A 267,063-nucleotide genomic window follows, 5' to 3' on the forward strand; every position below is an offset into this window, starting at 1 on the left:
CTTCAAAGTCACGCCCCTATATGTTTAGTTTGGTTTATGTATATAGTTGTAACAATAATGATAAAATTTATTATATGCAGGTGAGGCAGAGACAGAGTCATATCTATCCTCAACGACGACTATACAACCGTCGACGTCTCGTCAACTTCGTAAGTTTTCAGTTTTCACTGCTTTATTTCTAAAATATATATACGACTCACTGGCCATAGTTTACGACTACCAGCCATTTGCATAATTTTTCTAAATATCAAAGCAAGTTATTTTATTTGGTTAAAGTATTCTAGACTATAACGGCGAAAAGAAAACGTATAAAGAGACACTTTTTCTAAAGAATAGGTTAAGGCTGCAATTGGAATGTATTTTTTTGAAATAAAAAACTTCCTGAATGCTTAATTTTTGAAATAAAAAAATTGTTCATCATTTACAAAAAAACAATGAAAAAAATATTCCATTCAATTCCACAACATTCAATATTATTCTAGATAAAATTTTAATTATCATTTGAAAAATCACTTCAAATCAAAAATGTTCATGAACAAATGGAATATTCCATTCCACAAAATTTCATAAATAATGATTCCTATCATTCCATATATTCATTTTATTTGTCACTAGTTTCACCTTAAATTTTATTGTGTGTCCACATTGTTCTCCGTAATTGATAAAATCTTCTAAACTGGCAAAAAAATTACTTCTTATAGTTTTGTTTACATAATCAGATACACCACAAACAAGATCTATTAAAGTCTCCCTAGTTGAAATAAAAGTATATTCTTATGATCATGCACAAAACAAAAGAAAAAACACAAAACTGATCACCCCCAAAAAAAAGCATAAATAATTTGGAACCAGTTTTTGGCAATATACATGTTAGATGATTTTTTATAAAGACGTACAGGAATATGGATGTAAAAAAACCCATAAATGATCACCCATATCAGCCAAGTATCCGGTCTGGATTACCATTTACATTATTCCAGCAAAAACACTTGATTTAACCTGACTAGTTCAAGAAAGAAAGTCAAACCAATAGGGGAGCTTCTCGATCGGTTGATAAGGTTTATAACTATATCCTGACACCAGAGGATTCGTTCAACTTACTTTGTACCGATCAAGCAATGCAACCAGTCGACAATATATACATTCACAGCTTACCAACGCTCATAAATCATGAAATTATTTTATTTTATGTAAAATAAACCATAAAATTTCTGGAGAGGTGAAGAATCTTGTAGACATATGTCAACTAAGTTAAGACTAATTATATATTTAAGATATTAAGGAAAAGTATATCGACTTAGTTAACTCTATAACTAGTACATGTTTTGTTTGTTTGTAATTAAGCAACTGAGAGTACCTACGTAATAGTATAGCGATGGTAGGTTGGTCACCTACTATATATAAAAGCAAAAGATATTAATGATCTTCTTTGTCAAAAAAAAAAAGATATTAATGATCTTATCCATCCAAAAACTGAATTTTAAGTGGTTGAAGAACTGGTTCACATAATCACATGCATGCCCGACTATATATGTTTATACTACTAAAAATCTCCGTCAACATACAAATGAATGAGAATTGAAAACTACCTAAGGTAATACAGCTTGCGTTTTCTTTAATTATGTTTAGTGTGTTTAAATTATGTGAAGACTAAAACTTTAAAAACTAATAGTGAGAAAGGCATAACCGTCGTCTGAGTCACTCATACGTCAAGCTTGAAATTATGATCACAAGACTGAAACAATGCAAGTCAAATCCTAAGGTTTCTATATTACATCATAGATTGTTGTCCGCTATAGTCTGCTTAAGAATGAAACCCCAACGTCTAATTAAACCGAAAATATACATTTATTACATATCTTAATTCCTTTTCACAGTCTTCTTGCCCACTTAATTAGACATATTTAATGATTTGATATTAGATTCCAGAAACTGAATTGTTTTGTGGAAAAAATAATTAGACTCTTGTTGAAAGGTTTACGTAGTATCATTCAACTCTGGATTCTCGAAACGTCGCCGTTCAAAACTAGTCTGCGTTACGCGTAACGTCGACGAAACGAGGTTACAAAAATTCGCAGAAACCGTAGACATGTCTAAATCTATGGGTAGATTACCAATCTTATCATCGGGTCTAAGTTGACTTTGCAAGCACGGGAATTAATAAAAAGCCTTACTAATTTTATTAGTAACGACCTCAATCATCATGTCTTTTTCATCTGACCATGATAAAACAAAGTGATTTGACCTCTGGACGTTAATTAGTCTTCTCATTGATTATCCAGAGAGGTTTATTATTTAGAATAAATATAAAATAAAATTATACGAAGAGGTAATCACCAAATTGAGTACTATCACAAAATACTATTTTGACCAAATTACATCATGGTATACTTACAAATACTAAAAACAACTATCTTTTTGAGTCTTTGACGACATTTCTCACCTCAACAAGGACACTTTTTTTTCTATTACATCCATAGGGGCACATTAATTTTACGTACGTAGTCTCAAGTCTCACATTCGTAATGACAAGTTTTGTCTAAATATAAAGGATATATGGTGGACAAAACGATCCAATCATGTTTTTTGGTGTAACTGCAAGTACACCAGTCATGTTCAACTCATATTTTCATATGCATATCTATGCTGCAAGTGCACATATGATCTACGTATTAGTTATATACAAATATGTATATGAACGCATTAGTTTTTTCATATTCTCACGCAAAAGAAAAGGAATACAAGCAGCTGTAGCGATAATAGACTGAAGATCGTTAAAACCTCGTTATCAAAATTTTACCAAAAAACCTCGTTATCAAAAAGAATAGGGATATATATTAAATTGAAATTTATAATTTTAACTATTAAAATGGAAGATTCGATTTTCCACAATAAGTTTAGTATAAGGTATTGATTTCTTATAATTGAAGTTTCCGTTTGAGGCCCGCAAAGACTTTGTTTGGCTGTCTTTGGTTTGTTCTCGATCGTTATCATTTCATATGTGTCGTCGTTATTCTTCTTAATTACAATTTGTTTTAATTAAAAAATAGACTTTTCGTTAAATATAGGTCAGTGGTGGCTGAATTTAATGAATCTGCTGAATGAATTGATGATTAGTTATAAATGTTGGATATTTATGATCAGTGTTTTAAAACGTATGAAAGCTTTTGATGTAAGAAAATATGAAAATGTTGCTACGTAAGTTAAAAAAATTTGTTGCTACGTAATTTGATCTAGCAACAAAACGAATATTTTTAATTATTAGTTTTGTCTGGTAGCAAATTAGTTTTAAACTAAGTTTTAGTTTTTGTTGCTTTTGTTGTTACTTGTCAGTGGTAATAAGGTCCAATCCATGTTCGGAACTATAGCGCATAGTCGGACAGTAATTTCGGTTCTAGCGAATTACCAAAAAATTGGGAAGTATTCGAGGACTACACGGACCTAGTTTTAAATACAATTTAATATATTTATAATATAATTAGCTAATTTTAAACATGATGACGCATGTTCTTAGACACGAACATTTAGATTATGGTGTGTTTGGTACGAAAAATCTCTAAGTGAAATAATTATGTGGTTGTTTTGGGTTCGATAGCTAATTGTAATGATTAAGTAATGAATAATTACACAAAATCTGTTAATAATGAGTAAAAAATAATCAACCGAGTTTTAACTTTACCCGGACAGAAAAAAAATTAGGTGGTCTAGACGGGAATTAAGCGGAAATTAGGCAGTCAACGCGGAAATTAAGCGGTCTTTCGCGGATCAACACCTAACCACACCGATTTGGGCATATTCGCCGCGGTCAACCTCCGAACAACACCTAAACGGCCGCGTTTTTGAACAGGAGATCTAACAATACCTAGACGGCCGTGTTTTTCAACAGGAGATCCGATTAATACTCACATCTACAAATTATATGGTTTAGTTCGTTATTGGCAGTGGTACTCTGAACATAAACACAAGCATGGGTTTCTATGAGTTTATGGTCTAATCTCTAATGTTTTACGGTTGTAATATATTTTAAAGTAGACTAGATTTTGACCCGCGCTTTCAAAGCGCGGGATTATTTTCGAAACATTCCAAATTTATTTGATATAAATTTGTATTTTAATTGTATCTACACTTAGATATTACGAATGAAACATTATATTCAATGTTTTGAAACCCGATCTGATCCGCAGTTAAATTGCCAAATTCGGTAGTTCATAAGTAATCCATTTTAGTTTAAAAAAAACTGTTATTTAAAAATTCTATAAAACCCGTAACAACCGCTAAAACCCGAGATCTGGTTATCGGTTGAACTGATAGATGACCCAATATGTAATCCGGTTTGATTTATTATTATATTTTGAGTATTGTAATATATATTCATGAACGTTCAGAAGAATAGTGAATATATTATGAAATTGATATTCCAATTTTAATACAATTTTAGTCCAACTAAAATTCCATCTTGTTAATGGATTAATATTTGAGTGGATGCATATTAAAAATAAAATAGATTTGAGCATCAATAATGTGTATACGTCTATTATAAATTAATGATTTACGTTTTCAAAAAAAAGTATAATTGTTTATTTAGTTATTAGATACTTTTTGATGTTTTGTCTATGGCTTATTTTAAATTTAAAATTTAATTTCATTATTCGCATTAGAAATGTAAATATTTATTATTTTAATTTTGATATATATTTTTAATATATTTAGTTCTTAATTTTTTTATAATTTATATATATAATTTTATTTTTAAACAATTAAAATATTGACTCTTACTCTCTGGCTTCGATTTATGTTAATGTAATGTTTTATGATATATTTGTGTTAATATATTTGTTCAATTAGTATATATTTGATATATATATTTTATGTCTGTTTGAGTAATCCGTAAAAAATATATTCATAAAACTATCAATAGTAACATGTTTCATCATATAATTATTGTTAATATTTATTTTATAATATGTATTTATATATATTTTAGTACTCTACTATAAGAATTATATTTTTATGTATTTGGTGAGGGTTTTGAACAATTTTTTTTTTTTGCATTTGGATTAATATATAGTTGTATATATACGAATGAATATATATATATATATATATATATAATTATTTATTACATTAATAACTAAAACATAATTGATTAGTTATTTGAATTTTGAATTAATATAAATTAAATTCATTAGTTTAAAAAATAATAGATTAGTTAGTTAGTTCCTTAATTTTAGGTATAATGTATATTTAACAATTAAATTAGATATGAGTAGAATAATAGAAAATGTAATTAAATATAATTGTCCAACCTAGACTATTTGTAAGTAGATAAAAATTGCTTTTGTTTTAATAGTATTGATTCTAGATAAATTATTCTCGTGTCTTTAATTGACCTATGTATTTTTTGCTGAAAATTCAATAAGAAATTAGTCGCTATATTGCAAAACAGTATAGTGATTCTCAAGTCCAATTTCAAACATAACAAAGGAATTAGGCTTTAGCTCGACGTGAAGATACTAATTTTCTTAAAAAAATATATAGAAACCTTGAAAGAAGAACATGGATCGACTGTTTACAGTTTGATAGCTTGTCGTAAATTTCAAATAATCATTGTACTTTTCAGCTGATCCCACTTTATATCTTATTTACGAAAATGAACACTGTTTATATTTTCAGAAAACATCCAATAATCAAATAATATCAAGATAATTTGTTTATTCGATTACTTTTGAAAGGATATAACTTTTTTTTCTTTCTGAAAACATAATTATTATTAAGAATAAATTTTTACTTGTGTTAATAAATCGTTGACCTAAAAAAAAATTGGTCCCGTAGTAAAAAAATTAAAAACATGATAAGCAAATTCAACCGGTATTCTTTCAAAATCTCAACTTGGTAACATATGGTAGCAGCAGGACATAATTTAAGACATGCACGTTTAAGACCGCTTCTCAGTTACTAGCGGTTGTATAACATTTATGATACTTTATAACCTGAGATATTCATTTATCCTAACAACATTAGGCCAACATTTATACATGATAATAAATTTCTTTTTGGTTGGGAGAATAATATATCTCTTTTGCTTATGAGTTCTGAACAAATTACATGCAAGCTTACAGAAAATTTAATTTATAACAAGTACAAACATAAAAATTGCACAACAAAGCTTTAGGACAAGACCAGAATATCCTTTCATTCAACGACCTTCACACCTGAGACATAAACTCTGCTCTGAATCACACTTCCACCGATCCAAAACCCAGGCATCACCATAAGACCAACACTTGGGCTCTCTCCCTTTTCATCCACAACTATGTTCTTCAAAACACTTTCCATGTATGAATCAGAGAACTCACTACCCTTTTTCACCTGGAAGATCTTCGCAGCTGGATCAAACGAGCAAGCAAGCCTGTGCAATAACCATATAGACTTTGCTAGCTTCAAAAAGGCCTGATAAAACGCGGTCCTCGGGTGGCCACCTCCTGTCACGTACTCACGCTGGTCTAGGTTTCCAAAGAAAGAAGCTTCCATCTTTGGGTGGATCAAGATGAGATACTTGCTCTTACAGAACTTACCAAAGTTGGAATGAGGGTTTGTAGCCAGAGCATCTAGTGGATCCATGTCCTTTAAAGCAAGAAACTGAGTGAAGAAGGTCTCAGTGTCATCATCTGAGTCTAGTGAGAAAGTGTCCTGCTGAAACCCACTGAACATCCTCTGGCATATGTATGACTCAAACGCATACTTCTTGTGAGGCCTCTTGGCGTAAGCAACACCAGGCTCAATGGACTCAGCTGCAGAATCAAGATCCCATCCCGCAGCTTTCATCATGTTGATCAACGGCTTTGAGAAATCGTGAACAGCTTTAGAAGCAGCTTCATAGGTTGATTCAAAAAGCTCAACGGTCAAGTCAGGAAACTGCAAATCACCGGAAGATTCGTTAGTGGACGACATTCCCCTTAACTTAAGATTCTTCTCGAGCTTAAGACGTTTCTGATTAGCTTCCTCGATCTTCTGCAACATCTGAGTGATCTCGGAGTCTTTGTTCTGAATCTCAGACTGAAACTTCTTCACCATGACCTCGTAAGTCTTCAACAGACTCTGCTGCTCTTGGATCTCTGCGGCTAAACGAGAGTCTTTGGGAGAGACGCACACAGGCTTGGGGTTGTTCTCTCTGTAAACATGTTTCAGCTCGGAGAGATTCTTGAGTTCGGAGATCACAGCCTTGTCGGCTTCCTGAATCTTGTCCGGGTCGTAAGGAGTGTGAGCAGATTGAAGCTGGATGTAAGCAGATTTCAAAGAAGAGATGTTTCCGAAGAGGTTGGAGATAAGTGCTTCCATAGCTTCAGGGTTTTGGTTGATACATTGTTCCATTGGTTGAGGATGGACCTTCTGGTTGTTGTTGAGTTGAGTTTCTTTCAACCCACTTGGTAGCATACTTGAAAACTGAATATCTCTGTTTCAGACAAGACCCTTCTACAAAGAATGGTCCTTTTTTTAATCTCAGACAAAACCCAACTAATATTCTAGATCTTGAAATAAATCATCATCAAACCCGTAAAGATCTTTCTAGTGTCTACAGTGTTAGTTCCCCTATAAAGTTCACAGCTTTTTCGAATGAGGATCGAGTATAGTGTTGATCTGAATCTAGAGTTTCAGATGGAAGACAAAAGAGATCACCTGGAATGATTTAGCTTTGTGTCTGTGTATACACTATTCAGACAGAAAGAAGCTTCGCGTCGAATAATGTTATTGATCAGCTTTCACGCCACGCAAGTAGAAGAAAAGGAAACATCAAGCAGCTCTAAGCCGGATCCTTTTTTAGCCCGGAGGTGAAGGAGATACAGAGAGAAAGGAATATGCTTTTGTAGGAAGTGAACGAAAAAGAAATGGTGAAGGAGCAAGCTCAATACTTGCTCGGATTCTAAACCAAATTGAGAGTTCCGGATTGCCGTGGTTTATCCTAAACCGAACCTCAGATCGGTTCGATTGTTTGGGTTTGTGACATATAAACTGGAAAAAAAAAGACATCCCCCGGTTTGATTATGTTCCAAACTCTAAACCGGTACCCAAAACATAAATGAAAGCATACCCAATCGGATATTTCACCATATCTAAATCCGACCTAGAACCCGATTTTTTGGATCGGATCTTCGGATCCAGACATGGATGTTACCATCGTCTTCGATAAAGGTAATCTGGCCGGTTACTCTTCGATTTATGTTTTCTCTTCAATATTCGATTATTTATGAGTTAGTGGTTCATGGGTTTTTGTGTTAGAAAGGCCCAGTAACTTCTTGGAGGCCCAGTTAAAAACCACCAAATCTTAACCCTTTCAAGTTTCAAGTCTTCACCTAACCAAAACCAAAACCTTCCTCCCCACTTGCTGTCTGTAACAGCTGACTTGGACAAATACATAACACGTGCGATGTTCTGATTGGCTAATAGAAAATGCTCATACACCATCGCTTGAGGTGGGTTGGTGAAGGATTTTGATGGCTACCTTCTTCGTCACCAAACCCCCTCTAAAGTTTATAAAATTTGAGGAAGGCAGAGAGTGGGTTTAGGTGAGCGAGTTCAAAGATCGAAACTTTTTCTCCAATGGCGCAAGCTAGCAGAATCTGCCAGAACCCATGTGTTATCTCCAATCTCTCCAAATCAAACCAACGCAAATCGCCCTTCTCTGTCTCTCTGAAGACGCACCAGCAGCAGCGTGGAGCTTATCAGATATCTTCGTGGGGATTGAAGAAGAGTAACAACGGCTCCGTGATTCGTCCGGTTAAGGTTATGGCCTCTGTTTCCACGGCGGAGAAAGCTTCGGAGATTGTGCTTCAACCCATTAGAGAAATCTCGGGTCTGATCAAGCTACCCGGATCCAAATCTCTATCCAACCGGATTCTTCTTCTTGCCGCTCTATCTGAGGTCGGTTTGCTTCTTTCTTTGTTTTCTTAGTGTTGCGTTTTTAACGGCGTGAGATTGAAGAAAGGTTCTGACTTTGTTGTGGTTTTGTAGGGAACTACTGTAGTTGACAACTTGTTGAACAGTGATGACATTAACTACATGCTTGATGCGTTGAACAAGTTGGGGCTTAATGTGGAACGTGACAGTGAGAACAACCGTGCGGTTGTTGAAGGATGTGGCGGGATATTCCCAGCTTCTTTAGATTCTAAGGGTGATATCGAGTTGTACCTTGGGAATGCAGGAACAGCCATGCGTCCACTTACGGCTGCAGTTACTGCTGCTGGTGGCAACGCAAGGTAAGGTTAAGGACTTATTCTGTTAGTTAGTTTTGATTATTTTAAGAATCGGTCTTGTACTGATGCTTTTTAGTTGGGTTTGTTTACCAGTTATGTGCTTGATGGGGTGCCTAGAATGAGGGAAAGACCTATAGGAGATTTGGTTGTTGGTCTTAAGCAGCTTGGTGCTGATGTTGAATGTACTCTTGGTACTAACTGTCCTCCTGTTCGTGTCAATGCTAATGGTGGCCTGCCCGGTGGAAAGGTGAGTTTGTAATCTCAGCATTTGCTATGTGAAAAGTTGCAGCAATCTTTGTTCATCACACTGCGTTAGCTTGACATGATTTTAGCTTTTGTATGGTTTCTTGATTGACACATTAGACATGTTTTTGCATTTTTCAGGTGAAGCTTTCTGGATCAATCAGTAGTCAATACTTGACTGCTCTGCTCATGGCAGCTCCTTTAGCTCTTGGAGACGTTGAGATTGAGATCATTGATAAACTGATTTCTGTGCCGTATGTTGAAATGACATTGAAGTTGATGGAACGTTTTGGTGTTAGTGCCGAGCATAGTGACAGTTGGGATCGTTTCTTTGTCAAGGGCGGTCAGAAATACAAGTAAGAGTTGTTTTTAAAATCACTGAACTGATTGACAGAAGAGTGACTAACCAAATGGTAAAATTTGATTCAGGTCGCCTGGTAATGCTTACGTAGAAGGTGATGCTTCTAGTGCTAGTTATTTTTTGGCTGGTGCTGCCATTACTGGTGAAACTGTTACTGTTGAAGGTTGTGGAACAACCAGCCTGCAGGTAACACTAAGTTTATAATAAAATTTGCTTATTTCAATTTTTTTTTGTCTTTCTAAGGCTTGGCTAGTTGTGTCACTTGTGTGTAACATATGAAGAATCTAAGTTTAGTTTTTTTTGGTGATGAATCTCAAAGGGAGATGTTAAGTTCGCTGAGGTTCTTGAGAAAATGGGATGTAAAGTGTCATGGACAGAGAACAGTGTGACTGTGACTGGACCATCTAGAGATGCTTTTGGAATGAGACACTTGCGTGCTGTTGATGTCAACATGAACAAAATGCCTGATGTAGCCATGACTCTTGCCGTTGTTGCTCTCTTTGCAGATGGTCCAACCACCATTAGAGATGGTACTAAGTACACCCTCTAATTGTTTCTTTTTTTAAGATTCATAGTCACTTAGTTCTCCTCTCATCCAATCTTTTTATCATATATAGTGGCTAGCTGGAGAGTAAAGGAGACAGAAAGGATGATTGCCATTTGCACAGAGCTTAGGAAGGTAAAACATTTTTCTTTCTGTCTCGCTCTCACTCTCTTGGTTTTATGTGCTCAGTCTAAGTTAAGTTCTGCATAACTTTTGCGTACAGCTTGGAGCTACAGTGGAAGAGGGTTCAGATTATTGTGTGATAACTCCACCAGCAAAGCTGAAACCAGCGGAGATTGACACATATGATGATCATAGAATGGCAATGGCATTCTCCCTTGCAGCTTGTGCTGATGTTCCAGTGACCATCAAAGATCCTGGTTGTACCAGGAAAACTTTCCCTGACTACTTCCAAGTCCTTGAAAGTATCACAAAGCACTAAAAAGACCTTAAAGCCCATTTGTCTTTTCTTTTTGATCCAATTGAGATCAGTTTCCTCTCTGTTGTCACTGTAAGATTACGAAAAACAAAGAGTATTAAGATTGCTTGCTTGTACCTTAAACTGTTTGATGCAATCTTTGAATCGGTTTTGGTCATACTAGACTGGTGATTAGGGCTGCTCTATATCAATGAACTGGGTTTTTAAAGGTGGGTAAAGTAGACCACAACCTCAAAACAATGTGAAAATTAATCCGGCCAAGCCCATACTCTCCCAGCCCTTTCTGAGCCCAACTATGAACTGATTTGACTATGTAGTTTAGCCCCCAAGCTTGTAAGAATAGATCCAATTCCCAACCTGGATAGGTTTTAACTCAGGAACAAAAAGGCTTTACTGTCTTACTCTTGTTTCTTGTATTTGTGTATTTGTCTTGGAGTTTTAACTGCATATGAGTATAGAGACAAAAGAGTAGATCTAAGAGTAGATACATCTGAAGGAGGGACAAAGGCATGGGGACATGTTCTGCCAATTCATAAAGGGAAAGGAGTGGACATGTTCTTGTCTTATGTAATCAAGTTCTTCACATGGGGTCTTTGAGTGTCATTATAGCATTCATTCACTTGCACCTTTTTCTTTTCTTTTGCCCTATTGCATTTTTTATTAAAAAAATAAAAATAAACATCGTATGATTGATTACATTACCTTTTTTGGGTTTCCACATTTAAAAAGTTGGTTTTGGTAAAAGACTAAACCATAATGATCTACATCAACCCTGATTTGCTGCTATACATAGGAAGTTTATGTTAGGCTCATTTATTGGTAATATATAGTAATTATTTAGAGCAAAGCTAACAAAATCGACGCCCCCAAAATCTCTCTCTCACGAAAATAGATGTGATGTGAGGCTTCCCTAAAATCTTGGAATATTATTTCACACCAATCAACTCCATTCAATAGCATGACAACAAATCTTTTCAAGAGTCAAAAACTTTTGCAGTTAAATTTGATTGTCAATCAATTATTTTTCAAAAGAAGTCTCTCTCTCTCTCTTTTTCTCTCTCTTTCTTCTTCTCCTCCTTGATTTGGATCTCTAAATCTTCAATCCCCCATGTTCAGATTTACAATTCACACTCTTTAATCCTGCACACCCTGTAACCAATCTTATTATTAAATAAAAGATTATATTCGTATTTAAGCTTCTTTAATTAAACCCTTCCAAGAAACCTGAAGACTCCAAGGAGCTTGTCATAAAAACTAAATAGACAAGAAGAAGAAGAAGAAAGGTGTTCAAAGATGTCTCGTCTTGACGACATACCATCAAGCCCAGGCAAGTTCAAGATTGACAAATCTTCATACTTCAACCGTCTCAGGTTTCAATCATCTCCCATCAAGTTCGCATTCATCTCCTTCTTCCTCCTCTGTCTCATCTCCCTACTCTTCCTCCGATCTCCACCGTCCGTTAACTCCTCCCAATCCGACCCATCTCGCCGCTCCCTCCGAACCTTCACCTACGGAGGACCCGCTTGGGAGAAACGCATCCGAGCCTCTGCTCGAACCCGAACCTCAAGCAACGGAATGACCGTTTTAGTCACCGGAGCAGCGGGTTTCGTCGGTACACACGTCTCCTCGGCCTTAAAACGCCGCGGAGACGGCGTTATCGGCCTTGACAACTTCAACGACTACTACGACCCTTCTCTGAAACGTGCGAGGCAAGCTTTACTAGAGAGAAGCGGCGTCTTCATCGTGGAAGGAGACATAAACGACGTCGAATTGCTCCGTAAGCTCTTCAAGATCGTCTCCTTCACTCACGTCATGCATCTAGCCGCTCAAGCAGGAGTTAGGTACGCAATGGAGAACCCTAGCTCCTACGTTCACAGCAACATCGCTGGACTAGTCAACCTCCTTGAGGTCTGCAAAGCGGCTAACCCGCAACCAGCTATTGTCTGGGCCTCCTCTAGCTCCGTCTATGGACTCAACACGAAAGTACCCTTCTCCGAGAAAGACAGAACAGACCAACCGGCTAGCTTATACGCCGCCACGAAGAAAGCTGGTGAAGAGATAGCTCATACTTACAACCACATCTACGGGCTGTCTCTTACAGGACTAAGGTTCTTCACCGTGTACGGACCATGGGGAAGACCAGACATGGCGTACTTCTTCTTCACTAAAGATATCTTGAAAGGTAAGTCCATATCCATCTTCGAGTCGGCGAACCACGGCACGGTGGCTAGAGACTTCACTTACATAGACGACATCGTGAAAGGATGCTTAGGAGCGCTTGATACGGCGGAGAAGAGTACAGGAACCGGAGGGAAGAAGAGAGGTCCGGCGCAGCTGAGAGTGTTTAACCTCGGGAACACGTCGCCGGTGCCGGTTTCCGATCTGGTGAGTATACTGGAGAGGCAGCTGAAAGTGAAGGCCAAGAAGAATGTGATCAAGATGCCACGAAACGGCGACGTTCCGTTCACTCATGCTAATATCAGCTTAGCTCAGCGTGAGCTTGGGTATAAGCCGACCACGGATTTGCAGACGGGATTGAAGAAGTTCGTGAGGTGGTACCTGAGTTATTACTCCGGTGGTAAGAAAGCCGCCGCGAGATGATTTTTCGTGTTTTGTTTTGAGTAATTATATTTAATTTATTTATGTTACTTGCCTGGTACGTAACTGTTGTATTAAAATTTGATTCATCTTCAAATAAAACAATGTTACTACTTCAGCACGTAACTGTGACTGATCTCCTACATATATTAAACAAAGAAGAACAAGTAGTCATGGTCAACAAGTTTAGAAATCGTATTTAGTTCTTCCACTACCTAGAACAAGACACAACATATCTGGAATGTTCCAAGTAGATTTGTGGAAGTTCCATGCCTCTAGCATTAAGCGTTTCCTTGATCCTTTGAAGTGAACAATCTGCGTTTATTTTTGTTCAGAGTAATGAGAATATGATGAATAGATTTGTGATGTTTTTTTTGGGGGTTTGTGAAAGTACCTTGACATCTAACGGCATGCCATGGAACTGACCAGCACCTTCAGGAGGTGTCCAGTTGTATAGAGCACATGGTAGAAACAGAACTGAAGCTCCAGCTATTTCTTGTGTGAACGCTTGTGGCTTTGTGAATCTCTTTGCTTCAAATGAAGGATGAGATTTGACAACCCATACCAAAGCCAATTGATCACCAAGCATACGCGATGCCTTCATGTATTTGGTTTTGTAAGCTTTTAAGACTTGTTCAAGAAAAACTTTAGCCCTGCATTTTTTTGGAACCCCATGTAAGACAAAGCATCAATGCTTAGCGTATACATATGAATTTCCTGACTAGCATTCCAGGTTCAGACATTGATTCCAAAGAGACAAGTGTTGCTTTAATGAGGATAGATAAGGGATAGATGCACAAACCTTAGGATTCCTTCACGGGTTCCTCTCACTGCTATAAAGCCTGAGTTCAGCGGTTGATCTTTATTGTTCCTGAATGTGAGAGCTATATGGAAGTTTGGATGCTTGACAAATATAGTCTCAATGTTATCAACCACAGCTATATCGGAATCAGTGAAGATATAGTGGTTCGTTCCACCATCATTCTTCTGGAGCTTCATCTCAAGAAAGGTCTGCACAGCCACATTGTAACCAAAGAAAAATCACGACCCGTTAAGCATCTTTACTCTCTACAACAACTCAGATACAAATAAAAAAAAAAGGAAATGGATGCCAAAGAAATAGATAGATAAGCAAAAGCAATAACTGTGTGTATTCTACCTAAGGTATGAGTGTGATATTGCTCTTACAATGTAAGACATGATTCTTTGAAGCATCAGGTTACCCCGTGAATAATCACCAGGAATAGGCTCTACCATCACATTGCTTGCTTGAATAGACAGTTGAGACGCTGGATCAGTCAATATGACAACTTTACTCTTAGGCATACTCACCTACATAAACAAAAACATAACTTTCAGCAGATATCAGATGGTAGCTAAGAAACAACACCAAAAGTTGACAAAAAGTTACCTGAATGAAGTAGGCGAATGCATCAAGAACAGCCATTGACCTCGCTGGCTTGCTATAGGTAACATTCCCAACAACAGAAACCACATTGGAGGATTTCAAATCACCGAGTGATGTAGTATTATTATAAACAGTAAACACTGTGACAAAAGAAACTCCATTTCCAGCAGCACCAGACACATGAGAAGCTGTAGTGTGTGTCTTGTTCAGAGCCTTCGTGCCTAAACAAAACATAGACAATGACAACACAAGCTAAGCTAAGGATTCAAATGGTTATGAAGACAAAGTCCTGACACGAGGGTTTGTGTTCTTGCCCTAAGTTCAGGACACAACAACATTGCTCAGATCTGTGTCTCCACAAATACAAATCAAAGATTGCGATTCATATCCGAGAGCTATAAGTGCTTATGTGACCAATCTAACCTCGGCAATGCAATCTATCGGGAAAGCCTACTCCAGCAGCAGGTCCGAGCACAAGGTGATCTAGTTTCTTGCTACGAGTGCTTGGCGCTTCGTTCTTAGCTCTAGTAGAAGTAGAATAATCAACAAGTGAAGAGAGATGAGGAAGAACAACGAGTACGGGGACAAGTAATAGAAACCGACGCCATCCGGTACAAGATCTCAAGCTCCGGTAATCTCTTCGGGAAACCATTGATCGTATTAAACAAAAACTCCGATGAACGAAATCAGTTTCTGATCGACGGAGATGATTGATAGGATCAAGCTAAGTTCGGTGCTTGGGCTCAAGTTGGGCTTTTTATGAACAAGATTAGATATCAGATCTAAATTACGTGACGTTTACTTGCACTGTTAACGAACTGTGTGCCGGCAAAATACAACACTGTGTTTCAAAAAGAGAGCTCGCTTCGTAATATCAGGTCTAAACTACGTGACGTTTACTTGCGGTGTTAACAAACGGTGTACCGCCGAAAGAACCAATCAGATACTGTAACATAGGGAAAAGTGCCAATTTTGACCCAAACTATTTTAGTCGTGCCAAATACGATCCGAACAATTGATCAGTGCCAAATACGACCTCAACTCAATTATAATTCGAAAAAACTACCCGAACTTCTTAAAACATGCTTAAATCTACATTGACTCTAACAAAAGTTAGTCAATCGTTAACAAGATAAAACGACGTCGTTTTGATATACGAGGAAAAGTGCCAATTTCGACCCCAACACTCTCCGTCGTGCCAAATAGGACCCGAACAAATGGGCAGTGCCAAAACCGGCCTCAACTTAAGTATAATTTAAGAAAAACTACCTGAACTTCTTAAAAGGTGCATAAATCTACATTGACTCTAACAGAAGTTATTCAACCGTTAACAAGATAAGAAGACGTCGTTTATATATACATATATATATATATATATATATTTTTAAATATGTTCATTCCGGAATTCAAATCATGTTGTGATACCCTTTTAAATGGGCACACTAACAACTAGATAAAAGTAATTTTTTAAAATACTATTACAAATTTGAAATTATATAAACTACTATTATTTTTTATCTTATCCAATTTAAAATTTTGGTGACAATTTTTTCTGATTTATATAAATACATTAACATGTTTTTTCTTATTTATCATATCTTTAATAAAATTATATCTTACTAAAATATAAATAATAAAATATTTATTATTATACGGTCTTAAATATGCTTAAAACTTTGAATTTATTTATACAATTTTCTTATATAAATTATTTTTAATTTTTAAAATTAAGTGGAAATTTTTTTAGTTTCCAAAGTTGATATTATATATTTTGATATTTTGTTCAAAAATGTTAAGAGGCCTTTTACATTTCTTTCACTAAGATATGTTGTACAAAATATTAGACAAATTAAACAATAACTAAAATATATAAAGCAATCACCAAAGTTTTAAATTGGATAAGATGAAGAAGAATAGTATTTTATATAATGGAGAATTTCAATTTGTAATAATATTTCAAAAAATTATTTTAATCTAGTTGTTAGTGTGTCCTTTTAAAAAGATATCCCAGCACGGATTTGAGTCCCGAAATGAACATATTTAACAAAAAAATACATATATCAAAACAACGTCGTCTTATCTTTGTTAAAGGTTGATTAACTTCTGTTAGAGTTAATGTAGATTAGATATGTTTTAGAAATTTTTCTTAAATTATAATTGAGTTGAGGTCGTTTTTGGCACTGACCATTTGTTCGGGTCTTATTTGGCACGACTTAGAGTGTTGGGGTCGAAATTGGCACTTTTCCTCGTATATCAAAACGACGTCGTTTTATCTTGTTAACGGTTGACTAACTTATGTTAGAGTCAATGTAGATTTAGGCACGTTTTAAGAAGTTCGAGTAGTTTTTTTGAATTATAATTGAGTTGAAGTCGTATTTGGCACTGATCAATTGTTCGGGTCGTATTTGGCACGACTGAAATAGTTGGGGTCGAAATTGGCACTTTTCCCCTGTAACATATTCAGACTTCACAATTGGACCCAAAAAAAAGCGCATCAATTACATTGTCACTAAAAGAGTTTACAAAGATGTTGTAGTATCCTACTCCTACCAGAACTTCAAACGAAAACCGGAGAAATGAATGGTTCCGATAATAACAGATAAACCAAAGGCATAAGCTGTTAATATCACAAGGGAAGAAAGTGGAGAAGCAAATATGGTATCTACGGCCATATTCACCATTCCTGTAAACACGTTTGCCTGTAAACCAAAACAAGTTCACAAAGAGTCAAGATTCTGTAAAGACTTTGGACAAATCAAGAAGGGACTTACAAGAAGAAAAGTAGCTAGAAGATTCTGGTCAATTGCTTCTTCAAGTGGTGAGAGTTTGTTCATAGGTATATAACTCGAAAGCATAAATATACCCAGCGCCTGAAACAAAACAAAGTCTCATACACCTAATCTCAAAGACAAAAGTTTGTAATTAGTACTGGACCTGAAGATCTTGAGCGAGCACCCAAGTAACATAAGGCATGTTGCACTGCACAAGATAAAAAATAAAAATGATTAACAACCAATATTGAAATGCTTTTGAGCTTTTTAAGTGAGTATCATTACCGTTCTACGGGATATCCTCTCCACATAGTTGTCAACAAGTAAAGTCACAATCCTGAGACATAACATACAAGGATGCTCATGAGTGAGTGATACTTGTCATAATGAGATAGTAGCCGTTTGTTTTTTTACCATAATATAAGAGAAACGAGAAAGACTCTAGCGATTGAGATCGTGGTGCTTCGAGTATTGGAATGCTTTGCGTAGAAGAGACGATAGCCTAAGTCAACGCCGAGAAGGTACATGCCCCAATAACCTTGAATCAGAAAAGAGTTAGATGCCACAATATCAAAAGGAATTAGTAAGCAACCTCTCACCAAATCAAAAAACCTTACCAAGGGTGCTAAATACTCCTTCCTTGTTCTTGCTGATAATGTTGTTTCCTCTTTCGTGGGAAAGTAGATATGTGTTCAGTCCACTAACCAACCAAGTTTGGTACCCTGAGAACAGAGATAGTTAGATTTCATTGTTTTTTTTAGTTAAAGAGAGAAAATGAAGTAAAAGTGGAATGTACCTGCAAGAACAGTGAAACCTAGGATTCCACAGTACTTAGCTGGTATGTTAACAAACGATGTGAGAATTGATATGGCTGCAAGTGTGAAAAAGAAGTTCCAGTGCTGTCCATATTCCGTAACGTGGACCTTCATACATTACACAGTCGAGAACAATAATGGTTAGACTTGTAAAGGGAGAATTATTAAAGCATAGTAAAGAGGAAGAGTGGAGATATCATCGTTTACCTGATAATCCACACCTGAAGTGGTAACTAAACGAATAAACCCGAGTAAGAGCAGAGGAGCAGTTGCCTTAAGTCCACTAATCCAGTTTCTGAAACAATGCAAGTAACAAAGAGCTGGACCCAAGTTTACATAATGGTGAAATACTAACAAAGTGGATAGTTACTGACTGCTAAGGAGAATCACTCACCCTGATGAGACGTCTCTAGCTTGCCGAGACACTATAGCATTAGCCAACACAAAAGAGCCAACCCCAAGATCCATCTGCTTTCATTTCAAGATGTAATACACAGTTACTAATCACAAGTTTAGAGCCTAAAGGAAGACAAATATGTGATTCTGACATTCCAAGAACATACCAAGCTAGTACCGTAAGTCTCTGTCTTAGCGTACCTCCTCGGAAAGATAGTGAAGTCAACAGCCAAGATGCACAAGCATGTAATCAGCATCTGCAACAACGAGAAAATCCTTCAGAGTAAATGAAAGATAAAAAGCAAAATGGATTTTAAATTTAAACAAAAAGGTAGTGTAGTATACCAGAGCAACTCTATAGGAAGAGACATTAGCTCTAAACGAGAGAGATTGTCCTCTCTGCAACCCTGAAGAAGATCTGTAATCATAGTTTTTAGTTTTTTTTTTTTAATAAAAAAAGTACCACAGGTTGTTATTGAATCTAAGTGAAAATATAAGAAAGTTTCTACCTTTTTGCAGTCACAGTAAGAACAAGCAACAACAGAGACAACAAAACTACCCCATGATAGACCCATTCAGATAGAACCTACAACAATAGTTATTATCAATCAGTTTTGCTGATCACAAGACAACATTACCTAGTTAAAAGAAAAGGAATGATTTTAGGGGCATACGGTGAAGAACAAGAGCATGGGGAAGACAATGAAGATGAAGTCCAAGGATATGGCATAACTGTAAGCCTTCCATTGTCTGGAAACAGCAATCTCATCGTCGTTTTTCTTGGACGAAACGGATTTGTCATTGTTATTATCTATAACAAACAAACATGAAACAGCTTAGACTAATCAAACAAAAGGAGGTGACTTTAATGGTGATTGCTCTCGCAAAGCAGGGAGCTTTTTAGCATTTGCTTTTGATCAGAGAAACGAACCGGTTCTAGAGCGAAAGCCAATGGAGTAGCGAATAAGAACCAAAAGCTGAAAACAAATAAACGTAATCATTTAGAAATTGAAGCAAATCAAAGAAATGTACATAAAGAAAGAAACTTACAGGGACAATGGTTAATAGTGCTGCGATTTCCAGAATAGATGATCCATCTAGATTGCTTACGAATCTACAATAAGTAAGAACTGCAAATCACACAGTATGAAAAGATAAAGATCATTGAGAAGACGAGAGAAAAAGAAAGAGGGAAGCTTTACTCTTCTTTGAGATGCTTGTTTGGATTCAGAGACGAATCCATCAAAACTCGATACAAAGAGAAAAAAAAGAAAAGAAAAGAAAAGATGTAGTTCATTGACTTTGAATCCATCAAAACCGGATTATTCAAATAATTTCATATTTTTTTGGATAAAATATTTAAATATTTTGTTTTTCTTGTATTTTTTTATTTATAAACCATTTTCAAAAAAAAAAAATTGGTAATTTCAAAACTAAAGATTTTAATATATAAACTGTATTTTAATATGTAAACTGTATTTCTTGACTTTCCAAGTAGTAAGCAATTGATGAAAATACTTTTTGATGTTTTGAATTAAAAACTAAATATAATTAAGATTTTAATATTTAAACTGTATTTTAATATATAAATTGTTATTCTTTGTTTATAGCATGATCTCAGAAATTATAAAATAAATAGTGTATCAAGAAATTTAATGTAAAAGAAATAAAAGGTACGATTATAAAATAAATGCATGAACATATAAGAGTGATAATGATCCACTGAAATATGTGCCAGAGTGGTACGCACGAGCTCATATTGTACTGAGCTTTCCACAACCATTTTTGGTTTTAGAGTGGATCTAATATTTTTTTGTTGTTGTTGTTGTCACACACACACACACATGAATGTGCGCAGAACATCATTCGTTAGGTTTTTCTTATGGGGAAAAGGTTTCTTAAATTGAGTGATTCCGTTCATGCGATGATATATGTATACGATCGTCCAAATCAACAAATCAATATATGTATATGATCGTCCAAATCTCCTCCCTAGCTATATATATTAACCACTACCTACCCTTCTCAATCAATAATTTACTAAACTCTCAATCAACATCGCGATACAGTAGCAGCATTTCACTATTTTGCGAGATTAAAAGAAATGGAAATGTCGTGTGGCCACTTGAGTATCATATTTGGAATTATAGGTAATGTCAGTAGGAAAGAAGATAACCAGCATAGCTAGATTGTTTCGTTGCACATAGCTTACAAAACCAGTTTATGTTAGTTAAAACACAACTGTTGATCAAAAAAAAAAAAAAACACAACTATCTTTCTCAGGTTAGTATAAGACACAACTTCATCTGCAAATCTAAAGGACAAAAAAACAACAAATTGTGTATTCACATAATACATGACCGATTCAATGAAAATACAAATCGTTAGATAGATATATCCTAAACGACTCTTACTACAAAATATTAAAAAAAACTTAGAGAAAATATTTCCTTTATACCATCTTATATTGTACACAAAGAAAAACAAAATTTACATCACAACAAATGATATATGTTTACATTGATTATCTGTTTTATATTATTATTTTTGGATTTTTGGTTCATTGATTATATGTTTTATATTATTATTTAGGGAAAGAAATAAATATTTTGGAAAAACATGTAAAACATTAGCAAAAAATTAACAAAAAAAATGAAATGATGACGAGAAAAACAAAAAAAAGGCAGAAGAAAATGCATAATAGGTATTGAAAAAGTTAATGTGATAACTACATATATAATTCTATAAACATTTGTTATTACTAAATATTCATCATTTATTTTTACATGTATTTATTTTTACATAACTACATATATAATTCTATAAACATTTGTAATATGGTTTTTGGATTAATCTCGATTGATTTCCAAGAGACTTAGTAGAATCGGCATCTCCGATGGTCCACTAAAAAATTTTCTTTGAATCAAATTCGAGTTTTCTCAGAACTTATCAATCAGAGATGAAGAAATTCCAGCTATAAAAGACGGTTTGGGTGGAGGACTGGAGCTAGAAGTGATCGGGAATTCGCGCATAAGACAAAGATGCGAGCAATTGCGAAGCCCAAGGCGTCAACAATCTCACAGTCACCGGAGTAGACTCCCTCGGGCATGTGGGACACGTGTTGATCAACATGTTTTAACATATTCCAAAATGTGACACATGGCGAAGAAGGTAATTATATTGCCGACTTGCAGAAAGGCCTTGTGCTTTATCTTCTTAATTGTATATTTGTTTGGGCTTTGTTGATATAATCATGATCATGTATGCTCTTTGGGATTTTATTTCAATGAAATAAAAAGTTGACAAAAGAAAATATAATTGGTGGTAAACCGGCTTGGATTTTGATCATTGAAATTATTAAAACCATCGTTGTAATTTAACCAACATAAAACGCTAATGCAAACAGAGTAATTAAGTCCACTGATATGCAAATAGAAACAATAGTCTTTGTTGAAGACTTTCAAGTCACTCGCCACAAGAGTGCACAGAATGCGGGCAGTTGTAAACTCGCAATGAGACGGTTGAATTCTAATAAAATCTAACATGGATTAATCCATGTTGAAAAGTTTCTACTGGTTGAATACAAGTGAGTGAGTGAGTGCGTCCAGCAGAGAGACATATGTTGAAATGTGAAGGGAGAAGTTGGTGAGAGAGTTAGTTCACACGCTAAATACAAAGTGAGTGGACCCCCAAAACACAATTTGATTGGTAGATAGTCTTATTGAGAACTTGGCCAAAGTTTGTTTCTATAAGAGCCAAGAAACCAATGAATTATATATATATATATATATATATATATATATATAACTTTGTCAAAGTTTGTTTCTATAGGAGCCAAGAGACCAATATATTGTATATATATATATATATAGAACTTGGTCAAAGTTTGTATATATATTACAGTATAAAATCTCAAGTATAAACAGGTTTAAGAATCATTGATTTATTCAAAAAAATGAATCTCCCGTTTAGTATATCATTTCTTATATTTGCTTTATGTTTTGCATCTAGTGAAATTACTAAGTGCCATAAAAACACTTTGGTTTTCCAAAATAGCTTAACTCCCACTCAAAATCCTCTCAAAGTCCATTGCAAATCCAAAGACGATGATCTAGGCGATCACTTTGTGAAATTTAAAGATCCTCCATATAATTTTAGTTTTCATGATAATGTTCTTTTAACTACAGAATTCGATTGTTGCTTGTCCTGGATGAGAGCAAATATGGCATATCATCAAAAGTTTGCAGCATATATAGGTGCTGACTTTTTCAGATGTGGTGCGCTATACGCATGGAACGCACGAGAAGATGCTATCTACTTATCAAAAAATCGTAAGCCTGAAAAATTCATGTATAATTGGATTGTAGAATAATGTTGATGACGCTATAAGTTCTTATTTCATCTTATGAATAAAAGAATAAGCTATGTTGTCTATTTTTCTTTGGTGTTAGGGATATGCATATTTTTACACATTATAGTAGAATAAAACGTCACTTTGCTACAATATTAGAGTGTAGCTCATATTTTGTTCTAAGCTGTTTGGTTATAATATTTATTTGTTGTCAGTTGTGTAATTCGTGGGTCTTTTGTTTTAGCTTCCCACGTTCATAGATAACAAAGTTGAACCATTAAGCCCAGAACATAACCTAGACACTTTGTCGGCCAACCTTTGACGTCTTATCTTTTTACACAAAAAAAACAGTCTTCAATGTCGCTTCCCTTCCTCAAAGTTTCTACTGAGAAATGGTGGCCGTTATGGCTTTCAATCAATACCATGAACTTCGATGCTTCTTTACTCCCCTCTCAAAGACGAATGTAGATTATACTCTCTCTGTTTTATTATAATTGTCGTTTTAGGTTTATGCACACGGATTAAGTAAACAATTAATTTTGTACATTTTCTATGTAGAAACACTATTACTTATACACCTAACCATAGTTCAACAAATAGAAAAATAAATTTTACATAAAATTAATAAATTTTGCATTGAAAATCGAAAACAACACTTATTTTGTAACGAAAAAAATTATCTAAAGCGACACTTAATATGAAACGGAGGGAGTATTTTATATACGTGTACGGTCTGAGACCCCTCGCATGAATTCGCTTCATTATTCGTTCACATTGAAAACCTTAATCAGTTTCAGCAATCTCCGACGATATAGAACTACGAGCTCCACTTCTCTGAGCTCAAGGCTGGCCACTGCGGGCAGAGTGTTGTGAGAAGGCTAACCCAGTGGTTGGGGAAGACCAACCTCCAGATCTAGATGGTTATGTTCGGTCTAATTCAGTTGTTGACCATGAGCTTCATAACAAAACACCGTCTGTGCAAACTCCTCCAAAGAATGTGTCAGCAGAGAAAACAAAGCATGTTGCTTCAGGTATGACTCTGATATTATCAGGTTTTGCTTCAGTTTTATAACTCAGTGATCTAGCCAAAGACTTCATTATCTATCTTTTTTATTGTTTATGTTAATTTTTTTCTTTATGTTGACTTTCTTATCATATATGTCATATTTTTTGGTCAAATCGTATCTGTCACTAGAGTAGACCGGCTGTACCAATTTATGTACAAGAAGAGAATGTACAAAAGGTTTTTACGAACCGGAGCGACAATTAGAAGAGTGTCGGATTGATGATGAATAATTGGAGAGATAACATTACCAATTTAAGCTTTTTCACCTTTTTGCAATTTTAGATAGACTGAAAATTATTTTAGTCATGTAAGCTCGAATTGTGGTTATTTCCTAATACTCTCGCCACCTTGATGAGAATCCCAACGTAATGAGAGAATTTATACGTATTTCAATCTAGGGGACAAAACTTGGCAATACACTTGAGATTCGCATCAACGGTAAGGTTCGCCATCCGTTCAGCATCATCGAATCTCGATCCATTAGCATAGGCATCGAGCAATATCCTATAAGTGGGGATGATGAACTGCTTGGAACACATGTCTTCAAAGAAAGCACCTGCTTCAGACAACATCATCCCCTGTTCGCAGAATCGACTAATGATGTTCCTGTAACAAAGCTGTGAGCCATTGATGTTCGTTCTGACTTGCTGAAAAGTATTGACTGCCTCTCTGCATTAAACTGATTGTCCAGCATCCAATCAAACAATGCCCAAGCTTCTTCTTTTTTGTCGTAGTCAAGAAGAATCCGCAGAAGAATGTTCCCAGTAACTGGGTTCATTACGAATCTCTTGCCTAACAAAGACGTGTGTACCACTTGATAGCTTCTTCATTGTTACCTTGTTTGAACCAATACTCAATAGCAGTCACCATCGCGATTCCATTGTAATCCTCGTCGATGATAAAATGAACCAAGTCGGCAATTTCATCGTCCGCAGACGAGACAACCCTTTGTTTAAGTTGTCTGAAAACGTCCATGGCGGTTTCGAGTTTGTCCTGATCCAAAAGCCCGCGGATCAGATGATTGAACACAACCGGACCCAACCGAGATTCGAATCTGTTCATTGGATTTGTATTATTATTATTGTTTCTTTTATTTTTTTTCCTCAGATAATTACAATGCCTCAAGCTATTTATCAACCAAGAAAAAGAAAAAATATTATTATAAGCCTTCGATCTCGAGTTCGGTTTTTAGAATCTACAGAACTAACTAACTAGTTTTGTCTTGTTGTCTCCGCCGCCACCATGTTTTTCAATCGCCTCTTTGCTGTTCCAATCCACCACCATCGCCGTTTTGTTAACACAGCATCCCTCTCCTACGTTAAACGCCTTTCTTCGATTCACAATAGAGTCATGATGCTTATCAAATTATCCAACCTCGACGCGGCCGCAGAGCAAGCACGTTTGGCCGTCTTTTCCAGAGGTGATCCTCACTTGACTGCAGAGACCGGCGTGGCTATCATCGACGCTATGCGCAGTGACCGACGCTACAGTGACGCGTACGATTTGTTCCATTACTACGCTGCTAACTCTAAATGGGATCTGATAACCAACCGCTGCTCCGGTCCAATCATCATTGCCTTGTGTGATGAAGGGAAACTCGACGAGGCTCTTGAATTGTACAAACATTTTTTGCTGCGTGCTCGGCCGAGTTATCGAGCCCAACTAGCCCTGGCTCAAGGGTTGGTCGACGCGGGTAGGATTGATGAAGCTGTAGACAAGTTCTACTGCGTGGATAGGTCCGTGTATGGCATTTTCATACGTGGGTTCTTGGATTTGGGGAATCTTGAAAGGGCTAACCAGCTTTTTCAAGAGCTAAAGTTGAGTGATGACTCGGACTCTGTGGTGCAGGCGAGTGCGATGTTTATGGAGCATTGGTTTAAACAAGAGATGGATGAGAAAGCTATGGAGTGTTACTTGTCGTCCAAGGAAGAGTTCAGCAAGATCTATGCGACTGCGGCAAATGCCCTTTTGAAAGTGTTGCTAAGGTACGGTAAGAAAACAGAAGCTTGCTTATTGTTCGGTCAGATGATGGAGAAAGACTGGAGCCTGAGAATGTCTGATTCTGAGTCGTGTAATATTATGGTGAATGAGTGTTTCAAGCTCGGGAAGATTAGCGAGGCAGTTGAGATATTTCACAAGTCTGTTGGCACAGTTAGTTATCCACAGTTGTGTTACAGAAACCTGATCACCAAGTTTTGCGAACAAGATCTCTTGTCCGAAGCGGAGCAATTTTTCGCTGAAATGTGCTCTAAGAAGTTTTTTCTCCCTGATGTTCCAACGTATCGAACGATGATGGATGCATATGTGAAGAAGGGTAGAGTCAGCGATGCTGTCAAAACTGTGAACCAAACTTTGGATGCCTCTCTAACCTATATTGCTAAGATGGTCTTAGTAATGTAACTTCCGTTTATGTGCATCACTATGCAATTCAGATTCTTAGTTGCATACCAACTGTTGTTTATCCACAAATCTGGTGGAACTTAATTAGTAGTGCTTAATCTTTACTGTTTATCTTTTAAAAATCTAGTTAACAAGATCGTTAATACTCCTTTATTTCGTTTCTTAAAGCTAGCAATAAAACATGTCTTGGTTTTTTTAGTTAAAAGTTAAGAGACAGTTTCTTATATTCCGCTAAGAACCCACACTAAGAATTCTACATTAATCATGTTCTTAAGTCGTTAATAGAGTACCCACGTCACGTGAGATGTTCGTGCCAGGCTGCCAGCTATGTAAATTTCTAGGCGATTTAGATTAATATTTTGGTTTTTAATAAGACAGATTAACCACTAAAAAAAACAGAACACACATACATTGATTATTACACGATAAATGAAAAAAAAATAAAAATTAGATGTATATCCAGTAATACTAAACCCTTGATTGTAAATTATAAGACCACTTAGATAATTAGATCCATTTAGATATTTATTATTAAATCACTAAAGAAGTAGAATCTTGGTGATGGTAAGGTTGTTAAGGAACATGGGAACTTGTTTTGGTCTGAAGCAGAGAGAAGAGCGCTTTGTTTTCTTGGTGAAGAAGAAGAGCTTTCTTCTTAAGTTTCTCGTTCTCATGTATGATGTGTTGATTCTCCATGTAAAGTTTTATATTGTTTATCTCCATCTCCTTTTCTTCCCAACACATCCTTCTCCTCCTGAAAATGTTAAGAAACAGAGATTAAAATATTATAGTGACTCAGAACGTAATTAAAAGCGTCGATTATAGATAGTTTCAGAAAGGTGTGTGAGGTTAAAACCTTGAGAGGCGAGGGATACGAACGTGGGTATGTGTTTTGAGGTACAAAACTAATCTCGTGGGTGTGTGTGAGAATGGTTCTGAAGAACTTAGACACATCTTTAGAGACTATAGAGAGAGATAAAAGAAGTGAGACGTGTTTGATTAGTGGGTAAGAGATAAATAGAGGTGTTATATAGATGAAAATTTGTGTAAGTTTGTGTCTTGCATTTTCTTGAGAGAGCGAGAGAGGAAAGAGAGAGGCTCCTTTAGAAGGTAATGATGGCAAAGAAGAATCATGATTACAAAGGGACAGGGAAAGAGGTTATGAGGGAGAAGAAGAAGTTGAATGAAAAAGAACAAGTACAACATAAACAGTCTTATCTTTACTGTATTTTTATGGTTTTTTTTTTTTTTTTGGCGACTGATTGAGTTAGTTAAAAGTACTATTTAGAATAATTTAGGAAGTTTCCCTAAAAAGCTCAGACTCACCGTTAAAGAGGTGGTACATGATGAAACAAACTATTATTCAATATTATTATAATTTAACATTTTGTTTGTTTGTCAACTAAATCACATGGTTTTCGATGTTCAAAGTGACAGTTAGTCAAATCTTCGTAACAGCTATTCATACATCAAAAACTATTCTTTTCAAATATATTTACAAATTACAATACGTTCCGACCTAATAAAGCAGTAGTACAAGCTTTTTAGATGTATAAACGGAATCAATGGATCTTTAACCAAATGATTGCAATTAACTACTCTTTTACTTTTACGTTGCAACTCAGATTCGGAAACTAGGTTCGTCTCTTGCTCAACAAAATGAGTTCATACATTAGGTTGAACCTTATACACATTTTATTTTTACTTCAGTACCGTAATACTGTTACATTACAATGGTTAAACTTTCCTTGAAAGAAAAGAATTTATAAAGTGAATTTTACATTACATTGGCTGTTTTATATACTATATGCATTTAACCTCTGCTTGTTTTTGTGAGACTAATAATCGTATTGCGTTTTATGAAACGATTTGGCAGATTATTTTGACTGGTAAAAGGTCAAATCATGATTACTTGTGAACCAAAGCAAGTCAAAAGGTAAGAGTACGTGAAAACCTCGATCTTCATCACAAGTACAAGTGTTTCCTCTTATTAACTTTTAAAACATCAAACCCTTTTTTTTCTCTGTGTTTTCTATTTAATATGACTTTTATGAAACCTAATTGATATCTTGCATATTTACATTGTTTTATCCACTCATCCATGAGCATTTTCATCATATAGATTACGATTTAGACATGTTTAGGTTGCATTTTGCATACATGAGTCTCTATTAGGTACTGGAGTACGACATGAGATTATTTGGAGTTCAAAAGAGGTGAAAAGGTGACCATTGGACAAACCGAGCATGGGAGCGACCTCCCGGAGCGACATCACGAAGTCGCTGTGTCCCACTTCTCAGAGCGACCATCCTAAAGCGACACCATGAAGTCGCTCGCGTTCTCATTACTCCGAACAGTCTTAGATGACCCTGGAGCGACCTCTCAGAGCGACCTACCAAGGTCGCTCCCGATCCAGAGCGACCCGTTGGAGCGACACACCAAAGTCGCTCGCGACCTCTCGCCCGGAGACACCAAAAATTGGCCCTGGAGCGACTTCCCGGAGCGACACCTGCAAGTCGCTCCGCGTTATTTTGCTGCCGAAAACCATGATTTCTTAAGGACCTTTTTGCAATTTATTTTGGACGTTTTGCACTTGGAAAAACCTATGTTTTAAACATCTTTTGTAGCCACCAGAGGCGGATTATCTTTTATTTTTTTGATCTATTGAGAAATACATAAAAACTCTCTTGAGAAGTTCATCTCTTGGATTTTGATTGTTATGTTCTTGTGTTATTGTTGATTTCTTATCTATTTCTTTACATGATTAATCTGAAATCCAATATGGGTTTAAGAGGAATCATGGAGATTAGTGAGTAATCACCTTTTGAATTCATGGGTTAGGGAGATTAAGGGTGATTAGGTTAGAGCTAGGATGTTTTAGTGTAGATCATTCATATTTCCTTGCTAGTAGAGTAATCATAATGCATCTTCTGAGTTGACCACTCAGTTGTTGATCCTTAGGCATTTTTCACCCGAAAGGTGTTCGATGAAATGCCCGAGACAACTCTCCTAGGCTTTTAGTATACTTTGCCAAAGACATTTGTTGTTAAAGGTGCTAAGATAGCTAATAGACTTGTTAGTAATGATTGCTTTCATATTATTCAACCAAAGACATTTGATGTTTGAGATATGTTAGCAAATGAGCATTCATCTAGACATAGAGCTTGCTTAGAATTGTGTCTAGGCTTAAGGTTGATAGTTTGATTGATCATTTGCCATCCTTAGTTCGATACTTGATCACCCAAGGTCTAATCCCTATGCCCATGAATTCTCTTTTCCCTTAGTCAAGAAAGTATCATTCTGTTATTGCTTCCTAGTTTAGTAGTAGTTTAAAACCCATATAAATCATTGGTTGCACTTAGATTAAGTGAGTACTTGCATTCTCAGTGCTTTGATATCCCTCAGAACTGGTTCGACAATCTTTTATACTACAACATTTGTCTTAGGAGCCTTGAAAACTCCTAACATCAAATTGGCGCCGTTGCCAAATTCTGAGTAGATTTCAACATTGAGATTTAGTCACTTGCTTGAGACTAAGTCATTTTTATTTTCTTTTATTACTGATTCTTCTTCACCTCCCTTTAATCTACAGGTGTATGCACTTGAGGAGCAGGGGTCCATCAAACCTAGTTCCAAGAGCTGCAGATATCAGAGCTTTAGAGAGAGAGTGTGCTAGAAAGAGAAGAGAAGAAGAGCAACAGGCTCAATTGCAGAGATTGCACACTGATATGGGAGACATACATCAGCATGATGCAGGCGTCAATGGCGCTAATAACAATGCTCCAGCAAACCAACAGCGAGCAGCTCGACCCATTGGCACTTACGACCGCCCCAACATTCATGGTCATAGATTGGGAATCCGAGCACCAGCTGTAGCAGCCAACAACTTTGAGATCAAATCAGGACTCCTCAATGTGATTGAGAACAACAAGTATCATGGCTTGGCTCTAGAGGATCCATTTGATCACTTGGACAGGTTCGACAGCTACTGTGGGTTGTCAAAAACCAATGGTGTGTCCGAAGATGCCTTAAAGCTCAAGCTATTCCCTTTCTCTTTGGGGGATAAGGCACGTCAGTGGGAAAAGTCTCCACTCAGCGACTCCATCACCACTTGGGATGACTGCAAAAAGCATTCTTGGAGAAGTTCTTCTCTACTTCAAGAACTGCTAAGCTGAGAAACGAGATTTCCAGTTTTCAACAGAAGAACTTGGAAGGCTTCAGTGAAGCCTGGGAGAGATTCAAGGGCTACCAAGCTCAATGCCCACACCATGGCTTCTCTAAGGAGAGCTTGCTGAGTACATTCTACCGTGGTGCTCTTCCTAAGTACAGAGCCAGACTGGATACAGCTAGCAATGGGTTCTTCTTGGGGAGAACTGAGGAGGATGCAGAAGAGCTTGTTGACAACATGGTAAAGAGTGATGCAGTCTACAGTGGAGACCACGACAGAGGCAGTAGAACAGATGATAAGCAGACGAGGAAAGAGATCAAAGCTTTGGAAGACAAGATCGACGTACTCATAGCTGAAAAAGCAACCCAAGAGCAGCTGAAGTTTGTTGGTAACTCCAAGCAGGAAGATCCACTTGTTGTCAATGAGGTTGAGGGTTTGGAAGGTCAAGAGGAGTTGTGTTTCATCAACAACAATGGTAGCTGGTACAAAAAGGAGCCCAATTTTCAGTACAACAACTACCAACAGAAATCCTATCCCAACAACCAACAGAGTGGTTATCCGCCTAAAAACAACCAGCAAGGCAGCTATCAGCCTCAGCAGAACCCCTCGTCTGGTTCCTCTGCTCCTCAAGAGAGCATCACTGATACCTTACTGAAACAAATCTTGGAGTCTCAGACTAGAAGTGAGAAGCAAGTTGGTTATGAGTTGAAGAACCTTCATTCCAAGATTGATGGGAGCTACAATGAGCTCAACAACAAATTCTCACACCTTGCTTCTACAGTCAGGAATTTAGAGAATCAATTTGCTTCCATGAACACTCACCAGAATCGCCAGCAAGGATCTCTACCTGGAAAGTCTGACCAAAATCCCAAGGAGGCCAAAGCTATCACCCTTAGGAGTGGTAAGCAGTTACCTCCTAGAACCCTCACCAAGGATGCTGAGAAACTAGGTGAGGGGGTTGCCATCAACATAGATGATGAAGTGGTGATTGTTGATGAGAAGATCAATGACGAGATCTTGGAGAAGATAGTGGAAGCCAAAGGTAAAGGAAAGGTTGGAGAGGAGAAGAAGACAGTAAAAGATGGTGAAGTTGTTACTCCAGCAAGTGAAAGTTCTTTTGTTCCTCCTCCCTATGAATCCAAACTTCCATTCCCTGGTAGATTCAAGAAGCAGCTGCTAGAGAAGTACAAGGCTCTGTTTGAGAAGCAAATGAGTGAAGCTCAGGTTGTAATGCCCATCATCGATGCTTTCATGTTGATTCCCCAATACAGCAAGTTCCTGAAAGATGTTGTAGCTGCAAAGAAAAAGGAGATGGAAGGCATGATGATTCTTACCCATGAGTGCAGTGCCATCATCCAGAGGCTTGATGTTCCAGAGAAGTTAGAGGATCCAGGAAGCTTCACACTACCTTGTGCTCTTGGACCTATGGTATTTGAGAAATGTCTCTGCGATTTGGGAGCTAGTGTCAGCTTGATGCCTTTGTCTGTTGCAAAGAAGCTTGGATTCACTCAGTACAAAAAGTGTAGACTCTCTCTGGTGTTAGCTGATCGTTCAGTGAAGTATCCTGTAGGCATCTTAGAGGACCTCCCTGTGAAGATTGGAAGGTATGAGATACCTACAGATTTTGTGGTGCTTGAGATGGGTGAGGAGGCTCAAGACCCATTGATTCTAGGAAGGTCATTCTTAGCTACAGCAGGAGCTATTGTTAATGTGAAGGAGGGCACGATTGATCTCCATTTGGGTAAAGAGAACATCCTCCACTTTGACATCAAGAGAAAAATGAGGAAACCAACTGTGTTCGGGCAAGCCTTCTACATTGAAGAGATGGACACTCCTGCTGATGAGCACCTTGAAGAGTTACCACCTGAAGACGACGAGGAGGGAGCATCTCCCTCTACTCATTCCCCATAAAAGGTAATCCACCACACTCCCCTGTATATACCATTTTATTTTTGCATATTAGTCTTCTTTTCGGTATCTCTCTCTCTACTTGACAACACAGAGACTGTGTAACTCAAGTTTGAGGGAGGTACCAAGTATTTGATCATGTTTGCTTTGATGTTGTTTCATTGAGTCATGCATTGCATACCTATTTGCATAGAAAAAAAAAATCAATCATTTAGTTTGCATCATTTGCATTTTTAGGAGAGTCTAGAGCATATAGGTTGCATTCACTTGCATTGGGAGCAATGATTTTGAATGCCTTGTAAAGAACACTACGTTGCACCTGAGTAGCTTTTGCACCTCTCAAAAAGACTTGTATGTTTCGAGCCTTGAAAACTCTTCCTGAAACTTGTTGATTGCTGAAACTCAGTCTTTGAAGCCAACTACGACCTTATTTGAACTGAACGAACTTAATGCTTCTTGCTCATGGTCCCTTGTGTACTGAGTCATGGCTATACACACTTGAGTTGTCACATCTTTTATGCCAATCTTTTTTTGACAAACTCTAGTGGTAGACCACTCCCAAAACCTTTTCCTCCTTTTAAGCTTTCATTGTTTGATGAGTGAGGCCTTTTTCGGAAAGTCTTACATGTGCATAATGTTGAGAGTATCGGGAACGACAATGCTTGATCTTCATTCTTGCTAGATTGGGCACTCTATTGTCTAGCTATAGGTGGGGGGTGAGTGTTGTGATTATGATTTGGGAGAAATGAAAAAGGAAAAGAATAGACTCTTTGTGCTTAAGTGAATTGTTTTATTGGGATAAGTAGAGAAGCCTCTAGCTCAAGTTTTGAAAGTCTTGGCCCCCAGCCTAAAAAAATAAAAAAAATAAAAAAAAGAAAAAAGAAAAAAACGAAAAAAAAAAGAGAAAAGAAAAAAAAAAAAAAGAAAAGAAAAAGGGGCTAGCAAAGTTGTTAGGAGCTAAGAAATATTTTGAGGTTCTGAAAAAAATCCCTTGTAGATTTCAAGGAGAAGGAGTTAAAGTTCTTAGGATCTTTTGGTGAGAGATGTGAGTTGGGTTTGACATTTGGGAATGATTGTGTAATTGTATGTTTGGGAAAAGGGTAGAACAATGGGATTGAGCATTGTAAGCATGAGTTGATCCCTTTCTTAGATATATTATGTGCAATGTCAAGTCTACTTGTTTCGAGAGTAAACCACCTTAAAGATCATATGTTTTGAACCTCTTGAATCACTTGAATAAAAGCCTTCCCTTACCCAACCAAATGACTTGGACCAACTGACCATTTGCAAGAATTCACCTGATGTTTTGTGCTTAATGAATGTGAGAGTTGGTTGATTTGAATGTGTGGATGCTTGATGATGAGTGTAAGAACAAAAAGAGTTAAGATAGGTCTAGAGAAGCTAGAGTGTAATAAGAGAGTGTGCTAGTTGTGTTTCTTTTGGCTATGTGCTCCCTCCTTCAACCTCTCTCCCTATGAGTTCTAGAAAGTTCACTTGTGGACAAGTAAAAGAACAAGTTTGGGGGAGTTGATATCTTGCATATTTACATTGTTTTATCCATTCATCCATGAGCATTTTCATCATATAGATTAGGATTTAGACATGTTTAGGTTGCATTTTGCATACATGAGTCTCTATTAGGTACTGGAGTACGACATGAGGTTATTTGGAGTTCAAAAGAGGTGAAAAGGTGACCATTGGATGAACCGAGCATGGGAGCGACCTCCCGGAGCGACATCACGAAGTCGCTGTGTCCCACTTCTCAGAGCGACCATCCTAAAGCGACACCATGAAGTCGCTCGGGTTCTCATTACTCCGAACAGTCTTAGATGACCCTGGAGCGACCTCTCAGAGCGACCTACCAAGGTCGCTCCCGATCCAGAGCGACCCGTTGGAGCGACACACCAAAGTCGCTCGCGACCTCTCGCCCGGAGACACCAAAAATCGGCCCTGGAGCGACTTCCCGGAGCGACACCTGCAAGTCGCTCCGCGTTATTTTGCTGCCGAAAACCATGATTTCTTAAGGACCTTTTTGCAATTTATTTTGGACGTTTTGCACTTGGAAAAACCTATGTTTTAAACATCTTTTGTAGCCACCAGAGGCGGATTATCTTTTATTTTTTTGATCTATTGAGAAATACATAAAAACTCTCTTGAGAAGTTCATCTCTTGGATTTTGATTGTTATGTTCTTGTGTTATTGTTGATTTCTTATCTATTTCTTTACATGATTAATCAGAAATCCAATATGGGTTTAAGAGGAATCATGGAGATTAGTGAGTAATCACCTTTTGAATTCATGGGTTAGAGAGATTAAGGGTGATTAGGTTAGAGCTAGGATGTTTTAGTGTAGATCATTCATATTTCCTTGCTAGTAGAGTAATCATAATGCATCTTCTGAGTTGACCACTCAGTTGTTGATCCTTAGGCATTTCTCACCCGAAAGGTGTTCGATGAAATGCTCGAGACAACTCTCCTAGGCTTTTAGTATACTTTGCCAAAGACATTTGTTGTTAAAGGTGCTAAGATAGCTAATAGACTTGTTAGTAATGATTGCTTTCATATTATTCAACCAAAGACATTTGATGTTTGAGATGTGTTAGCAAATGAGCATTCATCTAGACATAGAACTTGCTTAGAATTGTGTCTAGGCTTAAGGTTGATAGTTTGATTGATCATTTGCCATCCTTAGTTCGATACTTGATCACCCAAGGTCTAATCCATATGCCCATGAATTCTCTTTTCCCTTAGTCAAGAAAGTATCATTCTGTTATTGCTTTCTAGTTTAGTAGTAGTTTAAAACCCATCTAAATCATTGGTTGCACTTAGATTAAGTGAGTACTTGCATTCTCAGTGCTTTGATATCCCTCAAAACTGGTTCGACAATCTTTTATACTACAACATTTGTCTTAGGAGCCTTGAAAACTCCTAACATCACTAATCCCGATTCTGCCTTTTGTCACGAAAGGAAAAGATTACGTACCCGAGCCTCCAAGATAGAAGAGTGTAAATCGAGAATTTTCAACTCATTGAAAGTCATATCTCATGATGGTTAATCAATTCCGTTACATACACACAACAAGACTTACGTTCTAAAGTTTACTTACACCATTTGTTCTCGTCGTTCCCCGTCCAATAGTTTATACAGGTTGCATGTAGAATATTAAGATTCTTGACTAATAAGTACTTTGTATTAATTACTTTTAAAACGATAAACCATAAAGTTTTCTTACGACATGTGTTGTAAAGCAATATGTGTACTTATCTGTTCTTATTTACATACTGATACCGTTCGTTGTCTTACATTTGGAATATTAATCAACACTCTAGTGTGTTTCATTGTCCAGCCCGTTAATCAAATGAGTAATTCAATTTGTAATCAAAATCCTAATCAACTGACTTTGTGTGTTAAGGGGGGTCATGGCTCATGATGGGTCACGTGAGGTAGCGAACTTGGGTTTAAGGGATGGCTCTTAAACTTGGAAGGAAGAGGAAAAAGTGTGAAATCGATGCGACCAAACCTGGTGCAGTGACTTTAAATTTAGCACATATACAATAATAATATACACTTACATTTATGTGTTGTAGTGGAAAAAGTCATGGAGTACTCGAGTAGGAGTAGAAGCAAAAGCCAAAGCACATTTACTTTGGAAAAAAATGAAACCACCGATTTGGCTTCTTCCTCCCATAATCATCATATCCATTTGCCATAATAACCCCATTCACTAGTCCCCACTGTGAACGACAAAGATAGATTCATCAACCATCATCACCATTCATCATTATCTTGCATACTGAATTTTGTGGGCTATTTTCTCTTCAATGTTCAAACCCAATTTCCACTTACTCATAATTCCCCTTCTTCCCATGGCCCAATCGATACTCATTATTGACAAACTATAATATATTATTTTTTGCTGCATCAAGTACAGAACAAACAAATTTCATGTGAAAACATCTTACTACATAAAGATTAATTTCATTACTATTCAATGAAACATCAAGATACTCATGGACTAAAAATATACCCATTACATTTATTGATGATATTCATGAAAAGAAGGAAAGAAGAAATTTATAATAAACTAGGAGTTGGTCCGCCCTACGGGCGGATGAGTTTACATTAAAAATATTTTCTATTAAAATATATTTTAATTTTATAAAATATTTGAAATTTTACTTTATTCTGGAAATAATAAATATAATATGTTTTTCCAAAAATAAATATGTTTTTATTCTAAAATTATTGTAAATTTTATTAAATTTTGTTGATTGGAGTTGAAAAAACCGTTAACAATTTTATTTTGTTAGAGAACTCAAAATTATAAAATTAAAAGTTTAATGAAAATGCAATGATTTATATTGTGCTCGATACCAGCTAGAAAACAAAGCCGTAAGATTCAAATACCCAATCAGATGGAGAATCAGACTTTACCAATGCCATACTTAAAATTAAACAAAATTATCACGGAAATGATTGTTGCATGCTTATATATTCGATACTGAAGATCGATTTAATAATAATAGTACATTAAGTACAAAGTTACATAAGAAAATTAAAGATACATTACATGTTCAGATGCTTTACAATTGTGGAAAGATGTAGACTTGTTAGCTCTTTACATGTTCAAAGCATATCACTTATCCACCACTTCCATTTGTACCTTCTCGTTTTGAACAGCATGTGTGCAAGCTTACACCCATAACTTTCTTCAGTCCATTAACTTAGCTCTAATGGCGTTGTGACTTCTGATGCTCTGAACCCAAGTATAAGGCTCCCGTAAGAAGGCACATAATCATTCCTCGACACTCTAGAACCGAACTCCAAACCAGGAAACACAGTCTTGTGACTCTTTTGTATTCCGAGGAACTCCGCCCTAGGTCTTCTGGTGGAGTGCTCATGCCTGGCACAGTCTCTCTATGGTTACAACTTCTCAACCTAAGCTGTTTCACCATTGCCATCCTCAGGTTCTGCTATCTTGCCGGGATAGTTGTTATTACATATTATAGCTGACTCCTTAACATCGTTGCATTGAATTTCTCTGCAATATTTTTCTGGTGGATCTTCTGAGCTGAGCACCTAGGCAGCTCTTCAACAGGATCCTCATTGTCAGAGTGAGACCAAACACAAGCTCTAATGTGGAAATTCTATCAGATATGAAACTTGTTTTGTCTAAATGACCACGACTGATGTCTTTGATATTGAACGACCATCTCATTTGTCTCTATGTTTGCCGAGATATAGAGTTTGAGGCTTTAATAAAGTAAAAACAAAAGAACCCATTTAACAGAGATGCCATAGAAGTCTAAAATAGAATCATGATAATTGGGAAAGCTTTATGAAAAAGTGAAATATTTTTTCATAAAGTAATATTGTGGGAGGAGCAAGAAATACCTTTGACACCTCATCATGTTAACCCATTTCCATGATATCTTCAAGCAGGAATTGAGCAAGATCCACCTCTTTCTGGTTTTCCCCAACTTTGAGGTCTCTTTTTCCATCTGCAGAACATTAAACCTTAGTTAGCATTAACCCAAACCACAGCTAGAAAATTCAACTTAAAAAGAAATATATGAAAGCTATTTCTGCTTATTCACAAAAGAACAAACTTTTTGTATCTGAAGATCTTTTGTCCTCACTTTCATTACACAATCTCAGTTTGAGACAGGGTCAAACTTAATATGCTATGTCAGCCCAGCTGTGAATATACACCAATAGTCAAGCTATTAACACAGAGAAAAAAAATCAGTAAAATATATAATGGTCCCTTATTACCTTTCTCGTTGAGCATTGCAGTCTCTATAACTGCTTGCTGGTGTTGAATCCTTCGAGACCACCTTGGAGAGCTTATCCTCGTAATATCAGAGATCCATCGTTGGTTTGCATCAAGACCATCGTTCGCTTGCATCAAGACTCTATCTGAAGAAATCTTCTACTGAAACCTGGTAATCAGGATGTCATAGCACACCTCCTGAGACGTTATGCGGGATGAGTTGGAAGAGAGGAAGAGAGTCGACAAAGGGATTGAAACGGCACTTAGGGTTAGGGAGGATGAGTGATTTTTAGATTTCAGAGAAACGGATCGAGACGGCGATATAACCTGATCCGTATCAAGAGCGGCTCAGGATTGGGCTGCGAGATGGTTTACATGGGCTGCAAAGGTAACTTAATTTTTTTATTTCAAGCCCAGTCTGCGATGACCTGGCAGATTGATTGGTGGAGAATATTTCTGTCCATGTGGCATCTCTTAGAAGCTCCAAAAATAGCCCCTTTTATATAGTAGGATTGATGAGGCGAAGGACTAGGGCCACTATAAAATATGTACTCATTTCTTGTATTGATATTTCAATTGAAACCCAAAAATGCAAAGACAAACTATGTAGCAAGAGGCATCAATGGAATTGGAGGAGATAGTCAACACCGAAATGAAACCCCATCCATCTACGCTTCTCTACAAAAGTGTTCAAAACTTGTTATCATTATACTCTATTATTATATCTCTACTATACAATTACAAAATTGCATCAGACCTAATTAACTAAAAGACATTTACCACTAAAAACAAAGATATAAGAGTTCATAAATGCCAAGAAATTTACCAGAGTTAGGAGAGGGTAAGAATCCTGGAATTGTTACTGCTTTCATAGTGATGAGATTGTTGTCAAAGGAGATTCTACTCCTCTCACCATCAGAAAACCTCTCATATTAATTTCAGATTATCCATTGATGATTCCTATGACTTACTCTTTCCGCTGTCTATTTTTAAGCCCTATCTCTAGCCAGTTAGCCCTCTCTTTACCCTTCATTATATCGTTTCTATCATTGCATCACATTATGGATATGTTTTTTTCCTGAAATAGACATCACAAAAATTTCAAATATAGGATTTTTTTAATAAACTCATTAAGCTTCGCATTTCCACGTAAAATTACAACTTCCCATGTTACAACCGTACCATTTGTCCTGCCTTATCTATATATCTTACTTCTAACGTGTTTTTGTAATGAAAAAAATGACTTGGAATATGTTATCGATCCAGAGAAAGATCTTGCTAAGTAGCTTTAACCGTTGTGACCACCTGTTTCTGATTCACATCAGCTTCATGGTTTCCTTCACTATCGGGATCCAAAGAATGTGATCTGTTGTCACCATTCATATCAGAACCCTCTCTGTCGGAGTCTGAGAGAGGACTGATTGTCACCATCTGTATCAATCAGAACAACTCTACCACACCATGATCTATTTTCCTTTGTCAATGATCCCCATTGCCTCGTTAACAGCTCCATGCTAGCATCATCTTTCCTTGTAGTGACGAAGACCTCATGAACTGCCGGTTTAGTTTGGCTTTCGCGTAATTGAGCGGCAGAGTCATATACTATAACCACTTCCTTGATTCTTTAAATCTGACTAACTTCATTCTCTCTACTTCTTTTGGTTTTGGTTTCTCCATGTACAGAGGGAGCTGTGCTACATCTCATAGGTTCTTAATACAAAGTCTGATGAAGAGTGGTTTCATATTCTGACGATGTAAGTCTGAATAACTAGGAATGATAGAAATTCAAGAATATAGTGAACTTTTAGTCAAAACGCATATGTTAAACTGTTTTTTACAAAAATTGATTTTTAAACCGGGTGACAGGAGATGACACTATTACTATTCTCATGGTTGTAAAGAGAACCGTACCCTTATTAATGCATAGGTTAGAAGTAAACCATTGTCCTACAAACACAAGACAAAAGAAAGGAAAACACTACAAGAAGAAGCCGACTGTCTCATGTATTGATTTTTTTTTTGGAAAACTGAAAAAATATAACAAAACCAAAACTAAAAGCAAAAGCTGAAAATCAAAAACAAAAACCTGAAAATCAAAAACCAAAACTTAAAAAATTCTAAATGAGGGTTCGAATTCGTTTCAGAAGGCCGACACTTTATTATGGGCTTAACTATGGGCCCAACTAGATCATCTTCTTCGTCGCGCGGTGAAATCTGTTTACCTCTCCAAGTGGACTTCACAACGGAAAAGTTTGAAATAAGAAGCCAAAAGAGAAAAGTCTGGCACGTAAGAAAAGAATGGAGGAGATTTTAGCGACCATAGCCATCGCACTAGCAGCCACGATCTTCATCGTTCTGTCATTCTCAATCTACCTAACGATCAGAATCTTCACCGGAAAGTTTATACGCAACAAGGCGTACTCTCCAGTGCACGCCACGGTCTTTGACCTCTTATTCCACAGCGACGAGTTATACGATTACCAGACGGAGCTCGCTAGGAAGAAGCCAACCTTCAGGTTCTTGAGTCCCGGACAGAGCGAGATATTCACTGCAGATGCTCGCAACGTGGAGCATATTCTCAAGACAAGATTCGAAAACTACACCAAAGGACACAGCAGTCGTGAGAATCTTGCGGATCTTTTGGGACGTGGTATCTTCGCTGTTGATGGAGATAAATGGAGACAGCAGAGAAAGCTCGCGAGCTTTGAGTTCTCTACTAGAGTTTTGAGAGACTTTAGCTGCTCTGTTTTTAGGACAAATGCATGTAAACTTGTTGGTTTTGTCTCTGAGTTTGCTCTCTCTGGAAAATCATTTGATGCTCAAGTAAGTCTAAATATGGAAACTTGCAACGTTTTATTTAAGGAAACTCATAAGGGTACTTTTGGTTTGACGTTAGGATATGTTGATGAGATATACACTGGAGTCTATCTTCAAAGTAGGGTTTGGTGTGGAGTTAAAATGTTTGGATGAGTTTAGCAAAGAAGGGGAAGAGTTCAGAGCATGTGCAACAAGGAATCCTTAGCTCGAATCTATAAAAAAGAAATATTAAAATATTGGTGTGGAGCACAAATTTTGAAAGGATCAATCCGAAAAATCCTAACATAAGGATTGATCCTAGTTGCTTTTCGTTACTGTGTCGTGGGCCCCATGATACGTGGCGGCCCACAATTAGTCCGTTTTTAATTTTTTTTTTAATTAAACGAAAAAGAAAAAAAACCTAATAAAATAATTAAAATTTAACATTGGAAATCGAGCTCTCCAGATCCACCATTGCAGGTGCCCTCATGGAAGGTTTTGATGAAGGTAACGTTGCAACTAGTTTAAGATTTATTGATCCTCTCTGGAAGCTGAAACGGTTTCTCAACATCGGCTCACAAGCTAGACTCAAGAAGAGTATTGATACTACAGACAAGTTTGTCTATAGACTCATTACCACTAAGAGAAAAGAACTTGCCAAGGAACAGAACACTGTGAGTTCTCTTTTAGAGGTTTACACACTCTTTTTGATTTGATTCTTACCACTTTTGGCTTTTCCTTAGGCTGTTAGAGACGACATATTATCAAGATTTCTTGTGGAGAGTGAGAAAGATCCGGAGAACATGAATGATAAGTACTTGAGGGATATAATCTTGAACTTTATGATTGCTGGAAAGGATACAACGGCTGCGTCTCTCTCTTGGTTCTTGTACATGCTCTGCAAGAACCCACTTGTTCAGGAGAAAATCTTACAAGAGATCAGAGGTGTGACATCAAGTCATGAGAGGACAACCGATGTAAATAGTTTTGTTGAAAATATAAACGAAGAGGCTCTTGATCGGATGCAATATCTCCATGCAGCCTTGTCTGAGACCTTGAGGCTTTACCCTCCTGTGCCTGTGGTAAAATGACCACTCCTTTAAAGACTTTTATGTGATTGAACAACAGATGCAATATCTATTTTTGGTCCCTTCTCTAGGACATGAGGTGTGCAGAGAATGATGACATACTCGCAGATGGACATAGAGTGAAGAGAGGGGATAATGTCTACTACATGGCCTATGCAATGGGAAGGATGACTTATGTATGGGGACAAGATGCTGAGGAGTTCAAGCCAGAGAGATGGCTTAAGGATGGCGTGTTCCAACCAGAATCACCATTCAAATTCATAAGCTTTCATGTTTGTACATCTCTCTCTCGGACAAGTTATATGAGGTTAAGAAACTAAAGACATTATCTTCTAACATGTTTTCTTTCTTTGACTGTGTATGTAAAGGCTGGTCCAAGAATCTGTCTTGGCAAGGATTTCGCGTACCGGCAAATGAAGATAGTATCGATGGTACTTCTTCACTTCTTTCGCTTCAAAATGGCAGATGAGAAGAGTAACGTGCGTTACAAGAGAATGCTTACGCTTCATATTGAAGGAGGACTCCATCTCCATGCAATCCCAAGGACAAGCAGTTGATTTCCTTGATGAAACAACTCTTTTGAGATATTTTCACCGAAACCTCATGATGTATACTTTGATTTTGCATGTATCCAAAGAAGAAGGAATTTCGTTGATGAAAATTACGAGAGTTGTTTTCCTACGAAGAAAGAACCTATTTTTTTATGGAAAAAAAATTCTATGAACAATAGATGATAGTATGCTAGTTTAGATTTGTGTCAATAATTTGATAGGTTAGCTAGGTATAGGAGCATAAGTTGTTTATTTATATAGATTCTGGGGGCATTTAAATAGTATTAAAGCTATGAATTTACAATGTAAAATAGAAAATTTCTAAATTGTGAGAAGAATTTTGTAGAAATAGAAAGTTTTCAAATTATAAAAAGTATAATCTCGTAGTTTTTATGAAATAATGAGATATTTTATTTTAAATATTTTAAGCAAATTAATTTAATTAATTATTTATATAAAAGGAAAATTCGTTTTATTAAATCACATGTTTAATATATATATAAATATTGTATTTTTTTATATTTGAGATATTTCCTTTTATAAAAAAATTCGTTTTGATAACTATGTGTCTACAAAAAAATTACTAATAAAATAGAAAATATTAATATATATTTCCTTTTATATAAAATTCCTTTTTAATAACAATGTAGTTACAAAAAGAATTTGTTAATAAAAAGTTAAATATTAATAATAGAAATTATATTAGTAAACTCAATTCATTAAGGGTATCAATGTAATCTTGAGAGTTAACGTGAACGCAACACGTAGAAAAGTGATTTCTTAAATAATATTATAGAGATATCTAAAGAATCACAAATCAAATAAATTATTCAAATTTAAGTAATATTAAAATGTATATGAGAACTTTAGTCAAAAGAAATTTATAAATAGATTTTTCTGGGGGTTTTAGTGTAGATTGACATGTTAATGACGGATTCTGAGTTTTACCATGCATGTTTTATCAGTATTTTAGTTACAACTTTTCCAATAAATCTAAACCATAGTATAAATGTGTCACCGGTTCGACCCCCAATTATTAGATCATCTTCTTCACAGCGGTGAAATCGGTCTACCTCTTAAAGTCGACTTCACAACGGAAAAGTTTGAAACAAGAAGCCAAGATAGAAAAGTCTGGCAAGTAGGAAAATAATGCTCTTGATGTCGACATTTTTTTTTTTTTTGCTAAAATTTGGAAATAATTAACTCGACGTTGACTTGACTTCCCAACGTACAAAAAGACTGAAATAAGAAGCCAAGAACGAAAAGTCCGAGTGAAGAAGCAGAAAGCAAAAAAAGCTATGGAGGAGATATTGGCAACCATATCCATTGCACTAGCAGTCACGATCTTCATCGTTCTGTCATTCTCAATCTATCTAACGATCAGAATCTTCACCGGAAAATCCAGAAACGACAAGGAGTACTCTCCGGTACACGCGACGATCTTTGACCTTTTCTTCCACAACGACAAGTTATACGAATACCAGACAGAGATCGCAAGGAAGAAGCCCACTTATAGGTTCTTGAGTCCAGGACAGAGCGAGATATTCACTGCTGATCCTCGCAACGTGGAGCATATTCTCAAGACGAGGTTTGATAACTACAGCAAAGGAGACAACGGTCGTGAGAATCTTGGTGATCTTTTGGGACATGGTATCTTCACTGTTGATGGTGAGAAGTGGAGACAGCAGAGGAAGCTTGCGAGCTTTGAGTTCTCTACTAGAGTTTTAAGAGATTTTAGCTGCTCCGTTTTTAGGACAAATGCTTGTAAGCTTGTTGGTGTTGTCTCGGAGTTTGCTCTATCTGGAAAATCTTTTGATGCTCAGGTAAGTCTAAATATGGAAACTTGCAATGTTTTATTTAAGGAAACTTAAAAGGGTACTTTTTTATATATATTAGGAAATGTTTATGAGATATGCACTGGAGTCTATTTTCAAAGTTGGGTTTGGCGTGGAGTTAAAATGTTTGGATGAGTATAGCAAAGAAGGAGAGGAGTTCATGGAAGCTTTTGATGAAGGTAACGTTGCAACTAGTTTTAGATACATAGATCCTCTCTGGAAGCTGAAACGGTTTCTCAACATCGGATCACAATCAAGACTCAAAAAGTGTATTGATACTATAGACAAGTTTGTCTACAAACTCATTACCACTAAAAGAGAAGAGCTTGCCGAGGAACAAAACACTGTGAGTTCTCTCTTAAAGTTTTACACTCTCTTTTTATTGGATGGATTCTTACCACTTCTGGCTCGTCCTTAGGCTGTCAGAGAGGATATACTATCGAGATTTCTAGTGGTGAATGAGAAAGATCCGGAGAAGATGAATGATAAGTACCTGAGGGATATAATCTTGAACTTTATGGTTGTTGGGAAGGACACAGCCGCTGCATCTCTCTCCTGGTTCATGTACATGCTCTTCAAAAACCCACTTGTTCAGGAGAGAATCGTACAAGAAATCAGAGAGGTGACATCAAGTGACGAGAGGACAACCGATGTAAATGGTTTTGCTAAAAGTATAAGTGAAGAGGCTCTTAATAAGATGCATTATCTCCATGCAGCCTTGTCTGAGACCTTGAGGCTTTACCCTATTGTGCCTTTGGTAAAAATTAAATGACCATTCCTATTATAGATTCTTCCGTGAATGAACATTTTATAAGAGCTTAAGGAACCAAACCAATGAGGGTTTAACATTTTCTTAACATTTTTTGGTGCCTTTCAAAGAACATGAGGTGTGCAGAAAATGATGACATACTTGCAGATGGACATAGAGTGAAGAGAGGGGATAATGTCTACTACATGGCCTATGCAATGGGAAGGATGACTTATATTTGGGGACAAGATGCTGAGGAATTCAAGCCAGAGAGATGGCTCAAGGATGGCGTGTTCCAACCAGAATCACCTTTCAAGTTCATAAGCTTTCATGTTTGTACACAATCTCTCGCCAACAAGCTATCTATGTAGTTAAAGAGTAAATACATTAATATCTTCTAACATGTTTTCTTTATTTGTTGCTGTACGTAGGGAGGTCCAAGAATCTGTCTTGGCAAGGATTTCGCATACCGGCAAATGAAGATAGTATCGATGGTACTTCTTCACTTCTTTCGCTTGAAAATGGCTGATGAGAAGAGTAATGTGCGTTACAAGAGAATGCTTACGCTTCATATTGAAGGAGGACTCCATCTCCATGCAATCCCAAGGACAAGCATTTGATTTCCTTGATGAAACAACTCTTTTGAGATTAAAAGAGGAGGATGAAGTTGGTTTCTATCTTATTTTTCTATGGTTTGCAGTTTCTTTATGAAGTAAACTTTATGTACTTTCAGATTCTCTATGGTTTGTTGTATTTCACTTTCTGAGTTTCAGATTTTATGTAATTTCAGATTTTAAATGTGTTAGATACACAAATCAGGTTCATTACATGTTATTAAACAGGTGAAATAATCAAAACTGTATTTTAACACCCCTAGTTACAAGAGAATGCTTACGTTTCATAGTAAGAAGGACTCCATCTCCATGCAATCCCAAGGACAAGCACTTGATTTTCACTTTTATAGTCTCTGTTTCATGTAATCCAACATTTGGTTACCCATTCAGACAAAACATCATTTAAATTGGTCAAATCTCGTTTAAACTGAGTAAAATCATTACACCACATATTAGACATAAAATGTTGTCTGAATGAAGTTTTGAAATGGGAACAACCAAAAATGTGTTTTTTTCCCTTGTCCTCACTTGACGAGAAACAGAAACCTCCTCCTAGTAGATTGCTACATCCAGATAATCTCCAATCTGCAAAAGGATGATTAATTACAGTTATAGCTATTCTACTTGGCAAACTATTTTGACTATAAAGATTACCATTATCTTCTGTGTGTGTGTTTAACTCTTTACCTCAAAATGAAGGTCAGCGAGTGTTTTACTGTCGTCTGGTTGTTTTCGGTTAGGATAAGACATCGTCTGACCAACCTTTACCTTTTTATCAATCAACAATCACAAGATCAGTATCTTCCCCGTGAGTTCTAGCAAACATCACAAAGAACAAGTAAAATGATAAACAAGTGAATCTGAAATCACCCCTGCCAAACAAACTAATGCATTCTTATATATAATGTTCTGTTCTCTCAACTCTCAAATCATAAGCATCGGAAGATGACTAGTCGATGCTACTATATGATCTGAGCATGCTTCATAAGTATAACAAAATACATGTTCGATATAGAGACTCTAAATCAACTGTACTTAAAGAAAGTGGCAAAAAACACAGAGAAATTCTAGAACGCATCAACAATCATGTGGTGGTTTAAGAGAAAAAAGGTAACTTTACCTGTCTGAGAATAAAGCGTCCATTCTTGTCTGGATAAACGAACGCAAAAGATAATATTGCGTCTCTTCTCCTAGCCGCTACAGAAACTTCTTTGACCTGAAACAACAACATGGTTCCACTTTGTGTGCTAAGGAACGAGGAGAAAACACAGGCACATCCATTGTGTAAGTAAAATACATACCAAATCTGTTAACTCACGAAGATTGGCATCTTTCCAAGTGTAGATTTGAACTTCATCCTTTGGTTCTTTGCCTCTCACAGTATAATCTTCCTTAGTATGATGATGACCACCACTCTGCACAAGTAGACTCGACACAATGCATAGAACTAACTGCCTTTCATGAGCATAAGTTGCTAACCATTATCACAGACTACAAAGGAACAGTTTGTTAAATTATTCACATATGAGTTATACTATATTTGTCTTTTATGTTCATGTATAAAGAAATGTAAAAAAAAAAAATTTCTTCAATTTCTGTAAGGAATAAACTAACAAAATTTTCAACTTTAATTTATTTAATTATTTAAATGAAGTTTTCACCTTTTTTCATTTTCCATTCATCAAATCAAATGATCACATTTATTTACATTTTCATAAAGGGTGTAATTCATATATATATATATATATATATATATATACTTTATACTTATTTATTTATTTATATTCTTAATTATGCTATAGCATTGCCGATCAAATTTTGTTTTTGAAACATGTCTAATAGTTAGTTAACAATACGAAGAAAACATATATACCACAATACATATTCAAGGTATAGATGAATAGTGACTTCACGGGCTCTCCTAGGATCCCAATTATATGCTGTTTTTACCAATTTTTGATGCTTCGTTCTTTTATTTTTTGTTCACACTTTTGCTTCATTCTTATTATAGTAAGATATGTGAAAATTATATGTTCTGATTTGTCGAGAGCGTCGTATTCAAAACGACAAGGCGCAATGACCCTACACTCACATGAAACTGCAGTGCTAGTTCGTAGTTCCACGAGAACGTGAGGAGGATATTATATTATTTTCTTACAAATAAACTGGTGCGGACAATGTGAAAGTAAAGATATTACTATAAACTGAAAAGTATGAAATTATGAAGACTACCCGTCTTCTTTGCTTCACTTTCCGAATTTGGCATGCCCCAAGGCCCTAACCACCACCACCTTCTTTCCCTCACATAATTTGTTTCTATGATGTTTCATTTACATGGCTTGCTTTTCTAAAACGAAGTACTATATAGTCGAGTACTATAAGTTTGTCTACCATGTTATATGAAACTCGTCCCAACATATATGGTTTTATGTGCATCGACTTGCGACTTTTTCCTTTTTCTTTATTTTCTTGGATTGGATACAACGAGGATGGTTTGGTCAGTGTTCGGTCTAGTTCTTTATTTTTCTTTTCTTTTGCATGTCTGGTAGTGAAAACGTTGGAAACATAGACGCGAGCTTTCATTTTCTTTAACAATTTTTGATTTCTTAAAAAGATATGTTAGTGCCGTTATGGGTCCTTTATTTTGATGAGGTGGATAAGCCACAAGTGTAATTGAACCCTGGATTAGTGGGAAGTAGTTGAGCAACACAAGAAATAGCTATGTCAATGACTCAATGCATGATTAATTATTGATTATTTTATGATTGAATAGATAATATTACATTGTTAAACTCATGATAGGTTAAAGTGTCTCACATTAATATCTCTAATTGTGTAACAACTTCCACAAAAATGTTCTAAAAACATCCAAAAAATGTTCTTATTATGTAAACGTCTCTTATATGTATTACACACATAATATGTACGCTTTAATCGTTGTATTTTATGACATCATATAGATGTACATTGTCAATAAAAGTTACCTTTGTTTGTTGTACCATACATTACCAATGTGTGACGATTATCTGTTTACTTGCGAACTTATATGTTTTTCTTCTAACAGATAGAAGATAATTTAAACATTCGTTAATTAAAATTAGTAATAGAATTCAGTCAAAGGATAAACATTGGTAATAAAAGCGAAGAACGTAAGCGGAAGAAAACATAAGTGAACGGATCCCTTGATTTAAATATTTTAATTGTGAACCTCGGACGAAGTATAAGGATATTTATTTCCGTTATATTTTTTCCTATAAAAGACTGACACGCTGACTGGCATATCAAAATGATAACATGTGACGAACCCTTATTCTTTTCATTGAGCTTTGATTTTACTTTAGCTTATATCCACTTCTTTAGCTCTTTAGCCAAAAAATAATGCGATATTATTTACTTGAGGCAGCGGGTATAATTGTTGAGCTGATGTATCTTAAATTTGTATTCCAAATGATAATCTCTTTCTAAGGGATAAGAAGAATATGAATTGTTGAGCTGTTGTGGTAGAAAATAAGAGATGTCACAATTACTTATTACTAACTTATAAATTAAAGTGAGGGTTCTTCAACAAAAGAAAATTTAATACAAAAACATCATTCAGCCACAAAATAAAGAATGAATTAATATATATATATATATATATATATATATATATATATATATATATATATATATTTCAAATAATTTATGGTGGAAAGAGCGTCAGTCTCGTTTATTGGATTCTTTTAAGTTTTACCTAACATATTTACTATATTTAACCAAGTATGTGAGGACCTCGAACAACAATGATGAATTTTCTGCTTTCCTTTTGACCAATTATTTTTAAATATTTGTAAAAATGAATCAGCATTAGTTTCATACGTAATCAACTTCGTTCAACTTAGGTTAAGTAGACATTTTAACTAAATATACTGAGACACGGCTGTTAATATTTAATTAGTTTGTTTTAACGACGATTATGACATATTAAAATGTAAGAGATCCATGCTTCACCTGAATTAACAACTACTAAATTTTGACCCGCGCTTGAAAAACGCAGATTTGTTTTCGAAATTAAATAAATTTATTTTAAATATTTTTTATATAATACAGTGTAGCTTTGGACACATATATCCGAAACCGCGAATCGAATTATACCAAGCTAAAAAAAATGAAACAAAAATTAAACGGATTTTCATAAACAACCGAGCATATCATATATATCTGAAACCAAAAATTATTTAAAATAAATTTATTTAATGGTGCGAAGAAAGCATTCTAATTTTACTAATTAACTTAACTCCTTTTAATGGGTAAATATGTGGTTTATAGACGAATTAAAATATGATATTCGACCCGGAACTGTGGTCATAGCGGTAACCCCAATGACCATATATAATTAAGATTGATATATGTTTTTCATATAGTATTCTATCATAGATTCTACCAACTGATGTGCTTCTACAAAATTCGGATTTAGTGAAAACCTATTAATTCAAAATCCGGTAAAATCCAAAAACTCGCCATTAACCTTTGAACCAACACCGTTGACCCCAAAAAAAACTTAGAAAAATATGAAGTATTGTACATGCATCAGTATATAAACCGTTTATTGGTTTAAAATATGAAGTATTATACACGCATCAGTAAAGATTTTTTTTTTATCAAAACATCAATAAAGATTAATAATATAGTTACTGAATATAAAATGTGTACCGAAAAATTTCTTCTTAGGACATCAATTAATAATAATAATGTCATTTACACTGGTTAATGGTTAACCGTGGATGGGATTGTGTTTGGTATTATCCATACATAAACCCAGTTAATAATTACGCCAATCAATATATAAACCAAAAGCCACTTATTTGGTAAATCAATCAAAATACATGGTTATTAAAATAATATAGATATTTATTGCATTATTGTTAGAGAAATATATGGTAACATATTGTTAGTTTTTTTTTTAACGCTGATTTATTATGATCTTACAATTATGATATATAAAAGATTACATAGACGATTCGACAACCGACAATACTACCTGCTTTATGAAGACCTACGCCTAACTGCATCACCTGAGCCGTCCTATGAAGATCCACGCCTGACCAGATTTACTTGCACAATGTTGAAGATCCCTTGCAAGCCTTTCCTCTGTAATCTGCATAATTGTTTAATAAATCGCTCTCTCCGGGACTTGAAATCTGGATTTCCTGTAATCAGCAATAAATTGCATAGTCTGAGATTCGAACTCTCGACCTGGGTGTAGAAGCTTTTAAACCTTAACCAATAGGCTATGGTGCTTCCACAACATATTGTTAGTTTAAATTTAAGATAAGATTAAAGTATTACTAGTTTAAAAAAATGGTCCAAACAATTTTTATAGGTAGATTGTTTAGGACTTCTTCCCTTTACTAGTTTAAGGAAAAATTTCAAACAACTTTTATAGGTAGATTTTTAGGATTTTTTTGCTTTTAATAGTATTGACTTTTTTTTGTCAACTAGACACAACTACTAATATAATAATTAGTAATCATTTAATAAAAAAAACAATTAGTAATCATTTAGGCAAAAAAAACATTTAGTGACCATTCATGTGAACCATAACATTTGAAAAAAAAAATGAAGTCTTTTGGATTTGTGTATCTTTGAAAAGCAAGGAAAAAGAAGAAATTGCGTGATTAAAAGGGGAAATTAGTGGAATATTTACTGGTCCTACTGTTACAAGCAGAGTTTCATTCTTAGGTATTTTTGCTGATACTACGAGAACAGAGTTATCATTTTGTTCCATCAGAAATTGACTCATCGTTATTTATTTAAAATTTCTGTTTTCTTACAATTAAAATAAAATAAATCTCATTATTTGGTATCACATACTACAGTTGGAAACACGGATATTAGATTATTCACCATATTAATCTAACAACAAATATATAAATTAACAAGAGTTTACATTTGATGTCAAAAAACAAGGGCTTACATAAATATAAAACGTATATTTTCGTGAGGAGAGAGGAGCTCAGTATCAAGGAAAAAAAAGGAGAGAGAAATATGGGAAGAGGGAGAGTGGAGATGAAGCTAATAGAGAACAAAATCAATAGACAAGTGACCTTCTCAAAAAGAAGAAACGGTTTGATGAAGAAAGCTTATGAGCTTTCTGTTCTATGCGATGCTGAAGTTGCTCTCATCGTCTTCTCTAGCCGCGGAAAGCTCTACGAGTTCGGCAGTGTCGGGTATCTTTGTGCTCCCTTCGTAGCTCTTTATATTCAATAAAGTTAGTTTTTTTTTTATAAAATTGATTACGAAATGGGCTCTCTTATTACTAGCTATACTGTACGATTCAAGAATATGATCAAGCTTTTGTTTTGTGGGTATTAATTCTTAAAGATTGTGTCTTTTATCCTACGGTAACTAGGGTTCATCGTTATACTATCTCTGTCTCTGTCTCTCTCTTGGATCCTTTATTATTAAGCCAATGGGTCCGTTCGTACGTTCTACTTTATTGTTTGATATTTTATTTGGATCTGGATTCTTTAAACTTGAAGATGCCAAAATTCAGACGGGGCTTAAAATACGAAGTTAGGGTTTTCTTTTGTAAGAAAAATCTCAATACATAATTAAGCTAATTATCTCTCGTGTGTAATAATCTTTTTTTCTGCTGAATTTGCAGAGTTGAAAGAACAATTGAACGGTATCATCGTTGCTACTACCGTTCTCTGAGCAATAGTAGGCCTGAGGAGTCTACACAGGCATGTGTATATACCTACTTTCGATTTATACAATAAATGAACCTTTTTATATTTATAACAACTCTTACTTCAAATTTTCTTGCTACTATATGCATTTCATTATATAGTCCTACATGGTGCAGAATTGGTGTCAGGAGGTGACAAAGCTCAAATCCCATTACGAATCTCTTGTTCGCACTAATAGGTTTTTTATTTATTTTCTAAGCCCTTGAAATTATACAGGGATCATCATCATCTTCTGTAGTACACATTATATATATAGCTGAATAGTTGATGTGTGTTGTTATTCATGCTAATTTTCAAGGCATTTGCTTGGAGAAGATCTTGGAAAAATGAGCTTGAAGGAACTGCTAGGGTTGGAGAGGCAGCTGGAAGCCGCTCTTACTACGACTAGAAAACGCAAGGTTGTATACATCTACTAACTGGATCGGTCTTGTTTCATATTCAGTCATACGTCCATATATAATAAATTCCATATATATATATATATATGCAGACACAAGTTATGATAGAAGAAATGGAAGATCTTCGGAAAAAGGCAAGTTATATAATTGTTATATACCAAACTGATACATGTATATACATATATTAACCAATCTATTATTGAAATGGTAGGAAAGGCAACTCGGAGACATAAACAAACAACTCAAGATTAAGGTTTTCACTCTGATCTCAAATTATGATTTTTAGAAATAAAACTAAATCGTTTATATTTTTAATAATATTGTTTGTCAATAGTTTGATCAGGCCGAAGGCCTTGCTTTCAAATCGTTTCAATATTTATGGCCAAACACGGCAGCATCAGTGGCCGGTGATCCCAGCAATTCTGAATTTCCGGTTCAGTCTAGTTCAGTGGATTGCAACACCGAACCCTTTTTACAAATAGGGTACGTAATAAAGTACCCTTTTCTTCGTTTTGTGAAAAGGGATAGAAGTTATATATTGATTATAAGACTAGTTTGGTACTTGGATATGTAAATAGGTTCCAACAACATTACTACGTGCAAGGTGAAGGTTCTTCTGTATCAAAGAGTAACATAGCATGTAAGACCAATTTCGTCCAAGATTGGGTTCTTTGACAGGTTGTTGACTACATCACAAGGCCACTAGTGACACGGCAATTTCAGTTCTAAAGCTCGATTTTTCAGTTAGACTTGTACTTAGCTCAAACTCGTGTGAATGTATTCGCATGTTTGGGTTCTTTAAATATTTTCTTTTCGTTAGTGTGTTTCTCCCTGATCTAAAACATTTGTTTGGGTTTACTAACACTCATTTTCATACGAACTGAACCTGACATTCCATAACAATAAGGTAAGCTGTAACCAAATATGAACGAATCATAATATGTCAGTGCGTCAAGTAGTATTCTTGGAGAGGGACCTACTTTCTTGTTATATGATTTGAGTTTGGCAAACATCTCTGATCTATCTTTTCCAAGTCCTATCACTGGGCTATTATTGCAATGTAAGCCCTTTCTATAAGTAGGCCCTTATGGGCCCAGAACTCTATCGATAAGAACGTGCTGAATGCAATATCTCGTTATCTATGTATACATTACATTCTACAAAAGGTATTAGTGAAAAATTAACATTTTCAAATATTATTATAAGAGATCTCTTATTATAATTGTGTCGAACGGGCATATTCCTTTAGTTACAAACAAAGATATATACATATATAACCAGTCTAAAACACCGATATATAATAAAGTAAATAATAAGGAAAAATATGCATAATATAATTATTGTTTAGATAGTATTTGTAGCTTTACTTGTATTTTTTTTTGTCACAATAGCTTTACTTGTATACATGCTAAAGAACCGTCTAAAAAAGTTCGCAATGAATTTTGATGTTGCGAAGCGGACTGAACAAAGTTAATTTGGTTCCCATCATTTATGAAAGATTATAAATTAAAACCCGAAATTTATTACAGAAATTATAACAAATTCTCGGAGAAAGTTTAGTTAAATATGCATGACACGAGAGACGAGACTACTAATTCTGCGTATACCTGTTACCTAATTTGAAAAAGTTAAGCTTGAATCTACTTGCTCATCATTTTTCTGTTGGCAGCAATTGCTTCAAGAAAAATAAAAGCTTCAGATCTTTGGGGGTGGTTATATTCTCGTCTTGGGAGGGCTATAATAAGAGTTCTTTAATCCAGTAAAAACATACTGCTTAATATACTTTTATATTGTGCTTGTTAACTTTAACCAGTAAGCTATATATAGGTATTCGTGATTTGGAGGAAAACAACCTGAATTGATTTACAAAGAAACATAACTTTAAAGTGAACAATAAATATAATTAGACCATGTTTATCGGTCCGCAATTGGTTCGTTTTTAATTTTTTTTTTTAATCAGACAAAAAATAAATAAATAAATAAATTTAAGAAACCCAAAACCCAAATTTTAGAATCATGCTCTTAGATTCTAGAAAAGGCAAGTGTATGAGAAATTGAGAACATAGATACATACCACAGGCAATTCAGTTTTGAAGAAGAGAGTGAGAGAGAGAGAAAGAAGACAACAAGAGAAGCAGCTTAAGAGTTTTGTTACTTGTCCTTATACACTCACTGCTAACCCGTTTTTGCATATAGTTTTTTTTTTTGCTTTGTTTTGTTTTTGTTGTTCTTAGAATAGTAGTTGCTTCACTTTCTTGAAGAACAAGGTAACCCAATGAACAATTGTGTCTCTACTTCAGAACTTGGGCTACTGTCCTCGTCACCTCGTCCACTTTCTTGGTTCTTATTCGACCAAACTTCGATTTCATGAGATCCCCACTGCATACAAAATTAATAGATGCAAAGAAGATAGAACAAACACATAAACGATCTTGGGATTATAATGCTAATGTAGTGACTGAAAACTAACCAAGAAGAATTAATATCAGGAGTCTCCTAACCGAGTAACCCAAAAAAAAGAACCAGATTTTTACTATCATAAACGAACAACATAAAACGATATGTAAGTGCAACCCTAACTTGAGAACCATATGAGATATTCGTGTGTAGAATATATTGTACCTTTTCAGCGAGCTTCTCGTTTTCTGCAGCTAGAGCTTTCTCCTGCAAAGTTTTTTATTCCAATTGTAAAAAGAAAGTACAAGAAGATTATTAAGTTGGAAAACTACACCACTACGCTCTTTACCTTCTGCTTGAGCTGCACAATTTGTTCCTTAAACACTTGAGTCTGAAAGAGATGTGTAATTAAGTTAAGAGTTATGATTGCTTATATAAGAACGATAATGTGGGGATGATATATAAATACCTTTCTTGCTCGAACACATTTGACACTTTTCTCGAGTTGTTGCTCAATTTGCTGCAGCTCCTCAATCGAGCATGATCCAATGCCTTCTCCCAAGAGTTTACTAATTAAAGTAAGAAGAAACACTTACTGAATACGATTAACCTCTTACTACATGATATATACAACAGTAATAAAAGTGCACTGTAGTGGATCACAAACCGTTTGGACGCTTCAAGTTGTTCAATTTTCTTCATCATGTTTGCTGCTTCATGTTTGAAATGCTGATGGTTATATCACAAAAAGTTATTGCATGTCATTATTTTCAATATATGGCTTGAGAAAAATGACATTGAGATACTAATATGTTGCATTAATATTAAATAAAGACAGTGATTGTTTTCTCAGCCATTTTATTTTTGTATTGAAGTTGTTATAAGAAATGGGTATGCAAGATCATAATTAACCTGCATATTTTCTTCCGAAACCGGTTTGCTGCTGACTCGATCCTTGGTGTGCCTCAGATAACGATCTACGGTATCTTGCATACTGTTAAAACGCATTGAAAATAACTCATCTGAGATTAAGTTAGCAAATTGTAAGAAACCAACTCAATATTTCTCGAACTAAAAAAAAACAATATAAAAACATAAAAGTCTTTTCTTAGTTAATGTAATCACAAGTCTTAAGGACATACTTTGGTAAGTCATGTATTAATTGATTTTTTCCCTACATTTTCGAAAATGAGAAATATATGAGTCTCATTTAGTTTTAATTAGGTTGGTCGAGTGAAAGATACATTCCCAAATGGACAAATCTTCTGAAACATCTGTTCAAAAGCTGTCATTTTCTATTTACAGATGTAAGAGCATCCCCATTAGTGAACCCCATGAAAGGGGTTCACAAAACATTTTTTTATTATTTTTTTTTAGTTGATTTTTGTTTTTAAAAAAAAAAAAAAAAAAATATATTTTTTCGGACCAGTCGCGGGCCGCCACGTGCCGTGGGGCCCGCGCTACAGTGATGAACCAGGTTCACTGGGAAGGGGTGGAGAGAGACAGGTTCATCACTATTCCTTATTTTAATATTTTTTTTTTTTGGGAATGTGTGTGAACCCCCCATAAGTTCACTAATGGGGGTGCTCTAATGATTCATCAGAAGTAAGTTTGGTTTTGCCTTCTACCTAACACTACAAAATAACTTCTTTCTCATTCTTAAAACAACCTACTTTTAGATTCTGGCTTTATAGTTTCAATGCAAAAAGAAAAAAATTCAGGTAGAAAAACAGTAGGAACAAAAATGTAATTTAACTGCACTATATAAGGAATGCGCATGAAATGAAACATGCCAGATTTATCAATCAAGATTGATAAAACAAGTTCCTAACTATCACTTAGAGCAATCTATGACTTCTTCTAAAAAGCAATAACAATATTAACCTGGTCATTACAAACCAAAAGAATGCTAATGCAACATAATTATGATTTTTGTATGAAACCCACCAAAGAGTTTAATACAAAACTCAAGGAGTCGTATTGTGCATTATCATGATCTCTAATAAGATCTAAGATGATCAAACATTTATATAACAAGTGCAAGTACTTGTCAGAGAGTTCTTTGGCATTTTAACTTTTATCACTATTCAGAAATTAATTATGAGAGAGACATATCTGCGAGGATTAAACAAGATGATGTACTTGGTTTACGTTAGTAATAGCCCTAAAATTGTAGAAACCAAGCAACTCTTTTAACCCTCCCTCTAAGCAAACGTCAAAGGGAGATGTGATTCCATAAACAGCCAAGAGATTCAAATATAAACCAAGGGATATAAATAAAACTTTCTCTCTTTCTCTCTCAATCTTATATAAATAAATAAAAAAGAGAACGTACTTGGAGCTGGCGAACTCATAAAGTTTTCCCTTAGGAGAGAAGATGATCAGAGAAACTTCAGCATCACAAAGCACTGAGAGCTCAAAAGCTTTCTTCAACAAACCATTCCTTCGTTTAGAGAAAGTGACTTGTCTGCTTGTTGCATTCTCTATTCGCTTCATCTGAGTTTTTCCCCTCACCATCTCTTTCTCCTTGATTAGTTTCCCTTTAACAGAAAAAAAACATATTTATACAATCTTCCTTTGGGTTTATTGCAGAAAACATGAGATCAATGGTGCAACTGCAACCACTTCGATAACAAGACTAGTCTTACACATAATTTAACCCGTGATAGAAATAAGAATTATTTTCCTGGGGTTTGATTTTTGATATATATTTTTGGGGGGAGGAGACTGATGAAGTCAACGAGAGATGAACATGATTAAGTACCCAAAAAGGAAATCAATGTAAAGTACAAACTTGTATGATCTACAAGTTTGTGCTTAAAAATGAATGAAAGATACAACCTTTTATAAAAAATATTGATTTTTAGGGGGGTTTTAATTGAAATGAGATTTAGCCGAAACAAAACATCAAATCCAACAAAATGAAAGCAGATTCATCAGACTAGTCCAAGACTACAAAGCAAAAAGTAAAGAAAGGTCAAGACGAAGAGATCTAACCGGTGGTCAATAGGGTTGATAAATAAAAAACCTAATCACGAAGATTAATAGAAGTAGAAACTGATTAGCACAGTTGTGTATAGATAGAGAGATATAGGAGACTTTATAAGCATTAATGAAGGAGCTGCGAGAAAAAGAAGAAGATGATCAAACTTGACTCTCTGCGAAAGGAAGGATCTGTTTATGGTTGTAACCAAAGAAGTAATAGCTTTCCTCGTTTCATCTATCTGGTGTAATAAAAGAAACAAGAGACAACAACACACACACACACTACTCTCTTCTCTCTCTCTGCTTTCTCCTTAAAAAGATCCTCTTCTCGTTGTAGTTATGGACCTTATGGTAATGGTGTGGAACAATTATTTTCGTTTTTATTTTTTCTTTATTTGAAAAGTAGTATATAATATTAAAATAATAGCAAAAAGGAAGAGCAAATAGTAATATGTGTCGAAAATATGATGGTCGCTTGAAACCTCATCCTTTACTTATTTGGAAAAAAAGCCTTACGAAATACCAAAAATAGCATAGTTTGATATATATGGAAATATTTAAATACCCATCTTTTTCCCTTCATAAATATAAAAAAGTTTGATAAGGTTAAAATGAAAATTCTTTTTTGATTTAAGTGTGGACACAAAAACTCTCTCGTACTTACATGCCCTACATGTAATTAATCTGAAAATAAGCATATCCAACACCTAATTCTAATAATAACAGGTAAAATTTATTGAACTTCTCTCACCATATTTTAATATTAACCATCGAGAATTTGATAAATATCGAAATGTTTTAAAAAACTTCAAATAGTCTCTCAAACAACTTTTTTTTTACTTTTTTTTGTTTATTTATTTAATTGATGATAAACTCATCAAAAGTCTCATGATGCTCTTATGCATTCATAGACCATGTGTAGTGTATTAATTAAACCCAACATTTGCTTTATTTTATAATGTTTTGTGATAGAAAGCTATAGTGTACTAGTATTCTAACGTCAAAGATGACTATTTTGTTTTCCAGTGTTTTGTGGAATTATGTATGTTTTAGGTTTATAGCACATAACTTTATAGCTCTACTTGAGTGATTGATAACTTGCTATTGCAGTTCTATAGTTTGACATGCAGTCCCGTGCGAAGAGTTTTAGGGACCTAAGACAAGTTTTAAAAATAAATTTATATACAACTATAAAGAAAACAATTTTCTAATACGATATATCACCTTCACGAAATACATAAGTTTAACACTTAGAAGAATAAGTTTATTACGTAAATATGCTATATTATGTCCTATAAGAAAAAAATATATAGATTTAGAAATTGAGTTATTCGATTCTCGTGGAGAGATTTTTTTAGAAATAAGTTTAAACAACTAAATTAGAAATTATTTTAAATTTTGGGGCCCTAGAAAATGTAATATTATTCGGGGGCCTAAGGCGAATGCCTTTTTCAATACACTGTAGGCACGCCTCTGTTGACATGTTTGTTATTAATGCACAATATCGCATTACAAAATACAATTCCACCGTTGCCTAACATACCACCAATCAAATACTACAAATACAATGTGGCAATGGCGTGTATGTGCAAAGTTTTGTACCTCTGACTATAATTTTTCTGCAGTCATAAAAGAAAACGTAACTTGCAAAACCAATAATGGTTGAACAAAAAAAAAAGCAAAACCAATAATGATTCAGCTCATTGAACGTCTTGTCTAGCTAGTGGCACCAAAATATATCCATTTCGACGAAATCTAGTGATTTATGTATATATTATGATTTATATATGTACATATGTATAGGAATAGGACCTCGGTCCTCGCAGACTATTTTCTTTTGAGAAATCGAGCATCTATTTTGCTGGTAGCTTAATATGTTAACCAACTTATATTTATTAAATACTACCAACATGTCGGAAAATACTTTTTGGATATATTTTTGAGTTAATTGTATGTCTTTATATTAGGGCTGTTCAATATGGTAAAACCGAACCGTACCGAACCGAACCGAACCGAAAGAGACAATATGGTTTGGTTTTGGTATATACCATATAAACCGAATGGATATAATTTTATAAAAACCGTAGGATTTGGATATGGTTTGGTATATAACCGATTAAACCGACTAAACCGAACAAAACCGATTAAAAGTAGAAACATGTAAATATGTATCTATTTTATAACAATACATGAAAATCTATTTGTTACATAAGTTAAATTTGTGTTAATAACTATTACCATAATTTTATAGTAATAAAAAACCTTAATTTGTATAATATTTGAACTATAACTAAATAACAGTACATCGCAATTCAGACATCTTATTTTCTAAGTATTTTTTGATCTTTTTGCTTTATTTCAGTCTTCACTAAATTAATATGAAGATTATAAATTTAATGGACAATAATTAATGGAAAATTTTCAATTGAAAAAGCATGACTTTAATGAACACTAAATATGGAAGAGTGGAAAAACTTTTCTTTCATGTTTCTGTTTTGTTTCATATTTTTATTTTCAAAATTTCAAGCTTTGATTTTAGTTACAGATTTGATTATTTTATTTGATGGTAGAAGCATTTTTACTTTTTTTGTTTATTTATTTGAACATGTAATATATTTTTAATAAATGACGGTGTTGATAATATGACTCTAAAATTCATATAATATGATCTCAAACAAAATAATTATGTTTTTTGGTATAAAACTGAATAAACCGAAAATCGACGGTATATAAACCGAACCGAATCGAAGTAAATATGGATTTAGAATGATAGTTATATTTTACTAACCGAAATACCGAAAACCGAAAAAACCCGAACCGAAACTGAACCGATATCCGGATTGAACACCCCTACTTTATATTGAACTTTTTTTGTTAGCATTAGTTTACGCACGTGTTTGGAGTTTATGGTTACACAATTTTTTTTTTCAAACCAATTCAGATTACAGAAACATTAATAAGATGGAAAATAGGGCGTAGAATAGTAGAAATACATCAATGTCGTCCGTACAGTCTCGTACAAAGGTTAGCCAATGATAATGCGAAAACACATCTCCTACTTTTCCTCATGCTCCAATCGAAAACTCTACAAAATATATTCGTTATTTATTAATGTCAAAGATAATCGTGCTCCACACTTTGGTCTGAACGAGGACCCACCAAAAAATTACAATACAGCAACTACTATATGCTCATACTACTACTTTTCTTCACCCCTTTTAACTTCTTTCTTCCTCTTTTAGGTTAAATCTATTTCTCGTTCCTTTACGAGTAATTGGGTAGATGCATCCAGAAACCCATGTAATTTGTCATATAACTTTGTTTCTTTTTAATATTTTTAATGACTATAATACCCATATCTCTATCTCTCTCTCTTCTCCATTTTATATGTTCTAATTTCTTTATCTCTCGTACAAATTCTTCAAATCATCTTCTAATTCAACACAAATCTTTATTTTTTTATTTTGATTCTTTTGACACCCATAATACTAATCTTTTTATCTCACCCCAATTCCAATGTTTTCAATTTCGAATCACAATCAACTTTTAGATAATATATACGTTAGTAGATATTTTATTACTTATCTGCTATCATTTAGATTTTAATGGATTCTTAATCGATACATGAAGTGTTAGCTGTTACAAATAGATTTGGAACTATTTAATAGATAACTAAGTAATTGTTAATAGTTTCATTCACTGATATATGATTTGTTAGTCGATATATTTGTTTGATACATAGATTGTTAGATGATACTGAAATTATTAGCGGATATGTTAGTTGGTATGTAGATTGTTACCTGCTATGTAAATATTTAGCTGATAGATCTAGAGTTACTTGTTTTCGACAAAGCATAAAGGCATTTTCGTCCGCACAGTATCAAAAAGTTACTCATTTTTGGGTTATCCATAATTATGGGCATTCAGCAAATTTGAACCTTAATTGGAAATATTCCACACATTGTCTCTTCCTTTATATTCACTTTCTTATTATGTATCTATTTACCTAGTTAGGTGTTGAAATTAAGATAATCTTAGGCTCTCCTAGAAAAAGGACAGATTCCCTATCTTGTTCAGAAACCTACTCCATTCGTTTGCTACTGCTTCTAAGGGCATCCTCAAAGGGGGAGGAGTTAGGTGTGTGCTTAGAGTGAAAATAGTAGTATAATATTGTATTTAGGCTAGGAACATGGGACATCCTCAAAGGGAGATCACTTAATTAAGGGTGTGCTTAACCAAATAAAATTAATTAAATAATGTAACAAAAAAACTTATTTTAAAATTGATTCCAAAAAAAAAAAGAAACACAAAATACAATTGGAAATTTGTATGAAACAAACATATTATTTAATTAAACAAACAAACATTTTATTTAATTAATACAAAGTTTAATATCCAAATTTATTCCATATATTCTCAATCAAATCCTCTTTCAATTGGTGATGTGCTTGTCTATCATGAATTCTTGTGTAACTATCTTGTGATTTCAGTCTGGTTTCATTTTTATTAGGTTCCGTGAAAGGTCCCATATGAGGTAAACAAATATTTATTCCATACTAGAATAATTATTTTTGTTTATTATTCCTCTTTTCGTTCTATTTTTAGAATAGTATTAGAGTAATTCAATTTTGTTATAAAATTATTTTATTTTGGAGTAAAAATTAGAATTTTACATTTGAAGATGATTTTACGAGTAATATTCACTACGAGTAGTTTTTTTGTAAAAAGGCTTTCATATTAAAGTGTAAGAAACTACATAGTATGAGTTTTCACTCATGAGTTTGATAAAGTTTGACACAAATCAAAGGGTATAGAGACCCTAGATAAAGATTCACATTTGAATCTTAGAAAACAAGATAGTTAAAGACATTAACTAGTGATTTTGGTTTCCTCGGCCACGATGACCTTTTTTACCTCTTCCACTAGCCCTTGTCCACCCCATATCTTGAACCTTTTGTGTTGGTTTTATAGTCCTTCCACCTCTAGTTACGGTGTAACTAGAAGAATCTCCAACCACATCAAAACCATTACCTTTCCCATATACAGGCGGAGTATCCTCCGTATGGAAGTTGTGATGATCAAGAGTGACAGGAGAACGAAGATCAAATGGTTGCTCAATTTTAGAAGTCTCAGAGTCTTCCAAAATGATAGAATGTGATGGAATGCTTTCCATAATATGTGACTGAACTGGCGCAGCTTTCTCTACTGCTAACAAGGGTAAAGTGTGATTAATCTGTGAGCAAGGGTCCGAGTGTACCTCATGCGAATGTGTAACCGGACTAGCAAATGCATCCTTAGGAGGAAGAGTGACCAATGGCTTTTTGAAAGTCTCATGTGTTTGCTGGGCAATGGGTGAGCGTGAATTTGGCTCCGGATGATCTGCGGAGGAATTTTGCAACAACTTAACAATGTCCACCATCGGGATCTCTTCATTTGTGACATGATGCTCTTTTGTAATAGGAGCATAATCTTGTGACTGAGGCGGTAATAAGCACCTCTTCTCCTTGTGTCCAAGTGCTCCACACCTTTCACAAGCACTAGGAATCCAAGAGTATTCAACTTCTACGAAATAGATATTACCTTGCTTGTCATCAAGTGCAATGAGCTTCGGGAATGGTTTATCTAACTCCACCTCAACTAGTATTTTTGCTTCCCCCATGTTGATTGGATCTAGACGGGGCTTGTGTGTAAGCATAGGCTCTCCCAAACCCGATGCTATGTGGCTGATTCCTAGTCTAGAGAAGCAAGAATCTGGAATATTCTTAAGCGTTACCCACACCGGCAAGGTAGATATCTCGGGAGTTTTAAATGAGTCAACAGGATTCCAAGGAGCCACAAAGAGTAGACAATCATCAACATGCCACACGCCTCTTTGAATAACCCATTTACGAGTATTTTCATGAGGAATATGGAATAAATATGACGAGTCTCCTAACTTTCGGCAGGAAATCTTACATTCCCGACCCCATAACCTATTCAGAACTGCATGGATAAGACCCCCAGGCGGATTTGACACTACGAGTAGTTACGAATTAAAAAAAAAATCATTATTAGTTTTTTATTGACCAAACAAAACACAAAATGCAATATAAAGAAATCATATTAGTTGTTTAACGTTCTGTAAACGCATGGTTTGGATAAATTATCTGTCGATTGGCTCAATGCAGTTGCACATGTATTGATTATCATTTCATTTAAACCCGATGGTCTCTCTCTATCCATTTGAAACCACACTCATCAAGCAATTTCTAAAATCAAAAATAAGTTATTAATTAGCCAAGAAGAACCTTTCGTGACTTTATCCCCTACATATTAAAAGAAAAACATTACACCATTTGAGGTAGCTTTGTATCATCACCACAATGAGTCTTAAAATCATTAGATAATTAGGTTAGTTCATCTAAATATATAACTAGAGTTTGATCCGCGCACCCGCGCGGATATTCATTTTTGGTTTGCAAAAAAAAAAATATTTATCTTATATAAATGGTAATATATGTTTTTAAAATTTTTATATATATATTAAATAATTATTTAATATATTTCTAAACACAATCATTTTAGAATTTATAATGAATAAATTTATTTTATTTTTTAATCCGTCAACTGTTACAACCCTATTTTTAAAATATAACTCATGTGTTCGCGCAAATGTATTTTTTATGGATCAAAATTTTAATGTAAAATAAAATGGTTATCTATTTTTATATTTGATTTATACGATTAAATAATTTAATATATTATTTAAAATTTTGTGGTTTATTTTATGTATTTTTATAACACTTTTATGTTTTTTAGACGTAGTTAATATACCAAAATAAAAAATAACCACCCGGTAATAATAAAATCTTGTTACATTTTTGATATTGATTAAGTATAATTTATTGTTTACCCAGATTATATGAAACATTTTTTAAATAAATAAACATAATTTGTTATACTTTATTTTAGGAAAATGCATTAATTAAACTATAAAAGATAAGAATGCTAAAAGGTAGGTAAACTTATTACTTCAGTGGCATTCAAATGTAAATAACTTTGAAAATTAAGGGGCAATTTATATTGGTACTTCTCTTTTAATAATAGAGATAAGTTTTTTAGTAAATTATCTATAAAGTCATTATTAATGTTTTTTTTCAGTCTTTCCTTAAATATATATATATATGAAAATTGCCTAATGTGGCTAAAGTATATATGAAAATTAATGATTTTGAATAATAAAGATTTTATAAAAATTAGTGTATTCTCTATCATATTTGTTTGATTTTAAATTATTAAAATAAATTAAACAACTACATTAACCATATAATAAAAATTTAGATTTTTATGTATATGTTATATTTAGATTTTTTTTAAAAGCTATAAATTACCAAAACTGTTAAAAGTCTCACATTCAAATTTTTGTGATCCTTGGTTTAAATTTTTTTTATTATGATAAAATACAAATGATTAAAAAATCATATAAGTAAGAAGTCTCATTTAATAAATATTAAGTGTAAAAGAGATATATATATATATATATATATATATATATATATATATATATTTTTTTTTAAATAAATTATATAAATATTTCAATTTCAAAATTTGCTCTAAACAAATATTTTTGGTAAAAGCTATTGAACAAATATTGACAACTTAATATTTAAAATTTTAACTTAGCCTTGAATTTTTTAAAAATTTATAAATTACTAAGAATATTAAAACACAATGAAAATTTTGTTATTCGTGATTTAAAGTTTTTGTTATAAAATATACAAATGATAAAAAATCCATATGAGTAGAAAACATTATTTAATATATATCAATACTAAAAATACACCTTTTTTTTGTCGACAATATTACAGACTCATATAGACTCTGTAAACCACACCGGGAGATATTGGTCCATGTGAACGACGAAAAACGGCTGTTTTCTGGCACTGCGTGCTAGACTATCCATCTTTTTATTTTACGTCCTTGGTACATGTATTATCTTTGAATATGTAAAGCTCTCTTTCAGATTTTTGATGTCGTCCTTGGTACATGTACTAAAAATACACTATATATATGTTAACGTCATTTAAATTTAATTATACATCATATAAAATAAAATAAAGTGATTGTTTGGATTAATGAAATTAATTTATGTGTTCACATCAATTTAATTATATATGTAATAATTACTGATTTTTTAATAATTCTATATGTATTATTTTATAAATATGTAAAAGAATATATAATACACCGTGCAATAATCTTAACCTAGTAGTATTTGATTATTTAATGTAAGTGGATTAGTGTGATTTAATATTTAAATGTCGGATAAAGAGGGCTAATCAAAATAAGCTAATTGGCTATTGGGGAGAGAGTTCGCACTTCCCAGCTGAGACCGACACATGTCGGGCACGTGGGGTAAGGGACTCATGTCATCTGTGGACGGGACCACAGAGCCTGCTGTGCACTGCCCTATCTGTTTCATCCAACGGTTGTCATTCCAACTTCTAATTCTCATTGTCTTTTTTTTTCTATTCGTTTATTCCTCTGTAAAGTAGTAAGCCATGCTTGCGTCAGCTTTTCCCAGCTTGGCTTTTTATTCTTAACACTACTCAATGAGTATAAATTATACATTTTGGATCTTCAAACCCATGGTTCAGTTTTGATTACACATAACTTAACCACTAGGCTACCACAACACATTTGTAATGACAACTCGAATATATTGTAAATATAAAATTTACTAAAACATTAATTTTTTTTAATTTATAAAAATATTATTTTACAAGTATTTTCTGATTTGTTCCCAATTTTTTTAACTCGCTAGATCCGGGGTGAGAAAGTTTCGCCTAGGACGATTTTGAACATGGGTTATAACAATTGATACTGATACAATCAAAATTCAAATAATATATGTATAACCAATTTTTTTTTAACAAAAAGGTAGCAAATACAGAGTCTACTCAGAGGTATAAGAGTAAACACCATAGCGTTTTTTGTGGGTAGAGAACGTCACGCAGTTATAGTCCAGACTCATTGAATTGATAATGGATCCATGGAGGAGGGGATAGGCCTAAAACTTAGCAGCCCCTTTCTGTTGACATTCTTTTTTTACAATATAGTGATATTACAAAGACGAGATAAACTCATAAAATGTTAGCCACAGCTATTTGTTCTGTCTGTGTTATGTTGTAGCCAAGATAGGCGAAAACATAGCTATGAGCAGAGGGTTTCTTCTTAAGCAGGACAAGAAGTCATTCTTGCTGATTCTTTGATCTTTGTCGTCGTCAAGAAACATGAACATCCCTTGTATCTGAAACATGAGATGAGCTCAACCGTTTAGCTATGCATCTTTATGGATGAGTGAATCTATTTACACTTACCTCGACCTTGTTCAAGTTTGGGATTGTGGGTTTCAGCGCGTCTCCAAGCTGAGAGCCAAAGATTAGAAAAAGAGTAGTAAGTCATAAGAACCCAAAAGTAAATATTACAAAGAGGTGAAGAATCGAATATACTTCTTGAATGGAGATATAGCCATCTCCATCTGCGTCACAATGGGAAAAAGATAGCTCGCATGTTTGCTGAAAAAGTGGCTGTGTTGATACATGAGCCGAGGCAAACAAGAACTGCAGAACAATCAGGAGAAGAAGAAGGATGAGATCAAAGGGATTATATACAAAGAACTTCTACAAAAGGGTGTTTATCTCCATGAGGATGATAGAGTCATATAACAATGTTATGTTGCAGGGGATCCCTGAAATTACCTGTCTGAAAGTGATTGATCCAACCTTCTCCACATCAATGAACTCGAATATCTACAGCAGTATGCTTGTGTAAGTGAGGGTAAAAGATGATAAGAGCATAGTCATACTGAAACACAAAGAAGGCAAAGATCATAGCTGACCTCTTCAGAAAGAGTGCAAGGCTTCAGTTTGAGAACCCGAAGAAAGTCATGTAGCGTGACACGTCCACTGCAAAAAGGATAAAACTTCTTGAGGTTGTAGGGAAATCTGATCTTTCTAGAACTAAAGAGATATCTTTATTTTAATAGTTACTTAGAGGACAAAGGTTATTTATTACCTTGAATCCGGATTCATGGAAGAAAATGTCTCTAAATACCGGACTGCTTCTGAGTTGCTTACATGGAATAGCTGGAAGGAACAAAGACAAGTCAACACTATCACCAGAGAGACAAAAAAACATGCATATATAATGAACACTTTTTTCTTGATGGAGCATGTGTACAGGACATTATCAAAATAATGAGGTTCTACATACTTATCAATGGATTTGTTTACTCCTTGATGTAAATAACACAGTCAAAGATATGTAACTCCTTGATGTAAATGTGAAGCATCAAACTTGTAGCACTAGATGATAAACTTACCGACTCAACCTTTGCCATTTCAACCATGTAATTTGAAGGATTTTCCTGCAACAGAACATTAAAGAAGAAATAAATGACTAAAAGATGAATTGCTTTCTGACATGGGACGTTATTTTGAAGCTTTACATGACCTGTGGCTCAACCATGGGCATAGATAAGTAAAAACATACGAAGCTATTCAAAATAAAAGAAAAAACACACATACCAGCTTTAACTCAGATGCTTTATTGAGTAGCATCAAGTCCCCATAAGAATGAGATGTTTGGACGACATTCAAAGATGTTGCGATTGCATGACTGGTCTGCATTCATAAGTATACCATGAGGACTACCTTCACAACAAACAAACAAAAATGCAGGAAAATAACGTATTATCTCCACCAAACACACACCTTCTGCGAGAGACGCACAGCATTCTGTTTATGATTGTCATTAGGATAAATTACTGGAAGGTACTCCACCTGTACAAATTCAAAAAACATAAAGAGTACAATCAATTAAACTAAGCTTTTACACGATATAAAACACTGCCTACCTCCATGAAATTGTGAAACTGAGTGAACATTCTGAACATGAGCATCACCAAAGAAATATTTCCCCTGAAAGACTCATAAACATCAGTACTTTTTAAAGAAAATGTGTAAAACAAAACACATACACGAAAGGAGTCTCACCAAGATTGATCAAAATGTACATGAGGATACCGAACCACGAGAGGTTGAATGGGGTAACCTGGGATGAAAGCGCCGAGTTGGAAGGAAATAACAGCTTTCCCATTAGTAGTGGTTCCTTCCGGGAATAGCAGCAGACGGGGAAACCTATCGCAGGAAGCTTTTCTCTGTATTTACATCCTTCAAACCACATTACATATCAAATACAAAAAAAAAAAAAAACATTCGACTCCTTTCAACAACAAATGGTTCAACTGATTGTATGAAACAGTCTCTTTGATTAAAGTTTTTTTTTAATTCAAAAATCATATAGACATCAATAACATGCCACAGAAACTATATACCTTTATTTCACCCACAGCGTCCTTCCTTGATGCCTGTGAGAATCTATTAACATATATCACCTAGGAAAAAGAAATGAAATCTTTACTATAAACCAATAGAAGAATACTAATATAGCTAGCTACCTGCATAGCCCTGATAATAGTTCCAACCAAAGGAAGTGAATCATGTGACTCCGATGCAACAATGGTGGGTGATAGCTCATAGAAGTAGAAGATTGGTTCAATATACGAGACATGGTTTGATACAATGATGGGAGCAATCTCCCTCCGAGCAGGTTTCCCTTTCCGTCTTATCCACTGATAACTGCAGAAGCAAGGAAGATCATTCAACACACACCTTTGAAACACAAACACCAAGTGAAGTAAAGTTCTGTTTTTTTTTAACTTGTAGGGACTGACCCAAAAGAGAAGAGGATGCATCTGGTACAGAAGCGAGTAACCCACATGACTCTGCATCTCCATTGAGGCATAGGGTTGTGTCTATCTCTCCACCCAGCAAGTGCTAGCTTCGTTGCCAAGTAACCAACAGCTAAGCTAACACCAAACAGGACAAGCCGAACCAACGCAATCGGGAGGCAAATCACGATCTTGACCGCTTCGTAGAGTCCGAAAACTCCAGGAGTATCGTTCCGGAACGGATCCACCGTCGTGGGACTCTGAACCGGAGGCTCGGCGTCGGTGAGAAACCCGAAAGGGTTGATCGGATTAAGATGGTCGAATTCGAAACCACGAGGGTGGTGGTCATCTCCGTCGTCGTCATCGATAGAGATGAAGACCTCTGGTTGATCGGATGTGATCAGAGGAGAAGACAAATCAGGATTCGCCATAGTCGGAGAGGAGAGGAGAGCGGGAGAGATTGGTACACGCTTGTGGTCGAATGTTATTTGTTTCTTTCTAATCTCCTCTTTTTTAATATTTTTGGTTATATGTTTGATTTGCTCACTAGTGTTTAGTTAAGCTTAAATTAGCGAACTAATGTTTATACCGCAGTGTCTGCAGCTGAAGTTTTAAATAACTTGAGGATTATGATTTGCATTTGGACTCGCGTGGACTGTCATAAAAAAAACGAGAATTCTGCCAAAAAAAACCTCAACTTTTCACAAATTGCCAAAAGAAATATGAACTTTTGAGCTGATAAAAAAAACACCAAACTTTCATTGAGATGTTTTCAAATGAGATGAAACGACGTCGTTTTATATGATTTGAAATTAAAAATATGTAAACCTCTAGATTCAACCCAGGTTGGTTGGTTAAATGGTAAGATATTTTACCATTGGGCTACTGGCACTTTTAATGTCATTACTAACATGTTTACTTTTATTTGGTACATATTAAATATAAAAAATTCTCTAAAAACTTAATAAGATCTTTAAAATTTCAAAAAAATTAAAAAAATAAAGAAGATTTTTATAAAATTAATTTATAAATTAAAATTAAAAAAAAAATTTTATTTTTCTTTTTAAAAAATAAAAACTCCTTCCATAATATTCTAAAAACTTAAAAAGATCTTTAAAATTCCAAAAAATTGAAAAAATAAAGAATTTTTTATAAAATAAATTTTGAAATTAAAATAGAAAATAAAACTTTATTTTTTCTTTTCAAAAAATAAAAAATCTTCCAAAATTTTCAATTTTTTAATACATTTGCTAAAAGTTGAAATTAATTATACACACATAAAAAGTTGATAATTGTAACTTTAACTTTTTGCAGTTTATTATAATTTTTAAAGAATTTGGATTTTTTTTTAAAAATGAAAATTTTGGAAATTTTTTGATTTTTTAAAGAAAAAAATATTTTAGTTTTAATTCAAAATTAATTTTATGAAAATTTTGGAAGATTTTTTTATTTGTTTTAAGAATATTTTAATTTTAATTCAAAATTAATTTTATTAATTTTATGAAAATATTTGGAATTTTTTGGAATTTAAAGATCGTTTTAAGTTTTAAGAAAATTTTGGAAGAGTTTTTATTTTTTTAAAAGAAAAATAAAATTTTATTTTTAATTTTAATTTATAAATTAATTTTATAAAAATCTTTTTTATTTTTTAAATTTTTTTGAAATTTTAAAGATCTTATTAAGTTTTTAGAAATTTTTTTATATTTAATATGTACCAAATAAAAGTAAACATGTTAGTAAGTACATTGAAAGTGCTAGTAGCCTAGTGGTAAAATACCTTGCCATTTGACCAACAACTTGGGTTCGAATCCAGGGGTCTACATATTTTTAATTTCAAATCATATAAAACGACGTCGTTTTCAAATGAGATGAAATGTGTTAACTGTGAGTTCACGGCGTGCTAAATTGGCAAGTCAATCTTAAGTTAATTAATAAACTAAAAAAGTCAACTAAAGTAAATGATTTTTTTGACCAAGTTCAAGTACAGGTTTTCTTTGGCAATTCGTGAAAAGTTTGTGTTTTTTTTGGCCGAATTCTCTAAAAAGAACTCATTCCTCTAATCGGAAGTATATATATTATTATTATTTAACGCTTAACAATTGTCAGGAAATGCTATTTTATTCGAATATTTTTCCTTTTATGAATTTTCATGGCTGAACATATACAGTATTATCCAAAATATTTTAGAAATTCTGTGAAAATTTTAAAGCCTAAAATAGCTAATATCCGGAATATTCAAATTAATATATTCGACCGACACAAACGTTAGTTGAAAATTTTATAACTAATTCTTATGATTTGACTTGAAATGTGTGTCGAAAGATAATACGCTAAGCTTCGTGGTGCTATTAAATGTAGCTTGGGCCTTAAATATTTGAACTCTCAATGTTAGTTTTCTTGGTTGTTTTTGTTATTTTGGTTTCGTATCCAACTCTTTTGGGCCTCCAATAATTCATTTACTCTTTGTTTCTTCAAAAATAACCCACTTTCTTTATAACTAAAACACATTTCAGACAGAAAATTCAACGGTGAGGAATTGTGAGAATTCATTGTTTAAGTAAACAACCAGGCTTCTTATCGGACATTAAAAATTATCTTATCGTGTCTGGCGGTGCGTGAACAGAATAAAATATCAACCAATTAAGTAAAGGTAATAGAATCAGAGGTTAGGTCAAGATGAGAGGATGTGTAACGAACGGTAAATATCTGATGGACAGAAATTGAACTGACGCCAGGCTGTTCTTTTATTTCCTTAACGTATTAACTCTGGTGGTGGTGACCAACCTGCGTCCCTGAGTGCGAAGGTTTATGGCCCACGAGATGAGGCCGTATTGCTGGTAGTACAAGCAAAGCTACTTGGCCCCGCCAATATCATACACGGACGAGACTTTATGGATAAATCAAAAGGGATGATAAAGTTGAAGCTTTTTAACACTTCTAAGAAATTTAATTATCGAGAAAAAGTAATGCTTTGACAATTCTAGAAAATATCAAATATTTATTTTCTTATCGAATAAATAAAAAGAGAACTGAAAGCGCCAAGGAAGATGTGCCATCTTATTTGACAATTGATAACGGGACAGGTGGCAGTGACGAGGAACCTAGTCAGGCAGAATATGAGGTGTGATAATTATTGCCCGAAGTGTGGAGAAACAGATGAATCCGTAACTCATGCAATATTTGAATGCCCACCAGCTCTCCAAGTATGGTCCTTATCAGCAACCCCTACAAGTCCAGGGATATTTCCACTGCCGAGCGTCTACACAAACATGGATTATTTATTCTGGAGGAAGAATGCCATCATAGAGCCGGACCAAGATAGAGATCTTTATCCTTGGATAATATGGTATATTTGGAAGGCTCGCAATGATAAACTTTTCAGAGGTATAGATAGAGATCCTTTGGAGCTTATTCGACATGCAGAGAGTGAATGCCAAGCATGGTTTAATGCAAATGAGATGATTGCACCAGCAGGACATGCCAACGATAATGAGGTGAACCAAGCCATAAGTTTGGGTAATATTTGCATGCTAGATGGATCGTGGACAGCTTCTGACAGATTTAGTGGATGTGGATGGGTCTGGACTGACAGCGCGGAAAACGTGCAACTTATGGGAACACGAAATTTCACTCGTTGTGAATCAGCACTACACTCGGAGGTAGAAGCACTGCGATGGGCGATGGAGAATATGCTTCAACACTCAACGTGCCAGAGATTTGGAACAGACTGCAAAGAACTAATCGCCATGATAAAGGAACCTCAGGAGTGGCCAAGCTTCGCGACAGAACTGGAGAAAATAGAGACGCTTCAGATTTGTTTCCCGGAATTCGAGATCATCTATGTGCCACGAGTGCGCAATCAATCCTCAGATTTTTTAGCTAAGACTGCAAGAACTTTTCGTAGGGAGTTATTTTTTATTGGTTGTTCTATTCCGGTCTGGTTACCCAGACCACCTCAAGTTTGAATAATAAAATGGCCGTTTGACGTCAAAAAAAAAAAAAATAAAATAAAAAGAGAACATCAATATCACGATTGTTGTTGGGTGGACCATGAATTGAGATTATTACAGGGATTTGTAAGCGAAAAACAAAGTCCAAACCGTCAAGACAAAGTGGTGGTGAGGCTCACTAAAACGGACCACGTAACCCAACCGAAGTGGGCGCCACACCAATCCTGGCCCACTCCCTCCTTCTCCCACTTGCGGGGCCCTTCCCTCACTCTCTGCTTTTCAGTTTTGGTGCGTGTTGACCCACCAACGACGTGGACCCTACCTGTGCCGAAAATCTAGGCCCACTTAACACGTGAGCGTCTTTACTTCCTCCCTCACGTGCCCACGTGCTCTTTCTTTCCTCCGGCGATAATACGCCGTCGTTTCTTTCTGCCTTCAGTGGTTCGACGACCGTGGTGCTGTTGTGGTCGTCATGAACTGGTGAAGCTCTTTTTTATTGTAACTCTCTAGTGAGAAGTCTCTGAGCATATTCTTCGTTGCTATGCCGGAGCTTGAGCTTGGAGCCATAACTGACCCGGTAAAGTTTGGAACAACTTGAGGTGGAGGTGGTGTTCTAGCCATAGAAGAAGCCTGCTGAACAGAGGCGACGTACGTCGACGGTAAAGCAGCAGCGGCGGCCGGAAAAGCTAATATCCGAGGCTGGTTCGACGGGCCAGCTACGTTTTGAACCAAGAAGAAAGCTCCAACCGCCGGAACCACTGCGTTTGATGGAAACGCCCACATCGGAATCATCCCTTGCGGCAGCGTTTGTTGAGCCGCGGTGGATGCCGGAGCTAAACCGGAGGAAACCGAAACCGAGACCGGTTCGTTTATGTCTATATACTCACTGTTAGAAGGTCGCTTACGTCTCTTCTTCGCCGGATTTTCCGCCACGTCAGCATCAGCGTTCGTCGTGGTCGGGATTTTTAGCGTTCCGTTGACGGACATAGCGATGGCGGGAACCGTTCCCGTACCCGTGGCGGCGATTATCGCCGGCTCGGCGTTCTCCAACAACCACCGAATCGTCTCGCCGTCGGATTTGTGACCAAGCTCTCGAGTCAACTGGAATATCCTAGCCGCACACGTGGCAGGCATTCGTATCCTCCTTCCTCTTCCTTCGACCTTGGTGTGACGGTCTTTAGTAGAAGCTCTCTTCAGTGGCGGTCCTATTGACGACGACGGTGGAGCTAAAGACATTGAAATCGATGGGACCTCTAACGATGGCTCCGCCTTGAGCTCGAGGCTCACAGTGTTAGCTACTTCAAAAGGTTTAGATGTTTCGATGATGTTTAGATCAACGGCTCTTAGACGTTCAGCTTCGTGCTTCTTAATTGTCGCCATTTAAATTATACTACTTGAATGAAAACAGACGGCGAAAGGAATCACTTTTAACGGCGTTTCACGTCGAGAGAGATTAGTATGTGAGTTGTCTATATATACAGTATATAGCAAGAAAGACGGTGAATTCTTTTATTTTTATCCGGGGAAAAATCAACGGTTCTTATAATATTGGATTGAGCTTTTGAGAGCCATTAGGATACTTCCACGTGGATCGATCCCGTTCCATTGTTTCATCTTCTATCAGTTTTTACTTTTTACAGGGACCATTCCGTCCAGTGGGGTCTTAGCAGAGATACTATAGTATTTGCAATTTGCTTCATATTGTGGAAATTCATTTGATCCATTTCGCTTATCATAATAGTTCCCATCAACATTTTTAATTATAAGCCGTCAGATTTAACTTTTTCTAACCGTTGAAATTTTTATTAAAGATTTCTTTATGGAAAAAGCTAAACGCCCATACATGGGGTTGGACCCCATTGATGACTTGATGTAGGTCGAAAGGCTGCGGCGCCACACAAAAAAGGCTAATTAGTGTCTTTGGAATAATCCTCTCCTGGGCTCCAACATCCTATCGTCCTTGGACAAAACCGGTTAATCCCTTTTACAATCATGTACCTGTACTTGGAACACTGTTCAATCCAAAATTCAACACAAAAGATAACAATACAAAAGCAGAGCTAGAACAGTAACATGTTTAACCAAATCAAGAGTAATTTCACTCTCAATTTGATTCAAATTTATAATTTTGATTGAAATGTTTAACCGGTTTGAACCATTACCAAACACATGAACAGAAAGAAAAGAAAAGGCTACAAAACCATAACGAGTTAAAGAGGGCCTGGACTGGACCCTACTCTCCAGTGCTAGTGAAACCACACAATGTCGAGGGGAAAAAGGCCCCAATTATTGGACCTCACCACTCTCTCTCTCTCTCTCTCTCTCTCTCTCTTTCTCTGTCCACTTTTATGAACGGATCGGATCAGAAGTAAACCGGACTCGAATAAAGACAAAACATCGGTTTAGTCACTACACTTCTTCATCAGGCTTAAACTCAGTGGGTCCACTCAACAGAGTTTGGCTGCCCACCAAGTTTTGCCTACCCATTGATAAGCACAGCATCACGTCAGCAGCATAAATCAATTTGGTTTACACAAGTGAATGAGAAGGTTCATGTTGTCTTCCACTCGCACTGATGAAAACGTTGATGCTTTGTTTCATTTATTTGGACGGGGTCCATTGTTTAAACATCAAACAGCTCATCATCAAAACTACATCTTTGTGTGGTTGTATGTCCTAACAAAAATAAACGCAACTTCTTACAAAGCTGTAACATTCCCTAAGGCAATCCAACAATGCGGATCTGTTCTGTTGCACAAGTGTTTTAACTCAAGATCCCGATATGTAAGTGTAACGTGACTGAGCTCCCACCAAAAGCTCCACAATTTTCTCTGAGGAGATACAAAGAGACAATGCAAGAAAGTGAGCAAATGAATTGGTGTCAGTGATCATAGGTATCTTTGTGAATGTAATGAAATCTTTAAAGCAAACCTGTGAGGAAGCCTATCAATGGAACTGGTTCCACCTTCTTCTGAGAGCTTTCCAGCTTCTCCCTGAAAGCATAACGGTTTATGACTGAAACTGAAACTGAAACTGAAACTGAAACTGAAGCAAGAAAAGATATGCATATTAACTTCACCCACTCACCTTGTGAACTTGGTGAAGAATGGATCTCTCATAAGGTACAACGCCCATAGCAGCTTTCGTCTCCTAAGCTGAACATCAAAACAAGGAATTTAAGTTAAACCGGTTGGACATATAATGTAACTGAGGTTCAATATATATCTAACCTCGTCCCTTTCAGGTTGAGAGAAATGGATTTGCTTGCACTTATCTCCCCACAGCTTTAGATTTGAAAGAATCCCCATTCCCAGTGTGTCCACAGAAAGGGATATAGCCCAAGGAATCCAAGACCTGATTCCATATCTTCTGATGAAGAGAACGTAGATGAGCGGTCTCGTTATGAACAGAACCTCACCCATCACAAACAATGCTCCTTTAACACCCTTCTCAGATAATAGCTCGGAGAGAGTTGTTCGCTTCTCATTGATCACTGCAGGCTCTATAACTGCTTGCTGCTGTTGAATCCTTCGAGACCAACTTGAGGTAGGAGATGTTGCTGTTGTTCTTGCATTCTGACCAAATGAACTTAAAGCTGACATCGCCCGTCCTTCCATGTTCCATGGATTATAAAGATTTTGGTTTCCAGAACGATGATTCCTATCCAAATGACCAGGTCTGTTTTGCAGCACGGGTTGGTTAGGATCTTTGTCATCATTAGGAGTTTCCCCTCCATGAAGAAGCATCTTATATCCAGTGTTCCGAAACAAGGCTAACCTAACGAGCGCCCTGAAAAATTCACATTTGCTCAGATATCAAAACGTCAACAAAGTATGCTCTAATGTTTGTACTTTGTATACACAGACACATCCAAACTTACTTGATAGCTTCAGTTGCAATAATGAAGTTCCATTTTCTGTCTCCATAGAAGTGTTCAGCAGCCACTTCCACAACGGTTTCCAAGTCCTTAAGTATGGAGATAAGTAGCGGATAAGAAAGAGATGAATCAGTCCCGGAAGGTCCAACATGAGCACGAGTGGTTGGAACAGATTCAATGATGTGTTCATTGATGGTTGTAAATATGCCCAAGAAAGCAGTAACTGTAAACAAGATTACCAAAAACTTTCATCAAAAGAAAGAAAAAAAGAAACATTTTTGCAGATGAATTTATCTCAGACACTAAACATGTGAAAGGAGGTACAAGTAAAGCATGTAACTTGAGAAACAAAATGGTTACCAAAAGAATCACAAAAACACCTGCTTCGGGTCCAATATCTGAAGCTGAAAACTTCTCAGGAAGCAGCCATGTCAATCCCTGCCAAATCCCAAACACTCAATACACTGAGAACAAGCGATTAAGATCACAATCGCATCAAATCCACTAAATTAACTTCAGTAATTAAGCTTTTGTAAATGTTTCAACTTTCTCACACTCGATAGAGAAATGGTTCCTTCTCAAATTGCACTCACTCTATATGTAACACTTAAAATCTAGAAATTAGAGAGATTATTATTAAGCAGAAGAGAAATGAATCTTACGTTGGCAAGAGATCCCAAAGAGTGTATATACTCTCTGTTCCTCCACACCCATTGCTTATAAGCTTCCATGGAGCTCCAGGAACAAGAATATGTTGATAGGGTTTTGTTTGGAATCGAACGGAATCTCTATTTCACTGAAGAGATTCGGAAACAAGATCATCCCATTCTCTCTTTTTTTTTGTTTCTTCTTCTTTTCTGGGTTGCTGGAGATGGTGAAAAGACTAGAACCCAATCTTGTCCGTCGATATCTATAGTTCGTTAAATCGACGGTTACGCTGTGATGACTCATTTTTAACATTAATCGGGAAAAGTATCTACTAGTATTATGTAATTCAGGCCCAGTAAAGGCCCAAAGTGTCTTTAACCGGAAACGATGTCGTTTACTAGATTTGTGATTCATCATCTTTCTCTTGGTTGCTGCAAGTAGTGACCACGAAGCCGGAAAGACGAAAAACCCTAGAAAGAGCTAGGGTTTGTTACTTGGGATCATCGACGAAGATGCAACTAACTCTCGAATTCGGGTGAGATTCTCTCTCTTTCGAAACCTCTCAACTCCCACCGAGTTTTGCTTCTTAGATTAGTGTGAACGATTGATTAAAACTTTGATTTGGTCTGTAGGGGTGGTTTAGAGCTGCTCTGTGATTCTGAAAAGATCCATAAAGTAAACGTCGATTTGCCCAATGGAGTAGAAGAGGTAAAAAAGCTTCAATCTTTATTATTATTATTATTTATCTAAAAAGGTTACTGTTTTCTCTTGAAATTAGTTAACAATGAAGGATTTGCTTTCGTGGGTTCGCACAAATGTGATCAAAGAGAGGCCTGAGATGTTCATCAAGGGAGATACTGTGTATGTCTGCTTCTCTTCTTTCAAGGTTCAGCGATATAAATTGTTTATATTTAACATGGGAAAAGGGTCGATTCTTGTGCAGGAGACCTGGTGTTCTTGTGCTAGTGAATGACTGTGATTGGGAGCTTAGCGGTCAGCTTGAGACCACTATCGAAGACAAAGATGTCATCGTTTTCATCTCGACCTTGCACGGTGGATAAAAGAACATGTAGCTGAGGAGTAAGGAGTTCATCATCGAACCTTTTCAAACTATCTATGTTCTTCACTTCTGTTATGTAATCTCAGCAACCGCAGACAGAACCTAATGTGTTTGTTTTACTTGAAGACTGGTCGTAGACTTGTCTTACTAATAATAATAATACATACATTGAAGACTGATTGTAGACTTGTCTTGTCAAGAAGAATACATACACACCTCTAAACCTTTTAACTATCTATCTTCTTCACTTCTATTATGTAATATCTGCAAATACATAAACTTAAATGTGTTCGTTTCTTTGGCTTCACTTGTTTTGGTAACAATCCTATAATCGCCTGGTTACGCATTGCTAGATTTAATTAGAAAACATGATAATATCTACTTCCTTGGTCGATCTTTGGCGCACCCTGCTCAATTGGTAGCCAGTGAGTCCTGCCATTTGTGAGGAAAACAAATACATAAATCATCCTCTCACATATTGCAAATGATGGGCCATGTAGAACAAGTATAATGGGCCGTAACTAATATATTTCAGCCCATTATTACTATTATTCAACAAAAGAAATTATTTCTGGTGGCGTTTAGGTCGGTTTCTGGTTAAAGTGTATAGAGTGCTGTTTATAAAGGTGGTGTTGTTCGTTCAAAGGGATTACAACTTTCAAAAAGGCATTTTGTCGGCTGATTCTGCTTTCTCTGAGGCTTGTCATCGATCCCTAGAAGCTAACGAAGATGGTTAGTTCTCTCTTGTTTAATCGTGTCGTGTCTGAATGCAATTCTTAGGTTGTGATTGACTTTGAATTAGTGTTTCGTGATTTGATTAATAGAGACTTAAAATGGTTCTGATTAAAAAGACTGTAACTTTGAATAATTGACAGGTTCTTCAAAACGATATTGATCTGCTAAACCCACCAGCTGAGCTTGAGAAGAGGAAGCACAAGCTCAAGCGTCTTATTCAGTCCCCTAACTCGTTTTTCATGGTAATTCTTTCTTTTCTTCAAAGTTTTAAACTTTTTTTTGCTGTTTTATCATCACTCTCTGTATCTGTTTGATGTTAAGAACTGTTGTGAATGGAGTTGGAGTTTTGTTCTCATTGGTTAAATCAGCAGTAGACTAATTAGATTCTTTTTTATGTCATTTGGTTTGATGTAGGATGTGAAGTGCCAAGGCTGCTTTAACATGTAAGCTTTGGAACTATTTTATTTTTGAATCTGTCCATGTTTTTACTCTGTTAATTTATGATGAATGATTGGTTGTGTGTGGTTGCAGTACGACAGTGTTCAGCCACTCGCAGACGGTTGTGGTATGTGGAAACTGCCAGACTGTGTTGTGCCAACCCACAGGAGGAAAGGCTAGGCTCACTGAAGGTTGCTCTTTCAGGAAAAAGTGAACAAGATTGCTCTCCACTCTCTCTTAGCCAGCAGCCACATCTTTTCTTTTAGTTTCTTCTTCCTTTGTAGTTCTCCTTTATTGATTTTGGATGATTTTTTTTGAGCTAGTAAAACCTCATGTGTTCATGACTTGAGTTTAAAAGTATATTTGATCTTGGAGTTGAGTTAAGTTTACTCAGTTCATCAATGTGTTTATTTATTATATATCTGAGTTCTTTCATCAATGTGTTTATTTACTTAGCTGTCATCTTAGCTCCACACAAGCAGCTTCCAGCTCTCGTCTCCTCTGAATAATATCTAAGGTTTCTTGTTTTCTTGCGTGTAAAATATTAGTGGAGTTTGGTTCATACTCTTTATGAACCTGTTAACCACACGATATGTTGAAAGAGACTCACATCTTCTCTTTGAAACAAAGTCTTTCTCTTTCTTTATAGCTTAAGCTTCAATCTTGTTTAGATCGATCTGTGTTTGGAGCTCTCTCTATACCTTCTTCAGAAGGGTATTCGTGTCTTTTTCCTTTAATATTCCAGGACTGTTTGAGCCTTTTTCTTAAACAATTCTCATTTAATGGATGATGATGATGATGGATGCTACTTCTATTTATCTATTATCATTATCACTTAGCTTTTATAGCAATCAATGTTCACACCGACGCAAGTAAAAGAAACAGGCTTTTATTAGCACTTGTTAAATTGTGTCTGGTAAGGTTTTGTTTTCCATTAAACGTCGAAAGCTTTGTTATGATCATTTCAAGATTCTCAAAACTCTTTTGATGTCGTCTTCCTTATTGTTAATTGTTTTCAAATCCATCTCCATATTTATAACATATCTATCAACTTGTTCATCACTCATCAAAATATCTCATCAAGAAATAGAGCTCCACGATTGTCTGATCATGGTGGAGGAGAAGAAACCCGGAAACGAAACTCTGGTCGATCCAACAGTTGAAGATATGTTACTACATGCATTAGAGCTTGTCCCTATTGCTTTGGACAAAGCAAGAACTATTACATGTTTCTCCAGCAGGTGGAGAGTGATCATATCAAGGTTAGAGAAGGTACCGACATGTTTATCAGATTTCTCTAGCCATCCTTGCTTCTCCAAAAACACTCTCTGCAAAGAACAGATTCAAGCGGTCTTACAAACCTTGAAAGAAGCCAACGAGCTCGCGGATGTATGCGTGCAAGAGAAGCAAGAAGGGAAACTGAAGATGCAGAGTGATCTCGATTCTTTATCTGCGAAAATCGATCTTAGCTTGAAAGATTGTGGATTGCTAATGAGAACAGACGTTCTCGGAGAAGTTACACAATCAATTCAAGTCAGAGAGTTGCTTGCTCGACTTCAAATAGGTCACTTGGAGTCAAAACGCAAGGCTCTTGAGCAGCTCGTTGAGATAATGAAAGACGACGAAAAAGCGGTTATAACCGCTTTGGTTCGGACCAATGTCGCGTCTTTGGTGCAGCTTATGACAGCCACTTCGCTTAGTGTAAGAGAGAATGCTGTGACTGTGATCTGCTCATTAGCTGAATCAGAAAAATGCGAGAATTGGCTTGTCTCCGAGAACGCATTGCCTCCATTGGTAAGGCTGCTTGAATCCGGAAGTCACGTTGCTAAGGAGAGAGCTGTTATGACGTTGCAGATATTGTCGTTTTCATCGGAGACATCGCGTTTGATTGTTGGACACGGAGGGGTTAGTCCGTTGATCAAGATTTGCAAAACAGGGGACTCTGTTTCTCAAGCTGCTTCCGCTTGTACTTTGAAGAACATCTCCTCTGTTCCTGAAGTAAGACAGAACCTTGCGGAAGAAGGAATCGTTAAATTGATGATTAACTTGCTTAACTGCGGAGTTCTGATGGGATCTAAAGAGTATGCAGCGGAGTGTCTTCAGAATCTCACTTCGAGCAACGAAGCTCTACGAAGATTGGTTGTATCAGAGAACGGGGTTCAAACTCTGCTCGCTTACTTAGATGCACCTCTCCCACAAGAAGCTGGAGTTACGGCGATTCGGAACCTCGTTGGCTCTGTTTCTGTTGAGACTTACTTCAAGATCGTCCCATGTTTAGTCCATGTTCTTGAGTCAGGATCAACAGGAGCTAAGCAAGCGGCTGCATCAACTCTTTTCAGGATTGCTACATCGAATGAGACTAAGAGAATGATCGGTGAATCGGGTTGTATCCCTTTATTGATAAGAATGTTGGAGGCGAAAGAGAATGGAGCTAGAGAGGTTGCTGCTCAAGCTATAGCGAGCCTTGTGACGGTTCCAAGGAACTGCAGAGAAGTGAAGAGAGATGAGAAGGGTGTGATGAGTCTTGTGATGCTGCTTGAGCCTAGTCCGAGCAATTCGGCAAAGAAGTATGCGGTTTCGGTTTTGGCAGCTCTGTGTTCGAGCAAGAAGTGTAAAAAGCAGATGGTTTCTGGTGGAGCTGTTGGTTATCTGAACAAGTTGTCGGAACTGGAGGTTCCTGGCTCCAAGAAGCTTCTTGAGAGGATTGAGAAAGGGAAACTGAAAAGTTTCTTTAGTAGGAAGTAGATGAAGAAAATGAGGCAAAATCTTATATTAAAACTAAGGATGGTATATATAATATTTGTGTATGTTGTAATGTTTCATAATCTTATACGAAACATCGCCAATGGTATTGATAAGAAGAATATTGTACACATTTCATTGAAGCAAAAACAAAACAGTGTGTTATTAATTTTATAAGAGTCGCAAGATGAATGTTTTCCTATATATCTCAACAACAAACAAAATACAAAAAAACCAAACCTCAGTTCTTGAAAATGATAAAGAGAAGAATGGGGTTTGGAGATGAGAATCAAGTGGTGGAGATTCTGATGCCGCTAAGAACATAGCCTCCAAAAGAGCTCATCTGCATGTGAGGGTGAGTTCTTGATGGAAGCACCTGATATTCGCGTAGCCATGGTTCTGTTATTTGTAGATTGATGGCCATCTTCCCTTGCTGAAGGTTGTGCATACATGTCGCCAGAGGCTGTGAATGTTCATCATATCATGAGATTCTGTTCTTATGCAAAACTAAAATATAATGAGAAGCTTTCTTCTTATGGCACATTACCTGTAAATACTGATGATATATTGCAAAGGGAGCAGAGTAGGAGAGCAGTGGCAATACATCTTTAGCTAAAGTCCATGGGTCTTGGTCTTGTGCTGCCATGATTAAGCTGCAAAATCACACGACACAAGTGAGGACATCGTATGAACCGAAACCAAATTTCAGTAATAGAGGAACTGTTTCATAGTAGTCACCTAGAGAAACCGTTTTCTTTCCACATTTCTACTGCTTCTTTAGAAGCTTTGGCTCCAGGTTGTGGGGCCTTGGTAATTTTGCTCTCTCGTACAGCAATATCATCTACTCTAGCCTCAGCTGTCACAGATACATCTTCTACCATATCAGATGCAGATGAGTCCTGCAATTTTCAATTACAACCTTTCCTTAAAACCAGAAGATTTATAAACAACTAAGACTCAAGAGAAACCGTAAAGGTTGGCAACTTGCATAGTTATGAACTCCTACTTGTTGATTGTTTTCTTCAGGGGGTGCAGTTTTGGCTGATGAGAGCTCGTTTATAGATGAATGCACGATCCTATAAACGTCCAGCAATGTCAATTACAGATGACTTTTAATTAGAAACTACAGAGAGAGAAAGAGAGAAAAGCTGAACATACCTCTCTCTAATCTTGTCGGTAAAGTTGAACATCTTAACCATATCCACAGAGGAAGGGGAATCCCCTTTATATGTATTACAAACATAACCAGTGCCTCCTAAACGTTCAGCCACTGCACCAGTGACAAGGCCACCAACCATATCCACCACTAGCACGTCCGAGTATGCGGTGACGTTAGCCATCGTTAACAAAAGAGATAACGCGTCTACACGTATGAATCTACAACAAAAAGAAACACAATAGCAACAGTACCAAATATATCGGTTGTTAACTTAGGATCTTCCCAATACAGTTAAATGAAGGAAACAAAGTAATACATACCCGATTCTGGCTGGATATTTCTTGAAATAAGCTTCACAGATACTGTCCAAAACATAAACAGATCCAAGAATAAGAGAAACGAAAGAAGTCGAAAACAAAAAGAGACGGAAACAGAAAAAAAATTACAAACCTTCGAGCAAAAGGGCGTCTTAGAAGCACCTTTGGGGCATACTTCTTCTGCTTCTTAAGCTTATATTTTTCCTATAAAGAAAAGAAGCAAAAACAAGATCAAAAGCTAAAAATCAAAGACGAAGCAGAGAGAGAGAAGTAAACTGTAAAGACATGTACCTGAGACAACTGAAACTTCTTGTCAAATGTTTTACTGTTTGCAATCAGTGCTTCAATAATCTCGTCTCCTTTTGCACCCTCTCTACACATTAACAAAAGTTAGCAGATTCTTCTCTATATAAACACACAGAGATCAGACAAGTTAAAGCCTTGTTCAAACCTCCGCATAGCTTCAATCTCTTCACAGGTGAGGTTTTGAGATTCATTATCGTCGATAAGTTCCCTATTATCTCTAGCATCATCGTCTACAACATTAACGCTGGTGCTTTCTGCCATTATTAGCAAACATCAAATTCAATCAATCTATAACCAAAACATCAAAAGCTGAACATTCTTTCAAAGTGAATTTGGGGAGAAAGACGAAACCTTTTTTGACGGGAAGAATGCGAGAGAGGAAAGAGCCATCTTCTCCGGTTTCGACTTGGAACAGAGATCCAAACGGAGCTCCAATCAATGGCTTCAACGAGTAATTCGTATTCCCGATTTTAAATATACTGTCAAAAAAAAAAACTAAATTAAATCAATCAAATACAATAGAGGATTGAGAATCAAATCTGGAAGAAGAAGAAGACTCACGCGCCACCGGAGAGACGAGCGAAGACGAGACGGTCTCCATCGTTCACGTCCAGCAACACGCTGCAACCTTCGCTAGCAAATCTCGGATTTGGATCTTGTGCCTTATTGATTTTCTGATCCTCCGACTTAGCCTGATCCTCCTTACTGTGCTCCATCGAGACCGAGAGAGAAAATAAACTGCAGTTTTGTTTTTTGGGAGTTTAATTCGGGTTAAAGACAAGTGAACAAGGGGGATTACTGTTTAAAACCCTACGACATGGTTTTGCCGGTTGAGAAGGAAGAGTGGGGTTTATGTTGAATCGGGCCTAACTAAAAGCCCATGGGCCTTTCATAGGTAAATTAATCGAATCTTTTAATGACCTCATTAATGTCTATTAATCCACGTCGTTACTCGGAGACGCGGGATATTAACAGTGAGAGAGATATGATCGAGTGTGGAGAAGTCTTTGGTGGACATACAACGGCGACGTTTTGTTTGTTTGTTGAGAAACGAAGATGACCAAACAAGCTCTATCTCCCACAAAACAGAGTCTCTCTCTCTCTGTTCACGTATCTCTTGGAGCCTTAGCAGAGATATACCACCTTCAAAGGTATTTCGAATCAATTTTTTTACTATGAGTCTGATTTTGAGTTTAAATTGCGCGGATTAAATCTATCAGTCTCAGAGTTCTTCGATCAAAATCGTCTTCTTTAAGGCTCTTTGTGTGTGTGTTTTCACTTTTCAGAGAGAAGATGGGGAGTACTACGTTGGATGTATCGAGAGCAGAGCTTGGTCTAGTAGTTATGTATCTGAACAAAGCAGAGGCAAGGGATAAGTTATGCAGAGCTATACAGTATGGTTCCAAGTTCTTGAGCGGTGGACAGCCTGGTACTGCTCAAAGCGTTGATAAATCCACTAGCTTAGCTAGAAAAGTCTTTCGTCTTTTCAAGGTTTATAATCCTTTTCTTGTTTTCTTTGTTTTTTCTTTTGATTTTTGTAACTTGCTCTGTTTTAACTCTGAAATTATTGTTTGCAGTTTGTTAATGATCTGCATGGTCTTATCAGTCCTGTCCCTAAAGGAACTCCGCTTCCTCTCGTTTTACTTGGAAAGGTGCTTCATAGTTCTGTTCTTTTTCTTACAGAACCTATAAGTGAACTGTTCAGACAAAACTGGATCTCAAGAACCAAAGAGTTCTTTGTCCCCTGTTCTGTATCAATATTGGTTGATGGGTGTGTTTGTTATTTTGCAGTCCAAGAACGCACTTTTGTCTACATTCTTGTTTTTGGATCAAATTGTCTGGCTTGGGAGATCAGGAATCTACAAGGTGAGAGAGAAAACCAAACTAGTTTACTAGTTTAGTTGAGGTTTCTTGTTTTGGACTTTAATGTTATCTCATCACAGAACAAGGAGCGAGCTGAGTTACTTGGGCGTATATCGCTTTTCTGCTGGATGGGATCTTCTGTCTGTACAACTTTAGTCGAGGTCTGTCTGTCTTTTATTTGCTTCCCAATGATTCCTTATGTTACAATTTTTCACTGCTGTTTCCACTGTTGCTAGCTTGGTGAGATTGGAAGGCTATCTTCATCCATGAAGAAGATCGAAAAGGGGCTTAAGAATGGCAACAATATGTATCAAGTAATGTTTTGCCACTCTTCTGTTTCTACAGAATCTAATGTTATAAACTGAACTCATGTGTGTTGGTAATTGTGTAAAATGCAGGATGGGGAGTATTGTGCTAAGCTTAAACAGTCAAACGAGAGGAGTCTTGCTTTGATCAAAGCAGCAATGGACATTGTTGTAGCTGCTGGTCTTCTTCAGTTATATCCAAAGAAGATCACTCCTCGTGTCACCGGAGCTTTTGGGTTCATCACCTCCCTCATTTCTTGCTACCAGGTAACCACAACACTTGTTATTTTCGTGTACTTTCTAAGTTTATGTCTTTGTTCTTCTGATATTTACGTCTCTCTTAACAAACACAGTTGCTTCCGTCACGACCCAAGATCAAGGCGCCTTGAAAAGCTTGTGGAAGAGAGCTGGCGTTCAGGAGAAAGTCATTTCAGAATGTTTCTGTTGGTTCTTTCGAGTAATGTGCTCCTCTTATAAGTCCTTGTATAAAAATCAAACTTAGTTGTGCACGTTTCCATGTATCTGAAATCATCATTGGTCTGATTCTAAAACTTCATTCGTTGACATGGCTTTCAGTCAATGATCCCACGTCTTGTCATGTGAGTGTGAAGTTCTAGCATAGGTTACATGTCTACAACGTATTGAATATATATCACTTTGTAATTGCATGTAACTAACAGTTTTCATATTACATCAATATTTTATTGAATATAATTAACTAGATGCTATCGGTTCTTATCTGTAGTGGTTTTGAAGTAACATGATGAACAAATGGTTTCAAAGCGAAGTATAAAGATGGCTGGTCGGGTTAACACTTAACACAATATGTTCCATGAAATTGTCTTTATTTTTGGTCAACAAGAATTTGCATGTAGTTAAGTGTCAGGCTTTGATATGTATTATGTCAATAGCTTTTGATATAGTGGTTCAGATAATAAGATTCTTGATCAATAAAATTCATGTCAAAAGACTTCAGAGATAAAATGTACCTTATTTTTATTTCATAATACTTATTTATATACCAATCATGATTATTCTAACGTGTTTCCATTTGAGGAATACATATATGGCAAACAAAACATTAAGAAAATCTGTTCAGACAAACATGTACAAACAAGAACTTAGGACGACCGTGGATACGCACCCCAAACAGGAACTCCTGTTACTACTACACGACCTCTATAACCAGTCGTCAACGCCATTGATGAAGATGTCCTTGGTCTCCACATTTGACCATTAGCCGCCACCGCCGCCTGTGAAGAACACGCCGCATAATCCGCTGGAGCCGCCATAGAAGGCGATGTGTATTTTAAACCGTTACCGTCAGGCTTCACCATTATTGACACATTTATGATCCCACTCTTGTCCCCATAATCGTCTCTCAACCTGTAACTCAAGAAGTTTAAATGCCCTTGAGGAGCAAAACCTCCCATGAAATCCGTCACTGGAATCTTAGCGAGCCCAACACTCTTTTCAGCTCCACCACTTGTTTTATATAACACCTCGATGGAGATAAACCTTACACTACCGTTCATCGCCATGTCCATCTCGATCTTATCTTTCCAAACCGGATAACTTCCACCCAGTTCATCCGGTTTACAAGCCTTACTCTCCTGGTCTATTCTGACGATGCAGAATGTCTTTCTCTTCACCGGTTTTCGATCTACCTTGAGTCCCTCCGCTGATATTAACTCAATCTCCAGTGACCGTCTCATTGTTGAATACGTCATGGTGTTTGATGTTATGTGTGTTTATGTTTATAAGTCCAATCCTGTGCAGAGGAGATTGATTCCTTATTGTTTTGTTTCGTGAAGTGAGGGAGAACATGAATGTTACGTTAATATATATAGGTGTTGTTACAAATTGACCGACGAACTCTCGCGGATTTTTCTGTGGTTGCAACTCACATTATACGAAGTTTTATAATTCTTTCTCGGAAATTCTCGGTGTGTTTTTTTTTCTAGCAATCCAACTGTTGGGGACAAGACAACTGTAAATCACTTTTAATTAATTTTTTTTTTCTGAAATATAAACTGTAAAAAAAGATTCTGAAATATGTTTATACATAAAAAAATACTACCTCTCTTCCTAAATGTAGGATGTTTTAAAGAATTTTGATGTTTCAATATATAAGATGTTTTCATATTTCTAGGCATTGTTACTTTATTAAAAACTGTGCAACCAATCATATTTGATAATCTATTTTGTAATTGGTTGAATAACATTAAGTTATAGTTTTAATGATATTTTCTAGACAAAACAATGATTTTTTTAATACACGTGTTTTTACCGGAACAGAGAGAGTAGTAATCTTTAGCTTTATTTTTTTGTTTCGAAAAAATATCATTCAACAATTCCAATATTATTTTTTACATTAAGTTGATCTTTTACCCTTTTGAATTACTAATAGATTTTTATTTAATTCATTTCGTATAATTATTAATATATTAAATAATAATATCTTAGTTTATTATACAATTTTTCAATCTCCGTTAAAAATGTTAATTACTAAGAAACGAAAGAGTAGTAAATATTACTCTATGCTTTGTATTGATCAGCTTTACATGGTGGGGTGAAAAGTGAATAAATAAAATAACTTTTGATGAGTTATATATTTTCACATATAGATAGGGATAAAGACGTTGTTGATCGGATGGTTCCAGGATACCTGATCGGATGGTTCCAGGATGCCTGATCAAATAGTAGTAAATATTACTCCAAGCTATGTGTTGATCATGACATGTATACGTTTTAAATAATGCAAACTAGTAAATTGCTTAATCCACTTTTTTATTCCCTTAAGTTTGATACAAATATTTTCAAAGAGTGGGCGCGTATCCACCTCAAAGAGACCTAAACAATGTTTTTGTGTGTGTGTGTGTGATTTCTGCTAAGGAAAAATCTCAAGCGTCATATTTTCCATGAATCTCTTTTTTAATTTTTTTTTTGCTGGGAATCTCCTTTTGTACAGTAAATTAGTTTTGTCAACAAGTGCAATTTTAGAAAATTATTCCATTACGAAATTAGAAACTTACTTGAAGAAAACGTACTGAAAGTAGTCGTTGTTAATTCCTTATGACGACAAAAAGATTGCGAGGAACCTAAACCATGACGAAGTCTTGGGCGCTACAAGTCGCTGTTGATTCTTCACGTGTCCTGCACTGAACAATAAATAAACTTGACTTTATTAAAAACTCGACTTTTTAAAAGGAAGTTTGGGATGAGGTTCCGAACGAAATTTCACATATTCCTGGGTTGGTTCTGTCCAACACGTTTTTGTTTTCTGCACCCAAAGTCGATTTTAAAAGTACGAGACTGTTTCAAAAAAAAAAGTGTGAGAGACTATTCTATGGAGTGTAATATGAAGTATACTATCATTTAATTTGCCAGGACTGCGCATCATTACTCGGTATTTATTTTATGTCTATTATTTGATTCGTACCCGTTTTGAAAATTTAAGTATTCGATGTTGTCAAGTCGAATAACAAATTTCATTATTCGCAAAGACAAATTAAAGTAAGTATCAAATATCATTTCATTTTCCAGTACTTGCCTCTATTTCTATAAAATATTAGTTACTTCCTAAATAATACTTGTTACTTGCAAAAATAATACTTGTCTTGTTTTTGATATTAAACTACTTGCTACTCATTACTCGGTCTATAACTAGTTCTATAAATTAATAAACAAGACGGTACATTACTAAATAAGATATTAAACTCGTTATTCATTATTCGGTATAAACTTACTTCTTTATAATATGCACAAATATGTTCTTTAAAGTATTTCTCATGTTCTTTTTAGTAGAATAAATAAATAAAATTTCATGTTTGTTTCTAACATAGTATTATTTAATAAGTACTTTTTAAATACTCGTAAATAATTTACAAATACTCAAGTAACAAATAATAAAGCAAGGCAAGTAATTTGTAAATAATTTATTTTTTATCAAGTACTCGAGATAGCAAGTACTCGTTTTTAACAAGTCAAATATAAATCAAAATTTTTATTACTTACAAGACAATTCAAGTATCAAGTACATGTAAAATAGTGAGTGGTTTGCGCCCGGCCCCACTAAAAATAAACAGTCTGTAAATAGAAATCTCCTATTTGGTGAGATAATGATTTGGAACGTTTATAGCGAATTTAAACCCTCTTTTAAAACGAAGAATTGCAATGGCTGTTGGATTTGGAGGAAAAACAACATACCGTCCGATAACACTCGTACATTTGCATGCGCATGCGTTTATATGAATGATGGTTTATTTTGACGGACAAGTAAATACGTGTTGATTGTATTTTCTCGCAAGAATAACAAATTGTTATAATAATCGTAGTTACGAGCTTCATCCATATTCCAACTGCCCCTGTATGTGCGTAATATCTGGGAAATTTAGAAACAGGTCCTCCAAATCTTGGCCAACAAATACATACACAACTGCCCCTGTATGCCTAACTTTCGTGCATGAATTAAGTCTTTCGTAGCGACGCACTGAAGCGCGTCAGCATAGTGACGTAGCTGACAAAACTGTGAAAAGAATATATACGCCCATGTTTGAAAAGTTGAAAACTACCACGATGCAGTCGACCACTTTTTAGTTTATATCGCTAGATATGACCAGATTGATATATTATATACTATGTGACCAAATTGATATGACCGTTGGGCTTAGCTTGAAGTGATGAATAATCTACAGATTTGTTCAAAAAATAAAATAATAATCATTAGAGATTGTTTCTGGAAACTTATCGGGGATTGCCTCATTATTTCATTGAATATGGATTAGGCACACAGTCAGTTACGTTGTACTTGTTTTCTTCATTGTTGTCGTGTTGACTTGATCAAACATAGTCGATGTCTAGAAATTTTATTTTTAAACTGTTTTGGCGATTGCGGGGAAAAGACGAGTTAATCATAATTTACAAGTAACGACTAATTTACGAATGTTAGTGTTGTTTCTAAAAATGTCAAAAATTGTTTGGAATAAATAAGTCAAAATTGTTTGGAATAAATAAATAATCCAAGTCTCACATCATATATTAGCCCGGGGATATTAGATTAAAAAAAGTCAAATATATAAATATGGATCAATTCCATACAGTATGATTTTTTTTGGGATTTTTTTTAACAAAACAGTTTAAGTCCAAAGCAGATAATAATATCATACTAGAGATTAACCTGTGCCGAGCACAGATATTTTTTTTAATTTTATATATAACTTACTGTTTATATTTCATTATCAAAACATTAAATTTTTATTTTATCTTAACAAATTATACACTTTAAAAAATTTGGTATTTTATTAATCTATATGATAAGTAGATCACACACTACTTTGTTTTGAATTGTATATTAAAATTAAAATTCATTATTATTTAACATACTATGTAATTATATATGCTTGGCCATGGCTATTTTTCTATTTACAAATGCAATTTTATATTTTGGAAGTTCTAAACTTTACAATTTTTGCAAAAGGCATATATATTTATACATTATTAGTCTTGTTATTTCTTATGCTAGTATGCTCAATGAAATCAGATTTTAGTTGTCAGGATTTGATTTTTATCGTGCATATTATCAAATATTAGTACTTTAACGAACTTCAGCAAGTATAAGATAGTCAAATAAATATAAAACAATCAATAAATTGTTAACAAATTTTTTGTTTGGATATTTATTTCTAATGAAATGTGAGTAGGTCAAAAACTTAAATCTATACTATTAAAGCAAAAATTCTCCTAAAATTTTGCTTTTGCTTTACTTTCTTAATTACAATGTATTGCCACTCATTAATTTTAGTTAACCAGTATTAATTAAAACCATTCAGCAAAATAAACATATTTAAAGAATATTCCGAAATATATACAATGAAAGTAAAGTCTCTCATAAGATTTTGCCCTTGATTTTTTTTCTTAATTATAATGTCATGCCACTCAATAATTTTAGTTAATAGCTATTAATTAAAACCATCCAGCAAAATAAATGTATTTAAAGAATATTCCAAACCATTATTTTTTTGCCATAGCTTTTATACCTTTTAAGTTACATAGCATTATGTGTAGTGTATTAATATAGATGGTACATTTTCTGTTTTTGTCTTTCGTCAATTGATTCAGTTAGTTATTTTCTTTTTATTACAACACCTAATGACATGAATATTAATTATATAACTAACTTCTAACAAAATTTTACAGAACATAATATACTAATTTTCATTATTTACATGTGCATCATAGTACATGATAATGTATTAATTTTATAGTTTACATTTAAAAATTCAACTATAATGTACAAACGATATATTTAATCATCATCATATATCAAAACAACTAATTAAATTCAAATCTAACGTAATTCAAATTTTGAGACACTATACATAACCAACTTTAATTATTTTGTCATATATAAAATAATGGTTGTAATCTTGGGTTACCAAAATCACAAAAAAATATTAAAAGAAGTTTAATATATATATATATATGGGTAAAAATACCTTTTCTATATATGAGTCAAAATTTTGTTTATTATATAGACATAAATACGTTAAACTTTTTTTTAAGGAGGTTGTTTGCCATAAAGGAATTTCATTTGTTGTCTATACATGTTACAATTTTAAAATTTTAAGACAATATTATGAAAAATGTAAAATAAAATAAATTATACTAGAATAAGTTTTATTTAATATATATATTTTTAATTAAATGTAACTATTTCTAAATTGATATCATACAAATCTCTTAAATATATGCTTAAATATATGCGCTAACAGAATTATAACTTAACTAAAATCCTAATTAATAAATTATAATTAATATTTAAATTAATATTTAAAACTTAAAATAAAGTCGACTTTTCTTGATTAGCCTACGATTCATATGTAGAAGTTTTTACAATTACCGTTTTCGGATTTTTCCATCAAATACACAAAAATATTTAGTAAGTATAAATGAGTTGAACAAATATATTTTATTTTATTTCTATTATGAACTAACAAACGGGATACTCAGAGCATAATTAATAGGCAGTTTTTAGGATTTTTAGCGGAATATAAAAATTTGTCTCTTAACTTTTAAATAAAAAAACTAAAAAACGACTCTTAAGTAATTAAATAATTATTTAAGAATCGGTTCTTAGTTTTTTTACTAAAACACTAAAAAACGAATTCTTATATTCCGCTAAAAACCACATACTACAAAACCCTATTAATCATGTTATGAGTTTACAAAAAAAATAATGTGAATTGATTTGTACTTGTCTCTTGAAACTTGTGCAGACCTCGTGGTAGGGTAGTACATACATAAAGTTGAAGTACTCATTTAAAGCTTTTTAAATTACAATCTCAAATACAGAGAATTGACTAGCAAATAAGTAGCAAGTCTTTTTCTACTAATCTATACTATAGGTTATGAATGGGAACACCTTCGCGGTGCGTATTTGTTATGATGGGACAGAAAAACCGCAGATGTCACCAATCAACACAAAACATAAATCAAAAGCGTTTTTCTGAAAATAACGCACTTGTCAAAAACTGTTTTTTGTTTGTTCGTGTTAAAACAAATAACGCACTTGAATTATCAAAGCAGGCCATGACCAGCGGTCCAACCAATAACGCACTTGATGGCTTTTATTTTTATGTTATTTTATTGATATAAATATTTTATATCATCTAATACTATCATTGTAATATGTAAGTAACGTGTCTCACAATTGCTTTGGTTTTGAAGCTAGATATTCTTTTTATTATTAAAACATGACAATAAATTTACGTAGTAATTTAAAATGCTTAATCTATTTCATTTGTACAAATGAGAAAGCAAAAGATAGTGTTCTACATATGTTATGAGAAAATTAAAGTATTAAATATTAGTTTTTATTTATTTTATTTACCACTTTATTTACATTTTTAATTGTATTTTTTTATTTCAAAATGCTTTATTAGTAATTAATGAATATTATATATATTAGAATTGTTATTTCAAAATAGTTCTAATATTTAAAATTCCCCTTGATTTATTTTAAATAATATATTTTACTTTATTAGCTTACAAATTTTTCAAAAATATAGATTTAATTCATCTAAAATACTGTATGAAATTAATATCTTTTTATTTTTACAAATTAAATCCAAAACATTTTCCTTTTTGTTTAATTTATTATAAAAAAACAGAAAACAAACAAACTAAAATCATAAATATAATAATGTGAAAATAATTACAACAAAATCGAACTAGAAAATTGGTCAAAAATCAGTTAAACTCGTCATAAGTCAATGACTCGGTTCAATATCAAACTCGGGTTTTTAATTTAAATTTAAAATAAATCATGTGCACTTAAAAATATTTGTTAATATTTAAATTTTTTAGTTATGTTAGTTATAATGATATGTTTCCTTTATAATATTTATATTTTAACTTTTTCAATTCCGCATATTATATTTTCACCAATCAAACACAAATCCGCACCGCTAATTCTATCAAAACCGCACCTATTCCATAAACCGCACGAACCGCTGTTGGACCGTACCGCACTTCAATTCCGCACCGCTTTTATTACCAAAACCGCGGTTACCATTCGGACCCATAGTTTTTATTTTCAACTGGCAAATACAATAAATAAATAAATAGAAACTGAGGTAAAAAAAAAATAGAAAATTGAGGCCACGTCATTCAAAGTACAACAAAACAAAATCTTAAAATTTATCAAATACTTTCCCCATTTCCCAGTCTTCGTTGGCGCTAACTACATATTTTCCCCATATATTAATTTCCAGTTAGGTTTTTATCTAGAGATTTATTTTTACTTACTTAATAGTAATATGTTAATCCTAATCGTTTTGATCACTATACCAATTTGGAGGTTCGCATTTGTAGGTGATCTTAGAGTGTTAATATGTTGTACGTAATCCTAATCGTTTTTTTCTGATGTATCAGAAATGATGCAATCTTAACACTTTTATTTTTGTATTGATTGTTGAAGAGGTAAAACTTATTTTGAAGGCGTGGGGTATTATATTTGATAATACTAAACTATCAAATAGATTTAAAAGCTGAACAATTCCGAGCTAGTGATATAGTGACTCGAAAAACTATCCATCTTGTTTGTTCTACGCTTATCTCTCTGTCGAGTTGATCATCACATTAGCTGCTTGTCATATAGGTGACGTCAACAAATATATGTTAGAGGAGAGATTTGCAGTGTCGTGACTTTTTATCGTGACTTTTCACTTTCGGTCGTTCTTAGCAAAAGAAAAGTGTACAGTGTGTATGTCATAGTCAACTTATCCGTCAACAATACAAAAATATTTTATGTAATGTTGGACATGAGTATAACTAGATACTAATCCGCGTACCAGCACGTGTATTAATATTTATATTTATACATTGATATTTATTTTTTGTAATTAATGTTATATATTTTAGATGAGTCATAATATAACTAATTGTATTCAAAAAACCTGAACTGAATCATACAATATTGTTAGTTTTGGTACACATATTTGAACCTGTTTCAGAACATTTGTTATTTAGATATTCTTAGGTTCTTATACATCAGAACCGAACTCATCAATACCCAAAATGATCAACTTAAAATCCACATATAAATTTATAATATTCAAGTGTAGCCTAATTTCAAAAAAAAAAAAAATGATACCCGAAAATAACAACTCATACCTAAATGGAGCCAATGTTCATACCTAACTTATTTTATAAACTAATAAAAATGACTTTTTCTATGTGTTTGACTAAATTAAATGAAATAGAAAGATTTTTTTAAATAGTAAAATAATTTTATGGAGTGAAAATTAAGTGACAATAAATGTAATATATTTTTATTATTTTGATTTAAATTATTATTTTATTCACAAAAATATGTTTTTGGCTATGTAATTTTTCACCGATTGAAATTAAAATAAATAAAAAAGTTTTAATAAAACAAGCTAAACCAAACGTTTAACCATATGAAAAATCCAGTTATTTTACATTTTTGATTTTATAATTGTCACAAATTTAATGTTGATTCACTAATAAATCAAAATCTGCACTTTATTATTATTATTATTTTTGAATGAATGTTAAATTCTTATTAAAAAAAACCATTGTTACAGTTACAATGCATCCTTAATCAGAATTTGTTTTTTAAATTTACTCCATAAAGACTTCTATACTTTAACTTCTATACTCAAACTACTGCCTTGTTGAGAACCAGTTTTGTAATCCCCCTTCCATCCTATTATCTCATGCCCTCAATATTGACGAAAATATGTTCTGAATGCTTCTATCTACCATTCTGATCATCTTGTTTGGTGGTAAGGATGCCTCACCATGTCTTCTACCATCACTTTCCAACCAACCCATGGATAGTTGCCTGGAACACATGCTTCAAAACAAAGATCTTGATAGTATTTTGACCCGTTGAGATCATTGATACTATGTCTAACCAGATTGTTGTGTAATCATCTTCCATGAGACCTCTCGTGAGATTCTCCCAGACTTCTGCTGAATATCTACACTAAAAAAAGATGATTCCTTGTTTCTAAAGGTTCATCACATAGAGAACATGCCGCATTCACATATCCATCCGAACTCTGCACTTTATTATTATGGTAATATAATTAATTATCTGATGTATTGTTAAGGTAATATAATTATTGAAATTGTTAAACTGAGTGAAATATGAAAAAACAGTTAATGAAATCATATTAATGAAATTACTAAAATAACACTATACTTTTTTTATACTGTTATTTATGTTTCTAAACAATTTTTATTTATACTGTTATCCATATATATTTTCAAACAATACCAAAAGTACTTTCAATAATGTAGATACGTGATTGTAAATTTACAATGTTTGGTTGTCCAAATAATTTAATTTCTGTTGCAAATCTTGGCTATCTTAATCGACTTCTGAACCAAATGAAAACGATATTGTTCACTTTTCACCACCATACTTGATAGATTTTTTATTTTGGAGATTTTTATATCTTACAGACTTTTGCTCTTACAGCCATTTGATGATGCGATCTCTGGGGCTCTGTGAACGCAATAATATTCCTCATGAGGCGTAAAGCTGGTCTTATTTCCCAAAAATTGTCATCTTCAAAACAAGCGAAAGGCGTCGTTTTTTCTAGGCATGGACACTATCTGAACAAAAATTGATCCAAAATAAAATAGTTTGAATCAGTTTCACCTTTAAATTATTTATCCATATCATCAGTTCTTAATGTTAAGAACCTCGGTTCCGTTGTTGGGTAGCTGATCTAAAAATTATATGTATCCAAAGAAAAAAATTAATATTAAAATATAATTTAATAAGTAAACAAATGCATTATTGAAAATTGGTAAACAATGACACCAAACTTATAAATGTCATAGGGGGCAACAACTTATAAATGTCATAGGGGGCAACTGCACACCCAAGTTGCACATAAGGACTATGTGTCCAAATTCTCTTCATTTGATAGACATGAAGTCAATTGGTTCTTATCGGGAACCGTTCTGAATACCTGAGTTCCTAAATCCTTAGGAATGAAAATAAAACAATTTCTTCAAATATCTCGGAGTTCTTACGTAAGATCTCCGGTTTCAAGAATGGACGCAAGCTTTTGTAAACGAGAGTGATCATTCGCTCAAGAATGTAAAAAATTGCTTGCATCACAACACTATAGGTGCTGTATTGATTTTGAAAGAATGAGCAAAGATATTTAACAACATTTTTGGCGAAAAATTGAATGGCGCACATAAACTGGACCTGGAATGGCGCCGGTACCACTTCTTCTCAAGATGTTCATGGGTTTTACAAGTCATCAGGCCCATTATATAATACTGACCAAAAGGTCCAAAACTCATTATAAAATAATTAATTCGTCGTCGACCCTATACAACAACAGATCGATGTATTTTTGTTTGAAAAACTCTTTTTGTTTCTGTCAACATCTTCCAATGAAAACAAAAACACTTTATCTGAATCTTAAGAAATGTTGTAATGGTTACACTTAAATTCAACCATACTATAGCATCTAGAGAAATAATGATTTTAATGCGTCACGATTATTTTACCAACCAATCACAGATCTCTAGGACAAAAAGTAAGGACCATATATTAAGCGACACTCTTTCGTTAAGATCAGATCGGTCCACTCGTTTATATTATTCACATCTTCTTCCGCCATTATCATCATCTTCCTCCACTTTCAAATCTCTTCATCCTTCAATGGCGGTCAAAAAGCCCGGAGTGATCGCGTTGTTCGACGTCGACGGTACTCTCACTGCTCCGAGGAAGGAAGCTACTCCAGAATTGCTCGAGTTCATCCGAGAATTGCGCAAGGTATGTCGTGTGGTTGATCCGTTGTAGCTTCTTCTATGCCTGGTTAGTGTTTGATGAAATGTCTGTGAGAGTTTTCAGGTGGTTACTGTTGGAGTCGTCGGTGGATCTGATCTAAGCAAGATATCTGAGCAGCTTGGCAAAACAGGTACGTAAGGTGATCAGATTGGGGAAAAGAAACTATACTCTGTTCTTAGAAATTCGATTTGGTATCTAAAGGAATGATCTTTTTCATGCATTGATGACAGAGGTCACTCTTTTTTTTTGTGTGCTCTCTGTTATATATGTGGGATCCTCTTAGAAGCTGAGACTAGAGAGACTTTCTCTGGTTTTAGATCGTTGACTAGATCCATCAACAACAAAGATACACAAGATCATTTAAGTCTCTGTGTTTAGATTCTGGAATGTGTTTGAGTTCTCCAAGTCTCTGTCTTTATCTAAGATCTGGCTCCACCTTCTTGCCTTGGGAGTCTCCAACCTGTTTGGCTAATACTTTCGAGTTTGTATTTTCTTGCAGTCACCACAGACTATGATTATTGTTTCTCTGAGAATGGTCTTGTTGCCCATAAAGATGGGAAGCCCATTGGAATCCAGGTGAATATTAAACTATCGCTTTTACTTTACCCACATTGTTGCTTGATCGTTTCTTTTATTCCTTAACAGTTTGTATCCTTTTTTCTCAGAGCCTGAAGCTGTACCTTGGTGAAGATAAACTCAAGGTAAAACAAAATTTATTGTCCCTCTCATGTTACAGGAGTTGATTTAATGTTTCTTTAGTTGTTTAATTGGTGGGGAAGCGATATGCCAGAACATGTGTTTGAATAGTTCGTGATTGCGTACGTTTGATGATGCAGGAGTTGATAAATTTCACGCTGCACTACATTGCAGACTTGGATATTCCAATCAAAAGGTACATTTAAAGATCAACCTCAACCTCTAGTCTCGAGTCATTATTTTAGAGGGGTTTAAAGTTATTAACTTCTTGAAATTTGTATACACAGGGGAACATTTATAGAGTTCCGAAATGGAATGCTCAATGTGTCACCGATTGGTCGCAACTGCAGCCAAGAAGAAAGAGACGAGTTCGAGAGATATGATAAGGTAAGAGAAACATTTTTTAGTTTGGTTCCTTATAGAAAACCAATTATGAGCATTGTCTGTTTTAAGTGATGATATCATTCTAACATGTTTGTCTTAAAAAGGTTCAAAACATTAGACCAAAGATGGTGGCTGAACTTCGTGAGCGGTTTGCGCATCTCAACCTTACTTTCTCTATTGGAGGACAGATTAGCTTCGACGTGAGTTGGAATGAAATGTGGATTTTAACAAATTTCTTATAGCCAGTTTTTGTGTTACTGAGCCTAGTTCCATTGTTATGACTCAGGTCTTCCCTAAAGGTTGGGACAAGACTTACTGCTTGCAGTACCTTGAAGACTTCAATGAAATTCATTTCTTCGGTGACAAAACCTATGAGGTAAGACAACTTAACTTTTGTAAATTCTGGAGTGATTCTTGCATGATTTTCCATTGAGCTTGATGTGTAAAAAACACGGCTTTAACTTCCTTTCAGGGTGGAAACGATTATGAAATTTATGAATCACCAAAAACAATTGGCCATTCAGGTCAGTTTGTTGGATATGTCATCTGTTTATCTCTGTATGTGTTAGTGACATTTTCATGACCAGTAAGATTGTTTCTTTTGCAGTTACTAGTCCAGATGATACAATGGCTAAATGCAAAGCTCTGTTCATGTCTTGAAAAACAACTATCCATCTCAGGAACACAATGCGAGAGATTGACTATTCTTGGCGAATTTTCACAACTTTTGATTATTTACATTACAAGAAACGGAGACAAGTATGTTTGCATACTGATTCCGTATGTTTTGAATTTTGGTTCAGAAAAATAAAACATTTGGTTATAATCTTTGTTTCAGAACAAGAACTGGTTTTCTCATAGCTAAGATTAAAGAAAGTATACTCTTTTTAAAAATGGATGTTAAATGTTTGTTTTTACAACAGATTCTCTCCAAGCTTTACAATAATTTACAAAAAGAATGATTGTATACATATATTAATTTGTAAACATAAAAAGCATATAAAACTTCAAACTTGAGAACTGGTAGTATAGTTACTCAGCCTTAGGCTCAGGCTCTTCTCCTGCAGCTTCTGGGGCTTCTTCTTCTTCTTTTCCTTCTCCTTCTCCCTCGGGAGCCACGGCCTCATCTTCAGGTTTGTGGTCGTCATGAGGAGGAGAAGAGGCACCAGAAGAGGCGGATCGACGGTGGTTAGCAGCAGCTTGATGGACGTTATTGTAACTTCCTTTCTCAAGAAAGAGCTGGTTGAAATGAACTTTACAGTAGAGGACACCGTTGAGAGAAGCGTAAGACGAGTGAGTCAAAGGACAACCACTGTGTGCACACTTGAAGCAAGTCTTGTGGAAACATTCTCCTTCCATTGTTACTTTCTCAAGTGGATAAACGGTTTTCTGACAAGTCGCACACTTGTCTTGTGTTCCACTGAAGAATGAAGATAACTTGCTTGGAGCTCGAGTCTTGCAGATTCAAATGAAATAATTAGATTAAAGATTAAAGAAACATGCAAAATAAAAAAGAGTTATAAGTTCATTACTAGCTGATCATTCGTCTTGTCTGCCTTTCCTCCTGTTGTAATTAAATAACGTTAGCACAGACAAATGAAGAAAAACATTCGAAAACAGAACAATGAAGAGATAAACTAAAGAGACCTGTGTGAAGACTCTTGACAGATTCTTTAAAAAGCTGCTCAAAGTGACGCTTGCAGTAAAGAACTCCATCCATTGATGAGTAGTTACTTATCTGTTGAGAAAAGAGTTTCATAGCATTCTCGAAATAGAGTAACAATGAAGAAAGAAGAAGAAGACGTACCACGAGAGAGCCATTGCAATGGCTGCATCTGAAGCAGTTTTTGTGATATGTGTTTCCTTCCAACGTCAACAAATCCATGACGTAGACGGTTTTGTCACAGGCCTTGCATTTATCCAATGTTCCTGTAAACGACATTTTTTCTATCTTCTGTGTTGTTTCTGGATTTAAACAACGAGGAGAATACAAAAACAAAATGAGTTTTTGTTTCTTTCTTTTCATCTATGAGTTGCATGTGTTATTTATTAGAAGTTCTTGATTGAGAATCTTGGTTCTAGTGGTGGAGATTCGAAAGAGGAGATACCATTTAATTCTAGGATTGCTTATTTTACCGATCATCATCATTTTCTTTTGTTTTTAGTTTCTTTTTTTCCGGGCAAATGGATGAAGGGTTTCCCTTTCTTGAGCTCTATTTTTAAATTTGTGGAAAAGAATGACAATAGTCAAAGTTACGAGGCTATATCATAACTATTTAAATATTAAGGGGGCTATTATAAAGTAAATGATGTGAATGGATAAGACTAAGGTTGTGATTGGAAACCTGTGTGAGAGACATATTTGTAATAGTGTGTAATTCATCAAGTATCACCCATCATATAGGACGTAATTGCAAATAAGGGGTGAGGATTTCGGTTTAATTATGAATTCAGTTTGGTTTGGGTTATTTGGGTATAAGAATTATAATGGTTTGGTTTATGTTCGGTTTATGTTCGGTTTTACTTCGATTCGGTTTAGGTTTAATTTGGTTTTGTTTGTATTTTTCAGTTCAATCGAGTTAATTTTTTAGTTTTGTTCTAGTTTAACTACAAAAATATAACTTATAAAAACATAAACAAATCATCATTTGATACTAAATCATTATTTCTTTTATATTTAAGCGTAAAACAAAACATCACAATAAATATGTAGAAAATGTAATTCAGTAATTTTATATTATTATCTTCAAAAATAATATAAATATCATAAAATAACTTTTTCCTTTTTGATGTTAATGTATGAGATTCATATTTTTGTATTTTATTTTAGTTGTGCTTATTCTACTCATTTAAAAATAAAATGTATAAAATTATGTTTAGTTGTTTACTTGTTTAGGCTAAATGGTTAAATATACTAAATCTTAATATTATTAGAATATTTAATTAATCTAATTAAAAAACACTTCGGTTTTTCGGTTTGGTTCGGTTTAAAACCAAACCGAACCATTTAAGTTGATAAAATCTTGAACCAAACGGGTTAAGCATATACTTTGGTTTGGTTTGGATCAGTTTGGGTTCGGTTGGGCAGGTTTGGTTTGGTTCGGTCCGGGTTCAGATTCACAAGCTAAGTAGATCTAATTTATGTTATTTCTTGGCAAAAAAGCTAAAAAACAAGGTTATAACAAAATGAGGATGAGCTAATTGAAAATCAGTGCATCCACTTGGCCGTGAGGTTTAGGAATTGCTTCCTGTGCCTCCTAGCAGTGATAGTATTTCGCATTTCTCTATCAATGAGCTTGAAGATCGCTGACGGAGACTGAGTAATCTGGTTATGTAGCACGTTGTTCCTTTGCTTCTAGAGGTGATAGATAGTACATTGGCCCACAAGCTTCTCGAGTAGAGATGGGACAGAAGTATATGAACTTCTGATCCATGACAGTAGTTCCGGCCAAGAGAAGAACAGTTGATTAGGCGGGTTGAGCCTTGCAATGGACAGGCGCCAGACTTCAGAGCTATAGACACAGGAGAGGAATAGGTGGTCCCTTGATTCCTCATGAGCCGAGCATAAGCAGCAAGAAGGTAGTAATTTGAAGGCCCCAAGAAGCTAATCTTGCCCTTATTGGTAATCTGTCCATATTTGCAACCCACATAGTGAAACTATTCCTGGGAATAGCTCCTTTAAACCAAATCACATCACCTGCAGGTTGAGGTGGTAGAGAAGGTCTCATGTCCTGCCAAGTGCAGCGGACGTTGAAACTCGATTTCTCATCAATATTCCAAGACAGAAAACAGTTAACGAAACTAGCAGTAAAAAAAAAAGGAAACCAGACTTGAATGATTAGCCTATCTAAAACATATAATGTACCATATAATTTCAATGGACAACAGGACAACAGAGCTTCCTAAAGCTGAATAAATGGCTGCTAAGTATAGAGCCACTGGTATCGTACCCAACCCACGGCAACTTGTTGATGTTTCTGAGTCTATCAAATTTGTTTCTCAGGCTATTGTTTGTGATCATTCCTCTCTCTCTCTCTTTTTTTTGTGTGATTCGGTTATTTTTTTGTTTGTTTGTTGTTATGTTTATATATTGGTGATTGTGTGTAAGAAAAAACATCAAGGTGAAAGATTTTATGGAGTATTTTCACATTCATATCAAAATGTTGATACTTCTAATAGAACTGTGGGATCTAGAAGCAATAAGAAAGTGCAGTAAAATTTGTCTGCTCCGGTTTGATCTTACTACTAAGAGATTTCTAAGGCTTGAAACAAAAGAGACCGAGAAAGGCATCAAACACACAATCCCAAAGGGCAAAAGGATTCTTGGCATATGAAAATGGAAGTTAAGAGAGGGTATTCACATCATGCAGCAGAAGAAGTTTTGAAAGCAAACCAAACCAGTCCTTCTCCTATCCGCAAATGGCCGTTTTACTTGGACAAGAAGATATCCAAAAGCTGCACATCTCACGACTCTTGTGTGTTCCTTAGACTCGAATATTTGACCATCTCCTCAACCAATGATTAATCCTTGTCATTATAGTTGACCATCTTTTTAAAGGTGGTTCTTGTTCTCGAGACCATCTCTTCCTAGTATGTGTTTCTCTCTTTTGACCGCTCTTCCTATAATTTTTTTTTAATCTAGGAGGGAGAAATTATATAGAGCCATTGAAGAACGCAATGGAGGACCCAGGGATTCTACTACTGATTAGATTGTACACAAGTTGGGAGAGCTAACAGTACCAAGATGGTAATTAAGAAGACAGTATACTACAGATTATGTTTTTAGTTGTTCATAACATAACAGCTAGAGAGGAAACGGAGGAAGCCAGTGAGGAGCCCAGAGACGAATCATAAAACCTTGGCCACTTGAGGTAGGCTTGGGTTTGAAGGAACGTGGGGTTCTAGTGGCGATATTGTAAACACCATAGCCTTCACCATAGGCTTCACCGATGAAATAGATGGAGTTAGGGTTTAAGCCCGGGAATAAGCTGGCCTTGACACAAAAAGGCTCGTTATCGCCGAGGAATATGCAGAGATCACCAATGTCTTCTGTGTAACATATGTTCATATCTTCCTCCTCTCTAAACACCATGAACCGCTTTGTGCCACCACAACTGAATCCTAATGCCTTGATGCTTTGGACATACCTGCCCAACGCAAAAAGAAAAAGCATGTAACTAATAATATATATATATATCCTTTGTAATTATACAAGTGCAAACCATTTGACTAGGAATCGTTGTCCTGAGGGAGACTCCACAAGGTGGTGTGTCCTGTGAGAAGAATCCAAAAGCTGCAACTCGGAACACGAAAACTGAGGAAGGTTGTGAAAGCGCAACTCATGGAACTCAGGCCTCGTGGATTCAAGACCATCCCAAGACCACAAGTGGTGGCCACCAGAACTTACCATGTAGAACCTTTGATCTCTCTTGGAATACATCAACTTGGATGGTTCAAAATGATCGAATACATTATGAGGCAAAATGTAATGGAGCGCGGCCTTAGTGTCACTCGGCTTATATATACTCACCACACGTCCCGTAAACTTGACAGCCACGAGGTAGTCTTCTTCCTCTTCATCAGGAGAAGAGGACATTGCCACGCCACTTACCAACTCAGCTTGACAACCAATTAGGTCAGGCCTAAGAAGGAGAGGGATGAACTTGGGTTTTGATTTAAAGCTCAAGGGGTTGCAGAAGTCAGTGATTAGTAAGGAACGGTGGCCCCATAGAAAAACTCCCCATCCATGGGAACTTCCCACAAGCGAAGACTCGACCAACTCTTTGGGAAATGGCATATCACCGACGATGATATGTTCTTCTTTGGCCGGGTCAAACATGTGGAGCTGTGTCATTACACCAGGGGATTCTACATCACCTTTTTCACCACAACAGCTGACACGATAAAACAAGTTAGGGTTGGTGGTGGTGGTGGTGGAGGAGAACCTCCGAAGGGTTTGGCATCTCTGTGGAAGCGTACGAAGTAGACATCAGAAGAATAAACACAACGACTTCACAAAAATTAGAGAAAGAGATTAGAGAGAAGAAAAACTACCAGGGCAAGTTTGCGGGGAGAGAGCTTGGAAGAGAGGCTGAGCAGCAAAGACGACGACCACGACATAGCTTGGCCTGATCTCAAAAGGGTTTCTGAGTTAGATCTAAAAAGACACAGAGTACTTGTTAGGTTGGCCACAAGGAAACAAAAAAAAAAGGTTTTCAATTACGCCTCTTTCTTTTCTCCACTTTTCCTCTTTTTTTCTTTTTTTTTTTAAGAAAAAAAATAAAAAATTTGTCATACAATTTGTAAAAAGATTTTTACCATTTTTTCTTGTTATTTCTCACCACGCCTATCAATTATTATCATATGGAATACCCCACATTTACTATTTCAAATGCATCAACGTTTCATAATAATTTTTATTTAAAGAAAAAGAAAGATACAATTGAAAACCAAACATATATATAATAAGTTCAACACAAATTAGAGACATAATGATTTTTTTACTGAAGGACAGCAACTAGAGAGACATTGGAGGGATCCACTGAAAGGCGGGTGATGCTCTGGAGAAGGCTGCGGGAGACTTGGGACGGAAGGAACGTGGTTTTCTAGTGGCTATATCGTAAACACCAAAGCCATCTCCTGCAAAATAGATGGAGTTAGGGTTTAAGCCAGGGAAGGAGCTTGCCTTGACACAGAAGGGCTCACTATTGCCCAGGAATATGCAGAGATCTCCAATGTCCTCCGTGTAAGACATGACCCGTGTTTCTTCTTCCTCTCTAAACACCATGAAGCGCTTTGTTCCGCGACACAAGAAGGTGATCTTCTTGCCCGGTTGGTGGTTCTGAGCGTACCATTTGATTAGGAAGCGTTGCCCCGAGGGAGACTCCACAAGGTGCACAGTCTTGGAACATGAGTCCAATATCTCCCACTCGGACTGAGCCAGCTCAGGATGGTTGATGAACCGCAGCTCATGAACCTCGGAGCCGGTCATATCCTCCTCGAAGAAAGCATCGTAGTAAACCAAAAATTGGCCGTTAACACTAGTGGTGTAGAACTTTTCATCACGCTTTGAATACATAACCTTTGACTGATTGAAATGTTGGAGAGGAGTGGTAAAGTGGACCGAACCAGAGTACTTGTGCTTGCCACCAGGCCTAAAGAAGTTGATCACAGGTCCTAAGCAGTTGACAGCCACTGCGAAATCATTGCTTTGATCAGGTGAACAAGTCATTGCGACGTTAGTGATGTTGAGGTATTGGGCAGGACGACCAGGTTGTTGACCCATGGGATGCAAAGGAATGGTTTTAGGGTTTGATTTGGAGCCACAAGGAGTGTAGTAGTCGCTAATATATAAGACTTTATCTTTCTTATCATCAGACCGGGCCTTGAAAACTACCCAACCATGGGACATTCCGCCCAAAACACACTCTTTACGAAACTCCATGGGAAGTGTCTTGTCTCGTACAATCACTTCATTTTCCTTGACAGGGTCGAAGTAATGGATATCGCTTCTTACATGAAGATCTTCTTCAGGATTTCCATAAATTGTGGTACCATACATTAAGTAGGGGTTGGTGGTGGTGGAGGAGGAAGAGGAGAACATCCCAAGGGTTTGGTATCTCTGTGGAAGCGTAGTACGAGGTAGACATCAGAAGAAGAAAAAAGAAAGCAGAGAGACAAAGCAAGGGTGAAGAGAAATACCAGAGCAAGTTTTCGGACGGAGGAGAGCTTGGCAGAGAGGCTCAGAATCAAAGACGAAGACATAGCTTTGTTTGTCTGGCCGCCGTAAGAATAGGGTTTTCAATTTTCTGTCTCTCTTTTTTTTTCTTTCTGAGATGAAACTCTCTCTTTTATTTCCTCCGTTTCCACGTTTACCAAATGTTCTTCTTTTTTTTGTCAACATGCACCAAATGTTCTTCTTTCCTTTCGCACTTATCATTTTTTTTTATCACTCATCATATTTGATTACCCCCACATTTACTATTATACCACCCTCACCAACCATGTCAATGTTTTAGATATCAAAATTGTATAACTTTATTCAAAAAAAAAATTCAATGAAAATAATGATAGTTTTTCATAGAATTGAAAACTAAACAAAAAATTATCCAGCCAAAGTATGTAAAGAAGATTTCAAAGGTTATGAAATAAGAATATGTATCTCAACCTTTTGGATGGAAAATTTGCATCCATAACCCAAAAAAAAAATATTAACAAACTAACCATATATCAATCAAATGGCTAGAGTATATCATATATAATATGTATTAATTGCCATTTCATCCTTGTATGTGACTAACTAAAATTATTTTATTTTTCTTCTTTTATAAATGTGTTTTCCTCATTATTCTTAATTACTTTTTTTGAGAAAAATATTCTTAATTACTTTCAGTTTGTTACAATACATTGATTCAGTTTTGTAATTTTCCTGTAAAAACCATAGATGTTCTTACAAATAAGATATGTTTTGAAAATTTTAAAACAAATATATAGTGTATACAAAACTTGATATATAGTGATAGGTGAAGAAATTTTTATTCTATATAAAACATATTTTATTCTATATTAAACGTAATTTTATTCTATTCTATATAAATATATGATAATAGAACAATACATATAAACATTAGTTATTAAAAAACAAAATTTGACATATGCTAAATATCAAATAGAATAATGAAATCAAACATTTTCAAGGTATATACATGTATAATAGGCATTTATTTGGATGTAGTATATTGGTTGAATATTTTATGTATACATATCTTTTTATTCTGTGTACAATATGGTATAACATAGTAATATAATAGACATGAAAAAATCTATTTTTCTATCTATTATATAATAGTTCAGTTTTTTTTTTCTCACCAGGGCCTGATATAATCCAATTAACGTTCTAACATGTTTTGTTTCAATGCGACACCTCTAATTTTAGCTTTTAGTTTATCTAACTCCCGAGAAATGTAACAAATATAATACTTCTTCTGTTTCATATTAAGTGTCACTCTAACATTTTTTTATTGTTACACAAATTCCAATATAAATTATACTTAATTTTAGCTGAAAATTAATTGTCATTGATTTTATAAATAATTTTATTTATCTCAAATACTATTGACTAGGATAAGACCCGCGCCTTGCGCGGGATTAAGTTATTATTTTTATTATATTTTGGAGAATGAAACAATAGTTTGGCTTCATTTGGATTACGGGTGTTCAATCCGGATATCGGGTTGGTTTCGGTTCGGTTCGGTTTTTTCGGTATTTGGTTAGTAAAATATAACTACTATTCTAAATCCATATTTATTTTGACTTTAGTTTTTCACATACTTTTGAAAGATTTCAACTCGACGACTAAATTGATCAGCCAATCTTGTTGCTTTAAATCATTAGTGTTTATATATATATTATTTAGTTTGAATATTTATTAAATAAAAATTCATATGCGTTATATTTTATGATCATTTGTAACTTATTATAACAAAAAAATAATCTATTGATCACAAAATTTTCAGAGTGGGAATATTCAAATTTCTAATAATATATAGACGTTTTGAAAAATTCAAATATAACATATAAGAAAAAATATAAATATTTTTATTATATATTTAATGTGATTTTTTAATATCTTTCAATAATATAAAATTAAAAAAAAAGAACTAAGATACCAAAATTGTTATCAAATATTTATTATTCATAATAATTAATTTTCATATATACGTTAATCATATTAGGTAATTTCGTAGCTTCTAATTAAGGAAAGTGCAAAAAAAAGTTTGGTAGATTATTTATCAATTCGATAGTTAGTTTAATAAAAAATATAATGTAAGTCAAGATGGACCAACCTATTTTTCTAAGAATAGTATATTTTATATAGTCATTTATTAAATGAGAATTTATAATCATACAGTTCTATGATCATTCATATCATTTTATAACTGAATATTTAAATCATCGATAACAAAATTTTCAATGTGAAATCTTTAATAAGTTTATAATTTATAAATGTTTTTGAAAATTCATTGAAAGTTTTAATATTAAAATATTTATGTAATCTTATGGTATATAGTATAATCTATATATATATATATGTTTTATTATTAAATGATATTTTTTACTCATATGGTTTTAAAATAATGTGTATCTTCTTATAATATTAAATAAAAGTTCATATTAATAGAATTTTATGATTATTTGTAACTTATTATGACAAAAAAATAATCTATTGATCACAAAATTTTCAGAGTGGGGATCTTCAAATTTCTAATAATTTATAGACGTTTTGAAAAATTCAAAATATAACATATAAGAAAAATTTTAAATGTTTTTATTATATATTTAATCTGATTTTTAAATATATTTTAATAATATAAAATTAAAAAAAGAACTAAGATACAAAAATTGTTATCAAATATTTATTATTCTTTATAATTAATTTTCACATATACGTTAATCATATTAGGTAATTTTGTAGCTTTTATTTAAGGAAAGTGCAAAACATTTTTTGGTACGTTATTTATCAATTCGATAGTTAGTTTAATAAAAAGTGTAATATAAGTTAAGATGGACCAACCTATTTTTCTAAGAATAGTATATTTTGTATAGTTATTTATTAAATAAGAATTTATAATCATACGGTTTTATGATCGTTCATATCGTTTTATAACAAAATATTTAAATCATCGATAACAAAATTTTCAATCTGAAATCTTTAATAAGTTTATAATTTATAAATGTTCTTGAAAATTCATTGAAAGTTTTAATATTAAAACATTTATGTAATCTTATGGTATATAGTGTTTAATATATATATATATATATATATATATATATATATATATATATATATATATATTTATTTTATTATTAAACGATATTTTTTACTCATATGGTTTTAAAATCATGTGTATCTTCTTATAATAAAAATGTTAAACCATTGATCATTAATTTTTAACATAATAATTTTAATAGTTTTAGTCATTTATTGTCGTTTTTAAAAATTCAAAATATAACATATACGAAAAAATCTAAATTTTATTTTTATAGCTAATTTGATTGTTTAATTTATTTTAATAATATAAAATTAAACAAAAAATGATGGAGGAGATATACATTGTTATCAAATCTTTATTATTAAAATCATTAATTGTCATATATATATTAGTCATTTATGGTAATTCCGTAGGTTTTATTTAAGGAAAGAAAATATCATATCATATCATTATATCATATAGTTTGACCAACTTATGTATCTAACAACATATAAAAATCGAATGTGGACCTACTTATTTTTCAATTGAATGTAATTGACTACCTAATTGAGTGCCACCTATGCATTGGGGCCTCTTTTAATTAATACAAAATTGAGGTTACATCTTTTCAAATGTTCCTCAATTAATATATAAGGGATTAGAGAGATGTAATTAATAACAACTTATTTTTTTTAATCTGTGTGAAAAATGTCAGAAGGAGTATTAAGTTTTGATAGAAATTTTAAAAATTCAATATTTACCAAAAAACTAATTTTAATGCAAGCAAAATTGGTCCGGGATGATAATACTAGTTTTGATAAACAAAGCACGAAAGTGGAATTCAAGCGTAGCCTAGCACAAAATAAAAACACAATCTAAGCTATTTAGTCAACTATGTCAATCGTAATAGGATTTTATTAGATCACTAATAGAAAATTGTATTATACGAGTCACGATTTAAAAATAAAAACGTGTTACAAAAGTTCTCCCAACAAAATTGACTTTCACAGCAAAAAAAAAACGGATATGGAAAATTAATGAAATATGAAAATCACATTGAACCGAGACAAACTTTCTGAAAAAGCGATACTTCTAATGAAGAAAATACAAAATTAGATAGCAACACAAAAACTCTAAATTGTAAAAACTCTAAATATGTAATTTGCGCCTAACCCCACAAACTCAGTTGCACGTAAAAATGTAAATTCGTTGATTTTAAAGCCAAACGAGTATAAATTAATTGTGACTAACAATCGGCTTACAAGTGAATCCAAATATGTAAGATTAACGAGTATTTGGATCATAACTGATGAGCTAACTATTTATTCACATGGCATCTGCTCACCATCTCAAATATATTTTTAGATTTTGAAACAACAAATTGTGAGTTTCACTTATTTCTATTTTTTTTTTATAATTTATATTCTTATAAAATTGACAATATTATATACATTAAATATAATGATATTCGTACAAATCCGGGCGTATCCTGGAAAAAGCCGTTTGTGTAATCTAAAAACATTGTATATGTGTTTGATATGATGAAATATTTGTAAAGAGATATCATTGATGGCCTAGTGGTTTCAATGAGATTCTCACACACGACCGCCAGAGGTTGCGAGATCGACTCTCTGTCAACGGGGTGGTACTGAAACCTCTCCAAAAAAAATATATCGCAGATGGTTGCGATAATAGAATTTTTCTGGATGCGGAGCTTTTCTTGATGGAGCCAGTCACTATAAAAAGTTTGCCAATAACAGTTAAAGGATACGAATACCTGCCGATATGAATCTCTCTCTCTCTCTCTCTCTCTCTCTCTCTCTCTCTCTCTCTCTCTCTCTCTCTCTCTCTCTCTCTCTCTCCTCTCTCCTTGCAAAGTAGATCTTAACGTGACTGAGATTTGGTACCGGTTTGTTCCCGACGCCGTCGGTCACCTCCCTCCCCTCCCTTTTTTTCATTTTCCTCTTTTTTCATCGCTCATCTCCCTCATCTTCATGGCTTATTTGCTGTCTTTTTCTGAGGTCTTCGCCACAGCGGTCTAGATCAGGTGTTCTCTGCCTTGGAGTAGCAGCGAGGTTAGGTGATAGGGCTCCGGTTAGCGATTCCTTGGGTTGAGTACTTCGGCGGCTGAAGCTTAGATCTAGTGTCAGATCTAGCTTGACGGAAGCGGGTTCCCTCCTTCCTCATCTCCTCGTCTCCTCCTTCTCCTCGGGGGAACCACCTTGCTTGGTATGTGCCGTTGTTGGGGTCCGATGGCGTGCACACTTAGATATGTGATGTGGTTCCCGAAGGAGTCATCAGAGAGCTGTCGGTTTTTGTGGGTTGACCTGTTGCGGGTTCTCCGTCGCGGGCGCGTGTCGGGTTTCGGTGGTGTTTATGGCATCTCTGGTGGTCTTTCTCTCCAAATAAAGCTTGTTTACTGTCTATGCTAGTGCGCTTGCTCGAGTGTTGCTCTCTGTCTATGGTGGATGCCGATAAGAAGGCCTTTCACCAGCTGTTTTTGAGGAGCCAATCATTAAGAACTGATCACCGAGTATCGCCAAATTTACTGGTTCAGTTCTCGGATTAAATGTGGTTCCAAATTTTGCGGCAAGTGTTTTGTGCTGAGTTTGGTGTAGCCTTTGGTATTGTTGCCGTGCTTGTAGTTTTGGCCTTGTGTAGCTTAGATTGAATTGGTGTTTAGTTTCAGTTCTTACATTTTCTACTCCTTGTTTCTTTTGTAGTTCTGTCTCAAATTTGAAAAGGGTAATAAAGTTTAACATTGTTACAAAAAAAAAAAAATTGTAAAAACATGAAGAAGATAAACATATACAACCATTTACCATTTATATACAGTAAAATAAAATATGGAATCCACGTTTTTTTTTTGCAACAAACGACTATTCTATTACTCAAACATGAAGTGTCTGGTTAACCAGACCGGAATAGAACAACCAATAAAATATGATTTTTTCTATTATGATATAATGACGGATTTTGTATCATATTGTAAAACTAACGTATTATGGAATGTTCAACATGAAAAGAAATTTATGGAAAGTTAACATATTATGGAATGTACAAAGTCAATGGTCTACTGTATGTATCAGAGAACAACATGTATAACTTTGGTAAAAAATAGTTAGAAATTGCTATAAATAGTTTTTAGGATAATAAATATAGTGAATATGAAGATGAAATGATAGAGGAGAGATTATACACATTTAATTGTTTTTTTTTTGGAATATTCACTTAATCATCTAGTTACACAACTTGTATTCTTATTTGTAAAATTAAGGGGATGTAGAAAAAACCTTTTTAGTTTTTTTATATATATTTTTTTAATCCAAAATATGTTGCTAAGAAACTCATCAGAGTTTTTCCCGTTGTGCGTGCCCTAAACCTTGTCTTGCCTCAGCACGATCTCCGTAATTTATTCAAAATCAACCAACAAAGATAATTGACTGTACTTGTTAGATTTCTGAGTAATCCCGTTAATAATGTTTTAGCATTACTTGTGGTTGTTAACCTCAGTGATCACTTCCTTCCCATACTGCCTATTGAACATCACCTCTTCATTCTAGTTAACCACTTCAGCAAATTAAATAAACAAGAATTTCATAACCAAATTATCACTATCAGCTTGACACTGCTTGCTCGGCTATCTCTTGTACTTTTGCTGGTAGAGCAAACCAAATTACACAATTGATCTTTGAACAATGTTGACTATGTAGTGTTATGTTTTTCTTGAGCCTCTTAGATCTTATCATATTACAGTCTGGCTTTTTTCTTATGTGGCTTGTGAGCTCTGATGCTAAACAATGGAATACGTATTCCTTATTTGGCTTGTGAGTTTATATAAAAACAAACTGAAACAAGAAACTAGTCTAGAATTGGACTCTGAATTGGATACTCAAAACGTGTTTTTACAAATAAAAGGATCAGTCATTACAAAGTAAAGAAATCTAGTCAAAACTGCATCTACTTCAGTGACTGGTGAAGCTCATTGTCTCTCTCCTATTTGCTCATACAACCAACCAAAACTGTGCCAAGCCATTGAATTTATCAATTGTGTCCTGAAGATTGATCTTCACATCCAAACCATACCCTATCAGTTCAGCTTAACATTACCATAAAAGTAAAGAGCATATGATGCCAAAGAAGAGATATCGTACCTATATGCCGTCTTGTAGTCCCGTTTCCGTTTATGGAAAAGTGAACAAGCCTTCTTTCTTGTCCTCGAGATCTAACGTAATTGGAGTTCAATCTTCGAGCAAAATCTTCCACCTCTCTGTATATATTTTCATTATGTAAGAATAAGGAAAACAATCGTGGCCACAGGTTTTGAATTAACAGGAGTCTTACCTATCAAGCATTTCCTTCATGGCTGGATCCATTTCATCATCTGAATCTCCATCTTCAGACCCGGCCTTTGGCGTAAAGATGTCATCTTCCGTACTAGGTAAGTTGGGTACCTCTACCTGTCTCGTGATGGTTCCAGTCTCTTCGGCTCCTTCCTTTTCATTTGAGGAAACAATCTTCTTGTCCTTCTTGTTCTTGTTCCTCCTTTTCCCCTTTGACGTCTTTACCACCTTGGCATCTGTGAAACAGAACTTTCCTTACTTCCAATGAGGCCTTCAAAAGGAAGTAGAATAGAGCAAGGAGAAGACTAAGAGACAACACAAACATAAATTCACACAGCAGATTTATTCAGCAAACAATCTATAGGTGTACTTCTTGCACAAAAATGAATTTGATAGATATGCAACGAGACAGCAGCATTAGACGATGACTATTTTATCTCAGGCAGTGAGTAAAAAGGGAATAGTCAATCAACAAAAGTATACATCATTGAATTAACACACAATTCTAGACATGAACTACAATGTGGTGGTACAATGTTAAATAGATAACTAAGAGTTGCTAAAGAAGAAACAGAACAAAAAGAAAGGATTCCATGAAGTCAGAAAACCAGAGTAAGATCAAAGCAAAGTACCTCCGCCGTTTATAAACGATACCAGGTCATCCACAGAACGTTCGTCCACATGTTCTTCAACCTCAACATTCTAAGACATGGAAAACCCCAACTTAATAAGCTAGTGAAAGAGCTCAACTTCATTCAATAGCCTAAACAAGTAAAATAACATACCTGCAATCTCTCTCCTTCTTTTAGCTCCTTTCTTTTCTTTGCGTTCAATCTGTTCAGTAGTCGAATCCCTGGATCATCCATTGTGTTCTTCAGAGGCACTAATTTCTCCTCCTGGATAAAAAAATCATTAAAAAGTGGTCAAAAAGAAAAGCAGAAGGAGGAGACAAAATCCTACTAAGGGATGATGTATGACATACGTCAGTAAGGTGACTAAGGTCATCAGGAAAATTAAGTATCTCTCTCATCTCCTCAGGGGTTTTTCCTTCCATGCTTCGTGCAAGCGTGCGACAAGTAAGATCAACCAAAGGCTTCAGCTGTAAACTGTCAGCGGCTGAGGCCAACTCACGTAGCATCGTTGTGTCCATCCGGATGAATTTTTGATCATAAGTTTTTCGTTCCTAAAGAGCAGAAAAATTAGATGCATTGAAAGAGGCCAGACCGACATGGAAATATTATACAAACCTTGTTTGAACGTCCATGCACTCGATGAAATCTACAGTAATCAAGAATCAAGCTGAGCGTAGCTTGATTTACTTGCTGTGGGAGCGATATTGCATGATTCTTAGAAGTTCCAACACCCTTGCATACAACCTCTTGACATATCATGGGAAAGAAGATCGCAATCTCTTTTTCCACTCGGTGAATTGAACCATCGGCAGTTTTAAGCCAGATGTAGGACTGCATCATCTGAATCCATGACAGAGAAAAAACTAGTTTATTTTTGGAGCAAGGTGCACAATGCAAGTTAGTCAAGAACTATACTTACTCACAATATCTAACAACCCTCAGAACCTTAAACAATACTAGCCAAAGCATTGACATCCATGTGAAACAGTGCTTAACTAAAACTGGCTATCAACAGAAAAAAAGAAGAAGAAAATTTTCACCTCTCGTTTCATGATGGCCAGATAACTTTCTGTCATTGGTAATGGAGTTGATGACCAAGCCACTGTATCGCCCCTTAAAAAGAAATTATAGTTGCACATTCAGCTACAAGAAATGGGAGACACATCCTACTATACAATGCCTCTGTTTGCTTCAAAAACTTGAAGCTCTTCAGGATAAAAACTAGCAATATAGATCCACCAAACAAGTAAAAGAAAGGCACAACATATAAATCTAATAGAGAGAGAGAGATATTAACCACTCCAGCAAAATAAATAAAGAAGAAGACTTTTCATAACATAATCATCTTCTTAATGGTTTCGTAATCTCAAAAGGAACTACAAATCAAGAAAGTGAAATCTACGCTTGATTATACCAATAACACAATCAAACACGTAAGAGTATAGAGATTATACAGAACATGCAATCTACCGATATGAGCTCTTTTGGAACGAAGAAGAGTCATCTATCTAATAAACCCGCCGTACCTTAAAGCTGAGATTAAGAAATGGAAGTTTACTAGCGGCGGAGGGGATTTCAATCTGACGGTGGGCAGCGACGGCCGGCGAGCGAGAGAGGCTAGTTAGTTCGTCGAATTTTCGGAAACGAAATCAATGGTTGGGTTAGTCTCCGGTTCAACTCAGTGTGGACTGGTGTAGTGCGTGGCTCGGCTCGAGTTGTTGTTAGTTCGTCGCTTGGAATTATATATTTTCTCGCTAATTTTTATTTATTTATTTTTGTGAAAAGTGATTTTTCTCAATTACCAGACCCGCCGCAGATGGATCTTGAGTGGGGGTTTGTGGACTAAAATGTCAGCCCATTCATAATTGTGGTTTAATATAAGCCCAAAGTATGGGCCAATATTTTAAAGGGCTCGAATCTTTTTATATGGATTATTAACTAACACTGTTATGTGGAAAACAAAAATAAGCCTCCTAAGAGAATAATCAGTAATATAAATATGATATAGTAATTATGTTATTAAATTTACAACAAAAAGAGTGTTTAAAACATTAATACAAAGACAGGTGTTAATTGGGGGTTCTAAATATTTTTTTTTGGGTCTCTAATGAAAATATCCATCTCATTCTCTTTCATCTGTTTTAATTAATTTTTATTTGTTTAATGGGAGAAACCGGTTGAGTTATCTTCAATGAGGGTGTTCTAAGTGGAGGTCAGGTGGGGAGAGTAACGCAACGGGAATAATAGGAGTGTGCATGACATAATTGCACCTTTGATGAAGAACCCATCAAAATAAAATAGGGAAGAATGATTAATATTGGTCTCTGACTGTGACAAGTTTTTGGGGGTGGTTTGGTCGGTTTTGTATACGTAAGTTCGTGCCACGTGCCCTTTTATCCATGGAATGGACGGCTTGGAATCATGGACTTGAGAATATTCTCATATCAAATCCAAACAAATTACAACCTTCTCGAATTTATCTAATCGTTAAAGTTTAGAAAATGGCTTCTTCATCAAAGTAGCAAAAACATAATAAACAATTGCGAATCCATTGGAATATAGTAGATAATATTTAATTAAACACGTTGAATAATATATATGAAAGATCGATCATTATATTTTTTCTTCTTTTTCGGAATACATATATGGAAAACATAATGGTGTAGACTGTAGAATGGGTTGAATATGTACTACGAATTCTCCAGAATTTGTGTGGATGACAAAAAATGTTGCAAACCCGATATTCCATACGATCTAAAGTTTATCTAACGAAAAATCAAAGTCACACGAATAAAAGCAAGATGGTGTACACAGTACACCTCACTCATGCTTTTAATTTCTATAAACAGGAGATATATGGCACCTCATGCTTGGTAATCCTCTCTCATTTTTCCTGTCTTCATGTCAAACTTATCAAAATTAATTAATTATACCACAAACCTGCAGATTTGAATTTGTGATACGAGAATTTTCAGTCATATGTTTATATGTTTGACCAGTTGAGTTATCCTGGCCATTATCGAAAAAATCAAATGATTATTTTTCCGACGATATGAGCATATTTTAATTGATGTGTCGATATCAACAATGATTTGTTATTTTGATGAATCAGTTCTCAGGACAAAAGAAGATTATGCAAAGACTTCTATATATGAGTTTGGTTGGTTTATGCAAAGACTTCCATAGATGAGCTTGGTTGGTTTTTTTTTTTTTTTTGATCAGAAGAGCTTGGTTGGTTTATGCATGGAGTTTAGGTGATAAAAGAAAACGAATTTTGGTATCTATGAGTAGAAGAAAACAGCATGTGTAAAGACATCAAAGCAACGAGGCAACGTACCATTATTGTTCAATGTTCACTACTTTTTCTTCTTTTGGCTTAAACGTTGTCTTTCCTTTTTGGCATATAGTGGATTGCAGCCGAATATTACACAACCTCAATCTTCTTCGTTCATTCCACTCATGTCTATATTTATGCCATTTACATATTCATGGTAGATGGTATGCCTGCTGCATGTATGTATATATATTTCTGAGCTACTAGTTGTGTATTTAACTATTTACCCATATTAATTGATCTATGGATGAATTTAGAAATTTCAGTTAAACAATATACAGGTCTCAGCGTGCATGGTTATTACCATCACTCCTAACTTTGTTTATGTTGCACAATTAGTATTCTTATGAGATTATACTTTAAAAACAAGAAGAGAAATGTTATTTTACACCAAAAAGAAAGAAAGAATGGAGTCTTTGATAAAAAAAAAAAAGGTTACAGATTAAAGTAATAAAATAATGTAATAGATTTTTGTTAGATGAGGTGTCCCTATGTATGTTAGGTGCGGCGAGCCCATCCTAATCTAACAAAAGTCCAAATAAACCGCCGGTTTACCTCAACCACAACTTTTTCATCCTCTCAATTTTAATAGTATTGATTAGAATTGTTTTGTTTGTCGACTTTGTTTGTCAAAATCATCATTCATAAAAGACAATAAGACATATAATTCGAAAAATAACTGTCCACATATTATCAAAAATCATTAGAACACAAAACAGCTGGAAAGCGCAATTTGAAACTCTGGCCACAGATTATAATTATCATTAATCAATAATTATTATTATCAGCAACAAAGATGATAACGTTAATTATAGCATGAAATTAAACTGAGCAACTAACAAAGTAACTATTATCGTGTTTTAATTAAGGGTTTTTAGTAATTAAACCCCTTAACTAAAGATGAATCGTAAAAAAAAACCTCAACTAAAAATCCTGTGAAATAAACCCTCAACTTTAGTTTCGTTAACATATGTTACCCTCCGTTTAAAAAACCGTGACGGAGGGTGACATATGTTAAAGGTTTATAAGTTGAGGGTTTATTTCACTGGATTTTTAGTTGAGGGTTTTTTTCACGATTCATCTTTAGTTGAGAGGTTTTATCATTAAAAGTCATTAAATGTTATTAAATTATTTATTATCATTTATACATTGTTTTAAGATTTATAAGCCTTTAAAACTAATTTATAAATTTTAATACATTAGTATATTTGTATATTATTTTATACATCTTAAATTAATAATTTTTAACACTACTTACAACTTATTATAACTTTGAAATATTAAATTATTTGATATTTAGAAATAGTGATATAAAAAAATTTGTGTGTTTATATCGTCATTGTCAAATATGAAATAATTGAAAGTTTCTAAGTTATATTAAGTCTTAAGTAGTGTCGAGATAATTCATCCATGAAGTCAATCTTTTTATTTTGAGTATAACGCACTTTTTCCTATTTTCATGATTTCTGTCATCCGGCTCATACTTCTCTCCCCTCCAAAATAATGCATGATTATTCTCATTGATTTCTGAATAACTACATTATATTTTTATTTTCTTGATCAATAATATATTTGAAACATAAAGTAATACAATAAATCAAGAACAATATAGGAAAATAAGAAAATATGAGCTTGATGACGAAAATCATGAAAATAAGAAAAAGTACGTCATACTCCAAATAGAAAGATTGACTTCATGGATGAATTATCCTTAACACTACGTAAGGCTTAATATAACTTAGAAACTTTCAATTATTTGATATTTGAAAATGACGATATAAACACACAATTTTTTTTATCACTATTGCCAAATATCAAATAATTTCATATTTTGAAGTTATAATAAGTTGTAAATCGTGTTGAAAATTATTAATTTAAGATGTATAAATTAATTTTACAATAGATTAATGTATTAAAAATATACATTAGTTTTAAAGGCTTGCAAATCAATCTAAAACAATGGATAATAAATAACTTAAAAACCCTTTAATGACTTTTAGTGATAAAACCCCTCAACTATTTTTGAATCGTAAAAAAAACCTTCAACTAAGTTTTTAACATTATAAACCCTCAACTTATAAACCATTAACATATGTCACCCTCCGTCACGGTTTTTTAGACGGAGGGTAACATATGTTAACAGAACTAAAGTTGAGGGTTTATTTCACAGAATTTTTAGTTGAGGGTTTTTTTTACGATTCATCTTTAGGTGAGGGATTTAATTACTAAAAACCCACCCTTTAATTAATTTTATTTCCATTTGTTTGCATTATCTTCCAGCTTCAGCTTCGTCACTATAAAACCACCACTCTCTGCTTCTCTGCAACACATTATTACACACTCATCTAGAGAGAGAGAAGAAGACGAAACTCAAGAGATGGAAGGCAAGGAAGAAGATGTAAGAGTCGGAGCTAACAAATTCCCCGAGAGACAACCCATCGGAACATCGGCTCAGAGCGACAAAGACTACAAGGAGCCGCCTCCTGCGCCGTTGTTCGAGCCCGGCGAGCTTGCGTCGTGGTCCTTCTGGAGAGCCGGAATCGCCGAGTTCATCGCCACGTTTCTCTTCCTTTACATAACTGTGTTGACCGTCATGGGTGTGAAGAGGTCACCGAGCATGTGTGCTTCTGTCGGAATCCAAGGGATAGCTTGGGCTTTCGGTGGTATGATCTTCGCTCTCGTCTACTGCACCGCTGGTATCTCCGGTAAGTCACCACCACACTCCAGATTCTCCGATCTGACGGTTTCTAGTTTCTTCAGATTCTTCGTTATCTAGATAGATATATAGATGGTAGATCACTAGATCTTGTGTTATGTTAGTTCTTCCGTTTCAAAATGACTTTTTTCTTTAGAAAAAGATTGTTTTATTTATACATCTTAATGCATTTTTATTATGTAATAACGGTAAACTGTAATTTTTTTAAATAAATTTAATTATGTTTCGCGAACTTTGATTGGATAAAATTTCTGGAAAATATTTAATTTTAATCACAAAATAATGTATTTATAATCAAAATTTAAAATTTTCTATTTGTAGTTGTTGTAATTAATAACGATTTGTGTTGTGTAATGACCTCTCAGGTGGACACATCAACCCAGCAGTCACGTTTGGTCTGTTTCTTGCAAGGAAGCTTTCGCTCACACGAGCTGTGTACTATATAGTGATGCAGTGCTTAGGAGCCATCTGTGGAGCTGGTGTGGTCAAGGGGTTCCAACCAAAGCAGTACCAAGCTCTAGGAGGTGGAGCTAACACGGTTGCTCCTGGTTACACCAAAGGAAGTGGTCTCGGTGCTGAGATTATTGGAACCTTTGTGCTAGTTTACACCGTCTTCTCCGCTACTGACGCTAAGAGAAACGCTCGTGATTCTCATGTTCCTGTAAGTTGTACAAAAAAAGAGACAGGACTTTTGTGGTGTTATGTTGGATTAGGATAAGAATGCTAAATTGTTTTTTTGGAATTGGACAGATTCTTGCACCTCTCCCAATCGGATTCGCTGTGTTCTTGGTCCACTTGGCAACCATCCCAATCACTGGAACTGGAATCAACCCAGCAAGAAGTCTTGGAGCTGCAATCATCTTCAACAAGGACAACGCTTGGGACGACCATGTGAGTTTTCCACTTCTCACCAAAAAATTACATTTCGATTTGGGATCACCGGATTACTAAATCTTTGTTTTATTCTTTTTTTTTTATAGTGGGTCTTTTGGGTTGGACCATTCATCGGTGCTGCACTTGCTGCTCTTTACCACGTGATAGTCATCAGAGCCATCCCATTCAAGTCCAGAAGCTGATTTGAGTTACTCTTTAAAAAAATGTTCCCTTAGTTTGCTTTCTTTTGTGAATGTACTACTTGTGTGAAACATCGTGTGTATGTGTTGCTGCTCTACATTGCCTGATGCAAACTCTTATACAACGGAACGACATTCCCCTGAAAAAGTTGTAATATCTCCTCGTCTTTCAAAATGATTTCTATAATTGAACGTTCTGGGCAGGCATTTAATCTTGAAACAAAGTGGAACAACACATATTAGCTTACAATCTGCTACAGAGACAAAATCCTATCTGGTTAATGAACCAAAAATATTTAGTGGCCGTATAGGCTTATAGTTCATCCTTGGTAACATCATTCTTGCTAGTATCACCATCTTCATCATCTTTGCTTTGCTTAGCTTGAAGTTTTTCAAAGACATCATCAAGAGGAGGATCTCCGGGTCTTCGAAACTCTTGTTTTCCTATCTTAACCTCATAAGCCTCTTCTTGGCTCAGCACAAACTCCCTTAGCTAAATTCAAAATCAATTGCACTTCTCAAGATCTCTGACTAATCCGTTTAATAAACTTCCCAACATTTTTTTATCATTACCTCAGTAACTTCCTTCCCATTCTGCATATTGAACATCACCGTGCTTCGATCCACAGCCATGAATCTCACTCCTAACCCGCCTGTTCTCAAAACTTTCGTCCATCTCATGGCAATCTCCACCACCATATCCTGATGATCATTTTTTTTTAAAGTCAAGACTTTTTCAATCACATGAATGGATTCTTCGCTTTGTTTACCTTAGTACGGTGAACGCCTAACCGGAGCTTGACGAATCCGACGACCGGTGCAAAAGTCCGTTTAGCCATCTCCTCTTGGATCTGATCGAATCCCATGTTGGAGAAATCCGGAGGCGGATCGAACTCCGGCGTCGCTGCTTTACTCCCCCACTGTTTCCATGATTCGTCTTCTTCATTGTCTTCCACGTCGTCTAGATCGTCGGTGATCTCGATCCGTCGCTTCCCTGCTTCGACGAGATGTAAGGATCCGTATAAACTCGAGAACAGAAGAAACACGAGGCAAACGAGTAAACTAACACAAGAGGAGCGAATCGTCTTCTCCATGGGGTCATACACGGCGAAGCGAGACGGCAACGGTATTTCTAAATCAGTTGGGGAAAAGATGAGTAAAACGACATAAACTGAAATCTTCTCGCCGTTTCCTTCTTTCATAAACGAAACGCGTGTCGTGCTATATGCGTCAATACGAGAAGCATGTAAATGCTGGAATAGAAGAACGACACGGCGTTTTCACTTTTGTGGTCTTCGACGCAAATATCACGCAGTTTCCGTGTTCCAACAGTATCAAGACGGTGGGGCCCACCAATCAAACTAAAAAAAACATAAAAAAATCAGATTAATACGTCTCAAAAAAAAAATAAAAAAATCAAAAAGGAAAAGGGAAGTAAATCAGCACCAGCTAGGGTTTGACTGCGAGAAATTTCTGATCGCGTGAGTTTGTGAATCAATCATCGAATCCTTCCGTGGATTTCGCTTATCGAAAAGCCACCTCAAAGGATCTGGTTTATACCTTTGCATCCCGCAACTTTCGCTTCTCTCAGATTAACCCCCCAAAAAAATTCGATGCAAATCTGGAGAGAGAGAGTTTGTGTGCGTGACAACCACTGAGTGTGTGCCTTTTCGAACGTTGTTGCTATTTGAAGGGTCTTTCCTTGGCGTGTTTGCTTCTGCTTCTCGATTATTATTTTTTTTGGTTTGGTAGGGTTTTTCAACTTTTTATTTTGTCTTCTTCTTCTTCTTATTGTGAGTTTGAATTTGATTTTGATTGTTTTTGAGGTGTAGTGACTGTCAGATTCTTTGGCGAATTGTATGCAATCTGGAGGCAGTGGTGGAGGGCCCGCCCGGAACCCGGGCATGGGTCCGGGCGGTCGGACCAACTCCACGTCATCCGCTGCGTCTCCTTCTTCATCATCTTCATCTGTGCAACAGCAGCAGCAGCAGCTGGCGTCTAGGCAGGTAAAGGATTCTGAAAGTGGATTTGGTTCGTTTAAAAGAGTACAATGCTCTCTCTCTCTTTAGTTATTTGCTAGTGTTGCCACTTGGAAATACCTGAGTTGCTCTGATAAATCATTGTCCTTTTTTTATATGGCAGCAACATCAGCTGAGAAACTCAGAGGGAAATGATGGCATGTTTGCGTATCATGCTGGTGGGGCACAGGGAATGATGGGAGCTGGCAGCTTTGGTTCCCCCTCTGCCTCTATGCAACCTAGGAAGTTCTTTGACTCTCCTCAACTACAACAGCAACATGGTGAGGGCCAGCAAAGTATTAATCCAATGCAGCAAGCCTATATTCAGTTTGCTTTACAAGCTCAGCAACAAAAGGCACAGCAGCAAGCTAGAATGGGAATTATGATGGGTTCTTCAAAGGATCAAGATGCACGGATGGGTGTGTTGAATATGCAGGAAATGATGCCCATGCAGGCATCTAATATGGCCCAGGCCTCATCGTCTAAGCCATCGGGTGAACAGTTTTCTCACGGTGAAAGGCAGATGGAATCAGGTCCTCAACAAAGGAACGAAACAAAACCTCATCCTCAGCAGGCTGGAACGGGACAACTAATGCCTGGAAATATCATAAGGCCAATGCAGGCACCACAGGGGATGCAGGGTGTCAATAACATGGGAACCAACCAACTCGCACTTTCACAGCAGTGGCAGGCGATGCAGGCATGGGCGCGTGAGCGTAATATTGATCTCTCACATCCTGCTAACGCCAACCAGATGGCCCACATACTTCAGGGAAGAATGGCTGCCCAACAGAAAGCTATTGAAGGCAATGTGGCTTCACAGTCACCAGCTATGCCAGTCTCTAGCCAGCCGGTTTCATCTTCAGCGCTTCCAGGTGAGAATTCACCTCGTGCCAACTCTGCTAGTGATCTCTCTGGGCAGTCAGGAGGACCAGCGAAGGCCAGACATGCAAACTCATTTGCCTCGACTTCCAGTCCCAGAATGGTGAACCCTGGTGCGAGTCCCTTCTCCCAAGGGAGAGATAATCCTATGTATCCTCGACATTTAGCTCAGCCTACAAATGGGATGCAGTCAGGAAATTCCCTGCAGACGTCTGCAAATGATGCACATGTTCCGGATCAGAAAAAAAGTTTAGGTTCATCTGAACATTTGCAGATGCGACAGCCTAGGCAGCTAAATGCACCGACTCCAAATCTAGCAGCTCCATCTGATGCTGGCCCACTCAGTAACTCTTCCCGTCATAGTGGACAGGGGACCCAACAAGCACAACAGCGATTAGGGTTTACTAAACAACAACTTCATGTTCTCAAAGCCCAGATACTTGCATTTAGGCGTTTGAAGGTTTTCCAGCTGTCTTTTCCTCATTTGCTTCTATTATGTATATGTTGCTGGGGATTTATCACTGCCGTCATTTACGGTTCTGCAATTCACGCTGATTGATTTTTTTTTCTTTTTACTTGACAGAAAGGAGAAGGTTCTTTGCCTCAGGAGCTTCTTAAAGCTATTGCCCCACCACCGCTTGAACTGCAGACGCAGAGGCAAGTTTCTCCTGTGAGGTTACAAGTTCAGGATCGATCTACAGACAAAACTGTAGAAGACCAAGCAAGGTCGCTGGAGTCTGGAAAAGAGTCTCAGGCTGCTGCTTCTTCAAATGGACAGATATTTTCTAAAGAGGAAGAGAATCTTAGAGATACAGAAGTACCTTTGGCGAAGAGCCACAGCCAATTATTTCAAAACCGGGGAAAAGAACCTGCTTCTATTGATGCGGTTACGAAACTGGAGCAACAAACTGATGTATTTCCTGTTAAGTCAGACCAAGGAGCAGAGGCTAGTACTCAACAGACTCCCAGAAGTGATTCTAATGCTGATAAGGGAAAAGCTGTTGCATCTGATGGAGACCAATCTAATGTTCCTTCACAAGCAAACACTCCCCAGCAGCCCAAGGATACAGCCTCTGCCAGGAAATATCATGGACCGTTGTTTGATTTTCCCTTTTTCACTCGAAAACATGACTCTTATGGGTCTGCAACAGCCAATGCTAATAACAATCTCACGTTGGCATATGATATTAAAGATCTGATTTGTGAAGAAGGTGCAGAGTTCTTTAATAAGAAAAGAGCAGACAGTTTGAAGAAGATAAATGGTCTACTAGCAAAAAATTTGGAAAGGAAAAGGATTAGGCCTGATCTTGTTTTGCGGCTTCAAATTGAAGAGAAAAAGCTTAGGCTACGGGATCTTCAGTCTCGTGTTAGAGATGAAGTGGATCGACAGCAACAGGAGATAATGTCCATGCCTGATAGGCCTTACCGTAAATTTGTGAGGTTGTGTGAACGTCAACGCCTAGAAATGAATAGACAAGTATTGGCCAGCCAGAAAGCTGTTAGAGAGAAGCAGCTGAAAACCATTTTTCAGTGGCGTAAGAAACTCCTTGAGGCTCACTGGGCTATACGTGATGCACGCACTGCTCGTAACAGGGGAGTGGCCAAATACCATGAAAAGATGTTGAGAGAGTTCTCAAAGAGAAAAGATGATGGCCGGAACAAAAGGATGGAGGCCTTGAAAAACAATGATGTAGAAAGGTACAGGGAGATGTTGCTGGAACAGCAAACAAATATACCTGGTGATGCTGCTGAAAGATATGCTGTTCTCTCTTCATTTTTGACCCAAACCGAAGATTATCTCCATAAACTTGGAGGTAAGATTACTGCCACAAAGAATCAACAGGAAGTGGAGGAGGCAGCGAATGCTGCAGCAGTTGCAGCTAGATTGCAGGTATGCATACTGCTTTCTCTACGCCACTTCTATTTTTCCAGTACTCCCTGTAGATAACTCTACAAATTCAGCTTAAATGTTGACTATGCTTATCTGTTTCTGTTCTTGATGCAGGGCCTGTCAGAAGAGGAGGTCAGGGCAGCAGCTGCTTGTGCTCGGGAAGAAGTTGTGATCAGAAATAGATTTATGGAAATGAATGCGCCAAAAGATAATTCATCTGTCAACAAGTAAGTCATTACTCACCAAAAGTAATTTAGACGGGGAAATAGCAAAGTACTAGTTGTTACTCATAATTTATCAGCCAATACAACTGTATGCTTAAAAAGTTCATGCTTATCTGTAAAATACCGACACTCAGACTGTACACGACGTACAATAAGCAATAGTCTCCTTGGATGCTGTCTTTAGAATGTTCTTTACCCGTTTTGTTATGTCTTACGCTAGGTATTATACTCTGGCTCATGCTGTAAACGAAGTGGTGGTGAGACAACCTTCAATGCTTCAAGCTGGAACTTTGCGCGATTACCAGCTGGTATCTCCTTCATCCAGACTCTATGTATTGTGAATTTCCTTTTTTCTGTTGTGCCACATGTTGCTGGTTTCTAAGGCTTTCCGCTCGGTGTCATTCAGGTTGGATTGCAATGGATGCTCTCGTTGTATAATAACAAATTAAATGGGATCTTGGCTGATGAGATGGGTCTTGGAAAAACTGTGCAGGTTAAGTCTGCTCTCAGTTTTCAGGAACTCCTGGATTTACTTTACTTTTGCCTTTGGCGAGCAATGCATTATACTTTGTCGGCATTATATGCTGATTGTTTTCAGTCTTCGCCGTGCAGGTAATGGCACTGATTGCTTACCTTATGGAGTTTAAGGGCAATTATGGACCACATCTCATAATCGTTCCCAATGCTGTTCTAGTGAACTGGAAGGTTTGTGTTTTCTATAACGCCTCGCCTATAATTTTTCACAGAAACCATGCATCAGCTTATAACCAGTGTTTTTTTCGAGACGAGACCCCAAGTCTCTAACTCATAGTTACTCAACTCACTCACTTCTCCAATACCCCACAAATCTCTTTATCCTTTTTTTCTTAACTTTTACTCTAGAGAACTAGCTGTTAGTTGTGGTGACATGGCCATCTCCGGTTGGTCAGCTCTTCTGTGTTCCTTTGAATGCTTATCAGCATTTGCTATCTTTTCTTTTGCAGAGTGAACTCCATACTTGGCTGCCATCTGTTTCATGCATATATTATGTTGGTACAAAGGATCAACGTTCAAAATTGTTCGCTCAGGTAATTTTTAAAAAAAAAGCTGTGTTTACTCCAGATTTTGTTTTGAAATTGTTGATTGACACATCCCCTGGTCTCATAAACACAGGAAGTTTGCGCCATGAAGTTCAATGTCCTCGTTACAACTTATGAGTTCATTATGTATGATCGATCAAAACTCTCAAAAGTTGATTGGAAATACATCATAATTGATGAAGCACAACGGATGAAGGACAGAGAGTCTGTTTTGGCCCGAGATCTTGACCGGTACCGCTGCCAACGGAGATTACTTCTCACTGGGACACCTTTACAGGTTGGTAACAGTACATCTAACAACTAAAAACCAAGATTCTTTGAGTTTTCATATTATGTTTAGTAAATAGATGAATCTTATTGTGCTTTTATTAAATTCTGTAGAACGATCTGAAAGAGCTTTGGTCATTATTGAATCTGCTCCTTCCTGATGTCTTTGACAATCGAAAAGCATTTCATGATTGGTTCGCGCAACCCTTTCAAAGAGAAGGTCCTGCGCATAATATAGAGGATGACTGGCTGGAAACTGAGAAAAAGGTCATTGTCATTCACAGGCTTCATCAAATTTTAGAGCCGTTCATGCTTAGACGTCGTGTTGAGGATGTTGAAGGTTCACTTCCCCCTAAGGTAGGTTCTGTGATATTAGCTGCCGTTATATTTTCGCCTAGATGATTCTTCTGATAATGCTTTCGGCTGCAGGTTTCCGTAGTTTTAAGATGTAGAATGTCTGCTATACAGAGTGCCGTTTATGATTGGATTAAAGCTACCGGAACTCTAAGAGTTGATCCAGACGATGAAAAACTTAGGGCTCAGAAGAGTTCGATCTACCAAGCCAAGATATACAGAACTTTAAATAATAGGTGCATGGAGTTGAGGAAAACATGTAATCATCCTTTGCTCAATTATCCATATTTCAATGATCTTTCCAAGGATTTTCTCGTGAGGTCATGTGGAAAATTGTGGATTCTGGATAGAATTCTTATAAAGCTACAGAGGACAGGCCATCGGGTGTTGCTCTTCAGTACGATGACGAAACTCCTTGATATCTTGGAAGAGTATTTGCAATGGCGGAGGCTTGTATACAGAAGAATAGATGGGACTACCAGCCTGGAAGATCGGGAATCAGCTATTGTGGATTTCAATGATCCTGATACTGATTGTTTTATTTTCCTGCTTAGTATACGTGCAGCTGGAAGGGGTCTCAACCTTCAGACTGCTGACACAGTTGTGATATATGATCCGGATCCAAACCCCAAGAATGAGGAACAAGCAGTTGCCAGAGCCCATCGTATTGGGCAGACAAGGGAAGTAAAAGTAATTTATATGGAGGCAGTTGTTGAAAAGTTTTCCAGCCATCAAAAGGAGGACGAGCTTAGAAGCGGTGGTTCAATAGACGTAGAGGATGACTTGGCTGGGAAAGACCGGTATATAGGATCTATTGAGGGTCTCATAAGGAATAATATTCAACAGTACAAGATCGACATGGCTGATGAAGTCATTAATGCTGGGCGTTTTGACCAAAGGACGACTCATGAAGAGCGGCGTATGACATTGGAGACTTTATTGCATGATGAAGAGAGATATCAAGAAACTGTCCATGATGTACCTTCTCTCCATGAGGTGAACAGGATGATTGCCAGAAGCGAGGAGGAAGTTGAGTTATTTGATCAGATGGATGAAGAATTTGACTGGACCGAGGAGATGACTTCTCATGAGCAGGTGCCTAAGTGGCTTCGAGCTAGCACCAGAGAGGTGAATACTACCGTTGCTGATTTGTCTAAGAAACCGTCAAAGAACATGTTATCAAGCAGTAATCTCATCGTGCAAACTGCTGGGCCTGGAGGTGAGAGAAAAAGGGGGCGGCCCAAGAGCAAAAAGATTAACTACAAGGAAATTGAAGATGACATTGGAGGATACTCTGAGGAAAGCTCTGAGGAAAGGAACATTGATTCTGGGAATGAAGAAGAGGGAGACATTGAACAATTTGATGATGATGAACTAACTGGTGCTCTTGGTAATCACCAAACCAACAAAGACGAATCTGATGGGGAGAACCCTGTCCGCGGTTATGATTATCCTCAGCGGTCTGGTTGTTATAAAAAAAATACTCCACGGGATGATGCTGGTTCTTCAGGATCTTCGCCAGAAAGTCATAGATCGAAAGAGATGGCTTCTCCAGTTTCTTCACGAAAGTTTGGCTCTTTGTCTGCATTGGACACTAGGCCAGGTTCTGTCTCAAAAAGACTGGTAGGCACCTGATCTTGTCTCGCAGGCCTCTCTACTTATTTATAGTTTGTGTAATTTTTGCTTCTTTAATTTTGTTGAACAGGTGGATGATACAGAAGATGGGGAAATAGCAGCATCGGGGGATTCTCACATAGATCTCCAACGATCAGGAAGTTGGGCCCATGAACGTGATGAAGGGGAAGAACAGGTTTTGCAACCTACAATAAAGCGGAAACGGAGTATTCGTCTAAGACCCCGTCAAACAGGAGAAAGAATAGACGGTACTGATATGCCTCCAGCTCAGCCATTGCAAGTCAATCCTAGCTATCGATCAAAATTGAGGACAGTTGTTGACTCGCATGGTTCAAGACAAGAACAGAGTGATTCATCCTCGAGACTTAGGAGTTTACCTGGAAAGAAGATAGCTAATACTTCCAAGCTTCATGTATCATCACCAAAATCTGGTAGATTGAATACCACACAGCTTCCCCTGGAGGACAACACTGAAGCTGCCAGAGAAACATGGGATGGAACTAGTCCTATTGGCTCTTCAAATGCAGGTGCAAGAATGTCCCACAACATACAGAAACGGGTATGTTCTGTCAAATAGAATAAGATTTCATTGCATTCTCTTATATTGTCGATGTTTCAGTAAATCTATTTTGTATGGTTGGTCTGAACTCACCCATTGCTTGCATGTGCAGTGCAAAACGGTCATTAGCAAACTCCAAAGGAGAATCGACAAAGAAGGTCAGCAGATTGTGCCTATGCTGACAAATTTGTGGAAGAGAATTCAGACTGGTTATGCAGCTGGAGGTGTAAATAATCTTTTGGAACTGCGAGAGATAGATCACCGGTTAGAAAGGCTAGAGTACGCAGGGGTTATGGAACTCGCATCTGACGTGCAGTATATGCTAAGGGGAGCAATGCAGTTCTATGGATTCTCGCACGAGGTTTAGTTTTTGCAGCTCTTTGGATTTTGTGTTTTTGATATATATAAATAAGCCAATGGGTTTTAATAAAGGTGGAAAAAATCTTGCGCAGGTGAGATCTGAAGCAAGGAAGGTTCACAACCTGTTCTTTGATCTACTGAAAATGTCTTTTCCAGATTCAGATTTCCGGGAAGCAAGGAATGCACTTTCCTTCTCTGGACCAACCCCAACGTTGGTATCTACACTGTCCCCAAGAACAGTAGGTATTAGTCAGGGTAAGAAGCAAAAGCCGGTTAATGAAGAGGAACCGGAGCCGAGCTCTCCTCAGAGACCTCAACAACGAGAGAATTCAAGGATCAGAGTACAGATACCTCAGAAAGAAACGAAGCTTGGCGGGACATCAAGCCACAACGACGACTCTCCAATTTTAGCTCATCCAGGGGAACTAGTAATCTGCAAGAAGAAGAGGAAAGACAGAGAAAAGTCTGCGCCGAGAACCAGAACCGCCGGCTCAAGCAGCCCGGTGTCACCACCAGCAATGGTGGGTCGTGGTCTTAAAAGTCCTGTGTCTGGTTCAGGTACAAGGGAGACAAGGCTAGCACAGCAGCAAAGATGGCCAAACCAAGGCACTCATCCAAACAACAGCGGTGCGGCTGGTGATTCAGTGGGATGGGCTAATCCGGTGAAGAGGTTAAGGACAGATTCTGGTAAAAGAAGGCCGAGCCATTTATAGACAGATTAAGCCTCCTTTATCTTTAGTGCTTAGAGGTGTGATATGTAATGTGGCAATTGAAAGCAATGTAGACTCGCTTGTAAACAAATAATAATTCTCTAGATCTCCTTTCCTGGTATGTTTCTATTTAGAAGAATGTCCTTTTGTCCGCAGTATCCTTCCATCTTTAGATATGTTCCTTGTATAAAAAACAATATGTGAGGATTAGAACAAACAAAATGAGATGGGTTCATGTTTAAATTGTTGTAAGACTGCAAATTGGTACACAATGTTATTTACATTTGAAGCAAAGAGAGTTTCAATGATCCTAAAGAATTAAACAAGTGTTTACACATTTACAGAGGAAAGTTTTTTTCTCCTCCCATGCAATGAACATGAATGGTTTATAATTTTGGAAATAAACTAAATTTAAAGTACAAAGAAAGATTTGATATTGTAACGAAGTCATCAAGGATCGGCTTTTCCAGCAACTTCATCGTTGTCATCGGAGTCTGAACCACGTTCGCTCATGCTATCATCATCATCGTCATCACTTGAGATCTCCTCAGGTGCTCCAATGTCCTCTGGTTTAGCATACCTCTTGCAGTATTCTTGAAATGTCCAAGATACCAATGTGTCAATGAGAGGTTGAATAGAATAGAGAGAAGCAAGTTGGAAGAAGAGTGAGTGAGATGAACCTTTGACTTTCAGTTCATAGGCAGGACGGTCACGCATCAAGAGAGAGGCAGCTTCACCATTGAAAGGATCAGATGGGTTTGGATATAGAAGCAGTTGAGGAAGGAATGACTCGAAGACATTGATAAGATCTGATTAAACAAAACAGATCAAGTTTAGTGGATGCAATCATCATCAAGACACAGAGGAGATATATATATATAAATTACCAAACATTGGACTCCATGTCTGGTTTATTACATCTAAGCAAACTGCGCCAGAACTGCAATAAGCATATATAGGTTGAGAGAGTGATCAAGATTGGTAAATGATAAGCTCAGTGACTTACGATTCATCAACATTGGGGTGATAAATCTTGTTAACGAAACCAACAGAAGGAGATTTGTAAGGATAAGCGTCAGGGAGTTCGACTTTGATCTTCCAAACACCTCCCTCATAAAGACCTTCACACAACAAACAACAACAAAGAGATAGATCCCAATTCAGTTCTTACTACATAGAGGAGATGATGAATCTATGAAGACTCTTATTCTATCAACAAGTAGCTTATGAGGAATGTTGACAAGAACAAAATCAAAGAGTTTTTGTTGGGAGGGATTACTGTCAGTGGGGCCATGGAAAGTGACATAGAACATATGCAAATCGTCGTTGACAGTATCCACTTTGTAATCACTCATCATCCTGATTGATACAAGAAGAAGAAGGAAGACATATATATGAATAAGAAGAGATCATCATCATCAACAGATCCAATATATATATTAAAAAAGAAAAGAGCCAAATCGAGAGATAAATTCGATGAACTAGAAGATAGAGAATTGAGCACATACAATTTCATCATGTCCATCTCTCGGCGTTTGCTCGGCGAAGCCATGTCCGATTCTCTTTTCTTCTTCTTCTGGTTTGATAGAGAGAGAGAAGAAAATGATTCTATGAGACAATGAAATGGACATTTGCCTTATTATCATCTGTCCTTTTTTTTTTTTTTTACTCTTTTAATTAAGAGTCAAATACGTTACCTCTTTTATTATTTTAAACATTAATATCTGATTATTGACTAATATCTGATTATTGACTAATTATATCACAACAAGCCAAAAAACATATTATAGTATTTTCTCCTATTTATTCTGTTTTTTTTTCTTTTTTGCATAATTCCTATTTATTCTGTTGTCAAATATTACGTTAGTCACTACTCTCAGTTACCCGAATAGTAGAGATGTCTGATCAATTTTATCACTGCAACAATAAAATATAGGCTGTTTCCTTATTTTTCTGTTTTTCTGTTTATGTTATGTATCTCTTATCTTAGTTTTGAATTAATTATTTTAAAAAAAAAGCTGATTAATATACGTTTCAGTTGGAAAAAAATAAATATTGCCCTCGGTTGTAGTGGATTGAACTGTAACTGAGGATTTTTTATATTAAAACAAAATTGATAAAATACGTAAATAATATATATATATATATATATTAACTGAAAATATTATATTTAGTTGCCCCATTTACATTTATCATTTCTGGTGACCGCGTTTATTCTTATTAACAAATTTGTAATTAATTAAACAAGATAAACAATGTGCGAAAAAAAAGACATGATAGATGATAAGTGGCATCTTGTCTTAATCTTATCCACTGTTGCCGTGAGGCCCTTAACAACTAAGGATTAGTACATTAATTATACTTATACAATCGTATACAAATCAAACTCTCGACTCATTAATAGTTTCCATTTATACTGAACATTTCTTATTCAGAGGCAAATGAACCTTTGAACGAAATATTTATCAGAATACAAGGGAGAACTTTCTAAGAAGAATGATGGTGGATAAGTGATATTTTTATAACCAAAAAGGACGAAGACTTATTGCAAAAGAAATGTGAGCGATAACTTAAGACGAGTTACGATTGTTGAAGAAGACGTGTCGACAATAAATTATGTTTCTTTGTCCTTTTTCGTGAAAACTATTTACGTGTCCTTTTTCTTAGCACACACCATTAGCAAAACCATATGGTCCATATCAACACTAATAATCTGTTTTCGTATGATTGTATTTGTATCACAACTCGGGCCGAGAACCTGGGGCCCTTGACTATGAGGGTTTTCTTGGGTTTCCTTTATGGGCGGATGTGTAAACAATGGCCCAGGGTTATGACTTAGTTTGTGTGTGAAGTTTTTATAGAAGTCTTTTGCTTCCGGGGTTGGATCCTCATTCGCTGTTGTTATCTACGCATTAAGTTTAAGTTATGATAACCGATAATTTCTTTCTCATTTGTATCACCGTGTGACTACATATTCAGTCAGTGAAGTTGTTCTCGCAAGCCCAAAATCACCAATCTTGAGCTCGTGTTTCGAGTTAAGCAGCACGTTGCTTGGCCTTAGATCACGATGTAATATGTTGGCTGAGTGCACGTACTTGAGTCCTCTTAAGAGCTGGTATACAATGAACTGTAAAAAGGAAGTTAAGTAAATAATGAATAAAGATCATACCAGAGAGTTCTGATAAGATCAGATTAGACTTACACGGGCATTGATCATGGCTTAAGGTTTGGTTAGAACGTAGGATTCGCTGAAGATCAGTGTCCATTAACTCATAGACAATGTAGACATCGTTGAGAGATATCTCGTTGCGGAGGTCTTACAATATCTTTGATGGCTATGACCTGAAGAATCAAACCAAGGCCTGAAGATGAGAAGATTAAATAACGAAACAGAGGAAACAGAGTATATCCTCTGTTTATCTCGTTCTTGAAGATCAATAGACTACCAAAAATATAGATAAAGAAAATAAATATGAGAAATGATGAATAAGGTTTTTTACATTCTCATGATCCATATGCCTGAGAAGCTTGATTTCATGTAGAGTTTCTCTTAGCATGAATAATGTTATCAAAAGCATTACCGATCTTTTTAATGGCCACCTTCTCTCCATTCACTGAGTTCACCGCAGCACTGAGACTCAAGAATAAAGAACCAATGAGCATTCAAAAAGAAGAAGGCTTTGGTGAGAAGAAGAGAGCTTACCAGACGATACCACAAGCGCCTCTACCAATGGGACATACTTTCTTGAAACTTCAAAGAGCTGTCCATAAACGTTGTACTGAATATAACGGCCTCCGTGTGTAGGTACAACTTTGATGCAATGGTCGGTAGAATAGAACTAGAGCTTGATTCTCCTCCAGACATGATGCAATGAATCAGACCAAGAACCAGAGAGAGAGACGAAGAAGGCGGCTTTGTTGAAGTTCTCTAAATCCATGTGAAGAGAAAGAAGCTTTTTTTATCAACTGTAAAAGATCTCTCTCTCTCAAGTGACTCGTGAGTGAGTGAGTCTAAAGAGCATGAAAAATTACGTACTTGTATGGGTCACAAGAAGTAGTGTCACTCTGTTTTGCTCAATACTGCAAATTTCATGTGTTACTACTAATTGCACCAATCTATCAATCATTTCTGATTTTTTTTTTGGTAAAATAATCATTTCTGATTTGATTTGATCCTTTGATTTAAATTGGTTTATAGAAAGATTAGATATTTTGGAAAAAAGAGCTTAGATCTTTATGACCAACAATGTTGGTATCTAATAGTAGAGCAAAGAATTAATTCCATTGTGTTTCATGCTTAAACAACATTTGGTCCAAACTACATTTGATAAGAGTTTTTTTTTCAAGTTGGTTAACTGAGAAATGTTAAATAGACAGTTATACGACTGACAGTTCTACATACACTATAAATATTGACTTCTAATTACATCACGCTAAGAGGTCATCTGAAGGTATTATATCATATATATTGTTTTTTTTTTTTTGAAAAAGGGCATATATCATATATATTGTTCTCACAAAGAGATTCCAAAACTCACAATATAATCGACATTTAAATTTATCTCCAACATATATATATATATATATATCAATGTTTATAATTTGGATGGTGCTGCAGCCAGTCCTTGATGAGTGAACGAAGAGTGTAGTTTGGGGTAAGATCGCGATGAGCGAGCCTTGCTCCTGTGTTTGGCGACGTATTATTCCCTATATTTAGCCAGTATCTGATATTCTTGGCCTCGTACGTGAAACCATCAGCAGCCACATGAGGATCTCTCATTATGTCCTAAACCAATATCAATTTATGATGAGCCAAACCATTGCATAGTATTTCAAGATGCAGAGGTGGTTTTGAATCCCTAACCTTTGAAATGGGACAAAGATAATCTTCGGGAGCACAGTCTGCTTCGCTCCCATTGCTTACAGAATGATCTTTATCTGGATCGTTTCCTTTGTTTGGGTTCTGAGTTGAAGTATGGAGTTCTGTGAACGAATCCGATGGATTTCCAAGGTCGAAACTTCCTTCTCTATTAAACCGAAAAACAAAACAGAACAAAAGTGTGACAATTAATACCTTTAAAGAGTAGTATAGACACACAAACACACACACACAAACAAAAAAAAACAAGTGTAATCCTCAAACTTACCTTGTCTTGATTAGTTTCCCTTTGCAGATGAACCAAATTTTACAGCGAGTAGGTGCATGTTGACTCACGTACTCTGCTTTTCTAGATGTGATAGACATTCCCCTGCATTATTAAAGAGATGTTATTATTTTCTGTATTAATTTTTTTTCAAAATCTCAAGAACATATACATACAAAAATCGAATTTTATTTACCTGGAATAATGAGGACTTGTGGATTTCAATGATCCTGATACTGATTGTTTTATTTTCCTGCTTAGTATACGTGCAGCTGGAAGGGGTCTCAACCTTCAGACTGCTGACACAGTTGTGATATATGATCCGGATCCAAACCCCAAGAATGAGGAACAAGCAGTTGCCAGAGCCCATCGTATTGGGCAGACAAGGGAAGTAAAAGTAATTTATATGGAGGCAGTTGTTGAAAAGTTTTCCAGCCATCAAAAGGAGGACGAGCTTAGAAGCGGTGGTTCAATAGACGTAGAGGATGACTTGGCTGGGAAAGACCGGTATATAGGATCTATTGAGGGTCTCATAAGGAATAATATTCAACAGTACAAGATCGACATGGCTGATGAAGTCATTAATGCTGGGCGTTTTGACCAAAGGACGACTCATGAAGAGCGGCGTATGACATTGGAGACTTTATTGCATGATGAAGAGAGATATCAAGAAACTGTCCATGATGTACCTTCTCTCCATGAGGTGAACAGGATGATTGCCAGAAGCGAGGAGGAAGTTGAGTTATTTGATCAGATGGATGAAGAATTTGACTGGACCGAGGAGATGACTTCTCATGAGCAGGTGCCTAAGTGGCTTCGAGCTAGCACCAGAGAGGTGAATACTACCGTTGCTGATTTGTCTAAGAAACCGTCAAAGAACATGTTATCAAGCAGTAATCTCATCGTGCAAACTGCTGGGCCTGGAGGTGAGAGAAAAAGGGGGCGGCCCAAGAGCAAAAAGATTAACTACAAGGAAATTGAAGATGACATTGGAGGATACTCTGAGGAAAGCTCTGAGGAAAGGAACATTGATTCTGGGAATGAAGAAGAGGGAGACATTGAACAATTTGATGATGATGAACTAACTGGTGCTCTTGATAATCACCAAACCAACAAAGACGAATCTGATGGGGAGAACCCTGTCCGCGGTTATGATTATCCTCAGCGGTCTGGTTGTTATAAAAAAAATACTCCACGGGATGATGCTGGTTCTTCAGGATCTTCGCCAGAAAGTCATAGATCGAAAGAGATGGCTTCTCCAGTTTCTTCACGAAAGTTTGGCTCTTTGTCTGCATTGGACACTAGGCCAGGTTCTGTCTCAAAAAGACTGGTAGGCACCTGATCTTGTCTCGCAGGCCTCTCTACTTATTTATAGTTTGTGTAATTTTTGCTTCTTTAATTTTGTTGAACAGGTGGATGATACAGAAGATGGGGAAATAGCAGCATCGGGGGATTCTCACATAGATCTCCAACGATCAGGAAGTTGGGCCCATGAACGTGATGAAGGGGAAGAACAGGTTTTGCAACCTACAATAAAGCGGAAACGGAGTATTCGTCTAAGACCCCGTCAAACAGGAGAAAGAATAGACGGTACTGATATGCCTCCAGCTCAGCCATTGCAAGTCAATCCTAGCTATCGATCAAAATTGAGGACAGTTGTTGACTCGCATGGTTCAAGACAAGAACAGAGTGATTCATCCTCGAGACTTAGGAGTTTACCTGGAAAGAAGATAGCTAATACTTCCAAGCTTCATGTATCATCACCAAAATCTGGTAGATTGAATACCACACAGCTTCCCCTGGAGGACAACACTGAAGCTGCCAGAGAAACATGGGATGGAACTAGTCCTATTGGCTCTTCAAATGCAGGTGCAAGAATGTCCCACAACATACAGAAACGGGTATGTTCTGTCAAATAGAATAAGATTTCATTGCATTCTCTTATATTGTCGATGTTTCAGTAAATCTATTTTGTATGGTTGGTCTGAACTCACCCATTGCTTGCATGTGCAGTGCAAAACGGTCATTAGCAAACTCCAAAGGAGAATCGACAAAGAAGGTCAGCAGATTGTGCCTATGCTGACAAATTTGTGGAAGAGAATTCAGACTGGTTATGCAGCTGGAGGTGTAAATAATCTTTTGGAACTGCGAGAGATAGATCACCGGTTAGAAAGGCTAGAGTACGCAGGGGTTATGGAACTCGCATCTGACGTGCAGTATATGCTAAGGGGAGCAATGCAGTTCTATGGATTCTCGCACGAGGTTTAGTTTTTGCAGCTCTTTGGATTTTGTGTTTTTGATATATATAAATAAGCCAATGGGTTTTAATAAAGGTGGAAAAAATCTTGCGCAGGTGAGATCTGAAGCAAGGAAGGTTCACAACCTGTTCTTTGATCTACTGAAAATGTCTTTTCCAGATTCAGATTTCCGGGAAGCAAGGAATGCACTTTCCTTCTCTGGACCAACCCCAACGTTGGTATCTACACTGTCCCCAAGAACAGTAGGTATTAGTCAGGGTAAGAAGCAAAAGCCGGTTAATGAAGAGGAACCGGAGCCGAGCTCTCCTCAGAGACCTCAACAACGAGAGAATTCAAGGATCAGAGTACAGATACCTCAGAAAGAAACGAAGCTTGGCGGGACATCAAGCCACAACGACGACTCTCCAATTTTAGCTCATCCAGGGGAACTAGTAATCTGCAAGAAGAAGAGGAAAGACAGAGAAAAGTCTGCGCCGAGAACCAGAACCGCCGGCTCAAGCAGCCCGGTGTCACCACCAGCAATGGTGGGTCGTGGTCTTAAAAGTCCTGTGTCTGGTTCAGGTACAAGGGAGACAAGGCTAGCACAGCAGCAAAGATGGCCAAACCAAGGCACTCATCCAAACAACAGCGGTGCGGCTGGTGATTCAGTGGGATGGGCTAATCCGGTGAAGAGGTTAAGGACAGATTCTGGTAAAAGAAGGCCGAGCCATTTATAGACAGATTAAGCCTCCTTTATCTTTAGTGCTTAGAGGTGTGATATGTAATGTGGCAATTGAAAGCAATGTAGACTCGCTTGTAAACAAATAATAATTCTCTAGATCTCCTTTCCTGGTATGTTTCTATTTAGAAGAATGTCCTTTTGTCCGCAGTATCCTTCCATCTTTAGATATGTTCCTTGTATAAAAAACAATATGTGAGGATTAGAACAAACAAAATGAGATGGGTTCATGTTTAAATTGTTGTAAGACTGCAAATTGGTACACAATGTTATTTACATTTGAAGCAAAGAGAGTTTCAATGATCCTAAAGAATTAAACAAGTGTTTACACATTTACAGAGGAAAGTTTTTTTCTCCTCCCATGCAATGAACATGAATGGTTTATAATTTTGGAAATAAACTAAATTTAAAGTACAAAGAAAGATTTGATATTGTAACGAAGTCATCAAGGATCGGCTTTTCCAGCAACTTCATCGTTGTCATCGGAGTCTGAACCACGTTCGCTCATGCTATCATCATCATCGTCATCACTTGAGATCTCCTCAGGTGCTCCAATGTCCTCTGGTTTAGCATACCTCTTGCAGTATTCTTGAAATGTCCAAGATACCAATGTGTCAATGAGAGGTTGAATAGAATAGAGAGAAGCAAGTTGGAAGAAGAGTGAGTGAGATGAACCTTTGACTTTCAGTTCATAGGCAGGACGGTCACGCATCAAGAGAGAGGCAGCTTCACCATTGAAAGGATCAGATGGGTTTGGATATAGAAGCAGTTGAGGAAGGAATGACTCGAAGACATTGATAAGATCTGATTAAACAAAACAGATCAAGTTTAGTGGATGCAATCATCATCAAGACACAGAGGAGATATATATATATAAATTACCAAACATTGGACTCCATGTCTGGTTTATTACATCTAAGCAAACTGCGCCAGAACTGCAATAAGCATATATAGGTTGAGAGAGTGATCAAGATTGGTAAATGATAAGCTCAGTGACTTACGATTCATCAACATTGGGGTGATAAATCTTGTTAACGAAACCAACAGAAGGAGATTTGTAAGGATAAGCGTCAGGGAGTTCGACTTTGATCTTCCAAACACCTCCCTCATAAAGACCTTCACACAACAAACAACAACAAAGAGATAGATCCCAATTCAGTTCTTACTACATAGAGGAGATGATGAATCTATGAAGACTCTTATTCTATCAACAAGTAGCTTATGAGGAATGTTGACAAGAACAAAATCAAAGAGTTTTTGTTGGGAGGGATTACTGTCAGTGGGGCCATGGAAAGTGACATAGAACATATGCAAATCGTCGTTGACAGTATCCACTTTGTAATCACTCATCATCCTGATTGATACACGAAGAAGAAGGAAGACATATATATGAATAAGAAGAGATCATCATCAACAGATCCAATATGTATATATAAGAAAAAAAGAGCCAAATCGAGAGATGATTTCGATGAACTAGAAGATAGAGAATTGAGCACATACAATTTCATCATGTCCATCTCTCGGCGTTTGCTCGGCGAAGCCATGTCCGATTCTCTTTTCTTCTTCTTCTGGTTTGATAGAGAGAGAGAAGAAAATGATTCTATGAGACAATGAAATGGACATTTGCCTTATTATCATCTGTCCTTTTTTTTTTTTTTTACTCTTTTAATTAAGAGTCAAATACGTTACCTCTTTTATTATTTTAAACATTAATATCTGATTATTGACTAATATCTGATTATTGACTAATTATATCACAACAAGCCAAAAAACATATTATAGTATTTTCTCCTATTTATTCTGTTTTTTTTTTCTTTTTTGCATAATTCCTATTTATTCTGTTGTCAAATATTACGTTAGTCACTACTCTCAGTTACCCGAATAGTAGAGATGTCTGATCAATTTTATCACTGCAACAATAAAATATAGGCTGTTTCCTTATTTTTCTGTTTTTCTGTTTATGTTATGTATCTCTTATCTTAGTTTTGAATTAATTATTTTAAAAAAAAGCTGATTAATATACGTTTCAGTTGGAAAAAAATAAATATTGCCCTCGGTTGTAGTGGATTGAACTGTAACTGAGGATTTTTTATATTAAAACAAAATTGATAAAATACGTAAATAATATATATATATATATATTAACTGAAAATATTATATTTAGTTGCTCCATTTACATTTATCATTTCTGGTGACCGCGTTTATTCTTATTAACAAATTTGTAATTAATTAAACAAGATAAACAATGTGCGAAAAAAAAGACATGATAGATGATAAGTGGCATCTTGTCTTAATCTTATCCACTGTTGCCGTGAGGCCCTTAACAACTAAGGATTAGTACATTAATTATACTTATACAATCGTATACAAATCAAACTCTCGACTCATTACTGAACATTTCTTATTCAGAGGCAAATGAACCTTTGAACGAAATATTTATCAGAATACAAGGGAGAACTTTCTAAGAAGAATGATGGTGGATAAGTGATATTTTTATAACCAAAAAGGACGAAGACTTATTGCAAAAGAAATGTGAGCAATAACTTAAGACGAGTTACGATTGTTGAAGAAGACGTGTCGACAATAAATTAGGTTTCTTTGTCCTTTTTCGTGAAAACTATTTACGTGTCCACATGCATGAACTAAATCCTCACTCAAATTTCTTAACACACACCATTAGCAAAACCATATGGTCCATATCAACACTTAATAATCTGTTTTCGTATGATTGTATTTGTATCACAACTCGGGCCGAGAACCTGGGGCCCTTGACTATGAGGATGTGGATTTTTCTTGGGTTTCCTTTATGGGCGGATGTGTAAACAACTTAGTTTGTGTGTGAAGTTTTTTTAGAAGTCTTTGCTTCTGGGGAATCTCCTCATTCGCTGTTGTTATCTACGCATTAAGTTTGAGTTATGATAACCGATAATTTCTTTCTCATTTGTATCAACGTGTGACGACATATTCAGTCATGAAATCTGTGTCTGAAGTAGTGAAGTTGTTCTCGCAAGCCCAAAATCACCAATCTTGAGTTCGTGTTTCGAGTTAAGCAGCACGTTGATTGGCCTTAGATCACGATGTAATATGTTGGCTGAGTGCACGTACTTGAGCCCTCTTAAGAGCTGGTACACAATGAACTGTAAAAAGTAAATAATGAATAAAGATCATACCAGAGAGATCAGATTAGACTTACACGGGCATTGATCATGGCTTAAGGTTTGGTTAGAACGTAGGATTCGCTGAAGATCAGTGTCCATTAACTCATAGACAATGTAGACATCGTTGAGAGATATCTCGTTGCGGAGGTTTTGCAATATCTTTGATGGCTATGACCTGAAGAATCAAACCAAGGCCTGAAGATGAGAAAATTAAAGAAAAAAAACAGAGGAAACAGAGTATCCTCTGTTTATCTCGTTCTTGGAGATCAATAGACTACCAAAAATATAGATTAAAAAATCAATATGAGAAATTACGAATAACGTTTTACGTTCTCATGATCCATATGCCTGAGAAGCTTGATTTCACGTAGAGTTCTCTTAGCATCAATAATGTTATCAAAAGCATTACCGATCTTTTTAATGGCCACCTTCTCTCCATTCACTGAGTTCACCGCAGCACTGAAACTCAAGAATCAAGAACCAATGAGCATTCAAAAAGAAGAAGGCTTTGGTGAGAAGAAGAGAGCTTACCAGACGATACCACAAGCGCCTCTACCAATGGGACATACTTTCTTGAAACTTCAAAGAGCTGTCCATAAACGTTGTACTGAATATAACGGCCTCCGTGTGTAGGTACAACTTTGATGCAATGGTCGGTAGAACCAGAGCTTGATTCTCCTCCAGACATGATGCAATGAATCAGACCAAGAACCAGAGAGAGAGAGACGAAGAAGGCTTTGTTGAAGTTCTCTAAGGTCCCTCTTGAAGACACTAAATCCATGTGAAGAGAAAGAAGCTTTTTTATCAACTGTAAAAGATCTCTCTCTCTCAAGTGACTCTTGAGTCTAAAGAGCATGAAAAATTACGTACTTGTATGGGTCACAAGAAGTAGTGTCACTCTGTTTTGCTCAATACTGCAAAATTCATGTGTTACTACTAATTGCACCAATCTATCAATCATTTCTGATTTTTTTTTGGTAAAATAATCATTTCTGATTTGATTTGATCCTTTGATTTAAATTGGTTTATAGAAAGATTAGATATTTTGGAAAAAAAGAGCTTAGATCTTTATGACCAACAATGTTTTTTTTTTTTGCTAAGAATGCTAAATATCATATTAATGATGTTCAGATTTACAAAAAGTTAATCTAAGTGCTACTCTACCTTAGCAAAAAGAAAGGAAAAACAAGATAGAGCAATGTTTATGAACCTAATAAATTAGATAATCCAACTTGACAACAGAAAAAGAAATTTCTTCCTATCCCTCCTTGCCATCACCGTTGGAGCGATAATGCAGCTGTTGTGATATACATTGTTTCTCTGTTTCCAAAGATGGTAGATTGTCGACTGTACGACTATAACAATGTTGGTATCTAATAGTAGAGCAAATCATTAATTCCATTGTGTTTCATGCTTAAACAACATTTGGTCCAAACTACATTTGATAAGTGTTTTTTTTTTCAAGTTGGTTAACTGAGAAATGTTAAATAGACAGAGTTATACGACTGACAGTTCTACATACACTATAAATATTGACTTCTAATTACATCACCCTAAGAGGTCATATGATCTACGTAAATCTTGCAGTATGTTGTCTATCTCTTGCAATATGCTGCCGATCTTTTGTAAATTTTATTTTTTACTAATTTGCATAACTCACTATTTTTGGGAGTGGAAATCCTAACAAACTAAGACGTTCTTCTTGCAGTGTGTTGCTGCCGATATTTATTATTTTTTTACCAAAAGCTTCGATTTCTTGTAAATCTTTTTTTTTTGACGAAAATTTCTTGTAAATCTTTTTTTTACTAATTTGCATAACTCACATTTTTTGGGAGCAAACTTTTTGCCAATTATATTTTCGTGTGTGATTTGTTAAGCATCAAAGTTTCGATTATTATGTCCCCGATCAAAGTTTGTTGGCACAAAAAGAAAAAAAGCTTTACATGTAGTGCCCTTTTCATATATCGTAGAACATTTCATTGCATCCAAACACATGAAGGTATTATATCATATATATTGTTCTCACAAAGAAATTCCAAAACTCACAATATAATCGACATTTAAATTTATCTCCAACATATATATATATATATATATATATATATATATCAATGTTTATAATTTGGGTGGTGCTGCAGCCAGTCCTTGATGAGTGAACGAAGAGTGTAGTTTGGGGTAAGATCGCGATGAGCGAGCCTTGCTCCTGTGTTTGGCGACGTATCATTCCCTATATTTAGCCAGTATCTGATATTCTTGGCCTCGTACGTGAAACCATCAGCAGCCACATGAGGATCTCTCATTATGTCCTAAACCAATATCAATTTATGATGAGCCAAACCATTGCATAGTATTTCAAGATGCAGAGGTGGTTTTGAATCCCTAACCTTTGAAATGGGACAAAGATAATCTTCGGGAGCACAGTCTGCTTCGCTCTCATTGCTTACAGAATGATCTTTATCTTGATCGTTTCCTTTGTTTGGGTTCTGAGTTGAAGTATGGAGTTCTGTGAACGAATCCGATGGATTTCCAAGGTCGAAACTTCCTTCTCTATTAAACCGAAAAACAAAACAGAACAAAAGTGTGACAATTAATACCTTTAAAGAGTAGTATAGACACACAAACACACACACACAAACAAAAAAAAACAAGTGTAATCCTCAAACTTACCTTGTCTTGATTAGTTTCCCTTTGCAGATGAACCACATTTTACAGCGAGTAGGTGCATGTTGACTCACGTACTCTGCTTTTCTAGATGTGATAGACATTCCCCTGCATTATTAAGGAGATGTTATTATTTTCTGTATTAATTTTTTCTCGAAATATCAAGAACATACATACAAAAATCGAATTTTACTTTGGGCAAATCTCCAAAATAGCACATTTCTAAGTTTATATCACAAAAATAGCACTCAAAAACTAAAATGACCAAAATAGCATTATATCTTTTGAAAAATTTAAATTTTTTTATTTTTCAAAATTTGAAATCTTATCCCCAAAACCTCACTTTTCAACTCTAAACCCTAAAACCTAAACTCTAAACCTTAAACCCTAAATTCTAAACCCTAAACTCCACCCCTTGAGTGCTATTTTTGTGACTTTTGACCTTGAGTGCTAATTTGGGAACAAAAACTTGATTTAGTGTTATTTTGGTTTTTTTCTCTTTTACTTACCTGGAATAATGAGGATTAGCTGCTGCTCCCATAACGAGCTTCTTGATATTGTTTTGATTGATGAGTTTCACAATCTCTTCACCAACACCATATCCTGGTATCAGTAATATACTCACATCTTTTTCATTAACCTGCACCAATATATTACATAATTCCATCAATCTTTTCAAAAATCAATCATTTTTCCTTTAAGCTCCATTCAGTCGTAGTTTTTGATTTTTCAACATTTTCCATTGCTAACACAGTTGTATCTGCAAAGAGAATTAACTTACCCCTTCGTTTGTGCAGATATCACGGTACTTGTAAAGGCTATCATATGAAGTTTTCAGCTCTGACTCTTGGATTGCCTTGATCTCACTTTCATCAAGCCCACATGCTACAAAATAATACACGAAGAAAATAAGATTCCAATTTTAACACCCGCAAACAAAAAAGAGCACACAGACAAAAGTGCCATATCAATAGCTAATTAGGTGATTTTATAAATAAATGAATAATTAAACATGATGTGTGACTTAACTACAAATGGGGTATACTAGCCGAATAAGCCCAAAACATGATTTGTTTCGGTAGTATGCCGAGAGTTCTGCTAAATTTTGGTCATAAATTGTAAAGTTAGGATGTTGATTGTTTCATGATTAATTAAATGTAACGAGGATTTCATGTTTTTCTGGGGTGATTGGTAGTTGTTGTAGGTGCTGTCCACAGCTCTATTTATTTCTACAGCATCAAATTCAGAACAATTAAAATTTAATTTTTTTTTGAAACTACACCTCTTGAAATTAATCTACAGCTGTACAAGTGTTTTGCAGAGACAAATATCCAAAGTAATTTTTTAGTGCTTTCCATAAAATTCTACATCAATAAAATTTAAAACCACATCAAAAACTCTACAGATACATATTTTTTCTACAACAAAAATTTTAAAGTTACAGATATTAACAATCGGACCCTCTATCTATATACAGATGGATATTTGGGATATGTTTCCTTAATATGTTCCCAAATATGTTCATATACTCAGATGTATATTATATACCCAGAGAAAGAATAGTATCATCCTGAGACTGTCATCTAATAGTTAAAAAAAAAACACAATCAATTCGTCAAAGTATTATATATGTATTGGTCCATGAACCTTTTATGGCTTTTGAACCAACCAAACCAAAAGAAAAAGCAAAATAGAACGTAGAGAATGTATATATACTTACAAGAAGGGTTCAGCGAAAATGGAATATGAACTTGAAGAAGGCAGAGCTTCTTAACACGAAAAGTCTTCAATGTCCATAACAAATTTAGTTTACTTTCTCGAACATCTTGATTTACCGCAACATAAATGACGTCGCTATACAAAGTTTCTCCCATGGTTTCTTGTTTATTTTTCTCTCTTTTTTTTTGTGCTAATTTTCTCTTTCCATTGTGCATGAGATGAGCAATATATATAGCGAGCGAGAGAGACACGCACACACACATCAAGGTCCGTTGCAACTTAAACTGCAAGGAGCTTATTTCGGACCATTTACGTGCGAATTTCTCAGGTCAAGTGCTGTGGGTCAGCTTATTTTATTGAAAACAATCGATCAGTTGAACTTTCTACACTTGTTTATTAAGTTTCCGGGAATATTAGTCGAAATCACTTGGATCTTAAGTTGTGAGAATAGTGTCGAACCAAAATAAAAGGTGTCGGGGTTTATCTTGGTGATCATCAAATTTTGTTTTGTTGACTTGACTCCATTATCATTTTCTGTAATTTATATATAATTTAAATCCAAGAATGTTCTGGAGTGTAACATCTCTTGACTAAATAAACTGAAAATGTAATTGTTTTTGAAAAACCTGAAAATGTAAATTTATTACTAGCAAAAAAAAAAAAGAGAGAAGTCAATTTTTTTTATTTTCAACCGAAAAACGTAGGGGGGTATTACTAGTGATTAGTACTGTAAAATTATTTTAAAAGTTTTAACTTATGAAAATACAGAAGAAATTGTATAGTTGCCTACTTTGTAATTAACGTTTTCTGTGATGAATTTCTTATGGCTGTGTTGCATGAGGGTGAGGCTATTGCAAACAGTCAGTTTTAGCTCGTAATTTTGCATATCGAGTTTGTAATACGTTTGTTTAGGGTCAAACGCGCACTGTAAATGCGTGAGTACCACCGCTCTCAAACCGTCACGTTAGTTTAGCGCGTGGGGACCATTAGAATATAGAGTTAAAATATATAAAAAAGAGAAATAAGTCACTTTCTGACTGTAATATCACAAGTCACTTTCAACTAGAAAATGTCAGTTTTTACCTCTTAGTTATTTTTCTATCAAATTTTCTTCTCTAGTCTGTCAATAACTTCCTCAAATTAAAAATAGTTAAAATGAGTCAAAATTAAAAACTATAGAATATCAATTTTTTTTCAATTATCCACTTACCCAAATAAAATAATTTTTCATTTTTCTTCATCTTTCAGATCCATTCAAACTAAAACATATCTTCATTTTTCTATGGTGATTGTGGACGTTGGTGCGCGTTAATGGCTAATAAGATGATAGAAGCCTACCACTTACGTAAGCTTTTACTGTGACTTCATATCACGTGTCACCTCTAATTTCTTAATATCAGTTTTTGTTACGTAAAATCCGGTTTTGGTTTTTGCTCTAATTAACAAATGAACTGTTTTGCATATTAGATTGATTTTACTACTGCAAAATCGTTTAACCTTTAATCAAACAATTGTACCAAGAAGGTTTCCACAATACGAATTGTGCAACTTCTTAGACCAAATGTTAAAGCAACTTCTGAGACCTAGCTAGCCGTGGATAAAGAATAATGATGGCAATGTTTAGTTTAACATTTTTAAAACAGTAGATATAATTTATAATTCTAACTTCTGATACTAATATGTGATACGGTAACTATTACAAATTAATAAACGTAGCACATAAAATGCATGTTATCATCGTTGTCTCATGACCTCAGCCTAAAAAAAAGGTACATCCTTCTGGGTCGGAGAAGTGACAAAAAGTAAACCTTGCATGAACATCTTCAGCTTCTTCCTCCAGGTAGCATATTGATTAGAGCTTCCATGGTGATGTGAATTACACAAGAATGTTTAGCCTATTCACAAAACAAAGAAACAAATAAGCATGTTATAAGCCATGAAGTGATAAGTATGCGATCATGAATAATAAACTTTATCTCAAAGTCAACATCCGTTGTAGTCTAGCTGGTCAGGATACTCGGCTCTCACCCGAGAGACCCGGGTTCGAGTCCCGGCAACGGAGAATTATTTTTTTAAAATTGTTTTTTATTATATAGCAAACCGGATTGTGTTTCAGTAAAACCCTCAAGCGTTCTCTTCTCTCTGTTGTGTCAAAGTCGACTCCTTTTTTCTTTTTTTCTTTTTGGCTCATTTGAGATTAGAGGGAGATGCAGAGATTGAGATCTTCTCGGTCACTGGTTAAGCCTCTGTTGGAGAGCAGGAGGCTTGGAGGAGGGTATTGCACGAGCTCCTCCTCCGAAAAGATCGTAGCTTCGGTGCTTTTCGAGAGATTACGCGTTGTGATTCCCAAACCAGATCCTGCTGTCTACGCCTTTCAGGAGTTCAAGTAATTCCACACTCTCCTTTTATGTTCATCTTATTACAGCTCAATTTCGATATTTATGTGTTTCTTTTTGTTTTTATTAAATTTATTTCTGTTGCAGATTCAATTGGCAACAGCAGTTTCGCCGTAGATACCCAGATGAGTTCTTGGACATTGCTAAGAACAGGTTTAACCTACATTCCTTCCTTTTACATGTGTCTGAATGCATACATCTCTAGTCAACGTTTTTATGTCATCTCTATTAGATTCTTTCATAAATTTCCAAACTTTGATAACAATGGCAAAGAACTGTAGATAGGCGTTTTTATCTTGTAGCTTCTATCAGAACTGTTTCTGTTTATTACATAGTGAAGGGTTATGATCATCTCTGGTTCTGTTGAGAGTTGTTGCTCAAAGTGTAATGAAAAATTTCAATTCATCTTTGAATAACACAGAGCCAAAGGTGAATATCAAATGGACTATGTACCTGCTCCCAGAATCACTGAGGCTGACAAGAATAACGATAGGAAGTAAGTTTCACCTTTAATTAAAGACATATGTACTTGTCTTCTCTTTCGCTTACTGGCTTGCAATTGTTACTAGGTCATTATACAGAGCTCTTGACAAAAAGTTGTATCTTCTCATCTTCGGAAAGCCATTTGGAGCTACTAGTGACAAACCTGTCTGGCATTTCCCTGAGAAAGTGTATGATTCTGAGCCAACTCTTCGCAAGGTGATGATGATGGATTATCTCCCTCTGTTATCAATCCATAACACCATCAGTTTCGTTCTTATGTGTAATTCGGTATTTGCAGTGTGCTGAATCTGCTTTGAAGTCAGTCTTGGGAGATCTGACTCACACATACTTTGTTGGAAATGCTCCAATGGCTCACATGGCTATTCAACCTACTGAAGAAACACCTGATTTGCCGTCTTACAAGGTAAACAACAAAGATCCTCTGAGATAAAGAAAGAAGCAATCGGTTACTTAATTTGACTGATTCTTTTGAATCATCTTCTTCTTCTTGTGTAGAGGTTCTTCTTCAAATGCAGTGTAGTAGCAGCGTCCAAGTACAACATACGTAACTGCGAGGATTTTGTGTGGGTTACCAAAGATGAGCTTTTGGAGTTCTTCCCTGAGCAAGCTGAGTTCTTCAACAAGATGATCATTAGCTGAGACTAGTCACTCACTCACCACCACCAAAATAAAACTCCTTTTTTATTTTCTCTTTTCCTTCTAGATAGTTCTCCTGAGGAAGATAGAAAAACTTTTTAAGACATTAATATGGTGAGTGAAGGTCTTTGTAATAATTAGACCAAACGATGTCTCTTGTTTTTGTAGTCACGCACATGTGGTGTGTGAGCCTGTGAGGTCACAAAGGGTTTTTTTTTTATGTTGACTTTTGGCAGTTGATTGGAACTCAGGAAGTACGTAGTTGAATGTAGTTGGCTTCTCAACATATTTATACTTAAAATTCATCTCGGATACACATCACACTAGGCAACCTCTCTCATGAATCTTGTCACGTTTATTGATTCGGCAAGTGTTCTTCTCAATTCCGTCAAGATTCCCAAACGGAACTACTATAGATGCGACACAATACATGCTTAACGTGAAAAAAATAAGTTCATAGGCTGGAGAAGAAAAGGAGCATTGTGGAGCTTATGCAAACCCTGAACACCAAATGCAGTTCCTCTCTCTATCTTTACATAATAATATATCGTGCGTACAATATATCGAATAGCATCCTACTAATCATTCATACTCGTCAATGTCTCAAATTCAATTTGATTGTAAAATAAGTTTAATCGATATAACCAACAAAAAAAAATCAATTGTAATCTGAATCACAAAATGAAATGGTTATAAACGCAACATTGTCTGTGACCGAATAAAACCGCATTTGGTTTCGGTTGAATATTAGTTCGTTTGATTGAACTTACTTGTTTTCCTTCAGACAGCATCTCTCTCATTTGCATGCAACGTTACCACTTACTAGTCAAAAGCCATGTAATTTTTTTTTCCTTCACATTTATAAAATATGGTTTATGGAGTATATAATCTAATGGCCCATAGTGAGTGATGATCTTTGTTTTGTAACCTCCTTAAAATAGCCACGATAAAAAAAAAAGAGACGAAAAAGTCTTGATGTAGTGTAAGCCACAAACTACTACTTAACCAACAAATATGGATTAGCAAGAGAAAAAAAATATAAGAGAGATCTGATCATTTCAAAATAACAAATCGGAACATCAAAAAACAGAAGAAGAGAGAATGGCATCAACGGAGCAAAAGGAGGTAGAAGAAAATGGGTCGATGATTTCAGGTTTGTTGGACAAAGCCAAAGGTTTCTTTGCAGAGAAGCTAGCGAATGTTCCGACGCCTGAAGCCGCCGTGGACAACGTCGATTTCAAAGGCGTGACACGTCAAGGTGTAGACTATCACGCCAAGGTCTCCGTCAAGAATCCTTACTCTCAGACGATCCCTATTTGCCAGATCTCTTACGTCCTCAAGAGCGCCACAAGGTATTCCTCTTCTGACCTTTTTCTCTCTCTTTTTTTTGTTACAATCATTTATGAACCGTTTGATATCATGATCTAGCGTAATACGTACCAATTCATATATATAATAGTTTAGTTATCCAAGTGCATGTGCATCTATTCATTGATGATATCAAACATATATGGATATTGAATTGAGTCCATAACGTTTATACCTTAGTATCTTACACATGTAAACATAATACTAATATACCGCATGTTCTCGAAAATATCGTCTCAAGTTTGTATATTACATAATAAATAGCTTAGATTGTAACATGAACATACCAGTAATTTGTTGTGGGACGTTACGCACGCGTCATGTGTAGGTTCATCATGCTAATTAATAATTTTTGTGGTTGGGTAGGACGATAGCGTCGGGTACAATACCGGACCCGGGTTCGTTGGTTGGGAACAAGACAACGGTTTTGGACGTACCGGTTAAGGTGGCCTACAGCATAGCGGTTAGTCTGATGAAGGACATTGGCTCGGACTGGGACATTGACTATCAACTTGACATTGGACTAACCTTCGATATTCCTGTTGTTGGTGACATTACCATTCCTGTCTCTACTCAGGGTGAGATCAAGCTCCCTTCCCTTCGCGACTTCTTTTAATTTAAACTATGGTCAGTCGTGATTATAATCTAATTTTCAATAAAATACGATCCACAACACATAGGCGATCATATCGGTGATTATCAGTTCTGCATTTCTTTTTAATTATTTTTGTTGATTTTGTTATTGGATTATTAAGGATATTTGTTGACTATGTATGTTTGCATGGTAATTAGTCCCATGCATAGAATAAAACTACAAATGCAGTTATACCTTAATACCTGACTTTGAAGATCGAGATCAGTTCGAATATCGACAATTGAAAAACAAAATTACTAAGGATTACTGTTAAATGTAAACTTTGGTTGATGGTCTATGATTATATTAAAGAAAAAGATACTAAACGTAATAATTCTGGTTATAGAGAAAATATACTGCTTGGGCAGATAAAACTAAACCATTTCTTGAGCTTCATTTAAAAAAATTCGAAGTTAGATTAATCGCTGATACTATTCCTTTTAGGAATTAATTGAGTTTGGACCTATATACCGTTTTTTTTTTGGGGTGCAAATACTTTTTTCTTTAAAGAAAAGAAGAGCAAATGACAAAGGAGAAACAGTGTATGAACCAAGTGGTGATAGCTTAAAGCATGTTTATTTAGCTTAAGTAGGTTGTTTAGGATATTTTGTAATTAAAAGAAGGGAAATTGCACCCTATATACATGAAAAAAAAACAAATACACTAACTAACCAAAATCCCCTCCAAAAAACAAATACACTAACTAACCAAAATCCCCCCCTCTCTCCTACTTTCTCTTCCTATCTCTCTTTACTCTCTCTCCCAAAATCTAATTTTTCATTTCTTTTTTGTTATTTGGTAAATAAGCCCTTAAAAGAAAAGAAAAAAAGAAAAAAAAAGAAGGGGTGTTGCTTAATTAAGCATTAGAAGGATTGTTACTTCTTTTGCTTTTTTTTTTTTTTTTTTCTATCTCTCTCTCTCTTTCTCTTTTTGTTCTCTCTGGCTCACTTAATTTTCTCTTCATTATGGTCTACTTGAGAGATCCTTAAAAGGTTTTAGCAATAATCATGTTTTTAATGACAATTTTTTGGGGTTTGGTTGTACCCACATCAGTTTTGGTTTTGATTTTCATGAGAACTAAATTATCATCACTTAATCAGTCTAGACTTGGGTTTCGGTCTAAGTGATTTACATGGTGGATCGTAACAGATGATCGATTCACCCCTGACATTAGTCGGAATGTATCGAAATGCCGGCTTATCAAACATTTTGGTCATTGGTAGTTAAGTTGAAGTGAGGGCTGATCATACCAAACCATATTAGTTATTCATTTGTAGGCCTGGGCATTTTACCCGGATCCTAAGACCTGACCTGAAACCGATCCGAAAAAACCCGGTTCGGGTAGGAACCGACCCGATCAAATTACCCTATCGGGTCTTGTTGCAGAGGACCCGCATGACTTGGACCCGACCCGACCCGACCCAAATCCGAAACCTGATGGGTACCCGAATTAATAATGTAAATTAAATAAAATACATCAAGGGAGAATCGAAGACGGGTTATTTGTCTAGAGAACATGGGAGTCAACCACTAGGAGACAACAAATTGTTGTTGTATTTCACATAGTTTAGTATATATACACATTTTAATATAATAAAAACACACATTTTGAATAAAATTATGAATATTTTCGGATATATAAATATTTTCAGATAATTTTTTTGTATTTTTAGGTTTTTTTAGATCGAACCCGACCCGAAACCGAACCGAATCCGAACCGATAAATTCTAATTACCCGAATGGATCTAACTATCTAAGACCCGACCGACCTAGACCCGGCACGACCCGAACAGATCCGGAACCGAAAATTTGAAATTACCCTATCGGATCCTAAACTCTTAGACCCGAAAGATCCGGACCTGAAAGGATCCGATCCAAATCCGATCCGACGACCTGAAATGCCCATGCTTATTCATTTGTACAAATACGGGCTTTAAAAATAAAAGTCAAGACCATAACTATAAGCCCAATCCAAGATACGTAGCATCAGCCCTAATACACACACTCTATATAAACTCATTTAAAGATTCATTAACTTCCACAGCTCTTAGGGTGGTTTATCGCTCTTCTTCCCCGCCGTTTCTGTTTAGTTTTTGTTAATTATTTGAATTAGATCTCTTCTCTCTTTACTTTGGCTATGGTATGAATTATCTATCTGTGTCTAGGGATGCAATGAAGAGTTAATATCGGAAAGGTTTAAATAGATCGTGTGGGGCGAGTCTCGTTCGCGCGAGATGAAATCCGATTTATATTATGGTTCGTATTCGCTGAGCATTTCGAATTTTTAGTTATTATAACGAGGGACCTATGGGTGAAACGCTTTAAATCAATGCGTATTCAAGCCAAGTTTACCTTCGTATATTCATTATCGGAGATTTGCCGGAATCTGTGATTTCAATTCCTGATTTTAATTATGTTTCCGATTAAATTTTTGGATAATGTTTTTCTACTGATTGAGTGAAAAGCGAAGGACCCAGCAGGGAAGCGAGTATACTCATGAAATGAGGCTTCTCTAACAATTTTATTTAACCTTCGTATATTTAGTCTCCAAGTGATAATTGATGATCTGTTATCGGATTGTCGCGAGTTCTTGGTGTATATATGAATTTTTGAGTTTTTTTGTTAATTAGAGAAAAAGCAGGGATTGTGTGTATCGGCTTAGTGCTAACAATGCGCTTTGTACGAAAGATTTCCCAATGCAAAATCAATTAGGGGCAGATGGGCAGTTGTGATTCATTTTCTCCATTGAATAGCTCAACAATCATCTTCCCTACATTTTGTTCTCTTGATACCTTTTTTTTTCATTATGTTGGTCACAAGTCTTGCCTACATATATGTGTTGTTTCACTAAATTGGTCACGCTATCTGTACCTCAACAATGGACTACTGTTAACATATCTGTAGATTTCAACAGAAACTTGGCCTACCTGGTAGAAAGTTGAGAACATGTAAAGGAGAAGCAATTAATGTTAGCCCAAAATCCACCAATACTGAACAAAGAAGTACGGACATTTGCAATGGAGTATAAATATAGTTAATATGTATATTTGTGTAAAGAGGGATGAGCTGCAAGAATCCAATTTGAATTGACGAAACATATTGATTATAAAAAAGTTGATTATACAAATCGATGGTGTAAGGTGAACCAATCTATGACCCACTAGGCTTCGGGGCTAAAGCTGTACCAAGTGTCCATGAATCCGGATGTGTATAAATAAAAGGAAGACACTTTCGTACGAGATGACCAACATTAAAATCTTGTCTAAATATCGAGGAAAAACAAACAACTCCAAACTTAGCCTTGTCTATCTAGGGCTCGGATTTGATTCCATTTATCGATAAACATGAATCCCTAACCATAAACGGACCGGCATATGATTTTCAATTATCAGATATAATGTCGACCGGTCTTTATCGTTGAAGATAGATTACAAGTCTGATTAATCGTAGTCATCCATAGATAAAGGAGCTTTATAAATAAAAAGCAGCTTTATCCTTTAAAGAGAATTTTTCTGTGACGAGGACCTATATCTATCCTCGCGTCGCGACTTGTCGTCTTCGTCTCAAATCTCAATCCTCTTCGAAGCACACAACATCATATTCCTCCTCGCATCCCTCTCCTTCGCTCCGAGATATTCTGACTTCTGAAAACATCGCCGCCGTCTCCAATTCGATGGCGTTCCTTGTCCGATCGCCGGATATACCCACACGAATCTTCTCCGATTCGAATTCGAGTGCAAGTCACGCGTTTACGAGGAGGAGAGGTACGGTTTCCGCGAGAGTTTCGTCTAGTTTCATGATTCAGAAATCCAGATTATACGCCAAATTCTCAGCTCCGGCGAAAGAAGACTGCAAGATTAGCAGACATGATGAGGAGAATAAAGAGAGCTACTACGTGAATAAGGGTCACGCCGTTCAGTGCCTCAGAGAGGAGCTTCCTTCCTTGTTCCTCAAAGATCCCAGCTTCCACATTTACAGGTTCCCCATTTCACTTTCTCTTTCTTCCTTTCAGACAAACTCTTCTTGATCGATCTCACTGCTTCACGGTCGTGTTTTGTATCCTAATTGGTCTCTTAATTAGCTTTATACTTAATCAGTCCACTACTGGTATGTTCTTGATAAGAGGTCTGTCAATAGTTCTTGATCAATCTGTCTGCTTCCTGGTCGTGTCTGTATCCTAGTTGTTCTCCTCTTTAGGGTACTCATTGGTCTGTCCTTAGTTCTTGATTCTAGCTCTATTCTTGTCACAGGGATGATATTGTGTTTCGAGATCCTATGAACACCTTCATGGGGATTGATAACTACAAATCCATGTTCTGGTGGTTGCGTTTCCTTGGAAGGATCTTCTTCAAAGCACTCTGCGTCGACATTGTTAGTATTTGGCAACCCACAGATAACACTCTCATGATTCGATGGACTGTTCACGGGGTTCCTCGTGGTCCCTGGGAGACTCGTGGTCGTTTTGATGGCACTTCCGAGTATAAGTTCGATAAGGATGGGAAGATTTATGTTCACAAAGTCGATAACATCGCTATTAACTCGCCTCCAAAGTTTCAAATGCTCAGTGTTCAAGACCTTGTTGAAGCCATTACCTGCCCTTCCACACCCAAGCCGACGTATTTTGAGTTTAAAGACTCGTCATCATCATCTTCGGAAACATACTAGTGTGCATAGTCTTTTTGTGTGGTTATAGATATAGAGTAATGAGAAGCTATGGGACTATAGTTTGGTGTGTAATAATATATAGATGAAGAAGAATGAAATAAAACAAACAAAAGCGTTTTTGTGTGTATAATCAAGACAAGCTTGTGTATTTTTACATGTTCGATAAGTAATTTGTAGGTTGGCAGGTCCATTTGGTTAGCTAATCTACACGTGTGAATCGCAGGGATTAACTAGATCCACATCCGGTTTAAGTTGTGGTTAATTAAAATTTTAAAAATCGTGCATGGAATCTCACCGTAAATATTTAATGTGCTATATGATATCAACTACCACATTAAAAACATATACCAGACGTGTGAACATTTCTGTTACATATATACTACAATAGTACTACTAGGTAATAACCCGCGCCTTGCGCGGGATGTGATTATTAGTTTCGTTATTTTTAATAAAAAAGACAATAAATCTGTTTAATCTGGATATTGGTTAGGTTTTACGTTTTTTTGTTTTTAATCTTCTAAAATATAACTATTATTTTAAATTAATATTTATTTTAGTTTATTCGGTTAAAACATTTGATTTTTTGGTTTTTTCGGATAAAAACCTAAAATTAATATTATATGTTTATTTTCATATTATGAAGTTTAGATAGTTGTCATGTCGAACCAATAGTTTCATATTATAGTTTTTAAACAGATAATAGTTTAAGAAAAAGAAAAGAAAATTATTAAGACAAATCATTTCACTACAATTTGGTCGGTAGTGAAAGAAACATTAAGAAAAAATATTTCAACTTTCAAAAAAATTAGATACTTCAGCTGTGGTGAATACTTAGTTATAAGATGCTCACATCAAGGTGCACATGTATGTTTATGTAAGAAGTATATAAAAATAGTTAAAAAATATATAAAGATATTGTTAATTAATATTAAATGACATTTTTGTTTAGAATAATACATGAAAGATAAAATTAAAATTTATTTAAAATAAAAAAGACCTTGACATTAGTCATTTTTTCATTAAAAGAAAATAAAATTATATTCGTAAATAGGGGTGGACACATATCAAGTATCTGGATATTTGGAAGCATTCTTGTCAATTCGATCTTTAGCCACCTAGATATTCGGTGACTCCGATATCCGAAATGTTTTAGAATTTTAAAGAATATCCGATTTGATTCGTAAATAAAATAAAATTTTAAAAATAATTTAATAATAACATTTTATTACAAAAATAAAACATTATATAACCTTTTAATTTTAGTACCTAATATAATAAATTTATATTGTAAAACTGATATAAAGTATAATATATATAATTCTTTTCATATATGTATATATATGCATATAACATATCGAATTAGATATATGTTCCTAAAAATATTGGTATTAGTGATTTGCTTCTTTTTTGGATATTGTATTTTAGTATTTGATTTGTTTCGTAAAGTTTCAAATATCAAGATTTTTTGGTTCAAATCAAAACGGATAACAAATCGAATCAAAATTTATGAATACTTTGCTCAATTTTATCTGTAAACAATAAAAATAATATATATATAGTTTGGCTTTTGATTCGTTATCTATTTTTATTCGAACCGAAAAATCCAGAGTTTTATTGGAACTATGTATGTGAGTTTTATATTAAAAAAATCACAAAGTACATAGTGTGAACACATTTATGACTATAGTGTGAACGCGTTAGCATATTTATTATCAAATCATTGTGAGGCTGCCACGTGTCTATTATAATGTGAATGCATTTATTACAATGCTTCTCTTTTAATATATAAGGGATATTTATAGAATTACAGATCGATTTTTTTAATGTATAGTAGACAAAAATATTAATTTAATTTACTATTAGTTCATTAATCTGAAAATTTTATTTAAATAAAAGACAGTGCGTCTTTCCCGAAGTCGTTTTCTAATATTCGTTTGTACTCACTCAGAGAGGAAAAATGCCATTTGGAATCACTTCTACTTCACTCACCTTATGTCTTCTTCTTCTCTCTCTTTCTTTCTCAAGTTAGCTTAGCAGTCTCTCACCAGAAAGTCTAACCTCACATCACAAATCCGAACAAACATTGATACAGTGATAGGGAAGAGAAGAGAGAGATAGAGAGAAAAAAGAAGCTAAAATGAAAGAAGAAGCTTTGGTGACGGATGATCCAGCAATGACCTTTGAAGAGGTTTCTATGGAACGCAGCAAGAGCTTCGTTAAGGCGTTGCAGGTTACTTGTTATATATTTCCTCACATTGATATGGTTTTGAGCGAGATCCATGATCTGTCCTAGTTGTATATGCTATAGACTTTAGGGTCCATGGTAAAAAGTAACTTAGTGTTATTGTCTGTAAGACTGTAATTATGTGGATTAAGTGTGTAAGTTATTAATGGGACCGAGATCAGATGATTGTCGGTTGGTGTTATAACACTTCTTTAAGATTGTATCTGTGTCATTTTGGGATCAAAACAATGGTTGACTAATAATAATTTTAACTTTTGATCTACCATTGATTGGTTCATGTTAACTTGTCACACTTTAATTTTTATGTAACAGGAGCTCAAGAACTTGAGGCCTCAACTATACTCGGCTGCTGATTACTGTGAAAAGTCTTATCTTCATAGCGAACAAAAGCAAATGTATGTAATATATTCCCTATATAGTTTATACAACTAGTAACAGCTTTGAATGATGGTTGTTCTCATGTTTCTGCTCTGTTTCTGTTAAGGGTACTGGACAATTTAAAGGACTATACTGTAAAGGCTCTGGTTAATGCTGTTGATCACCTTGGAACTGTTGCTTCCAAGCTTACTGATCTCTTTGATCACCAAAGTTCAGACATATCAACTATGCAGTTGAGAGCTTCTTGTGTTAGCCAGGTAACAAGACTTGTCATAACACACTTCTCTACTGATCTTAGACATTCTCTCTCTCTCTTAAAGGTTTGTGTTCATTTTGTCAGCAACTGCTTACAAGCCGGACATATATAGACAAAGAAGGTCTTAGACAGCAACAGCTATTAGCAGTTATCCCAATGCATCACAAGCACTACACTCTACCCAGTAAGAGTTTTCTAAGATTTCTTTTGATTGGGGTTACTATTGAAATCTGATTCCTTCTTCTTTTTGGCTCTTGTTAGATTCTGTTAACAAGCGGGTACATTTTAGTCCTCTCAGACGCACAGACACAAGACAGAATCATTATCAAGTAGACATATCCCGTCTTCAACCTTCAGGTGCCATGTCCCCATCTTGGAGCTTGATTGATGTACTAGTTGTAGTTATAAATTGTAACTGCTTAAGTAATGGTTTGGTTTTGACTCACTTAGATGCCCCTTCATCGAAATCACTCTCCTGGCATTTAGGATCAGAGACAAAGTCTACCCTAAAAGGAACAACTAGTGTTGCATCAAGGTGAGCCCACGAAAAGCAGTCTTAGTACTTGTTGTTACACACGTTCTTGGTCACTAAACAACTAAAGGTCACATACCTGTTGTGGCAGCTCCAAAGATTCAAAGGCTTTTGTAAAGACATCTGGAGTGTTCCATCTTTCAGGTACTAGAAACATAGCATTTATTCTGAGCTAATAGATTTGGACCATTTTGATGAGACTCTTGCAGGTGATGAAGAAAACATAATAAACAAGAAGCCTTTTGTCGGAGTTTCTCAGGTCTCAGGCGTTCCTGCAACATCCACCATCGCAAGGCAGACATACGGCGTTGCCCATAAGGTAAAATCGTAGAGACTACACATTGAATATTTGGTATGGATTAGATTAGTAATATGGGTCAAATGATTATAAGCTGATTGTCCTGATGAGACGAAGTTTGTTGTTGGTTCCTCTCAGGCTGTGGAAGTTCCCAAACTTACGACGGCACAAAAGTCACATGACAACCCACGACAAGAGATCATTCAAGCCCCTGTACGGACCAAAAGTGTTATGTCTGCGTTCTTCGTTAAACCGAAAACTCCAAAGCTCAAAGCCGGTTACGTCTCGTGAGACACCAAACTGAGAAGGAAAGTTCCAATATCATCATCCTACCCTTCTTTTATTCTTACAACACGTTCGTCTCTTTTCATGTAATTGATCTTAGGTCCAACATCATTGTACGAAGTCAAATAAGACATGATTATGGTCCGTGAATAACAAAACTGGGTAGATTAATCAAGAATAAATGTGTTTTAAAGCAAAGGTTTGAAGTGCAAAAGGCACTATAATGATTTTATTAAGTTACTAGATTCTGCGGGTATATTTTTTGTTTAATTTTTTTTAATTAATTTTTATATTTGTGTTTTTTTGTTATGTTTGAGTATTTTATCCGGATCCGAAGATCCGATCCGAAACCAACCCGGAAAATTCTGGTTTGAATAGGAATCGAACCGATATTTTTATCCTATTGGATTTTGTTGTGGAGGACCCGCGGATCTTAGATCCGAACCGACCCGAATCCAAGACTCGAAGGGGGTCTGAAAATTTTAGTATATATTAGGTATATATGAGTGTTTCAATATATTTTTGGTATCATGTATTTTTTTAAGCATCGAATATGGGTTTTCGGGAATGGTTTTGGATTTAGGGTAAAAGTTTAGGTTCTTAAAAATATAATTCGGATAACATATAAGATTTTCGGTATTTTCATGTCTTTGGGTCAGATTTTTGGGTTTTGGATATTTTTGGGTGTTTAAATATTTTCAGATATTGGTTTTCGGGTAATGGTTTGGATTTCAGATAAAATTTTAGATTTTCAAAAATATAACTCGGATAACAGAAAAATTCCGGATATTTAAATATTTTTAAGTTTTTTTTGGGTTTTCTTTAGACCGAATCCAAACCGAACTTATTTCAGAACAGAACCAAACCTCTACAAATTCTAGTTATCTTATTAGATCTAAATATATAAGACTCGAAGGATCCGTACCCGACAAGACCTGGCCCAAGGACCCGAGTGCCCTCTTCTATTCTTTGTACTTTGTAGTCATATTTATGTTTCTCTTTGTAATCATATTTGTGTAATTTTTTTTTAATTATTAGTAAAAGGTTTTGATAATTGTATTGAATTTGTGATGTTGCATAACTATACAATTGCGTCATAGCCATTTCATACATTTATTTTGTACTTTATTTCTATACAGTTATTAATATTTTTTAAAAAAAACAAAATATAGTTACAATTTTGTTTATAGTAATTAAATAGATAAATTATATGTTTTTATTAAATCTTCATGATTTGATTTCATATATAATAATTTATATAACGTTATTATTACACATAATAATTTGTCGTGAAATTAAAAATGAGTTTTTTTAAATTTGACCCAATGTAAATAAAAAGATCCAATGTAAATGAAAAGACACATGATCATTTAATTATTAATAGGACAGTTATATTAGGGTTATATGAACATGCGGTTATATTAGAAATTATCAACGAAAGTATGGCAGCCACTATACACATTATGTCCACGATCAAACGAAAATGTATAATATTGTAATAGAAGCAAACTGTTAATTAATTAATTAGGTACATCTTGTTTTATCTTTAATAAAAAAAAAATTAGTTGGACACAACTTTTTATCAATTGGTCATGCTGCTGTTTTAATAAAATAGATTAATTAACCTTGTATCGAACACACACGTAATATGTCTGATCCGACCAAACAGGCATACGTTTTTTTGTCGTAAATATGAAATAATCGTTTTTTTTCTCTTAAATTCCATTTCTTAATTGCATAGAGAGTTACAATTTGTTGGTTGTTCTATACTAAACCACCTCAAGTTTGAGTAATAGAATGATATTTTAACGTCAAAAAAGAAAAAAAATCATCTCTTTAGATGATATTATTTTTTAATGAATTTATGAGTAAACGATAGTTTTTAATAATTTAAAATATTTTTTTTATGAATTTCATTGATGAAATTCATATTTTTTAATAAAGAGTGATTTAATAAGTTTTTTTTTATAAATGATCCTAAAATTTTATGAAATCCCTGATCCAATATTAGTACTAATCTAAATGGGCCACTAAGAAACGGACGGAAAGCAACTCCGTTTTCTTTAATTAGCCTTTCATCTAATTCATTGGTAACCGACCTGTAAGCATAGCCATTCAACGTTCTGTTTCCAACTTGGACCAGCTAAGCTAGAGCTCTCTCGAAAATTTTGAAATTAAAAAAAAAAAAACCATTTCTAGGGTTTGTTCCTCAAAAAAATCAAATATCCGAATTCGACCCCTTTTTCCAGATTCATCTGCTGGGTATTCGCCGGATAGAGAGGGTGGTTTGGAAAAAGGAAAGATGAGAGGTTCGGATCTATTTGACCCTAAGACGTCCACGGACATGGATTCCATTTTGTCTCCCCGCGACTCCTCTCCCGGCGCTGATTTCGGCTTCGCTTTCAACGACAGCAACTTCTCCGACCGTTTGCTCCGAATCGAGATCCTGGGTGGGCCCTCGTCCGGTTCCAGGTCCGACGGCGATGGTTGCTGCACGAGTATTGCCGATTGGGCTCGTCATCGCAAGAGGACAAGAGATGATAAAAATAATAAGGGTACCTAAAAGTTTTCACCTTTATGAAGAAATGAATAATTTCGTAATCAATTAATAATATGTTTTGTTACGGTTGGTTTCAGACATTGTGGCGTGTCCTGAAGAGCAGATTATAACCGACAACAACCGACCTGATATGGATGATTGTCCTGGTGGTGACGAAGAAGGAGAGGCAATGGTGGAAGAGGCTCTATCAGGTGATGATGATGATGATGATGATGCGTCTAGTGAACCAAACTGGGGAATGGACCATTCCGCTGTTGTTAATAATGTTAAGGAACTTCATATTAGTTCTCCTATCTTGGCTGCTAAAAGCCCCTTTTTCTACAAGGTAGCTTTAATCCTTTCTGTATCCTTCTTGTTTGCTCATACATTGGATAACATTGTCTTTTGCTTCTTGTCGTAGCTGTTCTCCAATGGCATGAGGGAATCAGAACAAAGACATGTTACCCTTAGAATTAGTGCACAAGGTACCACCGCTCTTTCATCTCAAGCTTTTCCTTTGTTTTTGATTCTTTGTTGCTTTGGTATTGACTATTTTGGTTTTCACATGTGTTATTTTTGTATTCATGAAACGTGATTTTTGTGTTTATGGCAGAGGAAGGTGCTTTGATGGAGCTTTTAAACTTTATGTATAGCAGCTCTCTAACCGTCACAACAGCACCTGATTTATTAGATGTGCTTATGGCTGCTGACAAGTTTGAGGTTGCCTCCTGCATGAGGTATTGCAGTAGACTTCTCCGCAACATGCCTATGACCCCTGATTCCGCTTTGCTCTATCTCGACCTTCCCTCCACTGTTTTAATGGCTGAAGCGGTCCAACCTCTAACTGATGCAGCCAAGCAGTTCCTTGCCTCGCGTTACAAGGATATTACCAAGTGAGCACGGACTCCAAATGCATGTAATCGAATGTTGTAACTATTATATTCATGTGTTACCATTCTTGTACAGGTATCAAGAGGAGGTTATGGCCTTGCCGTTGGCTGGAATAGAGGCGATACTATCGAGCGATGATCTCCAAATTGCTTCTGAGGACGCTGTTTATGATTTTGTGTTGAAATGGGCAAGGGGGCAGTACAGTTCACTGGAAGACCGTAGAGAGATTCTTGGTTCACGCCTTGCGCTCTGTATCCGCTTCCCATACATGACGTGCCGGAAACTCAAAAAGGTACTAACGTGCAGTGACTTTGAGCATGAAGTAGCATCAAAGCAGGTTCTAGAAGCGCTCTTCTTCAAAGCAGAAGCCCCGCACAGGCAACGCATTCTCTCCGCTGAAGGATCAGACTCCACGAACCGCCGTTTCATTGAGAGGGCTTACAAATACAGACCCGTAAAAGTCGTGGAGTTCGAGCTTCCACGTCCGCAGTGTGTAGTGTACCTGGACTTGAAGCGGGAGGAATGCGCAGGACTGTTCCCTTCGGGGAGAGTCTATTCTCAGGCTTTTCATTTAGGAGGTCAAGGCTTCTTCCTCTCGGCGCACTGCAACATGGACCAGCAAAGCTCGTTCCACTGCTTTGGTCTTTTCCTTGGGATGCAAGAGAAAGGAGCTGTGAGTTTCGGTGTGGACTACGAGTTCGCAGCTAGACAGAAACCTTCGCAGGATTACTCGAGCAAATACAAAGGGAACTACACGTTCACTGGTGGGAAAGCGGTTGGCTATAGAAACCTTTTTGCGATTCCTTGGACTTCGTTTATCGCAGAGGACAGTCAGTACTTCATCAATGGCGTTCTCCATCTCCGAGCTGAGCTCACCATCAACAGAACTTAACTGATCAGTTTCCCTCTCCTCTTTCTCCATATATAAGTTACATTATCTCTTGATGTAGCAGCTCTACTAACCATGAGTGTGTTGTGTAATTTGTCTAGGGAGAAGTAAAAAGTAAGGTTTTAAAAGAGTACGCACGCTGTACATTTGAATGGAATTTAACTTTTTCTATCTACACGTGTCAACTATTTTCAACCTACTAGTCCTAGATTTTGAGCCTTTAGTTAACTGAAAATATAAATTGTCCCTCAGTATCTGAGATTAGGACTTAAAACATTTGGGTTCAAGGCTTACCCAAACGACGTGGTTAAGATGAACATAAAAGGATAGCGTATTCGAGTCCTCGTCATGATCGGACCCACCTAATGCGTAAGTAAGACTATTCACTTACCAGAAGAACACGTCATTTTGTCGCGGATTCATTTGGCCTTTGGATTTAAATATATGACGTCTTCCCCACGTAGCAATAACTAGTATATTGCTACCAACAAAGAGATTAATATTTGATAGCAATATATTAATTTTTGATTATGATTCATTCCTTGTTATTTTTTACATTAACAAAAGATTGTAATTTTTTTCTTTATTATATATATTGAATACATATAGAATTTCAAAACGATTATTAATCAACAGGATTAGATATAGGAAAGTAATTTGAAGATTTAAACTTTGAGTAACAGCAACAGAAAGATTGACCAAATTGATTTCGTCGACAAACTCCACTTTTGTAACCTGTAGATATGCATCTGGTAATGCATTCTGGTGTACCACTACATCCAATGGTGCATAAGCTCTTTTGTCCTATTCAATCAAAAAACATATTGAGAAGACACACGCACCACTATCAGTTTTGTATATCTAGAATGAAAAAAATGAAAAATTAACTATACAAAAATTAATAAAATAGTTTTATTTTAATTGACTTAAAAACTTCACAGAAATGTTTCTATGAAATAAAAAACCTTCATTTGAGACATTATCACTCTGAATGAAAAATAAATTACCTAAAATCATGGGTAAAAGAAATATTTCAAGCATCGTCAATGAAAGTAGTTGATTAGACGAAAACTTATTGATTGCCATTAGTTTTTTTCCTTGAAAATGAAACCACTTTTTGAGATATCCTTCGATGACATTAAAGCAATAAAAATAATTAAAATAGATGCTCAGATTACAAGTGTTTTGCAATAAGACATGTTGTGTCTTCTGAAGTGAAAATTTTAAGATTTCTTAAGATAGTTAAGATAAATAAAACTATATTTAATAACTGAAAATTTTAAGACATGTTTTTTTTTTCTTTTGGGTTGCAGAATAAACTGAAAAGTTCAAAACCGGAGAAGAGTGTGTCAGGGAATAAGAACTCAGGAACTGGAGACAATGCGTTTAATCTACCAGCAAAGCGCATCAACTGCTTGATACAAAGCCTCGAGCAGATGCTGTAGCAGTAGGCTAACGAATGTTCAATCATAACACTAGTATTGATTTCTACTTAATTTGTTAACATAAACAAAGGAAACAAGTTTTACTAATTTCCAGAAAACTTGGTAGGTAGTATAGAAGAGAGGGAGATATGATTTGTTGTGGCAGTTGTTAATATAGAGGGTTTTTTTTCCGTAGTAACCTGACTTACGGAAGGATCAAGACTAATCCCCATGAAGAGGCTAATATAGAGATGTTTTTGTTGTGTGTTTTTCTTTATACATGGCTTCCTCTATTGCATTTAGACATGATTTAATTTTATGAGAGAGAGAGAGATTTCAGATCGGTGTTTTTATTTTGCGTCAGCTTTTTTTATTTCTTTTTGGAAGGTTTCATGTACAATATATTGAACTTTTTTGAATCTATGTGGAGTGTGGAGGGGCAGATGCCCACCATGATCTTTTAAAAGTAGTGTATTTTAGCACAAAAGTAATGCCCCTGTTTATTTGCATTGCATTGTTAAGGTCCTGGTTGCAGCTTTTATAGTAAACCCACTTATTGTAAGCCAAGCCTTCTTGTAAAATTTAGCTTTAAATTGTCCATCAAGATAATCAGTAGTTGTTACTTGTTACAGCTTAGAAAACAAGATAAACATCATATGACAAGTTGATTTTGGAAATTGAATTCTCAATTTTTTTTTTTTGAATTGAATGTTAAATTTATTCTCAATTTCATGTAGCATATTCATACAGATATGGTTGAGAAGTGGAGACATGGCAGCAGAGGTCACTGGAACCTTTGTGATGTAAGTCTTAATGCAGAAGCAGTTTTGTCACATGCTTCTCTCTATACACTACTATATAATGCAGAAGCAAAACTCACAAACAAAAGATACAAGAGAAAGAAAAGGAACACATAACATGCTTTGCAGTTTTGTCAAGTAAACCTGTAAGGAAATGAGAATCATCAACTACTTTGAAGCGAGCAATGTAATGGTCTTCTTGTGATCCACTTCCTCAAAGTTTATAAATCGTTTAAATTTAAAACTTTTTTCCTAGTTAATTGTGTACGTTTAGTGATTCTAATTAACTCAGATATGCCGACAAAAAAAATAACTCAGATATTTTGCATATAATAATAATTAGGGAAAATCAAATTTGATCGAACTTAATATATACCACCACTCTGTTCATGTTATCATGTACAACAGGTGAATCTGAAAAGAACAGAAACTGAAGGGTAAAATGTTGGAAGAAGAGAAAAAGAGGGACCAAATTGTAAAACATCGGCGCGCGAGAGTTTCGGCTTCAAACGAATTCTCATCCTCCCATCTCACGACAACACAGAACACAAAGTCTCTCTCTCTCTTTCTTCCAAAAAAACTCGAAATCTCTTAGAAACCAAGTTTGGATCTCTGCAATCATCATCATCATCATCACCTCTCTCTTTCTCCATTTGAAGATTATATCAAACATTTCACCGTCTCTCTGTTATTTAGGTTTGAGGAGATCGTTGAAGAGAGGTGAATCAATAAAATAAAATAAAATAAAATAAAATAAAATGGCAGATAAACCGGTTCTTCAAAAACCACCAGGTTACAGAGATTCAAACATGGCCACTCCTTCTCCTCCTCCCCCTCTCAGACCACAGCAACAACCACCGCCCATGCGAAAAACCGCGGGAATGCCTTCTTCTTTCCGACCAAAGCGAAAACGCGGAAGCTGTTGTCGTACCTGCTGCTGTTGCGTCTGCATTACTCTCGTCCTCGTCATCTTCCTCCTCTTAGTCGCAACCGCCGTTTTCTACCTCTGGTTCGATCCAAAGCTCCCTATTTTCAGCCTCGCCTCTTTCCGCCTCGACGGATTCAAACTCTCCGACGATCCCGACGGCGCGTCTCTCTCCGCCACCGCCGTGGCCCGCGTGGAGATGAGGAATCCCAACGCGAAACTCGTTTTCTACTACGGAAACACCGCCGTGGAGATGAGCGTTGGCAACGGAAACGACGAGACGGGGATGGGAGAGACGACGATCAACGGGTTCCGACAAGGTCCGAAGAACTCGACGAGCGTGAAAGTGGAGACGTCGGTGAAGAACCAGCTCCTGGACAGAGGATTGGCTAAGAGACTCTCGGCCAAGTTTCAGAGCAAAGATTTGGTTATGAATGTTGTGGCCAAGACGAAAGTTGGATTAGGTGTCGGCGGGATTAAGATCGGAATGCTCGCCGTTAATTTGAGATGCGGCGGCGTTAGCTTGAACAAGCTTGATACTGATTCACCTAAATGCATCCTCAATACACTCAAATGGTAAGATTAACAACTATCAAGATTGTTTTTTTTTTTTAATGTTTAGTTAAATCCAAAGTTTGAAACTTTATGTGTTTTATATTGCAGGGTGAATATACAGTAATGAGGAAGTGAGAATTTGAAAATGGTGGTGATCTAACATTGTATGAATATATGTAACTATATTGTAGATAAATATATATTTATTTTTGGTCAACAGATAAATATATATATACCTTTACTATATTCTTTTTTGATCAAATTACTATATTCTATTTTCGTGTTTTATATATTTAATGTTTGGGTATTTGACTACATTAAGATGGAGCATATAGAGAGAGTGATGTGTTATATTTTCGTGTGTGATAGATTTTTTGTTGTGAGCTTGGGAGGAAAACATATGTAATGTGATGAGTATTTTTTTAAATGATAACAACTTGGTTACAAAGCATAGTAAGGGTATAGATAGCAAGCTTGTTCTCCAATCATCCATCTTGGTATGTATAACTCAGCCTTTGTGGCGTATGAATGGTTAAATTCAAAAACACTAGTCATTCTCATTTGTTCACTATAGTCTAGAAGTTCATCTTCATATTTAACTTTTTTTAGTCAATTACATTATCACATAATATATATTTCTATTATATATGATTATCAACTGTAATATATGCAATATTGATAAGTAACTTCACACACAACAATTCTATGATATAGTTCTCTTCATAACGTTCGGATCGAATACCAAATTTACATGTACGAATCTTTGATAGATAGGCTTTCTCCATAGCACATAGCTACGCAACAAACATTTATACCTGCAACGCTCATGAACTTCTAATAAGCTTTGTATTATATAATATGAAAGAAATTATATTGTAAAAATCAAATTTTAGATCAAGTGTAAAATCTTTTAAATTTTGATCCACTAGACCGTCATCTACTCTATTAAACACTTTAAAAAACTACTATACAAGAGTCTATTATAGACCAAGTCTAGATTATTAATATGTCCTATTAAATTAATATACTAATATAAAATTTAAACATATTGTGAACCAAAATAGAAGTAACAAAATAAATATTTTTATGTAGATAATTAAAACGCTTATCCTGCTATATAGGACATTTGTTTATATAGAGATTCCACTTAAGTAACAACCGTATTTCATTCAAATATTCTATAACATGTTATATTTTATTTATATTAATCATGATTTCATATTTATTAAAGACTAGATCTCGATCCGCGTTTTTGTTTTCAATTCTAAATTGGTATATATTATAATATATATGTGTGTATCAATTTTTAAAACATAATAAGTTTACGGTATATTTTTTTATTGAATAAATTGTTTTAAACTTTCACATGTATTTGTATCTTCTTCAATATATATATTTTTGGATTATTATTTCATTATTAAAATTGTAACTATATATATATATAGTAAAATATTGTTTTATTGTCATATTCAAAAATATTGTAACATTTAACAAATTTAGAAAGTTTTTTAAAAAATTAAACTTTTCGCTTTACAGATTTATATTATCGAGAAAATAATTAAACATTTAGTTTTTGTTTAATTTTTAAAATAAGCCTTATAGTTTAAAATTTGTTTTCATTGGTTTAAGGTAGTAAATATTAATCATTGTTAGATACAATATATAGATAAAAAATTCTTAAAGAATATTCATCTATCCATAAATTTCTTGTTATCCTAATTTCTAAATCACAAACCCAAATCTACAATATTTCTCAAAAAATGAAAATATTTCAAAAATAACAGTTTTTAAAAATATTATTTAAAAATACAACATATTGATGAAAAATTCTGAAAGAATATTCATTTATCCATAACATTCTAGTTATCCTAATTTCTAAATGACAAACCAAAATCTACAATATTTCTCAAAAAAATGTAAACTTTAAAAAAATAGCAGTTTTTAAGAAAATTATTTAAAAATACAACATATTGATGAAAAGCTTTGGAAGAATATCTATCTATCCATAAAATTTTTGTTATCCTAATTTCTAAATCACAAACCTAAATATAGTAACAATATGTTTTTCTCTCTAGAACTTCTAGAAAGAGATTTTATAGATATAAACTTAGCGACCTTGATGCTTATTGTATAACGAGCTTGATTTGATAATCGAACTCGACTCACATTTGTAACTTTTTGACCCGATTTACTTCTAATATTAACAAAAATTTCGACCTATTTTGTCCCTAATCATATTATTAATCACTATCCAAACTCACTATTCACCAACTTGTTGTCGGGACGATATATAGCACGCTCCTTAGCTTGTATCTCTTGTTATACTGTTGAGTTCAGACAGGCAATTAACGGAACACAAAGAGATGTGAAACTGCGTGGTGTTTGGATACCTTAATTGACGCTGTTAATCCAGTCAAGAGCTCAAATAATGGACAAAATTACAAGATGTTTATGGACTGGTCTTGGTGCTCAACACATGCGAGGGATGTTCCGTTCTCTGCAAGATGCTGGTCGATACTTGAGACCGTGAATAATTTGTCTCTGAACAAAAAAAAACATTCAGATCTTCTATTGTGCCTTGCTATTGTTAAACAATGGTCTCACAACTGAATCTTTACAACTTTTAGATCCAGAGAAACATTCTCTCGTTTATTGGTTAAAATTCAGTGGTATGCAGTACAATAGGTGCAAACTTCACTGCTGGTTCTGTTGCTGGTGCCGTTGCTGCTGCAGCTACTTGCCCACTAGATTTTGCAAAGACTCGGTGTCCAATAGACGTAAGAAACATAACCAAGTCTCTTCTTCCTTACCCCAAACTCATACCTTGAAGCTTCTTTGCCACTCTCTGCTCCTGTGTAGTTTGTAGCAAAGTCATGGTTTTGATAAGGGCTATGGTCCCATGTGAAATGGTATAAATAATTCCGTAATTTTATAATGTTACCCTCATGTGCAATTGTATTTTATATAATTATTATTTTCTCTATGAGTTGTTTTGTTTATCATTCGACATTTACATTAATATTTTCTCTATGATTACATTGACATTTACATTAATATTTTTTTCACCATTTAGAAGTGTAACATCCGTAGCTTTTAAGATAGAACCGAGAATGGTAATGTACTAGTACCAATGTAATGTAAGTGCCGTTTCCACAAGAATAATTCAAACTAAATCGAATATAACGGGAAGAAATTTCTAGATTTTATTTTGAAATTTTCAGATTTCCATGGAAGGCCACAAATTTGAACAAGAACAGGATTTGTTTTTTTAATTTTTTTTTTTAATTTTGTTCAAAGTTAATAATAAGTGTCAAAATATCTGGTGATTCAAGCAAAGAAAACACACACTATAAAGGATGAATAAATTGAATATCGAAGAAAAGGAATCGCCATCATAATCATAATAATCATAATCTGATGGAAAACAACAGAGATTCAATCTCCAGGAATCATCATCATCATGATCATAATCAAGACAAAAACACAAATCATGAGCAAATTAATAAACCATACTCGGGATTTTATCCACAAAGAAAAAAAGAACTGATGAAATGAAGAGACAAATCAGAAGAAGCTGTAGGAAGAGGATGCATCGAGAGGATGAATGAGGTATGTCAGCACCAATGCCACCACCATTAGCAGATACGCAATCCCTTGATCTATCGATGTCCCTGGATTAAACAAAAAAAACACTCTCGGATTCAGATCTGGAGAGACTAGAGAGAAGAAGAAGGGAATGTGATATCGTTGAATATGATGATGCTTACCATCACTGGTGGGAGCAGGAGCGGGAGCTAGGGATTGAGCGCCGGCGAGAGAAGAGACGACGGCGAAAACAAATGTGAATAACGCGAAACCAGCTACGTAACTCCTTGACGCCATTTCTCTCTCTCTGGTGTTTTGATCCGACGAAAAAGGAAGTTTGCCGGAGTATCTGCAGGATAGAGAAGAAGGAAAGAGAGACAGTGTGAGGATGATGATGAAGTGAAGAGACAACTTGTTTAGATGTTGTTCTTATAGGACAAGACCCGGTTCATGATTACTGGCTATAACCGGTAATTCATCCGGTCAATTCTATTTACCAGTCGGCTGAAATTTCAAAAAGCATGATTTTTCATCGATTCTTCCTTTTTTTTCTTCTTGTCAACAGGGATATCACTATGTTTCTAGATAAGTTTTATTTTATTTTATAAAATAAATTGGAAAAAATTAAATAAACGACATATTTGTTATATTCAAATGGTTCGATTCAGATATATTTGAAGGGTTAAGTTGTATTAGTTGGTCAAAGGAAAAATATATATAAAAAGTTATGAATTGAATAGTGGTTATTTAAAATATTGAGATAATCTAATTTAATTTTCGACCAACAAAAATGATGAATTTAAATTTAAAATTTTGAAACTCTGTAATTTTTATTTAAAAAAAGAAAATTAAATAAATAAAATGTAAGAACTTAAAATAAATGAATATTTGACATAGACCGACAGTTAGTTAAATAATGTTACGATATCAGTATCAATAAATGATTCAAAATATTTTATCTATAAATAATAAAAAAATGAAAATGAAAATAAAATAAAATAGTCTTTCCTTAGACAAATTAGTTAATATTAACTAAATATAAAGCTTGTGATAAAAATACTTAGAAAGTTTCTCAAATATGTGATGGCCTTACAAGACCATGTGATGGGTTATCACTTTTCTATGACTTTTATTTTACAAACTTATATTTTATATAAAGTTTATTGTTAGCATTTTTGTTAAATATATGTATATAAATAAGTTTTGACAAAACAATTTTTTTGCTAAATAACATAATTTTGGAGTCTTATGGTGGGGGTTGTTCAAAAAAAAAAAAGGAGTCTTACGGTGGGGCTGACTGACAGATTGGCAGTGAAGCTCACCTTATTCATCATGACTCCATGAGTCTCTCCAATTTTTTAAACAATGATTCAAGTCTCTTTTCATGCCATGTTGTTTTCCTGATTAATTTAACGTCTAGCAGGTGTTGATCAGCGTGATTATCGGTTAATCGGTAGAGATTTGGATTTTTGAAAAAGATTTTCGTATCTCACATGTGGTTTCAGAAGAAAACAAAACAATTCATATATAATGTGGTGTTCTATAACGCACAACATTGTTGCTCTGTTTAGGTGAATTGTTTACACGCTCTAAAGTTAAAGTTCGGTTAAAGTTAAAAAAAAACAATTAAGTTCGGTTTAATTTGGCATAACTTGTTTGTTTATCGTTCTAGTACCGAAGTAATATTTCTACATTAATGGTTTGATTGATAACTATATTATAAAAAGATATATCGATGTTGTTTAATCATCTTAGGATTTCTTACCATTTGAATTGATTCCACATAATTTATTGTTTTTTTTTTTGAGTAGTGTATGATTGATTATATATGTTTGACTTATTTTATTTTGGAGTACCTTAACCTTGGTTGTTGGATGTACGACAATACGGATGATTTGTTGTATAATTATAGTTGTTAATTGTATGATTGGTGTAGCTTTATGAGGTGGCTATTTTACAAACTAGTGAGAGGTATTAGCCGTTGGATCAGTTGCATCAATCATTTTATTTTTCGAATTAAAACTTTTAACATGACTCGAACATGTATGTTGCAGTTGGAAATAATTTAGCGTCACCTTTTATTTCTTTTTCAAATTTGAAAATCGAAAAAGTTCTAAAGTTGTGTTTTCAAGGTGCTTAAAATATCAATAATTAGCAAAAATGTATATATCGAAATTCGATTCATGGTTCCGAATGAATGTAAATCCAAAAAGGCAAGTTACACACAATATATGAGGGAAATAGTTGAACGACCTCTTGCTCTCTCACGCAGCTTCAGTCATAATAGGTTTAGTAGTTAATCTTTGCTTGCCTTTTTTTTACCGCCTACAGGTTTATATATGACGACTGCAAATTAAACAATTATAACGATTAGCACAAGGAGACTGAAACAGAGGGACAATGAAAATGATGGAGTAATGGGCTTGTGAACCAGCCATGTGCTTTACCAACTTGCCTCTTTCGGTTCCAGTTCTATTGGCAAATTTTGTCACATATTTTACAAGATGATATTTATCAGAAAATGCTATCTGACAGAACAAAGATGAATGGTAGATAGAACTGATAGTGTCATGATGAACGTGTCCAAAAATTGATATTTTGTCAATTCACTGATGATTTAATGTAGATTCATTTCTATTCAATAAAAAAAAACCATCTTCTTCCTCTCTTTCTCGTCCCGACTTGTTACAAGGGCAAGGAGAATATTCACGACACTTACCTGGCTGATGTGAAACATGACTTGCAAGAGAGCATAGAACCAAAACCTTATAATATTTTGTATCCGAGGAAAGATATTGTTTTGATTTTTTGAACATTTTTTTAATTTTTAATTTTCCTATATTTTATATTTTCTTACCAAAATTATAATTATTCTAGTGATAGTGTTATATTTTGTTTTGAATAAAATATAACAATAATCGAATCAATGACGAAGAGCCAATCCTAACCCATGTGCCCCTACTCTCACCAACGCCACATTATAGTACACTTATTTTTTTTCTGGGGACTAAATCACACTGACAACTTCTTATGCACATGGGGATGAAATCACCTTTGAATGGATTACCCTCAGCTTTCTTCTTTATTGAAAATACTTTACAAAGTTGTAAAGGTAAAGACAGTCTCTCTCTTACGGTTTCTATCATGAATATCCGGAAGTAGTGAATTATGATTTCTCTCCACTTAATAAAGATTTCATTCTAGTGCACTTTCTTGTGGCTTGTGAGTGCCATCTACTTTAGGCACTGAGAGTTATGTTTGGTAAGTGGAAACCAGATTTTGTGAATGAATTTTCTCAGAGTTGTATTACTGGTTTATATACTTCTTTGTTAGAAACACTTGTAGTATAGCAGTAGATGCATGTTCTGATCTTCCCGTCTCTTTTTTTTTTTGAGCAACAAGATTATCATTAATTGAAAGCGGTTAGTTGAGTGCATTAAGAGCCACCTCAACCACCCTCGAAAAAACATCGTTCAGGGCCAATTTGGCTAAACTATCCGCTTCTGAATTCCTCTCTCGAGGTATCCAGGCGAAGGTTACAGAATCAAATTTTGCGACAAAAGCTAAAATATCAGAAATCACTCCATGGAGCTCTGAAACAGAGTATCCAGAGGCGAGAGCTTTGATGAGTTGTGCCGAATCAGATTCGACTCTGATTGTCTGCAGTGTCATGCCGGAGCAAAGAGCCATCGCCTCGCGCATCGCCATGCCTTCTGCCAGTAGAGGTGAGGAGACGAAGGAAATCCCCTTCTTGAATCTTTGAATCCCGTCCTGCGTGAAGATAGCCCAACCTAGACCCGCTGCATCCTGCTGGCGATCCCATGCCGCGTCAGTTCTTAGCACCACCGCGCTCGAGCTCTCCGTTGGGGCCTGAAGCCCCTTTACCCTTACATCAGAAACTTCAGCCTTACTGGTGTTGACGCACCATTCTCGGGCTAACCTAATGGCCAAAGACAGAGTTTCTTCAGGGGACGTTGAGTGACCCTCAAAGACAAACTTGTTCCTTGCTTTCCATAGCAGCCATAAGATCCATAGAGCCAGCGAACCAGACGTAATTCCGGCGGGAGGGAGACATTGGGCATTACAAAGTGTGGACCAGCTCGATTCTAATTCTATGATTCCTCTAACATCCATTTCTGTCACAAAAGGAGCAAGAAGCCAGACCTGTTGTGCAAAACGACAATGGAATAAGAGATGAAGTATAGATTCTGAACACCCACATCGTTTACACGTTGGGTCAGCTGCAATGTGTCTCTCTATGAGTCTCTCTCCCACTGGGAGGGCACCTTTGAAAAGCTTCCACGCAAAGAGTTTAACTTTTGGCGCACACGGTAAGTTCCACACATCTTTTTTCCAGTTCACTGCCCCTGCAGCTTGACCACCCAAGGGGTTAAACTCATTTTCCACTGCTGCATAATAACCTGATTTTGTTGTGTAGTCCCCGGATTTAGTGCCTAGCCACACCAACTTATCAGGAGCCCCCGTGATACTTGGCTTCAGCCGCAAGATATCCCTCTCAAACTCAGGTAGAATTCGCTGAATTTCCTCCCTGTCCCAATCCATGGTTTCAGTTATCAGTAGGTCCGCTACCCTTAGCTCGACCGTAGCTTCTCCTGCAGGTCCCATTGGTCTTTTCTGTTCTGATAGGGACAACCAAGCATCATCCCAAATGTTGATTGAGCGTCCATCTCCAACCACCCAGCCCAGTTTTTTCACCAGCAAGTCTCTGCCTCTGAGCACACTGCGCCAACCATGAGAGGTAGAGGAAGTCTCTCCTACAGTTAGGAAGTTATTCTCCAAGCAGTACTTTCCTGTCAGTACCCGACTCAGAAGGCTATCCGGATTTTGTACCAACCGCCAGCTTGTTTTGGCTAGAAGGGCAATGTTGAAATTTTGGAAGTCGCGAAAGCCTAGTCCCCCAATCGCTTTTGGCTTGGCCATATTATCCCATGAAACCCATGCCAATTTCTTGGCGCTCTCATTGCTATCCCACCAGAAGCGGGTGACCGCAGATTGCATTTTCTTGCACAGAGCTACCGGAAGAAGAAAGCTCGACATAGGGTAAGAGGGAACCGCAGAAAGCACGCTCTGTATCATAACTAGTTTGCCCGCAGCCGATAGATGCTTGGTAGACCAGCCTCTAGCTTTTTGTTTGATACGATCAACCACTGAGGCAAATAAATCTCTTTTTCTCCTACCAAAATGTTCCGGTAAGCCCAAGTATTTTCCAACTCCCCCCTCCTTTGTGATCTGGAGCTCAGTTTTCACCATCAGTTTCAGAGAGGCCGGCGTTTTGCGCGAGAAAGAAATGGCTGACTTATCCTTGTTGATGGATTGTCCCGATGCATTTTCATATTGACTCACTATGGAGTGCAGTGCAGTGCAGTTCTCCTTATTAGCTTGGAGAAAAAACATGGTGTCGTCCGCGAAGAAGAGGTGGCTAATCTGGGGACTTCCACGCGCAACTCTCAAGCCCTGGATCAGGCCCTCTTGTTGCGCCCTGTTACATAATCCCGACAATACCTCGCTACACATAATAAATATGTAGGGAGAGAGGGGATCGCCTTGGCGAATTCCTCTAGTCGGTACTACCTTCCCTCTAGGCAAGCCGTTAATGAGGAAGGAGTATGTAACAGTCGAAATACACTGCATAATGCATCGGATAAACTCCTGGTGGAATCCCAACCTTTGGAGTACCAGTGAGATAAATTCCCACTCGAGCCGGTCATAAGCTTTGCTCATATCGGTTTTGACCGCCATTGCACACCTCTGCTCTGCTTTAGACGTTTTGAGTGGAGAACTTCATGTGTTATAAGCACATTGTCGACAATAGCTCGTCCCGTCACGAACGCTGACTGGTTTTCCGAAATTAATTTCTCCATGAGAGGCTGCAATCTGCGAGTGATCAGCTTCGAGTAAATCTTGTAATAGACATTACAAAGAGCGATGGGCCGGTAATCTGACACTTTCTGTGGGCTGGAGATCTTCGGGATTAGCCGGATATGCGTGTCGTTTAAGTTCGGGGGCAAAGCCGCACCCATGAAGAAAGCCCGCACCTCCTTGACCACATCCGGTCCTATATCCTCCCAATGCGTATGGAAAAAACCCGCCGAGAAGCCGTCGGGTCCTGGCGCTTTTTCTGCATTGATAGAAAGGACAGCCTCTTTTATCTCGTCCGCAGATGGGATGGCGGTAAGGGTGGCATTATCTGCCTCGGTAACAATCGGGTGGAGAGCTTTCCTCACTGTTTCCTCCCTTTCGCCCGGCGCAGATGTGAAAAGCTTCTCGAAATACGTCCCAATGACCTGAATAATCTCCGTCTCCTTATTAACCATCTGCCCATCTTCACGCTCCAAAACAGAGAAAGCATTAACGTGTCGCCTCGTCTTTGTGATCGCATGGAAGTAGCCCGAGTTGCGATCCCCTAGTTTGAGCCAAAGTAACCTACTCCTTTGCCTCCAAAACTCCTCTTCCGCATTATAGGCCTTGTTCAGTTCAGAAGAGATGCTCTGGATGAGGCTTGTGTCATTAACCGGACTGGAGAGAGCAGAGTTAAGCTCCTGTTTCTTTTGCTCTATAAGTTTTTTACTGTTACGCTGCTGCTTTCTGTTCCATTCAGAGATAACACTCCGTGTCGTCGAGAGCTTTTCGCAGACCGGAGCGTCGCGAGCCTCTTTCCAGGTTTCGGAGATCAATCTCTTGGCTTCATCGTTTTTGCAAAGTCGTCGATCATACCGAAAGAGACCTTTACGCCTTTTGGCTCCCTTGTCAAAGAAAGAGAGGAGTGGTCTGTGATCTGAGCTGTTATCGAGTTCGAGATATTGACATCTAGCAGTTGGAAATTCTTCCGCCCAAAACGTGTTTGAGACTGCTCTGTCCAGTCTACACTTCACCAAATGATCTCCGCGTACACCTCTCCATGATAGTGTTTCACCTGAGTGCTGAAGGTCAAACAGGTCGCCTTCCGAGAAGAAAGTTCTCAAATCAGAAAAAGACCCTTCTGGTCTCACTATGCCTCCGTCCTTCTCACTATTCGACAATATGTCGTTAAAATCGCCCGTGACAAACCATGCAGCGTCTCTGTTCTGGGCAGTTACAAGGAGCTGGTCCCAAAGCTCATTTCTTATAGCTCTATCCGTACTAGCGTGCACAAAGGACGAATAAAATCTTTTTCCTTCAAATTCCACTAAGGTGTCAATTACATGAGCATTTGAGAATAACACACTGATCTTTACACCTTCTTTCCAAAATAAACCGAGGCCACCAGCGCCATGACCAGTAGGAGGTATCAAGAAATGGTGATCAAATCGTAGCTTCTCGAGTTTCTTTAGCACCACTTCATTGGGATTTTTTGACTCCATGATGAAGAGAATATCAGGCGCATACTTCTGTGATATCTCTTCGAGTCGACGAACTGTCCGGGGATTCCCCACCCCCTGACAGTTCCAGCTAGCTATGGCTAAGGAGCGGGGAGGGATGGAGTCCGAAAATCCATCCTCCTCCTTGAGATAGCCGGGATCATGTTGCAGATGGGCCGATTATCCGAGCTCGTGGTGGAAATCGCCTCTGCTCCGCCTCTGGAAGTTCCTCCTTTCGATTTTGTCTTAGCATTTGGCGCGGGCGATAATGGGGTCTTTCTCCTTGGAGGAGTTCCCTTGGCCTTAGTGACTCTGCGGTTCTTCGGAGCAGAGTTTGCTGGTGGTTTTGGCTTTCTACTTGCTTTACTCCCAGGGGGACGCCCCGGTTTACTTTTAGCACCACTAGCCAGAGCAGCTTCAGCTCTTCCATCTTCTATAGCTTGACTCGGTCCCAACCTTTGAGCAGCCGGGATTCTCTCATTGCTCCCTTCTTGAGGGTTATCAGTTCGGTTTGCTTGTGATCTTTCGGAGATCCTAGGGTTGTTGTGAGGACTAGGCCCTAGCCTCTGCGAGGCAGGTAATCTTTCCGGAGTGGGCGATACTTGGCCAGTCGGTTGATCCAGATTTGAATTGAGTGAATTTCGCACAATGCGCTCAGCATTTTCTTGCACCTCTCCCAACTCTTCAGCTCTTCTCACTCTTTCCTGTCGGGCTTCTCTTTCCGCCGGATCAGCACTCATAGTGTATTGGAGTATTGTATTTCTTACTTCTCCAAGAACTTCATTGACAGCTTCCAGAGGAAAGCTGTGTCGCTCAGGATCCTGGGGATTCCCCTTAACAGGAGCTTCATGGTTACTTTTTGCGACAGAAGAGCCATCATCCCTAACATCAGGACTTCTTCTTGAGACTTCTCTGTAGAAATTTTTACCAGGAGGAGCTTGCTTGGTGCGGTTCCTGTCCCAGTCTCTTCTTGAGTACGCTGACCTCTCATACTCGTGTCTTGATCTTTCAGAAGCTTGCGAAGATCGACGTTGATAGCTTCTCTCCTGCCAGCGTTGCGGTTGAGATTTGTTATTTCTATCAGACATCCTTTCACTAGACACCCTTTCCTTGTGTTTGAAGTCATTTCTCGGGTTCGAAGCAGAAAAATGAAAGACCTCATTTCTTGGTTCTCTCGCTTGTACCCTTTGTTCATGCTTGTTTGCAACGGAGGACGCCACACGGCCATGGCCAGCATCATGGTTATTCAAGTCGCTTGCTTGGGCTTGCTGCTGGTTAGCTTCTAGAGCCTTTCTTTCAGCTCTGGCGACTAGGCAGTCCTTGAGTTCATGATCCAGCTTGAGGCATTTGGTGCAATGTTTATCAAGTCTCTCATAGACTAAGGTGGTTGCGACCTCATCCCCATTGGGGAATTCCACAACTGAGTTTTTTATCAAAGGGAGCAGTCCATCCACATGAACTCGCATCCTCACAGTCAAGGGTGTGATCTCAGCTTTCTCATACTTTCCAATGTCAGCGCCAATGCATTCAACGATTTGCTCTGTCCACAAGTGTACAGGGAGACCCTGCACTTTAATCCAAAAAGGAATCAGGGATGGGAAAGATGGAGCAACTGTTGGTTCCCACCGCTGGAGGATAATCATCCACCTTGCATAGTGGTAGGGCCGCTGTTCAAGCACAGATAGTAAGTCAGTTTCTCTTTCAAATTGGAATTGGAAGAGCCCATTTCCAAGGTCCGATCCCACAGGTTTGAACTCAGTTTTCCAGTGCTCTGTGAAGAAGGGGATAACCGACCAGACCTTCTGAGCAGTTTTGTTGGTCACACGCCCAATGAGCGTAAGAGAGTGCTTCCGGATTAGGTCGTCATTTTCCGGGAATGGAGCTTTTACCCGAGCAGAGCGAAGAGGATGCTGGGCCTCAAGGTCTAACCCTTTCCCTTTCTCTGCTGAAGAGATTCTACGGTGAGCCATCAGATCTTGCGGTCACGACGAGGATACTTTGATGTCTGAGCGGAGGGAGCCTGTGCCCTGATAAGTACTCAATGAAACAGCAGTTTCTACAGCTTAAGGGAATCCCCTGAAGTCAGTATCAACACGTCTTCTAGTCAGGTCGAACTTTGTTTTAGTTTTTATTACATAGGTATTTCCTTTACAATATGCATATATAATATATATATATATATATATATATATATAAATTGCCTGGACTCATGATCAAAAAGAAATTGTGAAATATGAAGAGGAGAAGTAGCCATGAATAAATGTTTACTGAACTGAGAACTAATAAACAGAGGCTTCTTTTCTCTCTATTTATCCCTAACAGAAAATCTCCAACAATATTTGCATAGTTAAGCTATGCGAACACACTTGTACAGCTTATATACCTCTCATCATTACACATTGATGCCGACCTCGCCAAAGACCAAATCTGAATCACTTCCGAAGAAATCAGATAAATTCTTTTCATATATGGAGTTGCATGAAGAAGAATCATATATTATCACATACAGCTTTTTGCTTCAACATCTCCAAAATTTGTATGTTTGCCAACCTGTCGTGGTCATATAGGATCATTGTATCCAATGCAAAAGCATTGCTTCACTTCAAACAGCTGTCAAAAGAAGTTACTCAAGGAGTCCAATGCCACAAATGTCAAACCAGCTTTAGTAGCTTCATGTTTCCAGTAGAATTCGCAGCTACAAGCATATTCGACTTTTTTTTCCAACAGACGCTCGACACAAACTGCGCATTGTCATCGAAGCACTCGTTTCCAGAAATGGGATCCACAGCTCCAAACTTGTATGAAGTCATTGGCATCGGTAAGGATTTATAGTAACTATATACCTGAGAAGCAAAATCCAAGCAAAGAAGAATATTTTTCAAGTTATAAGCGAACTTTAACGGATGAAACTTGTTTGTTTATTATAATAATAAAATACCTCATTGGTCTCTGAACCACATGCTATGTATCCATCCAAAACTGATAATCCAACAAAATTCTGTTTTTCAGGTAAAAGATTAGAAGACATCAGAACTAACGTACGATGTTGGATCCGAATTTTATAATTCTTTTTGGGACTAACCTTTTGATTTGTATGTCCTTTATACGTCAATGGACAAGCACCAGGAGATAAACCAGTCTTGTTAAGATTCCAAAGCTTGAGAGAGTTATCAGTGGAAGCAGAGACAATGGTTTCTGAGTCCATAAATTTAACATAGCTAACAGTTTTCTCATGGCCAGACAATGTGCACCAAGGAGTTCTGACGTACCGAAGATCATAGCAATAGACCTTGTAATCAGCTGACCCAAATGCCAATAAGTGATTGGAATATGCAGAGAATTGCACGCAACACACGTTAGCTGGACTCCAGATTGTGCCTAATGAACGTTTCTGCATAAGCCACCAGAGAAGAACATAAATTCCACTACCTTTGGATAGTCATATGTCTAAACAGAGAATCATAATTTATGGGAGCTATACTGATTCGGAGTTAAGAAAAAAAGTGTTTACCTCATTGACGCTCCAAAGCTTTACCGAACAGTCATCACTTCCACTGACAAATTTTGTCGGGTCAGATGGAGAAAAATCAACTGACCAGGCTCTCTTCTGATGTTCTGTATACTGGGAGAATCCTTGTCCAGTCCCTGCATCCCATATCTGCAGGACAGATCCTACTGAGCAACAGAGGATGGCAAATGAAAAAGAAGATAACATGTCATAGATAGGAGAAACTATTCAAACGCACCTGAACTACACCATCGTAGTCAGTCGAGGCTAAGTAGTTTTTGATGTAATTATTCCAGCAAACACAGCTTAATTTGGATTTGCTGACCATCTCAACTAGTGGATATTGAACACCGACAGATTCATTCATAAACGCATTGAAGTCAAAAATCTTGATTTTCTTTGATATCCCAGCGGCTGCTATGTGTTCCTCTTCAGCGTCAAAACTCAATGAGCATACCACACTAGCAGTAGAGTTTAAAAGATCTCCACTTCTTATTGTCCCACAGGTTTCAAACTTGCTATACCGAGCAAATTTGCACACCCCCTCGAAAAACACTTCCACTTGATCTGAAGATTTTCCTTTGGTTTTCGTTTCCTGATTCTCATTTTGGTTTTCAGACCACCTGTCCTTTAGAAGGCTTTTGTCAGAACGGGAGGCGGAATTGGATAACTTCATTTGTGATCTCATGAAGAAATATGCATCTTCAAGTTGACGGATATTACTCATCATCAGCCTGTCAGTATTAGCAGTTGGTGCAAACAAGGCGCCAGAAGAAGTTGTACAGCGCTCGTCTAGGGGAGATGATTGCACTCTTGTTTCAATAGCTCCATGAGATCTCACCAGAGATGCATTTGAAGAATATCTTTGCTCGGCTTCCTTAATATCATCCTCCAAGGTCTGGATGTCTTGCAAAAGCTTAGTTGCATTTTTCTTCTTCTGCTTTTCTAGTGAAGACAAAAAATGAAGTAACAGCTCAGACATCTCCTCATCAGCAGCAGTCGATATCGCCGAATCATTCTTGGATATCAACTCAGAATTTAGTATTTCTCTGTCACAGGAAAATAAGAGACTCAGAACTGAAAAAGAAACAGCAAGAATGTTCACATAGTAGCATGCTGCATGCCACTTTATGTACACAAATTTGAGGGGAAACATTGAATAAAATTGAAAGTGACATGATTCATTTCAGAGATCACTCAGCTAAATACCTAGCTGTTGGTCTCGAGGAGGGTTCCGGATGTAGTAGCCAAAGACAAAATCCAGCTTCCTCAGGATATTTGGAGAGAAATGCTGGTGGGAGAATCCGATGACGTAAATCTGCCATCATTGCAGCATGCATCTCACTGGACTCGCAATGACATAGCAACTGAAACAACCATGGTCAGTCAGGCTAGAGACTTCAGTTAACTAAAAACTGACAGGTTATATTGCAGACTGGTAAATAGTAATACTATCTCTGGGACTACAAATAAAAGTCTGAAGAAAAGAGATGGAAGCCCAACCCGCTAGCACACAGACATAAAATGAAAGAGACATAAGCATAATATGTGTAGTAAATGTCCTTACCTCAAACAGAAGAACACCAAGGGCATATATGTTTGATTTTTCTCCGGAGTCTTCTCCATTTATCTCCTCTGGACAAGTATACCATTGCTCTTCAAGCCATGTGGACATAGACTGTTTTCTCCTCGTCATCGATGCCACTCCTAAACTTTTTCTATAGTTTTGCTGTTGAAGTTCACAACTGTCTGGATTATATGCATCAACCACGTTCAAATCAATCACAGGGCTGATCCTTTCGAAAGGTCTCCCAGTTGAAGGAGCCTCAAGGTCCATTTTTCTTTTCTTCAAATCCCTACCCATAACAGATGATTCCTGAGTCCCCGGCCTCTTCCTATTCACCTCTTCGTCACCGTTGTTCTTTCCGAACGTACCAGTATACCTAAGTTTCTTGGAAGGGACCAAAGCGAAAAGGGATGGTCTCAAGTCCATCAAGAATAATCCTTGCGAATGGGCTGAGTCAACCAGCTCCACCAGCTGCCTAAATAGAGAAAGGCCATGCCGTCTCTCTCGTTTACCATAACTTGATCTAAGAAACTCCCTCAAACTGATTCCATCACCATGTCCTTTGTGACTTGAATTTCCTGGGATAGGAGACTTGCTATTATCCAACTTGTTTTCCTGGCAATCTTGGCCAGAGACAAAGTCAGGAGGAGTTTCTTGGTTTTCCCCCTTCATAGCACTCAGGAAACTGGAAGAACTCAATGCAGGTGCGTTCATATTAATGCTGTTATCTCCAGCTGCTCTAAGACGTTGAGAAAACGCTTCAAGATTCTGATGGCTCCTCCTATTGATATAGTTTAGCCTTTCAGAAGAAGCTCCCGCAAGCTGTTGTCTGATTCTAGACAGCATATGAGAATCAACATCTCCATCTCCTAGCCTAAACGCAGGAGGAGAGCCTCTAGCAAGATTATTATTATATACATGCTCAAACTTCCCAGCCCTAGAACTAGAACTAGAACTAGAACTATCTACATTAACTATCCTATTATTCACCAATCTGAGCTCTTCAACACAGATCTTAGAAGAAGCTCCTACAGATTCTTCCACCGGAGGCTTGTTGATATCATCAACAACATTCTTCATGTCAGCTGAGCTTCCTGTACAAGGAACATCATCCACTCTTCCTTTGAATTGTAAGTTGCTACTCTCCACAGCTTCTTCACCGATCAACACAGCCTCCATGCCCTAACCGTTATTAAAAAAAAAATGGAATCGCATCAGAATCGGAATCAAACCCTAACAACTAAATTCTCCGGAAGATATATATATATGCATGTTCAGATTCTAAACACACAAAAGCAATATTCAAACGTAATTTGAAGCAAGCTAGTGAGAACCATTATGTGACATTTAAGCAAACGAAGAAACCAATCATGTAAAAATCTCATGCGAAACGAGAACTGCACGAAAATCAAATCGGTTACCAGTTACCGAGAGATCACACACTATCAGATCATACAGCGATGCGGTGAGGCAAGTGGGAGAAGAAGCGAATAAACCTCCAAATTCAAAATTCACACCAAGGAGACGAAGAAATAAACTTATCTACACAATGAATCTCTTCTCTACATTGTTGACTCGTTTCGTTTCGTTTCTTCTTCGTTAATTATTTGTTTTTATTTTTTAAATTATTATTTTAATCATTAATTTACGGTTGAAGTCGCATATCATAATCATATGCTTTCCATTTTTCTGGCGGAGGATTTTCCAACATTATTTTATTTATTACTTTATGGAAAAGAGAGATTATTTTTTTCTTCTGGCAGCCCAATTAAAAAGAGATTAAAAAGGATACGACACGGGATTGCGTTGATACTCTTTTAATTTAGTAACTTCAGCTAAAGAGACGGTGCTAGTTTTGGTGTTATTTACGGTGAATGCCATTCTTGGCTTTCCTCTTCGGTAAACAATAGGTTTGGCCGTGGGGGTAGGATTGGTATATAATGAGAAAAGGCGTGGGGATTAAGAATGTTGCATGGAGGATATTTATTTGTTAAGAGGAGGAGGTTTAAACACGTCAACGTCGCTTAATCTATTCACTCGAGAGGGGACTCACCTGAAAGGTGTGGAGAGTAACAAGCGACGATATACAATCAGATTTGGAGGGCTGGAAGCAAGAAAAAAAAAAAGTGGCCGTCTTCTGAAAAGAAAAAAACAGAGAAAAAAAAGAAAGAAAAAACAGAATTGTAGCCACCGGTTATTTAAACCCTGGTACTGATGAAATAGTGGATATATGAGTTTACCACTATACCAATGAAGATACTCCAAATATACGGCCGAAATTAATTAATGAGATAAATAGCCTCAAGCAGGTGCTTGATCAGCTTCGTCCCAGGGCCAGCACTGTATACAATTCGAATAATCAAATGCTCCTTTGCTAAAACACTTATGGTGCTGAGCTCTATGGCCTAATGGGCTGGATCGTTAAAAATAATATCATTCTGGTGGCCCATTTTATAACTTGGAAAACAAACATAACACTTGAACATTTATAAATTAATAATGTCAGAACTTTAAAATTTTATTAATTTATAAAGATATTAATTTACAAAAATTTCTTTCTTTAGTTCTTATTTTAAGATATATTTATTATTTTTTTCCTAAAAAAAAGAAAATATTTGATTTTAGTGTATAGAAATTAATTGTTATTTTTTTAAATTTAACATATATCTTAGTCTTACTATTATTATATTATTTGGTGTATATAATATATATTGCATAGAACTTTAATGTGATTTTACATATAATATTACTAAATCTCATCAATATATTAAGTGTTAAAGAAATATAAAGATAATTTCATTGTGAATATAAAACAAACAATATAACAATAGATTCTTACTTATATAAAATATATATACATATTAATAATTAATTTATAATTTTAATGGGACCATATATTTACATCGAATTTTCTAAAAAAAATATTATCTTATTATTTTATTTATATCAAATTTTGAACCCGTCCAAGTTAGAACTGATAAAATATAATTTATTAATTTATTGAGTATTAATTTATAGAGATTTTACTGTATTTGTTTCCGGGAGGTTTCACCTCTAAAATCGAAACATTTTACTCGGGTTTAAACTAACCTAATTTCTTCAGTCATTCATTTGAGCAATTAATCGTGTTACACAGTTTACAATCAGTAGACAATTAAACCCTAATATATTTTTCTCAAAAGCACACAGTTAGAACTTGCTTGTTTGTTGAGAAAACATTCGGTTCCAGCCAACAGTTGCTCACCGGCCTGTTGACTAGTAACTTTTAGAATTTTACTTCTCTACCTTCAAATCTCCAAGGGGAAAAAAACAATTACCACACAATGAAATTGCAAACCACACTGTGAAATTGCAAATTGATGATCTGCTTGTAATAACCATATAGTAAGCGTGCGTAGTTACTAATATAAAAGCCATATAAAGGTAGAAATCTTTTGTCCTAAATAAGGCTAATTTCGGGGGGAAAGTTCCTAATAACTGTGAAGCTAACCACGCGGAGGAGAAAAATGATAAGATGAAACAACTTCTTTGGTGGATGTAAATCTCATGGTGGTGCTTCTCTCTCAACTTTGTACGAAGAATAAGATGATAAGAATTTAGAGAAAGAGAGAAGAGATCATGTTGCACATGAGACTCATGAATCCAGAGCACGTGCAAACAAGAGGTTTATGAAGGAAACAAAGCTAATGGAGAAAAGGAAAAGCGTGTGCTTCCACCCATGGCTAAGGATTTCAGGTGAAATAACTTGTTTAGATTATTGTACCTCCTTTAATTTGTTCATGTTCATCATACTCTTTTTATGTACATAATGCACAGGCATTCCAGGAGAATGTGAAGCGCATGACTGATGATATATCATGATTGCCCTAGAAGTTGAAAACAATATCATCAGATTTTTATTGCAGACAAAATTTTGTTATCGATCGTATAATGTAAAGCTGGATAGAAAGGTGGAGATAAAAATTCCTGTTAATGTAAAAATTCTTAAGCAAGTTTCACTTTGTAAATTTTTTTTTTTTTTTGTCAACCACTTTGTAAATATATGATAGCTCGTATCGCTATGCAAGTTCTTATGATTAAAAATGTAAAGACTCTCTCCCAAACTCCCAAGTCCCAACGCTATATTTTAGTATAGTTAAACAATTCAGTGGTAGCTAAACTTTTGAGTAATAATATATTTTCAATGAAATTAAGAAAATCAGAAAAGCATAAATTTCACTAAAATGTAAGAATCCAGAGCTTATAAATATAATCTTACATTTTAAAAAACAACTTACCAATAACCCCTAGGTAATTGTTGAAAAATATCTCCATGCATGAACCGAACAAACCTTTAGTTATACAATATCATGGGCGCAAAAAGCAAAACCAAACAAACCTTTAGTTTCGACATAAAATTAGGCCGAAACTTGGCGACGTCGATTACATTTACTTTCTCTATGGTCGGTAGGTGTCCAGTGTCCTAATAATATGTAACCATGATTAACAGCCAGTCACATCTACCTAATCTCCCTTAATCAATCATTGTTAAATAAAAAGTTGACGTCCACAACCTAATCCACAATCCCTTTAGTTTTTTATGTTTTCTATCTCACAAAATGAGACAATTTAGTTATGTTCACTCACAATTAATTAATAAATAGTGCCCATATGAAAATGTTTAAATGTCGAATTGGGCAGTTCAGCACTGACCTTGCTCGGAATAAAACTGAAACTCGCCAGACTAGTCTTAACTAAAACTTTCATGGCTAATTTAATTCGGTCGGTTGAATATTCCACAGTATCCTGAACATTAAAATACATGGCATGTCGACATATCATATTAATATACAACACGTGTAAATGTAATGGTAGAGTTTCGAAAATATGCTAGTGTTATGAAAAATTTAATTTGTTGAGCAGAGTGTTAAAATCTTTAAAAATTTCGGCTAGCCGTCAAATGAAGAAGATGTTCACACGATGGGTCTTTCATCGACATAAAGAGGATGACTTGAAAACAAACAAAAATTCAACTTTAAAAAAGAAAATATTTTTTCAAAAAAAAAGAAAAACAAACAAAAATTCATGATCATAAGCGATAGTAAACAAAAAGTGGCCGGAAACGGAATTGCGTAATAAGGGTCGTTTTCGCAAAACCCTTTATTGTCACTGTGCAAAAAGAAGTTTGGGTTTGACACTAGTGAGTATAATGACTATTGAGCAATGGAGTCATGACCCGGTCTCCACTACTATGACATTATACTTTATTCGTTCGATATATCCCTTCGGAAAATATTAGGTAAAAAACATTTTTTAAAAAAATTCTATAATTTCAAATATAAATTTTTTTATTTTCCAAAAAGAAACTTCAAATTTAAAGTTTTAAAAAGTCAAACTTCAAAATAGAGTCATGACCCGGTCTCCACTATTATAACATTATACTTTATCCGTATGATATATCCTTTCGGAAAATATTATATATGAGAGAATCTCTGAAAGAAATTCTATAACTTCAAATATAAATTTTTTGCTCTCTAAAAAGAAGTTTCAAAACTTTAAATTTGAAATTTCATATTTTTATTTATATTTTAGTCTTTATAATTAATCACATATCACATTATGATTCTTAAGTATTTTCTCATTTATCATATTATGAGTCACTATTATGAATTAGTGAGTCAATCAAATTATAACATTTTCATGATTAAGTGTTCTCAAATATTATTATGATATTTGATTATATATATATATAACATTTTTGTAAAATTTTAAGGAAACTTTTTTGAATTTTATAGATATTATACATATTTAAATACGCATATAGTTAATCAAAAAAATATCATATATATTTAGAAAGATCCTACTAAATATACATATAATGACATTCAAAAAGTCGAATTACAGGTTTACGAAGACATTTTTGAATTCGGGAATTTTTTACAATTGCATGACGTTCTTAATTTTTTTTAAAAAAATATTTTCCAAAAAAAATCCAGAAAAATGAATATTTGAAGGAAAAAAATTATTGAAATTTTTTTTTTCTACTTTTTATATTTATTTATTACATGTATTTAATAAATAAATTAAAAATATATAAATAAGTATGCAATTGTTATTTACCCCTTAAATAAAACTTAGTTCGGTCAGTTTAATATTTGAGAGAACAAAAAAACAAAAAAAAAGAGGTTGAGATTTGGCCTAAAAATAATTGGTACGTATATTAAGTTTATGTAGATTCATATATTTATTTAATGATTTAATCATAACAATGGATTATACATAAGTCTTCTGGGATTTTCAACCTCTCTTATATGGATTAGAACAAAAATATGGTCGGAGAAGAAAAAGAAATTGAAATCCCCGTCGGCGAGAATTGGCGCGACTCCAGATCAATAGGCTTTCACTGATCCATCGCCTTCACAATAAAAATAAAAAAACATTTTGGGTTTAGTCGTCTCTATAAATTCACAGCATTCCTTCTGACTTTCTAAAATCACTCAAAGTCTTTCTCACTCATTAATCTCTTCTCTCTCATTTTTTTGCTAAGTCAATCTTTTCTCTCTCTCTTCCACGAAGCTACACAGCTCGCAGCAACAACATCAGGTACTCACTCTCTTCATCGGGAATCTTATATTGTACGTATCCGAGTTTCTGATGATCGGTTTAAAAAGTACAGTATCTGATTACTCCGTGTCCAACCTCGTTGACTTTTCACACTCTCTCTCCTCTTTTCTTCAGACAAGATTTTTAAGTCTTCCATCTCTTTACTTTAGATTCCGTCTTGGGGTCTGAATCTGATTATAACCTCTAGAAAACTATTGGGCTCCTCGCAAAACGGTCGGTTCATGATTCCGTCGGTTCTAAACATAATAAAAGTTTTCCCCAGAAACTTGTCAGAAAAATAACGTTTTCTTTTTTTTCATTTCTTAACTTTCCCTTTCTGGATGCTCAGATACATAAAGAGCTTAAAGCTTCTTTTTTTGAACTTTGCTTAAAGTTTCTTCTTTCATTATATTATCACACTAGATATCTCTGCAAATCTGTCAGAATCTCTGCCGTCTTTTGCTAAATACTATGAGAATCTAATACGCTTTGTCTCCAGCTATTTTTATAAAACTATAGCCACTTTTTTTTTCTGAACTCAGGATGTTGGAGAAAAAGGTTGAGACTTTCAACATGAACAGAGTCATCGACGAGTTCGAGGAAATGACAAGAAACGCTGACCAAGTCCAGAAACAAACCCTCAAAGAGATTCTACACAAGAACCAATCCGCCATCTACTTACAAAACTTTGGTATCAATGGAAACACAACTGACCCAGAAGCTTTCAAAGCATTGGTTCCATTAGTCACTGATCTTGATTTAGAGCCTTACATCAAAAGAATGGTGGACGGTGACACTTCTCCTATTCTCACAGCCCTTCCCGTTCCAGCCATCTCCTTAAGGTTTCCCTTTGACATAAGAACATCCCTTCTGCCTTCTAAATATGAATGATTATATGTTTCTCAGAGATTTTGTGTGTTTCTCTGTTGTGATCAACAGCTCTGGAACTAGTCAAGGCCGTCCTAAGTTTATTCCTTTCACTGATGAGTTAATGGAGAACACATTACAACTCTTTCGCACTGCTTTTGCCTTCAGAAACAGGTACCACTTTCCTCTATTCCATTCATTTATTACACATAAACATAGTTAAACAACGTCTAACTCAGTTCCTTCAAAATAAAATTTATAGTGTTTTTACATATATTAAAAAAAAAACAAATTAAATCACTATTATAAATGCATCATATTTTGCAATTATCAATTTCTAGTAACTTTTAACCAATAAAATTTGTAGTGTTGTTTTACTAAAAACATCTATCTTTAAAAGTAACAGAGGGAGGACTAAGTGTGTCTGTGTGTGCTGTCTTTAAAACATGGTTGATGTTTCATTTATACAGAGACTTCCCAATTGATGACAACGGGAGAGCTTTGCAGTTTATCTTCAGCAGCAAGCAATACATATCAAAGGGAGGTGTCCCTGTCGGAACAGCAACTACAAACGTTTACCGTAACCCTAACTTCAAAGCAGGGATGAAGTCTATACAGTCCCTTTGTTGTAGTCCCGACGAAGTCATCTTCAGTCCTGATGTCCATCAAGCCTTGTATTGCCATCTCTTATCCGGAATCCTCTTCAGAGACCAAGTGCAATACGTCTTTGCCTCCTTCGCTCACGGTCTTGTCCACGCGTTTAGAACCTTTGAACAGCTTTGGGAAGAGATCGTTACCGATATAGAAGACGGCGTCTTGAGCACCCGTATCACCGTCCCATCGGTACGTACCGCAATGACCAAGCTGCTCAGTGGTCCTAACCCTGAGCTAGCGGAGACTATACGAACCAAGTGTATGAGTTTGAGCAACTGGTACGGGTTGATCCCCGCGCTGTTCCCGAACGCGAAGTATGTTTATGGGATCATGACTGGCTCCATGGAGCCGTATGTGAAGAAGCTGAGGCATTACGCTGGTGAGCTACCTCTTGTGAGTCATGACTACGGTAGCTCTGAAGGATGGATTGCTGCTAACGTTAGGCCCAGATTGTCTCCAGAGGAAGCTACTTTTGCTGTTGTTCCGAATCTTGGTTACTTCGAGTTTCTCCCTTTGTCTGAAACAGGGGAAACAGAGGAGAGACCACCGGTTGGTTTAACTGAAGTCAAGATAGGACAAGAGTACGAGGTTGTAATAACTAACTACGCAGGGTTGTATCGATACCGCCTTGGAGACGTGGTAAAGATCGTTGGTTTCTACAACAAGACTCCTCAGCTCAAGTTCATATGCAGGAGAAACTTGATTCTCTCCATCAACATCGACAAGAACACTGAAAGAGACCTTCAGATGTCTGTTGAATCGGCAGCAAAGAGGCTAGCAGAAGAAAAGATTGAAGTCATTGACTTCTCAAGCCATGTTGATGTAAAGACAGAGCCAGGACATTACGTTATATACTGGGAGATTTCAGGCGAAACAGAGGATGATGTTCTTCAAGATTGTTGCAACTGTTTAGACAAAGGGTTTATTGATGCTGGCTATATGAGTTCGAGGAAGTGCAAGACTATTGGAGCTTTGGAGCTGAAAGTTGTCGAGAGGGGAACTTTCAGGAAGGTTCAAGAACATTTTCTTGGGCTTGGTTCATCGGCTGGACAGTTTAAGATGCCGAGATGTGTGAAGCCAAGTAATGTTAAGGTTCTGCAGATTCTGTGTGACAATGTGGTGAGTAGGTTCTTTAGCACAGCTTTTGAATGAAGTTGTGAAATCAAGAAAATTGTCTTTATTATCAAATAATTATAGTTACTTTTGATATTTGATTCAGCATAAAGAGAAAATTTTTTTATATTTATAAATGTGTTCAAAAAGAAAATTATAAATCGAAGAAATATGTGTCGCAGTTGGTTTACTTTGCATTGCAATCAATGTTTTTGGGCGATAACTAGATTCTTGATGTGACATTACATCTTCAAGAAAGTTGAAAATCAAGATTCGAATTTGATTGTAGATACGGAAACTATACAGATAATCGAATAGATATGACCTGAACCGAAATGAACATTTATAAAATACGGATTCAAGAACATAATCACTTTTTTATCAATATCTGATGTCATAATCAGGGAGAAGTACCAACAATCATTTAAATGACAGAGTCAGTGGTGTGAGTTTGTCTCAGCAGATATACGTGATTGTGACATCTTTGGTGGGGACCTAGTAACAAGTGGACTAACACTGGTGTAAAGCTTTTTTTTCAACAAAAAATTAACTTTTCTTTAACAAAGTAACTTTTCATAATTATAATCTCTAAAGGCATCTTCAATGGTATACAAAACTTTATTTTATATTTTACTCTAAAATAGAATAATTCTATTATAGAAATGAATTTGCTTCAATGATTCGACCTATAATTCTATTATAAAATTATACTATTTTAGAATAAAATATAAAGTAAAGTTTTGTGTACTGTTGAAGAAGATGATCCAAGACCATTGTCGGTAAGTTCTCACCTAATATCTCATCATTTAACTAAATGAACTTATAAAAAATAGGAGAGAGATAAGTGAGAAGTCTCGTATCAAAACTTTTAGGGTACTTGTTAGAACTTTAAATTCCATGTAACATCCATCGGTTAATTTACTTGATATAAAGAAAATGAAAAGTAAATGTATAATTAAAATATTAGTATTTTTGTTTTTTGAGAAAATAGATTTCTAATGGTTGGAAGTGCTCCAAAGTAGATTTTTTAAACCATCTTATAAGAATCATATAAAACATGCATGGTCATAGTGACAAGTTGGTAGCAAGAAGACGATGTAGCTCCTTTTTATTGGACAACGTACCACGCCCACAGGTTCATTGCATGCCAGTTTTTTCACACCCAAGTCTTTACTCTTTTTTTTTTTGTCATCTTTGAAATAGTATTAATCACCAAAGGTCATTACAATCAACGTTTACAGCCCATTCTCTTGGGTCCTAGTGAACTTAGTGTTACCAAAGTCTTTACTCTTAATTGCATTAAGTTTTCACCAACTGATTCTAATTAATATTATAATGTACCATATCTTATTTTTAGAAAAACAAGTACTAGTATAAAATTTATACTAGAAAGGTCAATAGTGGAATATGGCGTAATGGAATGTTATAATTTTGAAACAAGTACAAAAGGAAAATGATAGCTGGAAATTAGTGTAACATACTAACAGTGACAAATTGAACAACCACATTGTTAGGCTGAGTACTGAATTTGCTGTTATAAAGTAAATACATGAACATTAAAAGATAATAAATACTATATTTCACTGATTTATACTAAAAATAGAATCTCCTCACAATTTATTACTACATAAAAAATACACTCAACACACAATATCTCATCTGGCCAGCTCAGTTTTTTCATTCCCTATATAACAAAAAACTTAGACCGAGAGACAAAGCTAAGAAAAAGAAGAAAGTGTTAGAAATCAAACATAGAGATGCTCTTCAGTCTTTCAGTTATGGCAAATGCAAGACTCCATGGAAATTACAACTCACAAGACACAGTGTTACAAGAGACGATAAGTGATGGTTGTGATCATAGAGTCTGGGACTGTGAGAGTCCTCTCTACGATTCTTACGAGCTCGTCTCTTTTGCTCACATAATCGAACGCAAACTATTGCCTTTCTCTCCACTCACTCGGCCGTCTAGTGCGAGTCTGCGAGCTCTGATGGATAAAGACGACAAGACGACCACAAGTTGTGTTCAACGGAGGAAAAAAAGGTGGAATAGAAAGAAGAATGACGAAACGAAGGAAGATATCAAGAAGAAGAAGAGGAAGATGTCTTCTTGTAGTTTATGGTGCAAATCGTCTTACAAGAACTTGTTTTTTGTAAATATGTAACCAAGTATTTTATTTTTCCTGAAGCTGTTAAATCTGATGAAAAGATGTTACTAAGGTTCACTTGAAAAATGTGTTATTTTATGATTCTTTTTGGATGGTAAGAATACTATACAGTCTCTTTGCACTAAAGTTGGCGAATGGTGACTTCTTTTCTTAACAGCCTTCCACTGAGGTAGAGTCAGAGAAGAAGATATCAGTAAAGAGCTAGATAGAGTCTTGTCAGACTCAGCCCAGCCTAAGCTATCAAAAAGCTTATAAAGAACAAATATTTTGCCTTACCTTTGAAAGCTCATGTATCTAAGTTTGATGCTACATGGTCACGGTTGATAAAGCTAAAACGTGGGAAGTTCATGAACCTCCCCACTGTGTTGTTTATTCACTGAACATCCGCGTATTAGATTAGATTATCCTAGCATTACAAGTTAAAAACGCTGTTCTTACTCTACATAGCCTTATGATGAATGAATGAGAATGCGCAAAATGAAATATTATTATTGGGAATAAGATTCCAAAACACCAAAAGAGATGTGCGTATTTGAAAAAGCTTCCAAAATCATTAGTTATTGAGCTTACACTGCATGATTTAAATGTCATAACTCACACTACTACACAGTTTATTTGTAGCATTTTCTTCCCATCTTTTCCCTTTTCACTTGTTTGACGAGACATTCTTCTTTTGTTCCCCTTTCGTAACCTGATTATGAAATATCAAAAGTTGACTCAAAATTAAATCTTTGGATCAATGGTACCAAAAGATAAAAGAAAGAAGCTTGACATCACGTCTTATAAGTAAAAAAAAAATCAAAACTTTATAGCTTCTAGATTCAAACCAAACAAAGGGATCGCTGCCTAAGCAGAAGAGAAACTTTCAATCAAAGGAGAAGCGCAGCACATGATTATTTGCGAGTAATCGAATTCAATAAGGAACTAATCAGACAAACAAGATATAGATCTAACGATCCACTTTTAAGAGAATCAAATTACGTTCTGTACGAGGATGCCAAGGGCGACGGCAGCAACTACGGCTCCTCCGAGTATAACCGGTGGACCGGAAAGCAGACTCCACTTTCGGTAGATCATCTTCTTCTTCTTCTTCCTCTGAACTTTTCTTTGTTGTGGTCTTCGCCGGCTATCTCTGCAAGATTCTTCAGATGAAATCGACTCAAGTCTGTTCCGTATTGAGCTGTTAAATTGTTATTGGGCTGTTAAATTGTTATTGGGCTTCATTTTGTACTCAAGGCCCATAACTCATCGGCTCCTATTTTATATTACCAGAAGTTGTAACGAAGCACTGATTTGAAACCTCAGATATTGTGTGATTTGAAGCATATCTTAAAGTTTACAATGCTAAAATCATTTCTTTATTGATTGTGTCATCATGTATGATGTACCGTCAAATCTCTTTGAAAATTCACACAAAACACTATTGAAACAAAAAGGGTAAAACTCAAAGTATCCTAAAACCCAATCTCTAACCATCGGCACAGACTAATATAAATAGAGATGTCAAATGGGCTTCATAACCATGGTTTACCCATGACCAATTCCAATTGGACTGACCAAATTAGACCCAAATTTTTAAGTTGTCCAATTGGATAAAAACCATTTAAACCCAAATTTATTGGGCTTGCCCATTTGGACATGGACTTCCAATAATCTTAAAAAATTAGGGTTGCAACATTTGGGGAAAAAATTGAAATCGATTCTCACTTTCTCCGATCTCTCTCTCGCGAGTTTGATATTTGGGGAAATAATCTCTCGCGATTCTCACCATCGTTTTTAGATTTTTTTTTCTGTGTATGAACTTTAATATATGAAATTGTCTATGCTTTGGATTTGGAATGTGTAAAACATTTGAATTGCTTATGCTCTGAATTTTTTTTTAAGCACAAGTTATGTTTTTTTAATGAATTTAGTATGAATGGTCCAATTTTATTTGGGCCCCGCGGAAGGCCCATTTGGAATGGTCCAATTTGGTTTGGACAATTTGGTTTGGACAATTTGGGCTTAAAAAAAAAAATGTCCAATAAACTATTTTGTCCATTTGGACATGCCCTTTGGACATGGACAGCCCAACTGACATCCCTAAATATAAACCTTACACCCACCATCTATAATTACTACCACGACAACATTACATCCACCGATTCAAATGTCACGACCACAAGTCCTGTCCCAAATCGATAATATTGTCCAACGAAGAGAAATACGAATCTACAGTTCCCCAATCTTCAACAGCTGTAGCAATCTCGCTGGTCATCCCAGACCCTGATGTCGTTGCAGGAGACAGATTTTCCTGGAAAATGTTGCTTTTCCATCCACCAACGTTCTCAATCTCATCGTTGGAGAAAGAATACGTCTTGAAAATGTCCTTCTTGTACTCAAGATCTTCAAGACTTATCACCACTTCCTCGGTTTTCGTCGGTTTATTAATGTCTTCGGTTTGCTCTGTCAAACCAACTCTGTTTCCTTCTCCAAACATCGAAAAGCTCGTGGCTGTCGTCTTTGGGGAAGTACTGTTGTTGTTACAAGTGTGGTTCCCGACATACTTCACTTCAAAAATCGAAGGATCTTTGTCGGATCTCTGGACTTGCTTTTGTGCTGGACACTTCTGCGTGAATCGATGCGTGCATCTGAAGTATCCTCTGTAATAATAACAGAAACAGAGACGTACTTTAAGTAAATGCCCAGAAAAAAACAAAACAAAGTTAAAAAACTTTGTAACTTAAGGAATCTTACCTAGGGTTTGAGGATCCATGAATCTCTTTTTGCCCGTATTTTCTCCAGCAATAACCATCATCAATCGAACCTGTTCCGACAAAAACCCTAACTTCCTCTGTCTTCTTGTCCGATAATTTTCTGCAAACCACAAAAGCAAAATTCAGACACGTGAGATCTCGACCCAAACCCACAGACAAGGAATGACTCATTAAGCTCCAATCTACCTCTTCTTAGACAAGGTTTTAGAATCCTTCTCTTCGATCTCGCGGCTTCTCTTAAGGATGTTCTTGTCGTCTTCCTTGAAGCTCAACATGAGAATTGCATTCTGGTAAATGCGGAGGATTTCAGAGATCATGATCTTGCTAGATTCAACAGAAGAAGTGTGTTTGAGATTGCTTATCAATCGTTTGGCAAGCTCTCTCCCTTGTTCCAATTCGTTGATCACGAGTTTCTCTTCCATAGCCATTTAAATTCAGAACCTTTTTTTAGAATTCTCTGTGTGTTTTGTTTCTTTTTGAGAGAGTTTGATTGAAATGTGAGTTTCGTGTGTTGTGCAAATGTGTGTTTTAGTATTTATAATGATGAGACGAATCCAACCATTGTGCTTATTCGATAAGTTTTATTTTATTATTATTATTTCTCCTTTTGTTTTAAGCTTAGACTATAAGAAGTTGGGTGGAAAAGAGAAGGACTACTAACTACTATTATTTTACCCTGTTTCTCTTAATAGAATTTTCAAATTTATAAAACTGCTAAAGTTATTTTACAATGCAGAAAATAGTATTTGTTTATTTAGCTAAAATAATTTTTATTAGTATCTATAAGATGTAAATTATTGGTCTATAATCTTTCTATAATTTAGACCATTTCAATGTATTTTACTATTTTACCTTTTTAAATGTGATATATTATCGAATATATTTTTCTAGAATAATAATTTTCAAATATAGAGTAAAAAGTAAAAAATATACTATTTCTTTTTTCTGTAAAAATGAAATAGAATTGGGCTGGTTATCTCTATTTGTTATTATATAGATAAAACAACAATAGATTGGAGATGGTCTCTCTTCGATCACAATAGAAATCAATTTGGTGAAAGTCTCACTCTAGTTTAGCTAATCTTATTGTATATATTTTTATTATTTATCTGATGGCTATGATTCAGCCGAGTAAACAAATAAACAAATCATCTTCAAAGTTCAAATAGACCTCCCAGTCCTACCGCGTTATAGGAATCCGGTTGAATGTATTATCTTTTGCTCTCCGGTGACGTGAGGCCTGTGATGTCATGCCAATTTTGATTAACTTTCTTATAATTTTACATTCAGTGATATCATACATTGATTATATAACTAATTATGTTTTTTATAAGGAGTCAAAGATGGAGATTACATGACCCTAAAAGCAAATCGAGAATCATTGGATCACATCAAACCATGCAGTGTGGATTAAAGAATAATGCGCTTATCCCTTTCACACAATTGACAGCGACGTATTATCATTATCATTATCATTATCATGATTATATCATTATCATTATCATGATGATCCATCATACATATGTGTTACAGAATTCATCAATCTATATGATTTGAATACTGCATAGAAATAGTTTGAAAGAAAATACATAGAACTGAACAAAAGCATACACAACAGATGAAAAAGTTAGAATAATGTTCTGATTATTTTAAATTGCAAAGTAAGCTGTAACTGTTATCGTAGATTAAAGCTAAACGAGTTTTTTTTTCTTAATTAAAAGTTATAATTTTATGGAGAAGATCCCCTTAATTTAGCTTTATATGCTTTGTGCCCAGCGTGACAATTTTCATTTAAATTTTTTTCTTGTACAACGAACTCTTGTGTATGTGATACCCTTTTTGTTTATGTAATTATACGCTTGGTAATGGCGTTATGCATTTGACATGTTCATCGTAAAGAATGCACCCATACAAAATATCATGTAGCCTATGAATAATGGATATTGGATAGTATTGATATATCCACATTCCTGTATGTTTCTCGGTTATCAATAAGTTATCAATAAACCTCGGAGCTTTCTGAGTCCAAACTAATTATCTTTTTGGAAGGTAGTGAATTAGAGGCTGCTGACAAAGTTTCACTTAATAAAACTAAATTAAGATTTCAAATGGTCGTTTGATCTATGCAACGCGTCTACTTCTTTTCTTGACGCGTCTGAATTAATGTATAGTTTATGTTTCACTAAACTAAGTAAACTGACCGTGGTATATACGTGCACATGGCCTTTTCGTGGTGGGTTAGTAACTTTACTCGTGATTATAAAATAATTAATCAAACACAAATGGACAATATCTTTTTGTTTTTTGCTAAAGAAATGGACCATATCATAAGTGGTTTTAATTACTTAAACTGTGAACTGTTGTTACTTTGAAGTTTGAAGTTTGGACTGATAACATCTAACGCCTAAACACTACATAATTAGTGTTTTGTAACTTTGTCTCAAACTGGTTTCTAATTATATATTTTGTGTTTAAACACGGAACATTACCGTATCAATGCATACGCCCACAAGAACTCCAGTGTTTATAACTTTTAAGCTTAATTAACATCAGAAATTATATGATTTATAATATTGCTTAGAAGATGCGGATAACCTTTTAAGAAAGTATTTTAACCATAAGCAGATCTTCCTAAACTAGCTTATCTTCAACTTGTCATAAAAAACACATATGTTCTAGATTCGAGTAGCAATATGTCATGGTCAAGGACTGACACTCACAGAAAAACAATGATCCCAAGTTTCCCAAACCAAATGTATTCATTCGGCTGCACGGGAATTTAGTAATGACACAAAATTCGTCAAATCTTACTATATAAAAGAAGGTTTGCTCTCATTAGAGAGACACTTAGAATATCACATAGGAAAGTCATCTCATGATGTTGTGACACGTGTCTCGACCAGTGGTGCGCTACGTTTCATTTAATCGTTTTGTTAAAGTACTGGGCTGCGTGTTTCGATTACCGTTTTGATACAAATTTGAGCCAATAATTATTGCCCTATCTTGCATTCGTTTCTTTTTCCTCTTCGTTGAATAAAACGATGTTTGATCAATGTAACACTATTCATCATACCAAATATTTGATATACATATTTTATTATGTTTCATTTAATAATATAGTTCACTTATTATTATTAATTAGTTCAATTTTGCAACTAAAAATAAATATACTGTATTATTTGAATTTTTTAATTATTTTACATAGTTAAAATACTTTAATTTTATTTTGAAGTAAGAAATTATTAATGGATTATTATCATTTTCTTTATATTTTATTTTATTTCAAATAAAAAATCACTAAATGGTTATTATCATTTACTTTATATTGTAATATTTTTTATTTTTAAATATCAAATATAATATTTATTTTATTTATATTTCATTATAAATGAACAATTAATAATATTAAATTATTGTAAAGTTAGATTTAATAGTAAATAATTAAAACTTTGTGTAATACTATTAAATTCACCAAACATTAAAATAACATTTTTATCTTTTTTTTATAGTATAGTTAATCTTGTATCGCTAACTAATACAAATTTTATTAAAATAAATTAATTATTTTATTATGAGCTTTTCATAATTAATATTTTGTATTTTTTAATATAATATTTTATATAAATTTTTTTTATAAACATAGAATTATAAAATTTTAACAAACATAATATCTAAGTGTGAAAAATAATTATTTATCAATTAAAATAATAAAAATATAAAAATTATTAAACTAAACACATCAAATAATATATAATATTACTTTTAGGGAAATATTTGGTGTTATGGCTATAGATGACAAAAAAATATGATAATAATTTCAACACCAAATTTGATGTCATGGTTGAAAATGTCTCGGAGGATAAGAACAAATAGCCATTGGAAATTCTGAATGGAATACAAAATATCTGGTAATTTTTAACGAATGCATTTGTGTGCGCGTAGGCAAATAAAGGATTTTAAACGTTTGATTGAAATAGTTTTCTTTTTCAAACGCATAATGAATAGAATGAACAATTAGAATTTTGACAAAAGAAAAGGTAATGAAGTGGTAGAAATTTTAATTCTGGTCTTCAGATCCTAATAAAATATTCAGACCAGACAATGCTTTTATAATGGGTTAAGCTATACATATTTATATGAGTTAATTTGCTGAATGATTATATTGAGAAAAGTATTAGTTGTGTTTCAAAAAAAAAAAAGAGAGAAGTATTAGTTTTGTAATAAAAGGGTAGAGAGAGATAAGATAAATGGTCATATCGTTAATTGGTGAAATATATATATTTTTTTTGGTTTTATGCTCAAATTTCCCTATTTATATCCTTTTTTTTTTATCCTCAAAACAGTTTTTTCATAAAATGTAATGTACTTAGTTTTTCAGGCTTATCATTGTAATTTGTTAGGAAACAACTTTGTTTACACGTTTGACCAAGTAAATATATGTATAACTAATTTTCTTGGGGCTAGAGGGTTACTGTTAGACAATGGGCAAAATAGTAAGTTTGAGTTAAAATTTAGTTCACATATGTAATTAACTGATAAAACTACTACCAACAATCACTATATGATGTTCGCCATACCGAAAATTTCAGCAGTCACGCAAAGTGTGAGCACAGTCTTGTTAGATGATAAGCACGTGTGAAAACATCTTAACACTTTCATTGTATTTGTCTTTTAGATTAAAGTGGTTGTAATTTCAACATGGCTATGACTATGAGCCTATGAGCAACAACAAAATCTCCATAATGATAAAGAATTTTTGAAAAATTCGGCAACTTTAATCTAAAAGTCAAATATAACGAAACATCTAATATATGTATATATATATATATAATTAATTTGTTGGACTTTCTCTCAGCTCATGTGTCATGTCCAACTCTCTATTATATGTTCGTACAATATTGTTTATCTTGAGAATTAGAGTTAATCTTGAGAATTAGCGTTAAGTCTGCATATACATGATCATTGTATACATATTGTTAGATTATTGAGTCCGCACAGCTAGATTCAAGACTATACAACCTCACAGCTAGATTATTGTTTTCCACTGAATGGTTGTTTACTCTATATACATGATCATTGTATAAGAACCTCATAGCTATATTCGGGACTCTGTATACATCAATAGCTTCGCCACTTCTTTGTTCTATACATGGCAATGTATAAGAATTCAAAGCTATATTCATCAATAACTTCGACATTAAATCGTTCTTTACTCTATTTAACATGACAACGTAGAAGAACCTCAGCTAGATTCAAGACTATACATCAATAACTTTGCCACTCTGTATACATCAATAACTTCGCCATTGCAAGGTTTTTTTCTTTATGGAGAAATAAGGTTCAAGCAGCTGCATTAAGGCTGCACCCAGAACGTCATGATTGTTATGAATCATATATATTCTGTATCCAAACGTCATGCATGTCTACTGCTGCAAAAACGCACGGGTCAGTGTCACCCTCACTCACCCTATTATTAATTGTTCGTCTTAGCTGAGCAATGGGCTTCCTTTTCGACCCAGTGTGATAAGTTTCCACTTTGACCATAGAATGGGCTTCAGAACTGGCCTATATTGTAAAGGCTGATTTGGTTAATATTCTCCAACGCAGATTTATCCTTGTGTGCGAAAAAAACTGAAATTTCAAATTTTAGACACATTAGAAAATAATTATGTAACTAGTGATCTTTGTTGTTTCTGGAGTTCATCTTAGATTGTAAAGTAAACTAGGATAAGACCCGCGCCTTGCGCGGGATTAAGTTATTATTTTTATTATATTTTGGAGAATGAAACAATAGTTTGACTTCATTTGGATTACGGATGTTCAATCCGGATATCGGGTTGGTTTCGGTTCGGTTCGGTTTTTTTCGGTATTTGGTTAGTAAAATATAACTACTATTCTAAATCCATATTTACTTTGACTTTAATCTTTCACATACTTTTGAAAGATTTCAACTGGATGACTAAATTGATCAGCCAATCTTGTTGCTTTAAATCATTAGTGTTTATATATATATATATATATATATTATTTAGTTTGAATATTTATTAAATAAAAATTCATATGCGTTATATTTTATGATCATTTGTAACTTATTATAACAAAAAAATAATCTATTGATCACAAAATTTTCAGAGTGGGAATATTCAAATTTCTAATAATATATAGACGTTTTGAAAAATTCAAATATAACATATAAGAAAAAATATAAATGTTTTTATTATATATTTAATGTGATTTTTTAATGTCTTTCAATAATATAAAATTAAAAAAAAAGAACTAAGATACCAAAATTGTTATCAAATATTTATTATTCATAATAATTAATTTTCATATATACGTTAATCATATTAGGTAATTTCGTAGCTTCTAATTAAGGAAAGCGCAAAAAAAATTTTGGTAGATTATTTATCAATTCGATAGTTAGTTTAATAAAAAATATAATGTAAGTCAAGATGGACCAACCTATTTTTCTAAGAATAGTATATTTTATATAGTCATTTATTAAATGAGAATTTATAATCATACAGTTCTATGATCATTCATATCATTTTATAACTGAATATTTAAATCATCGATAACAAAATTTTCAATGTGAAATCTTTAATAAGTTTATAATTTATAAATGTTTTTGAAAATTCATTGAAAGTTTTAATATTAAAATATTTATGTAATCTTATGGTATATAGTATAATCTATATATATATAAATATATATGTTTTATTATTAAATGATATTTTTTACTCATATGGTTTTAAAATAATGTGTATCTTCTTATAATATTAAATAAAAGTTCATATTAATACAATTTTATGATCATTTGTAACTTATTATAACAAAAAAAATCTATTGATCACAAAATTTTCAGAGTGGTGATCTTCAAATTTCTAATAATTTATAGACGTTTTGAAAAATTCAAAATATAACATATAAGAAAAATTATAAATGTTTTTATTATATATTTAATGTGATTTTTAAATATATTTTAATAATATAAAATTAAAAAAAGAACTAAGATACAAAAATTGTTATAAAATATTTATTATTCATAATAATTAATTTTCACATATACGTTAATCATATTAGGTAATTTCGTAGCTTTTATTTAAGGAAAGTGCAAAACATTTTTTGGTACGTTATTTATCAATTCGATAGTTAGTTTAATAAAAAGTGTAATATAAGTTAAGATGGACCAACCTATTTTTCTAGGAATAGTATATTTTGTATAGTTATTTATTAAATAATAATTTATAATCATACGGTTCTATGATCGTTCATATCGTTTTATAACAAAATATTTAAATCATCGATAACAAAATTTTCAATCTGAAATCTTTAATAAGTTTATAATTTATAAATGTTCTTGAAAATTCATTGAAAGTTTTAATATTAAAATATTTATGTAATCTTATGGTATATAGTGTTTAATATATATATATATATATATATATATATATATATATATATATATTTATTTATTTTATTATTAAATGATATTTTTTACTCATATGGTTTTAAAATCATGTGTATCTTCTTATAATAAAAATATTAAACCATTGATCATTAATTTTTAACATAATAATTTTAATAGTTTTAGTCATTTATTGTCGTTTTTAAAAATTCAAAATATAACATATACGAAAAAATCTAAATTTTATTTTTATAGCTAATTTGATTGTTTAATTTATTTAAATAATATAAAATTAAACACAAAATGATGGAGGAGATATACATTGTTATCAAATCTTTATTATTAAACTCATTAACTGTCATATATATATTAGTCATTTATGGTAATTCCGTAGGTTTTATTTAAGGAAAGAAAATATCATATCATATCATTATATCATATAGTTTGACCAACTTATGTATCTAACAATATATAAAAATCGAATGTGGACCTACTTATTTTTCAATTGAATGTAATTGACTACCTAATTGAGTGCCACCTATGCATTGGGGCCTCTTTTAATTAATACAAAATTGAGGTTACATCTTTTCAAATGTTCCTCAATTAATATATAAGGGATTTTAGGACATACATGATTTTTAAGAGAAAATGAGATAATATGATATATACTACATTTTTGGACAATACTTCTCCTATAGAAAAATTGCGTAACTTATAGAATCAATGATAATAAATTAAAGCTCCTAAGAAAAAAATATATATAGAGATGATTATACATTCCAAAATAGTAATCCAAAGGACAATACTTTCCTTTTTTCTTGTCTTGTGAATTAAAAAAAAGAAAAAAATACGTTTATCATCTCCTAACAAAATCTCTTGGTCGGTTGGCAAAAACGACACCGTGTTTCATAAGCCAATATCTTTCTATCTCCTCCGGCGTCCGTCCTGGAATCCTTCCGGCTATCAATTCCCACCTACGAACCATATAAGATAGACTAAATTTTACATAAATTATGCAAATATCCTTTTTCCATAAAATTCAATTAGAATTTATAAGTTGGTTAAACCTAACTGGACAGAGAACCATACAAACACTGCTTGATAAAAAGACGAATCAAACTAAAATTGAGGAAACAGTTTTAGAATTCTATTATATAATTGCACAAACATTATGTTTTGCTAATCATTAATCAATAAGCAAATCAAAATGAAACAGAAAACAAAACGAGTAAAGCAAATCAAGATGGATCGAGAGTGAGTGTGTGTTTTACCTGTCTCCGACGAGTTTATACATCCGAGAAATGAGATCTTCTTCTTCCTCCGTCATCTTCACAGCTTCCCATTCTATGCTACTCACTTCTGCTAACCATCAAATATCAGTCTCAATCCAATGAAAGATAGGGACAGAAGCAGAGAGGTAGAGAGAGAGAGAGAGAGAGAGAGAGAGAGAGAGAGAGAGAGAGAGAGATAAGCTGATCACCTTCGGAACACGACGCTTTGGCCTTGCTCTGTCTACGACGTCGTCTATCCATTTTTACCGTCTTTGTTGGAACAAAAAAAAAGATTCAACAAAGAGAGAAGAAATCTTGAGAAACAAGAAGATTAATAACTTTTTTTCTTGTATTCCTCGAAAGAAAAAGTGAGAGAGGGGCTCGAAAAAGAACTGAAAATTAGACAGATTATTTTATAACTGCGCATGTCAGGTTAATTCCTAGAATAATTATTTATTAATATTATCATTCACAATTATTAAATATTTTATTAAGTAATTTAATTCAATGAGCAGAAGAAAACGAATCTCTAAACTATAGTTACGTCACTTACTTACTGTCTGTGTGTTGGCTTCAACGGCCTCGTTCATCAGATAGAAGAACGACAGATACAACCATAACTACTTCTATAATAACATCTTCAAACCTTTGACTTGCGGTTGTAGGAACGGAAGGAGCTTCTCTGAGGTTGACCTTGTAAAAGTCGAATATGTCCCTACTATTATGGCTGTTCTTTTCTTATAATAGCTTCGTTTAACATGAATTAATAATGTGCCAACTAAACTTATTGAATTCCAAACACAAAGATTTTTTTTCATAAACTATATTGGAAATCTAACAAATTAAATAGATAAAAAAAAATCTGTCAAAGCTATAAGATAGTTATTAAATCGAAAACATAACAATACAATAATAACACTAGTGATTTGTTTTGCAAGAAAAGTCTCGGACATTCCATTTGAAAGTTTGATATAATAAGAGGAAAGTTTGGTAGAAGAGAACACCCAAATAAATAATACTGATATTGTAATCAAACGAGAGGGAAAAAAGAGGGTAAAGAGAAGAATAGTTAGCTCGAAACAAATCTCTAGACCAAACGATCCGGTATCATACTTATTTTGTTAATTAATTAGCATATATTGATTACAAATATGCTTTAACCGCATCTCGAGATCTGTTTAATCATATACTTCAAGGGGTGACTCTTATGTCATATAAGGAGTTAGACAAATGGAGTGACATCAAGAGCAGAGAATCACATTTGTTTCCATATAAAGCTTGGGACTCGGAAAAGGCACGATTCAGACAAGTATCTAACAACAAATATTCATACATGTGATGGTTAAAGAAATGATATTTAATCAACCAAAAAAGATAATTGAAAATACACTGTATGAGACTAACCTTCTCTCGCTATTAAAATACTTTTTTTTGTTTTCAGATTGCGTGTAAAATATGAAGTGAGAAGGTGAGATAAGTCTATACATTAAGATGAATAGCTGCTCTACTTACATTTTTTGGAAGATGTATATAAAACATTGAAAACGTTCAATCTTTTCAATGCATGCTCTAAAACACACTATAGCGATGACTTGAATTAACCAAAACAATCTAAAACCATGCCAACGTTGTGATGAGTATGCACCTCGTATGACTTTTATTTGGTCTTAACCATTGCTCAAAAAATCGTTAGGGCGGTGGTTACTTAGACATATAAGATAAATAGATAACTAGTGTTTGAACGGATGCCTGGACCAGTTCTTTGAATATTTAATTTAGATCGATTCTTAAAAAAAACAATTTGAAAAAACAATTCGTTCATACATAATTTGTTGATTAGGCGAACACATGCACCAAATTTTTAGAGAGAGCATTACCAGATAGACACTTTTTATCTTTTATGAGACATAATCTACTTGTAGAGCACTTTCACGGAGTCCAATAAGTGTTTTCGATGAAATGTCCTTCTGTCCAACGAAAAGAGGTCTTGTTGTTTGGTTGTGTTTTTTGTTTAGTTAGGACAATTTTAGTTGGTAGTTACTTTAAGAGACTTTAGCTTGTCCAACGAAAAGGACATTGCACAAAGAGAAAGTGTATATGAAGCAGAGTTGGATTTCGCTGATCAATACGTCCTATCTGACTCGCTAAACCGCGAGTCGATTCATTTTTTTATAATTCTGATTCGCATAACCCACGAAGAAAAAATGATATACCCGTATCCGCCCTGCTGAAATTTGCGGGTAATCCGCAACAGATCAAACGGGGCAGGACCTACGAATAATATCTCATATTCCCAGCACTAGTATGGAGCAGTGCAATTGGAAAGTGATAATGTATTCTAAAGAGTAAAATATTCATTTTTAGAACACTAAAACATTAATAATTGTATCTGAGTGTGACTAAACCCATAATACTAAATGGCCCATAAGTATTATTGATTAATGACACTAAATTGGGCTAAGGCCCACTACTTTACTCTGGTCTTTAAGGTCCATTAATGTAAGAAACGAAGCGTTTTCATTGTTATGGGTTGTCGAGGGAGAGCCGAAACGGTGCGTTTGGGGGGGGGGGGAGTAGCTACCTACGGGAGTCAGGTAGAGAGAGAAAAAACGCGAAGGCTTTCAACTCTCTCTCACACTCAGAGGGTCTTTTAGCCCTAAGACTTGGCGTCGACTCAGCCGAACAGTGTTGATCCTTTCCTTCAGGTAATGTCTCATTTTCCCTTTCGTTTTCTATGTTGGCTTCTCGCTGCGAAACTCTAAAAATAGAAAAGCCAAGCCCGGATTGATTTGATTCTGTTATTAGATTGGCTTTTGATTCAAATGTTCTTACAACAGGATCGTCGTAATGGCTTGCTTGCGTGGTATCTCGAGGAGAGTTAATCTCTTACAGAGACGAGTTTACCCAACGTGTGGTCATCTCATCAGTGATGATAAAGATCAAACTAAACCAAGTTCTGATACAATGATTCGTAAAGTCTTTGCCTTTAATGGGGCTAACAAGCTTACCTCAATGTTTATGGAGAGGCAATGTGCTGCTCCCTTGGGTCTTGGATTGTCTTCTTGTCGGTTTATGAGCTCTTCTTCTAGCTCTACACCACCGGAATGGTCTGATAAAGTTGATGGTATCGACTTTGTTGCACCTGAAGTTGTTCCTGATCAGATTGTTGAAGCTGTGACGACGTCAAGCCAAGCTGTTGTTCCTGCTGTCAACGAGGTTGCTATTGCGGCTGCGGATTCTGCTTTCCCTGTTGCTGCTTTGCAGCATTTGATTGATGGTGTTCATTCCTTTACTGGTTTGAACTGGTATGTATACACACAGTTTCTTAAGCTTGTTTCTGTTTTGTATGTGTCTTCTGTAAGCTCTTTTTCTCTTTGTAGGTGGGCTTCGATAGCTTTGACTACTGTGCTCATTCGTGGAGTTACAATTCCCATTCTTCTGAATCAACTCAAGGCTACTTACAAACTCAATGTATTTTTTCTTACATTATTAGGATATATATGCCTCTTTTTGCACTTGTGTTTCATCTATCATGTTCTTGCAGCTTCTGAGGCCTCAACTTGAGGAGTTAAGACAAGAGATGGGCACTAAGGTACAAGCTGTTTCCTCCTCCTTTTCTTTACTTGTTCTTTCTGTGCACGTGACCGTTTGTGAGTGTGTCTCATTGTCTAAGGCCATGAATATAAACGCCTTCTTCACCTCTATTCTGGTTATGATGACATTTTGCGTGTGTTGTTGTTGTTATTTTCTTAGGGTACGGATCCTGAAGCCATGGCAGAAGGCCAAAGACGGATGCAGTTATTGTTTAAACAGTAAGTCCAATTTTTTATTTGTCTCGTAAAAGTTACAACTAGTTTTCTCCTTTGCTGATAACTGTTTTTGGTGGATTGGCTTTAGGCATGGTGTAACTCCGTTTACACCCCTGAAAGGACTTATTATTCAAGGTCCCATCTTCATCAGCTTTTTCTTCGCTGTAAGATTAGTTTGCTCTCAGTTGACTCTCATCATTGTTTTTCTATGCCTTCAATGATTGATGCTTTTGTCTACACACAGATCAGGAACATGGCCGAGAAAGTACCGTCATTTAAAACCGGTGGAACTCTTTGGTTTACTGATCTCACCACTGCAGATACTACGTATATCTTGCCACTTCTTACCGCCATCACTTTCATAATTATGGTGGAGGTAGGAGCTCTTTACAAGTCGTCGTTATCTTCAGACCTAATATATATTGAAAGCAAGTCTTGTGTTGTTTTTCTGTCTGTAGTCCAACATGCAGGAAGGTATGGAAGGGAATCCAGTAGCTGGAACTATGAAGAAATTCTCAAGAATCATTGCCTTTCTCTCTATTCCAATTCTGATGGGCATTGAGAAGGTAACGATTACTCTCCCACTGTTCACTATTTGAAGTTGATAATAAGCAATGAGTTTTTTTTGGGCAGGCATTGTTCTGTTACTGGCTCACTTCCAACCTGTTTACTCTTGGGTATGGATTAGGCAAGTCCCCTCCCCTATCTCTTTCCCACAGAGTCTTGAGACGTGAGATAAAAGAGTTTTGATGTGACATATTGTGTATATAATGTATGCAGCACTAAGACGTCCTGATGTGAGGAAGCTCTTGAATCTCCCGGATGCTGTCACATCTTCTTCTAGCGGGCAGCCAAAGCCGCCTTCGCCTATTCCATTTTCCTTTGAGCAGCCGAAAGACCAAAGTGTTGTTGGTCATGAAGATCCTCCTATGTCCTCCTCCGAAGATCCTTCTACGTCCTCCTCTGAGTCATCTTCGAGTGTTCCAGAGAGAAGAATCTCAAAGAGTTCAGTGCTGAATCAGAGAATCAGAACTCTGGAGAGACAACTCAAGGACCAAAAGAAGAAGAAGTGAGAGACTCTTTTTTTTTTCATGTTCAGGTTGTTTTGCTAGAAAACTGGCTGAGATACTATAGACGGAAGGGATTAAAGTATCCTCGGGAATTTAAGGTTTTGAATATTGAAGGCAACAATCAAGTCATATGGATCTCACTCTGAAGTATTCATCTTATATACATTCAGAACTCATTACTTACATCACATGTATGTGTTACTCGAACAGCCTGCAACTAGAGATATACCGATGATTGGAAATGATACGTACTTTGTAAAGTATGGCTAATACTTGCATTCATTTTACCTGTTCATTACTGACTGTAGAGCTGTGACGACAACTGATGCCGCCAATACAAATTGCTATCATATAGCTGCGCGTTTGTTCCATATCTTTGATGGTGCCACGAACTTTGCTACAATAACAAAAGGATAAAACTATTACTAATGACCCTCATCTTAAGAACAATATGGTATTCCTCATGACATTACCTCTGCTGTTTGACAGTCAATTCTTCTTCCTCCATCACTGCTATTTTAGCTAGTTGTGTTTCTAGTTCTTCGTGCAAAGCAAGAAGAATGTCAGCCTCTTGAACAACACAACAAGATACAACCATCAGATAGAAAGCAACAATATCAAGCAAGTGAAGGGCGCAAAGAAAGATGGAAACTTACCCTTTTATACAACTTCGCTGGTGTATTGTTCAACACTTGGACTCCTTCTCCTATCCCTGTCCAATGACCAGAACTAGTAACAACTAGCAAGCACGATCAGTAACTTCTTACAGGCATGCAAGAACGTAGAGAAGTTCTTCTAGAAATCCCATCTACTTCACAAGAATCTTAACTCTCAATTTCTTCCGCTACTGTCCATGGCAAAGGACTCAACGGATCCAAACCGGATAGAGTAGCATCGAGAACACCAAGTATCTGTGTAAAATATTTTTGGCAAACACAAAAAAAATAAGAATCATATCAGCAAAAGTCCAAAGACTAGTTGACACTTCCTCTTTTGAGAAAAGAGAGGAAAAGATTGCAGAGCTGCCCGTTCTCACTTTTTTCCAGACAAAATCCTGAAGTTGATATAAACTTTAAATATTTTTTACTAATAAGTTTCACAGTACTACACTATACACTCTTCTAATAAAAACGAGGCTTACAAAACAGGTTACCAGATCACATTACTTAAAATAATTTAAAATATATTTTATAAGTATCACACTACTTCAATAATTATTGGATATAAAACCTATCTATTTAGGAAAAATATTTATGAAACAGTTTTATCATATCCACACATTCGTAAAAAACATATTTGAAACACTAATATTTTTATAGTTAAAGATGTCTTATAATATTATCTTTTTAACTAATCTATTTTAGTTCAAATAAAGTTTTTATAGAATTACACTATTAACAGAAGATAAACCACACAGAAAATATATTATTTCATGCAAACAATTTTTATTCACAACTAATATTAAAAATATAAAAATATGGTGAAAATCATAAACATTTAGCAATGGCACTATTACATAAACCAACTTCTATAACACTAAAAAATATTATAAAAATAATATTTGTAATTGTTTTATCAAGTAAACAATTTATGCATCACTATAAAAATGAAATATAGCAGTGCATGGCACGGGTCCTGATCGACGATATAATGCTAACTTGATATTTTAGCTACTGTCAATGAACAATGTATCTACGCACAACACGGTTTTCCAATAAAAATACGGGTTATATTTATAAATGGCATTTACACAAATTATGCATTATTTCAAAAATCATGCGAATTTTCTATATTATTTTGAAAAAAAATAACAGCATTTTGCACCATAGTTTATAAAATATTATCAAATCATGAAATTTTGATTTTAAACATATATATGAATATAAATATAATTCTCCCAATTATTAAAACATGAACGGAACCGAAGTAAGGTAAGATTTAACCGTTTCGTAAATTTTTAAATCCGAAAAAACACTTGACCAAGCCAAACCAAAAAAAGGGCCAGGTACGTAACGACCTGTTCCAGCCCATCAAACTCTTCGAATTACGTTCTAGTCATAGTGTACGTATGCGCAACTTTTACTTCGAATGCTTTGGAAACAGGAGGAGCATTTGATTATTATTATTAAACTTCCATTCCGTTGATTGGCTATATATATACTAGTATAAAGGAATAACAGTATTCATCAGAAAGATAAAGAAACGAAAAGGTTTTCTGTTGTGGAAGAAGGCTTTGATCTTATATCGTTATGGAGTGTAACTCAAGCGATTCAAATGTTTCGAGGCAAAAGAGGAAACGAACAGAGGACGACAAAACACGCTCTGCGATGCTTGATTTTGGTGTTCTTGATTGCCCTATTTGCATTGAGCCACTCAGTATTCCTATATTCCAGGTTAAGTTTCATATATTGCATTGTTTTTCTTTCTTGTTTGGATTACAGTTGGGATGTGATCTCTATTTATTTTCTCTGATATAAGGTAAAGTTGAAAATACTTTGTGACATTTCATCTCTTGAAAATGCAGATTTGAATGTTAATTCATTGGATTTGTATTTCAGTGTGATAATGGACATTTGGCTTGCTCCTCCTGCTGTCCCAAATTGAAAAATAAGTGCCCTTCATGTGCTCTTCCTGTTGGCCACAGTCGCTGCAGAGCAATGGAGACTCTTCTTAAATCCGTTTTCCTCCCATGCCAAAATGCCAAATATGGATGCACCGAAAGTGTAGCTTTCGGGAAAGAACCAACACATGAAAAGGACTGCACTTTCGCTGAGTATTGTTGTTGCCCTGTACAATACTGCAATTACGCTGGCTCATACATTGATCTCTACCTTCACTACGTGTCTTCTAATCACATGACAGTTTCAGAACAAATACGTGATGAGTTATGTATTGGCATTTCATGTGGTATCAAGATGAACATCAGTGATAAGATATTAATTCAAAGGGCAACTTTTGTTCAAAGGGCAACTGTGGAGAGACTATTGTTTGCAGTGCAATGTTTCAAGGAGCCGTTTGGGGTGTACGTTACTGTAAGTTGCATTGCACCATCTATTCAAGAAGTTGGACCGTTCTCATATCGTCTCATCTACACTGTGGATGGACAAACTATCATTTACAAATTATCAGAGATGAAGAAGATTCGGGAAGTGAGCTTACAAACCCCTCAAGATAACTATATGTTGATTCCTCACAGTTTATTGTGTGGTGAATCGTTGGAAATGAGGCTTTGCATCAAGATGTTGAACATAGAGCACCACAGTTAAAGAGAGGGATATGAAAGGTCTTTTTTTTTGCTTTTTTTTTTCCTTATGTGAACTCTATCTATCAGCTGGTCTAGTGTGAACTCTATCTATCTATCTGGTATGATTTATTTTGCGTGCTTATTGTAGTTTGCTTTTGAGTTAGAGGGATACAGAAGGTCCTTCTGATTTATAAGATCGGATTCAGTTGCTGTAGCCCATTACTTATAATGAGCTCAATAATTTTATATGTGGATGTTTCTTTGATGCTCAGATGAACAACATTGACAATAGTTTAGTTCCTTGTGAATATAGTGAGGAAAAACTATTGTTAGGCTCAGTGTTAATGGTACTGTTGGATGCACTGAAAGTCTGAACCATCTGCTCAAAGAATAATGGAAGTTCTCATATTGGTTTTATTTATGACTCATAAGTTATGAGTAAAAGTGAAGAGGATTATTGAAGTGAGCTCTCAAAGCCCTGAAGAGAATTTCATAGTTTAATTTCTCATATTGATTTTATATTCATTGAATATATGTCACCTCCAAGCATTTTTTGTATATTACTGCCTCAGTTTTATTTGACGTACGTCATACTCATATTGCTGTTTTTACTAATTATAAAAAAAAGTTGTTACTAATTACTAACCAGTCCAATAATTTGTTACAGCTAATCTTCAGAAATTGTTAAATCAGGAAGTTGAGAGTCTAAGTATTAGATTAAGTTCTTATTGGGCCTAGTAAGAATGAATCTAACGTTTTCGTTTCTCTTTTTTATTAGGCCCATTAATCTCACGTAAACTAATTTACACAAATCGATTTTTTTTTTTGTCTCTTTCACAAAAATTGACTTAAATAGCTAAATCGACTAAGCTTAGCTGTTGACAGAAAAAAAAAGAAATAAAAGATAAAAAGTTTCACGAAATATTCATTTCAGATATTTTTCTCTTCACCGGATCTCGAGATCAGCCAACGATGGCCGCGGACGGAATATTCCGCTGCATCTTCGAAGGCTGTATCTCAGGTCTTGATTCCGGCATCGAGAGGCGTCCTTACCACAAAAACTGCGATTGCGCGCTTCACGACGGAGCTGGGAAAAGGCAAAATCAGCAGCGGAAGTCTTGCCGACGCCACGGAAGCTCGAAGAGCATCTCGTTCCCGATCCGGCGGTCATGGAGCGAAGGCAACGTACTGGCGATGAATTTCCCATCTTCATCATCATCTTCGAATCTCCAGTCTCTTTCTTCGTCTTCTTCTCTGACAACTTTGGCATCGCTGGCGGATTTGCCGGTGGATACTGCTGCTGCGTTGGAGGATCCGAGCAGATTTCATCATCAGTTGGGATGGACGATTGCCGAAGGTGAAGATGTTTGATGATGGATGACGGTTATTTTCCACATCTATGGTTGTTTTTAACTGCCAATCTCCATGGTTTGATTTAAGTATGTGAGTCTTGCTGTTTTCTTTTGTATGATGATGATGACCACGATTATTCCCACATTTTGTATTCTTTTTAACTAGTTGAATTCTTTTGCAATATTTGCCAGAAATTCCTTATTTTTTAATCAAGAAAATAGATCTTCGCTCCATGTAAGCATTCAATATGTTTTGTCAAGATTAGTGGCATTAATTGTAGCTGTTACAATACTTCAACTTAATTCAGACGAGTACCTTGGTATTGGGATCCAACATCTCAAGTATTTATGAATGAAAACCATTGATTATTTCTTTCACTCGAGAAAGAGCATATGAACCATTAATCATGTGGAAGCAACGTTCACACTCCTACCATCTCTTTGCTCTCTCGCATGTTCTGATATACACATCCCCAAACAAACGTGATCAAAGAAGAGAGAGAGACTGTGTTAGTATCAAGGTGGTGCAGCTCATTATGGTTGAGCAAACTTTCACTAGAGAAAATAAACTTTTTACACGAGCTCGAAACAAACACTTTACTTCACTTCACTTGGGATTTGGGAGATTCTCGAGAGCTTCGCTGGAGAAATCTCTGCCGGGCTGAGGCACTTGCTCGTGTGGAAGACCCTTCACTGTTACTCTCTCCCCCATCTTTTTTCTCTTTGTTTTTCTTTCTTTCTTCTTCTTCTTCTTCTTCTTCTTGTCTTGTTTTCTCAGCTTCTCCTTTCTCCTTACTCTTCTTCTCCATCTTTCTTACCACCCAAACATTCATGTCTTCTCTCTCTCTCATACTTATCAACTAAAACAAGGATGATGAAACAAACAGATTATGCCACGTTTCAGCTGGGTGGCACAACGTGTTGCCGCTTCACATTTCACACGTACTAGTGGATTTGAAAGCATTCACACGTGTTGTATTGTAGGTCAACCCTTTGACCACGAGGGCATTAGGTACTGAGATCATTAGGTGAAAGCTTTGGTCCACAAGGCCTTCAACAAAGTGAGCTTTGATCATCAGTCATTTCCCAGTTAACATCTGAAAAGAAGAATCTATATGAACTACTCTAACAGTGAATTGGTTTGTGCTATATCTCTGTGCCTCTTTCTCCTGTTTCTCTCGTTGATTTGCCTTTTTTTGTGATGTTCTGTGTATCAGTTGTACGGTTGGCTAGTGTGACAAATTTCGAGTTTCACAGGTTTTCTACCTAATTCATGAATAAACGTTAAACAAGACCAAACAAACAAACAAAAAAATAGAAAAAACTACTGTAAACATTGAAATTGTCATTACCAGGAAATATGTCGCAGTGAAATCAACAAAAGCAACTTGCACATGTCCAAAGAATGACAGAAATTAACAAAAGCCACCAGATTCATATGGAGGCAAACGAAGAGTATATGTACCCATAGTTTCAAGTTAAGAGAACGATTCACACATGAACCACCTCATCAAGATGATAATCCATCACATCAGACAAGGCTTCCATGAATGTAGCCTCGCTCGTCTCGGGAAGCACCGCTTCTTCAGCTTCCTCTACCATTTCCTCCACTAGAGATTTCTTGGTCAGAGTTTCTCTGCACATCATGTTCCCAATCTCAAACGCTGTCAACCCTCTTTCTGCTCCTTTCTTCAGTAGCATCGTTGAGATTCTGAGTGTTCTAGCGGTTTCCAATGGCATCTTCCATCCATGGAACTTGAGGAGGCTGATATCTTCCTCTGCGTCCAGTGATCTTATGTAGTCCAGTGTCTCGGAAGAGTATGGTTTCCGAGCTTGTGACCAGTAAAGCCACTCGAACGTGCAATCCTCAAACTGTTGCAAGTAAATTAAATCAGTTTCATGTGGCAATGTCGTAATAAAGATAAAGAGAACTTACGCTTTCAGGCAAGCTGTATCCATGATCAATTGGAATCAGAACAATCTTTCCGTTCTCGTCCTTTCTCATTAAAATGTTACCACCATGCCTATCTGCATTGGCCAGTCTAATATCCAGAACAGATATCTTGTGAACTTCCTCTACTGGAAATGAAGCTGGACCCATATCCTCACAGCTGCCATCATTCTCGGTAAACATCTGAAGTGATCCGATCTTGGTTTTGATTCCATTGGGATGGTTAAAACCAGGATGCAGACATTCAATCATAGTCGTGGGAGGCACACCGGCAAAACCCATCTCTTCACCACACATATATCGGCGTCCACTCTTGGGATGATCCAATATGTAAGCAGCAACTTCCCTCAACGCACCTTCTCCAACCTTTGTTCCTTTCTTCAAACCTTCTCCATTTGGCGAAAGTGGCAGTCCGTGTGGATTGTTCTCAGCCGTTGGTTCCTCATCGAGAGGCTTAAACACACCAACATATTTGTTCCCGGAAGACCCCTGCATGAAATAAGCACCTCCCGTCCCCTCTCTTGACCTCACAGGAGGATTCCCACTTCTCAGTCCATCAGAAGCAGAGCTAACCATATCTTTAACCACTTCAGGCAACTCCGCCTTGGGATTAACTATAACCGGCTCCAAAGAGAAGTCATTCAAAAGCTGCTTCCTTGGCTGCACAATACCATCATCAGCTTCAATAACTCTCTTGACATCATCAACTCGCGGAGGAGCAACAATAGACAACTCAAAGTTCTTCTCCACAGGCTTAGCCCTAACTTTAGCAGATCTCCTCACAAGCAAATGCAAAACAGCGTCACTGTTCCTACAAATGTCGTTAACAAGACTCTGGTCCTCAAGCTTCTCACCTTCATAAAGCACCTCGGAATCAACAAAGTCCCCACCTTTCTGCTTTGAAATCTGCTTCTTCACATACCCAATGTTCCTCCCTCTCTCAACGTGAAACCTGCAGTGCTTCCCACAAGTGGTCTTCACATCAAGAACCTGGAGATCAGAGACCTTGACAACCAAATGAAGAACGTTGCCATCACTCACACCGTAGTCACGCATGTTGGAGTTACTCCTCGCTAGCTCTCGCCCACCGAAAACGAGCTTCTGGTTCCTCACTACAAACCCACGGTAAGACTGGATCCGGAGCTTAACGGACTCGATGGAATCGGATTCGAGCACTCGCATTGGTATAAGAGTTCCGGGGAGTGTCAGGTAGATCAAAATGGTCTCGTCAGGGAGGGAATCAGCACAGGAATTGGCATGGACGAGAGGCATCATCGATGGCTCGTTACGAACCGGGCTTAACGTAACATCAGCTGATGACATCTTTCAAGGATTTCGAGAAAAAGCTACGAACTTTGCTAATATACAACAAACCGACGCGATTATCACTAAAATTCACAAATCCATCGCTTCTTCTTCTTCTTGCAATAAACCCTAGAAATCAAATCTAGTTGATCAGGGATCCATCGGCGAGCAAATCTAAAAATCGAGAAGAAGCAAAAACGGTGACGTATCATGAAATGGAGTGGATTCTTACCAGAAGGAAAGAACCAAAGAGCAAAGGAGGACGCGACACGGAGCTTTAAGGAGGATCCAATAATAGTAAGGTCTGTGAGTTAGGGTTCGATACTTCGATCAATGGCAGCTAGAGAGAAACAAGGGTCATAGACTTTAGAGAGAGAGAGAGAGAGATTTTTTGAAAAGGGAGAAGGGTATAGATTACACGTGTCGTCACCTAGTTTGCGTAGATGACGCGTATTACACAAAAGTTTACTCTTTAAATTGTCAAAGGTGACGGCGATTATTATATTTGTACTTCTTATATTCCATTTCTTACCATATGTGTTGTGCCTTCGCGGTTGATTATTCTTTTTAACCTTGGAGTGGTAAGCAAGTCAGTGATTTGGGGATATTATCGTAATTATCACTGTTTAGGATGATAACTATTAGTATTGGAGATAAAGATTGTAATTTCCCAGTTAACAGAAATGCCACTTATTTGGGTCTTATTAAGTTTTAGATTTGGGCCTTTTATTATTTTCTCTATAATTATTATTCAATATTTTCCCCTACCATTTGGGATGTGTTCTCTTCTTCAGCAGAAAATACAGAATCTTCCTTCTCGCTCTCCATAGATGATTTTTGAGTGACAAATCGAGTCCTCAAAGACGATAAAAACAAGCTTGCATATTCCTGAAGAAGGTAGATAATCATGAGCATAAATTCTAACTGAACTTTATGCATGAGACCGAGACCAAGACCATTGCCAATTAGTTTTTTTTTCTTTTTCGAGCCATATTGGATATGTTCTTAATTACTTTTTTTTTTTGGAAGGAGTGATTCGTTTAAGAAGGAAAGAGGGAGGCTTGTGGATGAGTTGAGAAGCTCAGCCCATTATACAGTCGAGAAACTGAAAACCTTATCGAGTGAAACCGACGCTCTATTGTGCAGGGCTAGAGCATGTATCATGAATCTTTAAGGTCAATAGATGTTGGGAGTTCAGAACGTAGCTCATACGACAAACACCATAGAAACTCAGAGCGTATCTCAACAAACCAAATAGATCTATGAATCAGATGATGTCCAACTCAACGTTTCAGCTGTGGAACATAAGAACATCCTGAGACTGATCAAACTTACTTCTTTACAGTCTCATCTTTGTACAAAGATCACACCAATAAAGCATCACAAATTCGACATAATATAATACCCCAGAGAAACTTGAGATCACATATTTGATAAAATTGCAAAAAAAAAAGAAAAAAGACCAGAACTGAGAAAACTTCTATTTTATTCAATCCAAAGAGAGATTCTTAATATCCCTTTCAAACACACTTAGAATTCCACTTAAAGCCTTAAACAAACTGAATCAAACAGAGCAAACTTGGAAGGTTAAAGATGCCATTGCACCAATGTTCATTATTCATTAAAAGATAATAACAAGAAGAGACTTTATCTCACTAGATGATCGAGTTCATGAGCCCCCCCCAAAAGATGATTTCTTGCTCAGAAGAAAAGAAACACGATGACATCTTTGATAACGATGATCTGGAACACGCCCAGAGAGATCACCATCAGATTCCTGGTCATCTCCTGGTGAACGTAATCCGCCAAAACTTCTTCCATCCCTGCATTTATGTGAAACAGAACAGGGATCTTCCGTACGAGAGATGCGTTGCTGTACCCTCGAGACGACGGGAGGCGAGCGAATTTGGGGAAATCAGACTGCCCAAGAGAACGATTCCCGGAGTCCGGGTTCAGTTTCTGGGTTAGGGAAAATGGGATCGAAGATATTTCTCTTCCGATTGGGTTTCTCACGGCGGCGGAGGGGGAGGAGATGTTACTCATCGAGAAAGGTGACGCCTTTGAGAGGGAGAGGTTGTGGGTTTGGCGGTGGAGACCGAGGATAGAGCGGCGGAGAGACATCGCGGCGTAGGAGAGATTCCGTCCGATTCTACTGTTCTCGAAACTGGATCTGATTGGAGAAAGAAACAAACTCTAAGCCGAGTGATTGATCGGAACCGAGGAGAAGAAGCGAAGTAGTTGGGCTTTTAAGATGGGCTTTGCTGAAATACTAGAAGCCCAAAAATAATATTAATGTCTAATGTTTTGTACTCATATGGTTTTTTAATGATTTGTATCATTTATAGCAAAAACTTTAAGTTAGTGATAACAAATTTTTTATTTTGAGATTAATTGTTTTAGTAATTTATAATTTTTTTAAAAAAAAATTGTCACTGTTTGTTCAAAGCTTTTATCAAAAAAAAAGAATTGTTCAAAGTAAATTTCAAAATAAAAAATATTTATGTATTTGATACGGTGTATAGTTTAATTTGAAACGATATATATATATTATTAATCTTAATAATTAATTAAATTTGATTTTTACTTATGTGATTTTGTAATCATTTGTATTTTGTCATAACAAAAATTTTAAACCATGAATCACAAATTTGAATGCGAGACTTTTAACAGTTTTAGTAATTTATAGCCGTTTTTAAAAATTCAAAATATAACATATACAGAAAAAATCTAAATTTTATTATATGGTTAATGTAGTTGTTTAATTTATTTTAATAACTTAAAATTAAACAAATATGATAGAAAATAAACTAAATTTTATCAAATATTTATTATTCAAAATTATTAATTGTCATATATACTTTAGACACATTAGACAATTTTGTAACTTTTATTTAAGGAAATAATAAATAACAATAATAAAAAAATTATGGTAAGTTTAATTAAAATATTATTATATAATTAGATGGACCAACATATTTCTCTAATGATTTCAAGAATCATCCTAGTGATGACACGTGGTTACAAAAAAATTGTAATGTTTCTCAATTAATATAGAGAGGATTGATCAACAAGTATCTTTTTCTTATTTGTTGCACAAATCAACATATACCAAATTATGAAGAAAATATATTTACAAATCTAAGATAACTGAAATATATGCATCCAACAATTAAAGAAAGTTTTAACCTATTTGGAACTAAAACATTATGGCAGGTTTCAAAAGATAGATGCAATCAACTTATGGTTCAATAAACTCAAAGAAGAATTAGAAGTTTTGGTTTAAGGTTAAGTGAAGATTCTTTGACACTGCTTCCTAAATATGTGCGTGCGTGTTTATATGTATCACGTAATAACCTAATTCTCCTGCTAATCTACCTTCACTGATATTATCAGATGGTGATCACAGAGAACTATTTTCGAGAGGGAGATATATAGACGCTTCCATTTGCCTACTCTTATTCATTTAACCTAGACCAAGTGAAATGTCATTCCAAAGAGGTAGAGAGACAATAGTATAGAACAGAAAAATTCAGTTTTTTTTTGTTTGTACTAAGGGCTTTCAGAAAAATTCATTTTTTATTCACATTTTATAGATTTTTAAAAAGGATCCTTAATATCAACGAATGAGGAACATCGCTCCTTGTATAAATTAAGAAGAAAACGCATACGACCTGAACGTGTGTACGTGAAATTAAGAAGAAAACGCATACGATTGAACATAAGAACGGTGGCTTAGGTGAGAATTGGCCTCAATTTCACCAAAGAGAAGCTACTTCCATGGCGCAACAGCTGTTCCCATCATATTCGTCATCCTTTTTCAGCCTTTCCATGTCAGACGATAATGTTACACATCCCACCAGTTTTGCTGCTAACTAGTATCGGGCAGGCCTGTTACATGATAGCTACCTATATGACTGAGCCGTGTTTAATACTATCGGGCCTAAATTTTATAATGCTCGATGATTATCGTTAAAGCAAAACGGCAGGCGTGGAGAAGCTTGTACAGTGAAACGACACGAAATATGGAGAGATAAATATCGGCTGAGACATGGTGTTGGGTAAGAGAAAACAAATGTCAACATCAAGAAAGAAAAGTAAATTTGAACAGTCTTTAGATTTGTGAAAAAGCAATAAGATATATAAAATTCTCAGTCACGCCACGAACTATGGGACCCACCTCCACCTCCTTTTTGTCGCTTCCTGTCGGTCTTCTCATTCCTCTGCTCTCCCTCGTCCTCTTTTTCAAAATTGTGGTCCTTGAAAATTTCCAAATAGATGCAATCCATTCTTAATTTATTAATTAATTTGCTTTTATAAGTCGTGTAGTATCATTTATCTAAAAGCGTACAGGGTTAATTAAGAACTTAAGGTTCTCGTGAGGTTTTTTGTTGTATATACATGTTATATTTCACTGAATACTTTTAATAAGAAATTGATCTTTATCACTTTCATTAAAATTCAGCTTTAGATTATATGATGTAATGACCATTTTTACATCTGAAAAGCCAATATAACGTTTTATATCTAACGTTAATGTTAGTAATATTGGGTTTGTTTGGTAATACCGTAATATTATGAAACATCAGTCGTACCAACACCAACAAAGGAATAGTAGAATGATAAAATATTATTTTTAAAAATGTTTTTATCTAGGCTTATCAGTTTCATAAATCTAGATCGGTGCCAGTATAGTATACTATTGAATTGTAAAGTCTAAAGCAGAGCTAAATTTAGGTGTCAAAACCACTAGATCACATGTCCGCAAGACATGTGGTGTATATACATATAGGTATGGTATTGGGATTTTAAAAATCTAGCTAGGCGATTTGATGGACCATATGGCCAACAAATAGTATCCAATCACAAAACGGGAGGCCAAGAAATAGCATACAACTCATAGTTCCACTCACACTATGCATTATATGATGCACAGAAGAGTTATTTTATTTTAACAAAGGACATAATTCCCTAAACACGATTTTTCTCTTAGAAAAGTATATTCTATCAAGAGGGACCAGAATGAGCTATCAACAGAGAGCGGTCACGAGACATCATCACTAGTCAAAATCAACAACCCAACTTTTTCTTTTTCCTCCTTTTATTCTTTTAACCGGGTATTTTTCTTGAAAGTTTAGTCCATAGTTTACTCCCGAATTGGCTGGATGATTCAATGAAATTAAAATTCATAAAATAATCTGTAAATTAAACCCTTAGTTCATCTTTTTGAATTTTTCATTTAGTTCATATTGATTACCTAAATGGCATATTATCACTTTAGCCAAAAATGTCATTCTAAAGTCTTACATTTAAGTTAGGATGACGCAACGAAATAACAGTTCATAAAATAATATGTAAATCAAACCATTTAGTTTATCTTTTTGAACATTTCATTTAGTTCCTACTGATAATCTATATGGCACATTATCACTAATAAAAAAAAAGGTATTCTAAAGTGTTACATTTAAGTTATTAGACATATATATATATATATATATATATATATATATAAAAGTTATAAGGCACATACATGTTTTTATTTTCAAGATCCAATCATCATAATTAAAATATAGTCCAGTAGAACTGATATGAAATAACAAAAGGAATTGCAACATAAAAAGAAAATAGCAAATATAATAGAAAATATATTTTCTGGTTATTTTTAAATTTCACATGTTTTCTTGGTCATCTAACCTAAAAATCTAAAATCTCTATTTTGTGTTTCCTATTTAAAATGCATAAGAAAAATGTTTATATATATATATATATATATATATATATATATATATATATATATTCTAGGTTGAACCAAAAATAAAGAAGAGATATTCTCTAAAATAATAAGTTAAAAATTGAGTGCTTCTCTTCTCCGTTCTTCGCTGGCTCTTTTTCATCATCCATAAAGTTAAAGGCAACGCATAGAAGAGCCATCACTCACAAACAAAGTAAAAGCGAAAAAAAAAACTCAAAAAATTCTTCTCTTTGGCCTTTTACTCAAAACCCACACATATCTTTCTCTGGCTTTCTCTTTGTCGGAAGTTATGGACGCTACGAAGTGGACACAGGTGCTTATAAGATCTTCCTTTGCTTCTTCTGTTTTGTTTCTTCTTAACTACCTCTTCTTTCTTCTCTATTCTCTTTCTCTCTTCCATGATCTTTTTTTTTTTGAAACTTACTCTTCAACGATTCTTGAAAGATTACATGCTTAATTATATGCGTATCTTTGTGTGTGTGTGTGTGCATAGTTGTTATATATATAGTGAAAACATATTCATGAATATAGAGATAATATAGAGATATTAATTCTTAAAAAGTTTTTAGTCATTACACATATTTCAATGAAAGAATTGCATGGGGAAATTATCGTTTATGTAGGTTTCGATCGAGGTTGGAAAGAAAAAATTAAGGATATATTATTATTTTTCTCAGCCTTTTAATGTGATTTACCATTAACAATGGAGTAACAGAGAATTAATTAAAAGTAATGATTTGTTATTTACCCTTTGTTCTTGGTTTTCATCTCTTTTCATTTTTTTTCACAAAATCCTATAGATCTATAGGATATACCAAAACAAGGAAAATCTAATGTGCATGTTTCATTTTTCGGTTTGATCTTGAGAAGCATGATGCGACTTAATTACATGTATATATGTCTTAGTCAGCCTATTATCTAATTTATGTCTACTTGTGCTATAAATATTGATATAGGGTTTCAAAGAAAACCATAATTAGTTCCTTTTGGGTTCTTTAATGAATTAGTTGTTTCAATTTCAATGTTTCTAGGGCTTTCAAGATATGATGAACGTTAAACCAATGGAGCAAATCATGATTCCTAATAACAATACACATCAATCAAACACCATGTCCGATGCAAGGCCAAATACCATTCTTACATCTAACGGCGTCTCAGCCGCAGGAGCCACCGTCTCCGGCGTAAGTAACAACAATAATACGGCGCTTGTAGTAGAGAGGAAAGCAAGACCACAAGAGAAAGTAAATTGTCCAAGATGTAACTCAACCAACACAAAGTTCTGTTACTACAACAACTATAGTCTCACACAACCAAGATACTTCTGCAAAGGTTGTCGAAGGTATTGGACCGAAGGTGGCTCTCTTAGGAATGTTCCCGTTGGCGGAAGCTCAAAAAAGAACAAGAGATCATCTTCATCATCAAACATCCTTCAGGCAACACCATCTTCACTTGGTTTGACTACAACACTTCCAGATCTAAACCCACCAATTCTTTTCTCAAACCAAATCCCTAATAAATCAAAAGGGTCATCACATGATCTCAACTTGTTGTCTTTCCCGGTCATGCAAGATCAAAATCATCATCATCATCATGGTCACATGTCTCAGTTTCTTCAGATGCCCAAGATGGAAGGAAATGGCAACATAACTCATCAGCAGCCTTCGTCCCTCCATGGTTCTTCCTCGTCTCCTGTTTCAGCTCTTGAGCTTTTAAGAACAGGAGGTAATGTTTCTTCAAGATCAGGGATCAACTCATTTATGCCTTCTGGTCCAATGTTGGATTCATCAAACAATGTGCTGTATACTTCTTCAGGGTTTCCAACAATGGTTGATTACAAGCCAAGTAACCTCTCTTTCTCTACTGATCATCATCAAGAGATGGGACACAACAACACCAGTAGGTCTGATGATCATAATGATCATAATCAAGGTAGGATTTTGTTTCCATTTGGGGATCAAATGAAGGAGCTTACATCAAGCATAACACAAGAAGTTGATCACGATGATAATCAACAACAAAAGAGTCATGGTGATAATAATAATAATAGTTCTTCAATCCCTAATACTGGATACTGGAGTGGGATGTTCAATACTACAGGAGGAGGATCTTCATGGTGAAGCAAAATGATCAAATGGGATTATGAAGTTAGCTTTCTAATTTTCTTTCATGATATTTTGCCTCATACTGTCACATGGGGTATTTTAGTTAAAGTTGAGAACTTAGCTAACACAACTTAGTCTTTTTTATTCTCCTTATTTTTTTGTGTTTTTCTTTTGTTTAATTAATATTTGTCTTTAAACGTTTTATAATGGGGTTTGATGGTTATTCGAGTTGGTTTTTCACTTTTGTTTGATGATTACTAATATACTAGGTTAAGACCCGCGCCTTGCGCGGGATAAATATTATATATATATAAATTATTTTATAGATTATATGTATATAACATATTATGAAATAATAAATATATATTGAATAATTAAAAAGTCATTATCTACTACTTATATAATTAAATTGGTGCGAACATATAAATAAATTTTATAAATCGAAAAACTATTTTTTCTATTTGATATGATATATAATTAAATTTAAATAATAGTAACATATATATGGTATATTTTAATACTAATATTTATTAGATGATGTCTTTTGGTTATATTTGTTTTTTTTATCATTTGTATCTGTTATAACAAAAAGTCTAAATTAGTGATAACAAAATTTTCACAGTGGGATTAATGGTTGAAGTATTTTATAATATTTTAAGAAATTAAGTTGTCAATATATTTTCAAATTTTTTATCAAAAAAATGTTCAAAGTAAATTTCAAAATTAAGATATTTATGTATTTTTATATGGCATATAGTTTAATTTAAAGTGATACATATATTTATATATCTTTTATTTTTAATACTTATTAAATGACTTTCAACTTATATTATTTTTTAATTATTTGTATCATGTCATAACAAAAGTTTTAAATCATAGATCACCAAAATTTGAATGTTAAACTTTTAACAGTTTTAGTAATTTATACTCGTTTTTAAAAATTCAAAATATAATATATAAATAATTTTTTTAATTTTTTTATATGGTTACTATGATTGTTTAATTTATTTTAATAGCTTAAAATTAAACAAATATAATTATAATACACACTTATTTTTATCAAATCTTTGTTATTCAAAATTATTAATTGTCATATATACTTTAGCCATATTAGGTAATTCCGTAATCTTATTTAAGGAAATAATGAAGCACATTAATAATGTATTTATTGGGGTTTAATAAAAAGCTTATTATATATTTAGATGGACCAACCTATTTCTCTAAATATTCTAAGAATCAATCTAGCGATGACACGTGGCTACAAAAAATGTTACAATGCTTCTCAAATAATATATAGGGGATGTATAATGGAGTTATATATGGGTAGAGATGAAAATGTGTATTCATCGTTTCTTCTATCTGTAGATACACGTGGTCTTATTCATGATATCTATTATCTATTTGTAAGTTTCTGCAATATAGTATCTATTGAATGCTACATTTTCTGTAGTGAATATATATATATATGACTGTATAATCCAGAAAATAGTTATGATTATCAAATACCAAAAGCATCGCATAGGTGAATTTGAAATGAGTAAGGAGCAACATGAGAGAGTAATAAGTTAAATGATGGATCTTGGCAGCTTTCGTTTCTTAAATGAATCTAACTCTTTCTCATGCCCGTACGTGACATTGCATTTACTATGTAATGATAATTCGATTCCATGAACAGAATATTATAATAAGAAAGTTATGTAAGCTCGGACAAATTGAAAATATTTATGAGGAAATAACATGTTCACTGAAACCGTTGTTAAATGTTTATTAAACGTTCTATTTTCATATTGTGTGAGGATTATTTGTGTTTTGTCTACTACTAATTACATGATGACTAGTTGATGACACGAACTGCGGAACTTGACTCCACTTCGTACGTTCATAGTGCCCACCCAACCCAACTAAACACGAATTTTTCTAGTGACAGTGATTCTCTGTCAAAGCTCTTTACGTCTTTGAATTATCAATAACTAGCATATAGACACAAAGACTTATTTGGGGAATTCGCGCATATTTTAAAGGAAATAAACCAAACGCTATATTCTCTTGGTGTATAACAAATCTTAGACTTATCAGCGCGCATGCTCGCTTTATACCAAGAAATATTAGTATAAATCAAATGGATCGAGTCAACTAGACGAATTAAAAAACATTCAATAGAAAGTTGTTCCCTTTCATGCTAATGAAATCGGAAACTAGGTAAAGGGCATGTCCCCAAATTAAAATGGTGAACTTCTGGAAAGTTTAGAGGAACTTCTAACCAGAGCCCGTCCTTGGACCAATCCAATGAATCCCATGCTTGGGGCCGATTTATTTATGTAGATATTTGGGCCAAAAAATTGTCAAAAACTGTCTTAGTCTAGTGATATATAATAAAAGTATTAATCTTGGTTTAAGCAGTCCGGGTTCAAAACTCCTCTAATATATATACTTTTTTGTTTTGACAAGTGGCCACATTTTTTTTTGTTTCCAGCCCTCTAAAACCAATGACCGGTTTTGCGTCTAACATATCAAATGGGAGTATGACTACTCTAACTCTATACATGATAGTAAATAAGTTAGTTTAGTAAGCATGTACTTTGGGCTATGTTTTAGTCCCACTCAGCTCAGCCTATTAGCCTTTCTCTAAGAGGTATGTTTGAGTTGCCCTTACCAAATAAAAACAAAGCATATACATATCAACAAAGACGGAGTGGGACATATATGTATCCCACCTTGCGTCTTTCAGCGTTTTAATATTATAACTTCAGTGAAAGGAGTTGACCATTCGTAGTATTAACAAACATCACTTGAACTAGATCTTTTACCTAAACTCCTAATATATGAACGAATATTAGCGACATCTCAAATTCAGACAAGAAATTACCGTTACGTCAAATCAGTTAGGACTTGGTCGGAGAAAGAGACAAATATAATATTTGTCGTTATATTGTAAGAGAATCCAATTCATAAACATAACACTACAAAAAAAACAAAAAAGATCGAAAGATCAGATAGAAGAAATCACGAAGACGAAACTTCTGCGAAATTACACACTTCTCTGTCAACATAACACCTTGTCTTCTCATTAGATAATAATATAAGAGTGGGAATACGTCGTATTCACGGCACATTTGAAGTTGCTAGGAAACTACTTAATAATCAGGTGATTCCGTACACACTTAAAACGAATCATCGTGAGATGAATCACATCCGTTCATTGCTTCAACTCTCAGAATCAAACACCGATGGCTTCAAGAAGAGAGTTTATAGACCATACGATTAGGTTCGAACGTGACAACCATATCTGTACAGATACGCCACTCACTTATATATCTAAATCCCATTGGGACTAATCAATCAAAACAGTTCACAGAGTCTCTCTTCTATCTCTCTCTTTCCTTCTTCATCTTACTCATCTAATGGAGCCACAAAGTAAGAAATCTTGTATACGAGAAACTAGTACGAAGATGGAGACCAAATACGAAGATATGTTACCGATCATGGCAGAGAAAATGGACGTGGAAGAGTTTGTATCAGAGTTATGCAAAGGATTCAGTTTGCTAGCTGATCCTGAGAGACACGTGATCACAGCCGAGAGTCTAAGAAGAAACTCAGGGGTACTTGGGATTGAAGGAATGAGCAAGGACGATGCAGAAGGAATGATTAGAGAAGGAGACCTCGACGGTGATGGAGCTCTTAACCAAACCGAGTTCTGCGTTCTCATGGTTCGGTTAAGCCCTGAAATGATGGAAGATGCAGAAACTTGGCTGGAGAAAGCGATCAGTCAAGAAATCCGCAATCACGACCACGCTTCTCTGCCTTGATGATGAAGAACCATTTTCTTGTGTATTCTCTTTGTTTCTCCTAAACCTATAATTGTTTCTGAATATAAAAAGCTTGCAATCATTCCAAAAGTTATTACTGTCATTAAGCTACTAAAACTACAAAAGCACATATAGTAGCAAAGCAAGTGGTAGCAACTAGTGAAAACACTTTTTAATTTCAGACTAGCAACCACTAGGAGACACATTGAGGAACAACATCTTCAACCCCTTCCTCTCTGAACAGGAGAGACCGGCTGTTGAAAAAAAAACACATAAAAATTCAGAAAACTAGAGAACCAATGAAATTTAATCGATGATCCAAAAAGTTAACAGTTACAAGCCAAGTATTTGTTGTTACTTCCATAAGAAGCTGGACCCTTGTTACCTGTTTTGGTGTAGATTCAAGGGCCTTGGTTGCATCTTCCTGAGTTGCAAACTGAACGAATGTAAAATTGCGCCTTATGCGTACTTTACCATACGGCTCAAAGTGCATACATCAATGTGTCACCCTCTTTTGTGAGGATCGGGTCAAAGTTGATGACAAAGAGTGTCTTTGTAGGCCTCTGATTCGAGGCTCTCTTTCCATTACGAGGCTTCCCAATCCCACGTTCACCCTGAAAGCATGAAGAAAATTTAGAACTCTTTTGAAAAGAAAACAGAGCATATGAGTCATCAATCATTAGAAAGAAAGAGAGATACCTTAGCCCATTCTGACAGATAGCTTGCGTTTCTCATAGCCAAAAGGGATAATATTGTCAATCCAATGGATTGCATCTTCAGCATCACGCTCATCCTCGAAATACACAACCTGAGAAACAACCTGCAAGGAAAAAAAAAACACACACAAGAGAATGAAAACTAAATATATGTACAAGCCTCCATCAATGTGAAGGCTGGTGTACATGAGAGATGCAGAACCGTTCCATGAATGTGGTAGAAGTAAAGATGTGTAGTTGTATTCAATCAAAATCCAATTTGGAAAATCAATGCTCCTAAACCTCATGCGATGAAACAAACCCTTAACTCTTCTCTTAACCAACAATTACCCCCACTATTAAACACTAACTAAACCATGGCTTAGAAAAGAGCATAATTGTAAAACTAGATTTTGACTTTTTTTTGTTTTCAATTGACAAATATTTAGTAAATGTCATATTTTCATATATTTGTGTTTAATTTTATAAAAGACTTAAACTTTTTATTTTTATTTATCGTATTTCATTTTAAATGACTATTTATGTTTAAAAAATTAAACTTTATTTCTTTAATGAAATAAGTTGGTATAACTCTGATAAATTAATTTTATTATGTGGTTAATATTTTAATTAAAAAAATTAAATACGTTTAGTAAAGATTTATACTTTTCAATAAAAAAATTAATTTTTTATGAATGCTTAAATTATATTAAGAAAAGAAAAAAATAAAAATTAAGAATAGTTGAAAAAAAAATTATTTGAACTTGGACTCAATGGCCCAAAAGAAAAAAAAGTGATAATTGGATCTGATTTCTTAATTGGTCCAAATGGTCTAAGACAGATCTGATGTGGGCTGGATCCGAAAAAAATGACCCAATATAGATGTGTTATTAATATTACTTGATTGCCCTTAATGAAACATGCAATGTTAGTAAAGAAAAGAGCATGCTAAAGTAAAAATGATAATAGAATCCTGTTTTAATAGTATAGATTGTTATCTATCCTCCTCTTGGCTATAATTGTCAAAAGAATATATTAGTTTAGTCACTTACTTATTATTTTTTTTTTAACAAAATAGAGTATCGGAGTCTTGAAAGTTGAACTCATATTATTGTAACTGTACATAAGAATTTGTGATTACATACTTAGTGATTCTTGTATATGTGTACAAGAAAATTTCAATGGCTTAGTGGTAACTGTCTTATATTTATGTCATGCTAATCCGGATTGGACCCTTTTAAATTCTTATAAGTTATCCCTCTCTTCTGGATTTTCACTGCAATTAACACTCCTCTCCTCCTTACATCCCTTGTTCGGCACGGTACGTAATACGAATATCAAAACCTAGGATCAATATATACGAAAACCATTTTAAAAGTAACATCCTAAGTAGACACAATCAAAATCATTATAAATCCTGAAATTATGAAGAAGATGAAAGAATGCAGATAAATTGAAATATGTTTCAGCTGATAGGAAAATAACCATAAAAGGTGGACTGGAGTGTCAGCCACTAAAGCCACGTATAACATTCGCTTTGCCTAATATTTAAGGGAATGGAAAGCAAAAATCTAGGAGACAAGTAAAGATAAGCAATGCATAATTACCTTTAGACTCAAGAATCTTGCATGGGCTCTCTTTTCGTTTAGCTTCCACTTTCATTCCATAGCAACCCTCACTCCATTAGGAGCTATGATATCCCCTAGCTACACAACAGTTATTGTACTCAATAGGCAAGCAAGGGAATATAGCGAAAGAGTCAAACAGAAAATGATTCAATAATCTCATAAAGAAGTCACTGAAGACCCCATGCCTTTCCTGCAAGAATGATTCTTTCTCAAAATAATCACACTCTTTTGTAATATTCAATACATAAACTGCACAACAAACTCTTATCCAATAAACGCTAAACTCAAACTCAGACCCAGCAATGATTAAAAGAACCAAAAAGCTTCTTTTATTTTGTAACATTTATTTTGTAACACAAGAGCATGGCATCATAGAACCCTAATTTTTCATTCCAAACTAAGCTCAAGTTAAGGCGAAAAATAAAAACTATAACCAGAAGCATAGAAAACAAACCACAGTCTTATCATTAAGCAAATCTCGTTCCTCAAACGTCTTGTCAAGCTTAATCTTCCCGAGTTCACTTCCATAATTGGTATTAAACTAACTGTACAGCAGCTTAGATCGGATTCTCAATGCTCTGAGACAGCAGATGTGGATTGACAATCTGCAAACAAAATCCATATCAACTAAAAACTCAACATGTATTTCAATTAAGATAAAGAAACTAAGGAACTGAAGATAATAAGCTTTAATAGAGAACAACATCGATGTGGATGTTAACGTCATCGTTTGTAATAGAAGTCTGGTTACCAATAGGAACATAAAGCATGCTCAAATAGAAGAGTGTGGATGAAGAGAGCTGATGAGAACGTACAGTTCTTCAATAAGTAGCAGGTCTACGCCTCCCCTTCCGAATCGTCGATGCGCTTGCTTTTCCGTAAACAACGGCGACAGAATCTTTAAAGAATCAAAATCGGGGAGGTATCAATTTCACATATAACGTAGTAAAAAAGTCTAATTTTATAGTGCGTCGCTGGGGGAGGTGAAGAGTATGATTGTTTAGATTGTAAGATTTATGATGACCGCTTGATATTCATCGTAGTGGGAGATGTGCGTACACCTGAAAATGTTGAATGCTAAAGGCATTTCCAACCTCACTCTAGTTTAGAATAATATTGTTCCAATGATATTTTATTTTTTGCTTGTTTTTTTTGTTCAAAACTTTATTTTCCATTCTAAAATAGAGTACCATTGTAGTATAACTCAACTCTATTATAGAGTTACACTATTTTAAAATTAAAAATAGAATGAACCATTAGAAATGATCTAATTATGTAAAAATATGGATGCTGATTGCTGAAGATGGGAAATTGGTGGTGAAGAGTCACTTCAACCAGATTAGGTTTATATCAGTTAAGCCTTTTTGATCTTAATGGGCCATAATAGACATGAATCGGAATTTACCTGCAGATCTGATGCGGCTTGGAAGAAGGAGATTAATGCTAGTGGACTGGCGTGGAGCTTCTATGATACTTCTGGTGAGAGATTCAACTCTCACAGTGAAACTATCACGTTTATGATCTCGTCTCTTGTGGCGGAGGGACTAGCAATAAGCGCGGAGATGGTGCATGTGATTGCTCTGAAGCTGAGGATAGTGGTTTTCAAATCAGATTCTATGCTATTGGTGTCAGCGATCGTAGATGACTCAAGCTTCTCTGAAATTCACGGGATCTTCTCTGATCTGATATTCGCCATCTATCTCTATCTTTTGTCTCTGTGTCCTTTTGGTTTAGTCAGTGAGAACACTTTGTGTTGAGGATAATCTGGCTAAACAAGCTTTAAGCCAATTTGTACCAAACCCGGTTTACCCAAACCAAAGCAATGAAATCTTTTGTGTTAAAAAAAGAAGTAGATAATACGTTGATAGAAACAAAAGATTAGTAAGTCAATATAATTGAGATGACACGGGTCAATATTCGTCCTACGGAGAGGAGAGAGAAAACTCTCTTTTATAGTTATAGTTAACATTTGAAAATCAAAATACCACTTATATAATATAAGAAAAAATAAACAATAAGTAAATATACAATATCAAAAATAGAAAAACTAAATTAAAAATATATCTGAAAAATATATAATTAAAGAAATAATAAATAAACATAGAATATGAGAAATAATAATATTACATTAAACATCTATCTTATTATTCTATTTTCTTGCTTTTATATCAAATGATAATATTACGTTAGATGTTTAATATAATATTTATATTTCTGCTATTATATATTTACTTATTGTTTAGTATTTCTTGTATTGTATATTTACTTATTCTAAATCATATAGGACTATTGTTTTAATAAAAATTAATTAATTAATTTAAATGTTTAATATAGTTTAATAAATTTTTAGATTAACAAATGTTATTAACAGTCTTAAACAATTTCTCATAATATCTTAAATAAAACATATTTTTTTATCATTTTTCCCTTATTATTTAGATATTCTTTGAATTTTCTGGATGAAATTTGTGTTATTAGTTATGCATTCATTGTATGGTTCATTTATTTTAGTTTTTTAAATATTCCTAAGCAATAAGATTAATAAAAATAATGTTTTAATAAAAATATTTATCTTCTTGTAGGAATATTTTAAGGGATCACCTACATGTAACTCATGAAGGCAAAGAATGATCAATCTCTATTCTAGTGTCATTTAATTTATCATTTATTTTTACAGTCAAACCATTTTTTTTATAGTGCTGGTTTAGCTTTGGTTTCTTTAGCTAAGTTTTTTTTGTTAAAATGTTAAGATTTCTAGCTAACTTTTTGTTGATGGTTTTATTTTCTTCAAATAATAAGATTATTGATTTAAAATCAGTGACTAATGATAACAGATACGTACTTACATAAAATATTTTTTTATAAGAAGTTATTATTTCTATTTAACTTATTACTACTAAAATTGGTAAACTATACAATGAATGCATAACCAATTGAGCAAAATTTAATGAATTGCAATTTCATTCATAAAATTTAATGAATATCTAAGTAATAAAAGAAAAAAAATGAGAAAAGAGACAGAAAGTAATATTTTATTTAATATGTAATGAGATATTCTTTAAGAGTTTTAATTACCTTTTAATGTATAGATAATTTACTATATTTTAAAATTTTAAATTAAATTAAATAATATTTTTTTAAAAATAATAATCTTATTTGATTTAGAACCCCATTTGAGGCACTAGAGTAATAAGGTTTCTCTTGTATATTTGTATATATATATAGGTTCTATTGTCTGTCCCTATGAAATATAACCATCAAGTAGCAAAGAAACAAATCTTTTATTAGAAGAGTATTACGATAATGGCATCATCACATCTTGCTATCATGTGCCTCATCATGATTGCTCTCGTTCCTCTACATCAATGTATGTACAATGCAATGATGTGTATACAAAATATATTCCATTTTCAATAATTTTATCATTATAGGCATTGCAAATATGCATATAGTATTATATTCTCATTTTTAATTCTAGTGTTTATTATATAGTGGGAAACGCAGATGGTGTAGAATTCCTCAGAAAGTGTGTCCATATCCGTTGGTGTAAAGGAAGTAAATGTATTTGCTGTGACAACGCACATGAACTATTAAAATGTTATGATACACAAGCAGCCTGCATGGCTCATTGCACAAACCCAATCATTTGAGTGGCTTAAGAAAGTTTAAGAAATAAGAATATAATCATGTGGAATATCTCAATAAAGATAATATATATTATAAAATAAAGATATTAATAAACTATTGCTTTATGTATCATTATATATATATGTATCATCTACTTTATAATATACATATGATTAAGAATAATACAAATTTATGGAAGATAAAAAAATTGAATGATTATGCTGTTGTGTTCAATTCCACTGAAAATATTCCACATTCACCTTTTCTCTTTTTATCTTTGCAATTTATCTTCTTGATCAGTTCTTTTTGTTTCTATTTGCAGTGTGTATTTGATATAATCTATTTTTATGGATATTTTATCTTACTTTCTTTTGCTAAACCGAAGAGCAAATACCAAATAATAACAGATTAATAGGATAATCATGGTTTTAAGCGGAGGATTATAATGTTAAAACTTAATACATGTTTTTTGTTTGGTTATAAAGAAATTATTGTAATTTTACTAGTATGTTGGGTTAATTTTGCATTTAGTTGAATTTGAGGTACATTTTTATATTCAAAATCAAGTTTTAAGTTATTTTTGACAATCTCTTATATATTAAAGAAAAAGCATTGTAATAAATACGTTTACACTAAATAAATGCGTTCACATTAAAAATGGATACATGGCACATGTAGAGAACTTTTCAGCCAAATTCTACATAAATATGTTCATACTATGTACTTTATATTTTTTTAATATAAAACTCACATGCATAGTTCTTCTTTACGTTATTTTTGCTGTTTATGTATAGAGTTGGCCAAATTATTCATAAATATTGATTTGAATCGTTATCCGTTTTGATAAGAACCGAAAAATCCGGATATTCGTTACTCTACGAAGCAAATCAAATACTAAAATGCAGTATCCGTAAAAAAAATCAAATCACAAATATCGATATTTATAGGAGCGGATATCCAATTTGATATGTTATCTACATATATATATATACATATATTTAAATAATTATATATAAGTTATATATTATAGTTTATATAAATTTTAAAATATTTTTGTTTTTAATAATTTCATTTTAAGAATTTTATTTTTCATGTATTATTTTGAAAAAATGTCATTTAATATTAATCAACATTATCTTTATATATTTATCAACCATATTTATATACTTTTACATACACATACATGTGCATATTGACGTGAACACCTTATAACTAAGTATTTACCACAACTGAAATATCTAATATCTTGAAAGTTAAAATATTTTTTTTCTTAATGCTTCTTTCACTATCGACCAAATTGTAGTAAAATTATTTGTCTTAATAATTTTTTTTTTAACTATTATCTGTTTAGAAAATATAATATGAAACCATTGGTTCGACATCACGGCTATCTAAGATTCATAACATGAAAATAAACAAATAATAGTAATTTTATATTATTACAGGAAAAAAAAAAACCAAAAATATCAAATATTTTAACCGAACAAACCAAATAAATAATGATTTAAAATGATAGTTATATTTTAGGAGATTAGAAACCAAAAAAAAACTTAAAACCAAACTGATATCCAGATTAAACAGATTAATGTCTCCTTATTAAAAAATAATAAAACTAATAATCACATTCCGCGCAAGACGCGGATTATTACCTCGTGGAATATTATAAACACTCATTTTATATACACACACAAGCTTATAAAGTTCCACAAATTTCACCTTTTTTTATCTGACTGCATATCCATCAAAGAATCATGTAAATATATGTATGATAAAACAAGTTATGGCCCGTATATATACTACATTGTGATTGTGAATATGATTTCCTGGTAAAGAAACTATTAAGGGATATGTATCTCACATTGGAAAATCAATGGGACATTAAGTAATATATAAAGGGTTAGGGTCAGTTCACTAATTACCAATTGGTTTTAAGTTGGAAATCCATAATTAAATCTGAATCTAACATGGTATCAGACCCAGATCTTAATAAGTTAAACTTCTAATTAATATTAACCCTACCCGACCGGATATATAGGTCGTAATTGACTCGCTCAACCGAGTATAACTGTCTTAAAAAGTTTCCGAGATTTATGACCGATAAGAGCCATCATCTCAAGGAGGGGTATTAAGAAATATGTATTCCACATTGAAAAATCAATGAGACATTAAGTAATATATAAAGGGTTAGGGCAATCCACTAATTACCAATTGGTTTTGAGTTAAAAGCCCATAATAAATCCGAATCTAACAGAAACCATCAATGTTAAAGAAAGGAAAGTAGATACACAAAACAAATAGATAAGTTTTGAGTCTTTGACAAAAAGTAAAAATCTATACTATTATTTGCGAAGTAATTTTTAGCAACGAAGCGCTCACGTTGAAAGTTAGAGTGGTTAATATCTATATTACCCTTAATGTATTTTATGTATATATGTTAATTATATAATCAAAAACAAATTTTGATTAATAATATTAACCTTTTAAAACAATAAGATAATTCTTATATGTTGTCAAAAAAAAAAAAGATAATTCTTATATATTATGTTGTTATCTTAAAACATATTTTTCAGTTATAAATTTTAAAAATAAAATATAAAACAAAGTTAGAGTGGTTAATATCTATATTACCCTTAATGAATTTTATGTGTATATATTAATTATATAATCAAAAACGAATTTTGATTAATAATATTAACTTTTTAAAACAATAAAATAATTCTTATATATTGTGTTGTTATCTTAAAACATATTTTTCAGTTATAAAATTTTAAAATAAAATATAAAACAATTAATAAATTTTAATTAAACATATATATTTAATTAATTTTTGTCATATATATATATATATATGTTTTATTTAATTTTTTTGAAAACATAAATAATAAGTTATCTATCTATCTATACTATTATTTGCGAAGTAAATTTTTGGAATCGAGCTCTCACGTTAAAAGTTAGAGTGGTTAATATCGTTTATACACTTAATAAAAAAAATATAACTAAATTAAAAAATAAAAACAAAATTTTGATTTATTTGATTAGATAATTGATTAAAATTAATAATAGTAAGAATTATCCAAAAGCTGAAAATATAATTATAAAAAGAGATAATTTTTGTATATATTGTATTGTTATCTGAAAAATCTTTTAGTTAAAAGTTAAAAACATGAATTATATATAAAATGTTAAAAACATGAATTATATAACTAAATATTAATCAAATAAAATTCTTAATTATATTAAAGTAGAATATTGAATTATCCAAAATCTAAAAATATAATTAAAAAGGATAATTTCTATATATATGTATTGTATTTTTATCTGAAAAAGTATTTTAGTAAAAATTTAAAGCATAAATTATATTAATTAAATATTAATCAAATAATTTTTTTAATTATATAAGTAAAAATATAATATTAAGTTATTTAAGATATATTTTAGTATAATGAATATAGTGTACAAAAAAAATTTCAAAAATTATGAAAATTTTTAAGTCCGCATCGCGGGTAAAACACCTAGTTAGAACAGAAAAGAGAAAAAAAATAACAGAGGAACCCACACGTAGGAGAGAAGAGGCAAAATCCTGAAAGGCCGTGGAGCGACGCACGCGAGGGTCCAACACCAAATCCTCACTTCAAGATTTTTCGTTTTCTTATTATTTCACACCAAATTTGGTGTTTTAGGGTCTGACTGGTTCAAACGCAGCGGTTGCGGTTGCGGCTGCGGGCGTTTGCGGATGCGGGTGGTTGCGGTTTCTAGCGGTTTTAAAAGATTTGTACGACTGGTTCTGCGGTTAGAAATTGGTGCGTTTGCGGGATACTTATGACTGGTTAACTACCAAATACAGCAGCGGTTAAATAATAAATTAACAATATTTACATTTTATATAATTATAAAAATATCAAAAATCATAATATTATAATAAATATGTAAAATTATATTTTCAAAGTTATAGTTTTAAATTTTTTAAATTATAGAAAATATTTTTATTTTAAAATTTTATAATATTAATTAAAATATAATAGATATATTTTAGTATTTTTATAATTCCATTTTAAAAATTTTATTTTTATTTTTATTTTTGTATTTATATGGTTTAAAAAAAAAAAAATTATCCTTCCGCAACCGCAAACGCTAGCTGGAACCAGCTTTTGATTTTAAGAGGTTTGGAGCGGTTTGAAACGATTTGTAACGGTTTGTATGATTGTTTCGAAACGCTGTCAACCGCTACCAATCGCAAAAGCTGCGTTTGCGGGTGGTAGCGGGAAAACCAATCAAGCTCTTAGTGTCTAGTTGGTCTAAACCCCGAGAACCTAAGGAAACTTCCCTTGAAGTTTGTTTATTTCGTTGGTTTTATGATAGACTTATTAATTTATTTTTATTCTTAGTGTTATCTTGTCAGCTAATCTTTGTCGCATTTGTATATAGTTCAACTCTACGAATCATCCAGCTACGTTAAACGCGTGCCTCCATATTTGTTTTCTTTGTTCATCTTGACAAGTAATTTCTAATTTGTAAGAGGAAATATTAAAAGGTTAGTTATTTTAAATCTGACGAGAAAAGACAATGGATAAAACACCAAACCAATCATTTTAGTAAACCGCTTAATATACCCAATCATACAATCAAACCAAACCAGGGCTGGGTTAATTAATACGGGTCAGTAGATATCGCCACGTGTTTGAACGTTGACCGTCGAAGGCAAAACAAAACCAAAAGAGATGGGAGATCTGAAAGGCAGGAGAGAAAGAAGAAAAGAAAAAAGGAAGGTGGATCTCGTGAAATTGGTGGCGCCTCCTGATATATATACTCTATAAAAAAGACATAACTCCTCCTTTTCTGGTGAGCACAGGCACGACGACACGAGGCTCTTCTTCTTTTTGTAAATAAATAACCCAACCACCACCCACCTTGAATCTCTCAGCTCTCTTCTTCTGGTAATTTAGCTTCTTCTTTTCAATCAGCCTTTGCCGTTGCATCTCTTGTAGCTTAATTTATCGTTTTTATGGATGGTTTTCTAGATTGTGACATATGAATTGGTTCTGTCTGATTGTGACACTTGATGTCTTTTTCTGTATCTCTTAAACTGTAATATTTAAAAGGGTTTTTGACTCTAGTAATGATGACGATTATTAGTATATATGTTTTGTAAACGTTGACTAGCTTGTTTTTATATATCAATATATATTATTTCGTATGTGTTTTTGCTTGAAGATTCTGCTCTTATTTCTCCCACTAATTGTTTCAAAAAAAAAGAAAAAAAAAATTCTCCCACTACTAGACTAGTAGTAGTAGGATACATGTCCTCGTTCTCTGATTTGACTTTTGATGATAATAAAGTTGCTTTCTTTTTTTTTTTTTTTTTTCAGATGGCGTCCTCAAGCCCTCAACATAGTCACATCATTGAGGTTAATATAGCAAAACCTGATGAACAGAGAACAACACTTGGGGCAAGTAAAGCCTGTGGAGAAGCACCTTGTGGGTTCTCAGATCTCAACAATGCTTCTGGTGATGCACAGGACCGCAATGCTTCCATGCGGAAGCTCTGTATCGCGGTCGTGTTATGTCTTTTGTTCATGACCGTTGAAGTTTTCGGCGGGATCAAAGCTAATAGCTTGGCTATACTAACCGATGCAGCTCACCTTCTCTCTGACGTTGCTGCCTTTGCTATCTCCTTGTTCTCCTTGTGGGCTGCTGGTTGGGAAGCCACTCCTAGGCAGACGTATGGGTTTTTCAGGATTGAGATTCTCGGAGCTCTTGTCTCTATCCAGCTCATTTGGTTGCTCACTGGTATTCTCGTCTACGAAGCCATTATCAGACTTCTTACCGAGACCACTGAGGTTAATGGATTCCTTATGTTCCTTGTTGCTGCGTTTGGGCTGCTTGTGAATATCATAATGGCTGTTCTGCTCGGGCATGATCACGGTCATGGACATGGTCATGACCATCACAACCACGGTGGGGTGACTGTTACCACTCATCACCATCATGATCATGGTCATACTCATGGAGAGGACAAGCACCACCAAGCTCATGGTGATGTTACTGAGAAGTTACTCGACAAATCGAAGCCGGATAAAGAGAAGAGAAAGAGGAACATCAATGTCCAAGGAGCTTATCTTCATGTCCTTGGAGACTCCATCCAGAGCGTTGGTGTTATGATCGGAGGAGCCATCATCTGGTACAACCCGGAATGGAAAATAGTAGACCTGATCTGCACTCTTGTCTTCTCGGTTATTGTCTTGGGAACAACCATCAACATGATTCGAAGCATTCTTGAAGTGTTGATGGAGAGTACACCGAGAGAGATTGATGCTACAAAACTGGAAGAGGGTTTGGTGGAAATGGAAGAAGTGGTGGCTGTTCATGAGCTTCACATTTGGGCTATCACAGTGGGAAAAGTGCTGCTCGCTTGCCATGTCAATATCAGACCAGAAGCAGATGCAGATATGGTGCTCAACAAGGTCATTGATTACATCCGCAGGGAGTACAACATCAGTCATGTCACAATACAAATTGAGCGCTAAGAGCAAACCAAACATGTGAAGGAATATTCTGTATCAGCTTTCTCATTAACAACCATTAAATCAATAGTTTCCAATCTTTTTCACATTCTCGAGTGTTATATGTCATCTTCTTTTGGTTGAGCTTAAGTAAACACAAAAAATCTATCCAATGAGAACCCGAAGATCGCCACGTTAGCATTATCCTATCTTGACACTTGTTCTCCACTAATCTAAAAAAAAATTGGCTCTATATAAATATTGGAGATTGTTATAATCGAGGTAAGATTATTTATACATTGTATAAAAGTTAGTTAAAATACTCGTGGAGATTCTGTTTAGAATGTAATATTGTTAAGAGCAATTTTCGAATTGTGATATACTGAAAATAACAATAAACTGAATAATAGTTTTAATTAAATTTAATCATCAATTTTCACTAAACATAATTGGTTGTAGATGATATTCGTATGTAGCTGGTAAAATATGTAAGAATTTATTAATAATGCAATCTTTTGGAATATGAATGACTATATAAAAAACAATGACTGTATATGTTGAGACAAGTTTGTATAGAACGAATATTTCAGATGTCATGAATCGTACTACTGAGCTTATATATATATATATGTTATCCAATTTTAGAATACAAAAAGGGATCCATTGCCGAATTCATAAGTATGTCTCTCTATTTATAAATGTGGTTCCTATATTTAGTCTCAGTCTCTCTGTCAAAAATATTAAAGTTAGTTAAATGTAATGGTCTAGTGACTTTTTGTAAGTAGATAAGAAAATATTTTCGTTTTTTTTAATATTATAGATATATAGATAAAAAGCGGAAAAAACATGGGAAAAATGAATCTCTTTGTGGATCATCTGAGAATTTGTCTCGATATCTACTGCTTACTGTCCGTAAATGTGAAACCATATAGTTTTTCTACCTTCTTTGCGTTTAGTCTAGGAGTTGGACAGATGACAGACAATAGTCTAGCAATACACAATGAGGGACTTTTCCTTGGAACTTGCCCCACAAGGTGACAATAATTCCATGACCGCGCCAGCATAACACAAGACCATTGTAAGGCCCATGATACCAAATAACTGATAACAGTTGCTACCAGCTGAGTTGTGTATATGATTGTCATTGTTACCAAACATCCCTGTAATGCGAGCATCGTAACAGGAGTCCCCGTGAGTTCCTTTCTCAAGTCGTTTCGTAGCGAAGAGAAGGAGAAACCTTTAGATCTGACAGTGACATTCCGTAATTTTTTAGTCTTTGTTTCGTAAATAAAATACAAATCTTATTTTTTTTTCTACATTGTGTATTTTTTTCTTTCTATTAGTACACGGATTATCAAGTATACATAATATCGATGGAAACTTTATACAATAAAAAACGTTGGATTAAAACAAGAGATTAGCGTTTTGGAGTAAAAATAGGAGAGCTCGAGGTCCAATGGTGCGATGTGTTAGCTGTTCAACGGACCATTAGTCTCCTATTCCCCAACTTCCATAATCTCCCTCCTTCGCATCTTCACCCTCCATTTTCAACCTATATCCTTACGATCTCGACACCTGACGTTTTTGTTGATTCACACACGTATGTCACAATTCTCAATTCTCATATTTTCACAATTCCCAATATTTTCACAGTTCTCTAAATATTAGTCCCACGAATGTAGCTTTTGATGCATTAATACAAAGTCTTAATATTCTTTTAAACATCTTTACTCATCGATTATTCTCTGAAAAATGTGTCCTCTGTTTCTCCCTTCTTCGTCTTCCTCCTCTGCTCTGTTTCTACTTCTTCTCCTCCTCCTCACTCTCCAAACCCTAACCTCCATCACTCTCTCACAGCCCGAAGCTCTCCCTTCACTAGAAAAGTGCGGAAACTTCTCAATCTCTTTCCCTTTCCACCTCTCTTCCTCCTCCTCCTCCTCCCCCGTTGCTTTTCGACTTACTTGCGCAAACTCATCAACTCTGTTTCTCCACATAAACCACCAAACCTACCGAGTCATCGAGTTCTTCACAGACGGTCTCCTCGTAGACTTCCCTTCCTCTCCGTGTCGCCAATTCAACGATTTACGCTCTTTCCCTTTCTCCACGAACCAATTCTTCTCCATCTCCTTCGAAAACGTTATCAGTCTTTACGACTGTGAAGACTCCTCCCTCTGCAAAGCCGGTTGCGAAAGCAACGTTCTCTTCGGTTGCGACGGCAGAGAGGAAGATGAAACCTCCGGTGGTGGGGATATAGGATGTTGCTATCCTTTGTCTGATCACAGCGCGTGGCGTCCCGGTGATGACTTCTCTGTTTTTGGTAAATATGGATGCAGAGGATTCTCTTCGTGGGTTGTTCCCAGAGGCACGAACAGAGGCAAACGAGGCGTTAAGTTAGAGTGGGCGATTCCTAGAAACTCCTCAGAGGGTACTTGCGACCCTGAGGCTCGAACTGTTAATGCTACGGCCATTCAAGGAAGTGTTAGATGTGTGTGCCGAGATGGGTTTGCTGGCGACGGTTTCGTCCATGGAAACGGTTGCTTGAGATGTAAGTTACTAAAATTAGAAAATTTTAGTGTTTCTTGCCTCACAAGCAACTAACTTTGTATACTGTTACAGCTTGCTACAGAGACGGTAATGAAGTATATGGAAACAAATGCGAAATCAAGAAACACAACGGGAAGAAACTAACCGTTTTAGCTGGTAATTAACCTAATCTTACCGAGATTAATACTCCCTCCAATTTATTTAAATTGTCATTTTTAATTTGGACATACAGATTAAAATTTTTTTTAATTTTGTATATTTATTAAATAAAACATCATTACCAATACATTTAATCACATTTCAACCAATAAAAAATAAATTGAATTATAAAGAATAAATTTTAAAATTATAAAACGACAATTGTTTTGAAACGAAAAATTTTCTTTACAACGACAACTAAACTGAAACACATATAATATTTTTTATATTTAAAAAAATGTAAATTTTAATTTTTTTTACGAAAACATATTAAACTTTGATTATCGACACATTATTTTTGTAATTAAATATCTTTCATAATTTATAATCAATAAAATTTCAATAAACTCAATTACTATTTTGATTTTTATAACGGAGGGTGTAGTTTCTTAGAACCAAAGTTATTGCTTAAATTAAATCATATCATTTATATGCAGGAGTTTTAGCTCCTCTGTTCATACTGGGCTCACTCTTAGCACTTTTCTGTCTCCTAAAACGTCCCGTAACAACAACTCACGAAGGCCAACACTTCGACCACTCTCCGACAACAACTACTACGAGTGTTTCGTTTCGCAAAGGTTACACCAAGACTCGTCTCTTCACATACCGTGAGCTAGAAGAAGCAACAAAAGGGTTTCAAGATTCACAAAAACTCACACAAGGCAAAACCGGAACTATCTACTCAGGTAACCTAAAAAACGGAACACGTGTGCTCGTCCACAAGGTTCTCTGTGAAAACCAGATTGAGTTCTTGGAGATTTCGTCTCAGATCGATCATCTATCCGCGGTTTTGCATAGAAACCTCGCGAGAATCATAGGTTTCTGTATGGATATTGGATATAATCCGGTCGTTGTTTACGAGTATCCGGTTAACGGGTCGCTTGAGGATCGGTTGCGTCTAGGCCTTGACTGGTGCAAGAGAGTTAACATTGTAGCTGAAGTGGCTGGTTTACTTGCTTTGCTTCAATACGAGAACTATCCACCGATCTTACACAACAACATTGGTTCTGGTTACATCTTCTTAGACGAAGACTTTCAAGCTAAGGTCACAGGTTTTGGATTACAGAGGAAACAGAGGACGGATAGTTGTATGTACGATGTCGCGGTTTTGCTTCTGGAGATAGTGACTGGATCGAAACAGAGAGAAGAGAACGTGACTCAAGCGTTGCAAAGGATTAGATGCGGTAAGCTTGAAGAGATCGTGGATCCTTCTTTGTATTTTCATGAGCAGCCAGTGGTTTATAGAGAGCAGATTGGTTTAGTTGCTGATCTTGCGACTCGGTGCGTTTTGTTTGGTGGTGATGGGAAGTTTGGGATGGTTGATGCGGCTAGAGAGCTGTTGCAGATCGCTGAAAATAACGGTGGAGGCGGTTGTGATAAGAAAGGAGATGGAATTGAGGAAACGTTTTCCAATTCGAGTTTGCTTCAGATGATTTCTATGTCTCCTGATTCAATCTATCTCCCTAAGACTTGAGGAAAGAAAACAGAGGTCATTAAGGGTTTTTATTTTTTGTTTTGTTTTGAATGTATGAAACGTAAACATGCACGGTACGCTTTACTTGGGAGTAAAGAAACGTTTTTCTAATTAATAGATCGTGACTGCGATTGGTAGTCATGATTATAACAACGTGCGTGCATGCAACGAGAAAGAAGAATAAATAAAGAAGGTAAAAACCCCATATGTGAATCGAAAGTAAGATTGTACTAAAATCTATTTTTCTCTGGTTACTACTCTCTTAAAACTTAAAAGAAGAAAAAATCCTAACTAAAGGGAAAAAAGAGATCTTAAGGAAAGATCTCTGTACATTTCACTACAGAACAGTGAACATATAAAGGATTATTGGCAAATAGTGTGTGTGGTGTGGATCCAAATGAGAAAGCGACTAAACGTGAGTAGCACATATATAGATAGAGAATGGGCTTTTCCATTTATCATCTATATCGTATTTATTTGGGCCTCACTTTTTTTTACAAGGACCACACTGTAGTCCCCTCCATTTCCTCTCTCTTAAAATGCAATCAAATAAATGAGGAACTTAATTTGTAAAATTTGGTTATGCGTACTTGTGTATATATGTAAGTTTATCCAAAATATATAAAAATAGAAATGCAGAAATAGGTGCATATATATAGTTATTTATCAAGATTTAAGTGTGCGAACAGTAAATATGATGAATGAATAAATGTGTATATAGGTGCATATATACAGTTATTTATCAGCAGCTACTGGTCTTTATTTATCCACAGAGTCAATACACTAATATTATAATATACGAAAGTTTAATGATAATATATAAGAGTTTAAAACATATAAAATCATATTTTGCAAAGAGAGCATCCAAATTCAATATATATATATATATATATGTGCAATGCTTTTGGCCTTCAGAGTTGAGACAGCCTGAGCGGGTTGATCCCTTTGTATCCATCCTTCCATACAAACCGACCCCACCTTATATATTTGCATTTATACTTCATCTTCTTCTTTTTTTCTGGTAAAATATACTTCGTCTTTAACAAATCTAACAATTTTTAACTATCACTATATATAGTTTCTTTGCTTTTAGTTATTTGATGTAAATACTTAGAGCATCTGGGAATGGATATGCTTATAGAATATTTAACTATTAGAAAAAGAATAAATAAAAGAGGATAAATAAGAGAATCATAAAAGTTCTCAATTGAGATGATTTTAGATACTAGTAAAAACTTTATTGCCACTTGTTTGTTTCTAAATAGTTTAGTGTTTTGAAAAATATTAAAACATAATCCAACAATTCAATCATGTTAAATAGAGATATTTTGTATTTAAGAAATTTCACTTGACACTCTCTACGGAGAAGGATGTTCTTAGGCCACATACTTATACAATTATACTTAGTCCTACTCTTATACTTGTATTATATATATATTTTAACAAGCTTATTGATCATTAACTTAATCAATAACCTCATTTAAGTTCTTTTGTCTTCTCTAAGTGACACCATTAACCTTAAATAATACTTCCTCCCTATTTTTTTACATTTAGACTCTTTTTCTTATCTCATTATATTTGACGTTTTCAAAAAACTATGCACAATATGATAAGATATGACTTTATTTACTACACTCATGTTATTTATTTCTAGTCAACAAACTTGAGTTTCAATGTGGAATAATGTGTTGGTCAATTGATGATAAAGGATAGAAATGACTTTGTAGCAAGTACCTTAATTTATGTGAAATTTATAGACAGTCATGTACAAAAATATGGAGGGAGTAATAAAAATAAATGTAACTATGAAGTTATGAACAGAAAGAGAAGTTTAATTGTGATAAAGTAACAATACTACATATATATTTGTCAATGAACAGTATGTAAAACTGGGTAAAAATAACATCCACAATTACATACCTTATGTTTAACATTTTTTTTTCCTTTTTGCACATGGACTTAATTCTCAAGATGCATACTTAGAAGACATTATATTTTCCTTCAAAGAGAAGGTTGGCTAGAGAGAGATGGAGAGAGTCCTAGACTCTGGGCTCATTTTGACAACTGGAGCATGCTGTTGCCATTATCACATCATCGATTCTCCTTTTTTTAATTTAAGTAAAGCAAAATAAAATCTTTAAAAAATTGGACGGCCTTCTACTTCATCACTACCTCTTCGATGGCGACCGATCTTATATGTATTATTATCATACCTTTTTACAGTCAATAATGGTCGATCTAATTGGATTAACACGAGTGACTTTACGGAGATCGCGTCGGTCCAAAAAACCTACAACTAATTTATTATAAACAATTTCTCTATAAAAAGACCCGGTTTAGGACAAGCATCCCGGTTCTTTTGTTCAAAAAGAATTATTGGAAAGAAAATTTATTTATAAAAACTGAGAAACCCTAATTTTTTTAAAGTCTACGTTTTCCTGTCTTACCCCATATCCTCCTCATTAGATCGAGCAGAAGCCAGGCATGCCATACCTTGATAAAACTGTCTATAGTCATATGAAATTTTGATCAATAACATAACTATACATGGAAGTGAACTGTGAACGTGTAGATTGGACACTACTCTAGGTTGCGGAGAGATATGTATATATTGTTTTCGGGTTAATAGCTAGTTTCAGAAGAAAAAACTTTTCAGAGGATTGTTTTGGCTTTGAGATCATTTACAATCAATGAAGATATATGTATAGTGTCTGGCCAAAGCATTTGAAAGGATGGGAGGAGTGCTTCAGGTGATGGACAAATTAGAAAAAGAGAATGCCAGAGAGCATTTATTTTAACAAGAAAGGCTTAATAAGTGTGCGAGTCTGGAATTTTCGGTATATAAGTGGTCCTTACCCTAAACCCCATCTTTGCTTTCTTTCTTTATCATATGCTTCATATATATGTACAACCTACTCTCCATCATTATCATAAGCTAATATGGTACATTAAGCAACTAGTATAAAGTGGGTTTGCCAAATCATATAGTTTAATCCCACAAAACAACGACTAGCAAACTACTTCGCTCGTTTTGTGTGTGTGTGTGTGTGTGTCAATATGAACATAGTGTGAAATATACACTGATGAGTACAAATTTCGAATATTATAGACCATGTTGTTTCCTCTTAATATCGTGATATTTATTGTACTAGGTTCGTATGCGCATGCGGAAATAATCATTTTATTGTTACTTATTAATACATTCTTTACTAATTCAAAAATATAATAATAAATTATTATTTATACACTACATTGCCCTTCATTGTTAATATATAAATCTTAAAAATCACTCTATATTTTTTTCAATTCTAATAAATCAAGAATTTCACTTGATTAATATTTAGTTATGTTTTTTCTGTTTTTGAATTAATAAATTTTTAAAAGATATTTTCAGATACATACACATCATATATATATATATGAATTATCTTCTTTTTTAAAAAAAAAAAATATACTTTCAGATTTTGGAGAATTATTATTATTAATAATTTTATCAATTGTCTAATCAAAATAATTTAAATTCATTTTTTTGTAAGTAATTTATATATTTAATTTATTAAGAACAATAACGACTTTAACTACTCTTATTTTATTTCTTTGTAGAAGAGGTGTAGAGATAGAGAGAGTAATATGTAAACATTGACAAAAATATAGGTAAAAAGGATAACAAAAAGAATTGTGTTCATTTATATAAAGAAAGATTTAATCATATTGCCTTTTATTGTGCTTCGCTACTTTTGCAAACCTTGAAACTTTAATTAGTTTGTTACACATATTTATTTTGCTGATATTCTGCAGCCTATCACATTTCAATAAATTATATTTATATATTAGGGGGTCATATTATGAGATGCGCATTAAAGAAAACACAACCCATTTTATGTAGAAAGTTATAAAAAATGATAAGCCATGCAAACTCCCTTTGTTTAGGAAAGAACGATTTTCTAAAATATTCAACCATATTAAAAATATAACAAATGTTTACAATTAAATTTATTATTTACTTTTACTATAAAATTTTTAATAACTATAGCCAATAGTATTTAATCAATTCAAATATTCTCACATAATGTTTCTTAAAAGCATACTAGAGCACTTTTAAAATATATAAAATCTATCTTTGCAAAACAAAAATAAAATTTAGAAAATCTTATTTTGGAAATGGAATGAGTACACATATATATTATATATTAGCAAATGCAATTTGATGTGTCATTATTATTATGATTTTGATTTTGATTGATACGATAAATCATATATCGTTGGATCAATCAAGATTCTAATCAATAAGGGGGATGATTGGTTGGGTTGTAATTGTAGAAAATTTACTTTAATATTTTGTCTGTAAGATTTTTGATTTAGCTTTAAATGATGTAGCTTTAAAATTTCCTACAGCTAAAAAAATGGGGCTTTAGAAAATAAGATGTTTACAGCCATTTTTTGTGTGTTTTTGCTGTACTTTTAATTTTTTGGTTGTAGCTTTAAAAACCAAGATAAAGCATGATTGGTAGTATTTAAGGTTCTAGATAAAAATTAAAACTAAAGTCACTTTCTACAGCCCAACCAATCACCCCCAAGGATAAAACAGAAGAAGCCATTGCATCAACTAGAGGTTTTTGTGTCCAGCCAATTATGTACTGAGGATGAGATTTTGGACCACGTTTATGAACGTTCCATTACCTACTGCATGCTTTATTATTTGAACTTTTTAGTTTCTTATAATCAAATTCTCTGAACCAACTTAATATAAACTATAACAGTCAGACAGATAGTACAAAAGGTTAAGAACTATTATAATAGCGTCGATATATTAACATGTTTACAACTTTTTGATAAAGTTCTAAACTTCAATTATTAACCAGCTAGCCATCGATTACTGTTAACCGAAATTGGACAACGGATGAAAGGAACATGATCTGTGTTTAGTCTTTGTCAGGACCACGTACGTACGTAAAAAACAATAAAATTAACCATGTGTGAAAACAATTAATTAGTTTATCTAGTTATTAACTAATGATCTGTGAGGGTAACATATGTATTGTTACTAACTTATACTTAGTAGTTAGTACTAAATGTTACATGGACAAAACAAGGAAATCTTGTTTCATGCTGTTAATACAATGCGCTGGAACAAACAAAGGTGTCGATTTTCGTTTTATGTGAAAAGTTACTAATCTTGAGCCATAAACTCTAAAAGATTCTTTGGCCGGTCCAAGAATAATATTATACCGAGACTATTTTTTTTCCGAGTCTGACTAAAGAGGATTTCCCCCTCCGATATGGATTTTGTGACATTTCATTGATTTCAAGTGACCATCATGATTTTGAGAGTTCCGTGGAATTATATACTTGGTAGTTTAAATATGATGGAAATAATTTATGAATTTGTAAAAAAAATTTTTACCAGGCAACTATACATAATCATGATTTACAATTATCTTAGTATTAGTTTCAAGATTAAAATATAATTAGATTATAACCCGCGTTGAAACGCGGGTTATGTTTTTTAGTTACGAAATAATTAAAATATAATTAATGTTCTATTAACTTATTAGATAATATGTTTGGTTACATTGTTTTTTTTTTTTTACTTTTTAAAATTTATTTGTAATTATATTTTGACTGGTGACAAAAATAATTAAATTGTTTCGAGTAAATGATAAGGAAAATAGTTTTGAATTTGTTATAAATAATTAACTATGTTATATAAGGTTTAATTACATATTACATGGAGATAATTATATAATAAATTTATATATTTCAAAATTAATATATAACATTTTAAAATCTTACTATATTATTATCACTATTAATACAAAATCATAACATATTTTTTTTTTTTTTTTTTTTTTTTTTAAATATATTTACTATTATTAATCAACCGGTTAAACCGGAATTCAGTTTTCAGTACAAGTTTGATTCATATTTCTAATTCAAACGTTACATGATTAGCTTCGCTCGCCCACTTAACCGACGCCATCCGCTAATCTGCTCCGTAATTCTTAGAAAAACCAATCTCCCGTTCTCAACCGTTGATGTTGATCACAAGTAGGTGGGGTTTACTTCGTTGCCTCGGATGCCGGACATCCCGTGACATCGCCGGAGTAGCTAGGTTATGGTAATCTCCTCAAACTCGTACTTTAACTGATCATGAAGCTCTTGACATTAACGGGAAAAAGTAAGAGGTAGCAAACCTATAGGGCACCACCGAGACCTTACTTAACCGCAGACTGTGGAGGGACGAGATCGCCATGAACCGGAAACAGAGCAGGCGCTACATAACCTCCGGACAAAGCGGGATGCGATGAAGACGAATCTAAACACCAATCTTCAGTACCTGCAATAAGAAAGAGAGTAGCCTGCGAAGATCACCAAGTAGCAATCTTAGCACTGGGATGGCTAAACCCAAATCAAGTCACCCCGTCGATCAAGGACCCATATGACTCCTCGGAAGTCCCGACCGACGCCCTGACCCGAAACTAGAGAACCTAGCTCGGTCTTCTTGCGCTTCAGAAATACTCCTCGCCGGTGAAGCGATGAGACATCCGCCGAAGCGGCACCAAAAACTCCAAAACCATTCGCGAGATGGAAGGAGCTACAACGGTGTAGATGATGAGGCGGACGAGCAAGCGGAGAGTATCGTCGGAGGCACTGCTTACTCTGCCATAGACGACAGAAGAAGTTGAAACCTCTTGAGACACACACGCAGAACCACAAAGAGACCCTAGCCACACGACCAGCAAGCTTCCCTATGTACGCGGCGACGAAGCTCAACCATCGCCTCCACTGAGCAGAAGCACAACCTAGACCCAAAACAAGACACCAAGCCTTGGCTCCAAGAAGGCTAGCATACTCCACTCCACAACGAAAAAACTTCGCATAAACCATAACAGGTGAAGAACCGGAGGAGAGAGCTCGTAACCAGCCACCACGCGCCTTCACCGCTACGACAACGACAGATCTACAAATCGAGATCCACCGCAGACGAACCCTAAAACAACGACTCCTTCCCACAGAGGACCTCACCGCCTCGTTGGAACTCCAGAGAGAAACCACCTACCGCCGGATCTATTTCCCCTCGAGGTAGATCTAGGGTTCCGGCGAGCGAAAATTTACCAGAGCTTCATACATATCGACGGCAAAGAGATCTGTGGAGGAGAAGCAAAGGAAAAACATGAAGAAGAGAGGAAATCCCGCCGACGCCGGAACCCGAAGGCCAAACGTCGGAGGGGAACACAAGTCTTTTTTTTTTATCGCCTTTTGAGAGAGTTTTTTCTTTCTTTTTGTGGTTGTTGAATTCGTAATAAATCATAACATATTTGAATTGGGCTAATTAGATTTATAAGGTTTAGTTTGTTTGATATATATTATAAGACTTATTCCTCTTATATATTATCTGATTCACTAAATAATGGATTCTAGAAATATAAAGGATTTTTTTTGATATAGGATCATAGGCTAGTTAGGAATAAATAATGGATATTCTTAAAAAATTTCCTTAACATTAGTTTATAAGAGTGAGCACACAAAAATGAAAGTATAATAAAATTTTATAATAATAACGTAGTTCTTGGAATTTAAAAAAGGATAGGTGAGATGTATAATTAAAGGTGTGATCAATATAAAAAGAATCTTTTACAAGTTGGAAAAGTATATAACAAGTGTTGCAAATGGCAATAGTAAAACATGGAATACTCAGACACACGCACACACACTATATTATACATATACGTGTATAAATGTTATACAAATATACAATAGTGGAAGCCATTTTAATCCAGTGATTTGACTAAATGTTCATTAATGCTTTTACACCAGCAGATGTATGATTTCGGAAAAAATAATTTATTAAATAATTATAAAGAGGTTACGGAAAAAAGCTTAAAGTAAAAGCTTACAAAACATCTTTAACATGGTGCAAGTAAACTCGGTTAAACGGTCAGATAGGCATTGTCAATTGTCGAATCGTCTACGTAATATTTTTATAATTGTAATATTTTAATAAATCATCGTTCAAAATTGTTATACAGTAACAAGAAGAAAGTAAGAGCGAGAAGGGAAACCATAACAAAAAGTAACAGTAAAGACCTAGACTAATAAAAACAACATGCCAAATAGTGTCTTCGTGGAACCAAAATTGCACGCAGCAAACCGTAAAACAAAATTTGATACGTAGCATTTTTAGGGCGAGATTGTTTATTGAAGTATACTAGTGCTCGTTAATCATTTGATCGTTTATAGTAGTATTAAGATTATAATTATTTAAAGTGAAATAAAATTATATCCCTAAACCCGCGACAATATTATCTCATTTCTCCTCTTATCCCAACCATCTACGATTTGTATTCCTTGGACAGATCTGATTTCTTTGGCAAATTAAAAATATTATTTGTATGGCTAATTAATTAAAAGAATATTTTATGTAAGGAGAAAAAAAAGAAGAAACTATAAGATAATGGTAAAGGACAATAAGGTCACATGAACTGAACCAGATGATTCAAGGGTCCCTCTAAATTGGTTCTCTCTTGCCCATATCTCCATCATGGTCATCATAATACTCTCCTTTTTCTCTCATTCTTCTAAGTCTAGAAAAATCTTAACAAGACCTTTTTTTTTCTTCATCTACAGCTATAAGCTATTGCATAAAACAGGGAGAATTAGCGAAGAAAGAGAGAGGGAGAGAGAGATGATGATGATGATCAGTGAAGTTAGGCAAAACCAAATTTCTATTTATGTATAATTAGGTCAATCACATCACCAATTTAAACTTTTTCCTCCTCCAATTCTCCTCCTCTTCTTCCAAAATTAGGGTTTTTTTTTCTTCTTTCCTCTTTTCTCAATTCCTGAGTCACCCATCGGATTTCTCATCAGAAATGCTGTGAAATCATCTACTTGAAGTCAAGACCATAATCTTGGCCACACCATAAAGAGATCTGAGTTCTATATAAGATGATGACAAATTTGTCTCTTGCAAGAAAAGGAGAAGAAGAAGAGGCAGAAGCAAAGAAGCCCACAGAAGAAGTGGAGAGAGAGCACATGTTCGACAAAGTGGTGACTCCAAGTGACGTCGGGAAACTAAACCGACTCGTGATCCCAAAGCAACACGCGGAGAGATACTTCCCTTTAGATTCATCCTCAAACGAGAAGGGTTTGATTCTAAACTTCGAAGATCTCACAGGAAAGTCATGGAGGTTCCGTTACTCTTACTGGAACAGTAGTCAGAGCTATGTCATGACTAAAGGTTGGAGCCGTTTCGTTAAAGACAAGAAGCTAGACGCTGGAGATATTGTCTCTTTCCTGAGATGTGTCGGAGACACAGGAAGGGACAGCCGCTTGTTTATCGATTGGAGGAGACGACCTAAAGTCCCTGACTACACGACATCGACTTCTCACTTTCCTGCCGGAGCTATGTTCCCTAGGTTTTACAGTTTTCAGACAGCAACTACTTCCACAAGTTACAATCCCTATAATCATCAGCAGCCACGTCATCATCACAGTGGTTACTGTTATCCTCAAATACCGAGAGAATTTGGATATGGGTATGTCGTTAGGTCAGTAGATCAGAGGGCGGTGGTGGCTGATCCGCTAGTGATCGAATCTGTGCCGGTGATGATGCACGGAGGAGCTCGAGTGAACCAGGCGGCTGTTGGAACGGCCGGGAAGAGGCTGAGGCTTTTTGGAGTCGATATGGAATGTGGCGAGAGTGGAGTAACAAACAGTACGGAGGAAGAATCTTCATCTTCCGGTGGGAGTTTGCCACGTGGCGGTGCTTCTCCGTCTTCCTCTATGTTTCAGCTGAGGCTTGGAAACAGCAGTGAAGATGATCACTTATTTAAGGAAGGAAAGTCTTCATTGCCTTTTAATTTGGATCAATAATGATGATGAGATGAGTTGGTATTTTAAACACACACATAATTCTACTTATGTGACAACATATTGCTTCGATTTCATTATGAAGTTATCGAGAAGTGATATAACACGTTTCGATGATATGCATATATCGTCCGTTATAATAGATAAATTTTATGGATTCGAATAGTCTTTTGTCGAGTGTTCTTGAAAATGTTTATTCCTGTATATAGATGAAGTACCTTAGGATTTGCAAATCTTTATTTATTTTCGCTTCTCTCAATCATAACATCAACTGATTATATTATTAAATTACATTTGGCTGACCATATCATAGGTTATGTAACAAGATTGCAAGGTTGTATAGAGTAGAAAATTTGGGTACAAATAAGTGAGATTTATAAGAATTAGATACATGAACTAGGATTGGGATCAGCGTAAACTCATATCTCTCTTGTATGTCTCTGAGGTCAGCAAGTTTCAAAGTTTAATGGGGTGTCTTAGAAAAGTGAATAGTCTCTATGCAGAATTGCTGCTTTCTGTTAATATATAAATGCATCACTAATTATTGTCCCTGCAATCAATTTAGTTATGGGTTTCTATGTTTGGTTACTAAATATGGCTGCTGCTGCGGCTTTTCCCTGAAGCTATTGCTGGTTATTAGTTAGGCAGGTAGACTTGCAGGAGGTGGGCAGTGACAATACAATAATTAATAACTTATTACATTATATGTTGTGTGATTCTATTAGCAAAAAAGAAATGGAACGAGAAGAGATTTTTTCTTTCTTTCTTTTTCATCTTGGGGCGATGGAAAAAGGTATGATCTGTTTTCACATATATTTTCTGATTTAGCGATTAAATATCACAAAACCTAAAGGGTACGGATTTTTTTCTTTTGTTAATTAAAACAGTATTTCTTGTTGTCTGGTATATATTGTATTTGGATTTCTCTTTTCGTTTCTTGGTCTGAACTCTGCAATGTCTATATCTAGATATCATTGCAGAAACACAATTAATGAAAACATATGTTATATTTTATAGACTTACGTAAGATGTCATGTCATCTATATCATATCCGATCACAAAGTAAGATTTAACACAACTCTATACCATACCATACAGCTAGCGTTTTACCTGGTTAACTTCTGGTTCTGTTATAAATGCATACATTCACTAGCCTAATCTCAAACGTTAACTTTAGGTTCTGACTAAATTCACCTTAAAGATCTGGAAAAAGAATTTGGTTAGAAGATGCAAATGTACCTCTATGTCGTAGTAGTATCAAATACATTATCATCCACACATGTTTTAGTAAGTTGTATTTTAATGATTATCGATTCTAAATTAAATCTATCAGATATATATTTGGCAAAAAATCTATCTATCGGAGATTGCCAATATTTTTGTCTGGTCAAAAGAGATTGCTAATCTTTCTAGTACAGTTCAGGAAAACAGAAATACACACATACATCTACCGTTTTTTTATTAACATCGGATATCACAGATCTTCGGAAGATCTAAGACTAATCCTCGAGTGCAGATGCAATTTAGATATATACATACATGTAAATTAGTGCTCGTTTTTAGCGAATTGTAAATTTATATATAATATAAATACAATTTTTAGCGTTTACGTCTTCAAATGACGACCTGTGATTTCAGTAAACATAAAATCATTCATTAATTGCTCATTTATTCATAGTCAAAAGATCTACCAACAAATTTTGACATAGTCTGAGTATACTATAACTATTCATCGTGCATGATGAATATCATGATTTAAGATACAAAATATTTTAAATTATTTATAAAACATATAGATTTCATGAAATTAGCTATATTGTTACATATGGTTAGATGAGAAATGAATGTATAAAGCTGAATATAAGTGGCATAACCATAACATAATTCTTCTGAGTCCAATACAACTAAAAAAAAAAAGTGAAAATTTGAAAATATTTGTAAAACTGCAAATTTGGTAAAATTTTTACCACTAAATTTTTTGGGAGAAAATTAAAAATTTTGAATTGGTATACCAGACGAAAAAACCTAAAAGTTAGACTATCTCGTCCCTCTCTGTCTTCTTTAGTTAATTTCTTTTTTTTCTATCACTTTCAAGAGTTCTATCTCTCAAGGGTCCTCTCTCCATCTTTCTCTTCTCTCACATCACAAATCGAAATCTAAGAATTCGCGTCATGGATCCATGGGAGGAGAAAATGAAAAAGAAGGAGAAGAAGAAGATGAAGGAACACTTCGACAAGCTTGGGTAGGTAACTGATGCCCACTACGGGATTCCAAGCCGTTTTCCATATGGGGAACAATTCATCCACGATGTTTTTCCAAAACCAAAGTATCCAACATATTTTGATACTTTTCCTGGTAGTAGATATTTCACTTTCAAGGATTTCGAGGTAATCTGACTAAATTTGATTCGTTTTAGATTGTGTTTCTTTAGAGCAGATATAACGGAGCTTTGGGTTCTACTAGCAGAACAATGGCCTCCACTTTCGTCAATCATGGGTTTTCGGTGTCCAGGAAGAGGTTCAGCGTAAGGAAGTGTATGAATAAGATGCTGATGAGATTGAAGAGCTTATGTCCCGTCGTCCATGAGCTTCTTTGTATGAATTTCTGTTCTATGTTACTAGTTTAACCATTTCTTATGTTGTTATAGTTAAGACTAGTCTACAGTTAACTTGTTTTCGGATCTTAGCTGTTTGATTAATAAACCAAAATACTTCTCAGTTTTACTACTTTTTACAATTGAACATTGGACAAAGTATTTTTAAGTTTTACAAAGTATTCTTTTGGTTTCACATTTGTGATACGGTATGTATTTCTCTCTTCTACTTTTGTTATTTTTTATTTTCTTTATTGCTCAATATCTCATCTAAATACTAAACATGGAAGTGCTTTAATCGTACTTTTAACGTGAATATCTAAGAGAGAATCTCACTCTTTAGAAAAGAAAAATTAAAAGAAAATTGTGAAGGAAAATGAGATAATATATCATTTGAGATATTATGAGAACATCTTTAGAAACTTGTTTGTCATGTATTTCCTTATACATGAACTAATATTTTCTGAAATATAAAAATTTAATTATTTAATGATGTGATACTAAAATATTATTATATATTTTGAAGATGAGAAACCCAAATACTATTATTTTGAAGATGAAAACCCAAATTGAGAAACTCATGAATGAGGTTTCTCTAAGCACTCTCAGTTAACCACACATGATTTCTCTGATTCGATGCCTGACTCTCCCACCAAATTTACAGAACTTTGTGGCTGGTCCGAGAATGTGAGAGACCAAGAGGCTGCAAAAGGCGGTGGTCGTCACCACCTCTACGTGATGTGGCAAACCAGATCCCCTTTGGCTGTGTTTTTAGAGTCAATGCTTCCATAGGTTAACTTGGAGATGAAGAAGATGAGATTGCACATGATGTTGATCAACAACCATACAACAGCGGCTGATGATGAGAAGAGATACATTATACATGTGGTCTTGCTTTTTTTGTACATCGACATGTTGATAGTTTATTAGTCCTGAGGATCATGTTTTTACTACTCTCACAATCTTTGATACATTTGGATACAGTTTTTTTTGTTTCTGAGAGTTGGCAGTAAACGTACAGTTTTAGGATATCTTTGATTAAATTTTGCGAATCTGATTAGTGAATGATGATGACAAAGTTTAACATCCTTGCATTTTATAATATTCAACTGAAAGTAATGTAAAAAAGAGAGCATATATTCCTTTGATTCATTGGACCCTTTCACAAAGGATCCTAAATCGATCAGACTCTGCTTTTGATAAAAGTAAACCTTTCTTTAGAGTTATTAAGTTTTGGGTGCTTTGGTCTTTAGAGGGTCCCTAGTGTTGAAATTCCACCCTCTGCTAGCTTTCCACACTAAAGAGTACCACATAATCTACGTGAATGTTTTACAAGTCATTGTGTAGTATTATAGCTTTGAACAGAACAATATAGTATAGCTTTCATATTTACAAACCCAGTAGAAGAGTTACTAATTCAAGAAAAACTCGTAAGAGACAAACCCTAACATAAAAAGCTTTAACGTGAAGCAGAAGCTAAAGCAACTGCTTGTGCCCACATCTTGAGTCTCGCCTTTACCTCCTTCGGATCATCTCCTAATTTTAATAACCATGCAAAATGATATTAAGATCCTAATTTAATAACCATACAAAATGAAATTATTTTTTTAACGATTATACCAGGACTAGATATACGCCAGGTGGCAATAGGAGAGTTGCCGCCACTACTAGTCTGAGTCTCCCGGTTTGACCCGGCGGATACTGAGACCCGACCAGGAGCTTCCAAGTCGAACCCAAAATCTCTACAAGCCTTCACTTCCTCAAACCCCATCTTCATCGACTTCTTTCCTCCTTTCACCTTCGTTAACACCGTTAACTCTCCTTCCCCTCTTCCGCCGTAACGGTTTCCGTCTCCGTCGCTCTCTTGCTCCACACCGTTAAAACCGTGACCTCTATAACTCTTTTCTCGTGACACCCTTCTTTGCTTAACTGAAGTACACTTACGGCCATCCACGTTATCTTTTTCTAAACCAGTGGAAACATTGACTTTTCTTCTCCTGCGAGTCATGATCGATGGGAGAGTATAGAAGCCGGGAGGTTCCTCATCGGAATCGGAGTCGTCACCGTCATCCGAGATTTCTCCGTCTGCCTCGGCTCCGACGTCGTCGAGGCTCTCCAGCGACAGCTCAGAGATGAAGTTACCCAGTTCCGAGGTATGATTATCTTCGTCGTCGTCATGGAAGGAGCTCGTGCAGATAGATAACCTAGACAAACTGCTTTGCCTTGTCTGGTAGTGAAACCCATCATCTGTATCGTCATACTCTTCGTCAGGAATTGAAGAAGAGTTGATCATCATGCTCTGGTCAGACGCCATTAGAAGATAGCAGGAAGAAGAAGATGTACTGTATGGTTCTTAGGAGTTCTTGTTTCCCTCTGTTTCCTTTCTTCTACAATATTGAGTGAAGAATGAGTCAACTCGAGCTTTACTCTTATTTATAACGAGTTTCGTATTTGTGCGATTTACGTATTTACCCTCCGCAGTTGATTCTATTTCAATATCATAAAACCAATGTCTTGTAGTATCTGAATTCAGCTCACGGAGTTTCTTGTAAACACACAATGGTTAGTGATTTTATCTTGTCGACTGTCTACTACACTTTTTGGTCTTTGACGTCACGAGATTAGTGACTCCTTATATTTTTTTTGTCTCGGTTTAGAGACTGACTTATTCAGACATTTTTACAAAAAACTATCACTCTCACCGTTACATATAGAGACACCTGTAACGCGTGTTTAAATGCATAATTCAAAATTGTAGCTTTAGGTAAT

The 267,063-nt window shown here is 35.1% G+C and overlaps 55 protein-coding genes, 2 long non-coding RNA genes, 4 other non-coding genes and 1 pseudogene across 83 annotated transcripts; 32 read left to right on the forward strand and 30 right to left on the reverse strand.

The window, feature by feature from the left end:
• Positions 1-6,036: 6,036 nt before the first annotated feature.
• LOC106438247 (protein GRAVITROPIC IN THE LIGHT 1-like) lies at positions 6,037-7,899 on the reverse strand. 2 transcript variants are annotated; one of them, XM_013879348.3, is made up of 2 exons: positions 7,678-7,899; positions 6,037-7,473 (listed from the first exon to the last, which is right to left on the reverse strand). In XM_013879348.3, the coding sequence occupies exon 2, from the start codon at positions 7,432-7,434 to the stop codon at positions 6,193-6,195; it is 1,242 nt and encodes a 413-aa protein (XP_013734802.2). In that variant the 5' UTR covers positions 7,435-7,473; positions 7,678-7,899; the 3' UTR covers positions 6,037-6,192. The 2 variants fall into 2 exon arrangements, with proteins under 2 accessions (XP_013734802.2, XP_022571763.2); XM_022716042.2 differs by having other exon boundaries at positions 6,037-7,470; positions 7,678-7,894.
• Positions 7,900-8,480: 581 nt separating this feature from the next.
• LOC106438248 (3-phosphoshikimate 1-carboxyvinyltransferase, chloroplastic-like) lies at positions 8,481-10,997 on the forward strand. The gene is made up of 8 exons (XM_013879350.3): positions 8,481-8,919; positions 9,010-9,254; positions 9,345-9,498; positions 9,636-9,850; positions 9,924-10,041; positions 10,175-10,385; positions 10,473-10,534; positions 10,623-10,997. The coding sequence occupies exons 1-8, from the start codon at positions 8,599-8,601 to the stop codon at positions 10,839-10,841; spliced, it is 1,545 nt and encodes a 514-aa protein (XP_013734804.2). The 5' UTR covers positions 8,481-8,598; the 3' UTR covers positions 10,842-10,997.
• Positions 10,998-11,881: 884 nt separating this feature from the next.
• BNAA03G56780D lies at positions 11,882-15,577 on the reverse strand. Of its 2 annotated transcripts, XM_048775847.1 has the most exons (7): positions 15,268-15,577; positions 14,848-15,065; positions 14,625-14,768; positions 14,239-14,447; positions 13,831-14,089; positions 13,652-13,751; positions 11,882-13,576 (listed from the first exon to the last, which is right to left on the reverse strand). In XM_048775847.1, exons 1-7 carry the CDS (start codon positions 15,494-15,496, stop codon positions 13,479-13,481), a joined length of 1,257 nt encoding a protein of 418 aa, XP_048631804.1. In that variant the 5' UTR covers positions 15,497-15,577; the 3' UTR covers positions 11,882-13,478. The 2 variants fall into 2 exon arrangements, with proteins under 2 accessions (XP_048631804.1, XP_048631805.1); XM_048775848.1 differs by having other exon boundaries at positions 13,493-13,751; positions 15,268-15,576.
• On the forward strand, positions 12,132-13,557 carry LOC106438249 (UDP-glucuronate 4-epimerase 4). The gene has a single exon (XM_013879352.3). The coding sequence runs from the start codon at positions 12,132-12,134 to the stop codon at positions 13,437-13,439; it is 1,308 nt and encodes a 435-aa protein (XP_013734806.2). The 3' UTR covers positions 13,440-13,557.
• Positions 15,578-17,293: 1,716 nt separating the features above from the next.
• LOC106438251 (uncharacterized protein At4g17910-like) lies at positions 17,294-20,133 on the reverse strand. Its single transcript, XM_013879355.3, has 16 exons — positions 20,029-20,133; positions 19,877-19,940; positions 19,758-19,803; positions 19,501-19,637; positions 19,336-19,412; positions 19,172-19,244; positions 18,994-19,083; positions 18,825-18,898; positions 18,638-18,725; positions 18,412-18,538; positions 18,233-18,337; positions 18,030-18,153; positions 17,901-17,952; positions 17,779-17,823; positions 17,616-17,714; positions 17,294-17,543 (listed from the first exon to the last, which is right to left on the reverse strand). Exons 1-16 carry the CDS (start codon positions 20,121-20,123, stop codon positions 17,391-17,393), a joined length of 1,449 nt encoding a protein of 482 aa, XP_013734809.2. The 5' UTR covers positions 20,124-20,133; the 3' UTR covers positions 17,294-17,390.
• A 5,460-nt stretch (positions 20,134-25,593) lies between these two features.
• LOC106441905 (pentatricopeptide repeat-containing protein At1g10270-like) lies at positions 25,594-26,643 on the forward strand. Its single transcript, XM_013883655.2, has one exon. It carries the CDS (start codon positions 25,594-25,596, stop codon positions 26,641-26,643), a length of 1,050 nt encoding a protein of 349 aa, XP_013739109.1.
• A 4,168-nt stretch (positions 26,644-30,811) lies between these two features.
• LOC125607702 lies at positions 30,812-30,918 on the reverse strand. Its single transcript, XR_007338773.1, has one exon. It is a non-coding gene; the product is annotated as a small nucleolar RNA R71 (small nucleolar RNA).
• A 9,573-nt stretch (positions 30,919-40,491) lies between these two features.
• Positions 40,492-43,097, forward strand: LOC106443646 (cytochrome P450 704C1-like). The gene is made up of 6 exons (XM_013885194.3): positions 40,492-41,315; positions 41,389-41,494; positions 41,769-41,962; positions 42,032-42,370; positions 42,448-42,648; positions 42,745-43,097. The coding sequence occupies exons 1-6, from the start codon at positions 40,791-40,793 to the stop codon at positions 42,931-42,933; spliced, it is 1,554 nt and encodes a 517-aa protein (XP_013740648.1). The 5' UTR covers positions 40,492-40,790; the 3' UTR covers positions 42,934-43,097.
• A 1,081-nt stretch (positions 43,098-44,178) lies between these two features.
• LOC106438252 (cytochrome P450 704C1) lies at positions 44,179-46,334 on the forward strand. The gene is made up of 5 exons (XM_013879356.3): positions 44,179-44,750; positions 44,824-45,108; positions 45,181-45,519; positions 45,642-45,842; positions 45,942-46,334. Exons 1-5 carry the CDS (start codon positions 44,226-44,228, stop codon positions 46,128-46,130), a joined length of 1,539 nt encoding a protein of 512 aa, XP_013734810.2. The 5' UTR covers positions 44,179-44,225; the 3' UTR covers positions 46,131-46,334.
• A 191-nt stretch (positions 46,335-46,525) lies between these two features.
• On the reverse strand, positions 46,526-47,633 carry LOC106441906. Its single transcript, XR_007338137.1, has 4 exons — positions 47,426-47,633; positions 47,245-47,340; positions 46,812-46,892; positions 46,526-46,709 (listed from the first exon to the last, which is right to left on the reverse strand). It is a non-coding gene; the product is annotated as an uncharacterized LOC106441906 (long non-coding RNA).
• Positions 47,634-51,951: 4,318 nt separating this feature from the next.
• Positions 51,952-54,576, forward strand: LOC106443647 (agamous-like MADS-box protein AGL6). The gene is made up of 8 exons (XM_013885195.3): positions 51,952-52,333; positions 52,771-52,849; positions 52,972-53,033; positions 53,154-53,253; positions 53,346-53,387; positions 53,465-53,506; positions 53,588-53,736; positions 53,832-54,576. Exons 1-8 carry the CDS (start codon positions 52,059-52,061, stop codon positions 53,926-53,928), a joined length of 846 nt encoding a protein of 281 aa, XP_013740649.3. The 5' UTR covers positions 51,952-52,058; the 3' UTR covers positions 53,929-54,576.
• Positions 54,577-55,259: 683 nt separating this feature from the next.
• On the reverse strand, positions 55,260-59,016 carry LOC106438253 (MADS-box protein SOC1-like). 4 transcript variants are annotated; one of them, XM_013879359.3, is made up of 9 exons: positions 58,801-58,995; positions 58,648-58,678; positions 57,986-58,190; positions 56,563-56,644; positions 56,318-56,379; positions 56,120-56,219; positions 56,000-56,041; positions 55,876-55,917; positions 55,260-55,632 (listed from the first exon to the last, which is right to left on the reverse strand). In XM_013879359.3, exons 3-9 carry the CDS (start codon positions 58,165-58,167, stop codon positions 55,501-55,503), a joined length of 642 nt encoding a protein of 213 aa, XP_013734813.1. In that variant the 5' UTR covers positions 58,168-58,190; positions 58,648-58,678; positions 58,801-58,995; the 3' UTR covers positions 55,260-55,500.
• Positions 59,017-63,508: 4,492 nt separating this feature from the next.
• LOC106441907 lies at positions 63,509-64,294 on the reverse strand. The gene has a single exon (XM_013883657.2). It carries the CDS (start codon positions 64,292-64,294, stop codon positions 63,509-63,511), a length of 786 nt encoding a protein of 261 aa, XP_013739111.2.
• A 3,337-nt stretch (positions 64,295-67,631) lies between these two features.
• Positions 67,632-70,963, reverse strand: LOC106438255 (lysophospholipid acyltransferase LPEAT2). Of its 3 annotated transcripts, none has more exons than XM_048775849.1 (14): positions 70,412-70,963; positions 70,136-70,316; positions 70,013-70,072; positions 69,672-69,835; positions 69,533-69,596; positions 69,390-69,458; positions 69,204-69,299; positions 68,999-69,043; positions 68,692-68,762; positions 68,516-68,582; positions 68,376-68,426; positions 68,127-68,237; positions 68,001-68,042; positions 67,632-67,924 (listed from the first exon to the last, which is right to left on the reverse strand). In XM_048775849.1, exons 1-14 carry the CDS (start codon positions 70,837-70,839, stop codon positions 67,796-67,798), a joined length of 1,578 nt encoding a protein of 525 aa, XP_048631806.1. In that variant the 5' UTR covers positions 70,840-70,963; the 3' UTR covers positions 67,632-67,795. The 3 variants fall into 3 exon arrangements, with proteins under 3 accessions (XP_048631806.1, XP_022571765.1, XP_013734815.1); XM_022716044.2 differs by having other exon boundaries at positions 67,995-68,042; positions 70,013-70,045; positions 70,412-70,962; XM_013879361.3 differs by having other exon boundaries at positions 67,995-68,042; positions 70,412-70,960.
• Positions 70,964-74,398: 3,435 nt separating this feature from the next.
• Positions 74,399-75,857, reverse strand: LOC106438256 (transcription factor TCP9-like). Its single transcript, XM_013879363.3, has one exon. It carries the CDS (start codon positions 75,736-75,738, stop codon positions 74,794-74,796), a length of 945 nt encoding a protein of 314 aa, XP_013734817.2. The 5' UTR covers positions 75,739-75,857; the 3' UTR covers positions 74,399-74,793.
• A 1,074-nt stretch (positions 75,858-76,931) lies between these two features.
• LOC106438257 (peroxisome biogenesis protein 16) lies at positions 76,932-79,114 on the reverse strand. Its single transcript, XM_013879364.3, has 7 exons — positions 78,898-79,114; positions 78,616-78,673; positions 78,239-78,458; positions 77,589-78,147; positions 77,446-77,513; positions 77,290-77,351; positions 76,932-77,189 (listed from the first exon to the last, which is right to left on the reverse strand). Exons 1-7 carry the CDS (start codon positions 78,964-78,966, stop codon positions 77,128-77,130), a joined length of 1,098 nt encoding a protein of 365 aa, XP_013734818.2. The 5' UTR covers positions 78,967-79,114; the 3' UTR covers positions 76,932-77,127.
• A 119-nt stretch (positions 79,115-79,233) lies between these two features.
• On the forward strand, positions 79,234-80,122 carry LOC106443648 (ubiquitin-related modifier 1 homolog 1). Its single transcript, XM_013885196.3, has 4 exons — positions 79,234-79,418; positions 79,516-79,591; positions 79,662-79,744; positions 79,827-80,122. Exons 1-4 carry the CDS (start codon positions 79,396-79,398, stop codon positions 79,942-79,944), a joined length of 300 nt encoding a protein of 99 aa, XP_013740650.1. The 5' UTR covers positions 79,234-79,395; the 3' UTR covers positions 79,945-80,122.
• Positions 80,123-80,502: 380 nt separating this feature from the next.
• LOC106443650 (40S ribosomal protein S27-2) lies at positions 80,503-81,551 on the forward strand. The gene is made up of 4 exons (XM_013885197.3): positions 80,503-80,675; positions 80,819-80,920; positions 81,093-81,121; positions 81,210-81,551. The coding sequence occupies exons 1-4, from the start codon at positions 80,673-80,675 to the stop codon at positions 81,328-81,330; spliced, it is 255 nt and encodes an 84-aa protein (XP_013740651.2). The 5' UTR covers positions 80,503-80,672; the 3' UTR covers positions 81,331-81,551.
• A 119-nt stretch (positions 81,552-81,670) lies between these two features.
• Positions 81,671-84,062, forward strand: LOC106438258. Its single transcript, XM_013879365.3, has one exon. It carries the CDS (start codon positions 82,104-82,106, stop codon positions 83,859-83,861), a length of 1,758 nt encoding a protein of 585 aa, XP_013734819.2. The 5' UTR covers positions 81,671-82,103; the 3' UTR covers positions 83,862-84,062.
• Positions 83,972-86,451, reverse strand: LOC106438259 (tRNA (adenine(58)-N(1))-methyltransferase non-catalytic subunit trm6). 2 transcript variants are annotated; one of them, XM_013879367.3, is made up of 11 exons: positions 86,202-86,451; positions 85,992-86,119; positions 85,786-85,894; positions 85,626-85,707; positions 85,468-85,538; positions 85,338-85,379; positions 85,017-85,235; positions 84,868-84,934; positions 84,597-84,757; positions 84,406-84,511; positions 83,972-84,321 (listed from the first exon to the last, which is right to left on the reverse strand). In XM_013879367.3, exons 1-11 carry the CDS (start codon positions 86,354-86,356, stop codon positions 84,148-84,150), a joined length of 1,314 nt encoding a protein of 437 aa, XP_013734821.2. In that variant the 5' UTR covers positions 86,357-86,451; the 3' UTR covers positions 83,972-84,147. The 2 variants fall into 2 exon arrangements, with proteins under 2 accessions (XP_013734821.2, XP_013734820.2); XM_013879366.3 differs by having other exon boundaries at positions 84,865-84,934.
• Positions 86,452-86,586: 135 nt separating this feature from the next.
• On the forward strand, positions 86,587-88,522 carry LOC106438260 (peroxisomal membrane protein 11D-like). The gene is made up of 8 exons (XM_048775850.1): positions 86,587-86,791; positions 86,927-87,131; positions 87,218-87,292; positions 87,432-87,506; positions 87,584-87,664; positions 87,740-87,817; positions 87,902-88,075; positions 88,162-88,522. Exons 1-8 carry the CDS (start codon positions 86,697-86,699, stop codon positions 88,195-88,197), a joined length of 819 nt encoding a protein of 272 aa, XP_048631807.1. The 5' UTR covers positions 86,587-86,696; the 3' UTR covers positions 88,198-88,522.
• On the reverse strand, positions 88,264-91,606 carry LOC106443651 (BON1-associated protein 2). Its single transcript, XM_048775851.1, has one exon. It carries the CDS (start codon positions 89,536-89,538, stop codon positions 88,930-88,932), a length of 609 nt encoding a protein of 202 aa, XP_048631808.1. The 5' UTR covers positions 89,539-91,606; the 3' UTR covers positions 88,264-88,929.
• Positions 91,607-99,732: 8,126 nt separating this feature from the next.
• Positions 99,733-102,156, forward strand: LOC106438263 (phosphomannomutase). Its single transcript, XM_022716045.2, has 10 exons — positions 99,733-100,139; positions 100,218-100,284; positions 100,654-100,730; positions 100,820-100,855; positions 100,991-101,046; positions 101,138-101,237; positions 101,339-101,434; positions 101,521-101,610; positions 101,707-101,758; positions 101,842-102,156. Exons 1-10 carry the CDS (start codon positions 99,798-99,800, stop codon positions 101,892-101,894), a joined length of 969 nt encoding a protein of 322 aa, XP_022571766.1. The 5' UTR covers positions 99,733-99,797; the 3' UTR covers positions 101,895-102,156.
• LOC106438262 (LIM domain-containing protein PLIM2a-like) lies at positions 101,995-103,275 on the reverse strand. Its single transcript, XM_013879369.3, has 4 exons — positions 103,042-103,275; positions 102,882-102,972; positions 102,767-102,798; positions 101,995-102,689 (listed from the first exon to the last, which is right to left on the reverse strand). The coding sequence occupies exons 1-4, from the start codon at positions 103,258-103,260 to the stop codon at positions 102,267-102,269; spliced, it is 765 nt and encodes a 254-aa protein (XP_013734823.1). The 5' UTR covers positions 103,261-103,275; the 3' UTR covers positions 101,995-102,266.
• A 2,630-nt stretch (positions 103,276-105,905) lies between these two features.
• Positions 105,906-107,446, reverse strand: LOC106438264. Its single transcript, XM_013879371.3, has 3 exons — positions 107,289-107,446; positions 106,457-107,199; positions 105,906-106,381 (listed from the first exon to the last, which is right to left on the reverse strand). The coding sequence occupies exons 1-3, from the start codon at positions 107,352-107,354 to the stop codon at positions 106,039-106,041; spliced, it is 1,152 nt and encodes a 383-aa protein (XP_013734825.2). The 5' UTR covers positions 107,355-107,446; the 3' UTR covers positions 105,906-106,038.
• Positions 107,447-107,633: 187 nt separating this feature from the next.
• On the reverse strand, positions 107,634-109,704 carry LOC106443652. Of its 2 annotated transcripts, XM_022716046.2 has the most exons (3): positions 108,936-109,704; positions 107,940-108,855; positions 107,634-107,873 (listed from the first exon to the last, which is right to left on the reverse strand). In XM_022716046.2, the coding sequence occupies exons 1-3, from the start codon at positions 108,996-108,998 to the stop codon at positions 107,752-107,754; spliced, it is 1,101 nt and encodes a 366-aa protein (XP_022571767.1). In that variant the 5' UTR covers positions 108,999-109,704; the 3' UTR covers positions 107,634-107,751. The 2 variants fall into 2 exon arrangements, with proteins under 2 accessions (XP_022571767.1, XP_013740653.2); XM_013885199.3 differs by having other exon boundaries at positions 107,634-108,855; positions 108,936-109,678.
• Positions 109,705-115,847: 6,143 nt separating this feature from the next.
• LOC106438265 (SKP1-like protein 20) lies at positions 115,848-118,725 on the reverse strand. Of its 5 annotated transcripts, none has more exons than XM_048775856.1 (9): positions 118,487-118,725; positions 118,001-118,070; positions 117,576-117,800; positions 117,311-117,511; positions 117,114-117,224; positions 116,961-117,030; positions 116,330-116,564; positions 116,140-116,255; positions 115,848-116,072 (listed from the first exon to the last, which is right to left on the reverse strand). In XM_048775856.1, exons 2-9 carry the CDS (start codon positions 118,034-118,036, stop codon positions 115,990-115,992), a joined length of 1,077 nt encoding a protein of 358 aa, XP_048631813.1. In that variant the 5' UTR covers positions 118,037-118,070; positions 118,487-118,725; the 3' UTR covers positions 115,848-115,989. The 5 variants fall into 5 exon arrangements, with proteins under 5 accessions (XP_048631813.1, XP_048631812.1, XP_048631811.1 ...); XM_048775855.1 differs by having other exon boundaries at positions 118,001-118,073; positions 118,519-118,714; XM_048775854.1 differs by having other exon boundaries at positions 118,001-118,073; positions 118,487-118,708.
• Positions 118,726-122,570: 3,845 nt separating this feature from the next.
• Positions 122,571-124,290, forward strand: LOC106438267 (aquaporin PIP1-2). Its single transcript, XM_048775858.1, has 4 exons — positions 122,571-122,999; positions 123,376-123,671; positions 123,761-123,901; positions 123,991-124,290. The coding sequence occupies exons 1-4, from the start codon at positions 122,672-122,674 to the stop codon at positions 124,084-124,086; spliced, it is 861 nt and encodes a 286-aa protein (XP_048631815.1). The 5' UTR covers positions 122,571-122,671; the 3' UTR covers positions 124,087-124,290.
• LOC106438268 lies at positions 124,243-125,730 on the reverse strand. Its single transcript, XM_013879379.3, has 4 exons — positions 125,530-125,730; positions 124,854-125,444; positions 124,657-124,785; positions 124,243-124,576 (listed from the first exon to the last, which is right to left on the reverse strand). The coding sequence occupies exons 2-4, from the start codon at positions 125,283-125,285 to the stop codon at positions 124,397-124,399; spliced, it is 741 nt and encodes a 246-aa protein (XP_013734833.2). The 5' UTR covers positions 125,286-125,444; positions 125,530-125,730; the 3' UTR covers positions 124,243-124,396.
• Positions 125,565-134,307, forward strand: LOC106438266 (ATP-dependent helicase BRM). 2 transcript variants are annotated; one of them, XM_013879376.3, is made up of 15 exons: positions 125,565-125,831; positions 125,916-126,089; positions 126,226-127,443; positions 127,567-128,874; positions 128,989-129,101; positions 129,319-129,406; positions 129,505-129,591; positions 129,711-129,803; positions 130,082-130,165; positions 130,251-130,454; positions 130,559-130,801; positions 130,874-132,421; positions 132,504-132,992; positions 133,105-133,353; positions 133,445-134,307. In XM_013879376.3, the coding sequence occupies exons 2-15, from the start codon at positions 125,943-125,945 to the stop codon at positions 134,063-134,065; spliced, it is 6,492 nt and encodes a 2,163-aa protein (XP_013734830.2). In that variant the 5' UTR covers positions 125,565-125,831; positions 125,916-125,942; the 3' UTR covers positions 134,066-134,307. The 2 variants fall into 2 exon arrangements, with proteins under 2 accessions (XP_013734830.2, XP_022571768.2); XM_022716047.2 differs by having other exon boundaries at positions 125,600-125,831; positions 125,926-126,089.
• On the reverse strand, positions 134,298-135,724 carry LOC106438269 (ubiquitin-conjugating enzyme E2 6). Its single transcript, XM_013879380.3, has 6 exons — positions 135,571-135,724; positions 135,342-135,421; positions 135,069-135,183; positions 134,950-135,002; positions 134,743-134,871; positions 134,298-134,655 (listed from the first exon to the last, which is right to left on the reverse strand). The coding sequence occupies exons 1-6, from the start codon at positions 135,612-135,614 to the stop codon at positions 134,513-134,515; spliced, it is 564 nt and encodes a 187-aa protein (XP_013734834.1). The 5' UTR covers positions 135,615-135,724; the 3' UTR covers positions 134,298-134,512.
• Positions 135,725-136,313: 589 nt separating this feature from the next.
• Positions 136,314-139,542, reverse strand: LOC125606879 (U-box domain-containing protein 54-like). Its single transcript, XM_048775859.1, has 7 exons — positions 139,403-139,542; positions 139,210-139,311; positions 138,927-139,089; positions 137,766-138,848; positions 137,563-137,693; positions 137,265-137,404; positions 136,314-137,189 (listed from the first exon to the last, which is right to left on the reverse strand). The coding sequence occupies exons 2-4, from the start codon at positions 139,305-139,307 to the stop codon at positions 138,651-138,653; spliced, it is 459 nt and encodes a 152-aa protein (XP_048631816.1). The 5' UTR covers positions 139,308-139,311; positions 139,403-139,542; the 3' UTR covers positions 136,314-137,189; positions 137,265-137,404; positions 137,563-137,693; positions 137,766-138,650.
• LOC125607146 (ATP-dependent helicase BRM-like) lies at positions 139,415-142,422 on the forward strand (the record flags this gene model as incomplete). Its single annotated transcript, XM_048776973.1, has 4 exons — positions 139,415-140,536; positions 140,619-141,107; positions 141,220-141,468; positions 141,560-142,422. Coding segments are annotated over 4 exons (2,481 nt in total), but the record flags the coding sequence as incomplete, so codon positions are not given.
• On the reverse strand, positions 142,413-143,836 carry LOC111204442 (ubiquitin-conjugating enzyme E2 6-like). Its single transcript, XM_022699172.2, has 6 exons — positions 143,683-143,836; positions 143,457-143,536; positions 143,184-143,298; positions 143,065-143,117; positions 142,858-142,986; positions 142,413-142,770 (listed from the first exon to the last, which is right to left on the reverse strand). Exons 1-6 carry the CDS (start codon positions 143,724-143,726, stop codon positions 142,628-142,630), a joined length of 564 nt encoding a protein of 187 aa, XP_022554893.2. The 5' UTR covers positions 143,727-143,836; the 3' UTR covers positions 142,413-142,627.
• A 1,292-nt stretch (positions 143,837-145,128) lies between these two features.
• On the reverse strand, positions 145,129-146,387 carry LOC106443653 (annotated as a pseudogene).
• Positions 146,388-147,309: 922 nt separating this feature from the next.
• Positions 147,310-149,940, reverse strand: LOC106438271 (U-box domain-containing protein 54). The gene is made up of 6 exons (XM_048775857.1): positions 149,722-149,940; positions 148,783-148,886; positions 148,511-148,641; positions 148,008-148,109; positions 147,725-147,887; positions 147,310-147,646 (listed from the first exon to the last, which is right to left on the reverse strand). Exons 1-6 carry the CDS (start codon positions 149,933-149,935, stop codon positions 147,449-147,451), a joined length of 912 nt encoding a protein of 303 aa, XP_048631814.1. The 5' UTR covers positions 149,936-149,940; the 3' UTR covers positions 147,310-147,448.
• Positions 149,941-151,709: 1,769 nt separating this feature from the next.
• Positions 151,710-151,782, forward strand: TRNAE-CUC. Its single transcript has one exon. It is a non-coding gene; the product is annotated as a tRNA-Glu (tRNA).
• A 59-nt stretch (positions 151,783-151,841) lies between these two features.
• LOC106438272 (39S ribosomal protein L46, mitochondrial) lies at positions 151,842-153,527 on the forward strand. Its single transcript, XM_013879382.3, has 6 exons — positions 151,842-152,106; positions 152,204-152,269; positions 152,538-152,612; positions 152,686-152,815; positions 152,898-153,023; positions 153,116-153,527. Exons 1-6 carry the CDS (start codon positions 151,928-151,930, stop codon positions 153,257-153,259), a joined length of 720 nt encoding a protein of 239 aa, XP_013734836.2. The 5' UTR covers positions 151,842-151,927; the 3' UTR covers positions 153,260-153,527.
• A 776-nt stretch (positions 153,528-154,303) lies between these two features.
• On the forward strand, positions 154,304-155,455 carry LOC106443654 (desiccation-related protein At2g46140-like). Its single transcript, XM_013885201.3, has 2 exons — positions 154,304-154,608; positions 154,991-155,455. Exons 1-2 carry the CDS (start codon positions 154,358-154,360, stop codon positions 155,238-155,240), a joined length of 501 nt encoding a protein of 166 aa, XP_013740655.1. The 5' UTR covers positions 154,304-154,357; the 3' UTR covers positions 155,241-155,455.
• A 2,265-nt stretch (positions 155,456-157,720) lies between these two features.
• On the forward strand, positions 157,721-157,861 carry LOC125607350. Its single transcript, XR_007338510.1, has one exon. It is a non-coding gene; the product is annotated as a small nucleolar RNA snoR145 (small nucleolar RNA).
• Positions 157,862-157,892: 31 nt separating this feature from the next.
• LOC125607339 lies at positions 157,893-158,036 on the forward strand. The gene has a single exon (XR_007338499.1). It is a non-coding gene; the product is annotated as a small nucleolar RNA snoR135 (small nucleolar RNA).
• A 468-nt stretch (positions 158,037-158,504) lies between these two features.
• Positions 158,505-160,071, forward strand: LOC106438273. The gene is made up of 2 exons (XM_013879384.3): positions 158,505-159,236; positions 159,509-160,071. The coding sequence occupies exons 1-2, from the start codon at positions 158,932-158,934 to the stop codon at positions 159,921-159,923; spliced, it is 720 nt and encodes a 239-aa protein (XP_013734838.2). The 5' UTR covers positions 158,505-158,931; the 3' UTR covers positions 159,924-160,071.
• A 1,787-nt stretch (positions 160,072-161,858) lies between these two features.
• LOC106438274 (protein ABIL1) lies at positions 161,859-164,173 on the forward strand. 3 transcript variants are annotated; one of them, XM_013879387.3, is made up of 9 exons: positions 161,861-162,153; positions 162,481-162,563; positions 162,653-162,803; positions 162,887-162,986; positions 163,064-163,159; positions 163,253-163,337; positions 163,426-163,478; positions 163,553-163,653; positions 163,771-164,173. In XM_013879387.3, exons 1-9 carry the CDS (start codon positions 162,061-162,063, stop codon positions 163,921-163,923), a joined length of 915 nt encoding a protein of 304 aa, XP_013734841.1. In that variant the 5' UTR covers positions 161,861-162,060; the 3' UTR covers positions 163,924-164,173. The 3 variants fall into 3 exon arrangements, with proteins under 3 accessions (XP_013734839.1, XP_013734841.1, XP_013734840.1); XM_013879386.3 differs by having other exon boundaries at positions 161,866-162,153; positions 163,544-163,653; XM_013879385.3 differs by having other exon boundaries at positions 161,859-162,153; positions 163,064-163,337; positions 163,544-163,653.
• Positions 164,174-166,010: 1,837 nt separating this feature from the next.
• On the forward strand, positions 166,011-168,407 carry LOC106438275 (BTB/POZ domain-containing protein At2g46260). Its single transcript, XM_013879388.3, has 5 exons — positions 166,011-166,472; positions 166,555-166,802; positions 166,878-166,941; positions 167,070-167,349; positions 167,423-168,407. Exons 1-5 carry the CDS (start codon positions 166,220-166,222, stop codon positions 168,237-168,239), a joined length of 1,662 nt encoding a protein of 553 aa, XP_013734842.2. The 5' UTR covers positions 166,011-166,219; the 3' UTR covers positions 168,240-168,407.
• A 2,189-nt stretch (positions 168,408-170,596) lies between these two features.
• On the forward strand, positions 170,597-172,494 carry LOC106443655 (NDR1/HIN1-like protein 6). Its single transcript, XM_013885202.3, has 2 exons — positions 170,597-171,961; positions 172,049-172,494. The coding sequence occupies exons 1-2, from the start codon at positions 171,219-171,221 to the stop codon at positions 172,062-172,064; spliced, it is 759 nt and encodes a 252-aa protein (XP_013740656.2). The 5' UTR covers positions 170,597-171,218; the 3' UTR covers positions 172,065-172,494.
• A 2,796-nt stretch (positions 172,495-175,290) lies between these two features.
• On the reverse strand, positions 175,291-175,965 carry LOC106443656 (arabinogalactan protein 16). Its single transcript, XM_013885203.3, has 2 exons — positions 175,708-175,965; positions 175,291-175,611 (listed from the first exon to the last, which is right to left on the reverse strand). Exons 1-2 carry the CDS (start codon positions 175,820-175,822, stop codon positions 175,505-175,507), a joined length of 222 nt encoding a protein of 73 aa, XP_013740657.1. The 5' UTR covers positions 175,823-175,965; the 3' UTR covers positions 175,291-175,504.
• A 9,165-nt stretch (positions 175,966-185,130) lies between these two features.
• Positions 185,131-189,595, reverse strand: LOC106438276 (protein SUPPRESSOR OF PHYA-105 1-like). Of its 3 annotated transcripts, none has more exons than XM_048775861.1 (8): positions 189,387-189,595; positions 187,959-189,140; positions 187,601-187,758; positions 186,630-187,440; positions 186,395-186,541; positions 185,966-186,274; positions 185,822-185,881; positions 185,131-185,726 (listed from the first exon to the last, which is right to left on the reverse strand). In XM_048775861.1, the coding sequence occupies exons 2-8, from the start codon at positions 189,135-189,137 to the stop codon at positions 185,535-185,537; spliced, it is 2,856 nt and encodes a 951-aa protein (XP_048631818.1). In that variant the 5' UTR covers positions 189,138-189,140; positions 189,387-189,595; the 3' UTR covers positions 185,131-185,534. The 3 variants fall into 3 exon arrangements, with proteins under 3 accessions (XP_048631818.1, XP_048631817.1, XP_048631819.1); XM_048775860.1 differs by having other exon boundaries at positions 189,380-189,594; XM_048775862.1 differs by having other exon boundaries at positions 185,484-185,726; positions 185,822-185,862; positions 189,380-189,594.
• Positions 189,596-194,263: 4,668 nt separating this feature from the next.
• Positions 194,264-197,305, forward strand: LOC106438277 (jasmonoyl--L-amino acid synthetase JAR1). Its single transcript, XM_013879391.3, has 4 exons — positions 194,264-194,540; positions 195,083-195,382; positions 195,480-195,581; positions 195,878-197,305. The coding sequence occupies exons 2-4, from the start codon at positions 195,084-195,086 to the stop codon at positions 197,211-197,213; spliced, it is 1,737 nt and encodes a 578-aa protein (XP_013734845.2). The 5' UTR covers positions 194,264-194,540; position 195,083; the 3' UTR covers positions 197,214-197,305.
• A 4,040-nt stretch (positions 197,306-201,345) lies between these two features.
• On the reverse strand, positions 201,346-203,027 carry LOC106443658 (probable WRKY transcription factor 46). Its single transcript, XM_048775863.1, has 3 exons — positions 202,282-203,027; positions 202,076-202,195; positions 201,346-201,981 (listed from the first exon to the last, which is right to left on the reverse strand). The coding sequence occupies exons 1-3, from the start codon at positions 202,521-202,523 to the stop codon at positions 201,492-201,494; spliced, it is 852 nt and encodes a 283-aa protein (XP_048631820.1). The 5' UTR covers positions 202,524-203,027; the 3' UTR covers positions 201,346-201,491.
• Positions 203,028-210,237: 7,210 nt separating this feature from the next.
• Positions 210,238-211,404, reverse strand: LOC106443659 (transcription factor CPC-like). 2 transcript variants are annotated; one of them, XM_048775864.1, is made up of 4 exons: positions 211,332-211,404; positions 210,984-211,044; positions 210,775-210,862; positions 210,238-210,477 (listed from the first exon to the last, which is right to left on the reverse strand). In XM_048775864.1, exons 1-4 carry the CDS (start codon positions 211,362-211,364, stop codon positions 210,360-210,362), a joined length of 300 nt encoding a protein of 99 aa, XP_048631821.1. In that variant the 5' UTR covers positions 211,365-211,404; the 3' UTR covers positions 210,238-210,359. The 2 variants fall into 2 exon arrangements, with proteins under 2 accessions (XP_048631821.1, XP_048631822.1); XM_048775865.1 differs by having other exon boundaries at positions 211,328-211,395.
• Positions 211,405-212,911: 1,507 nt separating this feature from the next.
• On the forward strand, positions 212,912-215,916 carry LOC106438280 (mitochondrial inner membrane protein OXA1-like). Its single transcript, XM_013879392.3, has 10 exons — positions 212,912-213,479; positions 213,612-214,079; positions 214,155-214,245; positions 214,319-214,366; positions 214,528-214,586; positions 214,672-214,747; positions 214,828-214,959; positions 215,042-215,149; positions 215,217-215,271; positions 215,364-215,916. The coding sequence occupies exons 2-10, from the start codon at positions 213,622-213,624 to the stop codon at positions 215,654-215,656; spliced, it is 1,320 nt and encodes a 439-aa protein (XP_013734846.2). The 5' UTR covers positions 212,912-213,479; positions 213,612-213,621; the 3' UTR covers positions 215,657-215,916.
• Positions 215,917-217,723: 1,807 nt separating this feature from the next.
• LOC106441910 (E3 ubiquitin-protein ligase SINA-like 7) lies at positions 217,724-219,358 on the forward strand. Its single transcript, XM_013883659.3, has 2 exons — positions 217,724-218,046; positions 218,212-219,358. Exons 1-2 carry the CDS (start codon positions 217,903-217,905, stop codon positions 218,917-218,919), a joined length of 852 nt encoding a protein of 283 aa, XP_013739113.2. The 5' UTR covers positions 217,724-217,902; the 3' UTR covers positions 218,920-219,358.
• Positions 219,359-219,704: 346 nt separating this feature from the next.
• BNAA03G21440D lies at positions 219,705-220,433 on the forward strand. The gene has a single exon (XM_013879393.3). The coding sequence runs from the start codon at positions 219,870-219,872 to the stop codon at positions 220,266-220,268; it is 399 nt and encodes a 132-aa protein (XP_013734847.2). The 5' UTR covers positions 219,705-219,869; the 3' UTR covers positions 220,269-220,433.
• Positions 220,434-220,498: 65 nt separating this feature from the next.
• Positions 220,499-223,979, reverse strand: LOC106438282 (phosphatidylinositol 4-kinase gamma 4-like). Of its 3 annotated transcripts, none has more exons than XR_007338139.1 (4): positions 223,738-223,973; positions 222,186-223,634; positions 221,602-222,121; positions 220,499-221,511 (listed from the first exon to the last, which is right to left on the reverse strand). XR_007338139.1 is itself a non-coding variant. In XM_048775866.1 (3 exons), exons 2-3 carry the CDS (start codon positions 223,521-223,523, stop codon positions 221,741-221,743), a joined length of 1,719 nt encoding a protein of 572 aa, XP_048631823.1. In that variant the 5' UTR covers positions 223,524-223,634; positions 223,738-223,979; the 3' UTR covers positions 221,575-221,740. The 3 variants fall into 3 exon arrangements, 1 of the variants encoding a protein (XP_048631823.1); XR_007338138.1 differs by having other exon boundaries at positions 220,499-221,515; XM_048775866.1 differs by lacking the exon at positions 220,499-221,511 and having other exon boundaries at positions 221,575-222,121; positions 223,738-223,979.
• Positions 223,980-224,974: 995 nt separating this feature from the next.
• LOC106438284 (succinate dehydrogenase subunit 4, mitochondrial-like) lies at positions 224,975-225,713 on the reverse strand. The gene has a single exon (XM_013879395.3). The coding sequence runs from the start codon at positions 225,624-225,626 to the stop codon at positions 225,207-225,209; it is 420 nt and encodes a 139-aa protein (XP_013734849.2). The 5' UTR covers positions 225,627-225,713; the 3' UTR covers positions 224,975-225,206.
• Positions 225,714-229,371: 3,658 nt separating this feature from the next.
• On the forward strand, positions 229,372-231,579 carry LOC106438285 (dof zinc finger protein DOF2.5). The gene is made up of 2 exons (XM_013879396.3): positions 229,372-229,567; positions 230,286-231,579. Exons 1-2 carry the CDS (start codon positions 229,544-229,546, stop codon positions 231,369-231,371), a joined length of 1,110 nt encoding a protein of 369 aa, XP_013734850.2. The 5' UTR covers positions 229,372-229,543; the 3' UTR covers positions 231,372-231,579.
• A 3,063-nt stretch (positions 231,580-234,642) lies between these two features.
• Positions 234,643-235,252, forward strand: LOC106438286 (calcium-binding protein KIC). The gene has a single exon (XM_013879397.3). It carries the CDS (start codon positions 234,758-234,760, stop codon positions 235,160-235,162), a length of 405 nt encoding a protein of 134 aa, XP_013734851.2. The 5' UTR covers positions 234,643-234,757; the 3' UTR covers positions 235,163-235,252.
• A 69-nt stretch (positions 235,253-235,321) lies between these two features.
• LOC106438287 lies at positions 235,322-239,416 on the reverse strand. Of its 2 annotated transcripts, none has more exons than XR_007338141.1 (6): positions 238,891-239,416; positions 238,301-238,383; positions 237,940-238,090; positions 237,465-237,563; positions 235,862-235,982; positions 235,322-235,776 (listed from the first exon to the last, which is right to left on the reverse strand). It is a non-coding gene; the product is annotated as an uncharacterized LOC106438287 (long non-coding RNA). The 2 variants fall into 2 exon arrangements; XR_007338140.1 differs by having other exon boundaries at positions 235,322-235,416; positions 235,548-235,776; positions 237,465-238,090.
• A 6,395-nt stretch (positions 239,417-245,811) lies between these two features.
• LOC106438293 (metal tolerance protein 1) lies at positions 245,812-247,721 on the forward strand. The gene is made up of 2 exons (XM_013879409.3): positions 245,812-246,046; positions 246,479-247,721. Exon 2 carries the CDS (start codon positions 246,479-246,481, stop codon positions 247,634-247,636), a length of 1,158 nt encoding a protein of 385 aa, XP_013734863.2. The 5' UTR covers positions 245,812-246,046; the 3' UTR covers positions 247,637-247,721.
• Positions 247,722-248,659: 938 nt separating this feature from the next.
• LOC106438294 (probably inactive receptor-like protein kinase At2g46850) lies at positions 248,660-252,646 on the forward strand. Its single transcript, XM_048775868.1, has 3 exons — positions 248,660-250,157; positions 250,229-250,312; positions 250,792-252,646. The coding sequence occupies exons 1-3, from the start codon at positions 249,365-249,367 to the stop codon at positions 251,826-251,828; spliced, it is 1,914 nt and encodes a 637-aa protein (XP_048631825.1). The 5' UTR covers positions 248,660-249,364; the 3' UTR covers positions 251,829-252,646.
• A 7,656-nt stretch (positions 252,647-260,302) lies between these two features.
• LOC106438291 (B3 domain-containing transcription factor NGA1) lies at positions 260,303-261,858 on the forward strand. The gene has a single exon (XM_013879405.3). It carries the CDS (start codon positions 260,778-260,780, stop codon positions 261,702-261,704), a length of 927 nt encoding a protein of 308 aa, XP_013734859.2. The 5' UTR covers positions 260,303-260,777; the 3' UTR covers positions 261,705-261,858.
• A 3,761-nt stretch (positions 261,859-265,619) lies between these two features.
• On the reverse strand, positions 265,620-266,793 carry BNAA03G21560D. The gene is made up of 2 exons (XM_013885210.3): positions 265,915-266,793; positions 265,620-265,830 (listed from the first exon to the last, which is right to left on the reverse strand). Exons 1-2 carry the CDS (start codon positions 266,606-266,608, stop codon positions 265,754-265,756), a joined length of 771 nt encoding a protein of 256 aa, XP_013740664.2. The 5' UTR covers positions 266,609-266,793; the 3' UTR covers positions 265,620-265,753.
• Between the last annotated feature and the right edge of the window lie 270 nt (positions 266,794-267,063).

This window comes from Brassica napus, chromosome A3 (assembly GCF_020379485.1).
Source record: "Brassica napus cultivar Da-Ae chromosome A3, Da-Ae, whole genome shotgun sequence".
Lineage (NCBI taxonomy): Eukaryota > Viridiplantae > Streptophyta > Magnoliopsida > Brassicales > Brassicaceae > Brassica > Brassica napus.

What these genes read in the sequence shown, in the direction of transcription:
- LOC106438247 (XM_013879348.3), bottom strand. Translation starts at nt 7,434, where the DNA reads ATGCTACCAAGTGGGTTGAAAGAAACTCAACTCAACAACAACCAGAAG.
- LOC106438248 (XM_013879350.3), top strand. Translation starts at nt 8,599, where the DNA reads ATGGCGCAAGCTAGCAGAATCTGCCAGAACCCATGTGTTATCTCCAAT. An exon ending in TTCTTGCCGCTCTATCTGAG is followed by an intron (nt 8,920 to 9,009) that starts GTCGGTTTGCTT and finishes GTGGTTTTGTAG; the next exon opens with GGAACTACTGTAGTTGACAA. An exon ending in GCTGCTGGTGGCAACGCAAG is followed by an intron (nt 9,255 to 9,344) that starts GTAAGGTTAAGG and finishes TTTGTTTACCAG; the next exon opens with TTATGTGCTTGATGGGGTGC.
- LOC106438249 (XM_013879352.3), top strand. Translation starts at nt 12,132, where the DNA reads ATGTCTCGTCTTGACGACATACCATCAAGCCCAGGCAAGTTCAAGATT.
- BNAA03G56780D (XM_048775847.1), bottom strand. Translation starts at nt 15,496, where the DNA reads ATGGTTTCCCGAAGAGATTACCGGAGCTTGAGATCTTGTACCGGATGG. An exon ending in CGATAGATTGCATTGCCGAG is followed by an intron (nt 15,066 to 15,267) that starts GTTAGATTGGTC and finishes TGTTTTGTTTAG; the next exon opens with GCACGAAGGCTCTGAACAAG. An exon ending in ACCCGTGAAGGAATCCTAAG is followed by an intron (nt 14,090 to 14,238) that starts GTTTGTGCATCT and finishes AAAAAAATGCAG; the next exon opens with GGCTAAAGTTTTTCTTGAAC.
- LOC106438251 (XM_013879355.3), bottom strand. Translation starts at nt 20,123, where the DNA reads ATGAACTACATCTTTTCTTTTCTTTTCTTTTTTTTCTCTTTGTATCGA. An exon ending in CCATGCTCTTGTTCTTCACC is followed by an intron (nt 19,413 to 19,500) that starts GTATGCCCCTAA and finishes CTATTGTTGTAG; the next exon opens with GTTCTATCTGAATGGGTCTA. An exon ending in TGCTCGCTCAAGATCTTCAG is followed by an intron (nt 17,715 to 17,778) that starts GTCCAGTACTAA and finishes GTTTTGTTTCAG; the next exon opens with GCGCTGGGTATATTTATGCT.
- LOC106441905 (XM_013883655.2), top strand. Translation starts at nt 25,594, where the DNA reads ATGATGCTTATCAAATTATCCAACCTCGACGCGGCCGCAGAGCAAGCA.
- LOC106443646 (XM_013885194.3), top strand. Translation starts at nt 40,791, where the DNA reads ATGGAGGAGATTTTAGCGACCATAGCCATCGCACTAGCAGCCACGATC. An exon ending in TTGCCAAGGAACAGAACACT is followed by an intron (nt 41,963 to 42,031) that starts GTGAGTTCTCTT and finishes GCTTTTCCTTAG; the next exon opens with GCTGTTAGAGACGACATATT. An exon ending in TTTACCCTCCTGTGCCTGTG is followed by an intron (nt 42,371 to 42,447) that starts GTAAAATGACCA and finishes TCCCTTCTCTAG; the next exon opens with GACATGAGGTGTGCAGAGAA.
- LOC106438252 (XM_013879356.3), top strand. Translation starts at nt 44,226, where the DNA reads ATGGAGGAGATATTGGCAACCATATCCATTGCACTAGCAGTCACGATC. An exon ending in GAAAATCTTTTGATGCTCAG is followed by an intron (nt 44,751 to 44,823) that starts GTAAGTCTAAAT and finishes TATATATATTAG; the next exon opens with GAAATGTTTATGAGATATGC. An exon ending in TCAAGTTCATAAGCTTTCAT is followed by an intron (nt 45,843 to 45,941) that starts GTTTGTACACAA and finishes TGCTGTACGTAG; the next exon opens with GGAGGTCCAAGAATCTGTCT.
- LOC106443647 (XM_013885195.3), top strand. Translation starts at nt 52,059, where the DNA reads ATGTCAAAAAACAAGGGCTTACATAAATATAAAACGTATATTTTCGTG. An exon ending in GGCCTGAGGAGTCTACACAG is followed by an intron (nt 52,850 to 52,971) that starts GCATGTGTATAT and finishes TACATGGTGCAG; the next exon opens with AATTGGTGTCAGGAGGTGAC. An exon ending in ACAAACAACTCAAGATTAAG is followed by an intron (nt 53,507 to 53,587) that starts GTTTTCACTCTG and finishes GTTTGTCAATAG; the next exon opens with TTTGATCAGGCCGAAGGCCT.
- LOC106438253 (XM_013879357.3), bottom strand. An exon ending in TTGTGCAGCTCAAGCAGAAG is followed by an intron (nt 55,918 to 55,999) that starts GTAAAGAGCGTA and finishes AAAACTTTGCAG; the next exon opens with GAGAAAGCTCTAGCTGCAGA. An exon ending in ACGAGAAGCTCGCTGAAAAG is followed by an intron (nt 55,633 to 55,875) that starts GTACAATATATT and finishes TTTTGTATGCAG; the next exon opens with TGGGGATCTCATGAAATCGA.
- LOC106441907 (XM_013883657.2), bottom strand. Translation starts at nt 64,294, where the DNA reads ATGGGGGAAGCAAAAATACTAGTTGAGGTGGAGTTAGATAAACCATTC.
- LOC106438255 (XM_013879361.3), bottom strand. Translation starts at nt 70,839, where the DNA reads ATGGCGAATCCTGATTTGTCTTCTCCTCTGATCACATCCGATCAACCA. An exon ending in GTACATTTTGATCAATCTTG is followed by an intron (nt 69,597 to 69,671) that starts GTGAGACTCCTT and finishes TGAGTCTTTCAG; the next exon opens with GGGAAATATTTCTTTGGTGA. An exon ending in AAATGGCAAAGGTTGAGTCG is followed by an intron (nt 68,763 to 68,998) that starts GTAAGTTTATCA and finishes TGTTCCTTCCAG; the next exon opens with CTATTCCATGTAAGCAACTC.
- LOC106438256 (XM_013879363.3), bottom strand. Translation starts at nt 75,738, where the DNA reads ATGGCGACAATTAAGAAGCACGAAGCTGAACGTCTAAGAGCCGTTGAT.
- LOC106438257 (XM_013879364.3), bottom strand. Translation starts at nt 78,966, where the DNA reads ATGGAAGCTTATAAGCAATGGGTGTGGAGGAACAGAGAGTATATACAC. An exon ending in CTCAACCTGAAAGGGACGAG is followed by an intron (nt 77,514 to 77,588) that starts GTTAGATATATA and finishes TTTGATGTTCAG; the next exon opens with CTTAGGAGACGAAAGCTGCT. An exon ending in TTCTTCACCAAGTTCACAAG is followed by an intron (nt 77,352 to 77,445) that starts GTGAGTGGGTGA and finishes TTATGCTTTCAG; the next exon opens with GGAGAAGCTGGAAAGCTCTC.
- LOC106443648 (XM_013885196.3), top strand. Translation starts at nt 79,396, where the DNA reads ATGCAACTAACTCTCGAATTCGG. An exon ending in CAACTAACTCTCGAATTCGG is followed by an intron (nt 79,419 to 79,515) that starts GTGAGATTCTCT and finishes TTTGGTCTGTAG; the next exon opens with GGGTGGTTTAGAGCTGCTCT. An exon ending in TTCATCAAGGGAGATACTGT is followed by an intron (nt 79,745 to 79,826) that starts GTATGTCTGCTT and finishes ATTCTTGTGCAG; the next exon opens with GAGACCTGGTGTTCTTGTGC.
- LOC106443650 (XM_013885197.3), top strand. An exon ending in CCCCTAACTCGTTTTTCATG is followed by an intron (nt 80,921 to 81,092) that starts GTAATTCTTTCT and finishes GGTTTGATGTAG; the next exon opens with GATGTGAAGTGCCAAGGCTG. An exon ending in TGCCAAGGCTGCTTTAACAT is followed by an intron (nt 81,122 to 81,209) that starts GTAAGCTTTGGA and finishes GTGTGGTTGCAG; the next exon opens with TACGACAGTGTTCAGCCACT.
- LOC106438258 (XM_013879365.3), top strand. Translation starts at nt 82,104, where the DNA reads ATGTCGTCTTCCTTATTGTTAATTGTTTTCAAATCCATCTCCATATTT.
- LOC106438259 (XM_013879366.3), bottom strand. Translation starts at nt 86,356, where the DNA reads ATGGAGCACAGTAAGGAGGATCAGGCTAAGTCGGAGGATCAGAAAATC. An exon ending in GAGATTGAAGCTATGCGGAG is followed by an intron (nt 85,708 to 85,785) that starts GTTTGAACAAGG and finishes GTTAATGTGTAG; the next exon opens with AGAGGGTGCAAAAGGAGACG. An exon ending in CTGAAGAAAACAATCAACAA is followed by an intron (nt 84,758 to 84,864) that starts GTAGGAGTTCAT and finishes TGAAAATTGCAG; the next exon opens with GACTCATCTGCATCTGATAT.
- LOC106438260 (XM_048775850.1), top strand. Translation starts at nt 86,697, where the DNA reads ATGACCAAACAAGCTCTATCTCCCACAAAACAGAGTCTCTCTCTCTCT. An exon ending in CTCTCGTTTTACTTGGAAAG is followed by an intron (nt 87,293 to 87,431) that starts GTGCTTCATAGT and finishes GTTATTTTGCAG; the next exon opens with TCCAAGAACGCACTTTTGTC. An exon ending in ATGGCAACAATATGTATCAA is followed by an intron (nt 87,818 to 87,901) that starts GTAATGTTTTGC and finishes TGTAAAATGCAG; the next exon opens with GATGGGGAGTATTGTGCTAA.
- LOC106443651 (XM_048775851.1), bottom strand. Translation starts at nt 89,538, where the DNA reads ATGACGTATTCAACAATGAGACGGTCACTGGAGATTGAGTTAATATCA.
- LOC106438263 (XM_022716045.2), top strand. Translation starts at nt 99,798, where the DNA reads ATGGTTACACTTAAATTCAACCATACTATAGCATCTAGAGAAATAATG. An exon ending in TTGGATATTCCAATCAAAAG is followed by an intron (nt 101,047 to 101,137) that starts GTACATTTAAAG and finishes TTGTATACACAG; the next exon opens with GGGAACATTTATAGAGTTCC. An exon ending in TCGGTGACAAAACCTATGAG is followed by an intron (nt 101,611 to 101,706) that starts GTAAGACAACTT and finishes ACTTCCTTTCAG; the next exon opens with GGTGGAAACGATTATGAAAT.
- LOC106438262 (XM_013879369.3), bottom strand. Translation starts at nt 103,260, where the DNA reads ATGAAAAGAAAGAAACAAAAACTCATTTTGTTTTTGTATTCTCCTCGT. An exon ending in ATTGCAATGGCTCTCTCGTG is followed by an intron (nt 102,973 to 103,041) that starts GTACGTCTTCTT and finishes TTTTCTCAACAG; the next exon opens with ATAAGTAACTACTCATCAAT. An exon ending in ACAAGACGAATGATCAGCTA is followed by an intron (nt 102,690 to 102,766) that starts GTAATGAACTTA and finishes TGAATCTGCAAG; the next exon opens with ACTCGAGCTCCAAGCAAGTT.
- LOC106438264 (XM_013879371.3), bottom strand. Translation starts at nt 107,354, where the DNA reads ATGTCGTGGTCGTCGTCTTTGCTGCTCAGCCTCTCTTCCAAGCTCTCT. An exon ending in CTCCCCGCAAACTTGCCCTG is followed by an intron (nt 107,200 to 107,288) that starts GTAGTTTTTCTT and finishes ACGCTTCCACAG; the next exon opens with AGATGCCAAACCCTTCGGAG. An exon ending in CAACGATTCCTAGTCAAATG is followed by an intron (nt 106,382 to 106,456) that starts GTTTGCACTTGT and finishes TGCGTTGGGCAG; the next exon opens with GTATGTCCAAAGCATCAAGG.
- LOC106443652 (XM_013885199.3), bottom strand. Translation starts at nt 108,998, where the DNA reads ATGTCTTCGTCTTTGATTCTGAGCCTCTCTGCCAAGCTCTCCTCCGTC. An exon ending in CCGTCCGAAAACTTGCTCTG is followed by an intron (nt 108,856 to 108,935) that starts GTATTTCTCTTC and finishes ACGCTTCCACAG; the next exon opens with AGATACCAAACCCTTGGGAT.
- LOC106438265 (XM_048775852.1), bottom strand. Translation starts at nt 118,099, where the DNA reads ATGTGCAACTATAATTTCTTTTTAAGGGGCGATACAGTGGCTTGGTCA. An exon ending in ACCTTAGTCACCTTACTGAC is followed by an intron (nt 117,225 to 117,310) that starts GTATGTCATACA and finishes TTTTTTATCCAG; the next exon opens with GAGGAGAAATTAGTGCCTCT. An exon ending in ATCGTTTATAAACGGCGGAG is followed by an intron (nt 116,565 to 116,960) that starts GTACTTTGCTTT and finishes TCTGTTTCACAG; the next exon opens with ATGCCAAGGTGGTAAAGACG.
- LOC106438267 (XM_048775858.1), top strand. Translation starts at nt 122,672, where the DNA reads ATGGAAGGCAAGGAAGAAGATGTAAGAGTCGGAGCTAACAAATTCCCC. An exon ending in CTGCACCGCTGGTATCTCCG is followed by an intron (nt 123,000 to 123,375) that starts GTAAGTCACCAC and finishes ATGACCTCTCAG; the next exon opens with GTGGACACATCAACCCAGCA. An exon ending in CTCGTGATTCTCATGTTCCT is followed by an intron (nt 123,672 to 123,760) that starts GTAAGTTGTACA and finishes GGAATTGGACAG; the next exon opens with ATTCTTGCACCTCTCCCAAT.
- LOC106438268 (XM_013879379.3), bottom strand. Translation starts at nt 125,285, where the DNA reads ATGAAAGAAGGAAACGGCGAGAAGATTTCAGTTTATGTCGTTTTACTC. An exon ending in TAGGCGTTCACCGTACTAAG is followed by an intron (nt 124,786 to 124,853) that starts GTAAACAAAGCG and finishes AATGATCATCAG; the next exon opens with GATATGGTGGTGGAGATTGC. An exon ending in ATGGGAAGGAAGTTACTGAG is followed by an intron (nt 124,577 to 124,656) that starts GTAATGATAAAA and finishes TTTTGAATTTAG; the next exon opens with CTAAGGGAGTTTGTGCTGAG.
- LOC106438266 (XM_013879376.3), top strand. Translation starts at nt 125,943, where the DNA reads ATGCAATCTGGAGGCAGTGGTGGAGGGCCCGCCCGGAACCCGGGCATG. An exon ending in TTGCATTTAGGCGTTTGAAG is followed by an intron (nt 127,444 to 127,566) that starts GTTTTCCAGCTG and finishes TTTACTTGACAG; the next exon opens with AAAGGAGAAGGTTCTTTGCC. An exon ending in CTGTTCTAGTGAACTGGAAG is followed by an intron (nt 129,804 to 130,081) that starts GTTTGTGTTTTC and finishes TTTCTTTTGCAG; the next exon opens with AGTGAACTCCATACTTGGCT.
- LOC106438269 (XM_013879380.3), bottom strand. Translation starts at nt 135,614, where the DNA reads ATGGCTTCGCCGAGCAAACGCCGAGAGATGGACATGATGAAATT. An exon ending in TTTCCATGGCCCCACTGACA is followed by an intron (nt 135,184 to 135,341) that starts GTAATCCCTCCC and finishes TGTTGTGTGAAG; the next exon opens with GTCTTTATGAGGGAGGTGTT. An exon ending in CTATGAACTGAAAGTCAAAG is followed by an intron (nt 134,656 to 134,742) that starts GTTCATCTCACT and finishes GGACATTTCAAG; the next exon opens with AATACTGCAAGAGGTATGCT.
- LOC125606879 (XM_048775859.1), bottom strand. Translation starts at nt 139,307, where the DNA reads ATGTCTATCACATCTAGAAAAGCAGAGTACGTGAGTCAACATGCACCT. An exon ending in GGGAAACTAATCAAGACAAG is followed by an intron (nt 139,090 to 139,209) that starts GTAAGTTTGAGG and finishes TCGGTTTAATAG; the next exon opens with AGAAGGAAGTTTCGACCTTG. An exon ending in ATCTTTGTCCCATTTCAAAG is followed by an intron (nt 138,849 to 138,926) that starts GTTAGGGATTCA and finishes ATATTGGTTTAG; the next exon opens with GACATAATGAGAGATCCTCA.
- LOC111204442 (XM_022699172.2), bottom strand. Translation starts at nt 143,726, where the DNA reads ATGGCTTCGCCGAGCAAACGCCGAGAGATGGACATGATGAAATT. An exon ending in GAGATGGACATGATGAAATT is followed by an intron (nt 143,537 to 143,682) that starts GTATGTGCTCAA and finishes TGTATCAATCAG; the next exon opens with GATGATGAGTGATTACAAAG. An exon ending in GACATGGAGTCCAATGTTTG is followed by an intron (nt 142,987 to 143,064) that starts GTAATTTATATA and finishes TTGTTTAATCAG; the next exon opens with ATCTTATCAATGTCTTCGAG.
- LOC106438271 (XM_048775857.1), bottom strand. Translation starts at nt 149,935, where the DNA reads ATGCACAATGGAAAGAGAAAATTAGCACAAAAAAAAAGAGAGAAAAAT. An exon ending in GGGAAACTAATCAAGACAAG is followed by an intron (nt 147,888 to 148,007) that starts GTAAGTTTGAGG and finishes TCGGTTTAATAG; the next exon opens with AGAAGGAAGTTTCGACCTTG. An exon ending in ATCTTTGTCCCATTTCAAAG is followed by an intron (nt 147,647 to 147,724) that starts GTTAGGGATTCA and finishes ATATTGGTTTAG; the next exon opens with GACATAATGAGAGATCCTCA.
- LOC106438272 (XM_013879382.3), top strand. Translation starts at nt 151,928, where the DNA reads ATGCAGAGATTGAGATCTTCTCGGTCACTGGTTAAGCCTCTGTTGGAG. An exon ending in GACAAGAATAACGATAGGAA is followed by an intron (nt 152,613 to 152,685) that starts GTAAGTTTCACC and finishes AATTGTTACTAG; the next exon opens with GTCATTATACAGAGCTCTTG. An exon ending in CTGATTTGCCGTCTTACAAG is followed by an intron (nt 153,024 to 153,115) that starts GTAAACAACAAA and finishes CTTCTTGTGTAG; the next exon opens with AGGTTCTTCTTCAAATGCAG.
- LOC106443654 (XM_013885201.3), top strand. Translation starts at nt 154,358, where the DNA reads ATGGCATCAACGGAGCAAAAGGAGGTAGAAGAAAATGGGTCGATGATT. An exon ending in GTCCTCAAGAGCGCCACAAG is followed by an intron (nt 154,609 to 154,990) that starts GTATTCCTCTTC and finishes GTGGTTGGGTAG; the next exon opens with GACGATAGCGTCGGGTACAA.
- LOC106438273 (XM_013879384.3), top strand. Translation starts at nt 158,932, where the DNA reads ATGGCGTTCCTTGTCCGATCGCCGGATATACCCACACGAATCTTCTCC. An exon ending in CCCAGCTTCCACATTTACAG is followed by an intron (nt 159,237 to 159,508) that starts GTTCCCCATTTC and finishes TTCTTGTCACAG; the next exon opens with GGATGATATTGTGTTTCGAG.
- LOC106438274 (XM_013879385.3), top strand. Translation starts at nt 162,061, where the DNA reads ATGAAAGAAGAAGCTTTGGTGACGGATGATCCAGCAATGACCTTTGAA. An exon ending in GAGCTTCTTGTGTTAGCCAG is followed by an intron (nt 162,804 to 162,886) that starts GTAACAAGACTT and finishes TCATTTTGTCAG; the next exon opens with CAACTGCTTACAAGCCGGAC. An exon ending in CAAGCACTACACTCTACCCA is followed by an intron (nt 162,987 to 163,063) that starts GTAAGAGTTTTC and finishes GGCTCTTGTTAG; the next exon opens with ATTCTGTTAACAAGCGGGTA.
- LOC106438275 (XM_013879388.3), top strand. Translation starts at nt 166,220, where the DNA reads ATGAGAGGTTCGGATCTATTTGACCCTAAGACGTCCACGGACATGGAT. An exon ending in AGATGATAAAAATAATAAGG is followed by an intron (nt 166,473 to 166,554) that starts GTACCTAAAAGT and finishes GGTTGGTTTCAG; the next exon opens with ACATTGTGGCGTGTCCTGAA. An exon ending in AAAGCCCCTTTTTCTACAAG is followed by an intron (nt 166,803 to 166,877) that starts GTAGCTTTAATC and finishes TTCTTGTCGTAG; the next exon opens with CTGTTCTCCAATGGCATGAG.
- LOC106443655 (XM_013885202.3), top strand. Translation starts at nt 171,219, where the DNA reads ATGGCAGATAAACCGGTTCTTCAAAAACCACCAGGTTACAGAGATTCA.
- LOC106443656 (XM_013885203.3), bottom strand. Translation starts at nt 175,822, where the DNA reads ATGGCGTCAAGGAGTTACGTAGCTGGTTTCGCGTTATTCACATTTGTT. An exon ending in TCCTGCTCCCACCAGTGATG is followed by an intron (nt 175,612 to 175,707) that starts GTAAGCATCATC and finishes TGTTTAATCCAG; the next exon opens with GGACATCGATAGATCAAGGG.
- LOC106438276 (XM_048775861.1), bottom strand. Translation starts at nt 189,137, where the DNA reads ATGGAGGCTGTGTTGATCGGTGAAGAAGCTGTGGAGAGTAGCAACTTA. An exon ending in TCCTCGAGACCAACAGCTAG is followed by an intron (nt 187,441 to 187,600) that starts GTATTTAGCTGA and finishes TTCCTGTGACAG; the next exon opens with AGAAATACTAAATTCTGAGT. An exon ending in ACTACGATGGTGTAGTTCAG is followed by an intron (nt 186,542 to 186,629) that starts GTGCGTTTGAAT and finishes TCTGTCCTGCAG; the next exon opens with ATATGGGATGCAGGGACTGG.
- LOC106438277 (XM_013879391.3), top strand. Translation starts at nt 195,084, where the DNA reads ATGTTGGAGAAAAAGGTTGAGACTTTCAACATGAACAGAGTCATCGAC. An exon ending in GTTCCAGCCATCTCCTTAAG is followed by an intron (nt 195,383 to 195,479) that starts GTTTCCCTTTGA and finishes TGTGATCAACAG; the next exon opens with CTCTGGAACTAGTCAAGGCC. An exon ending in GCTTTTGCCTTCAGAAACAG is followed by an intron (nt 195,582 to 195,877) that starts GTACCACTTTCC and finishes TCATTTATACAG; the next exon opens with AGACTTCCCAATTGATGACA.
- LOC106443658 (XM_048775863.1), bottom strand. Translation starts at nt 202,523, where the DNA reads ATGGCTATGGAAGAGAAACTCGTGATCAACGAATTGGAACAAGGGAGA. An exon ending in AAAACCTTGTCTAAGAAGAG is followed by an intron (nt 202,196 to 202,281) that starts GTAGATTGGAGC and finishes TGTGGTTTGCAG; the next exon opens with AAAATTATCGGACAAGAAGA. An exon ending in CATGGATCCTCAAACCCTAG is followed by an intron (nt 201,982 to 202,075) that starts GTAAGATTCCTT and finishes TTATTATTACAG; the next exon opens with AGGATACTTCAGATGCACGC.
- LOC106443659 (XM_048775864.1), bottom strand. Translation starts at nt 211,364, where the DNA reads ATGAACGAGGCCGTTGAAGCCAACACACAGACA. An exon ending in CAAAGCGTCGTGTTCCGAAG is followed by an intron (nt 210,863 to 210,983) that starts GTGATCAGCTTA and finishes GATGGTTAGCAG; the next exon opens with AAGTGAGTAGCATAGAATGG. An exon ending in TATAAACTCGTCGGAGACAG is followed by an intron (nt 210,478 to 210,774) that starts GTAAAACACACA and finishes TATGGTTCGTAG; the next exon opens with GTGGGAATTGATAGCCGGAA.
- LOC106438280 (XM_013879392.3), top strand. Translation starts at nt 213,622, where the DNA reads ATGGCTTGCTTGCGTGGTATCTCGAGGAGAGTTAATCTCTTACAGAGA. An exon ending in TCATCAGCTTTTTCTTCGCT is followed by an intron (nt 214,748 to 214,827) that starts GTAAGATTAGTT and finishes GTCTACACACAG; the next exon opens with ATCAGGAACATGGCCGAGAA. An exon ending in TACTCTTGGGTATGGATTAG is followed by an intron (nt 215,272 to 215,363) that starts GCAAGTCCCCTC and finishes TAATGTATGCAG; the next exon opens with CACTAAGACGTCCTGATGTG.
- LOC106441910 (XM_013883659.3), top strand. Translation starts at nt 217,903, where the DNA reads ATGGAGTGTAACTCAAGCGATTCAAATGTTTCGAGGCAAAAGAGGAAA. An exon ending in TCAGTATTCCTATATTCCAG is followed by an intron (nt 218,047 to 218,211) that starts GTTAAGTTTCAT and finishes TTTGTATTTCAG; the next exon opens with TGTGATAATGGACATTTGGC.
- BNAA03G21440D (XM_013879393.3), top strand. Translation starts at nt 219,870, where the DNA reads ATGGCCGCGGACGGAATATTCCGCTGCATCTTCGAAGGCTGTATCTCA.
- LOC106438282 (XM_048775866.1), bottom strand. Translation starts at nt 223,523, where the DNA reads ATGTCATCAGCTGATGTTACGTTAAGCCCGGTTCGTAACGAGCCATCG. An exon ending in GATACAGCTTGCCTGAAAGC is followed by an intron (nt 222,122 to 222,185) that starts GTAAGTTCTCTT and finishes TACTTGCAACAG; the next exon opens with TTTGAGGATTGCACGTTCGA.
- LOC106438284 (XM_013879395.3), bottom strand. Translation starts at nt 225,626, where the DNA reads ATGTCTCTCCGCCGCTCTATCCTCGGTCTCCACCGCCAAACCCACAAC.
- LOC106438285 (XM_013879396.3), top strand. Translation starts at nt 229,544, where the DNA reads ATGGACGCTACGAAGTGGACACAG. An exon ending in ACGCTACGAAGTGGACACAG is followed by an intron (nt 229,568 to 230,285) that starts GTGCTTATAAGA and finishes CAATGTTTCTAG; the next exon opens with GGCTTTCAAGATATGATGAA.
- LOC106438286 (XM_013879397.3), top strand. Translation starts at nt 234,758, where the DNA reads ATGGAGCCACAAAGTAAGAAATCTTGTATACGAGAAACTAGTACGAAG.
- LOC106438293 (XM_013879409.3), top strand. Translation starts at nt 246,479, where the DNA reads ATGGCGTCCTCAAGCCCTCAACATAGTCACATCATTGAGGTTAATATA.
- LOC106438294 (XM_048775868.1), top strand. Translation starts at nt 249,365, where the DNA reads ATGTGTCCTCTGTTTCTCCCTTCTTCGTCTTCCTCCTCTGCTCTGTTT. An exon ending in TGGAAACGGTTGCTTGAGAT is followed by an intron (nt 250,158 to 250,228) that starts GTAAGTTACTAA and finishes ATACTGTTACAG; the next exon opens with CTTGCTACAGAGACGGTAAT. An exon ending in GAAACTAACCGTTTTAGCTG is followed by an intron (nt 250,313 to 250,791) that starts GTAATTAACCTA and finishes ATTTATATGCAG; the next exon opens with GAGTTTTAGCTCCTCTGTTC.
- LOC106438291 (XM_013879405.3), top strand. Translation starts at nt 260,778, where the DNA reads ATGATGACAAATTTGTCTCTTGCAAGAAAAGGAGAAGAAGAAGAGGCA.
- BNAA03G21560D (XM_013885210.3), bottom strand. Translation starts at nt 266,608, where the DNA reads ATGGCGTCTGACCAGAGCATGATGATCAACTCTTCTTCAATTCCTGAC. An exon ending in CTGGCGTATATCTAGTCCTG is followed by an intron (nt 265,831 to 265,914) that starts GTATAATCGTTA and finishes TATTAAAATTAG; the next exon opens with GAGATGATCCGAAGGAGGTA.